Source organism: Gopherus flavomarginatus, chromosome 4 (assembly GCF_025201925.1).
Source record: "Gopherus flavomarginatus isolate rGopFla2 chromosome 4, rGopFla2.mat.asm, whole genome shotgun sequence".
Lineage (NCBI taxonomy): Eukaryota > Metazoa > Chordata > Testudines > Testudinidae > Gopherus > Gopherus flavomarginatus.
The window spans coordinates 108,342,109-108,630,466 of NC_066620.1; the positions used below are offsets into that span (position 1 = coordinate 108,342,109).

The window sequence follows — 288,358 nt, forward strand, 5'->3', positions numbered from 1 at the left end:
AAGAGTAATAATGGACTCAGTGGGTTATAACGTAATGGGATACTTTAAACCTGAACAGAAATGGTTACCTTTCAGGCAGATCTAAAATAAGACACTGTAAACATAAAAGTAAAACTAAAACAAATGGCAGCAATGTGGATAGGCTATCACCGATCAATTCATTTGGTTGAAAAGGTATTAATGCTATCATAAAATATACCTTTTATTTAACACTGCCCTGCTGCTTTGGCAGACAGCTCTGAGAAACTATTGAATGGATGCATTACTCGTAGTAATGTTGTGAGCAAATTCAATTTATGGGACTTGATATGCCAAGAAAATTAGTTTCACGTTTCCAGATGGAGGGGGTATTTTACCACAGCATAGAATACAATTGCCTATGTGGTAGTGCTCACACTGTATTAGACTGAAAGCAAGATGTACAGGGTACATATAATCCAAATGAGATGGATGCAAACTGCAGGCTGCAGTTAATCTGTGATTGTCCTAGTTTATAAGCATCAACTACCTTTCATTATAAGGCTATTTTTCTATAGAAGTAATGGTCATGATTGCAGTGAGAAGTATATAAATGTTTAAAATTTCTGCCAAGGGCTAACTGTCCCTCAAAACATAACACTAAATAACTGTATCAAACTTTTACCCTTAGGTCTGACATACAGTTAGATTTGGTTCTCTAGATCTTATTAATGGGATAAAAGAAGGGTGCTGATGGAAACAGTGGTGGAAGAGTGAACTAACTCAATATAGAGCTAAATTAGACCACAAATGCAATAACATTTTAGAGCTGGTTTGGGATCAGATTTTTCATTTTGTGGGAATTCTATTTTAATTTTTTTCATTCAAAAATGGAATGAGATTTTTTTTAAACATTTCCCAAGAAAGGAAATACCGGAATAATTCCAGTTGCTCAAAATATTTTGTTCTGATGAAATGGTTTGTTCCAGTTTTCATTTTAAAAAACTGTATATAATATAATTGAAACACGGTGGTATCAAAAGAGAATGTTCTGTTCCTCAGAAATTGTAACATTCCATTCCATTTCAGCCTTATCAGTGCTTTAAAAGAAAATTTAAAAAGAATTTTTATCAAAATCAATATTTTCACAAAACATTTAGCTTTCAACAAATCACTTTCTGATGGTGATAGGGGGAACATTGTGTTGGAAATTTCTGACCAGCTTTAATTTTAAATCGCCTCTTCATCCAGGTGAATAAAAAAATTACAAACAACAAAAATGGCACAGGGGTGCTGTAGGTCAAGATATGTTGGCAGAGATGCAAGGGGGAATTTGCACATCTCTCTTCTGGCTCAAGCTAGTGTTATCTGTCCTTTATAGTAAATACTCAGAATGAAATCCAAATCCATCCCATAGACTCCTACTTAGCTCATGTGTGTACACACTATATGCTAACTGGATTAATATGTAGTAAAAAGCACTGGCACATTCATATCTGGCTTTCCCCTAAAGTACTGTAGTGTACTCTGATGACTGTTGCTGAATTTTTTTCTGTTTCCCTGGAGTTAATCCCCATTTATACCAAAGTAGGCAAAATCAGAAGCAGGCACTAAATACATTGTTCAGGCCTTAAGGAAGTTGGCTGTATGTACCTGGGAACAGTAAAAGATCTATTGCTGCAACTACTTTTCTAGCTTATAGCTTCAGCACAATAAGTTTGGAAGCGGAGTGGTTTCAGGATGCAGCAGATTTCTAAGCATTTAGAATTTATTCTTTGGAATGTATCACTAACAGAAGTCAGTAATGTTTTCAAGGAAATCTAAATGGGAATCTTTGCAGTTCTTCAATATGCAACAAGAAGTGCCTGCTTTGTACCATAATCACATAGCATCAAAACTTGAAATAAGCTGACATGGACAGGTTCCTAAAGTATTCTAAACAAGTTTTTAAAATATCCATATCTGATGGGAGGGGGAGGGAGAAGTATAATAAGATAAATGGGGAGGTGAGACTATAGAGAGCTTAATCCTCAGCTGATGTATATCAGCTGTGCTGATTTACACCAGCTCAGGATCTGGCCCAGGATGTGTCACATGAAAACTAAGTATTTTAGGCTAGGTTTTTCAAAGGAGCCTACAGGAGCTGGGTGCCCAACTCCAACTGAAATTCAATGGGAGTTGAGAACCAAATTCTCTTAGAAAATCCTAAACTTAATGCTTAAGGGCCCATTTCTGACCTTTATCTAAATTTTACACTGATGTGACTCCTGTGGAATTACTGCATATTTACATCAGTGTAAGAAAGATCTGAATCAGGCCCTCTGTCTGGCATTGTACCAAACTTCTTGTTAAGAGATAATGAGCTAGGTACAGAGTTAATTCTCACCATTTTATCCCAACATTTGATTTTTTTCTTAAAGCCCCAGCTCCTGAAGTCCTGTTATTACTATCTATAGTTTTAAAGTAAGTTTCCAGTCCTCATGGTCATGGAGGAAAATCTTGAAAACATGACAAAGTCCATCCTTTGGGTTTGCAATCCTGAGATGCTCCACTTCATGAAGGCTGCTTTGTAGTGCTTAAAATGTAATTGGCCAGTAGAAGATTGTGCCTGTCTATGGGACTATGTGGTGGCCTAGCCTTCCAGCTTTTCACTTTTGTGCTGGGGACTGGGTTAGTGCCTGTTAGCCCCATGACTGGGAGGACAAAGATGGCTTCAACTATGTTAAATACATTCTCCCTCTCCCCTCATCCCTCAAAATCCAGATTTGTGGTGAGCCTGCGTCTGCTGGTCTGCAGAATCTGAGCCAATACTTAGAGGGTGGGATTTTCAAAGCCACCTGGATAAACTGGGCACCCAAAGCCCTTAGATGAGTTTGAAAATGTCAGCCACTGGGAGTGTCTTTTTCAAAAAATGTCATATGGAAATATTAGAAGATTGATACTTGGATCTTACTATGTGCACTAAAATGTTTTTTGTCAGGTACTGTTCATTAAAGTGGCACCATCAAGTTAAGTCTCACTTCTGTGTGAAAATTCTGTATTTAATATTGATAAATGGTAATACCTACAAGGAAATAAACTGAAAAAGATAAATCGATTTCTCTATCTTGTGCACTAAACAGCACTTTGGGTGTAGCATTAGTTAGTTTTTTCCTTCTGTCTGCATCTCTAACACAGACATTTTAGGATAGGTAAATATCACTGTAAAATCAGATACATTGGTAGGAACTGTAAGGAGCTGAGTTTTTTGGAAATTGACTAGATTTCAAATTGATGGATTTCTAATGTGGTGGTCTGCATAATTTACCCTGAAAGTAATTTTTACTCTGGAATTTCCAAATAGCACAACTGACTCCTATGCAAAACTTCTACCTCCTCTGATTGAATAACTAGGAGAGATGGGGTGAAATCCAGGTCCTGTTGAAATCAGCGACAAACCTCCCATTTATTTCAGTGGGGCCAGCATTTCTTTTTTTTCTAAAGAAAATTTAGGGCTGGAAAAATGTCAGCCTGACCAATGAATTCTAACCACAGACCAGGTATAGCACAAGAAGCAGAAGGCCAAGCTGTCTAATGCTTCCCCACTAGTAGGTCTCGAAAGTCTGCTTTTAGAGGTGAGATACTAATGCCCACTCACCTGTTGGGCTCACTGCTGAGCTGGCCGGGAAGTGTGCCAGTTGTGATGGTGAGCAGGAACTGAACAGAACGTTTTTCTAATAGGCCCCCCAAAACTCCATGACCTTCAACAAGGTTGGGGTGGGTTTGACCCAGTGACTTAGAGTATGACCCATCTAATACCAATCTACTGAGCAAGCTATTCTCCTCGTGTGATAAAAATGAGCATAATGTAGGAATGGAAATATTTAGTGAAGGGACAAAATCTGTGAGATCTGAGCAACACACCATAAATAAGAGTAGCTGGCATTCTAAATAACGTGTCTTTATATTCCATAAGGACACAAACAGAAGCAAAACTGCTCATGCAACTGTAGGAGTATCTTATTTTCAGCCAAGTTTTCAAAGCATCGATTGTGTGTGTACAGAGGAGCTTGTAGCCACATTCCTTTCTTCAACACCTGTCAGGGATGGTCTAGATAATACTTCTAGCCCTGCCATGAGTGCACGGGACTGAACTAGATGACCTCTTGAGGTCCAATGATTCTATGCACAGAAGGCCTGAATCCTTCCAAAAAGCCTTATCTGTGGAGCTGCTTTAAGTTTGTTTTTAATGAAAAGTAGTTTGTTGACAAACAATTTCATTTTAATCAACACTTCATTTTTTTTGCACACAATCAATGTTTGCAAGGAAAATGTTTTTTGTTTTAAAACAAATATCCAGACTTTTTTTGAGGTTTAGGATTTGAAAAAAAATTGGGATGAGAAGTTTCAAAATTTCATTACATTTCCCGCAAAAAATGACTGGTATTTTAAATCAGCTCTTATCTGTCTCTGCATCCCATGTCCCATCCCTCTGTGATTTAAGCAGTAGGTAACTTTGCCTTTACATATGGGCAAAGGCAGGTTGAAAGCTAGGCCAGATGAAAACACATCCAATATCTGGCACATATAGATTTCTTGGGCATGTACATGCTCAGATTCTGAAAGTCTTCTTGGTGCTTCAGTGTCATGAGGTGACAGGCAGTGACTCCAGATTTTGGACTGCTTCTCTTCTCTGCTGTACTCTTCCTGATGTGGGAATTACAAGGGTATTTAGGGGGGAAAGGGATGAATAAGGGCGTTATTCAGGATACAGGATTGAAGGATTGGGTGGAATAGGCCTTCTTGCCTTTCCATTGATTGTATAATAACATGTTGTACCATTGTTTGCAAAATACGGATTATGGCTAGAGGTTTCTGGGGAGAGATTTCAATTAGTGCAGCAGCCAGGCCCTCGTTCAGCGTTATCACTTTTCAGTGATTCTGACATATCTGAACAACCCAGGGGTAGGAAGGATACTGCACCATCCCATGCTGTACCATGATAGGTCACACACAGGGCCTCACACAACTATACACACAGGGCTTGATGTCCATGACCCATCTGTCACTATGCCATATGCTAATCATACCCTTACTGAGCAGAAATAACTTCTCTGTTTTACAGATAAGTAAATTGAGTGACTTACCGAGGCAGAAACAGCAGAAGGTTTCTAAAGTGTGTGGAGGGGGGTCACCGGTGCCTGAACCGTAGCCCCACACCATCTCTTCTTCTCCCCCATCCCCCAACCATACCCTTACTTGCTCCTCTCCACCTCCTCCCCCTGCTCTGGCACCCCTGTACTGAGGAATTGAATGACTTGCTGAAGGTCACAGGAAAAGTGTTCCTGAGGTAGGAGCAGAGCCCCACGCTCTTTGCTCCCAGCCATGTACTTAAAATCTACTTTCTCTCCTCCTACACCTGAACAAAGTGAAGTGTTAAAAGCTTAACCTGCAGGGTTTTTTCCTGCAGGTTCCTGTGACTGTTAAATTAGCTTGAAGGAAAGATGAAAACTGGATTAGTGAAGTATCCAAAATGGAGCTCTCATAATGATGTAGTCATAAACAATGTCACTTTTCAACCACTAGGCAAACTGCACAATCCTTTCCTTTGAAAATAAGTCTATTGTGCAGATCTGTTTCAGTCCTATGGTGGAGGAAGTGCTTCTTGCCCTAGGATGAGGGTTCACTGGGTTAGGAGCCTATTACCTTAGTAGTGTGATAGAGCTCAGCTCTACCTATCCTTGTACCTATTTCTCACACAATAGCCTAGAGACCTTACTTACTAGATTGCTAAATGTATTGCTTCCATATTCAAGCTTTATGAATACAATGAACAATTTAGAATGCCAGGCTAGCTTTTTTTAGCTTTAGCTTTAGCTTTAAATCAGATTTGTAAATTGCTTGACAGATTCTTGGGATTGATAGATCTATCAGAATAAGCAGAGGAAGCAGTTTTTGTTTTAAGTGCATTTGTGAATGATATTTGTTCTACTAGTCATCACAATACAGGATGTTTTGCTTGATTCACTGTCATATACAACTACTGTATTTGTAACTCTGGGCCTCAACTAGGAATCAAACAAAGTTTGTGCAAAAAACACACATTAGTGATGCACTTCAAAATCTGTTTCCACCTGAAGATAAAAATGTGAGCCAGTGTTTGCATTTTTGTCTCCATAATATGACAAATTACATAATATTTTCCTGTCTTTTTTTCATATATTTTAGTGGCATGTTAAAAGAAAACAGACTTACAGAATGCAAGAACACTTACCCACTGACGCTGTTTCATTATTTTTCCTTGTTTTCCTTACATATAAAAATTATGCAGCTGTAAGAGGTGCACATGCCAGAAATATGCTTATTTAGTAGGTACAAAGTGTGCTGTGGGTGTAGAGTCAGATTCATTAAAAAGATGAGGGATAGATAATATTTCATTGTAAGCTATGCTGTGAGATAAGGCAGCACTTCCATACATGTAAACAAAGTCATTAAAAGAGCCACTGAAGAAAAATGCCTCTGGGCCAAATCTTTGAGAGGAAAAAACCAGCCACTGAGATTGGGTGCGGACAAGCCTCTTCCTCCCAGACTTTGAGCTTTTGCTAATGCTATGTTGTGGGTTTATAGGACAGTAAACTATGCAAGTGAGAAGTCATTTTTGTGCAGCTGGATGAACCCTGGGTGTAGTGGAAATTATAATACACCACAGGCTTTCCAGTCACCCCTACACTTCCATTAGACCCAGAAAGGGCTGCCAGCATGGTGGGCCCAATGGCTTTACTGCCTCATACCTGTATAGCAAAGCAGCAGTCACGAGAAGCTTTGGCAACATCATTCACTCAACCTGGGGACATATCCTGGGTTTGTTTTTGCAGATCCCTTGTTCTCTGTTCTACATCTGCTTTATCTCAGCCATTTCCATTGCTCCTGCATCCCTCCCTCACAGAAACTTCTTGGTACCATGTGAGTATAGGCTGCAGGATTAGACTCAAAGGGTGGGAAACTCTTTCCCCATGAACCCGATATCCATGTTAGAATGGGAATTAGGCATTGTGACATAAGCCAGGCATGGACTGAATTTTCCATCAGCGGAAATGAGCCAGGGTACAATCTGAATGAGTTGTGAATGGTGGAAGAGTGTTTATGGAGCCTGATCTAAAGCCCATTGAGGTCAATAAAAGTCTTTCCAATAGCTTTTGATGAGCACTGATTCAGGTCTATAAAGACTGTGCCATAATAAGTATGAGGCAACAGGGTTAAAGAGAAATGGTCCCATTTAAGCTGCCATTATGTTTATAAGAAGTGTGTGCTGAACTGGAGCTGCCTAGCTTGAGCCTGGATGTTCACGTTAGGTGTGCAAGGATGGAGGACCCCATTTCTCAACTACAAGCTGAAATTATGCTAGCTTGCACCTTAGCTAGGCTAGTCCCAGCTTTATTTTTTTGCACTTTGGAACTGAGTCATCAAAGATTCAAATACAGTAATGAGTCAAAACACTCCATAATGCAATAGTATTGTTTGTTCCTTAGCTATTGCATCTGCTGCTTTTTCACATCCCACCTTATTAGGAAATTGTTCCCAGACATTAGCCACAGGGAGAACAGGCTTCTTGTAAACAGCCATGTGTCAATCAGGAGCATGCAGTTGCACTACACACCAAAATGTCAGGTTTACAAGAATAAGCAGCTGCAAATCCTAACCGTTTGAGAGCCTAACCCTATAATTTTTGTGTCTAGCCTTTTTAAGATTTATGCACCGAGGGAAACTGTTAAGTAGCAAGCCAGGATAAGTGAAGTCCATTCCAAAATCTGTCAGACTGTTTTTCCTGATTATAAATATAAAGAGAATAAAAATCAATCCTAAATTGGTGCCTAAATATAGACTTAAATGCGTAACTTTAGGCAACTGGAAAATTTTGACTTTTTGTCTAGTACAATCAGTGGCTATTGTTTTGTTTTTGTGTATATGGGGTGGGAGTGTGGGGAAGCATGGCCTCTTTTCATAACGATGGCCTGAAATTTGTGCACTCTCTTGCAGGGGTAAAACCTCTCTAGGTTCTTAGGCCAGGTCCATCATTGTGGCATGTAAGGGAAGAAAGAACCCAGAGAACTACAGCCCAGTCAGCCTCACTTCAGTCCCTGGCAAAATTATGGAGCAGGTCCTCAAGGAATCCATTTTGAAGCACATGGAGGAGAGGAATGTGGTCAAGAACAGTCAATGTGGATTCACCAAGGGCAAGTTGCCTGACCAATCTGATGGCCACCTATGATGAGATAACTGGATAAGGGGGAAAGCAGTGGATATGATATATCTTGACTTTAGGAAAACTTTTGATACGTCTCCCACAGTATTCTTGCCAGCAAGTTAAAGAAGTATGGATTGGATGAACGGACTATAAGGTGGATAGAAAGCTGGCTAGATTGTCGGGCTCAAGAGGTAGTGATCAACTGCTCGCTGTCTAGTTGGCAGTCATTATCAAGCAGAGTTCCCCAGGGGCCAATCCTGGGGCCAGTTTTGTTCAACATCTTTATTAATGATCTGGATGGTGGGAGGGACTATACCCTCAGCAAGTTTGCAGATGACACGAAGCTGGGAGGAGAGGTAGATATGCTGGAGGGTAGGGATAGGGTCCAGAGTGACCTAGACAAATTGGAGCATTGGGCCAAAAGAAATCTAATGAGGTTCAACAAGGACAAGTGCAGAGTCTTGCACTTAGGAAGGAAGAATCCCATGCTCCACTACAGGCTGGGGACCGACTGGCTAAGCAGCAGTTCTGCAGAAAAGGACCTGGAGATTAGAGTGGATGAGAAGCTGGATATGAGTCAGCAGTGTGCCCTTGTTGCCAAGAAGGCCAACGGCATATTGAGCTGTATTAGTAGGAGCATTGCCAGCAGATTAAAAGAAGTGATTATTTCCCCTCTATTTGGCACTGGTGAGGCTACACCAGGAGTATTGCATCCAGTTTTGGCCCCCCCACTACAGAAGGGATGTGGCCAAATTGAAGAGACTCCTGCCAAAGACAACGAAAATTATTAGGGGGCTGAGGCACATGACTTACAAGGAGAGGCTGAGAGAACTGGAGTTATTTAGTCTGCAGAAGAGAAGAGTGAGTGGGGATTTGATAGCAGCCTTTTACTACCTGAAGTGGGGGGGGTTCCAAAGTGGATGGAGCTAGGCTGTTCTCAGTGGTGGCAGATGACAGAACAAGAAACAATGGTCTCAAGTTGCAGTGGGGGAGGTCTAGGTTGGATATTAGGAAACACTGTTTCACTAGGAGAGTGGTGAAGCACTGGAATGGGTTACCTAGGGAGGCGGTGGAATCTCCATCCTTAGAGGTTAAGGCCTGGCTTGACAAAGCCCTGGCTGGGATGATTTAGTTGATGTTTAGTCCTGCTTTGAGCAGGGGATTGGACTAGATGACCTCCTGAGGTCTCTTCCAACTCTAATATTCTATGAGATGTTTTTGCCTGAAAAGAATGCTCTGCAGATGTTTTGCATGTCCAAAGTTGCATGCCCACAAATGTAGGCCACTATTTAAAAACACATTACTCTTATAATCACTAGCAGATCTGAGTCTAGACTGCTTACTTTAGCATCATCTCTTTAAAGTGACAGGTTTAGAAAAATATTCTTCTTCTCTCCACCTCTAAGCCCTATTGTAGATTGTCATTATCTCCCTCCTCAGCCCTATTTCACTGAAATACCTAAACCTGTTTCACTGCTTCTTCAGTGCCTGATGCATTTCTTTAAACTGGCAGATTAAAGGGCTGACACTTTTGGCTGGCAGATTCAGAGCAGTTGGTCCTGCTCTGAATCTGCCAGCCAAAAGTGTCAGCCCTTTAATCTGGCACACTCCAGGTTGAGGTCACCAGTAGCAGCCTCGCTATCAAACACTCCTGAAGCAGTTATATGAATTTAGTAGGCAGACAGAAGGACGAGCCAGACACAAGACTGCCTGCACAGAGTGGCTAAGTGATGCTCCCTCAATATTCATATGAACCCACAAAAATGCTGGCCTGTAGCAGGATCTCTAGTGAATAGCTTGGTCCAGTTTTACTAACACAGGAAGCCCTTGAACAGACACTTAAGTTGGGAGTGGCAGGGGAGGGAAGTAAATGTGTTCTCTTTGCCCTTGCCTGGGACATCAATCATAAGATGGAGTGATTGCACAGGCACTGAAATTGGAATTCACATAAGTTTAGGGTTAAATTGCAAAATAAACTAGGTAAGAGATTCATAGTTTAAGAGGCATTAAAACACCAATAACAAACCAACTGCTCTGTTAAACAACAAAAACCTCCAACTCTGCAGGCTTACAATGAAACTCACATTGACTGGGAGTTTGCCAGAGAACAGATCAATTAAAAAAATAAATGAATTGTCTTCTTTATCGTCAATTTTTTTGCGTGACCTATGGGAAATATGTGCTCAAGTTTTCCCTTTATTTTCCTCTAACTGCAAGCAACAGTGGGTCATGCATTCATTGTGTCATTCCCGAGATGTAACAGGGTATGTGAATGCAGCATACCTCTCCAACATAATGTGTGGCTGTCCTGCAGTTCTCCTGCCAAAGACATTATTCTCCAGGCTGATAAGATGACTTGGTCTTCCAGCCAAGTCAAAAGTCATCTTGTTCCAGGGCAAATTAAATCCAAACCAAAAAAGAAAAAAAATGTTGCCCTCTTTGGGCCACAGTCTCTAGATTCTGTGCTGCTATTAAGTCCTTCCTGCTTGTTTGTAGGGGAGGGCTCAAACTCTCATCGTACCAGGAGGTTAAGTCATCTTTAGTTCTCCTTCCTTTTCTTGATCTCCCCCCTCCCACAGTTGTTACAGATGTCACTGGAGAGGCAATGCGAAAACCCAACCCTACTTCAGCCTCTGGGCCTTGGACTGTAGGCTTTGCAGTAGCTGTCCACCCTCAGCTCCACAGTGCCCTGCTTCATGATTCCTAGGGCTACTTCCTACTGCTCTCTCCCCTCTCTGTTTAGGCCTTCCCCCCCCCAGGCTCTTCCAGCAGTCCTCCACCAAACCACTCATGGAATCCTTCCCTAGTGCCCTCCTCACAAGGAACCTCACCAGCTCAGGACCTATCCTGTAGAGGGTTAGCCTGGCCTTTTCTACTACAAGCCTTCTCTTTACGTACAGGAAGCTCTTACATCTGCTTCCCCCACTGTCCAATAGGCCTTGCTCATTCTCAGTCCTTTGAGCCTTAGATCACAATCACATGATCTGGGAGGTGGGGACTGTGGCTGACCTCTTCTTAAAGGCCTAACTCACCCTGTGACAAAGTGCGATTTTACAAAATCAAATATATCTAATCAACGATACATTCACAGAAAGGAGGAGTATGTCTGCAGACCTCCAGGCCTGGATGAGTTCCATTGGCATTCTCTATATGATCATAGAAGATTAGGTTTGGAAGAGACATCAGGAGGTTCATCTAGTCCAACGTCCTACTCATGATGGGTCAGTGGTTATCACACTTGGCACATGGAGCTATGAGTAAGGCTAAGATTTTGTCACAGATATGTTTAGTCACATTAATTTTTCTTTTTTGTCTGTGACTTCTATTAAAAATCGGTGATAAAATGGGGATCTGTGGGGTCCCCACACCACCTGAAGCTGGGCAGCTGCATAAGGGCTAGGAGCTGCCTGCAGCAGCTAGCGGCTGTGGGGTACCCCTGTCGCCTGCAGCTTAGGGAATCCCCCCGCTGCCCATGGGAGCCGGGAGCTGCATGGTGCCCCTGCTGCCTGCAGCTCTGGGGACCTATGGCGGCCAGGAGCTCATGGGTTTCTCCACCACTGGCAGCTCTGGGGGGCCCCAATGCCTACAGGGGCCAGAGGCTTGGGGGTTAGCTATGGGTGCTGGTAGCCATATAGTGCTAGCTTCTCCTCCTTGTTTGTAGCTGTTTTAATGCAGATTAGCAGCTAAAAGTATATTTGATATGTCCATGTACTTTAATTGCCAGACGTGTAGGATGAGTTTATTAATGGGAATGAAGGTCCAATAAGTGGACTCAAATATACCCAAAAGATGAAATAAAATAAAGCTGGAAGGAAATGAGAAAGTTGAAACAAAACACTCTGTTTTCATTTGAATTGTTTAAAAAATATTCATCTAAAATTTTCATCAAAATCAACGTGTTCCCAAGAAACATTTTAATTCGGACAAAACAGCATTTTCTGTATTGCCTGATCAGCTCTAAAATGACCAGAAAAAGGCAGGAGAGTGCGGAGACCAAAACAGCAGCATCAAGCAGCTGTAAACCTCAGTTGTGAGCTGTCGCCATAGTGAATGGAAAACAGTAGGAAATCTGCATTTGGATTAGATGATCTGCTATGGTCAGGCTGTGCCTCCTACTTTGTCGGAGAAAACCTAGAGATAATACCATGTGGCATTGTCAACACATGGTGATTGTCTTGTCCCCCTGGACAATGTGTACAGTGAATTGCAGAATCACAAGACAGCAGCTCAGAAAAATCAAGTCATCTGTACAACCTGTACAGTACTGGAACAAACTGGTGAACAAACTTGAAAGGACTCTTAGCTGCAAGCAGAACAGTAGTTGCTGGTTAAGGTGACCAGACAGCAAGTGTGAAAAATTGAGACAGGGGGTGGAGGGTAGTAGGAGTCTATTTAAGAAAAAGACCCCAAAATAGGGACTGTGCCTATAAAATCGGGACATCTGCTCACCCTATTGCTGGTCAACGGGATCCATTAGGTGTTAAAAGAGATTCTGAAATTCCCATCACATCCTCTTACTCCAAAAAGGAGAAAATGCAATGACTAGTGTAAGAAAAAAAAATCAGTGTTCTACTCCCCTACAAAGCTGTATGAACACGTGCAGATAGTTCTCTAGCCCAATAGGTGCATCCACAAACCATTCACTTTATGCTATGATATAAAATTGTAGTAAATAATATACAAGCTAGTAATCCTGATTTGAACCCTCCAACTAATATTTGCACCCAGGCTTATTTATGGAAGCATCTTGCTGAGGTCTTCTTGTCTTTTGTTTTTTTAAAACAGTTTTCACACAGTAATACGTCACTGCCCTCTGCTGGAATATTTTATAATTAAATCCAGGCACAGGCGAAAAGGAAAATACACAGGAAATGTTTTTGTTTTTTCAAAATTGAGTGGTACAGTGTTTGGAAATGAAATTCTGTGAAGTACTGCACTGTAGGGACTATTAGAATCAGCCAATCGGCAGCTAAAACATAGCACGCCTCTGGATGCCCCTCCCCTCTCCCAAAATAATCTGATATTGAAGCAGTAAAGAGTTGGCCAGGATTCCAAAGTAAAGCAATCAGCAGCCAAATTTCAGAGACATTTTGGGAGAGGAAAGAAGCAGATTGTTACTGATGGGGCATCTTCAGCTGGAAAACCAGATCTATCAAAGAGTTCAAAAAACAGAATACAGGTGGGATCTGTGTGCACAGCCTGATTTAAGACTGGGCAAGACCTTTGAGACTGTAGGCACTGCTGGGGAAAAAATCTGGACTGTGTTTGTTAACTATTCCTTGCTCTCTCCCCTGAATCCTCTAAATTTGCAGTGCTCTTTGGCTCCATTTCACTCGTGTTCTGGATGCGAAGAGGCAGATTTAGCAGTTGAGCCAGGTTCATGGCTGCTTTGGGTTGCTGAAAAATCCTGTTGTTATTGGGGTTACTGTCTACACCAGACCCCTGCGGTTCCAGTAGCGCATGGCTGCACCACATCACAGCAGCAAGTACCTTAGGTGCTTCAGCTAGGCCTTGTTAGCAATAGCCCTGCTGGGTCCCAGTAACCCCTCAGACACACGATAAAGGGAAAGTGTTTAGTAGGGCTGGCAGGAAAGGGGGAAGGCTGCAAATACCTCAGCTACAACAGCGTAAGCAGTTACAGTTCAAAGTGAGCACTTGCTGTTCCTGTTTGGGTCACTGAGGCAGTTCAGTCAGGGCTCTTCAGGCCTAGTGCTTGGGGTGCCCTCATCAGTTCAGTCTCCACTCCAGCAAATACACTTTTATGGGTTTCCAAGCCAGACTCAGTGACTCTTTTTGGGCCCCTCTGCACTAGCTCCCTGAGCTGCTGCCCCACGTATGTCCCACACAGCCCTGCACCTAGCTATGATGGCTGGCAGCTTTGCCCATGTGTGGCGCTGTCCTCAGTTCCTGGGGGTTCTCTCCAGCTCCCTGGTGCCATGTGGCTCCCGCTCCCGAACAGAGCCTGGCCACTTCCTGGCTCAGGGCTTTTCCCCTTACCAGGCCAGGGGGAAAGGAAATGCAATGGGGAAGGGGCTGACAGGAGTTGTATTCCCCTCCTTTGCAGACCCATCACACTTCCCTCCTCACCGAAAAAGGATGTGTCCTCGAATCCAGCTCTAGTGCTCATGGAAGTCTTGCTGCCAGCAGGGGCTTGGCACTTGCTTTGCAGCCTCAGGTTTTCCCTTATATCTGAGTGCATTTATAGGTTCATTTCCAGTCTGCAGGACTGGAACCACCCCTCACCTCCCAGCAGTTCTGTCACATCACCGGAGTGAGTTCCCCCTTATAAACATATGCCTTACCAGGGCTTGGTCAAGCTTGATGGGCAACATGTCAGCACTCGCCTCAGCCTGCTGCTCTTTGCTGCCCTTTTCACTGACTGGGATTTTCTCAAGCACTTCTTGAGTCCTGCTGTGGCAAGTTGGTCAGACTTACTGTTGGGTCAGGATCCAGGTCAGATTTGAGCCTGTTGTACTGTAGGATAAAACTGTTCCCAGGTAGGATGGGAGATGGAGTGCCTATGACACCCCGCTGACCACCCTCAATGGCCCCTTGTAGTTCAGTGGTAACTTGGCACACAAACCCTCTTCCTTCAGCACGTTTCAAAGGCACATGAAAGTAATCTTGTGCAGAGCCGCACTGTCCCTTGAAAAGTGCCACCCCAAGCACATGCTTGGGACGCTGGTGCCTAGAGCCAGCCCTGAATGGACTTGGGATGCAAATCTTAGTGTTTGAGAAACTGCAGGTGTTAATTAAAGAGGCCGCAGTCCTGAGGTACCATGACAGTAAGCTCACAACTAAGTTGTCTGCAGACAGCTCCCAGGAGGTATTGCGGCAGTCCTCTTACAACAGAACGGTCAAAACTGGAAACCAGTGGTTTATGCCTCCGAGGCAATAACAAAAACTACGAATCAATATGCTCAAAGAGAGAATGAGGCTTCTGCCTTAATTCCTAGGTGTAAGAAGTTTTATGTCTCTATTGATGGGAGGCCTGTGTTAATTGAAACTGACCATAAACCAGTAACAGCCACTGCCAAAAGGGGCCTGGCAAACACCCAAAGACTAAAGAGATTATTTTTTCAGCAACAAATGTGTGCTTTGCAAATGGACTACATACCGGGGAGAGATTTGGTGGTTGCAGACATACTCTTGCTCATTTGACAGAAGTTCAGCGAAGCAAAGTCCAGAGAGATTTTTGTTCATGTCAATCTGATTTTAAAAAATACAAACTGTCCAGTCTCAGACAAGATATGTACTGCACTTGCCAGAGCTATTGCATAGCATGGAACCCTGCAGAAGGTAGTTAGGGCTATTAGCACAGAGCAACTGGGACAGCATATTCCCAAGCAGGGCCGGCTTCAGGCATCAGCTTATCAAGCAGGTGCTTGGGGCGGCCACTCTGGAGCGGGGCAGCACTTTCAAGTATTCGGCGGCAATTCGGTGGAGGGTCCCTCACTCCCACGTGGAGCGAAGGACTTCCCACTGAATTGCCGCAGATCTCGATCGCAGCTTTTTTTTTTTTTTTGGCTGCTTGGGGCGGCAAAACCCCTGGAGCCAGCCCTGTTCCCAAGACGCATTATCAATATACGAAGGAGCTCTCAGTACAAGGGAGAATTTGTTTAAAGGCACCAGGGTGGTGATTCCTATGGTATTACAGAAAACTATATTAAAAAGGCTACATGAAGGTTATTTAGGGATGGAAAAAGCTAAGAGAAGGGCCCAAGACTTATTGTACTTGCCTCAAAGGAACAGTGACATTGAGACAGCTCTTAAGACTAGTTGTGTATGCCTCCCCCACTACACCCCAGGAAAAAAAATATTGGCCAAGTCAAGTGAAAGAGCCCATGTTGGTGACATAGGAAAAATTGGCTCCCTGGATTAGTTTATATTGGATGGAAAAACTATCTACTTGTCCTTGGCTATTCTCACTTCTCTGACATAGCATTACATCTAAACAGGTGATTGTGCAGAGTAAATCTATTTTTGCTACATGATATACCCAACATAGTAATGTCCGACAATGAGTCACAATTTAGAGGACATGAGTTTAAGCAGATTGCAGTGAAATATGGGTTGAGACATGTAATCACTAGGCTTCATTATCTCCAATCCAATGGGTTGTGGAAAACAGTGTCAAAATAAAGAAGTACCTACCGAAAAAGATGGTGGAGTCAGACGCTGATCCATTATTAGTACTATTAAATTACAGAACAGCACCAATGAAACATGGTTTGTTAGCTGCTGACAATTTGTTCAACAGAAAACAAGATTGCCTGTGCTGCTAGAAACCTATGTCAGGGTCACTAGGGACTAGCACATGTATAAATAGCTAGATAAGGCAAAACAAAAAAAAACCCCAATATAATTTGAGGGTCCCAGGAGCTGTCATCACTGCATGCAAACTATGCTGTGCATCGCTATGAAGGGAAACAATGGTTGCAAACAGCAGAGTTTGCCCTGTGATCATAGGTGGTTGTCATCTCAGCTGGACACATGCTACATTAGAATAGGCTACTCCAAATTTCAGAAGGGAGGGGCACTGAGTGTCCTATTTTTCCCAAGAGGGTCTCAGACAAGCAAGAACCTCTCTGTGTAGAGACTACAGAGTGCAAGGTCTTGGAACAATCAGAACAAGTGGATTTGCTGCCTCCTGACGCCAGTGGTACTGATGTTCCAGGGGAGCCCCACAGGTTTGACTGACAGCATAAGGCACCTTGAAGACTAATATGAATGTTGTTAGCAAGTTTAGTTCCGAGGTTGGTTATAAGTATTTGTGATTGTGTTATATTAATGTGGCTTGGAAGGAGAGATGTGGTGTTGGGGACTGTGACTTTAGTGGAATTGCTTCCCAGGGAGTCTGAGTAAGGTACGGTCAAACTGGTTACACACAGCCATTGGGAACCTTTTACAGCATTAAGCAGTTCTCCTGCAAGCATCTTAAGCACTGAATGATCACTACAGTGGTGTTGAGGATACCAGTACAAGGGCATAGCCACTGGATTTGCAAACTATATTGACCAGGTGGCCAAAACCCTACGTGAGGGAGCATAGAAGAATACAGCTCTTCCTACAGGAGTAGTTGTAGTATGGTCATGAAGTAGCTTCACTGCTGTTCCACAAGCTGGCTGGGAGTATTGTCTTCCCATCCCTGTGACAATCACCCATGAAAAGCCCTCTGCCTTGGTGGAGGCCATTTATAGTAGGAACCATTTACAGAGGATTACAATTAAATAGCTATCGATATTTAATAAATAATAAGTAAGAGACTGAGGAGAAAAGGCCCCAGTACTTCAAGACACTTCAAAATGGCAGATCCCTACATTTAAACAGAGCACCACTGAAGTCAGTGGCCTCCTTATGGGTGCAGGGGTGGGGGAGGAAAGGTGTCTACCTACACAGAGCAAAATCAGGCCCTAAGATGGGGAGTTTGCTGTATGCATATGCACCCATCTCTTTTAGTGTCCTCTTTGATAATGCATTTTCCGCTCCTCTCTACCTACCACATTCGTTTGTTTGTTTGTTGTGTAGTTCTAGGTATAATAGAATGTTAAACTGTATAATAGTGTTCAGCCACTACGTGGCAGTGTGCGTAACATATCTAGAGCCAGTGGTGCCCAACTTTTCAGGGTGCCCCCCTCATCTATGCCCCCCCAATGGAGCTGGGAGCAGGGTCCCAGCTGGGGCCGAGGCTGGGGGTGGGAGTGGAACTGAAGCCGGCCGTGGTGTGTGTGTGGGTGTGTGTGGAGGGAACAAGGGTTAGGGTTAGGAAGCGCTGCAGCCAGACCACAGAAGCCTGACCCCTGCTAGTAGCAACCCTACACTCTACCAAGTACTAAGTGTAGATGACACAAGGAGGTCTCATTGCCTACTTCAAGTTTGTGTTCTCTCTTTTAAATGAAATCCTGTATCTACCACTCAGTCAAGCCTGAGATGATTTATTTTTTGTTAGTTGGTTGCCATGGAATGAATTGTGCTGCTTAATTCATGGGCTGTACAAAATGCTGGCAAATGTTTGCAACTGCAAAATCTGTTTTAATTTGCTACAGAGCACGAGTTCTCAACATTTTTCTTTCTGAGCCCCCAACATACCATAAAAACTCCACATCCCACCTGTGCCACAATAACTGGTTTTCTGAATATAAAAGCCAGGGCCAGCGTTAAGAGGTAGCAAGCAGGGAAGTTACCCAGGGCCCAAGGGGCATTGTGAAGCTAAGTTGCTCAGGCTTCTGTTTCAGCCCCAAGGGGCAGGACTTAGGGCCCCACGCTTCAGACCTATGCAGTGGGACTTCTGCTTTCTGCCCTGGGACCCAGCAGGTCTAACACTGGTTCTGCTTGACGGACCCCCCAAAACCTGCTTGTGGTTCCCCGGGGGGGCCTGGACCACTGCTTGAGAACTACTGCTATAGAGCGCAACAAAGACACAAAGCAGCATTGCTCATGTCATTTTGCTTTATAATAAAACAAAGCCTAATAACTAGATTTCAGGATGAAAATGATGGCATTCTACTCAGTGTTCATGGGAACTCAGAACACTTTGCTAAACAAATCCTCCTAGTTTTTAATATAATGTAAGTGCATTTTCTCTGCCGAGGCTCACATATGGGGTCGTAGATGAAATATATTTCAGTGGCTTTCTGTGCTCTTTGTAGTTTAACATTAGAGCTTTTGCATGTAAGCCATAGCAACTACTCAGCTATGTTTTTGGCTAAGAGGTATGACAATTGGCTAAAATATTTTAGCAGTGATTAGTCAAAATACTATCGATTATGAGATTCAGTTTAAACCCTGCTAAGATATTGAAGTTATACTTTCAGTGTCAATATAACTGGGTTGCCACTAAATGAATGACCCAGCATAACTCTTCAGTCATGCATTGGATTTGGCATTGAATTAATCGCAACAAGAAAAACTGAATTGTGCAAAATACATTCCCGGCTTAACTGGATTTATTCCCAGAGTTTTGGCTATGCAAACCCCAGTGCACATACTGAATAAGCAGCAGCTTATTTTCCAACATTCCACCAACTAAAGTTTTCCCATTGAACTGTAAGAAAGAAAAAAATCATTAAAATATTTTAATTCTTTGTAACACTAATAACATGAATATTTATTTGAAAAATATTTCTTTCCACTTTAGTCCATCTTTAAATCAGTTACACTAACTTCCACTAACTACCATTTCAAATTACTGTCATTTTTCTCTCGTATTGGTAAAAGATACAACTACAGTAAACTATTCCACAATTTTGGAAAAAGTATGAGAGGTTATTCTTTCCCTCTCCTCCTATGATGAATTAGAAGCTTAAAATAACAAGGACAGAGATTATGGAACTAAAATATATGTTGACATATTTAACCTCACAAATAAATATATATATACAAGGGAGGTTGTGACATCAACAACAAAGCAGAGATTTTACATTGCAAAAGTGAGAGCATCCAAGAACATTTGACATAGACAGTTAAGGACTACTACATGGTAGTAAAAAAGGAGCAAATTCTTAATTTAGCAAAAATATAGGCAACTGTACATGAATCTGTTGGTTAGGTTACAGCTAGGCTTCAGCCAGGATATTTCTTTTACTCTTTACTTCATATTTTATTGAACGACTGTGTTTCATTAATTCCTTAATGTCCAGAAGTATTTTCTTTTCCTTCTTGTCACTGCAGAACATCCTAGACAGGTAGAAATCTCACAGTAAGCTACTATCTGAACACTATTATCTACTGCAGGTAGCCAGGTGGGATGATAATATACAAGTTCTGAAAATGCTCATACATAAATTTTCCCTAAATTCTTTTCCTTGATAAAAGTATTTGACCAAATTCATACCTAGGATAATTACATTTGACGTCAATAGGAATGAATTTAGCGTATACAGGCATGTAAGGATTTTGTGCTAATGTGAAAAAGGTTTGGTTGGGTTATTTGTAGGACCTTTACTTCAGAACAGTGTTTTAGGATTGAATGTGATTAAAATATATGTCTTCCCTGCAGTGATCAAGGTGTTTGTAGTTAAGGATAATATTCCATTTGTGTGGGCACAGAATAAAATGATCTTTGTAAACAAGTGGATGCAAAGAGGCCATGGAGGTACAAATCCAAATACCCTGATACGGAACATCTAATTGCTTCTTAACTGAGAACTAATCAATAGCTGTATGACATCAGACCAATGGTTTGTGGAAGTGTGATGAAAAAAACTGATTGAAATTTTTAGGTAAAAATAATTTGATGAAAAACGGCCTTTTTGGGAAAATGCCTTTTTTGGAAACATTTTTTTTTTGAAATTTTCATGGAAAATCCCATTTTCTGGCCAGCTCTATTACTGACATTTTAAACAAAATGTGCATTTACGGGTGTTTCACAATCTGGCATAGGTTTCTACATATTTTCAAGAATAGTTGTGCACTTTTGAGAATAGTGTTAGAAATGGCCATATGGTGCAATGGCTTAGAAAAGTAAAGTATTTTATGTTCTTCTTTTACTTCTGCACACACTTCTGTGCATAGCACAATAATACAGAACTCAGTTTATGTTGCTTGGTCATTGCATCTCAAACAGTACGGATCTATATTTAGTTTAATCAGCGGTTGCCAGTGAAAGCTTGAAGATGTGGATGATGCAAGTCCACAGGAAGATGCTGAATGCTATTGTGTAATGTACTGTGACCTTGAGAGCCATCATAAATTGCAATGTCATGTGACAGAGGTTCTCTGTACACAGAACAGGGCCACAATATAGAAAATGGACAAGCTAACCTGGGCTTACAAGGGATCTGTGCAGTATTGTAACTAACAAACTTATAGCACTATATTACAAACTGTGGGGTCCTTTGTAATATTTCTTATGAATGTACATGCTAATGACTCCCATTTCACTTGACCAACATGAGCAATCAGCATTGGCTCACACATACCAGTGTGGTGGTTACAATGGGAGGTGTCCCCTTTTTGTAAATCAATGAATATTGAAACATATGCCTTTGTGTAAAGTCTAGCACTCGCTTTTTTTACTCATGCTGAACCAACTGAAACCACACACACACAGATATGGGCTTAAAATTTGTCAGAGAGTTATCAGTGGCTTGCACACCCTTATCACAAGCAAATCCTGGTGCGCATGTATGTGATAAATGGTTTTCTGTGCATATGGATACAATGCTGTCCAGAGTTTATAGACTAGTTTCTATATGCAATATTTGGATCCAATTTTCTTTGTGTGGTTAGCCCTGAAGATTTACTTATTCATTTGGTCAAAATAACCCTTTGACACTGGAGTTAGGGCTTTCCTCACCTGTGGAAAACACTGCAGGCAATGGACACCTAAACAGCAAGAGTTTAACAAATACAGTCAGGAAAATCCACATTTCTCATGAAGACAAGACTGACTAAGACAGTTGCATCCAAGAGCTTGTGTGTACTGTGGGATACTTCTCCTGTTTTCTCTAACAGACCCAAGTCTTGTTACCATTCAGCTCCAACATTATTGAGAGATGGGCTTAAGGAACTTCTTCAGTCTTGCAAATATACACATAGGACCATACCTAAATTAGCTGTCCCAGTATCCTGTTGGCTGGGATAGAGCTGATGTTTGAAAACAGTCTTTATTTCATGGTGGGAAAATGTCAGTATCAGTACTATGTACGAGAAAATGACTGACTCTTTCAATGGGGAAAAAACCTTTTCTCAAGAAGAAGCTGTTAATAGGACGACAATATACCATGGGGAAAATGACTAAATCTGGTAATATAATTCTCCCCACTCAGTCTCCAAGTACTCCATTGTTTAGAATCTCCAGGTTGCATGTTGTCTTGTGGTTCAGAAGTTCAGAAACCCGATCAGAACTTTGTGCTATGGCTGAATGTGTCTGACATCATGATATTTTTATAGAAGTTGTCTGAGTGAGCACTGTAGTACCCCTTGACTTTGTCAATAACCTGATGGACTGGGATGATTGATGTCTGCTCTCCATCCACTTGGGCAAACTTTGATGAGGGTTTGTCAATGAAAGTATTGTCTAGGAAGGGGAAAAGAAACAGGAACAGGAAATTAGGGCTTTTAAAACAAGCTCATTATCTACCAGATTTGTAACCTGCAGGCAATCTGCCTCTACATTACTGTAGGTAATTTATTTTTTCAATTATATTGCTCTGCTGATTTTTTTAATATAGCCATTAAATAGCTTGCCATTATACCTTCTATTTTCTTTTCAGTTATATGCTGTAGACTAAATTCTACATATTCTAACCTACATAGCTGGAATCCTAGCCTCTCTGTTCAGTCCTTTCTTGAATCTACTCCCCTATCACCCCTTTTGCTTATGCTGCAACTATATCAAGGCACAGTAGGATCCATTAGTTTGTCTGCTGAAGATTCCAGCTACAGAACACTCAAATTAAAAAGGTTGTCTGGGTATTACAGTATTACAGGAGAGGGGGTGATGCAAGCATTGCTTTGGTAACATTTGGTAAATAGTGCCCCACTGAACCAAATAATGAAATAGCTGAAAAATGCTAGTGAAAAGCATTTAATAATATGAATCATAACAGTTAAACCATTATCAAATAACACAAAAAAACAAGCACAGAAAGCAGCAGATGATTCCAAATAAAAATAAGATGAGCAGATTTTAAAACTGGCCTGATTCTTACAATTGCATCTATTTGACTTTCTAGCACATGGAGAATACAAGGATAGCTGAGGAGCTATGCTTGTGGTTTGTGGCACTAAATAGATGTGGAAAACTCGTATGTTTTCATGTTTCATGTGCTCTAAACCAAGCATGAAGCAGGAGAGAAAAAGAGAGAAGACAGTTCATTCTTTCCCTCCACTCCTTTCACTTTCAAAAATCTACATCCCACTGTGTGTGATGATGTCAGTAACACTTCTGATGACCACATCATACCTTATTATCACCATGTACCCAAGTTGGTTTGAAGGGCATTTTACACGGGGAACCCAGGTATATCTGAGTACTCAGCTATAAGGAGAAAGTATTTTATTTCTGCTGTGTGGATCATCGTTCTCCACTTCACCTGATACTGACTAAGGTGTATTCAGAGGGTCTCGAGTACCTCCACAGCTGCCACCTTTAACCCTGTATCCTTCACTCACATAACCTCCAGTGTGGTACTTTTCTTCAGACAAAGAGGACAAGCATCCACTTGTGTAACTAACAGCATTTCAGTTCTGAGTCTGACCAGTAGGGAGAGCCCATGTAGTGAGCAATCATTACCTCACCTTTTTAGACTGTTTATATTAATGAGTTCTCCATCCTCGTCTTTGGGACCAGAATCTCTCTTTTTAACCCTAGTCTGATATGACCCAATAAAAAGTTTGGTAACAAGATGAATGGCTGCATGAAGCAATGCTCTCCACTGCTGGCACTTTAGTCAACCAGCTTGGTACAGCTTATAGTAAAACCACCTTCAGATAATTCTTCTGTAAAAGGTAATTTTAATTTTATTATATTAATATTAGAATATGTTTTATATAAAATATGATATAAAATATACTGCTTACCAATGAAAACAAAATAAAAATGCAGGTTTCAGAAAGGATTTAATGATGGTACCAAGCTATAATTCTCATAAAGATTTGCAATATGAAATGCTGCTTGAATTGCACGTAAAAGAGAAATGGATTGCACAGAGGAAAATCTAAACAGTTTTATTATGAAGAAAGGAACAGGCAGTTTAAGAATGATTATTTCTTTAAAGCGGGAGAAAATGGCTAATGAATTATAGCAAATAACTCCTTGTACTACTGCAGATGGCTGTGTTCTTCAGTTTCATTTACTTGCTAGCCAATGAGGTTTTTCTATTTATTTTGTTTGAAAGGAATTTAAAATGAATTCTTGTGTCCTAGGAAAGACTGTTTCTGTACCCAAAAATGATTACGCACAATCACACAGCATCATTAAAACTAATTCTCATTTTCCAAAACTTTTTTTGTACTCTATATACCTATCCAAAGCTCTCTGGAGTCAATGGGAGTCTTCTGGTTGAATTAAACGTGTTTTGGATTGGACCCTGGGGATGAAATCTTGGCCCACTGAAGTCAATGCGAGTTTTGCCATTGATATCTGTGGAGTTAGTATTTCAGCATATATGATCTTTCATTGCTTCATGTGACTGCTTTCTCTCAGTCCCTTATCACAGCTGTGCCACGTGATTCTGAAAACTCATGAAAATGGTTTCTTTTGTCCGTTCTACTAAACAAATACTCAACTTGAGTAGTAACACACAACAAAGTTTCTAGGCATATTTGAAAAATACGATACGTCATTCAGATCTAATTTTGATGTACCTGAAAGATATTTTAAAACCAATAGGTAGGAGATTGAATTCTATAATGGCTATAGGCCCAAATAAAGAGACAATTTCTTAGAGCCCTGGCATAACCTTTTATATATTTATTCCTTCTAGAAATGTACCGTGATATATCTAGCAATTTATCACATCGCTTTTGACAGTAGAGTGCTTTTTTGGGGTCTTTTTGCTTTCAAATGCACTTTTTTTTTTTAAATTAATGTTACTTTTTTTTTTTTAACAGGCATCACATGGTGAGCAGTAATACTGTGACATTGTACGTTTTCTAGAAGGGAAATCTTTCAGATGTTCCATGCAGTGTATAGACAACCAGAGTTCGAAGCATATTTGCCCTTTCAATTACAGCCTATCAGCAAGAAGATGAATAGTGAAGAATAAGCAGTATTTCTGATTAGCAACAGTCCTTTTTGTGTCAATTAGGACTTCATGCAAGTGATTCCCCCTCCACCCTGCTGAAATCATGCATTCAACAAAAATGAAGCACACTTTACCTGGAATGTTCCACCTCTGCTGAGGAAATGCTCTTAGAAGACATTATCTATACCATAAACATATGAATGTCTGGGTCAATTCCAGGGATCAACAACCATGTTAACAGGTACCAAGACATACATCTATTACACTGTATACTAAAAATGGTTATAGATTTGCCAAGATATGAATCTGAGTAGATTAGCTGTGCAAAAAACTATGGATAAAAAATAATTTCTGAATTTTTTTTCATGCCATGAAAACTTGTTTGAGAAGCAATGTAGATATCTAAAAAAACTGGATCCAGTCAAAATTACTTTAGAGTGCCACAGGTAGAAAAAGTGAAGTAAAATATATATTTCAAATGGTCAAGGGAAAAGGAAATCACTATAATATTAAAAAGAACACAGAATATTTTCGTGCTTCTATAATATCCACTAAATTATTGCATTACTATCTGTGACCCAATTTAGGAGAGCCCTGAAACTCCTAATTAAGTCCCTCCCTATCCAGGAAGCACTTAGTCACTTGCTTAGCTTTAAGCATATGATTGAGGCCATGGCTACACTAGAGAGTTGCAGCGCTGGTGAGGGGGTTACAGCGCTGCAACTTAGGATGTGGCCACACTTGCAAAGCACGGCCAGCGCTGCAACTCCCTGGTTGCAGCGCTGGCTTTACACCCGGTCGTTGCACGGGTGTAGCGATTCCAGCGCTGGTGATCCAGCGCTGGTCAGCAAGTGTGGACCCCACCAGCGATTTTATTGACCTCCGGGGTATAAGGAGGTATCCCAGAATTCCTGTCCATAACAAACCGGAAGAAAGGGGGAGCTTGGAGTTCAGCCAAACTGCTTATTTAAAAAACAAACACAGCTCCTGTTTGCTGAGCAAGCGGAGGCAGGCAGGTGAATTACTTTGGAATGTTCACAGCTGTTTGCTTGAAGAGAGAAACAGCATGCTCACACGGCAGAGGGGGAGGGGGAAGTCCATGTTGAGCAGATGCTTATCTGGTCTGACGGCTATTTAGGAGTACATAATTTGCATTTAGTGAATGAGAGAGGGGTGGGGGAAGGGGTCAGAACTTTTAAAATGATTGAAGGTAGGCACTGTGTGTCTTCCAGTCCTTAGAACTTGCAAGGCAGGGAGCTGAGAAAAGTGTCAGCTCCAAAAATCCATTCTGTCTGTCTCCCCGACGCTCCCTGTCACATTCCACCCCACCCCCCTCTTTTGAAAAGCACGTTGCAGCCACTTGAATGCTGGGATAGCTGCCCACAATGCACCACTCCCAACAGCGCTGCAAATGCTGCAAATGTGGCCACACTGCAGCGCTGGTAGCTGTCAGTGTGGCCACACTGCAGTGCTGGCCCTACACAGCTGTACGAACACAGCTGTAACTACCAGCGCTGCAGAACTGTAAGTGTAGCCATGGCCTAAGTGTTTTCCTGAGTGAGGATGCTTTTATGAATTGGGCCTGAGGGGTTTGATTCATGGCCAGGGGCGATGGAGGTGCAATTGAAATATGAGGTGTACACAGTATAGCTGTGCCTTTGAGGCATTTCATTCGAAAGGGCATATAGTAATAGCACTACCTAGAGTTTCAATTAAGAGCGAGCTTGTTTTAAGTTCCAGCTCCACCGATATCCAATGGAGACTGCTCAGGAAATGTGCTGAATCAGCTCATCCTGTGGGCCTTTGGCCACACCTTCTTCACGGCTAGCCCTTTGTGGAAATAGTGGTGGTGGCACATTTGTGCTGCTGTAACTCCCCTTTTAATAGGATTTTTCTACCACCAAGGTCTGGCAGCCCAGGTTCCAGTGGCAAAGTACATAAAACTCCATGACTAGTGTAGTTAACTCACAATTAAAAACATATAAGTAGTTACTTGGACATAAGAAACTAGCTTGAGTAATAAAAACATCCTATAGAAACACTCCTTTATATGGACAACATTCTCGGTTCATTTCAGAACCTCTTATCTGATGTCTCATCTCCCTGCACACAGAGGCTCTGACTAATGTTAGTGGGGGATATGCACATGTAGGAAGAGCAAAATGTTGAGTGTTGATCTGCAATAAGGTTCTGAGTGGAGAATTTTGCACAAGGTTAAAAAATATTCAGTACCTGGTCTGATCATTATTCCAAAAGGATAGCCTCCCAGTTTGTTTGAAGGCATAACAAATTCATTCTTTTTTTTTTATATTTTTGTTCTTCCTTTTTCTACTTACATTTTATTATCTGGGATCTTTTTTATTTCTCCTAATGCATTAATCCAATGCACTAATCCATTTTCTTTTAAGACTGCACTGCAGAAGCACTAAAAGTAGTGAAAACACATGATCAAGCATGCTCTAATTGCTAACATTCTACAAAGGCCCTAATTTACCAAAGCATTGAAGTATGTATTTAATTTTAAGTGTGTCTTTATCGTTAAGCACAGGCTTGCTGTGATCTAACAAAAAAGTGCTGATAGAGTCCTATACAGCAGTTTTATAACTTCTCAGTTGTCATTGGCATAAATGGAATTGTATGTCAACAGAACTACACACAGAACTGAGAATGTGCTGTGGATTGAACCACAGAGAGATGTACATGACTCTATAACATATAAAATTTGACACATTTATAGTATGATCATCAGGAAAAAAGAGAATGTGACCAGGTACTATCTGCTGAGTAGGCACTGCTGTAGTGTCATAATAGCAGCACGCTTACTAAAATAAACCAAGCACTATGAAAGCTGATGTGGGGAGGAAACCCCTTTTATATGGTAAAGACAGCTAGAAATATGGGGCGGGGGGGGGTCTGTGGAAGACGATGGTCTGTATGGCTGGTCGATGCTAAGTAGTGTGATCTAATGGGTTTGCCAGTGGCAGTCACAGATGCTAGGATTTGGTTCTGATGACTGTGGGTGTTAGAGGCACAAAGCCAGCAGGAAGCTTGTTGTGAGCAGGACCGTGAAGGGAAACATGACAGGACTTCTGGGAGCCCGAGTTCACTGAACAGGCACACTGGGGGATTTCTGATCAAGGGAATTTCTTTCTGCTGTTTGTTGCACTGTGTTTAGGGAAACAGGACTTTGTGTACATTCTTTGTAAGCAAATAAGATTACACCAATTAAATACCTGACTCATATTAACAACTTCTCCTCACTGAAACAATCCCGCAAGGCCCGGAATACTGGCTAACTGTTCAGGCCAAAGGGGCAACATAAACATTTGAAAAACTGCATTTAATCAGCAAGCTATCATCCACTTGAATGAACCATGTGATAAGGAGAAGGAAAAGCAGGAAGGTAATTCCTGGTACTAAGCCACATCACCTGTTCAGACTGTGGGCAAAATTCTCCTCTCCAAATCACACAGTGAAATTGACTCTGATGCTCTGTTCTCCATATTTGTGTAGAGCTTCAACTGATGTCAGTAGGCAATCTACACATGAAAGGAGACTGGAGTATCAGAAATGGGACCTGTCTTGTGACTCTGTGAAGTGTATTTAGTATTATAAAAAGTCTGAAAGTTCCTTCTAGTCAGTTCATTTAAGCCAAGTCTGTATTTTTGAAATTATTCATAAAGGAGATGATAATTTCAATGAGCGAATCTAACAGATTGTTTTTGAAACAGATAGATTCCCTTTTTACAGACTGGGTTAAATATATGTGAACATTGATTTCCATTACATTTTAGAAGAATATTTCTTGATAACATTTGTCTTTTGCAGAAAGCTATCCATGGAGGCATTGGTTAATGAAAGTTCAATAGAAAAATCACTTTGCTTTATAGGCTTCTCTAATCCAAAACAAATATGAGCACATGAGCTTTCAGGTCATTGTTGTTCTGTTGTTTGGGTATCATTAAAATGTTCCTAGAATAAATACATAATTATTTTGTGTGAATGGAATATAGAGATATAGTTGGTCCTTTTTATTACACACATGGCATCTGAACAGCTATGTAATAACTACTGTATGCTATTTGTACAAGGGGGAAAACAGTGTATATTTTGTTAACATGGTACTGTCAAACCTCCAAATAACTTCCATTTGTCCCTTTCCTTTGTCAGTAAATGTAGTAACAATTAAATGGCAGGCAGCCTGGCCTAGTGGACAGCAGACTGGCATGGGCCTCAGAAGACATGGGTTCTATCCCAACTCTGCTTTCTAGCCTGTTATATGACTGTGGAAATGTTGCATCACCTCTCTGTTCCTCAGTTTCTCTAACATGGGCTACTGTTACCTACCTACCTTTTAAATCTTTTGGTAAAAGTGCTAAGTAAGAGCTAAGTATTTTTATTAAATGTACTTTTTCTATCACAATAAAAGTCCAAGATTAGATATTTATCAAGATTGGTGAATATTGCCTCATGACAGCCCTTATTAAAAAAAAACGTTTTTTAAAATGCTTATTGACTTTTTTTTATGCATGAAGGTAACACAAGTCATGGCATACCTATTGTGCAAAGTAAACATTCACAATGTGAAGCACCATACCAGAAAGATCTCTTTGATGTACTAGAAATAACCCACCTGTATGGCTGTTTCTTTTGAAGTATGTATTTGAAGTGGATTTAGATTTGGATGTCAGATAGGTTGAGTTGGAGCCAATAGAACTGGAGGACAAGGATTTCCCAATATTATCTGAGCTTTTCTTTATAATATTAGTTGCTGTCTTGCTCCAGTCTGAAAATGAATTGACATTTTTTTAAATCATTCATTTCTATCAGGGCTAAACTCCTGCTTCTCTCAATTATTTAATTTCCAAGCATCAGAAGCACTTTTTACATTACTTATAACAAAGTGTTCTGCTCTAGTTCTTGTCCGGTGGCATCTTTTGTTCTTTAGAAAGCAGGACTATTTCAAGATGCTTTACTTTGTTATTAAGGATGACATTAAAGAACATTAGTTGATGTTTCCACTTTCCAGTTAGGGTTAAAACTGGTTGATGGTCAGAGGTGGTACATTTCTGAGTTGCCGGAAGATGCTTGATCCCTGATTTGCCCCAGGTCCCTCCCCCATTCCACCCCTTCCCCCAAGCTCCTACCCCGCCTCTTCCCCACTTCTCCCCCCCTTCCCTGAGCATGCCCCACGCTTGCTTCTCCCCCTCTCCCCTTAGTGCCTCCTGCATGCCCCTGAACAGCTGATTGTGGCAGGCAGAAGGCACTGGGAGGAGAGGGAGGAGCTAATGGGGGGGGCTGCTGGGCACCCATTATTTTTTTGCTGGAGCACCGATGGAGTCAGTGCCTCTGTTGATGAGATAGTAAAAAATGGCACTGCCAAACTTCTTATAAAACTTCTTATAAAAGTAACAACAACTACTATTCTTTATTTGTATTCTGGTAATGCCAAGAGACTCCAGGCAGGGATTAGGGCCCTGTAGTGCAAGTTTTGGGTGCACAAAGAATAAACAATCAGGTCCTTACCCTTTTTCTATGATTAAAAAGAACAATGCAAAGAAATGTGGTTCACAAGCATAGATAACCAAGGACCTCCATAATTTTAAATCTTAGACTGTGTGTTCTGTAGGGCAAGGACTGTGGGGCAGGTTCATCAAGAGTGGAGCGGGAAGAACCAAGGTTGACTTTTAGCCACCTTTGCACTCTTGCAATTCTGGATCTGGGTGGCTGGATTCTAATTTACACCCAGCTAGACATTCCAGCAGCAAGAGATTATTGGGGTCTGTGATTGCCCTGGCCATATCCTCTGTGCTGAGGAACCCAGGAGAAGGGGTGTGTGGGCACTATTACTCTGGCTACTCCATGCAGGAATTCCCCTACTAGAAGGAATCATAAGGGGGCTGGATCTTCTAGATCTAAGGCTGCTTTGTACTGCTTAATTTGGACCCTGGGTTTTCCTATATATGTGTACAGTACTTAACATACTGATATAATAATAATATATATTTGAACAGAATAACTTTAAATGGTCTAATTTGCATCTAATTTGCATTGTTAAACTAAGCTTTTCTTACAGTTGAAACAAACAATTCCCCCCCAAGTCATACTCCCCTCCCCCAAATTAGGATAAAAAGTTACTTCACGATTAAATGTTGTTAGAATATTGACATTCCAAACCTCACAATGTATGTTTCAAAATTAGTATGTACAGGAGTAAATTTAACAGCTAATTTTACAAAACACATTGCAACACATACCTGCATGTAAGGTTAGTTTCAAGTCCTTGTTCCTTTTGTTGTTCTGACTATTATAATTTATTCTTCTGGGAGGAAAGTAATTCACATGCAGAGGGGCCCAAGCAAAGACCTATGTACCACTTAAATCTTTAATGGGTGGTTTAGTTTATGTAAGCAACAGGATTTTATATTGACTCTTTGCACTAGGGTGAATTTTACTATTTTTGTGCTAACCATGACAACATACAGATTTTTGATCAGATTGTGTTCTAAAGTTCATTATAATCTGATCATGTTTTAAAATCTTATTTGATTTACTCTTCCAGTTGCTAATGGTGTCATGCTGACCCTCCCTAACAAACCAGCCAGCAGTGAAGAGTTGGTAAGTATAAAAAGTAATTATGCCACAGAAAGTACCACCATTGAAGTCCTTGAATGCTTCAAACTTTTATTGCTATCCTCCCGAAAGGCTGCCAACAGCAGTGTAAAAATATGGAAATAATTTGGTCCATCTGCAGCTGCCAGTTCATGATTTACAGCATGCATGTTGGAAACTGAATGCATGAAATAATCTGGATACCCGATCAGAATTAATGTATCTTTCCTAGTTTGTCTTAACTTTGATTTCATGAGTCAGGATTTCTTAATATGAAATGACTATATAAGAGGCATCACAGCTTACAGTGAGAATACCTCACCTGCTGGCATTAAAGTAATTAGGACAAAATAGTAGTACACTAAGTTGCCCATGGCCATGCTGTCACACACAGTACCAATTTACACCAGCTGATGCTCTGACCTTGGGTTTGTGAGTAAGTATCATATGGTCAAAAGTGTAAGCATCCACATTGCTGCAACTCACTTCAAATCTTTAGGTCAGACAGTGGACTTATGGTTTACATAGAAAAAAATAATATTTCTGAGAGTATATCAAACTATGGCATGTTAATGTGAGTTCAATGGAGCAATGCTGATTTACACCAGCCGTGGAGTTGGGCCAATATTATCAACACATTGGGAAGTGGCTTTTGTGCCTGCGGAAGGCCCAGAGCAATAGTTGTTTGCTATGGGGAGCAGCAGTAGCAAGTTCCCACAAAGGGACCTTACATTCCCTTCCACTTTGAGATCCTGTTTGTAGGAAGGGACATCAATTTCTGGGTGTGCTCAAGCCTCTTTTACTCTGCCACTGGTAAATCTCTTCTGGCTACTCTGGTTTCTATGGCTATAATATTGGGGGAAAAGAGCTTGGATGCACACAGGATACATGTGGCGTTGAAAGATCTCTGCCTCATCAGTTCAACATATGGCTCTTCTGAAGCACCTCCAATATTCCCTCCACATTAGTCTGATAGCTCATAGGACCACTTGGTCTGGCACAAGCCCCTCATACATAAGGAAAAGGGGCCAGGATTTGACGCTCTGAATCCTTATTTAAACAGTGAATCACTGTTGCTGTAAAACAAAAGGGACTTCCAAAGCCATGCTCACAGCATTACAAAATTTAATTTTTCCAGTGAAGCCAGCTGGTAAAGTGAGGACTGGAGACTTTTTTATGGAGCGCTCTCTGAAGAGTCCCTAGGCAATCATTATTACAGTCATAGGCTATTAATAATCCTGTTCCTTACTCTTTCCACATCTGTGGCCTAAACTGTGTTAAATGCAAGAGACCCAAGCTGTGCACCTGGCCTTTTCCAGTCTATTTCTGATCTCAGAAATGGAGCCATGAAATGTGCATGCATTTTTTTTTTTTTACCTGAGTTGTCTGCCAGTCGGAATCTGCCACAACAGAGATGCCTCCTCCATTGTTTCTGCACATTCTCTTTCATAGCACAGTGGAATACAAATATAAATAAACCTGAGAGAAATGCAAACAAATGGATAAATCAAAATTTTATTTGTATAAAATCTTAATGTTGTAAACATTCTGAAAACCACTATGAACTGGTCTTCAGCATCAACCTGCATTACTGAGGTGTACAAGGTAACAGGTGCTTGAGTCACTGGGTGCTTACCCATCCTCTAGATTGTACACAACCATGACTTTCATTGACTTGAATGAGCATTTTGCGCTCATAAACATAACAAGATCAAGACCCCCCAAAGCCAAGTGTAGAGGGAGATTTTTCCTGTTTAACTCCTAGTGTTCCGATGTACAGGGGCAATTTTTTAAATACTGGAGACTGGATGTCTCTGCACCAATACAGTGCACAAAAAAAGATCATCACTATTTGCATAAATATTTACTGCAAATGAGTGTGAAAATGGGGAAAATACATTTATAAATTACTATGGAGGTGGCTCAACTAGCCATCTCTGCCTGGTTTGTGCATACACTTGCTGTAAATGTGCCCACATATGCAGGTGCACACACTTGTAAGCAGCATTTTGTTTGCATGCAGATCTACAGCCTCCAATTTTCAGAATGCAGTCCTGTGCTGGTAAGAATCTTGTAATTTGGGTTAACAGTACAACTGTAATAGTTCCACAGAGATACTCCAGTGCTAATTTTGAAAGCAGAAATAGGAATTATAACATGATCCTGGCCCTTCACAGGTAGGCGTCAGTTGTGCAATCTTCCATCTCTCTCTGATTTGGCATGTGCTTGCTTCATTCTCATTAACTGAGGCAGAGCCAAGGCTGAACCTGAGGGCAAAATTCTAATGCCTGATCCCTAAATGACTATATCTGAAAAATGATTTATGTGAGGTCTGTTGTGGGCCTAAACACTTAATTGGGTTTCTTTGGAGATTTTTCCATTTCCTAATCATGCTTAGCTCAGTCTACTGGGTTTTAGAGGGTGGAACAACAAGACAGTGCATGGTTTGGAAAACATTGTTCTGAATCACAAAAAAAAACGTGCTAGCACAGATCTCAGTATCTGGACACTGGTGCACTTTGGCATGTACAACTGGGCATGGACGTGGGTCTCTACTCTAAAACATTGCCCAAACTGAGGTCAGTGAGGGCTGCAACTTGTTTGCTTTGCTATCTTGTGATGATGGTTGAATAATGAAAAATGTTGTTTGTGAATTATTTGATAGTTGACCAAAAAAAATTGTGAGAACTAAAATTCAGGAAGTACAAAACCAATTAAAATCCTAACTACTGAGCTTGTGAAAGCCTTACAAAGGGAGTGATGGGATTTCTAATGGTCTTTCTTTATGTAAAACAGTAACTTTTGGATGCTGCATCTGATCAATTCCAAAATGTGAAGGAAAGTTTCAAGAGACAAGGTGGGAGAGGGTATCTTTTACTGGGCCAATTTCTGCTGGTGAAAAAGAGAATTACCTCACCCACCGTATCTCCCAAAGATCCTGAGACTCACACAGCTACAGCTACACTGCCTACAAGGAAAGTTCTAGGCATCAGTTGGCAGAACCTTATTTTTCCCTTTTCAATTTTCTGCAGTAAGTTTGTGTGTGTGTGTGTGTGTGCGCGCGCGCGCACACGTGTGTGGGGGATACAGAGAGCCTCTGAATTTGATTAGTACAGCCACAGTTGCAATCAACTTTGCAGTTGTCTACAGATCTATCATAAACAGATAAATAAGAGTTAATAGAACAAAACTGCTTCATATCTCTTTTGCCTGGAAAGGGTTAACAAGAACAGTGAGCCTGGCTGTCATCTGACCCGAGAACCAATCAGAGGACAGGATACTTTCAAATCTTGAGAGAGGGAAGTTTTCTGTGTGTGCTGTTAGAATTTGGTTGTTGTTCACTCTGGGGGCTCAGAGGGATCAGACGTGCAACCAGGTTTCTCTCCAATCTCCCTGATACAGGTTCTTATAGATTCAGAATAGTGAGTACTAGATAGATAAAGCGAGTTAGGCTTATGTTTGTTTTCTTTATTTGCAAACGTGTATTTGGTTGGCAGGAGTTCAAATTGGTATTTTGCTGAAAAGATTTTAATTTGTACTTGTATACTTAGGCTGGGAGGGTGTTCCCAGTGTCTAGAGCTGAAAGACCCTGTACCTATTCCGTCTTAAATTTACAAAGATAATTTTTACTGTTTTTCTCTCTTTAATTAAATCTTTTCTTGTTTAAGAACCTGATTGTTTTTTTATTCTGGTGAGACCCCAGGGGACTGGGTCTGGATTCACCAGGGAATTGGTGGGGAGAAAGGAGGGAAGAGGGAGAGAGAGGTTAATTTCTCTCTGTGTTAGGATTACTTTCTCTCTCAGGAAGAGTCTGGGAGGGGGAAAGAGAAGGAGGGAGGAAGGTGAATTGTCCTCTCTGTTTTGTGATTCAAGGAGATTGAATCACAGTGATCTTCCAGGGTAACCCAGGGAGGAGAAGCCTGGGAGAAGCAACGGTGAGGGAAAGGGTTTACTTTCCTTGTGTTAAGATCCAGAGGGTCTGGGTCTTGGGGGTCCCCGGGCAAGGTTTTGGGGGGACCAGAGTGTACCAGGCACTGGAATTCCTGGTTGGTGGCAGGACTACGGGTACTAAGCTGGTAATTGAGTTTAGAGGAATTCAGGCTTGTACCCCTCTTTTGGACGCTAAGGTTCAGAGTGGGGAATTGTACCATGACAAGATCAGATAACTAGCTGATGGCACCCATTAACTCCTTCTAGAATAACAATACCCCATCTCATCTCTGCCGCTCCTCACAACAGAGTTTGACATGTTTACTTCCTGCATGACTTATCACACAATGAGAAAAAAAATAAACTGGGGGTGTGTTGGGGGGGAGGCTAGGGAGAAATAGGAGTGTGCACACAGCCCCTGGCATGGGGAGGGAGAATGGGGGACCATAATATGGGGGGAGGAATAGGGGGCACAACGAATCCTGATGTGTGGGGTAGGTCGGGGGGGGCCCTGCTATCAGGGGCGGAGGAAATGGGGGCAAAGACAGAGCTCCTGTCATGGATATGGGGAATTGGGGACCCTGGTATTAGGGAGGGGAGAAGGGCTGCACACAAACCCCAGCCGGAAAAGCCTGTGGAAGTTGCAAGGAGTCCCTGGAATGGAGGGGGATGGGAGGATGGTACACAGGGAGCTTGTGGGATGGAATGGAGGGATGGAAGGAATCACTAGTATGTAAATAAGATCCATGAAGTGTGCATCCCTCTAGTATATAAAGTATGTTACTGCATCAGAGCAAATACAACACTTTATACATGATTTTCCCCTTTCTATTATTTAAAGTGTGTGCTTCACTTTAAGCACATGAGTAGCCCCACTGGAATCAACAGGATTTCTCACAAACTGGAAGTTAAACTTGGATTTAAGTGCATTGCTGAGTTGGGGCCTTAATGTATCTCTTTGATGGTACCCTAAAGCCCACAAGTTAATGGACTCCCCTACTCCATCTGCAGGAAGTGCTTTTCAGTGTATTTTAATGGTTTGTGGTGTGCACTATAGATGACTCCAACGAGACTTATACCACAATCTAGTGCATCTTCTGATTAGGAAATATTTCCTGATATATATCCTACATTTTCCACTGCTCAGTTTCACCTCATTACTCCTAGGTGCATGTCTCCAGCCTCAATGATTTTTGTTAATCTTCTCTGAATTTCCTCAGTTTATCAACTCTTTCTAGTGTGGAGATGCCCAGAAATATAAGTAATATTCTGGTTCCAAACAGGCTGGTGATTTATACAGGATTATCATCTCCCTGCTTCATGTTGTAATGCCGCTGTACAGACAGTCTCAAAGTTAAAATGCTGGCATTTTCTGCCACCATACTGCATTACAAGCACATGTTTAATTTGCTATCTGCTTTCATTCCTTGGGGTTTCTTTTCCTCCCCGTTTCTTTTTTTTCTTTTGACATTACTGTGTTTAAAGTATGCCTCTCCCACTGAAAAAGATTCCTTGGAGGTTTTGAACTAGGGCTCAGTTCTGCAGGCCCATTGTACATAAAACCCTGCTGAAGGCAGCGTGACAGAGCACTTGCTGAATCAGATCCTTAACTTGCTTTTTTTCAATCTCATTTTATGTTCTTCCCTATGCTTCCGATCTCTCTAGACCCTGTGTATTACTTATTGATACATTACAGCAAATACTTCTTTATCCTTAATCAGAAGTAAATCATATCAGAATCTGGGGTGGAAAAATCTTTAAAACACTAAATATTTCCTTGGGAGGCAAAATATTTAAAACACCAGATTCAAACACCTTTTGGACATTTTGACTCACATTTTACCAATATAATTTTCTTCCCATGAAAGCTTAGTAAGTCTCTTACAGCAGGAAATTTGTTTCATCTGTAGCAGCGGATAGAATGAAATCCACACAGAACAAATGTTAAGTGCTTTTCCATGAAGGAAAGATTTTGCTGACCTTTGGAAAGATTTATTTTTATCTCTATATTTATTTGTTGGTGGGATAATATGGTCTCTGTTAATGACGTTCTTATTGATTTTTTTTTTTTTGTGGGGCAGGGGATTCTTATGTTGGGTGGTGAATGCACAAATTTGCTTGAATTTAAATTATTTTAAATATCAGTGGAATATTTCTATAATTTATGATGTACAATAACTTGATTACAAGTTTCCATACCTGAAGGATAAGTTATGCTGGAAAAATACCCCCCCAGATCTTCAATAAAGGAAAGAGGCCTGAACAGAATGCTGTAATCACTGGCGTTTCTTTCAACTATGAGCAATCGCAAAAGCAAGGCTGGTCGACTTGGAGAACTTTGCAAGCATCAATTAATTAAGACTTACAACATCCATGTGAGGTAGACCTTCTTGTTTTACAGATGGGGAGTGAGGCACAGATAGAATTAAGTGTCTCATGTTTACGTAGTGAATTAGTACCAAAGACAGATCCCAAGAAACCTGGTTCCAAGTCCCCTGGTCAAATCACTAGAAGCACTCCCTTCCATAATATCAGCAGCTGAATCCTTGCTTGGTTTACTGAAATGGAATTAATCTTACCTTGCAATGAATTGAATATTGCGAAGAGGTACATGAAAGGGAGATGTAAGGGGCCCCATGCAAAAAAGGCAAAACCCCATGTCATGCCCAACAGGAAGGTCAGGCTGACCATGCTACGAAGATTCCTCAGGACCTCTTCCCGCACGGTCCGATTGCTTCGTTTCCCATTCCTCCCGCAGATCTGCACCATCACCACCACGAACATGGCTATGTTCATAAGAAACATAATTCCAAAGTAACCAGCACAAGTCACATAAAAGACAACTTTATCCTTGATCCAGCAGCTGTTTTTAAGAACAAAACAAAAAACAGTCATTCTTAGATACTAATAACTGTGCTCCTCTTTAGTTATTTAAATCATTACATGTAAAACTAATCTACATCCGTCTCCACTGCTGTACAGATAAGATTTCTCCTGTGGAACGACCAAAACTTTTGACCATTTTATTTCTTTACGCAGGGTGAAGCTCTGGGGCATCTATGAGTAACTAAGGAACACATTGGTATCTTGCCTGGGGGATGTACCTACTGTATATAAAATTCACGTTTACTATATAGATGTAGCCTTTGGGAACTACAGTCCCACCATGCAATGCTCTACTATAATCTGAAGTGGCTTCAGGCTCAAGATAAAACATTGTGTATTGGTGTAACAAACTGGCAGCATACACATGCTCACAGCTCTCAGATGGTACTGAAACTTGGACCACCAGCATAAAAACTCAGCTCTCTACTGCTTGAGCTTAAGAAAGTAGCATTCTGGGTGATCTTTGGGGCTAGCCACTAGACAATCATGATCACAGGCACTAGGCCAGGGATCAGTTGCGCCTATGTCGCTCATTCCTTTAGCTGCAAATGGTTGCCTGAGAGAACTGGAATGTTTAACATGAAGTTTTAATGAGAAGATATAATGGCATTTTTTTCAATGTGTTGTTTTATCATGCAAGACATTGATAATATGATAAGATACAGTCAGTGAGAAAATAAGCTTCTCTGAGATTGTCTGGGATGTCTACATAAAAACGTGAAACACAGAAGTGCCAAGTGGCTTACATTGTGAAAAGGCCTTTCATTTGCAAAGGAAACATGATTGTTAAGCAATGTCTTCCTCCCTTCCCCCCCCAAACAATCTTTCGTTTTCATCAAAAAGTGAAAAACTTAAGACAAAACCAAACACAGTATTATTATTATTTTGTTAAGCTATGAGTTATTCACTTTCAGCAGCATAGAGATATTTTGTACATAGCTTTTGGTAAAGTAGGATTTCTTCTGATTTTCTCAGAGCTTTTAGAAGGCTTCAGAAGCAAACAATTTAGAACAGAGGTGAACAAACTTTTTGGCCTGAGAGCCATATCTGGGTATAGAAATTGTATGGTGGGTCATGAATGCTCTCAAAATTGGGGGTTGGGGTGTGGGAGGGGGTAAGGGTTCTGGCTGAGAGTGCGGGCTCTGGGATGGAGCTAGAAATGAGGAATTCAGGGTGAGGGAGGGGGCCCCAGGCTGGGGTAGGGGGTTGGGGTGCAGCTCCAGCTGGAGGTGTGGGCTCTGGGGTGGGGCTCGGGATGAGGGGTTGGGTGTGCAGGAGGGTGCTCTGGGCTGGGACTGAGGGGTTCGGAGGGTGGGACAGGGATCAGGGCTGGGGCACAGGAGGGGTCAGGCTCTGGTTGGCGCTTACCTCAAGCAGTTCCTGGAAGCAGCAGCATGTCCCTTCTCCAGCTCCTATGCAAAGGGGCGGCCAGGCAGCTCCTATTGGCTGCAGTTCCCAGCCAATGGGAGCTGTGGATGCGGTGCTTGGGGCAGAGGCAGCGTTTGGAGCTCCTTGGCTGCCCCTGTGTAGGAGCTGGAGGGGGACATGCCGCTGCTTCCAGAAGCCGCACAGAGCCACAGTATGCACGGAGCGGGACAAGCCCTTGACCCCACTCCTTGGCTGAAGCACTGCATCGGGGTAAGCCCAGGACCCTGCTCCCTGGTGGGAGCTTGAGGGCCACATTAAAATGTCTGAAGGGCCAGATGTGGCCCCCTGGGCTGTAGTTTGCCTACCCCTGATTTAGAAGATAATGATCACACCCTCTTCTTGTTCTTTATCTACAAACTTTATGAGACAATTAATGAGTGCCAGTTTGGCCACTCCCAAATCCTTTGCAAAATGCAAACACAGAACTGTAACAGATTTTTTTTTAAAATTACTTACAAATCATCTCCTCCTTGCTCTTTAGCATCTCTGCCATATACAACTTTGCCATAGATATGACTTGCATTTGTATTTGTGCTTGCTAATACAATTGCTACCACTAGCGTAGGTAAACCTGTAATACAAGAGACAGCTATTGTATTTTTGTTTTCAAAACCCAAAGCATCTGAAACGTCCAGACAACACTGCATTACTGATGATCAAAAGAGCCGAAAATGTTTGCTTTAGCATAGAGTATCTTATCTTAACTCTAGAGCTGTCCATGACGTACCACAGCATGGAAGAACCACATGAAATAAATGATTTATCACAAATTATATAAATGTCAAATCTCCATCTAAGGATCTCAAAGTAATTTAAGCATTAAGAAATTAAGGGATAAATATTATTATTACACATGGGGAAAGTAAAGTAAAAATGTTCAACCCTGATTGCTTAAAGTTAGGCTCCCAAATCCATACACAGGCATGTCAATTAAAGTCTGATTTTTAGAGGTGCTGAGCACTAACTAGTTCTACTGAAATCAGCAGGAGCTACAAGTGCACACAATCCCTTTAAAAACTGGCCCTCTTTTATTTAGATGTGTAACATTAGACTCCTAGTTTGAAAGTGTTGCTGGAAGCACAGAAAGGTTGAGACTCTAATGATCAGGTTGCAGTGATTTTTCAGAAGGGCCGAGCACCCAAATCAAGCCACTTACTTAGGTACCGAAATATGAATTTAGGTGCCTAATTGTAGGTACTCATGTTTGACAATGTTGGCTTAAATGACTTGCCTAAGGTCATACAAGAAGTTCACAGAGAGCTGGAGACCCCACGGTTCCTGGCTCCCAGGCCAACTATCCTTGTATAGGAAAACAGCTTGTGTATCTTTAATTCCTTCAGCTACAATGCAAAGCTCTGCAGTTTGTATTTTTACAAAACTCAATATCCTCTTATATCCTCTATCTACACCCCTACATAAACAGAAGTTCCACATACTTTTTTTCTATGTAATATAAAGCGAATGTAGTGCTTGAGAAAGGTGCTGGACTGACAGCTATATTGAAGCCCTCTGTCCACAGAGATACAGCACAAGCAGCATCAGTGTAAGACTCTCATACTATGCTGTTTATGTGTTTCATCCCTGTGCTGGAGAAATTACTCCTAAGGGTCAGTTTCACGGACTATTCAATCCTTGTCCTCTCTGCTGAGACTGCCAGCAAGGGTGCCAGTCATGAGGGTTATTTTTACTATATGGAACTTGCCAACTAGGAACTGGACTGTGATCACCACTCTGTTCATGAGGCTAATGGTTTTGTGTTGCTCTGTATTATTTTGAACACAACAGCTGCATTCAAGCAGCATGTCTGGCAGAAGCCAAAGGGCCCTGCTATAGAAAAAAATGAAAAGCCTTCTTTCATGAATCTTAGTTATTTTTCAGTCATACATTTTACTTGTGGTTGAAGCATTGGAGGGAGGCTCAGTAAATCTTGTTTTGATTCCTTTCAACATTTCATTCAACAATTTAGTGAAGTTTACTAAAACAAACAGAAGAGTACAAAACATAAAAAAAAACCTGGAAAAATGTCATTTCACTTTGGCTTAAACATTTTGCTCAACCTGAAATTTTTTCCTCCTGCATTTTTCAGTTTTGCCACTGAACCAAAAAAATCAATTATTAACTCAGCTCTAATGTTTATCGAGTGCCTAGCACAATGGAGTTATAACCTCACTTGGAGCCTCTTGGCACTGCTGGAATGCATAACAATATATAATTTAAAAATATACACTATCTAAGAAATACATCTTCTCACACATACCCCAGCCAATAATGCAAAATTTCAGTATGTATCGCCGTATGTAGGTGTTGAACACTTTTACTAGAGCAATGTACATGTGGACTGCTTCCAGTCCCATCCACGTAAAGGTGGCCAGAAGGAAAAAGTGCAAAAGGGATGCAACAGCTATGCAGAGGCCTTCTATGTTGAATGATGCAATCCAACCATCAAGCAGGAAGACCAGGTTGAGAAAGAGCAGGGCTGTACTCAAGTTCATTAAGATTTTGGAGGGGTAATCTCTTCGTAACTTCCTAGAGAGACAAAAACAGAGGCGTATGTTAAGTAGCCAAGATGTACTGAGGTATTTATAGCAGCTGTGGTTACCAATTTACAATTTACAGAGTTATCCCTAAGCCATTCTGCCATTTCCGTAAGATGTTTTTAGAATTGTTATATAGATGGCATATCTTCATTTCACTTCCCCTCTCTACTGAAAGTCTCCAGCCTGAAAGGGCTGGATTTTTCCTGTTATATTTAGGAACTATGAGACCTAAACAGGGAGTTTAAAAAAAAAGACTGAGCAACATGTTGGTAGATTTTTAAAATATATAAAAGGACACATTATGCCCCTCAAGAAGATTATTTGAGACCAAGATTCTGCTACTTTGCCCAGCCTGAGCAACACGAAGTGGCCAGGCTAGGAAGAGAGAATCTGGGCTTGGGCCTCTTTGTAAGAAACATTCCATGTCTAACAGTGGAGCACAGTGGTGTTCGGCCACTTTTTGTGAGACACATAGACATCCCAACCCAATCAAACAAAATATCCTGGCCTCTGGTTAGCTTGTTTATTTATTACAAAAAAAATATTTGTTTTGAATTGTTTTTGACAGCACAAATACTTACTCAAAAGCAATATATGTCAGAAGAGTTGCAGCTGAAAATATGGCAGATATCCCACAACCAATGTAGGTGATAAAGGTGAGGACTTTGTTATTTTGTGGATCTATTTGTGAAGCAGTTCCCTGGAGGTCCTACATGAGAGAAGAGGAAGAGGCTTAAGTTGCAGCAAACTCCTTTTTTATGAGCATGACACTGTTTGGTGGTGCAAAGTGAAGCAAAAATTCAAGAACACTTAGGCAATATCTATATAATCCCAATGCTAGAGGTTGAGTTTACTGGGTATTTAGTATATAGTTGTCACACATCCGACTTCCTTCCCAAATCCCTTGACAACATTGTGCCATAAGAGGAGGTTACTTACCTGTAACTGGAGGTTCTTCAAAATGTGTGGTCCCTATCTGTATTCCATTGAGGGTTATGCATCTGCACCATGTGCCTGGAGTTGGAGAATTTAAAAAGTAGTGCCCGTTGGTCCACACATATGCCATGGCTTACCTAGTGCTCCTGTCCCAGGCAATAAAGAGTGGGTGGACCAACTACATTTCTAGTTCCTTCACCACCACGAATCCAGCAGATCCATAGGAGAGGGGAAGGAGGGTGGGACATGGAATACAGCTAAGGACCACACATCTCAAAGATCCTCAAATTACATGTAAGTAACCACCTCTTCTTCTTTGAGTAATGATCCCTATTGTATTCCACTGAGGTTGATGAACAAGCAGCACCTATGGGAGAAGAGGGTGCGAGGATGAGGATGGAACAGTAGTATGAAGGACTGCCATACCAAAGGAGGAATCCACTGCTGATTATTGCATAGCAGTCATAATGCATAGCAAGGATCTGTAGAGAACTCCACATGGCTGCTCTACATATGTCAATGAGCGGCACATTCTGAAGGGAGACCGAGGTCAAAGCCTGAGCCCTTGTGGAGTGAGCTTGTACCCCTGTAGGGGGAGGTAGACCAGACTGCTGGTAGAAGAGTTTGATACATTCTCAAATTCATTTGGAGATTCTCTGGGTGGAGATGGCCTGTCCCTTGATTCTCTCTGCTATTGCAATAAATAGTCTATAGGACTTCCCGATTGGTTTAATTCTCTGCAGTACAGAGCTCGTCGAACATGGAGGGAATGGAGTCAACATTCCTCTGCAGATGCATATCATTTCAGAAAGAAAACAAGTAAGTGAATGGTTTCATGTATGTGAAATTGAGCAACTACCTTTGGTAAGAACTTGGGGTGTAGTTGTAGGGAGACTTCATCTCTGTGGAAAACCTTGAAAGGTGGGTCCGAGATCATAGCATTGACATAGCCATCTCTTCTCATGGAAGTGGTAGCAATAAGGAAGGCAACTTTCATGGAAAGGAGGGACATAGAGCATGACGCTAAAGGTTTGAAGGGAGTCTTCGTTAGCATAGAGAGAATAAAATTCAGGTCCCATTAGGAGCTATCGGTTAGTGAGAAGGTTCTGATAGCAGTTAGTGGGTGTGTGAAGATAGAGAAACCTTCTATTGGAGGGTAGAATGTGCTAATCACCACCAGGTGTACTTTCAAAGAATTGAAGGCAAAACCCAATGACTTTAGTGACAGAATGTGGTCCAATATGAGGGGGATCCTTCCGCACTGATTCTGGTAAATCACCTTTTTGTTGATCCCATGATGAAAAACGTCACCACTTGTCCTGATAACAACATCTGGTACAGTCCTTCCTGCTGCTAGAAAGGATATCCTGTACAGCTGAAGAGCATGTTCATTCTAAGGCAGATGCCCATTCAAATACCATGCTCTGAAGTGTAGTGCATGTGGATTGGGATGTCTGATCTTCCCTTTGTGGGGAGGGATAGCTCAGTGGTTTGAGCATTGGCCTGCTAAACCCAGGGTTGTGAGCTCAATCCTTGAGGGGCCCATTTAAGGATCTGGGGCAAAATCAGTACTTGGTTCTGCTAGTGAAGGTAGGGAACTAGACTCAATGGCTTTTCAAGGTCCCTTCAAGTTCTATGAGATATGTATATCTCCATATATTATATTATAATGGGTCAGCAGATCTTGACAGATGGAGATGAAAACTGGTGAGCAGGATGACATGTGGAGAATATCAGAACCAGAATTTGTCTAGGCCAGCAGGGAGCGATCAGAATTACCATTGCTCTGTCTCATTGAATTTTGTGCAGTACTTGAGGTAGGAGCAGTAGTGGAGGAAGGGGATAGTTGGTCTGACCAAAGGAGCAGAACGGTGACTGAGGGCTCCCCTGGAGCAATATGTTGTGCATTTGCTGTTCACCTGTGAAGTGAATGGGTCTCCCATGGAGTGAAAATGTTGTGTGTACTACTGAATCAGAATGTCTGCTGAGTGAATCAGTGAATACATTCTGTGTCCCATAAAGACAGGCTAAGGACAAGAGGATCTGGTGATTGATGCAGCAATTACAGAGATTGAGCACTTGTGCATACAGCACAGATGTTCTCTCTCTCTGTTTGTTGATGTAAAAGCCACTGGTGATGTTGTCTGACACAATGAGACCATCATGGGAGCAGATGAAGGGAAGGAAGAATTGGCATGCTCTTCTCACAGCTCAGAGCTCCAGGATGTTTATGTGCATCCTGGATTCTCTGAGAGTCCATTTTCCTTGAGCCATGTGGTCACTGAAATGAGCCCCCCAGCTCACCAGGGATGTCAGTGATAATCATCTTCTCTGGTGAAGCAGGAAAAAAGGGAACCTTCACACATACCGGATGTGGGTCTGTCCACCATTGGAGGTATAATAGCACTTTGGCGGGGACTGTCAGCATGGAAGCCATGGAGTGGCAGTTTAGCAAGTAAATGGACTCGAGCCGTGTCTGGAGGCAGTGAAGATGGAGTTGTGCAAAGGAGGTCGTGTAAGTACATGAAGCCATGTAGCTGAGGAGGGACAGGCAAGTCCTCACTGGAACACACTGATTGTTCACATTGTGAGTTCTGTCCATAACCAGTGGACAGTTTCCAGGCAAGAAAGCTCATGCTGAGACCAAACTTATGATAGCCCCTGTGAAGTCGAGGGACTGCAAAGGGTTTAGGATTGATTTCTCTACATTGACACTGACGCTGAGGGACAAAAGAAGGTTGAGTAACATGGGTTGACACATAGGTTTATTGCCTGGACCTTGTGGCTAGAAGCCAATCGTTGAGATATGGAAACACGACTACACCATAATGTCTGCAATAGGTCGCTATGATGGAAAAAAACTTTGGTGAAGACTCTGGGAGTGGTGGTTATGCCAAATGGAAACACTCTGTACTGGAAATGGTGGACCCACTGTGAATCTCAGGAAATGTTTGTGGGCCAGATGACTATGGATGTGGAAGTAAGCATCCTTCATAAAGAGCCAGTGTGAACATACAAAACTTGAGCTTGTGGATGAAGTGATTGATGTGCCAGAGAGTGAGGATTGGTCTCCACCCACCTTTCTTCAGAGCAGAATCCTGTTCCCTGATATTTTGGGAGAATGTGTTCTATTGGTCCCTGTTGTAACAAGGAGTTTGTCTCTTGGGGAAGAATGGTGTCATGAGTGGTCTCTGATGGGGTAGAGAAGTCTTGGAGGAGGTAGCAAGATAAACTTGATTGTACAGTGATGGTGGATGATGTCCAGCACCCATTCTGTCCATTGTTATTGCACTTCAACTGTGGGAAAAGAGTGCTAAATGACACCTAAAGGGAATAGGAGGGTCGTGAGGTGATAGGCATAGAGGTTGGTGGCTTTCAGGCTCGCATCACAAATACCTCTTGGCTGGAGGTTGCAGCTGTAACGTCAAAGCCTGCAAGGGGGGCCCTGGGAGGCAAGACCTCTGTGCCTTCTGACATTTTCTTGAAGGCTCGTAAAGTCTCTGAGAGTAGAATTGAGGAGATCTATAGTGTTTGAATGGGTGGTTGGCGGTGGAATTTTTGCTTCAGAGCAGGAGGGTAGATGCCCAGCGATCAAAGGGTGGCCCTGGAATCCTTGAGCATATGTGCCTATTCATCCATCTTCTAGTTAAAAAAAATGGGATTCATTGAAAGGAAGGTCTTCAGTAGTGTTCTGTATCTCTCTAGGGAAACCAGAAGAATGGAACCAAGACTCCTCACGCATTATTATGTCTGTAGCCAGGGGGCTGGAAGAAGTATCTGCTGCATCTACTGCCAACTGGAGGGCCATTCTGGCCACCAGCTTCCCTTCCACAATAAGCGCCTCAAAACAAGCCTGACCACGTTGTGGCAGGCTATCAATAAATTCCTCTAATTTACTGTAATTCTCTCCGCAACAGGTCCTGAAATTGTCTGAAATCATCCGGTGAGGAAGGGGATGCTGTAGTCACCACCTGGTCTGGAGATGAAGAGGGAAATCTTGCTGGTTTCAGTGCCATTGCTGGAACTTGACTAAAGGGTTCCTTCTCTACCATCAGATTTGAACGCCTGCCTGAAAGATCCCTTAAAAGGGAGGCAGACAAAGGTTCCCTCACAGATTGGACAGGTTCCAAAGAGGGGTACTTGTGACCAGTATCCCCAATATGCCCAATAGGCTGGGTCTGAGGGAAGTTGTGGGAGGCTCCATGGCATGAGGTACCAATGGTTCCAAGGGTGTTGAGGTGGTAGATGCTGCCACAGATGTAACAGTATCTAAGAAGGTGCATAGGAATGGTATGACACAGGCGGTTCTTCTCCTGGTTCTGATGCATTGGAAGAGGAGAAGGTGGACTCTGGTTCCAATGGCAGTACCATCAGAACTGGTGGAAAAGCGTAGCATATCAATGCAGAGGATGAAGGATTCCGTACCGAAGGCATATCCCAGGGTGGAGATATGATCTCTTTAGAAGTGGAGGGACCCGATGGAGGGGGTGACTCTGGGTCCAGCAATGCAAACACATCCTGAGGTTTGGCCACAATTCTGGATCTCCCTGGAGTAAGAGGCACTCTCTTTTCTGGGTATCAGTGCCAGTGATGTGGTCTTTCTTGGAATCTTGTGGGGTGCTGGTGCTCGTGGTACTGATGGATTGGTGCTCGGAACTGCTGGATGTCATTGCTTGTGGGTCTTTTTCTCATGTCTATGGGACTTAACTTGTGCTCTGTCCCCATGCCTCAAACCTGTGGAAAGAGCATCCATCATCTTTGATTTGGAGAAAGACTTAGTCTCATGCTCATGGATGTGCTTCCATACCTCCTGACTAAGCCCCGCCATGGGGTCCATGGGGGTGGTACCTCCGGCACCAGATTTAGACATGGTAGTTGGAGGCGCACTCCTCGCTGAGTCAGGCCGATGCACTGGGGGAGTTCCCTGGCCTGGGTCTGAGTACAGTCTCATGGCGAGCTCCATGATGTGCTGCTGGAGGCAAAGAGCCCGGCCTTCTCAAGTGTGGCTGGGGAAGAACTGGCAAATACTGTACCTGGATGCAATGTGAGCTTCCCCCAGGCAGGAAAGGCAATGATGTTGGCTGTCACTGATCAAGAAGGAGTGCAGGCAGGAGGTGCAGCGTTTGAAGCCTAGACATAAGCTGGACATAGTCCGGTACCTGCACATGGGGTAGGGGGTTGAAAATCTCCCAAAGTCTATCCAAACAAAGTACTAAAAGTATTGACTAATAAAAACTACAATAAAACTGGTAAAACTACTATAGTCTGGTAAACTACATACAACAATCCTTATTTGAAAGATTGTCAGGGATGAAGACACTGCAAGTTCCGACCAGGACTATGCGATGGTAAGAAGGAACTGGAGATGCGGTCAGTCCACTCCATCCTTTATCTCCTCGAACAGAAGCATAAGGTGAGCCAGGCACATGCATGGACCAACAGACTTTACTTTTTAAATTTTCTGACTCCGGGTGCATGGTGCACAAGCATAATCCTCAGTGGAATGCCATAGAGACCATTACTTGAAGTACTGTTACAGCTGGAATCAGCAAATACACATAGGTATGGTCCTACCAAATTCACAGTCCATTTTGATCAATTTCATAGCCAGAAGGTTTTTAAATTAGTCAATTTCACTTTTTAAGCTATTTACATCTGAAATTTCGTGGTGGTGTTGCCGTGGGGTCCCAACCCATAAGGTACTCTGAAACAGGTCTGATCTCCCCCTTCCCCCTGAGCTGCCATGCAAAGGAAGGACAAGTCCTGCTCCTCCCCAGGGACTTGCAGCTAGGAGTCACCTGACTGGGGCACTTCGAGGAGCAGAGGGAGATTGGACCCACCTCCACAAGTCTCCAGCTGCAGGAACCTCCAATGCTGGGCTCCCCTTGAGAGTGAGAGTGGCAAGGTCAAGTCCTGTCCCTCCTCAGCCCAGACAGGACTTGCAGCTAAGAGCCTCCTGGCTGTGGCATTCCAGTAGCCAGCAGGGGATCAGATTTTATGGGGAAGGACTTATTTCACAGTCTGTGACATGATTTTCATGGCTGTGAAATTGGTAGGGCCCTACTGTCATAAACAGATAGTTCTCTGGGCTCTGAGAGTGACCACACGTACCTACAGGCTCTCTAATCTTCTATTCCAATTTTGTAAGTACAAAGGTAGAAAGGCGGTATAGTCTTTTTATTTGTTTTTCTTTATTTGCAAATGTGTATCTGGCTGGTAGAGGTCTAACGTGTATTTGGCTAAAAGTATTTTAAATTGTATTTCTGCTGGAGGAGGCTGTTTCTCCAATTTCTAGAAGCTGACAGACCCTGTAATATTCCATCTTGAATTTACAGTGATTTTCTTTATTCTTTTTTTCTTTTATTAAAAGTTTTGCTTTTAAGACCTGTCTGATTTTTCCCCTTGTTGAGGCTCAAGGGAATTGAGTCTGTACTTAACAGGGAAGGAGAAGGGAGGGGGAGAGAAAGGGGAGGGGAACCCACCTGATTTCTCTGTGTTGTGATTCAAGGAGTTCGAATCACGGTGATCTCCTAGTGTACCCAGGGCGGGAAAGATCTGGGAGGAAGAAAGGAGAAGGGGGAATCCCTTTGTTTAGATTCACGGAGCTTGAATCTGTATATCTCTCCAGGAGCCCAGGGAGGGAATACCTGGAGGGGAGGAGGAGGAGGGGGAAGGGAAATGGTTTATTCCCCTTTGTTGTGAGACTCAAGGAATTTGGGTCTTGGGGGTCCCCAGGGAAGGTTTTGGGGGAGACCAGAGTTTATCAGGCACTCTACTCTAAGTCCTGATTGGTGGCAGCACTACAGGATCTAAGCTGGTAATTAAGCATAGGGGAATTCATGCTAGTACCCATATTTTGGACGCTAAGGTTCAGAATAATTGGGAATTATACTATGACATGGTGGCAGTGTGTGGGAAAGATGGAAAGCAAAAGCCAGTAAGATTATTATTTTTCTTTTTTTCTCTGCTAGCTGCTTATAAGCAGAGAGAGGGTTTTTAAAACTACAGCCAGAATTTTTTTTTCCTTGCTCCCTTCTGGTTGTGCAGAGATTGCCTCAGGGCACACACATTAAAGTTTAACAAGGGTCTTTTATTAAACAAAGCAGGCTTAAGTGGTCGGCAACAGACAGCAGCAGAACACATTTGCATATCAAAGGGTTTTCTTTTGTTTTAATTTAAACCCGAAAGATTAGGTAGAAGAAGTTAAAAAAGGCACTGTTGCTAGGCAACCCCAAGCAGGCAGCAGAGTAGCAGCCGTTCAAACCAGCAGAGGACGCCCCAACACAAGACATCAGAAACCATGAGTACCAAGGACACCCTGAAACAGGAACGGGCAAGGCAACAAGCCATAGAAAAAGAAAACGAACATAGGAGATGGATAGAACTAATTAATGCAGAAATAGCCAAGGAAGAGGCGGCCCACAAAAGAGAACAAGCAGTCAAAGAAGAAGCCCACAAAAGAGAACAAAAAGCAAAAGAGGCAGACCACCGAGGACAGATGGAACTCCAGAGGGAAGCCCACCAGCAAGCCCTGGCATTAGAACAGGCTAAGCAACAGAACACTGCCAATCCTAACAACACTTCACCAGTTGTTGTTCCACATTCCAAAAAATTTCCCACCTACAAGGCAGGTGATGACACTGAAGCCTTCTTAGAAAATTTTGAGAGGACCTGCCATGGATACAACATCTCTGAAAACCAGTACATGATAGAGCTGAGGCCACTGCTCAGTGGACCCTTAGCAGAGGTGGCAGCTGAAATGCCTAAGGAGAACATGAACGATTATAAACTTTTTCAAACCAAGGCCAGATATAGAATGGGGATAACACCTGAACATGCCCGTCGGCAGTTCAGAACTCTAAAACGGAACCCAGATGTGTCATTCCCCCGACACGCTTACCATATTACAAAGAATTATGAAGCCTGGATATCAGGAACAAAGGTTAACAATATGGACGAGCTGCACCTCCTGATACAAATGGAGCAGTTCTTAGATGGTGTTCCTGAGGAAATAGAGAGGTACATCCTAGATGGGAAACCCAAAACGATAACTGAGGCGGGGGAGATTGGAGCCAAATGGATGGAAGTGGCAGAAAAGAAAAAAGCTACTGTCAAGGGGAGTGAATACCCCAGGGGGCAAACTGACAATAAACCCTACAACTGAGGGCAGCCCAAGACCCCACCTACAACCCAAGGAAAGCCACAGATGCTCTATTCTCCCACCTCACCAGTCTCCAGTAACCGACCTCGACCCAGTGACCAGTCAGCTGGGCGATGCTTTAAGTGTAATGAACTGGGACATATAAAGGCCAACTGCCCCAAGAACCCCAACCGAGTGCAGTTCATTACACCACCATCACACCAACGATCCCCAGGCCCAGATGCCTCTCAAATACCCTTGGAGCGAAGGGAAATTTTGAGAGTGGGCAGAAAGAAGGTTATAACGTGGAGAGACACGGGGGCACAAGTGTCAGCTATCCACCAATCCTTAGTGGACCCCAAATTCATCAACCCAGAAGCCCAAGTGACAATTTACCCCTTCATGTCACAAGCTGTAGACTTGCCTACAGCTGAACTGCCTGTCCAGTACAAAGGCTGGTCGGGAATGTGGACTTTTGCAGTTTATGACAATTATCCCATCCCCATGCTGCTGGGGGAAGACTTGGCCAATCAGGTGAAACGGGCCAAGAGAGTGGGAATGGTTACCCGCAGCCAAACGAGGCAAGCTTCCAGACCCATTCCTGTTCCTGAGCCGTCCACAGAGGCCCCATCTGTGTTACCAGAGACCCAGACAGAGGTAGTGGACCCGGATCCCATGCCAACAACTGAAACAGCCACAGTGCCTCCAGTCCCAGACCAGGAACTGGAAAAGCAGCCAGCACCAGAACCGTTGCCAGCACTGACGCCAGCGCTTGCAAACCCATCTTCAACCCCAACGCCGGAGGGCGCCAGTGAGCCTGAACTGGCAGAAGCAGCAGACAACCACACCCAAGAGGCTCAGCCAGAGCCTAAAATACCACCTGGTGCACCAGCGGAGAGCGGTTTACCAGCAACGAAAACAACCCCATCACCTACATCGCTTGCAGAGGGACCAAGCCCAAGTCCACAGTCTAAAGAAGAACTGGTGTCTCCAGCTTCAAGGGAACAGTTCCAGACTGAGCAGGAAGCAGATGACAGCCTTCAGAAAGCTTGGGCGGCGGCACGGAGCACCCCATCGCCTCTCAGCTCTTCTAATCGATCCCGGTTTGTTGTAGAACAAGGACTTTTATACAAGGAGACTCTTTCTGGTGGACACCAGGAAGACTGGCATCCGCAAAAACAGTTGGCGGTTCCAACTAAGTACCGAGAAAAGCTCTTAAGCTTAGTCCATGATCATCCCAATGGCCATGCTGGGGTGAACAGAACCAAAGACCGGTTGGGGAAGTCCTTCCACTGGGAGGGGATGGACAAGGACGTTGCCAAGTATGTCCGGTCTTGTGAGTGTGCCAAAGAGTGAGGAAGCCCCAAGACCAGTTAAAGGCCCCTCTCCAGCCACTCCCCATAACTGAGGTCCCATTTCAGCGAGTAGCTGTGGATATTCTGGGTCCTTTTCCAAAAAAGACACCCAGAGAAAAGCAGTGCATACTGACTTTCGTGAACTTTGCTACCCGATGGCCGGAAGCAGTAGCTCTAGGCAACACCAGGGCTAAAGCTGTGTGCCAGGCCCTAACAGACATTTTTGCCAGGGTAGGTTGGCCCTCAGACATCTTTGCAGATTCAGGATCTAATTTCCTGGCAGGAACCATGAAAGAACTGTGGGAAACTCATGGGGTGAATCACTTGGTTGCCACCCCTTACCATCATCAAACCAATGGAACTTTGAGGGCCATGATATGTAAATTCGTCAATGAACACTCCAATGACTGGGACCTAGTGTTGCAGCAGTTGCTTTTTGCCTACAGGGCTGTACCACATCCCAGTTTAGGGTTTTCACTGTTTGAACTTGTGTATGGCCACGAGGTTAAGGGACCATTACAGTTGGTGAAGCAGCAATGGGAGGGGTTTACACCTTCTCCAGGAACTAACATTCTAGACTTTGTAAGCAACCTACAAAACACCCTCCGACACTCTTTAGCCCTTGCTAAAGAAAACCTAAAGGATGCTCAGGAAGAGCAAAAGGCCTGGTATGACAGACATACCAGAGAACGTTCCTTCAAGGTAGGAGACCAGGTTATGGTCTTGAAGGAGCAACAGGCCCATAAGATGGAAGCATCATGGGAAGGGCCATTCACGGTCCAAGAGCGCCTGGGAGACGTTAACTACCTCATAGCCTTTCCCAATTCCTCCCTAAAGCCCAGAGTGTACCATGTTAATTCTCTCAAGCCCTTTTATTCCAGAGACTTACAGGTTTGTCAGTTTACAGCCCAGGGAGGAGATGACGCTGAGTGGCCTGAAGGTGTCTACTATGAAGGAAAAAGTGACGGTGGCGTGGAAGAGGTGAACCTCTCCACCACTCTGGAACGTCTGCAGCGGCAACAAATCAAAGAGCCATGCACTAGCTTTGCCCCATTGTTCTCAGCCACTCCAGGATGGACTGAATGGGCATACCACTCCATTGACACAGGTAATGCTCACCCCATTAGAACCCCACCTTACCGAGTGTCTCCTCATGCCCAAGCTGCTATAGAACGGGAGATCTAAAACATGCTACAGATGGGTATAATCCGCTCATCTACCAGTGCATGGGCATCTCCAGTGGTTCTGGTACCCAAACCAGATGGGGAAATATGCTTTTGCATGGACTACCGTAAGCTAAATGCGGTAACTTGTCCAGACAACTATCCAATGCCATGCACCGATGAGCTATTGGAAAAGTTGGGACGTGCCCAATTAATAGCTACAATAGACTTAACCAAGGGGTACTGGCAAGTACCGCTAGATGAAGCTGCCAAGGAAAGGTCAGCATTCATCACCCAAGCGGGGGTGTATGAATTTAATGTACTTCCTTTCGGGCTGCGAAATGCACCCGCCACCTTCCAAAGGCTGGTAGATGGTCTACTAGCAGGATTGGGAGAATATGCAGTTGCCTACCTCAATGATGTGGCCATTTTTTCTGACTCCTGGCCTGAACACCTAGAACACCTGGAAAAAGTCTTTGAGCGCATCAGGCAGGCAGGACTAACTGTTAAGGCCAAAAAGTGTCATATAGGCCAAAACAAAGTGACTTACCTGGGACACCAGGTGGGTCGAGGAACCATAAACCCCCTACAGGCCAAGGTGGATGCTATCCAAAAGTGGCCTGTCCCAAAGTCCAAGAAACAGGTCCAATCCTTCTTAGGCTTGGCCGGATATTACAGGCGATTTATACCACACTACAGCCAAATCGCTGCCCCACTGACCGACCTGACCAAAAAGACCCAGCCAAATGCAGTTAAGTGGACTGATGAGTGTCAAAAGGACTTTACCCAACTTAAGGTGGTGCTCATGTCTAACCCTGTGCTAAGGGCCCCAGACTTTGACAAACCATTCCTAGTAACCACAGATGCATCTGAGCGTGGTATAGGAGCAGTTTTCATGCAGAAAGGACCGGATCACAACTTCCATCCTGTCATGTTTCTCAGCAAGAAACTGAGAGGGAAAGTCACTGGTCAGTCAGTGAAAAGGAATGCTACGCCATTGTGTACGCCCTGGACAAGCTACGCCCATACGTTTGGGGATGGTGGTTCCAGCTACAAACCGACCATGCTGCGCTAAAGTGGCTTCATACTGCCAAGGGGAACAACAAAAAACTGCTTCGATGGAGTTTAGCTCTCCAAGATTTTGATTTTGAAATTCAACACATTTCAGGAGCTTCTAACAAAGTAGTTGATGCACTCTCTCGTGAAAGTTTCCCAGAATCCACTGGTTGAAAGTATCTTGTCTCCTGATTGGTCCCCTGGTCAGGTGTTTGGTTCCCTGTTTGTTAACCCTTTACAGGTAAAAGAGACATTAACCCTTAACTATCTGTTTATGACACCTACATATAGGTATCTGCTGTTCATTATACTTCATCATCCAGAATTCAAATGGCCTTTTGTAGTGTAAGCAGAGTCAGGATAAGCTCTACCCTGACATCTGGTGGAAAGAATTTCAGAGAGTGTATTTGCATAGGCACGCCTACCCTATCCCAGACTGCCGAGCTGTGGGACTGCTTGGTGACAAATGACTCACCCTCAGTTGGGTGGTACTTGCTAGACAAGGGACATGGGTTCCCAAACCCAGTGAATTGAGAGAGGCTGGGGACCGATATCTGTGCCTGGTGGTGCAGTCTCCTTGTGGAGCCAGAAGCATCAGTTCCACCCCCTCCTCTCTCCACTGTGGAATGTCAGAGTTGATTTTTTTTTTATTCCCTTAAGAATCTAAATATAGGTTACTGAGCTGAACTCACTTTGGGCTAATAGTGCACTAGCACTGGGGCTCCCCCACTAAGAGCTGAGATCACTAAGAGTTGAAATTACTGAGCTGAGAGCACTGAGTACTGTGCTAACTAGTGGGGGAGCCTGAAGCTATACTGTGGAACAGAGCAGCTGGCGGAGTGGAGCAGTTGTGGGGATGGCTGGAGCGGATCACGGGACAGCTGGTGGCAGCAGAGTGGCTGGCAGAGCGGAGTAGCTGTGGGACGGGTGGAGCGGCCCACAGAGTGAGCGGAGCCGAGCAATTTGCAGAGAGAACTGGAGCAGCTCATGGAGCAGAGCAGCTGGTGGAGCGGAGCAGTTTCTGAGGACGGCTGGAGGAGCAGCGTGGAGCAGCTGGTAAAGCAGAGCAGTTCGTGGAGAAGGCGGAAGCAGAACCCACGGAGAGGCAGGGCAGTTGGCCCCGGACCACGTAAGGTGCCCCTTTCTACCCAGGCTGGGGGGAGGGACCTCTACAGATAAACTCTCGAACTCTGGGGTGGCATTGACCAGACAACTTTTGGGTTGTTGGACTTTGGGGTGATTGGACTTAAAACCCTAAGGGGAAAAAGGACAGTGCCAAAACGTACTTGGAGGTGGGTTTCTGTTTATGGTTTCTGTTATAACCCTGTTTGTGGTGTTTCTCCAATGGGATGCCGCATTGATTCCTTCCTTTATTAAAAAGATTTTGCTACACTCAGACTCCGTGCTTGCGAGAGGGGAAGTATTGCCTCCTAGAGGCGCCCAGGGGGGTGTGGTATGTGAGTGTCTCAGGTCACCGGGTGGGAGCTCGAGCTGGTTATGCATTGTGTTACTGAAACGGAACCCCTGGATACTGAACCCGGCCCTTGTTGCTGCCAACTCAGAGGGGCAAAAGGGTTACAGTAGAAAAATCAATCATTTGCAATTTTCTCATCCTGTCAACCCCTTTATGTTCAGAGGCCCACATGCACCTCTCTTTTACACTGAATGTGTTTAAATTGAATCTGCTGCAGGAAATATAACTGTAAATGTGTTTATATTCAAATTGGCACCATGCTGGAGAATAGGTGAATCACAGAAATTCTCATAACAATAGCTATGTTTAATACAATCTCCTAGGAGATTACATGTGTGTAGGAATCCATGGAACAAATATTTTACTTTCAAACCAACGTTTCAACAGAAAAATTGAAAATTAAATGTGAAAATTCTGGGGACTTTTCACCCTTCTTTTCTGGGTCAACAGAAAAATTCTTCCATTAACCTAGAGCTGTCTCCACAGGGGCTTAGGTTAGCATAACTGCATCGCTAACCAACGTAGTTAAACTGACTTAATTTTCAAGTGTAGATCAGGCCTGAGTATAAGAAACACTACAGCATCTCTGCGATGCAACTGTTAGCAAATGCTCACATTTAATGGAGACTATTCTTTGATAGGCCCTTTACAAAAATTGCTAGCAAATGGGTTTTTAAACTCTAAAAATATGCCATTCTTCACAAGGGAAATGCAAGACTTGCATGCAGTTGTCAATTCGTGTGTGTCTGTGTCAGACACTTGTAAGACTGTTTATTTAAATCCAGAGAACACCCTCTGAAAGTAACTAAATATCTGTGTGGAAATTCAAGCAGGGTTATTAAAACAGAAAAAGCATGTAAAAAGTATGTAAAAATCTTCCACTGGAACACAGCCAAAATTCAAAAGACTTCCTTCTCACTTCTTAATGCAACAAAAACATTCAGACTAGGAGAAGGGACTCATTGAACATATCTGAAAGAATGCTCATTTTTCCCTATAAGCATGAGAAGTTAGAATATAATTAGTCTGCAAAAGGACAAAAAGCCTTATGACATTTTTCCTATTTAAATTCAAGCAAGATGTGAACAAAGCAACTATATTATGAGGCTCAGCGAAGCCAAATTTTAAAATATGTGGCTCCCTAGTTCTGTAAATCATCTGCAAGGAAATGATTTTCCTGTTTCCCCTCATTTTATCTCCTGGTATTTCAAATATTTATCATTTTTCTTTTTAAAATATCCTAGTTAAACTGGTTAAATCAAAACACATGTACCTGCACGAGTAGCAAACATCCTCCCTGGAAGAATATTTCTGGAGCCAAGGAATGTTAATGTTAGAGAGAAAGCCGCAGTACAGTGCAATATTGAATAAGGTTGCTAAGGATGTGGGAACCCAGAGAAGATGGGGGATTTTGAAAAGCCATCAGACTTTCTGAAAAGACTGCATACATTTCATAGCTTTCCCTCCTTTTTCTATTTTTTTCTTTTAGAAACATTTAGATTCACCCCACTGGTGCAAGGCTATATACATTTCTGGGGGCAACACCACCCTCACAGGAAGATAAATTGTGTTTGCTATGAAGCCCTTCCCTGAGGATTCTGCAAAAGAGGCTGCAATAGAGGGTATTGTTCAAGGTGCCAAGGAGACATGAGTGCTGAAACAGTGCATCCTCCAGGCATTCTGGCTATATCTTCTTCACACCAGTGCCATCCAGTTGGGAGGCTGTGCTGGAAGAGCAGAATTGGCAATTGCTTTGCACCACCACAAGTTCCCTAAGAATGGATTTTCTTCCAGTAGAGGTGTTGCACCCTGGAATATACTGATTTGAGATTAGTACAGCACAGGGCTGAATCAAGCCCACTTACTGAACACAGCAAATAAGGATTTTTTTCCTAAATATATAGATTAGTTTATACCTTTTAACATTAAAATATAAATATAAATCTCTTCAAATCTGCAGCCTGTTGAGTCGCAGGATGGGATTTTGTTATTGTGCTCTTTGGCCTTGACTTTTCCTCTTCAGTGGCATTTCTACCTGATTGCAGGACATATATTTTCCCCTTTCTTTCTCTCTTCCTAATACTAGGGTCCACTCTCTTTTCTCTCTTTGTATCTATCCTTCTACATCAGAGTTTTATTTCTCTCTCTCGCCCTCTCTCTAATCCTAGAGCATTTTCTCTTACTTTATCTGCCCTCACAGCCCTACATCCTTCTCTTATTCAGCTTCCAGCTCTCCACCCTAACCATCTCTGTCTCTATATAAAACTAGCTTCCATCACAATCTGTAAATTCCCCTCTCTTCTGCAATCTTCTCAGCTTCTCTGCAGACAGAGCCATTAATTCTCAGTGTCAGGTTCTCCTTCCCTTGAGCCATCCCGGAAACCTCCCGCCACAGAAGTAGGGACTATTTTCTGGCTGGTTTTTGCACATTGCTTTTCTCCCCCACTCAATTTCCTTTGTATAGATCTGTCTTCTGGAGTCTCATCAAAGGCATTCTGGTCTCGCATGACCCTAAACACCACAAATAATTTTTGTTGGCTTGGGCCCTTAAGAAGAATTACAGAAGCGACGGTTACTTAGGACGTCAACTGACTAACTTGACCCTCGGATCACCTTTTACTGGAGATGAATAAATTGATACATAAAGTCAAATGATGCTTGTCATTTTAAGTATTTCTTGGAGTGCCTCTCTGCTAATGTCAGAGGTTCAGCAGCAATGAGATGGCAGTTGGGGGCAATGACCATAAGGCTTCCCTTTCCTAGTGTTTAATGCATTACGGCTCTGGGGTCTCTAATGTCTTCAGGATCTTATCAATAACATATTTGCTTCAAAATCATTTTTTTTCTGCTTCAGCATTTGCAGGATCTCTTTTTGGAATCTGGTTTACTTCCACTGGATAATGCCCTTCTTTTGGACCCAAGTCTGACCACCAGCACTCTAGCCCAGAGTTATATTGCAGCCCACAGTATATTATTGTGTTGTGTTGTGATAGCACCGTAGGGACTCAGCCGGGAACAAGACTCATTGTGCTACATTCTTTTCAGGATTAGCTGTAGGGGAATTTTTATTTTAGGGAAGGTTTCTGTGTAACACTGCAGCTCTGCATCCCTGCCTCTGCAGCTCTCCTGCCCCCCAACAAAATCATTACATTGTGGTTTCAAATAATCAGCAAACAATGAAGGTGCACTTACCATTAGCACCCCAAAGTGTGTGAGGTGATTGCATAAGCAAACTGTCTCATTCTCGTTTGATTCTGCTTGTGCAATGCAGCCTGTGGGATTCCAGCCGCCATTACCATCTACAGAAAACAAGCAATACAGACACTTACAACTGCAAACGAAACCTCTGCACAATTTCTTTGGCAGCCTTCTAGAGCCCCTACATGAAATCTAATATACTTTCAAGTAAAAAAACCTCACTGAATACATCAAATCTAGTAATATTATATTTATCAATGCAGAATGAAGTATCTGATTTCTTAGAGTTTTTACCAGTGAAGTACTCTTAGAGAGGGGTAGATTAAGCAGATTGCTTAGATTCTCTTCTATCCACTGTAATCTATCACCTGGGATAGACTCCTCCTCCTCCTCTTCCTCCTCCTCGGCTCCGGTTCCTTCGTATTCTATATCCAGCTTAGGTCCTTGTTCAGTTTCTCTCTCCTCTATTTGTAACTTGCCCTGTTCTCCTGAGCTCTTCAGTCTGCATTTCACTCCTCACCCCCAATGCATGTCAAACAGGAAACCTTCCCCTTGTAAGACCTTTCTCTGACACACCTTTTTGCTTGTTTCCCACCCCTGGTTTCCTATCATTCTATTTCTGTCTCAAGGTAGGGAGAGCTGAGAGCTGTGCTCAGCAGTGGAGAGGTGAAAATGGATATAAGAAGCTGGCTTCAGCAGGAGGACCTTCCAGGTAAAGGGCTTACCTTTTACAAGGGATAACAAGCCAGATGATGGGACATGAAAGCATTAAATAACACATTTTCATTGGCCAGCAGCAATCAGCTGAGCTTCCAGCAGTCAGAGTAAAAGCATAGTAAAAGCAAAGCAGGTAGTGGTGAAGCTAGCCGTTCACAGGATCTGGTCTCAGTCCTCCACATATTTTTCCTGGAGATGGTTCAAGCACCATTTTACTTACTGTACATTTCCAAATATCGAAAGCCTGAGCAGATCCTATAAGGTAGGTCAATTTTGTAATATAATGACCCAATAGTATGACATATCCTATTTCTGAAGCTGATCTATGGAACACTTAGTTAATGATATCCAGGCTCAAGATGTTTTGGAGCACTCTAAAATTTGTATTCTTACAGACTCCTGTTCCATGAACCTATCCAAGCTGGCTCTTTAGAGGAGGAGGAGCTGGAGAAAGAGGCAGCAGCAGGGTAGAAAAGCTACTAAAGTGTCCCAACAGTCAAAGGAAGCATTAATTTTTGTCATTGCATGAGCAGATTCTTTTTCACTCTTCAGTAAGCTAGCATGTCTGCTAATGGCCTGTGTGCTCAATTCTGAACATACTCCAATTTTGTGGATGCCCTGAGCTGCTGACATAAAGGCCATTGTCACTGGTGAAGTGGATGTTAAGCCTCTTTTCATATTGTTATTGTAATCTGCTCCCTTTCATGCCATGTAACCATGAGAAGCTTGTGGCTCATGATTAGTGATACAAGCTCACAGGTAGCTAGCTCCCATAGTTTTAAAATGAAGATATACACAATCTTTTCCAGATCAATCTTGAGAAAGGATCATTAAAAGGCTGCCCATGCCAATGCTCCTGACTAATTATTATTTGATTTGTGCAAGTGGGAAAAAAAGTCAAAAGCTGATTGTCTTTAGATACAGACACTTTTGGAAGCCTTGGTATCCAATGTTGAAGCCCATGGAGATACAGTCCAGGCACAAAGCTTATTCAAATTGGGTGCAAATTTCTATTTGTGGATTTCCACTACTGGCTGTCATGAGCTAAAAGTGTTAGCCAGCAAAGCAATAGCATCCCGTGGCTTCACCAGTTTCTATTTACTATTTTGTACTGATAAGGAAGAAAGGGAAAAAAACCTACATAACTGCATCTTTGTATTCAGCTAAAATGAATTCTGTATGCCATAAACACTGTCTACCCCGGTGTCAAGTGTGATTGATTTAAAAACCAAGACATCTTTATTCCTCTCATACAATAATTGGAAATATTTTTAAACTTACTGTTTTTGTTCATATCCCAGAAGACGCAGGTAGGATTAAGATCCTCCTAAACACATATATACAAATGAACATTTTCGTCTATTAAGATATAAATTTGATTAAAATGTACAGACATATCAGGAGTTCCATTACTTAGGTTTTCACACAAAAACTGAAGAGAAACATTATTGATATTTGAACTGTGGTAGTGTCCACAAATTCCAGTCAGGGATCAGGGCCCCACTATATTAAAAAGACAGTCCTGCCCTAAATCCGGCCCTGATCCTGTAAAGATTTATACACATGCATAACTTTACACACTGTAAGTAATCTCATTGAAGTCAAGCATATGTATGAAGTCTTTGCAAGGACAGGGCCTAAATAGAAGTTCTTCTGATTGTTCGCTTCCTTTAGGGTCTCTCAAGGGACTCGCCAAGTAACTGGCATCCAATGACGGGTAAAAATCGAAGGGAATAACTTACTGAATCCACTTCGAGGCCATCTAGTCTGACCTGGAAGTAGATTTCATAATAAGCAGCTAGTCTAAGCTAACTGAAATATGAAATATTATTTCCTCTTCCCCTTCCCCAAGGTCAGTGGTCCTGATTATCCTCACCTAAAGAGTTTGACATCAGTGTGACTCCATTGCCTCCAGTGGAGTTTCTCTTGGTTTACAGCAGCATAAATGAGAGCCGAATGAGACCCATATGGGAATTTTTTAAAAAAACTAATAAATAAAACATGACAAAAGACTGATTTTTCTGGGCTCTACTTTCCCATCAGTAATATTGGTCACTTTGTAATGGTCCTTTGTTTCTTTGCACAAAACGAAGAAATAACAAAATTCCTTGAGGTACAATTAATAAAATGGTCCATGTCTGCTCAAAGAATTCACATCAACCTGAAGTTCCCTTGAACAATAAATATTGACACAAATTATGAGTCCATCTGATTAAGTATCAAGTATTAGCAGCCTGGAAACTACAGCAGGGATAGGTTGAATTATCTACATTTTAAATGATTATTAAACACTGGATTTTTTGTGTATTTGTTAACAAATGTGATTTTTTCCCTCTCTACTGGAATCTTTCCCCAAACCCAACAAAACCAATGATAATCTTTCTACCACTGATTCTACCACTGCCAGATACAATCTGAAATTTTTTACCTCTAGTTATACCAGTTTTTTCTTACCTGGAACAGGGTATGTTTAATTGTAATTTTGACAGCATCCTGAAGGTCCCGGATGGTAACATTTCCAATACTGCATGCCACTACAAAACTGGTTAAATTGGCATTCATTTCTGCATCCTTTGAAAGATTAAAAAATGCAATAAATATTATCAGAGCACCAAATACACTAGCCAGAGAAGATGATTTTATTTTTGCAGTGTGCCAGAATAAACAAACTGTCAGCACTTTTATACTTCAGACCATCCATTATAAGAACATCCTGTTTGTAAGATCAAATTACAGCTTTTCCTTTGCTATTTCCGTTATTATCATAAACATACACAAGCACATAATTAAGGGCAGATTGTAAGGCAATTTCCATAAAATTTCTCTCTTAAATCACTTTGTTTGATGGCCAACCACCATTATACCTCAAACAATGCTAACTGATAACAAGTTGTGATATAATTAGATCATTTCCTTAACCAAGAATGAACTGCAGCTTTTTTATCATATTGACAAAACAGCCTCTGGGAGAGTGAGGTGGTTCCTTTTTTTTTGGCATTACATATAATATTAACATGATCTATTCACCACCTTCAGTATTATACACTACCTGGCAGCAAGTGGTCATGAAGCGACATAAGATGTGGAAAAAAATTCTAAGTGACACAATATAGTAAGAGACAATATTTCCAACACAGTCCTATTTGGTGGTAATTTTGATAGGAGCATGACTTTATTACTAACCCAGTGCTATTCCTAACCTGCTCTGAAAAGGCACAGAGAGATGAGTCACATTTTCACAAATCTATTTATGTTCACACAACAAAAGGTGATAAGTCTACCTCTTAGCTTTAAGTGTCTGATCCAAAGCCTAATGAAGCGTGTGGAATGACTCCCACTGATTTCAGTGGGCTTTGGATCGACCACTTAGTAAAAAAATTGGAGGCTAGACTTCACAAGGCCATTTGAAGTCTTCTTCCCACACTTCGTTAAAAGGGGATAAGAGACATCTGTAAAAATAAAATACAAGTAATATTTCTTCTTATGATATTAGTTTGGACTGAATTAAGCTTGGGGAAAAGCTTTTAGGCAGGAGAATATAAGAGGTATAAAAATGAAAGGATTATGTAGCTGGAACTATTACAGGGGTCTGAGAGGAAATGTTGAGTATTTATATAGTATTCAATACAATTCATAAAGACTGTACCATTTTAAAATACTATCTTCATAGGCTCAAAATAGAGTCTTTTAAAATCAAGTTTTCAAATAAACCTTAACTAGCTAGATAATTATAGTGGAGTGTAAGGTAATAGCACCAAATACAAATTAGCATTCTCTCAAATAGAGAAATGGCACAGCCAACACCAGTGGAGATTTTTGTTTAAAATTTTGAACTGTGCATTCATTACATATTTTTACACTAAGAGAAGAAAGTGCTTCATGCACCAAACAGTAAATTTCTGTTGATTGAGATGTTCTGCAGATTATTTTATATTGTAGTTTATTTGTATAGGAAGTGACCATTATTTAATTGTCTTCATAATCAGAATCCAGTATAAACTAGCTGAAATAATCAAGCAGCATTAAGTGCTCTTTGGAAGCCTCTTCATGAAAAAGTATTTGACTATCTTTCGATAGCACAAGGACTGATGTTGTTTGTTTAAAAGTGCTTTGAGATCTAGAGATGCAAAGCACTATACAAGAATGAAGTGGTCTTATTATTAATATAGCATCAGTATAATATTAGTACTCCAAGGAAAAATGGGAATGTTAGTCTGGATTAGGCTGACATTTTGAAATGAGAATTTTCCCTTCTTCCATCTAGCCACCTCCAGAAAGAATCCCTCCTCTTCCTCTTCTAGTACTCCTCCTTACAGAATGGCAAATAACTTTTCACATGTGATTTAGCTAGGGCATTTAGTCTCTTGTGTTTAGGACATGTCTGAGCACATTGTGATTTCCTCAAACATTTTTACGGCTCAAAAAAATTTAACATAAGTTTTTGACATTTTAAAAAAAAATTCTGGATGGCTTGTCAAGAGTTCTCAGTGAGCATTCAGTACAGACACTCCCCGAGTTACGTAAACCCAACGTACACAAATCTGAGTTTACGGAAAAAGTTCCGTAAGCTAGAAGTAGGAGGGGGTTTTTTTGTGTGTGCGTGTAATGGTCAGAGATATGTTTCTGACTTACACAAAATTCGAGTTATGCAAGGCGTTCCGGAACAGAACGTTTGCGTAAGTCAGGGAGCATATGTATTCACTGTTTGTGCTGCAAAGTCTCCCGCATCGGTGAAGAGGTCAGAGCTCCTTAAAGGATTGAAACCTTGGCTACTTGTGATTGGTCACAAGTTACTGTTTCTGTTTCATGATCTGATGAATGCATAAATGCTCACATGTGCAAATGGAAAATATGGTTTTTGCATATGCTCACTTTCTCAAACGTCTGACCCAGCACACCTAGGCTGCCTAAACGAATTGTTTAAAAAAGTAAACTATTCCTGAAAAAATTCCTTGCAGTATTCCTGCGGCTCTACGTTTTTATTGTCTTCCTATCAAATATATCTTTCTTACTGACAAACACATTTTAGTACAACTCAGGAATACATGAGAGGAAGTCAGACAGATCAATTATATATTAATCTGGCATCAGGAGTGTCATTTGTCTTTCGAGAGGGTATCATTAATTGTAAGTCACAATCATTATGGTTGAACTTTGCCCCTTAATATAAAATATGAAGAAACCATGATTAGTCATGACTAATCATGATGGAGCTTCTGAAGACCAAGCTTAGTGCTATTTATTAAGATAGAATGTTTTATCATTGTATGGATTAAGACAAAACCTACTGTTGTATGCTTCTGGCTTCTTGACTCACATCTGCAGATACCGCAGGGTGTATTTCAGAACGCAACTATGGGTCACATGTATTTTGCTAGCCTAGATTATCTCAAGTATCTCAATACAGTGCCAATAAAAATGATAATATACACACAACACAATACCACAGAGTTCTGCGGATGCACAAGAGCCAAAGGTCATTTGAAATACTAATGGGAAAATGAACTCAAGCCAAAAACACTGTTCATTATGAAAGCTATGTTTGCTTCTGAATGAAGAAAATATATTTTGAATGTAGAGTTACTTTTTTTCCAATTGTGAAGATCTTCCTAACTCATTGGTGGATGAAGACCTGGAAAGTGATTATAACATGATCAGACTTAAAGAAAAACAAAATAACTAGATCCCCTCAGTTCTCCGATCTCAATATCACTAACCTTATTGAGTAACCATTTCCTCTCAGAAAACCTGTATATGAGGTGTAAACACACTATATCTGGATTGAGAAGGCGTATCTGTGATGGTCAACAGTAAAATTAACATGCTCTCGTATCGGTGGAATTAACCCCTGTGCAAAGTACCCGCACAAAGGTATCAGTGGGATTTAACTGGTACATTAGCCTTGTGCTGATCTTCTGCACAGGGGTAAATTTCACCCTGGTTGATCACTTAAAAAAAAAAGGAAGAGAAATAATTTTAGGCTCAATGCCAAGCTGGTGTAAAACAGTGTGGCTCAACTGAACACAGTGGAGCTATGCCAATCTATGCCTATGACCACTTGAATATCAATTCCTTCTAGACTATTATGAGCAGAAGGAAACTTTCCTTAGAATTGCAGTAAGATCTTTGATGTAATGAATAACCTAAATACTGTGGTAATCTAGTAATTATTAATATGCAATATTTATTCCCAATGCCTATCTCTACTACGACCATATCATTTCCATAACTCATGAAATATTGCAAAGTGTTTTTACTTTGGCAGGCTCACTTGTTTTAGTCCACGTGAAATTGGTTCAAGCATATTTGTACTTGCCTGGAAAAGTCCATTTTTGTTGAAGAATGTAAACTGAGCCCTAGATACAGCTTCAAACTCATCTTGGCTTAAATTCTTCAGTAAACTTGAGGGCAGAACAACAGAAGCCAGGGCATTTCCTTGAGTCTTGTCAAAATCTAACTGTTTTATAAAAAGAGGAAAGAGCAGGTCAGACAAAAATGAAATCAACCAAAGTCCACTGAATCTGTGCACACTCCCTGCAATAGTGTCAAATGTGATTTGAACATAAGACTACAATAACCATTAGCATAAATATAGCGTAGCGCTAGATGAGGATTGATACAGTCCAAAATAATGTTCTGGTATGGTATGTTTTTACATCTTTCTTGTGGGAGTCCAGGCTTGAGACATATTATTATTCGTATTACTGTAGCATCTAGGAGCACAATCATGGACCAGGGCGCTGATGTGTGAGGTGCTGTACAAACAGAGAACAAAAAGATAGTTCCCGTGCCCAAATAGCTTCAAGAAATAGACAAAGCTAATCTCCAGCTGCTGTATTGATCCCTTGGGGCCCAGAGCAGTGAGGGTAATTTACAGCACCCTTCATGTTGCTCTCACTTATGCCCAGGAGAACAATCAAGCAGTAAGGGAGCACACTGACCAACTTTGCCTTTGCGAGGAATGTTTTGTACTCCTTGGCCATTGTTGCAGAGCTGGGCCATTGTTTCAGGGACACAACACTGCTTCAGTTTACACGTAATTCATGTTTTGATGTGTCTTCACTAGAAAATGTCCCTCTTTCTAGTGTGGCTGTGCTGGTGCTAGAGGCAATGTGAGCACCAGTATGGGCAGGGCTCAGGCATTTTTACTATTGAATCATGAAAATTAATGCTGGCTGCTATCCACATTAGCACTTAGAGTGCTGCAAGCACCAGTACACCTATCCCTTTGCTGGGAAAAAGGGTGCAGGATTTCCAGTGTAAGCAAAGCCTTAGAATATTTTCTTCACAACCACACGGACTAGAAATATTTTTCTTTATAAAATGAAAGCTTTGACCTGGAGCACAATTCTGTATTAAGGGGTTGATTCTGTGGCAAACTCTACCAAATCACAGAATAGATGGGCCCTGGCTATATTTAACTTGTCTTAAGAGACATTTTTAGCCATTTTATGTTAACAACACTGATATAAAAGAGCATTAATGGACATTTTTCCCGCAGTTTTTTGTTAAGATTGTGTTGTGGTGACTTTTTGATATACATGTAAATTGCTAGAAGGTGGATTTTTAGTTCACCATATTTAAATATGTCATTTCCCCATGAGAGCAACAAATGTTTCCATTTAGCAGCTTCTACATAACTCATATTCAAAATTGGTGAGTAAACGACATGTTTCCTTGTGGAATTTTGTTTATACTGACTAATGCATAGTAACAATAGTGCTAGATTAATGTCGTTGTTTGTCATTTAGAAAAGATTTAATTCTCTCCCTTTTGAATTCTGTAATAGCTTATCAGCATGTCCAGTTTCCGTGTGAAACAATCTGGGGAAGAAAAATACAAAGATTTTTTAAATTACATTTAGGGTCACCAACTAGATATGGCAAAAATAAGAAATTCCTTGGAGTCAGAAAAAGGATAGACTACACAGGAATGTATCAAACAGCTAGAAGCCCACTCTATCAATCAATCCATCAGTCCATACAATCAGGTCCTTATTTCGACAGTCAGCACTGTCATATATCTGAGAGCCTCCTCTTTTCTTGTAACTACAGTGGAAGAGGCAAGAGACTTACAACTTTCTGAACAAGACACTGAAATTAGCAGACAAGTGGACATGGGAAATATTGTAAGAGTGCCTACGAATATAAACATATATTACACTAGTTTAGAAATTCATGCAACAGAGCCATTAGCCGGGACTGAAAAGGTCAAAAGCACTATGGTTGGTATTTAAGGCCTAATGGCTAGAAGACTTGACCTTGTTGAAAGAACTTTTGTAAACAAAAGAAATTATACTGTCATTGGTTAAACCGCTATATTATTTCCTCAGGAACGTTCTTTCAAGAGTTGTCTTGGCACAGGAGATTTTGGAACCTACAATACTTCATTGTGTCTGGTAACTTTATCTCTAGAAGCCCATCTCTAAACAGGAAAATAGAACTGGCCAACAGAAAAAGACGTTGTCATAAACAGATAGCTAAGGGTTAATGTTCTTTTACCTGTAAAGGGTTAACAAAGGGAACCAAACACCTGACCAGAGGACCAATCAGGAAACAAGACTTTTTAAAATCTGGGTGGAGGGAAGTTTTGGGTGTGAGTTCTTTGTTCTTGTCTTGGTTCGGTAACCCTCTCGGCTCTGAGAGTGATCTTTCTATCTCCAGGCTTTCTAATCTTCTGTTTCCAAGTTGTAAGTACAAGGATAGTAAGACAATAGGTTTATATTTTTTTTTGTATTTACATGTGTGTAGTTGCTGGAATGTGTTAAATTGTATTCTTTTTGGATAAGGCTGTTTATTCATTTTTTCCTTTAAGCAATTGACCCTGTATATTGTCACCTTGATACAGAGACCAATTTTATGTCCTTTTTCTTTCTTTTTATATAAAGCTTTCTTTTTAAGACCTGTTTGAGTGTTTTTCACTGGTTAAGGCTAAGAAACGAAGGGAGGAGGAAAATCTCTTTGTGTTAGATTTACTAAGCCTGACTTTGCATACCCTCTGGGTGAGGGGAGAGAGAGATTTGATCTCTCAGTACTTGTGTTTCAAGGACTTGAAGCAGGGAGTATCCTAGGGTCCCCAGGGTGGGGAAATCTGGGAGGAGATAAAGGGGGGAAGGGAAGTGGGTTATTTCCCTTTGTGGTGAGACTCAGGGCATCTGAGTCTTGGGGTTCCCCAGGGAAGGTTTTGGGGAGACCAGAGTGAGCCAGACACTGGAATTTTTCTGGCTGGTGGCAGCGATATCAGATCCAAGCTGTTAATTAAGTTTGGAGGTTTCATGCTAACTTCTCATGTTCTGAACTCTAAGGTTCAGATCTGAGTAGGAGAGTTATGACATGAGTGACAGCGGTGGGATAATATAAGAATCCAGAAGCCAGCAGGAATATTATTTTCTTTTTCTCTGCTAGGGCTTTTATGCAGAGAGAAAGAGTTTGGGTTTAAAAAGAGTCAGAGAGAATTTTTTTTTCTGTTCTCTCAGTTGCACTTTGGCTTGCATATTAAGCAAGGAACTATTAAGGTTGACAAGGGGTCTTTTGTTAAACTATAGCACTCCGATTGAGAGTTAAGTACCCAGCACAACACACATGCAAATAAAGTGGTTTTTCTGGTTTACTTTACATTTAAAAGATTAGCCAGAGGAAGAAAAAAAAAGCACTGTTGCTAGGCAGACCCCAGGAGACAACAGAGAGCCAGCAGTTCAAACAATAAACACCAGAGGGCACCCCAACACAAGAAAACAGGAACCATGACTTCCAAGGCAAAAATGGGGGCACAAATCAAAGAAGCAGACCACAGGCGACAAATGGGAAAAAGAGAAAAAGAGGTGGAGCTGAAAGAAAGGGAAGAAAACATCAAACTGGCAGCCTACAAAAGAGAGCAAGCAGCCAAAGATGTAGCCCACCAACGAGAGAGGGAGAAACACCAACAAGAAATGGAAAAACAACAAAATGAGAGTGAAGAGAGGGAAAAAGAGAGAAAGCATGAAATGGACTTGGTGCGGGCCAGGCAGGATGCTCCCGCCAGTCCTAACAACCCTCTGCCAATGATTGTTCCAAATCACAGGAAATTTCCCACCTACAAGGCAGGTGATGACACTGAGGACTTCTTAGAAAATTTTGAAAGGGCCTGTCTTGGGTACAGCATCCCTGAAGACCAGTACATGGTAGAACTGAGGTCACAGCTCAGTGGACCCTTAGCAGAGGTGGAGCTGAAATGCCAAAGGACAGAATGAACCATTATAAACTGTTTCAAACCAAGGCCAGATTCAGAATGTGGATAACCCCAGATCATGCCCATCGGTGTTTCAGAACTCAAAAGTGGAAACCAGATGTGTCATTTCCCAGACACGCCTAGTACGTTGGGAAAAATTATGAGGCCTGGATATCAGGAAACAATGTTAAATCCTTGGACGAACTGCACCTCCTCATACAAATGGAGCAGTTCTTGGATGGTGTTCCTGAGGACATAACACGGTACATACAAGATGGAAAACCCAAAAATCTCACCGAGGCGGGGGAGATTGGAGCCAAATGGATGGAAGTGGCAGAAAGCAAGAAAGCTACTGTCAAGGGGAGTGAATACCCCAGGGGGCACACCGACAATAAATCCTACAACCGATGGCAGCCAAAGACCCCACCTACAACCCAAGGAAAGCCACAGACGCCCTATTCTTCCACCTCACCAGCCTCCAGTAACTCACCTCGACCCAGTGACCAGTGAGCTGGAAGATGCTTTAAGTGTAATGAACTGGGACATATAAAGGCCAACTGCCCAAAGAACCCCAACCGAGTGCAGTTCATTACACCACCCTCACACCAAAGATCCCCAGGCCCAGATGCCTCTCAAATACCCTTGGAGTGAAGGGAAATTTTGAGAGTGGGCGGAAAGAAGGTTACTGCGTGGAGAGACACGGGGGCACAAGTGTCAGCTATCCACCAATCCTTTGTCGACCCCAAATTCATCAACCCAAAGGCCCAAGTGACAATTTACCCCTTCATGTCACAAGCTGTAGACTTGCCTATAGCTGAACTGCCTGTCCAGTACAAAGGCTGGTCAGGAATGTTCATAAATACTCTTGTGAATGACATATTGGTATTTGCAACCCTTATTATCTGCTTACTGTAAACATTTGAAAGAGTGAATATTTATTGACAACAACGCTCATGGACATTAAAATACTAGAGCAAAGAAATATGTGAATGTATTACAGCTTCTGCAGCCATTTTGGAAAGCACTTATTATTCCCACAACTGATTTGAATAACTATCAGTGGTTCGTAGATAATATAGGATCATTACAGGGGACTCCCACTGTTTATAAGCTTACGCAGGACCAATTTAACAAAATGAATTCCCAAATGCTAACAGTCAAAAATTTGGCAAGAACTGTAAAGATACTTGACTGAAGTACAATTTCTTCAAGGTTCTGTGGATAGATTTGCTTGATATCCATCTTAAGAGAGGAAAAAAATAAAACATGTAGCTTGAGGTTTTTAAGATTCCCTAAAGATCATCACAATATTTGGTAGATGTTCTTGATCTTGTGAAAAGGAATCTCCACCCAGAGAGAAGAGAAAAATTCTTGCCTAAGAAACATGGAAATACAAACTGTGACCACAGATGTTGAGGAAATTGTTGATGGAGAAGGGGCTAAGAATTGTCAATAAGCTGTTGGAAGTGTAAAAGCCTGAAAACCAACTCAGTGTTCCAATAGGAACATTATTAATGAACTTGTCTTTTCTTATGGCACAATCTGGATTTCATTATTATTTAAACAATCCTGTAATAAATTATTCCAGGGCAAGAAAATATTCCTGGATGTCCTCATGCCACAGATGGTATTTGTTATTATACATGCCGGACATCCCAGATCTAAATGTAGAATTTTTCCTTTCACCTCCATAAATGCAAGGTGAAAACTGAATGATAACTGTTCCTTTTCTTTTATAAGACTCAGCAATCAAGCTTTATTAATCACAGAACTTCCTCATCCATTTACGCTAAATTTGATTTGGAGAAAAATGGGCAAAATTCTGTGAGTGAAAATGAGTGGAACTCCATTAAAATAAATGTCACGGGGCCTACTTACACCTGCAGAGAATTTGATCCTTTGAATTTTAGCTCCAGAAGATAATATAAACAATATTTAAAAATACTATATTTTATGATACTGTTATTCATGTACATCTTGCCATAAATTTGCATGGTACTTACAGAAATGACAAGTTATTTATTAGGAATAGCAAGTTTACACCAACAGAGAATTTAGTTTCTCATGTATATTACAGCAAAATTATTCTGTTACACTATATTGTAATGATTTGCATTTAACTGTTAAGCACAACTTTATGTTTAAATTATGAAATTAGCTCCTCAGGTCTGATCATTTGTTTATAATAGAAAGATTTTTATTGTGGTTTTTTTTCCCTCTCACCTACCTTCACCTACACTGCAGACTTACACAGAGACTATGTGTTTGGCATGTGGTCCAGTGGGAGAGACATGACAGTTCATGGTTAGGGCACTAAAGAACTCAAGATAAATTCCCTGCTCTGCCACAGACTTCCTGTGCGATCTTAGTCAAGTCACTTAGGGCCAGATTTTTACATGTATTTATGTGCCTAAAGAAGCAGACAGGTGCCTGGTGGGATTTAATGGGAGTGAGGTACATAGGGGCTTTTGAAAATCCTACTAGTTGCTTATCTTCATTTTTAGGCACCTAAATACCATCAAAAATCTGGCCTCTAGTCTCTCTGCGCCTCAGTTCCCTATCTGTAACAAATGGGAATAGCTCACAGGGATGTTGTGATGAAAAAGACATTTAACAACTTGAGGCCAAAATCAAAGAGTTGGTGAACATTTATCTCCTGCTGGAGTTAATGGAAGATGCATGTGCACAGCAGAACTCAGGGTTTGGCTCAGAGTAAGCAGAATTATTAAAAAACTGTTGGAGGTTTCCATATTGATCTATGAAAGCTTGTACCAGAACACCGATGAAGTCCTTCATGTAGATACCATCTTGGATTTACTCTGCAGGAGGATTGAATGCAGACTTCTTCTTAGGAAACTTCGAATACTTAATTCTGTTTAAAATTACATCACAGAGTATATGTAGATCTGAGAGGTAAAAATATATAATCCATCTCTATGTCTGAGATGAGAACACCCATGTTTCATTATTTTTCATGGATGATACTAAGATACACTAAAGTTCAATCAACTTCTTTTGGTCATCTCTAAGAAGAATTTTAGATACAATAGTGACACATTATTGGAAGTCTGAAATTCACCATTTTTCACTCACTTGGAAGTGTGTAATAAAGCAGGTGGGGCATTTTGTTGATATAGTGAAATTGCCCTGGGTTTAATGCTTGCTAAATATTTGGTAGGAACTTCTGGTCCTCAGCAATATGATGTATGAAATCAACAATATTATTTTTATAGGCAGAGATACCAATATCATCAGCTGTTTTTATATCAGTAAAGCAACACTTGACTGAAGAAACATCATCAGTTATTTGTAAAAGGTAGTTACAAGTGACAATCATATGGAGCTGTTAAATGTGTGTTGGCTAACAGATTGCCAAAGTCTAATTCAGGAGACGGGTTGTACAGAAGATTAATAGAGGATATTTTCCCTCCTCATTTTTCCAAGTAGATGAAAAAATGGAGCTAGTTAGGAATATGTCAGCAAAACATTTAAATTTGTAACAGTCACAATTTGGTCTGGATTTCCTATAACTCATGGAAGTACATCGCTACCTCGATATAATGCCACCCGATATAACATGAACTTGGATATAACGCGGTAAAGCAGTGCTCCCAGGGGAAGGAGGGGCTACGCACTCCATCGGATCAAAGCAAGTTCAATATAACACGGTTTCACCTATAATACGGTAAGATTTTTTGGCTCCCAAGGACAGTGTTATATCGAGGTAGAGCTATACTAAATTAAGCTATTTGAAAGAATGCAGGAGAAAAGGTAAACAATACTCCCAACTGGGTTCAGTGCTCCTGTATCATACCTAATAAATAATAAGTAATAATTCTTAACATTTTGAGTTCCAGTGTAAATGTCTGTTCTGTACCTGAAAATCTGAAGCATTGTTCTGGGGACCAACACTGAAGGAGGATCCACTAAATGAAGTTGAATTAATAGAAGAAACTCCAAGTGCCAGGTTCCGAGTTGAGATGCTCATGGATGGTCCAGTGAACTGAATCTTTAAGGCTAAAGTATCAATAGTTTTTAAAGCTCTAAAAACAAAGAAAATTATAAACAAAAATGTTGTTTTTATATATCTATATCTATATCTATATCTAACTATATACATATAAACAAAACAGAAGAGATGAGAAGAAAGAAAAATAATGATGAAACCAGTAATACAGCATCAGGAAAGAAAATTACTCGTGAGGTTTGAGTCCATTTCTGACACTAATTTTTGTAAACCCAGCAGGAGATTTGATAAATTGATCTCTCTGGGCCAGAGCATCAAATTATGTAAATCAACATAGGTATTGAAACCAGTGTATTTATGCTGATTTTCACTAAGGAAGGATCTGTCTGTCTGTCATTTCTGGCTACAGAACAATATTCCAATAATATTTAAATTCATATTACAGTTTCACTTATTATATCAAAATAGTTAACTTTTTGTCAAGCCCCTTAATTCTGAGACTTGATATATGTCCCTTGGAAAAATGTCTTTCAAGGGACTTAATCAAAAGTTTAAGGTAGGTTGGCTGTAGCTTGTGTATCTCTATTTAGAAAGCTTCAAGTTTTTATGATCCCATGCCCCTACAGGTAGTAAAACACTTTCTCAACCTTCTCCCTCAAATTCAGAAACACTTACTCAGAAGATGATGCTGCCAATACACTGTCTGAACTCGTTAAAATATTGGAAAAAATTGTCACCACAGTAGAACCCAAAGATGCATCAATTTCTTCATCGTTCACAATTTTTTTAAGTTTCTGGACAACATCATTGACTTTGTCAGAGGTCAGTTGCTGCCCTTCACCAGTGAGATTCAGAAGTTGATTGGCTATATCAGCTGCATTTTCTGTGAGAACATTGGTAACAGAGAGCAAAAGGAGAAAGGGATACATGTGAAGAACACTTCCTGCTTGTTGATTTACAATGTATTCAGTGCTAATTGAACAAACATAATAACCAATCAACATAAAGTGTATAGGATGAGCTGAACTTATGTAATGTACTTCTCTGTTTCCTCTTTCTTTTACTAATTTTATCTGGGTTTATCCTCATTTAAAGTAGGAAAAGATTAGAGTGGATGAATGAAAGAAGAGAAAAGAGGGGAAAAAGAATGAAGATAAGAGTATTTCCTTCCCTTCTCTCCTTTCCTGCCCTTATCTTATACTCTTTTTCTCTTTGGGAAAACCACATTCTCCTTCATCCCTGAGACCAAACTGTGGGTCTCCTGATGCCCCAGTTCCAGGAGAAATTTAACTCCTTTTTCGGTTCAGAAAGTAAAATCCTGACCCTATTGAAGTCAATTGGAATTTTTCTATTGAGTTCATTTCACCCAGAGCCTACGCATGAATGGCATGACAAGTAAATCTCATACAAGGGCTTTTTCTGGTAAGACAAGATTGGGTGTTTAATATGGTGGCAATGTGGGCCACATACAAATAGTGGTATAAATTAGACTTTGGGCATCCGTTGGCCAGAAAACTAGTATAAAAGGTCAAGCCATGTAATCTGAAAAAAATTGGCATTCTGCAAGTGTGCTGAAAAAATTATTTGACAGGCTAAGGAGGTAGAGTGATGAATGTAGGAGAAAAAAAACTATAAACAAATCACTTTATCTACACTCACACATTTGTTATTTTTCCTGAGATACAACCACCATTGCCCCGCTGGCTAACATTACATTCATTTTACATCCGAGAGCCTGATTCTGCACTGCCTTATCCCTTGTATGGTCACTTACACCTGTGCAAAATAAGTTCAAACTGGGTTTAAAATGCTACTAAACAAGAATTCTGCACTCCTGTGTTCCAATGACTGTACCCACTGGTGTACACAAAGAACATGACTCCAATTTACACTAAGACCCTTTACATTACTCTGGCATGTAAAAGGGACATAAAATGAGTATAAATGTAATTTATTCCCACTTTAAAAACAGTGTGATATAAAGCTGTCTTTGTGTAAATGAGAATAAGGCTCCAGGAGTCCAATCCAAAGCCCACTGGAATCCTTTCCATTGACTTCAATGGCTTTGAATCAGGCCCCAGGTACAAAACGTTGGAAAAATCAGACTGGAACAGACTGTCAATTTGATGCAAATTAACACCTGCCCCCAGTCTTGGCATAAAAATTTAACTCATGGCACTGAATTTGATCCAGAGACTGTCATGGATAGGCTGGATTCAATTTATTGTTTTTTCATAGATTTTCAATATTTACTTCGATTTTTTTAAAAATATTGAAACAACTTAGTATGAGAGAGGGAGACATGCTGGCATCAGGTGAGGAAACCAACCACCAAACACCACAAGAATGCTTCACAGTATTTTCCCCAGGCATTGAAATTAGGGGTGTGTATTAAAATTTACAGGAGAATGAGACCGTGAGGGCAAAGATGGGCTGTATGTCACCATAATAAAAACTGAAAAATGTTTCACAACCCTTTTATTACTTTAACACCTGTTTTAAAATCATCACACATATTAAAGTTGGCTACTCAGGCCTTCTGTGAAGCATTATATCTACATCCTTTCTGGTTTCTTGTAATTTTCACAACTTTGTTAATGAAGTTCTTGAATGAAGTGTGCTCATCTTTCGCGGCTTCTTGTGTGTATGGTACTTCCCGTCCTTCAGCTGATATGCTCATTTGTTCATTCACATGATGAAGCAGAAGGAGACTTTATTCAAAGCACAAAATTCTATTCATTGATGAAAAAGAATGCTCAACTGGAGCTGTTGTGACTAGGGATAGCAAGAGATGAATTCCTACTTCTTTCATCCCAGGAAACAAAGCACAAAGATCAGGTTAACCCACCAGTGATGATAAAAAAGAAGTTGAAGTGAAATCCTCATTCATTCGTCATATGACATTCCACTCTGTATTCAAATTCTCTATCACATCACAGCCTAATTGCTTATTGAATTTCATCCTGTTTCCTTCAGACCATGTCTCCAGTTTGTCCAGATCATTTTGAATTTTAATTCTATCCTCCAAAGCACCTGCAACCCCTCCCAAGTTGGAATCATTTACAAACTTTATACGTGTACTCTCGATGCCATTATCTAAATCACTGACGAAGATATTGAACAGAAGCAGACCCAGAACCAATCCCTACAGGACCTAACTCGATATGCCCTTTCAGCTTGACAGTGAACCTCTGATAACTACTCTCAGGGAACAGTTTTCCAACCATTTATGCGCTCACTTTATAGTAGCTCCAAGTTGTATTTCCCTAGTTGGTTTATGAGAAGGTTATTTGAGACAGTATCAAAAGCCTTACTAAAGGCAAGATATACCACATCTACCACTTCCCCCATCCACCAGGCTTTTTACCTGTCAAAGAAAGCTTTTAGATTGGTTTGACATGCTGTTACTTATCACCTTATTATCTTCTAGGTGTTTGCAAATTGCTTGCTTAATTAATTGTTCCATTATCTTTTTGGATACTAAAGTTAAGACTGCTCTGCAGTGTGTTTAGGAGAGATTATGGTTACACTTTTCTCTGAGAAAAGCTTGTACTCCACCATGTCTTCCAGAAAAGTTTGCAGCTCCATCAAATGCACAAGCAGCCATCTGTTTAGTGTTCAATTTACAAGCATTTAACTCATTTAACCCATGGGTTGTCACACATGCAGCGGATGTGTCTTCTATAACCTGAACATCTAGAAATGTATCTATGGGCCTACCACTGACATCGAGATAATATATGCAATGACTTAATGCTTGATGCCAATTTGCATTGGTGCATTCATCAGTCATGTATGCAAATGTTTTGAATGTGGTGAGATAGTTCTTCACTTTTTCAACTGCTGAATCTTTCACTGTTGCATTGCATGCTTTTAATCAGTCAGTTGAGTTTCTTGCAGAAAGATAGTGAGCATTTGACAATCTTGTTCAGAAACAGTGTCCAATTTCAGGGTTGACAAGTGACAATGAACTTAACATTGGCCTCCAGTTTGTATTGTGTGGTATTTCTTGCTTACGTAGGAAGTATTATGCCAACAGCTGTGTTTATTTACATAAACGGTGTTGTGTCTGCAGCATTCTTAACATCCTCATTCAGTACTTCTAAAACTGGTTTTTACAATGATTGGCTTATAAGGCTTTCTGCATGTCGATGCAGTCCAGAGGCTTGTTTTGCAGCCTTTTCATGTAGTTTGTCAGCATCTGCTTTGTTGATTGGTCTGGCAAACCAAGCTCCTCCAGTTTTACCAATTGTAGCAGTGGGAAGCTTTCCTTCTTTGTAATCTTTTTTGCAAGAGGTGCACCAATACATGGGAAAAGTTTGACTAAGAAACATCGGAAACTGCCTTTAGGTTGTGGAGACACTATTTCTTCAGTGTTTTGGGCTGTTGTAGATACACCACTTGAACCTTCAGATGACACGTTGGTATATTCTTTAGTTCTTGGTATGTTCTTCATCTTGGTTGAGGGTGATGGGAGAGTTTGGGGGGAGGAGTACATTGTCCCTGAGGGGGAGAGGGGATGTAGAGAAATTGCTCCTAGAAAAAGGATGAATATCAATACACTTACCTGTGCAATTTCTAAGATCAGGTTGGCCCCAGTATGATGTATAGTTGTGCGGGTTTAAAAAACTGTGGAGGAAAAAAATAGACAGAATATTCATTTATGCAAAACGTGTCATATTATTCAGAATAATGTAGCATAATAAAGCTGGATGTTTCAAAATTCATTTGTAAATTACACAGCATCATGTTACATTAAAATTACAGTCCTGGAAGCAACAAAACTACAATGAAAATTAACAAGTGTGAAAGGGTCAGGCCAGATGGCTACAGGAGAGTGATAGAAGGCAGATATATTAGCCCCAGGTTAAGTAGGTCCCCTTTCCCTTGGTAAGGTAACATGGAAGGTTCCAGAACAATCAGGAACTTTCTGGAAACAATTAAGGCAGACAGGCTGATTAGAACACCTGCAGCCAATCAAGAAGATGCTAGAATCAATTAAGGCAGGCTAATCAGGGCATCTGGGTTTAAAAAGGAGCTCACTTCAGTTTGTGGTGCACGTGAGAGGAGCTGGGAGCAAGAGGTGCAAGGAGCTGAGAGTGAGAGGGTGTGCTGCTGGAGGACTGAGGAGTACAAGTGTTATCAGACACCAGGAGGAAGGTTCTGTGGTAAAGATAAAGAAGGTGTTTGGAGGAAGCCATGGGGAAGTAGCCCAGGGAGTTGTAGCTGTCATGCAGCTGTTACAGGAGGCACTACAGACAGCTGCAATCCACAGGGCCCTGGGCTGGAACCCGGAGTAGAGGGTGGGCCCGGGTACCCCGCCAACCTCCCAATTCCTGATCAGATACAGGAGGAGTTGACTCGGACTGTGGGTTCCACCAGAGGGGAAGATCTCTGAGGCGAGCAAATCCGCCAATAAGCACAGGACCCCAAGGTAGAGGAGGAACTTTGTCATAAAAGATATGACTGATATTGGGAATTTGTGGTTGATTGTTGTATAACACCAGTGACATCAACAATAGTGCAAAAAATATATGCTTCATGGGCCAGATCCTCCGTTGGTGTGAATTGCCATAGTTACATTGTCTCCAATGAAGCGGTGAGGATTTACACTAGTTGAGGATCTAGAGTTATATTTCAGGAGTGATCAAAGCACCTATGTGGTCTATAGCATTCCTAATATGTCCTGACCAAATGTTTTGAAGAGTAGTTGAAATTTTCACATAAAGTGCCAAATCCTGCCATTATATTTTAACTTTAACTTAGTTAGGCTTTGAATCAGCCTTATGTGAAAAGAGCAGTGGCTGTAAGAAGAGTGTGAACAGTTGCAAGAAAGCTGGACACAAACATTCTGCCATCCTTGATCCTGTGCAAGGATAGGCAGGCAGGCAGGTTTCTAAGATGTGATAAAGGGTATGTGACAAATCTGAGAAGTATCCCCAGGTTAAAGTATCACTGATAAGTAATCATTTAAAAATTCTGTTATTAAAACCTCACAGCAATAGATTATTTCCATGGATTATATTTCCAAACTATGGAAAAAACACTCTATGGCCCTGTAATAAAAGACGGTATCATAACTCATACGCACAAGTGGGACAAATTAAGGCAACCTTAATTCTGGCATATCCTAACTACTGAGTGCTTGACATAGCATATTTAATGCTTTTTTAATGTAGTTTTGGGAAATATAAATTGTAACCTGACATTGTCCCTCTAACATTTTTTCTATGACTGAGTATGTGAGTTCCACACATCATCAAAAGCACGGCAGTAGGTTTCACTGATGTGCTAACCAACACCTGGTTACCTCTGCACTCCCAAATCTGCGATTAATACTGTACAACGTTTGCAGGCCACATCAGTCTTCTGTTGCTCTGGGGTTTGCTCCCAGTGTCACAGAGACATTACTATATTTAACATTTTCCTCCATGCCTGGGACAGGTTAAACTACATAGGCTGTCTATCTGAGCCTTTTTTGAGGGGTGGGATCAAAACATCACTGAATTTCTGCTCCACTGTCATTTTTCACTTAATCATGCCCACCATTTTCACACCAGATGGCAAGATGCTTACACATTTTGGCTGTGCATTTCATCCTTTGTAAACCACACACACACAAATCTTTGGTATCTTTTTGTTTCTACAGTGTAGCAACAGAGCATGTAGTTGCCTGCTTCTTTTTGTTCCCAGTACTGGCAAGAGTTACTGGAGACTGCTAGGCAAGAAAAGCCTACTACGAAGCAGAATAAAAATTTTGGATTAGAAATATTTTATGCTGACAATCGAAGTTATTGTGTAGGCCCCAAATGAGTGTGCAATAGAGATAAGCAGTCCTGGGGCAGTAAAGGCCAGGAGCTTCAATGTGTAGTCACTCAGTGGCACACACATCAAAACAGTGTGACCCCTGCCCCAACTACTTTGCAACAAATGTTGTTCAATCAGAACCTAATGGTATTTGTACAAGATTAACAGGCTGAGGAAGTAAGTTAGTTAAACACAAACTCTGGTTGTTTTCCTGTCTGGCACAAAACCTTGAGGCTGATGTTCATGTTGCCATGTTGTTTCCAGAAAGTAAAAGAGCTGGATCAGCCTTCTCAGCCCATGTTCCAGCTACAATGTAGGCAGATAAGGCTTTTTACAGCTTTAAAAGTATTCATTATTAGCCTGTTTTATTGCTTATGGCTATCATATTAACTATAGTTATTACCATCATTGGTATCACCATCACGCCTAGATTAAAGCCTCATTGTGATAGGTACTGTACAAACATTCAGGAAAGGACAGTCTGTGCTCTGAAAAATTTATAGTCTGAATAGAGGAGACAGACCAATACGTGGAGGAAAGGCAGGATTATTACCCCAGTTTTACAGGTGGGGAATTGAGGCATGGAGAGATTAAGTGCCTTGTTGAAGCTCACACAGCAAGTCTCCTGAGTCCCCAGTCTAAACCTTAAAACCTCCAGCCTAAAGCCTTAGCAGCATCTTTACTCCCTGCTACTACTAACTATTGCCAAACTGCCCATTTCAATGCTGTGGCTGTGTTGGTCTCAGGAAATGAGAAAGACAAGGTAGGTGAGGTAATATCTTTTATTAGACCAACTTCTGCTGCTGGAAAGAACTAGCTTTTGAGATTCACAGAGTTCTTCCTCAGGCCTGGGGAAGATAACCAGAATGTCCAAATTAAATACAAGGTGGAACAGATTGCTAAGTGGTTCACACACACTGTAGAAGACCACTTAAAATGAAACAGGCGATTAATATCTATACTGTAGGACAATGGAGGGTTAGCAGGCAGTCGGGTGTGTTACGAATTGTTGTAATGTGCCATAAAACCAGTGTCTCTGTTAAATCTACGCATTTTAGTGCACTTTTCAAAGTATTTAATGTGAGTCCAACTTTGCTTTAACTAGATGAGAGGTCTCAGAACCTACCAAATAAACCTCTTCAACTAGAATTCAGCTAAGAATACTGTCTGTGATGGACAAATCAGTATAGAATCCAGTTTACTATTGGTTTTGAAGTACTAGCTGTAGTAAAACATTATTTTTGACAGTTAAATAAAAGAATGATTTGAAGATAAACAGGGAACAGATCTGTTAGGTAAGAAGATACAATTATAATTATTTTTTCACCCGATAGTATTTGCAGGTCTCATTACACCTTGAAGAAGTGATGTCTATTTGAATCTTTTCCTGGTTATAAATCAAGGAGATATCTCTACTCCAACAACACGTGCCTCTCTGTGCTGTTTGGGCCTGCATGTGTCACAATATGACAGTAACCTCACTTTAAAATAACATGGATCCATTCATGGACTAAATCGGACACAATTTAAATGGCATACACACTAAAATGTGAATACTGAATATTGGTTTTGCCATTAGACAGCTCACAGCTTCTGACCATGGGTGGAAGTTTGTAGAAATTTTGGTGGTGCCCAGAACCCGCCCCCTGCAACTCTGCCACCCCAGACTCTGCCCCCATCTGCCTAAGGCTCTGGGAGGGAGTTTTGGTGGGGAGGTCTGGGTTGCAGGTCCTGGGCTGGGGATTAGGGTGCAGGAGGGGTGCAGGCTCTGAGATGGAGTTTGGATGCTGGGTGCAGGCTCTGCGCTGGGGCAGGGGGTGGGTGTGCAGGAGGGGGTGAGGGGTGCTGGCTTTGGGACAGAGTTTGGGTACAGGCTCTGGGCTGGGGGTGGGGGCGTAGAAGGGGGTGAGGGGTGCAGGCTCTGGGAGGGAGTTTGGGGGTGGGAAGAGGTGTGTGGGAAGGGGGAGGGGGTACACGCTCTGGGAGGGAGTTTGGGGATAGGAGGGAGTGCAGGGGTGAGGGCTGTGGGACTGAGGATGAGGGGTTTGGGGTGTGGGATGGGGCTCAGGGCTAGGGCAGAGGTTTGGGTGAGGGCTTTGGGGTTGAGGATGAGGGATTCATGATGCAGGAGGGGGCTCAGGTCTGGGGCAGAGGATTAGAGTGCAGGGGGATGAGGGTTGAGGCTAAGGATGAGGAGTTCATGATGCCGGAGAGGCTCAGGGCTGGGGCAGAGGATTAGGGTGCAGGGGGATGGGGGGTTCATGATGCAGGGGGGCTAAGGGCTGGGGTAGAGAATTAGAGTGCGGGAGGATGAGGGCTCTGGCTGGGAATGAGGGGTTTGGGGCATTGGAGAGGCTCAGGGCTAGGGCGGAAGGGCAGGGTAAGGGCAGCCTGCCCTGCCATTAAGGGATGGGGGGTGCTAGGACCCTGGGGCAGCAGACAGCAGTTCTACTGGGAGCTGCTCCGCTTAGGAATGTGCTACACCAGCAGCACAAACAGGCACAGCAGAGGACGTGCGGCTTTGTTTCAGGCAGAGATGTGATGGTGGGGAGAGATGCATAGGGGAGTGGGGGCCGGGGCCCGATCCAGGCAGGGCCAGGGGAAAGACTCAGCTCCAAATATTGCTGGAGCAGGGCCCCCAGCCCTGAATATTCCTGGTGCCCGAGCACCACAAAAGTATATAACCTGCCACCTATGCTTCTGACAGGTCTTCATGATTACTTACCATGTTCTTGATGCAATCTGGACTGAGCTCCCATGGCACAATGTAAAGTTGGTTACAGTGGGTCTGGTATCTGGCCAGAAATAGTTCAGAGGGTTTTCTTCAGCTGTACATTTTTCTACAAAACAACAATGTACATAAATGAGAACAGATCTTAACTTTTATCAAGTAAATTATAGCTTAATTTATCAGTCTCTCCTGCATCAAATTTTTTTACCATTCTGCTAAAGATCTTTTCTCCAGTGGGTGCCTGCAACATGTTTTTAATGGTTGGGTGCTGTACATTGTACACCTTTGTCCTGGACCTACTAGGCCAGATCATCAGCTGCTGTAAATTGGCATAACTCCGCTGAAGCCTAAAGAGCTATGCTGAGTTAGCAGCCGAGAACTTGGATATCAGAATGGCAATTTGAAACCCACAGACCAATTGCTGAGAGTCCATTGATGGCCCTATTTGTCTGGTCATAATTTTTATCTGAATTAGAAGATACCAGATTTCAGTCTGCAGAAGAGGAGAATGACGGGGGATCTGATAGCTGCTTTCAACCTCCTGAAAGGGGTTCCAAAGAGATGGATGGAGCTAGACTGTTCTCAGTGGTAGCAGATAACAGAACAAGTAGTAATGGTCTCAAGTTGCAATGTGGGAAGTTTAGGTTGGATATTATGAAAAACTTTTTCACTAGGAGGGTGGTGAAGCACTGGAATGGGTTACCTAGGGAGGTGATGGAATCTCCTTCCTTAAAGGTTTTTACGGTCAGGCTTGACAAAGCCCTGGCTGAGATGATTTAGTTGGGGATTGGTTCTGCTTTGAGCAGGGGGTTGGACTAGATGACCTCCTGAGGTCCCTTCCAACTCTGATATTCTATGATTCAGTACAATAGGGAAGTCCATTGTTAGAGCCTTTAGTGTTCACTAAATAGGGGGAGCAGGGGAAGGGACTTGTTTTGGGGCAAGCAAACAAAACCTGAAGAATGGCAAAGTTGAAACTTCTTTACCTACCTACTGGATCAACATCCACTGTATGGATCCTCAGTCCATCCCCTATGGTTTCATTATTGCTTATGAGTTTCTGTCGGATGGCTTCCTCTTCTAAACTGATGTTGTTGGTAGAGTTGTAAACCAGAAGAGCCCAAACCACAAATCTGCAAGGAAAATTATCCCCGTGTTTGAATCAGAATGAGATATAACAAAGGAATCAGGGTTTTGAAATTAAAATATCCAACCAGCTTACATAAGATTTATGATGAAGGTACCTGCCCATATTTTAATCTCTATATGTCATGAGAGAGACCGAGCAAACCATGTCTATCCCAATATGGAGGGAATAACTCAGAAAATATTGTTCCTTACCTATAAATTAGCCTTCTCTTATACACACAGCCCTCCAAACCTGGCACTGTTGGGAAATCCCACCAGCAGCTACTATTATTGGGGCAATTCTCTAAAAGATCGAAGGTAAAAATATTAAAAGTGCCTAAGGGTCAGATTTTGAAAGGTATTTAGGTAGCTAAAGACGCAGATAGGTGGCTAGATGGACTTTCTAAAGCATCTAGATACTTTTGAAAACTCTACTTGGGAACTATCTGTATCTTTAAGTGCCTAAATACTTTTAAAAATCTGGCCCTTAGTGACTTAGGAACCAAAGTCCCATTGAAAGTCAACGAGATTTGGCTACTAAGTCATTTAGTTACTTTGGAAAATATTACCCCCTAATTAGGAAAGATTGGCTGCTTAGTCGAATAGAAACAAGTAGTCATAGAATAGTAATAACTATTTGGGACAGAAACCCATTGATCCTTTCTTGAGCCTTGGTCCCTCTTCTGTGTGGGAATTAGAACAATATCCCCCCCTTGTCCAGACTCATGGACTTTCTGGATGCAGGATATCATTGCTGGCCATTCAGATGGAATGGTGAAATGAAAAGAGGGGTCCCAGTCAGACTTGTTCTAAGACAAGAGAGAAGACCAGGTCATAGGGATAAACAGCCAATGCTCAAAAACCTCACCAAGATATATGAGTACCTCAAGGTATAGGAAAAATGCTTAGAGAAGAAACAAGAAGAGGTCCAAGGGTTGCGCCAGGCTAGTAGTAGGAAGGCATAACACTGAACCAGGAGCCAGGCTCAATGATGGGCTCCTTGGATGCAGAAAGGAGAGATGCCAGTGCACAAATAGGCACATATTTACTGTTTATATAAATAGAAATATTTATTCTCTGCTCTTGCACTAGTAAATATACAGTTTTTCTTTTATATTGCTGAGCAAATGTTTAAACCTGGCCACTAGTCACACATTTGCCTTGGATGTGGGTGGCCCCAGTAGAGTTACTGCTGCAGAAGAATTACAGGTACCTCTAGAAAGATCATCCCTGCTGTGCTATCATACTTACCAAGTTCATCCTAACATTCCATTGGCTTCAACAGAATATTAATTCACAGCTATAACCTCATTAGGCTGTGCATTAGCAGACTATTGATACATGCTTAGAGTGCATTGTGAAGCATAAGGGTGACAGTGGTAAAGGGGTTATTATGGCATTTATTTCAGAGGAAGAGTGAGTCCTGTCTAGGAGCATGTCAGTTTCAGCCCCTCTTCCCCCTACCAGCTAATCAGAATATGACTTTGGACATTCAGCAATCAAAGCCATGCTCTAATGGCAACAGAACAGCAGGAGTAATGATAGATCAGCTATAAATGGCTTAGTTATTCTGACTATTTACAAGGAGCAAACATTGATTATGCAGCACTAATAAAGAACATCTGCTAAACTATTCTGTTTATCTGGCTTTTGATAACTCTTACAGCATATGCTGTACATATTGCGTAACATGGAACTCCTTTATATTTTGACATACATTACAAATATTAAGCTGTACAAAATGACTCATGTTAACAACCTGTAATAGATAATAATCACTTCAACTTGATTATTAACACAGTTCTGAGCTGATCATTTCCCTCTATTTTTGTAGCAGCCAGATCCCAGACAACAAACATTTTGATGTTGAAATATGAAATGTAGTTTGAATTTGTGAAATAGTAGGCTAATTTTCATGTAAATGTCAATGAGGAAACACTGCTTCAGTGATGTAATGATGGGTGATCCCAACCTTAAAACACACATTCATCCTTCACAATGTATCTTGAAGGTAGTAATACTATAGCAAATGGATGTTTATATGAAATTCCATTCAAAAATCATAATGACAAATTCTTTCACACTGAAATCACTGTGTACCGAAGAATAGATTGTGATTATCTGGCATAAGTGTGGAAGATGGGGGAAAGATGAAGCTAGCACTAGCAGTGAAAAGCACATGGAAGACCTGCTGCCTTCTTCACAAGTCAGCTGAGCGGAGCTGACACAGAAGGAGGAGGATAGCACATGATGCACCCTGATCCAGGGTATAACAGAGGTGCAAGTATGCTTCCATCACTGCTACCAGAGTGATGAGTTTCCCTCAGGCACAATGACTCTTGGAGCTACCACCAAGTAGGCCATGTCCTAAAAGCCACAATAGCCCCAAAGGAATGCACTACATACGGTAAAGTAGATCACACTGAAATATAAATAATCAATTATTATTACAGCAGAGTTTTCTTTTGTCTCTTATTCCTTGTATAATGTTAATTGGCTGAACTAATCATGTATTTAATATGTCCTTTTTCAGAATGCAACTGTAGTCTCTCAGCTACCAAGTCATTATTAATTAGCTTTGCTATCATTGTAAACTTATTGTTCAGGGGCTAGGAATCCATTTTTTAAAAATACATAGAGTAAAATTATCAACAGCACCTAAACGTCTTAGGATCCTAACACCCATTGAAATTCATTGGGACTTAGGCTCATAAGTTACAAGGCACTTTTGGAAATTTGACTTAAGTCTGCTATTTTAGCTTCTCTCTACACATCTTACTTTGTTATGCAGTTTTTGAAGATGTTTGTAAATTAGTAGCAAGTTTAAACATACACTGGGATACATGCAATACAATCTGCAGCACAGATGGGTGCATGACTTGGAAGGAATAAATTTGAACTACTTGTTGCTGAATTCTAAATTAATTGCAACTATTCAAGAAAAAAGAGCCAGCAATGATTGTAAACTACTCAATGAAAACATCTGGTCAATGAGCAGTGGTGGTCCACACAGCAGGCAAAATGTTCAAATGTATAAGGAACGGAATTAATACTGAAAATCTGATAATCTCATCACATAAATCAATGGGAGGGCCCTCTCCTGGAATAATTTTAATTGTGGTCACCCTACCTATAAAAAGATATAGCAGAATACAGGGAGTTTGTAGATGACCAACAAAAATTATTTGAGATATGGAGAGACTTCTAAATAAGGTAATATTGATAAGACTGGGAATGTTTAGGTTAGAGAGCAGACAAATAAGAGGATACATGATAGACAAATACACAGTAATCTGTGATATAGAGAAGGTAAATCAGGAACTTCTAGTTACCCTCTCATAATACAAGAAGAAGTGGATATTTTAGAAGGGACATAAATCCTCATGTTTCAGGATATAAATTAACCACAAACAGACATGGATTAGGAGGAAACTTCCTCTATGGATAAATTATTCCATAATTTTCCCCCTCAGGGTTTCTTACACCTTCCTCCGAAGAATCTGGCACTAGCTTTTTTCAGTGACGGGTACTGGACTAGATGGCCAATGCTCTGATCCAATATGACAATGCCTATGTGTCTTTGTTTGGGTTACATGCCTCCTCATAGAATTGGGGTGGCAAGACAAATAGTTGATCATACCGAATTCGCTTCAGAATGTAGCATTTGCTTTGCATTGGTATTCAGTCTTATATAGGTGCTTACTATTAACATAATACTGTATGTCATGATCCAGTGTAAAACCTACAATCTACTACAAATTAAAAGGGGAGTGCTGCAGTAAAGGGAAAAAAAGTGTTAAAATCCATGTTGTGTCAACAGTGACCAAAGGCTGATGCCATCTTATATGAAATGGATTAGTTACATTATCATTAAATTGGCAACATCACAAAATAACCAAGTACAACTAGCGCTCTGATAACTTCAGGCCCCACCCAACTCCCACTGAACTCAATGGAAAGGTTAAATGGAAGACAATGGGAGCTGGATGAAGGCTCCTTATTGGCAGTTGCATCAGAAAGGCCAAGGATTAAATGAGCACGCAGATTGAATAACTCATTTGCTCATAGAGGCCTTCCCTACAGGTCATGGCTAAAATATACTAGTGGGGCTTTGTGGAGAACCTTGTATCTTTTCCATGGGTACAAGAGGACTTCAGTCTCCAGGACTCAGAATTTGGTATCTTTTACAAGCAAAATATTCACACAGAAATAAAACACTTTTAAAAAGCAAATGTGTGTGCACAGAGTTGGATTTTCAACAGTGCTCAGCATTCTGCTCCCATTGAATTCAGTGATATTACTTCCACTGGCTTCAAAGGAAGCAGAATTGGGCCAATGCTGAGTGATTTTGCAGTAGAGTTTAGCAGGGTTTTTTTAAAATAAGAGCAGACATTACAATTGTGTTACTTTATATGAACTCTGGTATTTATACTTCATAATGTATTTGAAAGCAATTATGAACAATGGGAGTGTCGGGCACTATGCCAGCTTCCTCCATAAACTCTTATGTGCCTACTTTATATTTTGTCACACACTTAAATGACTAAAGATAATTTACTAAAAACAATAAAAACAAGAACAGGGGGCCCTGAACTGCTAACTCTTGGCTAAAGCCATAACACTTTCTAAACAGTAGTCTATCTAGTCTCAAGAATTCATTAAACATTCCATTAAACATCACAACACCCAGAATTCATCAGAAGCCTGATTCTCTTCTTACTGAAATTAATAGCAGACTCCTACTGACTTTAATGGGCAGAATCAGACCTGGTAGAACTTCTTTTCTTTCTTGCTCAGCTCTTTCTTTCCATGTCTAAGGGAAGAGATTTCTATGAAGATTTAGCAACTGATCTTTTAAACATGTTAACAGTGACTGAAGTTTTTATTTGTACGAATTGTTAAACAGAGTTAGAACTGCTATTGCCCGTAGTAGAAGTGATTAAGTACAGAGTATGGGCCAAAATTATGACAGTCAAGTAGTGGAGGTTGGAGCAAGCACAGTCTTATTTTGCTGGTAAGTGGAGAAAAGCTCATACATGAAATCAAGGCTCAAGGTTTGCAAAATTGCTTGGAAAAAAGCATAAGGAAAAGTGGGGGTGCTGAATAGCTCTGTGGAAGCCATTTCTCTTACCCAAATGACCCAACCTTGATCATATGGCTACACCTAGGATCTGTAGGATCTTTCTGGGAAAAGCAGCAGGAGCAGCAGAAGAAATGTGTGGTGTCAAAAAGAGCAAGGAATCAATGAAAGAAACAAAAAACGTGCAAATTTTATCTGCAGAAAGAACACAAATTTACTTTATCGTTAAAGATTTGTGCAAAATGGCAGGGAGAAAAGACCACCATGCTCACAAACCATTGTGCTTATACCCCAACTGGAGTGTTCTTTCAACTCTATTTTGAACCAGTGCCTTCTGAGATAGAGACACTGCTACTAAGAAGAGAAAATTAAACACACACAAAACTACAGCACTGTTGTGATAAAATTCTGTCTCTTACTTTAGTTAATAATCTACCAATGCATGATATTGTCACATTGCTGCCATCCACAGATCTTTATACGTGTTCAAAGTGCTGATAATAATATTCACTTTTGGACTTGACATTGCATGAGACTCTCATCATCACATTGAATTATCACATCATAAGCACAGTGTACTTTGGATTGTTTCAGCTCAAAGAGCTCAGCAATGCAAGAGTAACAAGCCCTTTCCATGTTTATATTTTGTTTTTCTCTTCTCCAGAATGTAATTGTTTATAACTTTTATTGAAAATATCTATTTTTAACATGCCCCAAAATGACAGCTTCTCCACTCCCATTTTCCCTCTGTGTAATTCTGTATCTATGGGTTCTGCATCCATCACTTCAGGAGGTCTGATAAAGAACTGTACTATGCTGATGCTGTTTTAAAAGCTATAACTGCAATATAGCAAATGAGGGTGGAAACAGATAAGAGTAAAACAGCAGAAAATGACTAGAGAGGAAGCAGTGTGGAAGTAGCTCAAACTATTGAATGAAATAGTTATATGCACGATGAGGGCAGAGAGAGAGAGTGAGGTGAGAGCATTAAAAATTATTGTATGTATGCAAAAAAAGAGGATAGATACTAAGACAGTTAAATTAAAGAACCAAGACCATGATTCTGAGGAAAAGTCAGAGAAAAGTAGGTGAGAGATGATGCTGAGTGAGTTAAAAAGATGAAGACAAATAGGATTACATCTACAGAAGATAAGGTCTAAGGCCATACTGCTTATGGGCTAGGACTGAAGTTTTAAATTTGGAGCCAACCTGGGTTTAGAGAAAACCTGAGGGAAAGTTGAATGAAAATATTTGAAAGCAAAGGGAAATTTATTAGATAGATGACATACTGGGCTTCCTGAAACTAAGAGATCAGCATTATTTATGACTGTCCATAGAATGGAAAACAAGAAAATGTAATCTTTGATAATGTATTTACAAAATCCTTATGAATACACATTGAGAGCAAGACTCATCCATAAAATAAGAAAGTTTAAGATCTTCTACCAGGTCATCCTAAAAGGAAGAAATAAACATTACCACCATTTTGGATAAAGATTTACAAGTGTCACCAGCTAACTTTTCATAAGTATAAATGATACCCTAAATGCTATTTGGTTTCTTTAGAATCTTGTTCAAGAAAAACCTGAAACTGAAAAATTTTAACAAACATTTTAAAGTCAACAGTCTGGAGGAAGTAGCAAGGGAGGTGGTTTTTTGGGTCTTCATCTGAGATTCAATTGATTTCCTCTTTGTCAATACTACAAATACCTGTGTACTAATATATGTGAGCTGCAAGGATTTGAAAGACTGGTCTTTAGAGACAGGAACAGTGGAGACTACTGGGAAGATAATTCCCCTGCTTTTGCAATGACAAGACAGTGTATTGTGAGAAATGCATACACACTTGTTGCTGGCACTGGAAGAATACAGGCTTTCCCAGTGGATTCCACTCTATATGGCATTATGAGATGAAAATACATGTCACTAATATAAAAACACTAGAAAGATACAGCATGTGATTTTAATTTCTACTCAAAACACCCATTGAGCTAAATTCCACCCAGGTAATCTCAATTATTTCAGTCAGTTTCTTCAGATGTAATCAAGGGCCTTATAGGTCTTTTATTTTTTGTGTGGTATGGGCTATACCACAACCAAGAGTATATGAAACAGACTCTTGTTATATGTAACATGATTAGTATTTGAAATAAATACTTCATAATAAAGAGATAATGCTTTCTATTCTATTTAGGCCTGACCCAAAGTCTATTGAAGCCACTGCATTTATTTGGTCTTCAGATCAGACCTTTAACTCTGAAAAATTGTACAATATTGAGTTAGACATAATCCCCATCACCTCTGAAATGCAATGTGATGAGTGAAGTATCAAGAAAAGGGAGTGTTCATATACAGTGCCCGTAAATTCACATTGTTAGATGTTAGGAGGGTTCATAACAGCTAGATTAATTGCATAGCAACTAGGCTAACTCCTTACAACATGACAGTGAACACAATGGGATGAGAAGGATGTTGAAGGAGAAATATAAACTCCAAGAACTAAAAGAAAAAAGAAAAGGACAAAAATCTTACAATCAGAACTGCACATGCCTATTTCTAAAAAAGAGATTTAGAGGATGGTTTTACTCCCCAGCCAATACTTTTAGATATCACAAGATACTCTAGCGTAAAGCTGAGGGTTATTTTTAAATTAATAGTTTAACTGATCACTTTATTTTGGATTTCCTGGATTTTGCCTCCAGTTCCTGAAGGCTGCCTGTCTGGGGACAGTCGTCTGATAAAGTCATGTACAGAGCTGAACAGGTATCTCAGGGCTCAATCCCTATATGGTGTCGAGCTGTCTGGGCCTGATCCAGCAAAGCACTCTAAGGGCATGCTTAATTTTAAGTATGTGAATAGTCCTGTTGAAGTAAAGCTCACATGCTTAAAATTAAGTAACGCTGAAATGGTTTGCTGGATTGGGCCCAGAATTCTTAGCACCTTGTCAGACAGAGCACTTACACAGACTTCCAGCACTGTAAGTAGAAAGACATATTTCTTCCTCTTCCCCTTCTTTTCTTAGGGACCATGATATAGAGAGCAGGGAGAAAAAAGTCCTAGGGCTCATAGTAGGAGGATGAGAGGCTGAAACCTTCTTGAGTCTCCTGTTACTGTACTAGAGGAGCAGGGCTGCTGACAAGCTGGGCAGCCACTTCTCTTGCAAGAGATGCAAAGACATGGAAGGAAAACCTTTTCATCCTCTCTGCATCCCTTGATTCCTTCCCTCAGTGGTGACAACATCCATCTCTCACAGGCTGTTGTCAGGTCACTAAGAGTAAGGAAGAGTGTACAAGAACTGAGAGCATCAGAAACTAGCTCCTGATAATGATCCCTGAATGGGCTACCATGGGATAAAAGGCTCTATCCTATCACAACAATTCTCATGTACATCTTAATGACAAAGCAGTTACCTACATTGCCAGGAGATGCATTCCATACTCAGTCTCACTTTACCCCATGGCAGCCAGTGTGTTTTGGCCACCTGCCCTTGATTCAGTCAGAAGACCAGCATCCTTCTCATTTGCCTCCTATAGCATGGACTTTTCAAAGAGCCTCATGGAAGTTAGCCCCATTCAACTGTCACAGGCTTTCAATGGTAGTTGGACATCTAACTTTCTTAGGCTCTCTTTGCAAATCCCAACCCCACTGCCTAATCAGCAGCCCACTGAAATCAGGAAGTGAGGGCATGTGGTAAGTAATGTGATTTGCATCAACATGGTATTCAGTTCCAGCATGATTTTCTACCACCTGGGTCTCGATCCATTGCCCATTCAAATCAACTGAAAGACTCCTATTGACTTCAACAGGCTTTGGATCAGGCCCTTAGAGACGAGGCAGAGGAGAAAAAATATCTCTTTCCAGAGATAGCGGTTAGATATGAGTGATGGGCGCTACTGAAAACCGTAAGATAGATAGTGCTGGGACAGAAGAATGGATATTGCTTCCATGCATGTTAGATGGGTCTGCAACATTTTGTGACAGGAAAAATTAATTTTTGAACAATGATCAGCCAAGTTTTAAGGAGCTCATTGAACAACCTGATTTAAATCAAAGGTAATTTAAATTACAGTACACATCATACCAACGTGAGGCTTGTGTGCAGATCCAGGACAGTAGGTGGCCATAAATGACAACTTCCAAATGGAAGGGTGTAACCCATAGCATGCAATTATGTCACACCCAATTTTGATAGTACATGTTGCCTCTATCACTAAAAAGTCCCAGAATGTTACCTTTGATCAGCGCTTCTTTTCTCCCTTGGCAGTTCGTTCACAGTGCTTGGCTGAATACTTAAAAAGCAAGAAGCACAAATATCAATTAGTGTGTTGTAACTCCACTAAGGACTTAAATCAGGTATTTTCCCAGTCATCACCAACATTTACCTGATATTGACCACATACACGGTATAATTCCAGTTCTGGAAGGTCTGATTTAGCTGAAAAATACAGAGAGAATAAATACAAGGATAGTGTGGTAAAGAAAGGTCCCTGCATTATCTAGCAGATTTTATAAGCTCACCTTCTCCCACCAAAAACAAGACCTTTATTTGGCAAAATGAAGAGACTAACATTTCCCCATTGTGAGATTATGGCCTTAATAGGTGTGTATATTTACCGGTGCGGAGTGGAGGGTTTCAGTGGGGAAGGGACCCTTAATAAAGGCAATAGACAACTGTAAGAGGTGCTGAGACCACCCCCCCCAATGCCACTGTTTCTTTAAAGTTTGTGGTTGGAAAGATTTCTGGGCACTGAATGATATGGAAAATATGCTGTACATTTTCATCAAAAGTCTACATTCTGCTGCTGAACCTCTTTGTTTCAATCTTTTACTTTAAATAGGCATGAGGTGCCCAATCCTGCCCCACTGAGGACCATGGGAGCATTACCATTGACTTCAGTGGGTGCAGAGTCTAGCCCTAAGTACATAAAGAGGTGATATACTAGTTTCTATTCCCTCTTTCCTCCCCTCAAAAAGTTCATACCACGTGGCGGGGTAGAGACCTATGAAGCGGAGTGGTTACAGAGGATGTTCATGGTTTGGCTTAAGCTGGGGGATGGAATGGATTGAGCTGCCTGGCACCACCGCTCTCTGAATGACATTGGAGGGTTTTGTAAATTTGGGGAGGATTATCAAATTGTAACTTGTGGGGGTGAAAGTTCAGTGGATAGAGAGGGTTTGTTCATTTGTTTATTTCTGCAGACTGTGGTCTTGAGAGGAAATTGAGAGTTGAGAGAGTACCTGTACCAGGGAGAAATACTTTGTGGCCTGCCCTGAGGTGCTCAACTGCATCCTTTCAATGACTACTTTACAGTGGCCAGGAGAGTGGAACAAGGTATTTTTTTGGCCATGTTCAAGAATTAAAACCCAGATGTCCATACTGAGTGACTTCAACACCATAGCAGTGAACAATTTCATCAGATTGCCATGGATCTTTGCAGTAGGGTGATTGGCACACTGAGACTAGACTCTTTGTAACCTCATTGTGGGAGTAACATACAAGATGGACACACTGTATTTAATCCATTTTAGGGTATGAGATCTCTTATCATTCAAACAGAATGCAAACAGCCCAATCAATCAACTACTCCATTGATCTCCCTCTAAGGGTCCTACACTGTATGAAATACCTAGCTGGAGCCAACTGTGCTCTCTCTATGGACCAGCTTTTCACTGACTGCTTTAAGAGCACTGTGGGGATATTCTCTAAGATATTTAGATGCAGCAGGTCAATAAGAATATAGTGCATAATTGTCACTTTTCAGCACCAACATCCACCAAACATCATCATTAAATCTATCTCTGTCATTTCATAGAGTATAATTTATTTTAATAATGAATGTACAGATTCAGGGTTTCTTGCTACAGAAATATATATACTGCTGATTTGTGTCAATAAATCTATCATCAGGAAACTATTTTTCTTCTGGAAAAAATAAAAGTAAAAAAATAGAAAGGGTGCCCCTCCACATGTACATAGCAAAATGCCCACCTCAAACCACTAACAAAAAAGTAATGAGCCTCTGTTACATCTATCAACCATCATCTGATCTAATTTACAATGTGACACTTTATGGAAAGTTATTGACATCAAAATGCTCTAAAGCATATTTCAACTATTGTATATTCCCAAGGTGTTTTGCCCAAAAATTTGTTTTAGGTATAAAATTATGTGTAGGTAGCATGCAAATATCACTTCAGGTTGCTGTATTATCAAAACTTTCCACAGATATATAGTAATTTACCATTAAAAATTATTTAAATTTATATGAAAAATAAAAAGGCCTATCTAGGCATCCTACTACCAAATAAATGAACAAATAAAATAAACAAACAAATAATAACAAAAACAAACAGCTATCAGAACATAAAAATACAGTCTCCCACATATCTAATCTGTCTGAAACAGCTCCCTAATATGAGGTAGAGTAGGTTAATGTACTAAATCAAATTCTAAAACACCACATAGACAAGAACAAGATCTTATTGTGCTGCCTAATCTTGTGCTTTTGTATATGTGTTGATCTCATTTTTAAGACAACCTCATACGTGCAATGTACTTTAGCTTGAAAGCAGTTAATTACACATAAATAAATGTTACAGTCAAATGTCAACATTAGGAAAAAGTTATTTTGGTTCCCCTGGACTATGCCTCCTCCAGAAATATTATATTTGAAGTTGTTTGTATTCTAACAGTAGCCTGCTGATAGAGTTCTTTCTGGTGGTGTCTTTCTTATTTTCTGATCTTTTCCTCATCACTTTGATGACTGTGTTTGCAGTCCATCCACTTATGCACATCAAGCTACATTTGGTGGCTTGACATTTCTGGATCCCTTGTATTAACATAAAACTAGCCTGGCACAGGGAGAGCATGCTACAATAAACAAGGCAGTTTCCGGTATAATGACAATCACAGCAAGCATACATGGCTTTGAGAATCTCTGCTCCAGACATATGCAAACTCTGGTCCATGGACCACTAGTAGTGTTGACCCCTCATTTTATTGCTGCAGAGTAACATTTCAAAAATGTTTAAGTGACTTAAGAGCCTAAGCACTACTTTCAATTGTGACTTAGGCACTTAGGATCCTAAGTCCAGTTGACTTTGAATGAGACTTAGATGTATAAGAGGTACATTTTTAACAGGCATTGATTTCCGTCCCTAAATGCCTACATCACTTTTGAAAATGGGACTTAAATTCCCAAGCTCCTTAGGTAACATTTGAAAATTTTACCTCTGGTGCCTAAGGGCCTAAAGAAGGAACATATTCCCACTGTTTTAACTACTGTACAAACAAATAACACAAAGACAGACCCTGCTCCGGAGAGCTTACAGACTAGACCAACTGATTTCTTTGATGTTCCCCCTTTTCCACAACTCTTAACAATTTGATGTAATTTAAGGTACAGATTCACACATATACAACTCAAATAAATAGAAAGAAACTTAACTTACCCATTCGGCCACTACACTCTGTACTTTTGACTGTAAGATGGACTTGGAATTGAAGACAGTAATGGAAATCCTGTAGAATAGCCCCCCTGTCCATTTAAAACAGCATTACAAATATCAGAAACATTGAACATCATTCATAATATATTGCCAAACTTTAGATAATATATGCCAAACTTTCTCTGTTTAAAACTTTAAGACCGTATTTTTGTAGCAAAAGATAACTTGGTGAATAGGGCCTGAACTCACATTTTGGTATACCCAAAACTCTCTTTGCTATTACAGGAGTTTGAGTACACCCAGGAATGCAGGATTGGGCCTACTGTTCAACAAAATGGAATTTATATGTAAATATGACTCTGTATATGACTGAAATGTAATTGTCGGATTCTGAAAATGCCATAAATATAAAATAATCCTAAATACTGAGTTTTCAACAGTACATAATCTGGTGTAATCTAGAAAAACTTCGCAGATTTTACTGGAGTCTTTCAGGATTTATAATGGTTTGAGAGTAAAATGTGAACCCATCAGTTTAAAAGCAACAAAATAACTGAGGACAGAATTTGAAGATAATAGGGTAAGACAGGTGTTTCTTGGACACAATACTGCATGAAGAATCTTTGTTCTCAAATCCCAGGTTAAGTCTGCACAGCTGGCAGTTAGAAAGACAAACCATATTTTAACTGTAACATGAACAAACTTAATCTGGAAACCTTTGAGATACAATAAATCTGGAACCTCATCCTGCCATTTTTTAAAGAGTCACATTTTAGATGACAGTGAAACTTTAGAACATGAAGAAGACTATTTTAAAGTACTTAACGTTAGACAAATTCTCCCTAAGCTCATGAGGATGGTAAACAGCTCTTTTTTTCTGTTACAAAATTTCACACATACATAAATAATAAATAAAGTAAGTTTTGTTCCAGGCCATTTTGTAACTCAAAAATTTGACTTTTCACAACATAAGAATTGTGCTTTAAAACACTGCTAAATTTTGCCAGCTTTCATGGGAAATGGCTCTCTCTGTGTGAAATTCATCTGGATGTGGAGGTGGCACAAGGACCTCCAAACCAATTAAGCTCCACACGTGGACTGTGGAGGACTCCACCAGCTGAGTAGCAATACAGGTTACCTACTCTTTATGAACTATGGAAAAGGTATCAGCACTGCCTCTGAATGTCGTATTAGCCATGAGCATGGTCCACAGATCTCCATTTATATTGATCCTATGACTTAAGTGGGTGCAGAGGGACTGTGGCAGCTCTTAGAGTTCATTGGCTAGAGTAGCATCAGAGGAGAGGTCTTGCCGTGGTCCTAGCTTGGAGTAGAAGAGCTCAGACACTCTGGCTTTTCTGAACCCTTTGAGATTTCAGGTTCAAAAATCAAAGTCAAAACTTTAAAAATGCTGAAGATTTTGTTAAAATAGAAGATCATGTTACAGGCTGTTGAAAAAACAGAATCAGTTGAATAGATTCTGAATGAGACTTGAGATTTTCCAATTTCATTGTAAATATTTTGCATCGCCCTACTCATGAGCTTGCTTTTCTCTTTGTTAGGGTCACTCCTATTGCCACTAAGGTCAGTGTGAAAACTTCTTTCGAATTCAACAGTGCAGAATCAAGCCCTTAAAGGAAACTTGATTGCCAAGTAATGTTTTAACTGAACTCTCACAGCAAAAGGTCATAAACCTAAAGGACACTAATGTATGTTTTCCTAGTTAAAAATAAATAAATAAAGATAAAAATTCATTATTTGATTTACTCTGAAGATGGCATTTCCATTGTTATCTTTACTGTGATCTTTTCATGGAGAAAGTGGAATGTTTAATTCTGGACTCAGAAAGAGAAAATATACTGTACTGTAAAATACATGGTATATACTATATATAGTTAATGTATTTTATATGTCTATACATATAAAATACACAGTGTATGTACTGCATATAGATAATTAAATACATGGTATGTATTATTTATAGATAATGTATTTTATGTGTGTATATATACACACACTAATATATATATACACACACACACAGTGTCATAGTATATGTATAGTCTCTTATATAGTCATATCGTGTCATATATATGAGTGAAATCATCTTAATGTCCAAAATAAAATACTTTTCTAACACAGCATCTATTAACTAGTGTTAAATAGTTTCACAGTCACCATCACATGATGACCCAAAGCGTGTTTCAGTCAGACTAGCAAAGAACTACTCTACATTTCTAATCACTCTCAGGAGACTACAGGACAGCTGGTGAATCCAAAAGTGCTTCCCCACTTAAAATTGCTTCCCCCCTTAAAAATGTTACTTGGAGAAAATTATTTTTACAGGAAAATAATTGATGAAAAGTGGACTGAAGCAGTTTAACATTAAAAATAAATAAATAAAAATAATAAAATTGCAAAAATATAGAAGATGAGGAAAATTACCGGGATTGGATTCCCCCTCTCCGTCCATGTTACTCACATTTTTCAAAACTTTCATTGTTAAATTTGAGCTGGACCCTGGATTTGACTTTTTAAAATAATCAAAGCCACAAAAATGTAAATACTGTGATTGAAAAAAATCTAAAAATATTTAAAAATAAAAATAATGAACATCAGAAAAATAAATAAATAGTCGGCAATCAACTTATTGTCCTAGCAGTCTCCTTAGAGCTCTATTGGTTAGGGAATGGGAAGATAGCTATTAGAAACCACATGTTAATGGCACGTGCTAAGATTATTTTGGAACATGTTACAAATTCCCTCCTACTGTAATTAAATTGCTATTCTATAATCTACATGAAGCTACATGTAAGAATTAAACCCGGCTATTTCTACATCCAGTTCTACAAAGTGCATATCTAGCAGATGAGGTGATATTTTCTCTACATCTAGCTTAATGCCTTGACATACTGTAGTTGACCTCAGGTCCACACAGGCAGCTCAGTTCAGTGAAGGAGTTACATAAATAAGACAAAATTAATTTGGGGTAGCTGGTAAGTGGATTCAGTGGTCTGTAAGGGGTGAAGATTTGGCTTGTTCCAGCAGATGCATTGGCCAAGGGATTTTCATACGCTGAAATAGAAGACTGGTGGTACATTACTTGAGAAGCCGATCTTTGGGACTGCAGGACAGAATGATGAATAGTTGCTCCGGTTATTGTTACAGCATGGTTTAAAATACTCTCAGTGGCGTGAATAGAAGTCCCACTGTATGGAGATGACAGAGATATTGCACTGGCCACTACTGAAATTGTTGTTGGTTCCAAAATAAAAGAGATACTTGTTATTTTTCCATAATCGATGTATGCCTCAAAAGAAAGAGGCATTGTCTGTAGCTGCGAATCAGTGGTATGAATATTACTGGAATTCAAAGAGAACATTCCTTTGTTAATAAACCCTTCAGTCTGTCTGCTAGAATAGTGGTATACCTCCCATTCCGATTCTCCTCCTGAAAGAAATGATTCAGTATTTGACATCAGTAAAGTAGTACTCCCTATATTTACATCATAGAGCGCTCCCATTTGACGAGAAGGAGTCAGATTGATTTCTGGATTTTCAACAGATTTTTGTTCTAGAACAGTTATGTGGCTTTTAATTGCTAGCTTTGTTAGTAAATTTAACTCAGCTACATTCCATAGCTGACCCAAGCTTGGTGAAATTTGGGCAAGATCATTTTGAAGACTTTGTGATAGTGAGGGTGTAGAAAATAACGATGTTGAGCAGTTGTTAGGATGTGCACTGGCCTTGATTTTTTGTGCTAAATTAAGCATGTCTGTTTTTTCCAAAGACAGTGTCATTGTGAGGAAGTTAGAACGCAGTGAGCTGTGTGTTCCTACAAAATCAGTGTCTACATCTGACTGAACTTTACTTTTTCCATTATCAAAAACACTTGTTGGATTACTCTCTTGGACCATATACATGTTTTGTGATTGTGATGGTCCATTATCTTTTGCATAGGTTACTGAACTGTCTGATGATCTGTCAGCTAAACAGGCAATATAGTTATTCTCTGTACACGAAGGCTGGGCTGCTGAGTAAGTGAAGAAAATTGGAGCAAATGTCTGCCTATGATGTTGGAAGGTCATGCCGATTTGATCAGCACTTGAAATTTGATCCCAAGTCTGTATGCGTAAACTAGCAACATTTTCAAATTCGTCTGTGAAAGTTGCATGTGAAATATCAAAGGTACTCATCTGTAACTGCATGGAAGGCTGATATGAAGACATTTCCAGGGAAGGGAAATAAGAATTTGAAGACACATTTATGTTAGGAGAAATGGTCATTTTTGACTGTGATATTTTCCTTTTTGTAGTTTCTGAAATTCCTAGTGAAGAGATCAGAACAATTGAACTAAAGCTTTCCATATCCAAAGATGACATATAGCCAGAAAAGTTAATTTCTTCTGTTCCATAACCTGATGTATTGATGATGGTAGTGTGCATAAGGATATTATCAGCCGCAGTAGGGGAACTAAAAAATGGCTGTTTCTTTGCTGGGGAAGCAAGTGGTTTATTAAATGAGAACCACCAGCTTTCTGAAGGTTCCCCGGAAAACTCTAGAGACTCTTGTTTGAAATTATAGTACAAAGTCAAAAAACTTGCTGATAAAGAAGGAGCAATATTAACATATTGTGTTGGCAGACCCAAATAGCCTGGGTTCCAGGTGTTACTGATTCTGTTCATGTTTTCTGGCTCAGGTGTGGAAAAAACAGAATCTTCATATAGGTTGTCATTATGAACTGTATCTAAACTACTTTCTAATTTTTCATTTCCAGAGATCTCATTTGGTTTCCTCTGCATATTTGCAGAAGGTTTTAAATAATGAGGTATATAGTTGCTGGTAGAAATAAGTGTGTTGAAGAGTTCAAATTCATCTTCTGGAGAAGATGCTTCTTCTTCTTCCTCTTTTGGCAATTTGGTCAAAGGCCTAAATATAAATAAGTCACTTTTCAAATATGCATGACTCAAGAATTCTTGATAAACTGGTGAAACAGTAACAATGTGTTGAAATTCTGAACTTCTCTTTCTTGTTGCTAGCAAGGGTGCTGACAATCTTGGCAACTCTGTGCTGTCTTCCAGTGTCAGAAGAGTTTCTGTTGGTTGGATATCAAGCATACTGTCTTTATATACTTCTTTTATATCTTGGAAGAAACTAGATGTGTTTGAAAGTTGAGTCTGTTTGGAGGTTACCTTTTTAAGGTTTACTGATTGATGCTCCTTAAAGTATTTAAATTTTGTAGAGTGCAATTCATCATTTGCTTCTGCAATATAAATGCTATTCCTAATAGAATCATCTTCCATAATTTTCTTAGTGGATACAAGGTACACATTTTCAGGTGAAAATTCTAGTAAGTCCAGCCTACTTTTTTGAAAAGATGACTCATATTGTGTAGAAGTAGCAGACAAGCTAGACAGAGAATGATGGTTTTCTTCTGGAATGTCAGAAATAACATGATGATATGATGCAGCATTGTTCCACCAGCTGAGAGATTCCAAGACATTGTATATACTTTCATGTGTGGAAAAGGATGTGCCACTATTAGAAGAAAAAATCTGCAGGGGTTCTTTTGTGTGTTCATAAAGGGTGCTTTTGCTCATCAGAGTAAGGAATGATGATTCAGAATTAGTATAATCCAGTCCATCAGTCAAAGTCCATGTTAGTTCTGCACTAAAACTTTCACTCTGCAGAAGAGGAAGTCCTACATTCTTGGAATGATCTGTAACCGTGGGGGTTGTTGGAATTTGAGCTATATCATAAATCTCATTCAGTAAGCCACTAGAGTGATTCAAAACACTATTATGGGTTGACTGATTCATTGTAGTATTGTGCTCTGTAAAAGGATTCAAGGTACCAACTTCAGTCTCTCCAGAAGCAGCTGATGCGGCCTCAGAAGTAGGTAGGAAGAACAAGTTGTGTGCATTTTTTCTCTCTGGGTTTTGGTCCTTAGGTGATGAACTTTTACTGGGTTGGAGAGGCCTTTGTCTCACTGGCCAAATAATTGGGGTTGAGATAATTCCTATATTTTTTACCCCTTTTATCATAGAATCTTGCTGCCCTTGTAGTAATGAGTGGGAGGATTCAGGTGAATTTCTCTTCATTCTGAAGATAACTGTAGCAGGAACTCTTAATTCCCGCAGGTCTGTATGTAGCAAGCCATATAGTTAATGGATGAAAGAAAAATTATTTATACAAACTAAATGACGTCAGAAACTCTCAGTTAGCTCAGTGGAAGCTGTATTTGCTTACTTTAAGTATGAATTTGCCCTCCTGTCTTTTAGTCTTTCTGCTTTATGAAGAGAATTTTATAGACACTCACAAGATTTAGACATCCAATTTCCACTGATTTTAATGGAAATTGGGCATCCAGTTTCCCTATGTGGCTTTGAAAATCTCAGCCTTCCTGTACTTGGTTAACTGTTCAGTGTGAACATCTAGGGATTGGCTCCATAAATAGAAACAAAACACCCCTTGACATAAGTGACTCAACACTTTCCAGGGTCTGGCTCTTTTCCTCTAGAGTACAGTCAAATATCAAAGAAGAAAAATATAGGTACAAACTACTAAATTCTAGGATCAACTTTACAGTAATGTTTGCAGAACATAATAAGCTATAGTATAAAAATACCAGAGGTTTTAAATCCTCCAATAGAAATGAACACATTTGTTTAAAATGCACAATCATTGATTTAATTCTGTGGAGCCCACTGAAAATGAAATCCCTGCAGACAAGGACTTTTGTGAGATCTCCTGTGATATTTTGTAGAAAACCAGTGAAAGCTGTGTTAAAATAGTTTCTTTCAATTCATTACTATTATTATTTTTACTTAATTTGTATTTTGGTAGCTCCCCTGACATGCTACACTATCTCCTGAGGAAAGTGATCTCTTAGAACTTGACAAAATATCAGATGAAATCTCTACTTTCCTGTGAATAGCAGTGGGCTTATAATTGATCCATCTGGTACCATTAAAGTTTTCCTAATCTTCCTGAATGAAAACTACATTATATTCAATGCTGCCAATATTTTCCTAAATAAAACATGATCCCACTCCCCTTGAAGTCAATGGAAACATTCCTATTGAGTCAGTGGAAGTTGTTTGGCTCCATCAGACAGATTCTACTTGACTGCTCAAATTTACTAATGGGGAATAGATAATTCCAAAATTCCACTGGCCCAGCTGAAAACATGGCTTCTATGTGGCACCTAAACAGTTGCTATGTTAAAATGTCTCAATGATATGTCTATTTTTATCCTCTTTTTTAAATATCTATCTTGGCCCTCTGTGCTTTGAAGATTAGTGAATGAATAATATAAATAACAAGTGATACATAATGTAGAAATGGCTCGCTTTTATATAAGAAATATGCAAATATGTTAAACAAATATTGGGCTTGATTCTGTTCCCAAACCAGTTTTACATGATTGACATGGAGAAACTCCTGATTTACACCAGTGTAATTAAGAGCAGAATCAAATCCAATATGTTAAACTTGACATTTATTATATTTAAATAAATCTTATAACACAATACATTTGATCTAGACACAGTACAAGGAAAAATGTAACACAGGATTTCTTACCATCGTTTGGCTTATCGGTTCTATTAGTATCGGGCATGTTAGTGGTGACAGTGGGTGGTGGAGGAGTAGTAGCATTTACAGTAGTAGCTGGTAACAAAGATGAGAGAAAGGTGAATTTGCATGAAACATGAATGTTAATGCGGTCAGGCACAATGGGAATAATGCATGAAAACATATATAGAGAGTGAAGGAAACCATTTACTATACATGTTAATATGCACACACCAAACTTCTGTATAAAGTGATGAATATGAATGAACTGATGTAGGTCCCAGTCCTGCAATCCTTACTCCTGCAGACTTCAGTGGGAGTAACGGTTACAAGATCAGTCCTGTACTGTCTCCACAAATTCTGAATCATTTTATAAGATCGTCAATGAAAGTTGTACAAAGGTCAGAAAATAAATAACATGGCTTCAAAGACACACAAACTATGAATATTAGCTTGTGAAAACAATAGATGTCTCTACCCAGGGAAGGAAGATGAAGAACTGTGAAACTAAAACACCAGTGTAAGGATCTAATTAGCTCCACTAAGATCTGTATAATGAACAGAATTAAAATCATACCTGGAATATTCTCAAGACATTGATTTTCAAAGCTTCATGTATTGTACAATTTCTACTGATATCAGGAGGAGTCATCTCACACAGCACTTTCAAAATTTATCCCTTAGGGACTAGTTCAAATGCATTTTCAGTTGGTACAGAGAAGATATACCAGAAAATTCCTTTCAGAACAGAATAGGTTTGTGTGTTTACACAGAACATCAGCAAAACAATCATATCACTGCATTTTAAATAACAGTTTGGAAAAGAAATGAATTTTATTCAGTAATTCTCAGGGAACTCAAACCCAAAATGGATAGTTTTTTGCTGGAAAGCTCTCTTTATAATATGGACACCTACACATCATAAACTCTCAACCTGCCATGTTCTTTTCTGATACAATTTTGGCCAACAACCAAGCTCTAAAGCTTATGAAAGTGTATTTTCAGCAGGGTTTGGTTTTTTTCCTAGTTGCATTCTATGTTGTTTTTGTTACAAGCTTCTTGTATGATTTTTTGGTGAGAGAGAATAAATTTGTTTCACCTTTGTTACTTGTATTCTATTCATATTTTATTAAGCAAAACAGAGAAACAACTTAAAGAATCTGAACACACAGGATTATAATTCAGTGGATCGTATGTGTTCAACCATTTATATAATTACGACAAAGAGGGCCTCATTAGCCAAATCAACAGAAGTGGTAAAAAAAGAAAAAGGCATCCATCCCTATTACCAAATGCTGCTATAAAACTCTAAGATCTTTAACCCATAAAAAATAGCATCTGTTCTTTTTCTTCAACAATTGCTTTTATGACACTGTGGAAGTAAGTTCATTAAAAAATGCTTGACATCTGAATAGTGGCAACCTATCCAAAGGATAGTAATCAGTAATAATTATAAACAGATGATCAGGCTTATGTGGGAGGGAACAGGAGATGTCGATAATGTTCAGTGTACCACATTAGTTTATAATACTCCCTATCAAACTTAGATCACTTGGAATGCATAACAAACATTAAGTACACGTTAAAAGCTTTCTCTTTGTGACTCCATTTCTGGGTTAAATTCCAGATACTTCATGGGAAATGGACAGTAATTACAGTGAAAGAAGTAGGAGAATCTGAAAGAGAAGTGGAAGTTTAACCAACTTTGACAGAAAAAGCTAAAAGTTTCTTTGCACTCTAGAGTCCTAGTAAGCATAGGCAGCTTGATTTTCAGAGGTGCTGAGACCTCAAAACTCTAGATGAAGAATAGTGAGAGCTGAGGGTGCTCAATATTGCTGAAAATCAGGCCTAGTTTGTTGTGTCACTTTGTGAGAAGGAACAATGTTCTACTTGCAAATTGATGAACATCTTGCCAGAATGATCAGGGACTGAGAAAATGTACAACCAATTTTCTTCATCATCTTGGTAGCTTGGATACAGTCCCACTTCATGCAGTCCTAAGGGTGAGCTGTGATCTGAAACAAATTTGGTCTGATCCATTTCCCCTTATCTGTTGGAAAGACAATGTCCTTGGTATAGGGACAGCCACCACCATAACTTTCTTCAGCATCCATTACTAGCCTGTTCATGTATCAGAGGGGTAGCCGTGTTAGTCTGGATCTGTAAAAGCAGTAAAGAATCCTGTGGCACCTTATAGACTAACAGACGTTTTGGAACATGAGCTTTCGTGGGTGAATACGTGACATGCATCTGAAGAAGTGGGTATTCACCCACGAAAGCTCATGCTCCAAAACGTCTGTTAGTCTATAAGGTGCCACAGGATTCTTTGCTGCTAGCCTGTTCATGAAATTGGTAGCGTAGGAGGACACAATGTGTGTCATCCTCTTGGTAAAGTGTTTAAATAATGGCTTCCCGAAAAAAGGAGATTTGTAGGAAGGAAAAATTGGACAAAGAGGAATCACAAAATTGACTACACAGAAATGCACATTCTTATAAATCAGGTCTCTTCCTCCTGCAATTTCAGAACCAGATCTGCTGAGAAATAAGTTTTTAAGGCTTTTTACTCCTTTTAGCACTACAGAGCAGCTAAGAGCATAACACAGCTAAGAGAGGCATATGGATCTTATTTCTTTAAACCAACAGAATTGTTTACTAAATTCCAAACATGTGTAATTGATGGCATAATTTGGTGATTTCAAAACTAGTGATGATGCAAAAAAAAAAAAAAAAAAAAAAAAAAAAAAAAAAAAGAGGCAAAAACCCACACTGACCCTAGGAGTCCAAAGAAAGTTAGCAGGTTTGGCAGTCAGAAACACAGACACACATACTCTCTCTCTCTTTTCAGTTATAAACTGAGCAGATTTGAGATGACACCACTGAAACAATAAATACAGAAATGTGCCATTTTAACAGAGTCCTGTCTCAGAGTAGGACAGCACATTAAGAAACACCATCATTGGATGTGATAATATTGCAGTATTGACTGTTTGTCTGGTGCAAATCATAGATCTCTGGACATTCTTCTAAAAAGACTATCTTGATTATCATAATCCTGTCTCAATAAAACTGGTTTTAATAACCATGACTGTGTGAGAGCTATTACTGAGTTCACAATGGCTACCACATTTACCAAAGCAGTCACTCCAGGACCAGTATTTAACTCATTATTGCAAAGTACTTTGGGTGCCTTCAAGTCCAAAAGATGCTTTTTAAAACTAACTTCTGGACCAAACTGGCATTTCACCTCAACTGTGGACTTTGCAACCTGGACATCAGTTTAGCTCTAGTTTGAAACACTGCAAGTATATGTTTCAGCAGCCTGAGTCAAATTCATCACAAGAAAATCCAGCGCAAGGGGCTAAAACTCCAGTATAGCCTGCTATAGCTTTTACCCTGGCTCCCCACCAGGAGTTAATTTCACCCTCCGTTGTTAAGCTAAATATGTTTTATTTATACTCTTTACCACAGAAAGAGTTCCAAGAATCTTAAGTCCTTCCTCTTTATTTACTTTTCTTTCCCTCCTGCCTCTGCCTTCCATCCTTATTTTTAAAAGGGTTAAATCACTTGAAATTATTTTAGAGCAAGTGCTGCTGCTGCAACTAGCATAGAGCTGTATGAAAGTTTTATAGAGAAGTTTAACCCAACTAGCAGGCACTGGGTTCATGAATGCATTGTGAAAATAGGCCTGCCACCATTCACGCCAGGGGGTTGTGCTGAATTCCAACCACCAGGAAGAGCTGCAGGAATTGATTGGTGTTCACCCAGCTCTAGTGATAATCTTGTGATGTCCCCCAAAACTACGTCCATGGACATCCCCAGCCCCACCCCTCCCTTGCGCGCTTCCCTTTGCTTCCCTGTCATTTTCTGAGGGGAAGCAAAGAAATTCTGCAGAGGGATATGAATTTTGCACATGTGCAGTGGTGCAGAATTCCTCCAGGAGTAACTCAGCTGATCTGGCCCTTCAAGAGGTCTAATATCATGACTCCTGTTGTGACTGACGGACATGTTGATACCTATAGTGATCATTCAGTAGTATGCCTATGGGGGGAAGGCCAGAAAATCATCAGCTATTACAATAAGTAGTTTTATTATATGAATAATAACAATTACACTTTGTATTTGTATAATACCTTTCACCTGAGGATTTCAAACCATACTGACTAACAATTAATTAAGTCTCATATCAGCCTGTTAAAAACATCTAAATAATGATCAGCTCCTGTAATTACATCAGTTTATGCCTGATTTACAGATTTTTCTACCAACGTTAACAATATAGCCTTTAACTGCAGGAGGAAAAGAGATGAGGAAAGAAATGAAACAATTTTATCTTTGCATTAGCATATGATTGTTAAGTTTTGATGCAATGAAGATTTTATGGACTTGATTGTATTACCAAGAGTGTGATCACACTCTTTTTACATACTGTATGTATAGTATACCCACACATCTGTTGAAGCTAAGAAATTCCTTTCTTTGCTCAGTTTTCTAGAGATCAGCTTTAAGAAGTTAAAGTAAAATGAAATTAAAAGAAAAGAAAACAGGGAGATTTGGTAAAGCTGAAAAATGCAAAAAGTGTCTTTGGCTTCTTACCTTGGCAAAGGCTTCCAAGATATTCACAACTAGTTGGTTCAGTTGTAGGTGGGAGAATTAGGTATGAGCCTTTAGAATCAGGAAAGACAAATCATTAAAAATGTTTGGTATATGATACATAACACTGTAATATCTCAAAATATATTAGGTCATGCACTCACAGGTCTTTTTCTGGTTTATCTCAGTGGGAAACCTGATATGCCATTTTGCTCAGAAGACTCATGTATGATCATTTCCCTATGTTGCTGACAACTCCAGGAAAGTCCTGCTGGCTTGCAAGTTTGGGTCATATCTAACAAGTACCTCCCATCTTCATGTTTTCCAAGATTTCCATAAGATTTAGCTACACTGCTCCCCTGGAAAGTGAGTAGTATGTGGCAAAATTCCACCCAACCGTTTAAAAATGTAGTCGTTAGTGTGGCTGTAGTGCCTATGTAGAATTAATGGATAACAACATGACAGCTTCAAGTGAGTTCTGAACTCAGTTGTGACAATGTGGTCTACCAACTTACTAGTCAGAGAAATTCCTCTAAGGAGATACCAAGCAGATAAGCTGTGATTCAACCAGTTCCTGTGTGCAGGGCATGGGCATGATTAATGTTCTGGTATGCATGTATAATAAACAGATAAATACATCAGAATGTGTGTTTACTGAATTAATCATATCAACATAAACATATTTTGGTGGCATGGAAACCCAAATATTTATATAACAGTGACCAACTGAGCAAGTAATTGGGTAGCTGCATTCATTATATTTTGAATATTCCTGTGCTTCAGCTGCACATATAACTTTTGCACATTATGTTGAAAATAATGGGACCAAATAGCATGTCACAGTCGATAATGCACAGGTGCAGAAATAATACTAAATAAATACTAAATACTTAGATAAACAATATTTAAAAACCCAGCTTGTATGTGTAAAATGTGAATGGGCCAGATGTCTAGGTGAAGTATAGAAGTTTTGTGCTATATGGCTGGCTCGGTCTGGCCCCAAAACCAGCATATCTTCCTGGGAGAATCACGTTAGTGCAAGAGCAGCAAAGAGTCCTGTGGCACCTTATAGACTAACAGACGTACTAGAGCATGAGCTTTCGTGGGTGAATACCCACTTTGTGCATGGAAATCCAACTACATATATGCATCCGACGAAGTGGGTATTCACCCACGAAAGCTCATGCTCTAGTACGTCTGTTAGTCTATAAGGTGCCACAGGACTCTTTGCTGCTTTTACAGATCCAGACTAACACGGCTACCCCTCTGATACTTAGTGCAAGAGGGTTCCTTTAGGCATACACAGCTGCAGAGAGGTTCTGCTACCACTACCTTTGCCTGCAGCTATGTTAGATGCGGAAAGAGGGTGTGTCCAGAGGAAGAAGGCATGACTGGGACACTTCTATGCCGCATCAATCCAGTTTTTGGCCTCTTTGGATTGTTAACAGCCAGTGTAAATTAGCACAGCCATAACAGAAGATCTGGTCCAATAAGTCTGGGGCTGCATTCTAAGGTTGCCAACTCTCTACTCGCACAAAACTGGACACCTTTGTCCTGCCCCTCCTCCGAGGCTCTTCCCCCTCTCTGAGGCCCAGTCCCCTCTCACTCCATCCCTTTCCATCTGTCGCTCATTCTTCCCACCCTTAGTCTCTTGCTTATTTTCACTGGGCTGGCTCAGGGGATTGGGGTGCAGGAGGGGGTGAGGGCTCCAACTGGGAGTGCAGGCTCTGGGGTGGGGCCGGAAATGAGAAGTTCAAGGTGTGGGAGGGGGCTCCGGGCTGAGGCAGTGGGTTGGGATGCGGGAGGGGGTGAGGGCTCTGGGGTGGGGCCAGGGATGACGGGTTTGGGGTGCAGGAGAGGGATCCAGATTGGGAGGTGGAGCCAAAGCGTTAAGAGTATGGGAGGTGGCTCTGGGCTGAGGCAGGGGGTTGAGGTGTGGGAGAGGATATGGGCTTTGGGCTGGGTGTGCAGGTTCTGGGGTGGGGCCAGAAATGAGGGCTTCATAGTGTGGGAGGGGGCTCCGGGCTGGGGCAGGGGATTGGTGTGAGGGCTCCAGCTGGGGGTTCAGAATCTGGGTGGGGCTGAGGAGTTTGGGGTGTAGGAGGATGCTCCAGGATGGGACTGAGGGGTCTGGAGGGCGGGAGGGAGATCAGGGCTGAGGCAGGAGGTTGGCTGCTTTGGGGAGTGAGGGCTATGGCTGGGGGTGTGGGCTCTGGGATGGGGCTGGGGATGAGGGGTTTGGGGTATAGGAGGATGCTCCAGGATGGGATTGAGGGGCTCAGAGTGTGGGAGGGGAATCAGGGCTGGTCAGGGGGTTGGGGCATGAGAGGGGTCATAGGTGCAGGCTCTGGGAGGCGCTTACCTCAAGCAGCTCCCAGAAGCAACGGCATGTCCCCCCTCTGGCTCCTACATGGAGGCGTGGCCGGGCAGCTCTGCCTGCTGCCTGTATGCAGGCACGGCTCCCACAGCTCCCATTGGCCACCATTCCTGGCCAATGGGAACTGCGGAGATGGTGCTTGGGGCAGGGGTGGCTTGCAGAGTCCCTTGGCTGCCCGTACACCTAGGACCCGGAGGGGGGACATGCTGCTGCTTCCGGAAGCTGTGCAGAGCCACGGCAGGCACGAAGTCTGCCTTAGCCCCACTGACCAGACTTTTAACAGCCCGGTCAGCAGTGTTGAGCAGAGCCTCCAGGGTCCCTTTTCGACTGGGCGTTCTGGTCGAAAACCAGACACATGTCAACCCTACAGAATTCATTGAAGTCATTGGGAGTTTTGTGGTTCACTTTAATAGGAGCAGTATTGGGCTCATTAAAAAAAAACAGAAAAAGTTAAAAACAGTAAAAGGAAGAATGAGAAGGTAAAACTTTTAAAATTGTCTAAGTGATTTGAGAGCCTAAGTACCATGAGAATTAGGATCCTACAACATTGCTGCAAATAGGATTTAGACACCTAAACCACCTAGATATTTTTGAAAATATTATTCCTATTCTGTTCCTGCTAGGCATGTGGTGTGGTTATTGTGGTGCTGAGAATGAGCTAGGATGGAGCCAGGTGCTCATCACTCGGCAGCAGTGAACCCAGAGGTCATGCACCAGAGTGGGATACTGCTGGCTGGAGACCTGAGAGAATACAGGGTCAGGCTTAAAAGTATGCTGAAGTGTTTTTCCATGAAATAACTTGAAACTTCTGGGACGGTGGGATGAGTTACATATTTTTTGTATAAAAAACTAAACTCCACCGAGCATCCTCTGCAAGCCACATGACATCTTGTGTGAAGCATTTTTACAAATATATTTGCTAATGTAAATAGGTTAATATAAAAACACGCTGAAAGCTGATCCCCTATTGGGTCTGTATCAGAGGAGGGTGGCTAAGTAGCTACCTGAAGGTCACTGTAACTTCCCCTTGGCAATAGACCTCACTTTAGTATTTTTTTTAAAGATAAATATGCCTGGGCACTATGCTAAATACACCCTTTTTTGTGTTAATCAAGCCTGGTTTTGGCCAGACCATATCATCTCTCAGTGCTCAGTAAAAGAAGATATGAGGATCTGAATGTCAACATACTTTGAGCTGCTGCTATATTTTCATCAATATCACCTAAGCATGTCAACCCTCTACACATCTTGCTTAATTCACTTTTTGGACTTAAAAGGGATGGCCAGTTATGACTGAACCAATTATTTTTTTGTATTAATGTGGGTATAGGATAAGGACATATACTATTGGTATCAAATGCAGCTGATGATTTTATAGTGAAATGAAATGCAGGCCCATCTAAATGACCAGTAGCATTAGTGTGCTGTATTAAAAACCCAGAAAAACCCAGCACCACTATACAGTGGTAAGAACATGCACGTGAATCAAATTCTGAATGGAATATTTAACCAGTAAAAGGTACTCTCAAAAGAAGGTTATCTGCAGCAATTTGCTGCTGCTCATATGTTCACTAATTCCATTAGCAAATGCTGTCTGAAAAGTCTGTTAACTACAAATGAAAATAGAGCCCTTTGCAGAGCTCAATAATACAAGTGACATTCACATGCAAATATGCTGCATTCACTAGTAAGTGTTCAGACTGCTTTGTTACTTAGCTTCTTTCAGCTCCTTACCAAAGCAAGAATATGACAGGATGAATATCTCTTTTCTGAACAAACCCTTGCTTTGCAATTAAATGAATCCTTATCAGTAACATAAAGTAATCTCTCTAATGTTGCTAGTTCTTTGCCTGTCATTGATAGCCTGACTCATCAACTCTTATTTCAAAGGTTGGTTTGACAAAGAATTCTTTATTACTCAACAAGATGAGGAGAACAGAAAATTCTTACAGGTGCATCCTCTGGGATTTCTAGCTGAGTTCTTGAGGTGGCATTTCTCACAGTACTTTCTCTGAGGAAATGGTGTAGTTGGGTAAGCCAGTAGTATTGTAATAAGTTAGAACCCCTGGGAAAAGACTTCCTTGGAGTGCTTGGCCTTTTTGCACTCTTACCAAACAGAGTGTAGTGTATGTGGATAAAGACTCTACGCCTGTGCTCTTTCCATTGCACATACACTACGACTGATTTCCCAAGTAATTTCTTAGCTAACAAAACTTGTTGGGGGCAGAGCTTGTATCTTCACGATGTGTTTGTATAGTGCCTAGCACAGAGACAATGGGGTCCTGGTCCTGATTATGGCCCTTGGCCACTATTTTAATATTTTAAATATCAAAACTAATACATATGTAAAACAGAGTATTAATGTATACAACCTAGGGCCGCATCCATGCTAGTCTGATGAGTATTCATATTTATTTTTTACAATAATTTTACAGATGGGAGAAAAGGAACCTGCCATTGATATATTTCAGTGACTACACTTTGTTTTAAAACCTGGAATAATTGCATTATTTCTGTCAGGGCAGCATTAATATTTATTATGGCTGTCAAGCAATTAAAAAAATTAATCTCTATTAATCATGCTGTTAAACAATAATAGAATAACATTTATTTACATATTTTTGGATGTTTTCTACATTTTCAAATATACTGATTTCAATTACAACACAGAATACACAGTGTACAGTGTTCACTTTATTTTTGGTTACAAATATTTGCACTGTAAAAACAAGAGAAATACAGTAACTCCTCACTTAATGTCCTCCCACTTAACATTGTTTCAAAGTTACGTCGCTGCTCCATTAGGGAACATATCCGTTTAAAGTTGTGCAATGCTCCCCTATAATGTTGTTTGGCTGACTTTATAAGGGAGCATTGCACAAGTTCCTCTTCTCTGCCTCTTCCCCCTCCCTTGCTCCCTCCCTCCCAGCGCTTCCCCCACTGCCAAACAGCTGTTTGGCGGCGCTTAGGTCTTTCTGGGAGGGAAGGAGGAAGGGAGGGATTGAGCGAGCAATCAGGGAAGCTGTCCTCCCCCCTGGCAGGCAGGGCCACCCAGAACGCAGGGGCTTTAGGGGCTGCAGGGACCTGGGCTAAGGGGGCCCCGGGGCCCTGGCCTGCAGCTCTAATGCCGCTTTTGGAATGTGGCCCTGTGAGCATGGGCCGGAAGACTCAGAAGGAGCAGGGACAGCAGTGCAGCCAGTGGCCAGAGAGAAGTGGTGCTTTCCCCTTCAAAGCACCACTATTCTCCGTCCAGCTTTGAGGGGGAAAAGCCCCTAAAGCCCCTGTGTTCCGGGTGGCCCTGCCTGCCGGAAGGGGAGAGCTCCCAGAATCATGGCTCCCAGAATAGCGGCCATGGGGGCAGTGCCGCGCTGCACAGAGCCACCTGCACACTCCCTGCACCAAACAGGAGCTGCCCCAGGTAAGTGCTCTGTACTTCCTGCCTGCCTGAGCCCTGAGCCTCCTCCTGCAGCCCCACCCTGAGCGTCCTCCCACACCCTAACTCCCAGACCCCGCACCCGACCCTGAGCATCCTCCTGCACCCTAACTCCTTCCCAGACCCTGCACCCCACCCTGAGTGCTCTCCCACACCCTAATTCCCTCCCAGACCCCGCGCCTGCCCCTGAGCACCCTCCCACACCCTAACTCCCTCCCAGACCCTGTGCCCCCAGCCCTGAACCCCAGGGGTAAGCCAGGGGCACCTCCACACCACAGTACAGTACTGTACTGTACAGTATAAAGTATAATGCCTTTTGTCTGCCCCCAAAAAATTTCCTTGGAACCTAACCCCCCACATTTACATTAAATCTTATGGGAAAATTGGATTCGTTTAACATCGTTTCACTTAAAGGTGCATTTTTCAGGAACATATCTACAACGTTAAGTGAGGAGTTTCTGTAGTATTTTTCAGTTTACCTAATACAAGTACTGTAGTGCAATCTCTTTATCATGAAAGTTGAACTTACAAATGTAAAATTATGTACAAAAAATAACTGCATTCAAAAATATAACGATGTAAAACTTTAGCACCTAGAGGTCCACTCAGTCCTACTTCTTGTTCAGCCAAACGCTAAGACAAACAAGTTTGGTTACAATTTGCAGGAGATAATGCTGCCCATTTCAATATCACCTGAAAGTGAGAACAGGCATTCACATTGCACTGTTGTAGCTGGTGTCACAAGATATTTACATGCCAAATGCACTAAAGATTAATATGTCCCTTCATGCTTCAACTACCATTCCAGACGACATGCGTCCATGCTAATGATGGGTTCCGCTCAATAACGACCCAAAGCAGAGCGGCCTGACGCATGTTCATTTTCATTAACTGAGCCAGATGCCACCACAGAAGGTTGATTTTCCTTTTTAGTGGTTCGGGTTCTGCAGGTTTCTCATCTGAGTGTTGCTCTTTTAAGAATTCTGAAAACATGCTCCATACCTCGTCCCTCTCAGATTTTGGACAGCACTTTAGACTCTTAAACCTTGGGTCGAGTGCTGTAGCTATTTTTAGAAATCTCACATTGGTACCTGCTTTGTATTTTGTCAAATCTGCTGTGAAACTGTTCTTAAAATGATCATGTACTGGGTCATCATCTGAGACAGCTATAACATGAAATATATGGCAGAATGCAGGTAAAAAGGAACTGGAGACATACAATTCTCCCCCCAAGGAGTTCAGTCACAAATTTAATTATCACATTTTAACGAGCATCATTAGCATGGAAGCATGTCCTTTGGAATGGTGGCCAAAGCATGAAGGGGCATACAAATGTTTAGCATATCTGGCATGTAAATACCTTGCAACGCCAGCTACAGAAGTGCCATGTGAACACCTGTTCTCACTTTCAGGTGACATAAACAAAAAGGAAGCAGCATTATCTTCTGTAAATTGTAGGACTTGTAGGCTCTAAAGTTTTACATTGTTTTGTTTTTGAGTGCAGTTATGTAACCAAAAAAAAAATCTACATTTTTAAGTTACACTTTCATGATAAAGAGATTATACTACAGTACTTGTATGAGATGAATTGAAAAATACTATTTCTTTTGTTTATCATTTTTACAGTGAAAATATTTGTAATAAAAATAATAATATAAAGTGAGCAGTGTACATTTTGTATTCTGTGTTGTAATAGAAATCAATATATTTGAAAATGTAGAAAAACTTCCAAAAATATTAAATAGAATACCAATTGAAATGTATTAAACAACGCGATTAATCATGATTAATTTTTTTAAACAGGATTAATTGTTTTGAGTTAATTGCGTGAGTTAACCATGATTAACTGACAGCCCTAATATTTATTTTGCTAGTGACATAAGCTTACATAGTTCTTTACAATAAACAAAGACAAGCTCCATGCCCCAAGCAAAGTTAGAAAACACAAAATGTACAGCTCCTTTGGTTCATGCTGAGATTATCCAGAGATCTAGATGGGTGCTTTTGGTAAGGAGTTTACATAATACAAAACCATTAAGATGGTAAGGAACCAGGAAAGCTGAATGTGAGAAGTCACTAGGAGAAGAATACTGTTCTTGTAGGAGTATAATTGAAAGCCAATCAGTGTCATGTGTGTGTTGCAGGGGATGGTCTTCCTCTCTGCAGAACTGGAGTTCAGAAGCAGATTACAGTCACGTACAATGTATACATCTATCCACACTAGGGTTGCCAGACGTTTGTTTTTTGACCAGAAAGTCTGGTTATAAAGCGGTCCTGGAAGTGTCCAGTCAGAAGTACTGACCAGACACCAAAAGTCTGGTTATTGTGGGTCGGGGAAGAGGGCAGGTGCCAGGTCATTAACACACACCAGCGCCTGCTCAGCCGGGACAGCTCCTATCTGCATCTCGTGAGCAGGCAGGCAGCAAACTCTGCATCAGGTTGCAGCTCCAGTCCCAGCCTGGGAGCAGAGGGAGCCCAACTAGGGGAGAATGATGGGTGCGGGGGGGTTTGAGAAGATCAAGTGACTAGGAAGGGGGGGGAGCAGCAAGCAACTGGGTAGAGGAGAAACTGTGCAGTGGGGGATTACGGGGGTGAGAAGAGGCAGGACCATGAGGTAATATTTGTCTTATGATGTGCAAAGAGAAGGGGAAGAACCAGCAATTTTAATCTGAAATGTTTCCTCTACTCTTAATCTCTTTTGCCTTTATTTATTCTCCTTTCATTCTCTTCAGGTTTTTGGGGGGGGGGGGTTGGGTTTGTTTTATTTTGTGCACAGATGCTTTTTATGGCACTCTTCACAGACAGCACAATGGATGCACAGCAAATGCACAAAGCACACACTGCTCCTTCCTACTGACTAGAGGGTCAGAGACCAGAAGTGCAGGCTAATGTGCCAAGTTGTCAGTTCAATTAATTTTTTTCTCCAAAGATCACCGTGGATGGAATGAAGTCTACTGGATCTTTTCCCACTCATGATTCTCTCTCATTTCCTATGAGAAGAATGCTAATAACAAACAAGCAGTTTAAAAAGAAGTTTGAAATGGAAATTATTTCAAGCAGCGATTCAGTATTTTGGGGGGATTGATTTTGGGAAGATTCCAGAGGAAAACTATTGTATCCCCTCTGAAAGTTTCCAGGTATGCTCAGAGTAAAAAACCAATGGAATATAATATTTCCAGGTACATTCTTATACCTTTACTCTATGATGACATTTTCAGAGTTGCATGAAGGAATAAAGGAGGTGACACAGTGAGTGGATAGCTCTACTTCCTGCCTTGGTAGAAACTTGGAACACTTTCTTTCCTGGAGATCTAGACAATTCTTGGATCATTAAAATCACAACAACTATGAAAAGAATAGTACCTCTGGAACATCTTGATAATCTTTTATTGCTGCAATATCCTTAGAAAGACACAGCAATGAGTAGACTTAAGACCTGTTAATTGGGCCTGAATAATCTTAGCTACAAAGCAGGAGAATCAGGGTGGCCCAACCAGCTTTCTAATATTCCCCATCCGCGCCTGCACTGAACAGAACTCTGGCACAGGAAAGAATATAACCTGTCTAGCTTTAAGCACATGAGTAGTCCTAGTGGTGTTTCAAGGACTTAAAGTTAAGCACATTCTTAAGTGCTTGCAGGATAAGAGTCTTAGATTGTAACCTCTTCAGGTCAGGGACTCTGGTCTTTATATGTTTCTGTAAAGTGCTCTGCATGCCTATAGCATTATACAGACAGTATTATTTCTACCTATTACCCCTTTTAAACAAACACCTTCTATCTTGTTCCACATCTCTACAATCAAGTGTATTAACTAACTTGTCTTAAAATCACATTTAAACTAATGAATTTGTGAAAAGGAAAGGTTGGAGAACTTTTATTTACTTCTCTTATTACTTTTGGTTATTTATTGCTTCTATCCTGAATAATATATATAAGCCCCTCATTCGTAAATTTAGTTTAACCTCATTAGTTGTCTTTTGAAGTCAGGCTGGATATGAGCTTTGATTAAACTAAAGGAACAGACACACCCGGGACAAAATTAATTTTTCGTGGAATAGAGCTGGCAAGGCTAGGACAAATGAGGTTGCCTCTTGGGAAGTGCTGCTGTCTGTAACTCTAAACATGCAGTTTCTTGCTGTCATATGATACTTCAAGAACAATGCCATGGGGGAAGAAATTAACAAAAGTGATTCTGCCAAACATACTCACCACAACTTAGATTGTTTTCTGCTTTCAATGCTGAAGTTGGGATACTCCAGAAGTCATTTTCCCAGTCTACAATGTTTCCTTTCACATCACAGCTGAGGTTGGACAGCTTTTGGGAACTCATGGTGAAGTTCCAAAGACGAAAGTTGTATATGTCCCCATTTAAAGAGCTTAATTCATTGCTGTCAGAGCCCAACACCAATTTTCCATTGCCAGGGATAACCTGGCCAAGGGTACCTGAGCAGAGAACCATGTGATAGATGCTCTTGCCATTTACACCTATAGTGCCAGAGAAGCCATCCCATACTATGCACAATTGTTCAAAAGTTTCTGTGAAAAAATCTCCATTTGAATTTGTCATGAGGACACTGTCCAGTATGCACTCTGTGCCTGAGATTGATAGGAAGTGGCCTTTTGAGGTCTTTCCAAAACTGAGGAGTTCTGTTGACATAGGATCACGGTAGGAGAAAGCTTTCCAGTCACTGGCATCATTGCTGGCTTTGGTTGCTTCAAAGCAGAGTGTGAACTGGCTAAGCACTGGCACTGGAACTGTTTTTGCCACAGACACAGGGTCAACATCTGGAGTTTGGGGGATGACGACTTTCTGATTCCTCAGAGAAACAGCAACTAGTACACACACATGCAAAAATCCATATATAAATAAATTTCAAAGGGACATACAAATTGGTTTAAAGACAAAGATCCAAGTAATATTCAATAAGTCAAACATTTAGAAGAATGCTTTTATCATTGAACTGGCCCAGTATTGCACGTTATGGTGCATTTAGCTTAGCAATACATTCAACCAAAAATGAGCAAAGATCATTTTAGTGCTGCATTACAGATAACTAATAACTCCTGAAGTTGAATTAAGCATATTAAACTATTAACCTCTAAGGCTGCATTCAAAACTCATGGCATGCAAGAAGTCATTTTTACAATTACTTTGCATTCATCTGGAAACTTGTAAAAACGCATTAGGCAACACACTACAGCAGTAATTTGAAAACATTTAATTTGTTTTCATGATTTCTTTGATTTGTTTTTCATGAATGCATTACATAACTGAAGCCCATGCCACATCTTTGTAACACTGTAGCAGAGAGTTCCTCAACTACATTCCTTGGCAAATCAAAGGCTTTTTATTGCCAAACTCAACTCATGGGTTTTTGTTGGGTATAAGGATTTTGTTCAATTTTTCTCAAGAGCAGTCTGTTTGAATTCTGCAAGCTAGTGTTCACAAATATTTATGCCCTAGTTCAGGACTCGGCAATCTTTGGCCCCCGGCGGGTTGGGCTGGTTTGTTTACCTGCCAAACCCACAGGTTCAGCCGATCACAGCTCCCAGTGGCTGCAGTTCACCACGCCAGGCCAATAGGGGCTGCAGAAAGCGGCGGACAGCACATCCCTCAGCCTGGGCTGCTTCTTGCAGCCTCCATTGGCCTGGAGTGACTCATCCCCCCCATTGTGCAGCCTGTCACAGGTAGGCTGGACCTCTGATCCCTTCAAAGGACCCGCTAGCCAGTTACCATAGTCACTTCAAGGATTTTGTCCTCTCCTCAAGGACAATAGCAAGTAGTCATATTTTAGAGATAGAAACTTGGTTAAGCTTTCCCTTACAGAACAAGGGCATTGTCATAGCTTAGTTGTAATGTAATTGTATTTACATTATAAGTAAGGAGACATACCACATTACAAAGAATAGTATAAGAACTCAGAGCTGGGAAAGAGGGTGAAGGTTATTTATACAAATACTATTCATTGTGTGTTTGGGAAGGTCAAGAATATTGAGGGGCATTGGCTGTGTTGAAAAGGTATAAGAAGAGAATAAGCAATGCTAACATATTCAGTAAATTTGTTATGTCACTGAACAATTCTGATCTGCCTTGTAATATGACTCCACAGTGCTGGGCGGGAGTGGTGGTTGAACATCAGAACCCTCAGGGCGGCTCTATGTTTTTTGCTGCCCCAAGCATGGCAGTCAGGCGGATTCGGCAGCAGTTCTGCGGGTGATCTGCTGGTCCCGCGGCTTTGGGAGAAGCCGCAGGACTGGCGGACCTCCCACAGAAACACCGCCCAAAGGCTGCCTGACTGCTGCCCTCATGGTGACCGGCATGCTACCCCCCGCAGCTTGCCACCCCCGGCACGCGCTTGCTGCGCTGGTGCCTGGAGCTGCCCCTGAGAACCCCACATCTTCCAAGAAAGGGAAAAACTTATATCAATATGTGTTCTGGATAGAGTGAGCAGAACATTGGAGTCAATGTTACCAGCAGATTTCTGTCCCAGTTACCAAATATGTAAGCAATTCATCATTTTGGTAAATTCCAGCTATCAGTACTTAAGGCGCTGATCACTGTATGAAGGAGAAAACAAATATTGTTGTTCCTTTTGGCTCGAGCAGTTAATCATTATTGAAGCCATTAGGAGAAGAAATTCTCTGTTAGAGAAGCAATTGATGATAGAATCAAGTATTTTTTCAGTGCAAGAATACACACAAAGTCCTGTTTTCCTGAATACAGCAGGAACAAACAGCAAACAGCAATTCCTTGCTCAGAAATCCAAGCTTACCTTTCCAATGAGTACTGTGCCCACTACTTATTTCACTTTCTGATGGCTTTTCCTGCCTTTCTGCCTCTAACACATTGACTGCAATGAATCATTCCCCTAGCCTCTACGTTTTATAGTCTATCCCAGGGAAACCCTTCACCCCACATAGCTTAGGGTGGATCTACAATACAAATGTACATGTACACTCTAAGTGATGGCAGAGAGCTCTCCCGTTGACTTAATAACTCCACCTCTGTGAGAGGCAGTAGCTATGTGGATGGGAGAAGCTCTCTCACCTACATAGCACTGTCTACACGGGGGTTAAGGTCGGTATAACTACGTCACTCAGGGGTGTGGATTTTTCACACACACCCTGAGTGACGTAGTTATACCACGGTAAGTATGTCCTGTAGACCTGGCCTTAAGTTCTGATTGGCCTTGCTATATGGTTTATGTCCTAGGGTGGTGACTCCCTATTTTTTCTAGCTTTTATAACGTAAACGGGCTTTTAATTGCTTCTTCTATTTAGACTGAAGAAAGGGTGCCTAGTTCACCCATCAACTTCACTGAGGTGGCAGTTATTAACATCCTCCAGTATAACAAATATATAACTATGCTGCACCAAAACCATGCTTTATACCTGGATATATGCCCTGTCTATGTACTAAACTGAATGAGCTACAGGGTCCCAAAGTTTTACAAAGTGTGAACTAACTTTTTTAGAGAGATTGCCTGGTGGACCCACCTCCTTCCTCATTGGTGACTGAATAGCATCCCTGTAACAACTACAGTGATTGCTTACATGGACAAGTAATACTAGGAAAGCATTTAATGAATCATATCCTCAACTGGTATAAATTGATGTAATTCTATTAAAATCAGTTGAGCTACATTGGTTCACACCAGCTGAGCATCTGGCCCAGTTACTGTCTTCATACAATGTTGCAACTGGAAACAAGGAGAACCAGCACCTATATGCTCATCCAACTCTCTGTGGATGATGAGGGAATGCTCTGTGGACCTCAGTTTGAAGCCAGTATTATATAATATACCAAACCTCACCAAACTCCCCTGCTTTCTGAAGGGTCAGGCACCTGGCCTCCCTGTGACAGGCTCACTAAGGAGAATAAGCCAACCTAAATCCATCTGTGGCTGGTTAATTGAATAAGTAGCTGGTTGGTAGCTGAATAGATAAAGAACATCTGGGCTTTATAAAAGGTTAAGTATGTTCAAACAGGAGCTTAGTACAGAGACACAAATTTCCGTGGGTAAGGTGGGGAGAGAAAGCGTTCCTTAGGGAACTAGGTGGGAACCTACTTCCCATGGTGTCTCCCTGAAGAGGCTTCTGGGGTCAGGAACTGTCCTGAGAACACAAAGAGGAAAAGCACTAGAGGAGGGAGATTACATAGCTCTTCAGGCAAGAAGGTCTGGGAGATACCCTGAGTCAGCAGGAGAGAAGCCTGAGGACTTACAGCAGAAGGATAAGGTTTGTGTACACACCATGTTTGGTGTCAATTAAATAAACTAGACCTCTCAAGGGGCACTGTTCATGGTATACAAGGCTCATTGAACTTACAAAATGCCCAGTAGGGGAAACTGAGGCAGACAAGTAACTGTAGCTCCCCCACAGGTCACCAAGGAGTGCTCCTTGGGTGAATGCCTGCCATTATGCAACCCAAATCCATCCTTAAACTAATTTACTCCCTTATATTTCCTTTCCTACCCACATGTATATTGGCCTGTGTGCTTATTGTATACTAAAGTACATACCTTTTAAAACCTGACTTCTAGGAAACAAATTGTCTAGTGTTTAAAGATACGTTCATGTTCTGCATTTGTATTAATTTGTAAAAATCTAACTAATGCCAAAACTGGGTAGTCAATTCTGTTACTTATCTAAGATTACCACAGGGGTGCCAATGAAAATATCCATAACATTACAAAGGGTGTAACAGGATTTTCACATTACTCTGAGGGAAATCATGACGTTGTCTACTTATCATGTTGATGATAATAAGAATGATTTGAATATGAAAGTCCTGTGTAAGTAAGAGGAGCAGAATGTAAGAGTTGAGATCTGCCATATACATTTGAAAGGAGATTTTTTCCCCATAATGTCATCCATTCTATTGCATATATAATTTTATAACTAAGTTATTTTGGAATGGCTCTCTTTCATATGAATATTAAAGAAATCAGTGCAACATTTTCTACCAAACTGCATTTTTATAGCCTGTCAGGGCTATATTTTGCCGTGAGTTACTTGTGTAACACTACTGAAGTCAGTAGAATTTAGCCTGTGAGATCTCCAGATTCTCACTTCAAAGATTCACCTTACCACATACAGTGAGTCTGCTTGGTATAAGACATGCTAGATAAAAGAGGAAAGAAATTCTTTATGCTTACATACCTCGGGTATAGCTGGCACTGAAGCCTCTCTTTTGGATACTAAAGTCACTTGCAAAAGTTATGATCATTTCATTTCCAGTGGAGTTAAATGATAATCCTTTCGCAGTGACGCCGCAAAACTTAATCTGATTCTTCTCTCCAGTGTCTAGAGTTAATGAATCATAAATGCAGTTCGGAGCTTCTTCAATGTCAAACTCAATAAATGTTATCTGAATGATGAATCCAGGAGGAGCTCGGAGGGTCCACTTGCATGCTTGGCTGTTAGGGTAATCACTGGGAAAGCAGGGAGAGGTGAAGATTCCCGTGGGGTTGGACAGCGATATCCTGCAATCAGAGCATCCAAGAACTGTGGGACCGAAAAAGAAAAGGGGGTGGGGAAGGATGAGAGGTATTGTAACATAAACTAAAACATCAAGAAATTGATATAACAACTAAAATTTAAGTGAAAGGAGGAGAAAGGAAAAAGTGTTCCTTTAAAGGACAATAACATTGTGGTTAAACGATCACTAAAAAGGAGCACATATATAAGAAATACTCTGGGAAAGAAATACATAATACAGTTCTTAATACACAGTGGTATGCTGTGCAGTATCTTTTTCTATTTGCGTGATATACTAATGCAGACAATGTAAAAGCAACTCTTTCTTACTCTCAAACACACACATAGCCTTTAACTGAAAGTCTAAAAAGTCTACAGTAGCTACTTTTAAATTGTATCAGCAACTTTCCAACAAATACATCCACAGTTCTGTCCTGCTCTCCCCTTCTTGCAGAAGGATAATAATTTGTTGCTGGCTTATGTCAACAGCAAGTTATTGCACCGTTTCCATGCTGACTGGCTGGCATAAGTGGACTGGGAGAGGGGGATTGCAAGGGTAGAACTGGGTTTTTATTCTCTCTTATGCCCTGCATGCAGACCAAAGGATGATCTAGCCCTTAATTATTCCTGTGAACACCTTGATATTCTCAGATGAAGAGGTATATATGAAAATGTTTCCCTCTTGCCATTCAAACCCCTCACAATATTATCCAAATCACTGAGAGATGGCTCATGTATATAAGACTGTTCAGTTACCTCTTGCCAAAAGAATACTGAGCAATTTAGGCAAAAACTTAAAAAGGGCCAGATCCTGCCACCTGGACTCAAGCTGAGTTCCTTGCTCAGCAAAAAGTTCTCCTGATTTCACTGGGCCCTACTCTTGGAGTAAGGTACTACTCAGAGTGGGAGAATTTGAACCTTCGTTATTACATAAACTGAGTTAAGCAACAAAAAATGAAGAATTAAAACTTAGCCGGGGTCAAAACTTGCTGCATCTTATGCAACATCTAATGTAAATAAAGTATTAAAAGTTGTTCCAAAACAAAAAGAAGGTACTATTCCTTTCAGTTCCACTTGCTAGCCTCTGCTGGATTCAAAGACTGATCTCTTCAATGCCATAACAAGTAAAAGTTACATAACTTTGTCAATAACAACTTCCTGGAATTTTAGTAACTCACTAAAAGAAAAGCAGAAAGGTAATTAATTAATGCCCCCCCCTTCTGTGAAGAGAAGAATCCTCTTTTGATACTGCATCATCAGCAGACATTACTACTAAACTGCAACTAAAATGCTCGATTAAAACTCCATTAAAGTTAGTGGAAAGACTCCCAAAGTGTAGGTAAAATACAGGATTATAAAGAAAGAAAAATTATAGCACTAGAAAAAAATATATGCTACTACTAAAATACAATACACAGATACTACAGTAAGCGCAAAGGTAGTATATAAAGACTTTTAAATAATTAAAATGATAGTATTATTTATATCACAGTCATTCCTGGGAGCCTAAGCTCCTAAGATCCCATTGTGCTAGGCACTGCACAAACACAGAAGAATAAGATGGTTCCTGCCTCAAAAGAGGTATTCAGAATATTCTTAGGCAAACAATATCTGGATACTTTACAGGAACCAAGTCAATTGATTAACATTTAGACCTGTCAATTAACAAATGGAAGAAGTGTTTGCGCAATGCACCATGACTGTTGTAAATGAAATAAAGGTGGCTTTTTAGTGTATTGAATTTCTCAGTGTTTCCAATTCAAGTCCTCTTCAGGAGCATAAATTGATGATGGGATTATGGCAGGTTTCCCAGCTTTTGTTTGCAGTACGTTCATGGGGTGAGCAGTACGTTCACATTATAGGTGAGCTGTCCCGTAGGCACCAAGGATTAGGTGAGCAAAGCTTGATTTGGCGCCATCCTAGTATTGTACTAATTGTTCTGTACACAATTTCGGTCAGGGGGAAGGGTTTATAGCTGGACATGTATCCAGTTCTTCTGTCTCAGAACAGGGGCTAGGGGATCACAGGAAAAAAATGGTTAGAAAAAAAAATTTCATTACAAAAAAACAAGGGAGTTAATTTTGGTTACTTAAGTGCAATAAAACCCTGGGGTTAGCTTCTATTCCCTTTCATTCACAGAAAAAAGACCAAAAACTAAAAGCCAGATTAGTTAGAGCAAATGGGCCAGTGAACCCAACTCCATTCTCCAGAACTGGCCATCAGAAAGCTGTGCTCTCTGAACAGTCAAGGAAGCACTGCGTGCAATGCTGTTTGAAGCTCCCACTGGTATGGATAGTATGCAGTACACTTTTTGAAGTCCCATGCCATCTGAGACAAACCCCTCACAATATTACCAGGATCACTGAGAGATAGCTCAAGTCTGTTCAGACATCCAATAAAGGTTATTTCAGTGAGATGTGAATTTTTACCAATAGCAAGTTAAATTTCAGAGCAGGATTGACTGGCATCTGGTAACTGCAGGTAAGGTATTTTTGTTTTACCAGGGTAGCATGGGTGGCATTTTGACTTTGCCCTCATTCTCACCACATTTCCTCAGACCACATCTCATTTCTGGAGTTTACATGGGACCATTTCTGTGTTGTTCATTGGTATGGCAGCGTGCCAGCTAGGAGGTTTGCTCTGTGAGGATCATGTGGAGGTAGGGTTTCTACATTTTTTGTGTGTGCTCTTCCTAGATTGAAGAGCCATAATCAAATATTTGTTCACCATGAAGATACTTACAGACAAACAAGTCACCTCTTGACATTCTCTTTGTTAAACTATATAGATTGAAATCCTTGAGTCTTAGGATGACCAGACGTCCCGATTTTATAGGGACAGTCCCAATATTTGGGGTTTTGTCTTACATAGGCGCCTATTACCTCCCACCCCGTCTCAATTTTTCACACTTGCTGTCTGGTCACCCTAATGAGTCTATCGCTATAAGACATATTTACTAATCCTTTAATCAGTTTCATGGCTCTTCACTGAACCCTCTGCAATTTATCAACATCCTTCTTGAATTGTGGGCCCCAGAAATGAACATGGTATTCCAGCAGCCGTCGCACCAGTGCCAAATGCAGAGGTAAATTAACTTTTTTACCCCTACCCAAGGTTCCTCTATTTATGCATTCCCAGGATCACGTTAGCCGGTTTGGTCATAGCATCACACTAGGAGCTCATTCAACTGAATATCCAAGCCCGCATCTTTTTCAGAGTCACTGCTTTCAAGAATAAAATCCCCCATCATGTAAGTATGGCCTACATCCTTTGTTCCTAGATGTATACATTTACTTTTAGCGGTATTAAAGTGCATATTGGTTGCCTGCACCCAGCTTGCCACGCGATGCAGTTGCTATGCGTCAGTGACTGTTCTCTGCATTATTTACCACTCCCTCAATTTGTGCGTCATCTGCAAATTTATTCAGTGACAATTTTATGGTTTCTTCCAGGTCATTGATAAAAATGTTGAATAACACAGGCCCAAGAACAAATCCATGCATGATCCCACTAGAAACACACCTGCTTGATGATCATTCCCTGTTTACAATTGCATTGTGAGACCTATCAGTTAGGCATCTTTTAATCCATGTAATGTGTTCGTTTTCATTTTATATTGTTCTAGTTTTTTAATCAGAATGTTGTGTGATACCAAGTCAAACGCCATACAGAAATCTAAATATATTACATCAGAAATATGATCTATCAACCAAACTCATAATCTCATTAAAAATAAAGTTTGACAGGATCTATTTTCCATAAACCCATGTTGGTTGCCACTGATAATATTACCTTCGTTTAATTATTTATTGAGTCCTATATTAGCCGCTCCATTATCTTACTCGAGATCAACGTCAGACTGACAGACCTATAATTACCTGAGTCATCCTATTTACTCTTTTTAAATATTGGCACATTAGCTTTTTTCCAGACTTCTGGGACTTCCCCAGTGTTTCAAAACTTATTGAAAATCAACATTAATGGTCCAGGGAGCTACAGTTTTTGATTTACATTCATATTATCAACTTCTACTTTCTTCCATTTGTTATATATTATTATTTGTTATAACTGCCTTCACTTCCCTTTAAACCAGGTCAGGGTTGTTGTTTTTTTTAAACCAATACAACTTTCTTCCTTGATTGTGGCTTTTTGGGCATCTAGGAAAGCATTCTTCAATAATTCCCGATTAACATTCACTTTAAGGCCAAAATTGTCTCAAAATGTCAAAAGTTTCCATTAATTTTTGATTCACAACTTGAGAAATTTGGGGGCTAATTTTCCAGAGTGCTTAGCACTAGCATAGCACTTTACATGTTCATACCATAGCTCTGAATGATTTCAGTTGTAGTTGCGAGCCCTGAGCACTTCTGCCAATTTTGCCACAGGTATCTCACAATGGACAGCCAGAAAATGAGGAACACATAATTAGTGGCCAGCTGAAAATGGACTCTCACTTCACCGTCTTCCCTTTTTGCTTCCAGCCAGCCTCCCCCTTCCCACCCTGCTCCAGGACCTCCCTTAGAAATGGCTTGACCATTTTAGCTGATTTTGCTAAAAATAACAATTTAAAAATCAGCCTGATGCAACTAACTAGCACAGAAAATTTCAGCTGACTAGTTAAAGTTTAGCAAAGTTACAAGCAACTGAAAACAGGGTCTTATAATAGAAAATGCTGGGCAACTAACCACAGGTGGTTCTTCCAGCCCTATCAATAAGTCATACTTTATTAGGCTAGCTTTTTTATGCAGTTATCTATACTAGTGCAAAGTGGTTGCAAATGACTACAAAGTACTAACATTATATAATAAAATCCAAACTCCTGAGGAGGGTTCACAACCCCCTTTTGTCTTAGGTTGGGAATTCTGATTAACTCATCCTGATAGGTATATTAATTGAAGGATAGGTTCACACCCAATCTCAATGAGGTTTCAACTCAATCTATAATGAGGTTTTACCCACCTCACAACATCACCATCCCCCAAACTCAGCTTTGCGCATTGTCCTGATGAGGCCTAAAATGATGACACCCAAAACCCCACCCAAATAGAAAGAAAACAAACAGTTTAACAAATGAAAATTTGACATTAATTCTTGTAAGCTGTACTGTTGTAGCCATGTTGGTCCCAGGATATTAGAGAGGCAAGGTGGGTGAAGTAATATCTTTTATTGACCAACTTCTGTTGGTAAGAGAGATAAACTTTTGAGCTTACACTGAGCTCTGAAGAACTTGAAGACGAGCTTGGTATAAGCTTGAAGGTTTGTCTCTCTCTGACCAACAGAAGTTGGTTCAGTAAAAGATAGTACCTCACCCACCTTCTCTCACTGACTTTAATGACAGCAGAGTTAGGCCAACACTAAGTGCTTTTGACAATCCCAGCCATAGTACTTAAAAAACACTAAGTAGTAAAATAATACTATTAACAGTACGAGGCTCTTTAAAAAACTTAAATCCTAGTGAGGAACGTTAAATCCTAGTGAGGAAAATAGAAAGGAACATAAACTCTGGCAAATGAAGTGTAAAAATATAATCAGGAAGGCCAAAAAAAAAAAAAGAATTTGAAGAACAGCTAGCCAAAGACTCAAAAAGTAATAGCAAAAAAAAAAAAGTTAAGTACATCAGAAGCAGGAAGTCTGCTAAACAACCAGTGGTGCCACTGGGCGATCGAGATGCTAAAGAAGCACTCAAGGACAATAAGGTTGTTGTGGAGAAACTAAATGAATTCTTTGCATTGGTCTTTACAGCTGAGGACATGAGGGAGATTCCAAACCTGAGCCATTCTTTTTAGGTGACAAATCTGAGGAACTGTCCCAGATTGAGGTGTCATTAGACGAGGTTTTGGAACAAGTTGATAAACTAAATAGTTATAAGTTACCAAGGACCAGATGGTATTCACCCAAAGAGTTCTGAAGGAACTCAGATGTGAAATTGAGGAACTACTAACTGCAGTCCGTAACCTATCATTTAAATCAGCTTCTGCATCAAATGACTGGGAGATAGCTAATGTGACACCAATTTTTAAAAAGGGCTCCAGAGGTGATCCAGGCCAATTACAGGCCAATAAGCCTGATTTCAGTATCAAACTATAGTAAAGAACAAAATTGTCAGACATATAGATAAACATAACTTTTTATGGAAGAGTCAACATGGTTTTTGTAAAGGGAAATCATGCCTCCTCAATCTACTAGAATTCTTTGAGGGGGTCAACAAGCATGTGGACAGGGGGGATCCAGTGGATATAGGGTACTTAGATTTTCAGAAAACCTTTGAAAAGGCCCCTAACCAAAGGCTCTTAAGCAAGATAAGCTGTCATGGGATAACAGAGAAGGTCCTCTTATGGATTGGTAACTGGTTAAAAGACAGGAAACAAAGGATAGCAATGAATGGTCAATTTTCAGAATGGAGAGAGGTAAATAGTGGTCTCCCCAAGGGGTCTGTTACTGGGCCCAGTCCTATTCAACATATTCATAAATAATCTGGAAAAGGGGGTAAAACAGTGAGGTGGCAAAATTTAAAGATGATACAAAATTACTAAAGATAGTTAAGTTCCAGGCAGACTGCAAAGAGCTACAAAAGGATCTCACAAAACTGGGTGACTGGCAGCAGCAGTCAAAAAAGCAAACAGAATGTTGGGAATCATTAAGAAAGGGATAGATAATAAGACAGAAAATATCATATTGCCTCTCTACAAATCTATGCATCTGTGGGTACTCCAACATCTTGAATACTTTTCAGCTTGGAAAAGAGACGACTGGGGGTGGGGGCGGGGTAGGATATGATAGAGGATTATAAAATCATGACCAGCGTGGTTTTACACTATCTTGTTGAATTTAATGAAAAGGAAAATAATTTCCCCTTTTTACCAACTAATTGCTCATCACATTCATATTTTAGCAGATTTACAGAGAAGTTTCAAGGTGATAGGTCAGATGTATTTATGACTCCAAACAGGCATGTGAATGAGGGCAGTGATGGACACACCTGCAGACAAGCAGCAGAAAGCACCAAACCACCATGATGTGTGTGGTCTGGAAGGTCTACAGGAAAAACAACCCCCTACTTTTTCAGTATGGAGCGCAAACACTGAACACAGGACAGTTATAGTATTCCAGAGGTTTGAACAGTGGCAAACCTCACCCATACTGCACTTTCTTCTCTTTCAGAAATCATTTCAAAGGTGAAGGGCGGGGAGAGAAAGAGTGGCTGTAATGGGCTTTCACACTGAATCCTTTTTTGGAGTGGACTGAGTGCAGTGTTTGCTCAGTGTCAGCTATAAGACTGGCTCTATGCGGTTCATTCATAAACATTTCACATTGGACATCTTGAGGCCTCAGTGCACTTTATTTGAAAACATATTTTCAACCCATGCATCCCACTATTTCTGAGAGATTTGTGGAGCTGCAGCTGAGTAGGTGCAGCAGGGTTTCTTTTTTCTTTTTTTTTTCTTTTTTTTTTTTTTTTTTACAAATTTGTAGAACCTTTTTGACCTCCTCTGAAAAAATCCCTAGCATGTCACACTGCACTGGCACTGCCCACATATAATTGATTCACTGAATTTTAGCCAGATTTTCTTTTCCAGTTGAAGGGACACTGACAACAGTGTGTATAAACTCCCAAGATTTCCTACTCTAACGTTTTCTGTGTGCAGTGCTGTTGTAGCCGTGTCGGTCCCAGGATACTAGAGAGACTAGATGGGTGAGGAAATATCTTTTGTTGGACCAACTTCTGATGGTGACAGAGACAAGCTTTTGAGCTTACACAGAGTTCTTCATCAGATCTGGGAAATTTACTCAGAGTATTCCACAGAAAACTTGGATGTTTTCTGTGTAATCCTGTACACTACATGGTTTAATTAAGAAAGAATTTGAGCATGTGCTTAACTGCTAGTCTGTGCTTAAATCCTATTGACTTCAATGGGACTTAAGCATAGGGTTAAAGTTAAGCAAGTGCTAAAGTGCTGTCCAGATCAGGGATGCTTTCTTGAATCAAAACCTATATTTGAAGGCCTACTGTCATGTGTGCCCCCTTATGCTTTGCTTCCATGAGGACTGACAAACACAGAGTGGGAACCAATGGGAATTAACGCCAATGCCGTGCCACATACCCCTAAGCATATATAACCTCCAATGTATGAAATAGGCAGAAAAGCCTGTGCACAGGACAGGACAGCAGTGGGAGGGATGCCAAGTAAGCTCATCTTTTCCATTTCTCTATCAGGTAAGTCACTAATAAGTAGGTAATTATATATATAATTATATATACACACATTATATCTTATGCATACATATCTACAGCTACACACACATACACACACACACCATATATGTGGAGTTGGTAACCATCTTATCAATTAGATTCCATGTGATAAAATAATGTTCAAAGGTTCACGTTATGTCTGCCTTACTGTTTTCATAGAAATCAATTCCCCTCCTTCCTGCCTTTTCCTCCCCAAAGTGCATATTCCAACATTCTCAGTCCACTAAGCAACTTCAAAAGGCCACTGTGGTTGTTGGGTTGTTTTTTTTTCAAATCAAACTGCCTCTGAAATATTCTCCTCCACCCCCAAATCTACCCGAAGCCCAGGAGAGGCAAGGTCTAGTTCTGATCTAGTGATGGTTTGACAAAGTGGGGATTTTCTCTAGCATTTTTATGAATCCTATGTGTGCCTCCATATTCCCTCCTCTGCATTTTGTATTATTAAAAGATCTAAGTCTGCTTCTAGAACAGTGGAGGAGGCATGAGGAATGCATGTCACCTAGCTGTCTGAGAGACTGAATAGGTTAATTAAAGAATTAGCTGAAACTGACCCAAATCAACAGAGGGTCCAGAACTACAGAGATGCTCCAGGGACAGAAAAATCCACACTTAACAGCAGGAAATGCTGGCATGTGGGACATGAACTGAAGTGGAGGACAAAGGGGTGGAAAGGTGTCAGGTGACTGGAGGAGGGCTGCCCTTTGGAGGGATACAGGAGCTCTCACCTGGGGAGACAAAAGTGAGAGGGAGGGAGCCAGGAATGGAGACCATCACAGCCAGACTGATGGCACTGGCTTCTTGAGGACCAGGAGTGGCACCAGAGTTTTTGGCGCCCGAGGTGGGGGTCCTTCCACGCTCCGGGTCATTGGCAGCAATTCTGCGGCGGGGGAGGGTCCTTCCGCGCTCCCGGTCTTTGGGGCACTTCTGCCTAGGTCGCCTAAATGGAAGCGCTGGCCCTGTTCAGGACAGACTGTAGAGTAACTTCTGCCTGTCAGTGTTAATCTAAGGATTTTCAGATTCTGCGTTCCAGAGGGCCTACAAATGGCTATCTTGTTTTGAAAAGGCTGCCTGTGTCACTGTAAATACCCTCTGAGAGCATTGTGCCCTGAAAAGTTACAGTACAAGTCTCCTGCAGAAGCCCAGATTAGGTGGAATTGCTGCAGAAAGCCATATAGAGAAACAGGGATCACTAGTGCTGAAGGTCTTGGAGGCCAGAGGCCTGCCCCAGTGGAACTGTGAGAAGCCTGGGGGCTTGGCCCACTAAACGGGCCATGCCCAAGAGACTGGTTACAGATTGGAACATTATAGGTCATTTTTATAGTTCCTCTTAGAGCTCTGACAGCTGGCCTCATGAATACTAAAGCTCCTTGCTTTGCAGGCTGATGAATATAAAAAATAGTCTAAATACAATTTTTAAAAGTTCTCTAAAAGGTTATTAAAATTGTTTTTCCGTAACATATGTGGAAAACACAGAATCCATGGTGGAGTGCTGTGGCATGAAAGTTTTGTCAGAACACATATGAGAACATGCATAATCTCATAAGTAATATGCACATCCCAAACCAAACCAAATTTATACTACCCTAACCCATCATTTATCATATATACAAACAAATACATGCCACAATATATTTTTCATAATACGCCATATGTAGCAAGAATCTCCTATCTCTTTATACTATTCTTGGTTTGAACTTTAGGAAATGTGGGAGTTTTTCAAAAAAAATGCTATTTTAAGCATTAAAACCTAAACCTCAGTTCAGACTCACATTCTGGGTCAACCCCATAACATCACCTGTATAGCAGTATTCCTTGTACACAGCAAGAATTTAAAGCCTCCATATTCTTGACTAGAAATAGCACATAACCCTGATGGAGACTTTTATAATGAAAGACAAGATTGTGCTCTCACACAAATTATTCAACAATTGGGTTTTGGCCACTGAAGCCAGGAGACAAAGAAAGTACTATGCACTGGCCAGTCAGTCCGCTTGCCTCACTTCTTCATTTGCTGATACAGTATGTCTTGCTGTAAGCTCTTTATATGGCTGAACCGGTTGGTGCACATAACAGTGAAGCAGTAGAGAACACCTCCTCACAGTCTAGCATTTATTGTCTTATATATTAAAGTGAAATTGTAGTCAGCAAAGTGACTTCTTATTCAATTTATCTGCTCCTGGTAGCTTTGACCTTTAATACTTACTTTACTGTGTGAAAAAATTTCTACTACTATAAAAGATAGCTGAGGAACTTCTCTTTGTCTTGTAACACAAGTACAATGGGACATTTAATGAAATTCAAAACTGATAAAAGGAAATACTTTTTCACACAATGCATAATTAGACTGCGTAACTCCTTGCCACAGAAAAATGTTGAAGCCATGAACTTTGCAAGACGGAAAAGGGAGAAAGGGACATTATTGTGGCTATCAAGAATATCGAGAGATACCTCTGGATATATCATAATTAATGGGAATAAACATTTTGGAAGGGATATTAAACCTCATGCATTCAGGATTTAAACCAATCTATACCTATTACAGAGGAGGGGGCATCCTCCTGCAGGGTTCTGACACCTTCCTATGAAGAATCTGGTTCTGGTTACAGCATACTGGACTAGCTGGAATTTAGGATTTTTTCCTATGTTCCTACGTAATAATGTTAGTAGTGCAATCATTACAAACATGGCAAAGGGAAGTAGTTTCTAATCTATTCTGCTTTACATAATCAACAAAAATGAAAGCTAAAAGCTAATGGCAGAATCACCACTAAAAGTGCCAATATATTATAAGAAGCAGAAAGAACAAGACTTAATTTTTCAAATACAAAGCTGAGTTTAGAGTACCTTGAATATGAGAATAGTCAATTATTGACTGAGCAAATTTAATATGGAAATATTGACAGCAAAGAAGGGAGCCTATCCTTCTCTCATTAAAATCAATGGCAGACTCCCACTGCTGACAATGGAAGTGAAATTGGACTCAATGGGTCAATTCCTCAATTAGGGTACATCAGTATAGTTCCACTTGATGGACACTTGCTGAGAATAAATCATTATGTAATAAAAAGATTTATATATGATTATCATTATATGTGTGCACATTAGATTCTGTCTCCTAACAGTGGGTGGCTTGATGAAGCAGTAACACTATTAATTTCTGATTGATCTGGGGAATCGAGAGAACAAACTACAATAGAAGAAAATCTGTTCAAAGCCAGGGTGGGGGCCCTGCACCACCTGTTTCCCCTTGGTTCTTTGGTTTTGTGCCAATGTAAAGGGAAGCGGAAACAAACACATCAGCTAGGTAAATCCGCAATGACCTGTTTGCACAGAGTTCACATGTTAGACAAAGTTAAGGATTTCCCCCAGAGGGAAAGGGCAATGTGAAAATCCTGTGTTACACCCATTGTAAATTCAGAATATTTTCATTGGCATCTCCACAATAATCTTATATAAATAACAGAACTGACTAACCAACCTTGGCTTTAGTTAGATTTTTACAAAGTAACAAAAATTCAGGACATGGAGGGATTTTGCAACATTAAAAACAGTTTGTACCTAGAAATGCTGTACACAGGCGAATATACATGTCGGTAGTGAGGGAAATATAAGTGAGTAAATGAGTTTAGGGACAGAGATATGTGGGAATAAGGGATTTTTTGAGGGATTTTAATATGTTATATAGCAGCAGTTTCAAAGTGAGATCCACAGAGCCTTACCTGGTGGTCTAAAGGGTTGGCTAGTCGCACAGGAGCTGGCTCTCTTTCTTTTCAGCTGCTGTACTGCACTAAGTCAGCTAAATGGGCTGGGCAGCTGGTGTAAACCAGTGTAATTCCACTGATTTCAATGCAACTATGCCAAGTTACACCAGCTGAGGATCTGTCCATTTGAATCAACCTCATTCTTTGCTCTTATGGTCCATCAGAACATAACAGGTTGGGATTTTACCAAACTGTATGCCAAAGATATTCTTTACGCTTTGTGTGTTTGTAAGCAGAATGTTTGGGCCTTTGTGTTGTCCTAGAAAAATGTAAGAGTTGTTGGTGACGCACCTGAATCCTCTCCAACAGATGTTGGGACTGCTTGAATTCAGTTTATTGGAGATTAACAGAGTGTAGAAATAGGTAGTAATTACTTTTCATTGGAATTCTCTAATGATGACATGGTAGTGTAGGCATTTAGGTGCATATCTGCCCAGCAACCGTTCCCTTTGATAGCTTTTCCCTTTGATACCCTGGAATTCTTTTTCTCATTTTTCCATTATATGCGGCAATCTATCTGTTTCAGCAGCATTATTTAGGGTTGCACAGAGTTCAGCAATTAGTCCTTTTGTAATTTTGTTGGGTCATTTCAGTACACAATCAAAGCTAGCCATTGGTTGCGATACCTCTGTCCAATCTCATCTTCGAGGGGCAGTGTCATAATTTCAGATTTACTTTTCAGAGAAATCATTTGACCACACGTGTGATTTTCCTTCACCCACCATCTACTAATGCAACTCAAAATGCTTTTTCACCTCCCAAGGTTCAGTCCCTGCATGGGTTAGTAAATCAACCCTAACTACAGCTGGTTTAAAAATAAGGGGTGGCAGCAGGAGAGTTGTGAAAATTTTCAAAAGTTTTAAAGTCATTTTCATTTAATGGGTTTTGAAAAGGAAGGATTTTTCATTTATCATCATTTTCATTTTTAACAAAAAATTAGTATTTGAAATTTTTAATTGTTGTCTCCATTTATCTTTCTCTCTCTCCTTGCACCCTCCTCCTCCCTTTATTATTTAATTTTTCTATTTTACCACTGAAGAAAGGGGGGATAATAGGGAAAAAACTGGGGGATGGAGAGAGAAGAGGAGATAAAAAAGGAAATAATTATAAACCAGTAAACTAAAAAAATGGGGGACATCCTGAAAAAAAACAGCTAATTTCGTTTTCCAATTTTGATAAAAATACCCAGACTTTTTTCACTCAAGTTTTCCAATTTAGAAAATAGGTCATTTTTTCATGACAATAATCAAATAATCCAAAATATTTCAACCAGCTCTGGCCCTGACCAAACATTTAAATGTAGTGTTCTAGATATTTTTAATATGCCCTCCAGCTTTGTTCTACGTAATGTGAATTTCTAAAGGCTACACAACACCTGTTAAAATCTGCTTAAGAAACATTTGTACAAGGAACCTCACTGGGGAATTAGAAGGGTCTATTTGCAAATTATTAATAAAATCAATAGACAAGAACCTAGTCACAGAATAAAGCATGACTGGTGCACAATATTTCAGCTTCTCTTTATGCAGGGTATTATTATGAGCATCTGATGACTGAAAATCTGTCAGGTTCACATAAAGCCTTGAATGAAGGGGGAAAAAGGGAGGAAGGAGGCAGAATGGTCGTGGCATGAAAGCATTGAACTGGGATTTCAGGTGATCTGTTTTCAATACCTGCACAGACTCCCTGTGTGATCCTGAGTAAGTCATTTAATAATATTTCCTTTGTCTGTCTTGTCTAATTAGACTGTAATATCTTCAGGACAGGGGCATTCTCTCACTATGTGTATGTACAACCTAGTACAATGGGGCCCAGATCGCCAAGGAGCCTCTGGGTGCTACTGTAATAGAAATAACAAATAGAAAATCCATTGTGGTCATGTGATACGTAATTATAATATTACACAGCACTTAATACCTGTAGGTCTCAAAGTGCTTTACAAAGCAGGCTAGTATCATTACACCTGTTTTACAGATGAGGAAACTGAGGCACAGAGAATTGACATGACTTGCCTAAGGTCACCCAGCAAACCAGTGGCAGAGCCAACAATAGAACTCAAGTCTCCTGAGTCACAATCCAATCCTTGATCCACTTTGCTACAAAGCGGACACAGTCATCATTAATTGTAAAGCGCACAGACAAATCTGCATACTCTGGGCCAGATCTTTGGCCCAGCCTCTGTTCCCTTCACACTGCTCCTGTGATGCAAAGAGGGCTTAAATCTATCTCAAATATGCTGCTAAGGATTTCCCCAGTGCTGGAGAAGCCTCAGCTCATGTAAAGCTGGAGTAACTAGCTTTACAGCATCTACTTTCCCTCCTTTGGAAAAGGAGATGTGAGGAGGTAGGCTGCAATGCACAGCACTCTGGCTGATCCTCAACCTTAGGACTGCTCCAGCTGGAGTAATTTAGAATAGTTATTAGGCTGCTCTGAATTATGCTGGAATTTTCCCCCAGCACCCTCAGAACCAGGAGACTGGAAAAGTGGTTTAAAAAGCCATCTTCTCTACACATAGCCACTCACTCCTCCCCCAGCTACTTCAAAGTGAGGATATAGCCCTCTCTACTGAACATTCTTGAAAATGTCATTCAATGTAATTATAAATAACTTCAATGATGGAGCATTAACTACTGCTTTTTGGCACAGATGATTCCAATTAGACCTAAAGTGAAGGAGATAAAATGAGCTAAACTGACAATTCCTTTGCTTTGTCATTGCTGACCAATCAATATTAGCAATCTTTGGATTCCATTTCCTTCTTCATTTCTTCTCATTCCAGCAAAAATGCAAAGATCGTGCATACAAGATTAAATATGAAAGTGTATCCTTAGTTAAGCATGCTACTTGCATTAAACCTGGAATAACTGATTTTTTTTTTTTTGCTTAATCCATGTGTGATCCTTTTACATTTTCTGGTTTGGGTTGTGTGATTTACTCTTCTTATTTTACTCCCAACCTGAAGAAGTTCTGCTCAGAGAATAGGTGCCCACTGAAGTCAATAGCAATTATAAATGCAGATGAATTACAGGATCAGTGTATTAAATGTTTCTGTTTCCAAGTACCCCTTGACTATCCCTCCAACTAAACACAATATTGCATTTTTTCTTCCGTGTTTCTTTCTTATTTCTCTCAGCACTCACTCAGATTCTCTTTCCATTCACCTTCTCCCTCTAGTGACTTTTGATTTTTATCCTTTTCCAATATTTCTTATTTCCTCTTATTGACTCTTTCTCAACATATTGCATTTATTTCTGTGTCTGATATGTCTGTTCAGTCCAGACTAGTGTCACCTCTGCCGTCTAACCTGTGGTGGTGCCCTTTACAATGCTTTACTGCTGTAGCCTCCAACTTGGTCTGCTCACAAACAGCCTCCAGCATGCAAGCCACTCCCAGCTATATCACTGTGTGTGCTGCAGCCAGCCAGCCACGCACCTCCAGTCTCAGATATGTATCTCCTGTACTGCCCAGCCCTCCTCTGGACAATACAAGTTTATATAAAGTCCATTACCTCTTTAATAGAAATAATATGCACATAATTTGCCATTGCAAATGGAGTTTCCAAAACACTTCAATTTAAACATATAGAATTAGATAAAATAATAAAACAAGTTTATTAACTACAAAGAGATAGATTTTAAGGGAGTACAAGTAATGAGGCATAAAAGTAAAAAATAATTACAAGAAAATAAAGTTAAAACACTACTGGTATTTAAATTAAAAAACTATATCAGTATTAAGCAAGGATTCTTGCCGTATGCTTTCAGCAGTCTTACTGACCAAACCCTGCAGGTCAGGACCCATTCTCCCAAAATCCAATGAAGGCTTCCTTTGGTGATTCAGGCGTAGAGAATTGGTGGGCAAGGAGAGAGAGAGAGATACGGGTTTATTGGGGTGTTTGTCCTTCCTTTTTATAGTTTCAGTCTCCCTTTTGAAAAACATTTCCAGCTGGGTACCAGGACACAAAAAGCCTATATGAAAGGATGTTACATGCTGTTTTTTGGTCACCTGTTTGAAGTTCCTTTGTCTCCCCTTCATGCTTGATGATCAGTTTATGCTTAAATGCAAAGTAAGCAGAGCACACATTCCACTGGAGACAGACCAGTTTGCCAACCTCAATTTGCAACATGTGTTAATAACACGATACAGTGGAATTGTATAACTTCACATACAATGTTGCCACACACATTTTATCAGAACAATATTGATCAGAAAATGATCAATAAATAAAGACATACTTCCTACAAAGATTATTACAAAGTATGTAGGACATGGGTGCATTCTGTCACAACTTTTTTTTATTAATTAATTTACTGTGTCTGAATATTGACAGTCCTTTCTGAGGAACTGATCTAAAGCTCACTGAAGTAAATGAGAGTCTTTCCATTGACTTCAATGAGCCTTGAAATAGAGCCTTGGTTCCTTTTCTACAGTGATAAAAGATAAGCATGAAAGAAATTTATTAAAACTACCTTATCCATCCCTCTGCCAGTGCATAGATTCATAGATTCTAGGGTCAGAAGGGACCAATGTGATCATCTAGTCCGACCCCCTGCACAAAGCAGGCCACAGAACCCTACCCATCCACTTCTATAACAAACCCCTAACCTATGCCTGAGTTATTGAAGTCTTCAAATTGTGGTTTGAAGACCTCAAGCTGCAGAGAATCCACCAGCAAGTGACCCATGCCCCACACTGCAGGGGAAGGCGAAAAACCTCCAGGGCCTCTGCCAATCTGCCCCGGAGGAAAATTCCTTTCCGACTACAAATATGGCGATCAGCTAAACCCTGAGCATGTGGGCAAGACTCACCAGCCAGCACTCAGAAAAGAATTCTCTGCAGTAACTCAGATCCCATCCCATCCAACATCCCATCACCAACCACTGGGCATACTTATCTGGCAATAATCAAAGATCAGTTGCCAAAATTAGGCTCTCCCATCATACCATCCCTTCCATAAATTTATCAAGCTTAATCTGAAAGCCAGATATGTCTTTTGCCCCCTCTACTCCCCTTGGAAGGCTGTTCCAGAACTTCACTCCTCTAATAGTTAGAAACCTTCGTCTAATTTCAAGTCTAAACTTCCTAGTGTCCAGTTTATACCCATTCGTTCTTGTATCTACATTGGTACTAAGCTTAAATAATTCCTCTCCCTCCCTAATATTAATCCCAGTGCAGGAATTTCCCCGCTAGAATCCAATGCTTTTTTCCAGTCCAGTTTTAAATGACTCAAGATATGGGGCTTCCAACACTTCCTTTGGGAAGAAGAGTCCATAGGCTAAATGATCTCACAGTTAGGAATTGTTTTCCGATATTCACCTTAAATCGTTATTTGAATTCACTCCAACTTGTCAATGTCTTTCTGGAATTGAGTTTATATAACTGACTTTCATAACTTATTTTCTTTTGAAATATTTTCCCATGATCTTGCCAACCCATAATTCTTGGGAACAAAGTTCTTGATCAATCCATTCACTGATCTTTTAATGTTATCTAGAAATTACAATGGAGGAACTTTTGGGGGTGGGGAAAAAAAAGACACTTCCTCAATCTTTCAGTCCTCTGAACTGTTACATAAATTTATGTTTTATACAATGACACTTTTTTTTAAGGTTCAGATATAACAGGATATTTTTTTCACCTTTGAACACAGAAGGTATGACCCATACTGGGTCAGACCAATGGTCCATCCAGCTCAGTATCCTGTCTTCTGACAGTGGCCAGTGCCAGAAACGTCAGAGAGAATGAACAGAACAGGGAAGATATCGAATCATCCATCCCGTTTACTAGCCCTAGCTGCTGACAGTCAGAGGTTTAGGGGTACCCAGAGCATGGGGTTGTATCCCTAGCCATCTTAGTTAATGGCCATTGATGGACCTATCCTCCATAAACGTATCTAATTTTTTTAAACGCAGTTATATTTATGGTCTTCACAACATCCCCTGCCAATGGGTTCCACATTGTGCAGTGTGACAAAGTACTTCCTTATGTTTGTTTTAAACCTGCTTCCAGTTAATTTCATTGGGTGATCCGTGGTTTTAATGTCGTGGGAAGGGATAAATAACACTTATTAACTTTCTTCAAACCATTCATAATTTTATAGACCTCTCTTGTAGCCCCTGTTAGTCGCCTCTGTTCTAAATTGAACAATCCCAGTCTTTATAATCTCGTCTCATATGGAAGCTCTTCCACATCCCTAATCATTTTTGTTGACTTTTTCTGAACCTTTTCCAATTCCAATATATCTTTTTTGAGATGGGGTGACACAAACTACAGGCAGTATTCAAAGTCTGGGTATACCATGAATTTATATAGTGGCTTTATATTTTCTGTCCCATTATCTATCCCTTTTCTAATAGTTCCTAACAGTACGTTAGCTTTTTTGACTGCCACTGCACATTGAGTGGATGTTTTCAGAGAAGTATCCACAATGAGTCCAAGATCTCTTTCTAATGGCTAATTAAGACCCCATCATTTTGTATGAATAGTTGGGATAATGCTTTCCAATGTGCATTACTTTTTATTTATCAACACTGAATTTCATCTGCCCTTTTGTTGCCCAGTCATGCAGTTTTGTGCGATCTCTTTGTAACTCTTAGCAGTCAGCTTTGGTCTGAACTATCTTTAGAAATTTTGAATCATCTGCAAACTGCCACCTCACTGTTTACCCCTTTTCCCAGATCATTTATGAATATGTTGAACAGTACTGGTGACAGTACAAATAGTTGGGGGACCCCAATATAAGCCTTTCTCCAGTGTGAAAACTGACTATTTATTTCTACCCTTTGTTTCCTGTCTTTTAACCAGTTACTGATCCATGAGAGGATCTTCCCCTTATCCCAGGACTGCTTTAACTGCTTAAGAGCCTTTGTTGAGTGACCTTGTCAAAGGCTTTCTGAGAGTTCAGGTACACTATAATCACTCGATCACCCTTGTTTGTTGACACCCTGAAAATATCCTAATAGATTGGTGAGGCATAATTTCCTTTTACAAAAACTGTGTTGACTCTTTCCCAACATATTGCATTTATTTCTGTGTCTGATATGTCTGTTCTTCACTATAGTTTCAACAACTTTGCCTGATACTGCAGTGAGGCCTACCAGCCTGTAATGGCCAGGATCACCTCTGGATTTTTTTTTAAAAATCAGCAGTATACTAGCTATCCTCCAGTCACCTGGTACATATGACTGAAGGATATTTCATATCTGAGTTCCTTCAAAACTCTTGGAAAAATACCTTCTGATCCTGGTGACTGTTACATTTTTCTGCAAAAGCCTTCATGATTTCCTATTTCCAAAACTCTCAAAATACAAATTATGTAATTGCTGACTTATAAAAATTAGTGCACTTAAGTGCGACAAAACATGCCCCTTCTAAATGGACTTACCTTCATTTCTGATCTGATCCTGAACTCACCCCTGATATTTGGAAACCACATTTTAAAACTCTAGTCTCCCATTGGAAAGTTCAGAGATTTACAGTTGCCTTGTTTTGTAATCTCTGAAACCAAACCAAGCAAATTAGTCAAAGGAAATCTCTTTCATGATGTGTTATTTAAAAGTAATGCAGACAGGAAGAAGGTATTTTAACTCGAGAGAGAGAGTTTAAGGAGGTTTTAAAAGATTTAGGAACTATAATGACAGGTGCACTGTGTTCCTGGAAATGAGACAGGAAGTGAGTAAAAGGCAAATTTTTATGGCACTATCTTTCTCTGAAACTAAATGTACAAATTGTTCTTTAAAAATGACTGTACCCTGACAATTACAATCAAGTACTGTGCCTTAGCTTGACTCTAAACACACTGTACTAGGTCACGCTGTATTAATGCTTCAGTTAATGAAAGCTGGGCTCTAGCTGGATTCCATATTTCTTTTGCCTGAGGTTATAGAGCTGCCAATTAACATTACATTTAAAAAATATTTTCACAGAAAATTAAATTTTGTACTGGGTTGTTTTTCATTTGACAGAGCTTTGAACTTGAACTAAGCCCACATGTGTCTTCATCTCAAAAATTTAATTTCATCATTTTGTAACTTTGAAGCTAATGGATCCAGCAAAAGCCAACCACAGAGAAAACACAATCATAATAGTGCTCTCTCTGAAAGTGCTTCCAACACCATTAATTACTACACTTAAAATGTTCCATAAGAAAGTTATTTTCAAAACAACAATTATGAAAAATAAACTTTGATGTTTAGAGTTGGAATCCATTTGCCAGCTCAAACAAAGTAGCTCTCTATCTTTGCACCTGAAATATAAACTCATGATGATATTAGATTATCTACCTACTATCTCCAGTCAGTTCATCAGCACAGAAATCCTAGATAGAAATCGGCTCTGAGAATCATACACTTAACCTGACTGAAGAGTCATTACTGTGGAAATGTTCAGAAACTAAGGAACAAGATCCTCAACTACATGGTGCTACATCCTCCTGCGAGATGCTGAGTACCCTCAATTTCCACCAGCATCCTGTCATTTATATCTATCGTGTGATATAATTAACAAAAAAAAAAGCTAAAATAAAACCACACTAGTCCAAATTTAACATTTAGGGCCGGGACGGGCAAACTACGGCCCAGGATCCGCATTCAGCCCTTCAGATGTTTTAACCCACCTTCGAGCTCCTGCCGGGGAGCGGGGTTTGGGCTAGCTCTGCTCCTGCACTCCAGCCTTGGATCGGGATTGGAGGTTTGCCCCGCTTTGCATGTGCTGTGGCTCTGTGTGGCTTCTGGAAGCAGTGGCATGCCCCCTCTGGCCCCTATGGGGGCTCCGCACGCTGCCCCCACCCCAAGCGCCACCACTGCAGCTTCCACTGGCTGGGAACTATGGCCAATAGGAGCTATAGGGGTGGTGTCTGTGGATGGGTCAGCGTGCAGAGCCACCTGGTCACACCTCTGCATAGGAGCTGGGGGGGGACATGTTGCTGCTTCCGCAAGCTGCTTGAGGTAAACACTGTCTAGAGCCTGAACCTCTGATCCCCTCCCATGCCCCAACCTCCTGCTCAAGCCCTAATCCCCCTTCCACCCTCCAAACCCCTCGGTGCCAGCCCAGAGCACCCTCCTGCACCCCCAACCCCTCATCCCCATCTGCATCCCAGAACCCGCACCCCCAGCTGGAGCCCTCAATTTCATGAGCATTCATGGCCGGCCATACAATTTCCATATCCGATGTGGCCCATGGGCCAAACAGTTTGCCCACCCCTGATTTAGGGCCTCATCCTTTGTAGTGCTGAGTTCCCTTGGTTTTCATTACCTTCAGATTACTTACCTTTTGACTATAATATGTTTTAATCACAAACTGCCTTGATCCTGTAAATTTTCAGGATGGTTATATTGCAAACTCTGACCTTGGATTAAACAACAACAACAGAAACACAAAGAATTAAATACCTACGTTTGGAGAGCATGAGAGGGCTTCCCAGACACAGAGAGATACATATTCTCTTTGTATGTATACATATATTTGCACCAACAATCAGCCACACAAGTAGAGCTAGTAGTAAAAGAGTGACACACTTGTAGTTTTAGTTGCAAAATTTTGCGAGGAGAAGGTGAGAAAAGTGTCCTAGCATTTGGCAAAAGAATGATTAACAAACAATAGAAATGCAACCTGGAGCATAGCTGTTAAGCTAAAACCAAAAAGACAGGGGAGAAAAATCCTATAATGTAGATAGACTCCTATGCCACCTGCTGTGTCACGGCTCTGGAAATATGTACTAACTTGTCTTTAAATGTGATTATACTTGTAACATTTTCTCACTGTAATTTAATTATTTTTATGGTTTTAATGTCTCCCTCTTATTGCTGATACTTGCAATGTAACCTGAACTAAATGAACCCATTAATGACACTTTGTCTTGGCTTTTGAAGGTCTAATCTGTGCAATCATTTCCCTGTATTGAAAATTTACTTTAGAGGCCAACAAAGTGTATCAGTTAAGTGAATGAAAGCAAAGTGAGGAGACTGGTCTGAACAGTTTATCAGCCCCCAACTTACATCCCTATCATACAGTGAAACAAAAACTTAGTGTGAACTTTTCCAGTTGTTGTTCAGCCTAGATATGGTTCAGATATTTTATCAGGAGTCCAGATAAACTTTAGAAACAGGAATTCAGAGCCATAAATTTCTAGTATTGGAGAAGTAGGTATATTAAGAAAAAAAGGCATAGACTATTATTGGTCTTATATTTTAGTTTGGGATTACATATTTACCGGAGATCTTCTCTTTACCTTCTTATTTATTTGTCCAGGTAATTTACAAGAAATATCCAGTGCAGCTTTTGAAATATACTAGCATAAATACTAGTGCTACATGATCTCTGCTGATTTTCATTAGCTCAGAAGCAAAAGAGTCATTCTCATTTGTCTCAGATAGAAATATGTTTATAGTTTTAACCCCCAATTCTTGTATACCTATTGAGATACTTACAGTACTGTATCTATTTCTCAAGAGTCAAAAAACAATGTAAAATCCAAAACACACTGACCTTCGCAAAAGATGTAGGTTGTGTGTGTTCAGTGAAATATTTTCCTTTGTTACATTGTTTACTCATTCTCTGTTTTTGAGACTAAAGGCTGCACTAAACTTGATCATGAGAAAACAACCTACTTACTAAATAAAGAAGTCTCATAGACTCATAGGTCAGAAGGGACCAATCTGATCATCTAGTCTGACCTCCTGCACAAGGCAGGCCACAGAACCCCACCCATCCAATTTTGTACAACCCCTATCCCAGGACTGAGTTATTGAAATCCTCAAAAATGGTTTGAAGACCTCAAGCTGCAGAGACACCACCAGCAAGCGACCCGTGCCCCACGCTGCAGGGGAAGACGAAAAACCTCCAGGGCACCTGCCAATCCGCCCTGGAGGAAAATTCCTTCCCGACCCCAAATATGGCGATCAGCTAAACCCTGAGCATGTGGGCAAGAGTCACCAGCCAGCACCCAAGAAGGAGTTCTCCGCAGCAACTCAGTACCCATCGCATGCAACATCACCCCGCAGACCATTGAGCAGACCTGTCTGGTGGTAATTCAAGATCAATTGCCCAAATTAACGATCCTATCATAACATCCCCTCCATATACTTATCAAGCTTTGTCTTAAAGCCAGGAAAGTCTTTTGCCCCTACTACTTCCCTCGGAAGGCTATTCCAGAACTTCACTCCCCTAATGGTCAGAAACCTTCGTCTAATTTCAAGTCTAAACTTCCTAATATCCAGTTTATACCCATTCGTCCTCGTGGCTACATTAGTACTAAACTTAAATAATTCCTCTCCCTCCCTAACGTTAACCCCCTTGATATATTTATATAGGGCGAGCATATCCCCCCTCAGCCTTCTTTTGGCCAGGCTAAACAAGCCAAGCTCTTTGAGTCTCCTTTCATAAGGCAGTTTTTCCATTCCTCGGATCATCCTCGTAGCCCGTCTCTGAACCTGTTCCAGTTTGAATTCATCCTTCTTGAACATGGGACACCAGAACTGCACACAGTATTCCAGATGGGGTCTCACCAACGCCGTATACAACGGTACTAACACCTCCTTATCCTTGCAGGAAATACCCCGCCTGATGCATCCCAAAATCGCATTTGCTTTTTTAACAGCCGTATCACATTGGCGACTCATAGTCATCCTGCTATCAACCAGTACCCCAAGGTCCTTCTCTTCCTCCGTCGCTTCCAACTGATGCGCCCCCAACGTATATCCAAAATTCTTATTATTAATTCCTAAATGCATGACCTTGCACTTTTCACTATTGTATTTCATCCTATTTCTATTACTCCAGTTTACAAGGTGGTTCAGATCTTCTTGAATAGTATCCCTGTCCTTCTCCGTGTTAGCAATACCCCCCAGCTTCGTGTCATCCGCGAACTTTATTAGCACATTCCCGCTCTTTGTGCCAAGGTCAGTAATAAAAAGGTTAAATAAGATCGGTCCCAAAACCGATCCTTGAGGGACTCCACTGGTGACCTCCTTCCAGTCCGACAGTTCACCTTTCAATACGACCCTCTGGAGTCTCCCCTTTAACCAGTTCCTTACCCACCTTACAACTTTCATATTCACTCCCAGCTTTTCCAATTTAACTAACAGCTCCCCGTGCGGAACCGTGTCGAACGCCTTACTGAAATCTAGGTAAATTATATCTACCGCATTTCCTTTATCTAAGTAATCCGTCACCTTCTCAAAGAAGGAGATCAGATTGGTTTGGCACGATCTACCTTTAGTAAATCCGTGTTGCAATTCGTCCCAATTACCATTGACCTCTATGTCCTTAACTACTTTCTCCCTTAAAATTTTTTCCAAGACCTTACATACTACAGACGTCAAGCTAACAGGCCTATAATTACCCGGATCACTCTTTTTCCCTTTCTTAAAAATAGGAACTACATTAGCAATCCTCCAGTCATACGGCACAACACCCGAGATTATCGATTGCTTAAAAATTCTCGCTAACGGGCTCGCAATTTCACGCGCCAGTTCCTTTAATATCCTCGGGTGGAGATTGTCCGGGCCCTCCGACTTCGACCCATCGAGCTGTTCAAGTACGGCCTCTACCTCAGTTGCAGTAATATCCACTTCCATATCCACATTCCCGTTTATCATCCCTCCATCATCGCAAGGTTCCTCACTAGTCTTATTAAAAACCGAGGCAAAGTACTTGTTTAGATGTTGGGCCATGCCTAGGTTATCCTTAACCTCCATTCCATCCTCAGTGTATAGCGGCCCCACTTCTTCTTTCTTTGTTTTCTTCTTATTTATGTGGCTGTAGAACCTTTTACTATTGGTTTTGATTCCCTTTGCAAGTTCCAGTTCAATGCGGCTTTTAGCCTTCCTCACTTTATCCCTACATGTTCTGACCTCAGCAAGGTAGCTTTCTTTACTGATCCTGCCTTCCTTCCACTCCCTGTAAGCTTTCTGCTTTTGTCTAATCCCCTCTCTGAGTTGCTTGCTCATCCAGTTTGGCCTGCAACTCCTGCCCATGGTTCTTTTCCCTTTCTCGGGATGCAGGCTTCCGACAGTCTCCGCAGCTGTGACTTAAAGTAATTCCAGGCCTCCTCCACATTTAAATCCACTAATTCCTCCGTCCAATCCACTTCCCTAACTAATTTCCTTAACTCTTTAAAATTAGCCCTCGAGAAGTCGAAAACCCTAATCGCAGATCTACATTTGTTTATCCTTCCATCTAGTTTGAACTGAATCAGCTCATGATCACTCGAACCAAGGTTGTCCCCTACCACCATTTCTTCTACGAGGTCCTCACTGCTCACCAACACCAAGTCTAAAATGGCATCCCCTCTCGTAGGTGCTTCAACTACTTGATGAAGAAATCCATCCGCTATCACATCCAGAAAAATCTGACCCCTATTATTCGTGCAAGTACTCGTCCTCCAGTCTATATCCGGGAAGTTGAAGTCCCCCATAATCACACATTTCCCCTTTGTGTTTACTTCATTAAAGACATTAAAGAGGTCTCTATCCATATCCCAATCCGATCCCGGCGGTCTGTAGCACACCCCAAGCACTATCTCAGGGGAAGCTCTAGTTGCTTTTTTACCCAGCGTGATTTTTGCCCAGACGGACTCCGTCTTATCCATTCCATCGCATCTTATTTCGCTACATTTAATTTCATCATTGATGTACAAGGCTACTCCCCCACCTTTGCCTTTCTTCCTGTCTTTTCTGAACAGCACATAGCCTTCAATACCCGTGCTCCAGTCATGAGTACTATTCCACCAGGTTTCGGTAATCCCTATAATATCCGGCTTCACTTCCTGCACGAGTAACTCCAGTTCCTCCATCTTGTTACCTAGGCTCCTCGCATTAGTGTACAAACCTTTTAATTTTCGGCGTTTGGCGTCAGTGACATTCTTTCCCCCGTCGTGCACAAACTGTCTGCCACCAGCATCACCCGTTACTCTGGTTTCTACTCCACTATTCCTCCTTGTCCTGTATGTGTTTTTCAGAATACCACCGCTGTCTATTAAAGATACATTTGCCTTTCCACGGCTTATTCTCCCAGATATAGCTGCCAAGGGCATGCAGAAATTCCTTCTCTGTGACTTCAACAGTTTTCTAAAAGATTCTTTACGTTTCTTCAACAAAATGTGATCTTTTTCCAGCCCTTGTAGTTGTGGGGCCTGATCCTAAGATTATTGAAGTCAATGGGGGATCTTTCCATTGACCTCAATGGACTTTTGATCAGGCCTTTAGGGTTCAGACATGAATAGATGTATGTGATATAAAGGAATAACACTGAATAGCTGATCTAATTTTTGGTCATGTACGAATTTTGAAACTAACACAGCATAGTCACTGCAATCTTAACACAGGAGATTTTACATAAATAAAAAGGGTTAGTCACCATGAACAACCAAAGAAAGAAAACGTAACAATTTTTAGGCACTGAAAATGTATGAATTTAATCGGGATGAGATTTTAAAATAATCAAGGTAGACGGTGGTGAATCTCTGAATTGGGGGAGCTCTCTATTCCATATTATTTTATTACCATAACAATCAAACAAGTTATTTATTTAACCAATTATAAGTGTTGTGGCATTGTTGTTGCATCCTGCCTATTCCCTGAGTCTCTCTAAATGAGCCAATGTGATTCTGGGATGCATAAATAGGGAAATCTTGAGTAGGAACCAGAAGGTTATTTTACCTCAGTATTTGACACTGCTGCAACCTCTCATGGAACATTGTATCCAGTTCTGGTGCATACAGCTCATGAAGGATATTGATAAATTGGAGAGGGTTCAAATAAGGGCCATGAGAATGATTAAAGGATTAGAAAACATGCCTTATAGTGATAGTCTCAGGGAACTCAATCTATTTAGTTTAAGAAAGGGAAGGTTAAAGGATAATTTGATCCTAGTCGGTAAGTACCTATGTGAGGAACAAATATTTTTAAATGGTCTCTCCAGTCTAGCAGAGAAAGGTATATCATGATCCAGTGGCTGGAAGCTGAAGCTAGACAAATTCAGACCAGAAATAAACATGTACATTTTTTACACTGAGGGTAATTAACCATTCGAACAATGAGCAAGAGTCATGGTAGATTCTCCATCACTGACAATTTTTTAATCAAATTGGATGCTTTTCTAAAAGATCTGCTATAGGCATCATTTTGAGGAAGTTCTACAGCCTGGACTATACAGCAGGTCGGACGAAATGATCCCATGGCTTTAGAATCAATGAATCTTCTATTGCAGCCTTGTAACAGCACTGGAAAGAAAATATGCTATTTAAATAAGGTCAGTGCTGCCTGTTCTGTGGCTGACTGGCAGGTCTTCTAATATAGCTGGATTTGAATTGGAGGGCAGATGTATCTTACTCTCATTGTCACTCGTTTGACTTATGAGTGATCCACTCTTTTTACACCAGGTCCTTGGTTAAGTGTTTAATGAGTCGGCTCAATAGCCTGAATCTTTTTCTTCTACATTATCTCATCCAGGTCTCTCAATGTTAGTTTACGTTGTACAAAGGTACTAAGAGCTTCTTCATGCAGGAAACCATTCTTTCCCACTATAACCACACCAAAGTGCTCTGCCCCTACTGCCAAGATCTGCAGAATGGCTGTCACTCGAGGTTATCTTATCTAATAGGCTTTTAACCTGCCAGGAAGTTAAATAAATGCTAGAAAGATTATCTCAGATTCTCCAGTTCCACTGATGTCAAACTTATTTCAGTGTAGTGTACCTGGCACTAGATGTGAAATGCCACCGTACAGGATCAAGCATGTTTTTCAGTGGAAGTTACTGGGAAGTCTGGACAAATCAACATGAATACTTTCAGCATAGCTCCCACGCCACACAGAAACTGGCTAATTTCATTTTAGAGCCCCAAAATATTAGGGCCAAGACTTTCAAAGAACACGTTTTTGGGTGCCCAACTTGGGATACCTTTAAAAGATCTGATTCCCATCAGTACACAGGCTCTGAAAATATGGCCCCTTTAAGGGGTTCATTCCAAAACTCAGGCAGCTAAAATCACAAGTCACTTTTTTAGAATCCTGACCAAGATACATTAATAATGCCTTGGACAACATGTTCTGTTAGAATAAATAACTGCACATTTTAAAAAATGTTCATTTGTTACAAACAATCTTGAATCCACAAATATAGGGAGGATGAGAACATAACTGAAAAGCAACATTTCAGTAATGTTAGATTGGCAAGATAAAATGGTAAAATATGAAAATCCGCAGTTAATGCTAGCATCCCATCTTTATCTTATCCCATTGTGCTTGTTCTGAAATACATGTAGTATTTAGACAGAAAGGGAGAATTTAAAGACAATGGGCCGAATCCAAGCTCATGGTAAACTGCAATAAGCCTTGTGTGTGTGCCAGCTCTACACCTGTCCATTGATCCTCAAGATATGTGATGTCACTGTAGCAGGGAAAGGACGGAAAGCAGAGGGACCTTTGCTTGCTAATGGGGACCTTTGGCTCATAACGTCCTTGCTCACCTGTGCAGTTCCCCAAGAATCCTGATGCTCTCTTTCTGCTTGCTTCGGCTGTGGCGGTTTCTTAAGTCATGTTGTGCAGCATCCCCTGTGCATCTTCTATGGCAGAAATGATTGCCGGGCTTGTGGTAGCCTGGGTAGCTCTCTCCTGCCCCTAGTTACTGAGGAGGTTTCTTCATACAGAAGATCCCACCCTCTCCTAGCTGACTACTCAGGAACTGAGTACGGAACAGCCAACAGGTTTTGACAGTGCTTGATACTGACAGCACTTAAGCCCTTTTATGTATGATATGATAATTAAGACCTATTTCATTCAGGCAGCAATAACTAGAAAAAGAAAGGTTCAGTTCTCATAATTACTTAAATTATAATTGTGGCATGATTTTCTTTAGTATAGAAGACTTCTGATTAGGTTTCAGGCTTGGATAGGGCACGAAAATGACACTTACAGCACTGATGGACGATCTGCTTGGGACAGAGATCAAACATGCAGGCTGATGTTACTGAACCTGTCTTTGACATTCAACACCACTGAACATGAGCTGTTGCTCTCTAACTTCAGTACTTGGCTGGAATGAATTGCCAGCAGCAACTTTAAGCTGTCTCTACTCATTGAAATGACGTGGATTGTGTGTGTGAACTGATAGACCTATTGGATTAATCAAGTGCATCAAATAGCAACATCAGCTAGAAATAACTTTCATTTAAGAGTAGGCAGGTGATTTTATCCTGTTTTAAATGCACTAGCCATGCTGTCATCTGCAGGCTAGACTATTACAAGGTATTCTATCTGCACTGGGCTGGCTAGGAAGACCATCCAGAAGTTGTAATTTAGTGCAGCTGACTGCAACCCACCTTCTAAAGGGTTAAATCGACAACACCACATGACACCACTATTTACACTGGCTCTGAATACCAGTCCTGGGCCACTTCATGGTTTTCATATTTAAAGCCAAAAATGGAGCTGTCTCAAAGACTTGTGCCTCTCTCTCTCCGTGTATCCCACCTTGTCCCCCTACTTTCAGTGTAGATACATTGGCTGACAGAGACCAGGTTTGAACTCATGAGCAGTACCCTACCAAATTTACCACCCATTTTGACCAATTTCATGGCCAGAGGGTTTTAAAATTGGTCAATTTCACATTTTCAGATGTTTACATCTGAAATTTCATGGTGTGATAATCTAGAGGGTCTTGACCCAAAAGGGAGTCATGGGGTGGAGGGGTGTCACAAAGCAATAGTAGGGGGTTCATAGAATCATAGATTATTAGGGTTGGAAGGGACCTCAGGAGATCATCTGGTCAAACCCTCTGCTCAAAGCAGGACCAATCCCCAAATTGCCCCCTCAAGGATTGAGCTCACAACCCTGAGTTTAGCAGGCCAATGCTCAAACCACTGAGCTATGCCTCCCTGCCCAAGTTGTGGGATTGCCACCGTCACTTCTGTGCTGACTTCAGAAGGAGGTTCCTGGAGGTGGGTCAAATTCCCCCCCATGCTGCTGGGGCACTGAAGGCAGTGCAGCTGTGGGGTTTCCTGCAGCCGGGGGAGGACCTGGAGATGGGTCTCATCTTCCCTCCCCCGCCCCCCAAGAGTGACTGTGAAGGGGAAGAGGAAGTCCTGTCCCTCCTCTGTCCAGGACTAGCAGTTGGGAGCCCTTGGCTGGGGCACTCCCAGCAGCACAGGGGAGATCAGACCCACCTCCTCGAACTTCCTCTGGCTGTAGCCCAGATCTGAAGGCAGTGCAGCTGAAGAGCTTCCTGCAGCCAGAGGAGGTACCCAGAGGTAGGTCTGATCTACCTCGAAAGTGGCTGAGCAGGGGAAGAGGAAAGTCCTGTTCCTTGGCAGACTAGCAGCTGGAGCCTGGTGAACAGTAGGAACCCCCGGCTGGTGAGTCCCCAGTCCTGCCCCTCTCCCTTCCCTCCAATAGCTAGATTTCACAAGGGAGGTCTGATTTCATGGCCATGAATTTGGTAGGGCCCTACTTATAGGAGATGGAGGCAGGGCATTTTTGAGAGGACTCCACACCTACAGGTCTTATTGCTATGACGTTTACGCCCAAGCCTTACTATATTTAGTGTGGTGCAAGATACATTGATTTCTCCAGCACTTCTCATTCCATGAATCTCTCTGACAAATCACAATGCCAAGATTTGACAACAGTAAGATAACATATGTAGTGAACTGTGGGGAGTTCTTCCTTTCAGAAGGGTAATGCATTTCTAAATTTTGTAGGTCACCTAGATATTATGGAACACGCGCATATTAGAAATGTGTAACAACAATTAGAAGCATATGATTTTCTACTTTTAACTTTTGGCACTTATATTTGGTAAAAGAACATAATTCCAGAAGATGATATTAATAGCCTTATACTAAAAATATACAGGATTAGATTCTGAACTGGTGTAAATCGACATAGCTCCATTGACTTCAAGGAAGCCGTACCAATTTTCACTCATAGTTCCATACATCAGTTGAGCTCTGCCAATTTACAGCAGCAGAGTAACATGCTCATTAGCTTCACAAATACCTATTTTGTCCGAGAGGTGGAGTGGGTAAAATATTACATGCTAGTTATAATGCTGATAACCAAAATGACCACATATAAGTGAGAAATACATGCAGGTGTTATAGTGCATGTTTAGACAGGATTTTAGAGGGATCATTCATACTCAAGTTGGTTTATACTTGTGTGTGTAGATAGGTAGATAGATAGAAATGTAAGACTGGAAGGGACCTTAAGAGGTTATCAAGTCCATCCTCCTATGTTGAGACAGGACCAAGGAAACCTAGACCATCCCTGTTTGTCCTACCTGGTCTTAAAAGTCTCCAATGATAGGATTCTACAACATCCCTGAGAAGCTTATTCCAGAGCTTAATTGCCCTTTCTCATAAACAGAGTGTTAAGGGTTAATGTCTCTTCTACCTGTAAAGGGTTACAAGCAGGAAACTGGACACCTGACCAAAAGACCAATCAGAAGACAAGATACTTTTAAATTCGAGTGGAGGGAAGTTTGGGTGTGAGTTCTTTGTTCTTCTCTCGGAGGGTCTGAGAGAGACCAGACATAACTACAGGCTCTCTAAGTCTCTTTTCAAGTAGTGAGTAAAAAACAGACAGTTTAGGCTTTTTAATTGTTTTACACTATTTGCATTTGTGGATCTGGCTGGTTAACTTTTATATGTGTAGTTGCTGGGAATATTTTGATTTGTATTGGTATTGGGGGGGAAAGTCTCTTTCTGGTATCTGTAAGCTATAGGACCCTGTATATTGACATCTTGAAGTTACAGAGATAATTCTTTACTTTTTCCTTTCTTTTATTAAAAGATTTCTTTTTAGAGAACCTGATTGATTGTTTTTTCTCTGTTTCCCTTGTTTTATCCCAGGGGATTGGGATAACTCACCAGGACGGATAGAGAGACGGGAGGGGGAGAGATAAAATCTCTCTCTGTTTTCCTTGAATCTGTTTGCCTCTTTGTGGAAGGGAAGGGAGATGCTTCTCTGCATGGTGATTTAAGAGGTTAGATCAGTATCTCAGGATAGCCCAGGGAGGGAAGTTCTGAGAGGGGGAAGGTGGGGGAATGGTTTATTTCTCCTTGTTTTAAGAACCCAAGGGGTCTGGGTTCTTGGGGTCCCCAGGGAAGGTTGGGGAGGTCAGAATGCCCCAAAACACTATATTTTTGGGTGGTGGCAGCCTATCAGATCTAAGCTGGTAATTAAGCTTAGGGAAATTCATGCTAGTATCTCATTTTCTGAACTCTAAGGTTCAGATCTAAGACAGAATGCTATGACACCCTTATACTTAGAAAGTTTTTCCTGATAATATAACCTAAATCTTCTTTGCAGCAAATTAAGTCCATTACATCTTGTCCTACCTTCAGTAGATGTGGAGAACAATTAATCAACATCTCTGTAACAGCACTGAGTATATTTGAAGGCTATTATCAGTCTTCTTGTCAAAAGGCTAAACATGGCCAATTCTTTTAAACTTTTCCTCATAGGTCAGGTTTTCCAAACCTGTTATCATTTATGTTACTCTCCTCTGGACAATCTCCAGTTTTTTCACATCTTTCTTAAAGTGTGGCACCCAGAACTGGACACAGTATTCCATCTAAGGCCTCACCAGTGCTGAGTAGATTAGGACAATTATCTCCTGTGTCTGACATACAACACCCCTGATAATGCACCTCAGAATAATATTAGCTGTTTTTGCACTGCACAATATTGTTGACTCATACTCAATTTGGGATTCACTACAATCCTTGGATTCTTTTCTGAAATAATACTGCTTAGCTAGTTATTCTCCATTTTGTAGCTGCACATTTGATTTTTTTTCCTAAGTGAAGTATTTTGCACTTGTCCTTATTACATTTCATCTTGTTGATTTCAGACCAATTCTCCAATTTACTAAGGTCATTTTGAATCCTAATCCTACCCTCCAAAATGCTTGCAACCCTTCCCATCTTAGTGTAGTCTGCAAATTTTGTAAGCATATTGTAAGCATACTCCATTATCATCCAAGTCATTAATGAAAATATTGAATAGTACTGGACACAGTACTAACCTCTGCAGGACCCCACTACATATACCTTCTCACTTTGACAGCAAAGCATTGATAACTACTCTGAGTATGGTCTTTCAAACAGTTGTGCATCCACCTTACAGTAATTTCATCCAGACTACATTTCCCTAGTTTGCTTGAGACAGACTGCCATGTGGGATGTATCAAAAGTCTTACTAAAATCAAGATATACTACATCTATCTGCTAGGCCAGCTACCCTGTCAATCAGTGCTGCACTGTTCCCTTCAAATGCAACCATTGCTATTTAATTTACAAATTACGAAATTTCCTATTCTGAGAAAACAATCATTTTTCAGGAAATAATAGTATCAGAAGGTTCTTGGCATACCATACACTAAAATAATGTCAATAGCATAACACTGTTATCTTCCTCTAAGTACATACTGCAGCATGGTTCATTTTAGAGGGAAATGTAAAGATCTCCTACAATGGCTGGACTTTTCAGCTTTCCATAGAGGAGAAACAACCTGCTCCATGCATATGTACTTTGCACGACTAACTGCATCCCTGCGAGTTTATGCAGAAGTGCTCCATAGTTTCAGGGAGAGAATGCTCATTCCCTGACCATCTCAGAACTTCTCTGAGCAGAGTTCAATTACGTGGGTTTTGTGAAGAGTGAGGTATTTGGCCCTATGTTTGTAAGGACAGTAAGTATGGAAATGGGATAAGTTGCTAACTGTCTTCCCATTTTGCCTGAATAAGGTAACCAGATGTCCTGATTTTATTGGGATAGCCCCAAATATTGGGACTTTCTCATATATAGGCACCTATTACCCCCCATTCACGTCCCTATTTTTCACATTTGCTATCTGGTCACCCTATGCCTGAATAAGGGAAAGCTCTGAACATCTGATCTACTGACATGTCCTATCTTAGGTTCTTGTGCTCATCTTACAAGCTCCTGTCTGAAGGAGCTTCCTATGTAATTCAGAGATGAAGAAGATTTGACTTCCCCCATTTCCACAAGGGGCCTTCACCAAAGATGGAGGAGATGAGATCTAGCCACACAACTTAAATGTCTTTTTATCTATCAGTTGTGACAGGTGATAAGAGTCTTACACTCATGGTAATTACAGAGATGGCTGTAAATGGGGGAACTGTCACTTCCTTGAGCTGCTCATGTGTTCATTAATTTTTAGGACAATTTTGAATGTACCCCTCAAACGTCTTCATTGGCTGTCAGGATCGCCTATTTTTTTGAAGCCTGCTACTGGAATGGGTTAATATAAGGTCTGGGACTCTGGAGTAACAGCCTCTCACAGATCATTCATCTAGAACAGAGGTTCTCAAACTGGGGAGCAAGTCTCCCGGGGGGCGCAAGGAGGGGAGGGAGTAGTGGAAAGTATTCAGGGGGGGAGCGGGGGGTAACCACACCGTGCACATTATGCCCACAGCAATGAATAACTAGCAAAGCTGATTCCTCCAGACATGTCAGGTCTTCAGATTTGCTAGTTGCTAGATTTGGCTAGATTTGCTAGACGGTGCTGTGCATTTTGACAGATTTCTGTTAAGTTTTTATAGTATTATACAAAGTCGTTGCCACCTGTACATTAATCCATCTGCTATGATTTGGTGTGAACATTTAATCGTAAGCATCAAACACAATCACAGTTTTGCTTTTGCTTGTATTACAACGGATTGTTGGCTCTGTTTGAATCAATACCTTACTGTTTTTAATGTTTTGTGCAGTGTTCCCCAACCTTTTTCATCTGGCGGGCGCCAGACAACGAACCACAGAGGAGCACGGCGGCAGATGAGCATCTGCTGAAATGCCGCCGACAAGCAGCAGCATCCTGAGGCTCTAATTTTATTTTCTCATTTCCCTGAGTGCCCCAGCTACCATGAGAACAGGTGCTAGATCTCAGTCTATACTTGTGGATCAGAAAAGTTAGTTGATGGACAATCTCAAAGACTGCAGCAGCCCTTGATTCTTGCAGAATTGGAGAATCAGTTCCTGTGTTTTTTGTTCTGTCACCAACAAATTGCCTGGAAAGAATTCTCAGACTTACTGATTTCCTTTATAAAGTCCTTTTAGATGTACTGATGAAAAGCACTATATAAGAACTATTATTAGTAATAAATAAAATAATAATAATAATAATTAATAAAGGAATCCATTTTCAAATCTGATGTGTTAGGGATTATGAGCCTGCTCTTTTTGAAGATGCTGGCACCAAAGGTGTTAGGGAAGTAGAGGAGTTTAGCATTGCACATCAACTTTGAAACTGGACTCTTTCATCTGTTAGAAGATCTTCACATCAAAGATACTCTATGCTTGACAGAAGGTATTTATTTATTTTTATTTTTGGACTTATAATACAAGAAGAAGGTGCCCTTCCACAAGCTCTGGGCAACATGCCACAACTTAGATACACAAAAAGATTGTACAGACTTCAAAGAACCTCAATCCCTAACAAAATACAGCCTTAATCCAATCAAATAGTAAACCAATACCTCACTCCACGTCAGACTCTACTCCTTTATATTGCCGCTTTCTTCAAATGCCCTCCCACAGGATTAGTCTTGCAGAAGTGATGCTATGCAATTTATTTTCTGGGCTGTATGTTTTAAGTATTTATTATATTATGCCTCAATTCAGCAAGGTACTTAAGCATGGGTCTACATTCAAGCACCACTGAAGCCAGTGGGACTACTCATATGCTTAAATTTAGACACCACATGTTTAGGTACCTTGCAGAATTGGGGCCTTAAGTATTTTGTCTTTACACGTATTGTTTCCCCCCCTCTTCCTATGGATATTAATATCATTTTATTCCAAGTGTAAAGCATGCTTTTTCTACCTAGTCTTCATGAATCTACATAAATTAAAAACAAATATATAGAATTTTTATAAATCCATATGCAACAAGTCCCCTGAAGAGAGGAACAGTGAAAAAAACACATGTGACAGATGATGGCCATGTCACCTAATGTGTCAACTAGAAGGTTCTCAGATATCACAGGATCAGTGTGGCATAAGAACCTAAATAGAATAGTTTTATAATTATAAATAACATACAGGTCAATATAATAAATACATACATCTCCCGGCCTTTTTTTCTTACTGTGAAACAACTGCTGCTGCTGCTATTCATATCATATAGCACCAGTTTGCTATTGTTGTAAGATTTGGGTCATTAAGAGGCTACACTAAATGCACAAGTATTGCATTAAAAAGGAAAAATCTTCAACTCCCAGAGCACATGCTTCACAGTGAAGTAGCCAGCAAAGTGTCAGCCTAGTTACCCCAGACTTCCTTAAACTGTCTCAAAAATGCCATAGAAAACATCCTGGTTAATGCAGTAGAGAATACAACAAAAAGCCAATGTCACCAGGGAAATTTTTTAACTAATATTTGTTAACAGTGCTTTGTGATCTCTACATAGGTCAAGCTATGTTTTTAAACAAACATTTCTAGTGTATATATAAACATTAAAATTACACACAAAACTAGGTTAAAATAACATTATTATGGTTGTAAAGAGAAGTACTCAAAAGGTAGGAAGTGCCCCCCTTGTGAGTACACATTATGATACAGTCTTTAATTACATGATCACATACCTTTTTTCCATAGCCAACCCTGCGTCATTCAGTGCATGGGGTGGATGGTGCTCACTTAACGAAAAGCTATTCAATATTTTCTGTTCTCCTTGTTGTTCAATGCAGGCCCCATGTCTTATTTCCTGAACACTATTCAAACTCTGCTCTAAATACAGAATTAATGATTTCCTCATTAGCTTTTCTATGCCTTTCACCACTAGAGTATACGGGTGCTTCATAAATACCAATTTTTCTTCACAGCACCCCTGTAAAATGAGTGGATGAATTAACCTCATTTTACAGATATGGAACAGACACAGAGAAATTAAGGTTAAGAGTATCCACAAATTTTAGGTGCCTGATTTGAGATGCCTAGGACCTGATTTTTCAGTTTACCATTACATAGCCCTTTATATGTTCAAAGCCCAGTTCCCATTGACCATAGTTGCAGCTGTGAGTGCTCAGCATAGCTGTAATTCAGACCCCAGGATCTCAAGTCATGCACCCAGAAAGTGAGGAACACACAAATAGTGACCACCTGTAAAAACTTTGGTTTAAGATACCTGTTCAGCATCATGTAGGAACTCTGTGGCAGAGGGAGGAAGAGAATCTGATTCTTCAGGGCAGCAGTTAACTGTAATAACCATGAGAACCTCCAGTCTCTTCTTGCAATTCCCTGCTACATACATAGGCTTGGAACGACTAGATTTTTATCAGTAAATGTTGGTAAATGCCTATTTCACCATACACACTCAAAAATGAAAAAAATATTTCCATCTATAATAACTGAAATTTATGGACAGGCAAAGTAAGAAAAGTGCTGTTTGAGAATTTATTAGAGTTTAATTTCAGGCTATTTACTTTGTATATTTTGACGTGATATTGACAATTTGAGTCTTAATGTCTATAAAGCTTTAACTTCTTGAATCGCAATGCTTACTGTCATTAAAAAATGGATACCCCCCCATAACTTCCTGCAACTGTGAAAATTTAAATAGATTTTTTTAAAGCTAAAAACCCATAATTGTGAGCAACAGTGTACATTTACATAGCTAAAATTATTTTAAAATGCTTAAAAATAGAGATTACTTGTTGGAATTATAGAACAAAAAAATCAAATTCTGCCAAACCTACTCATGTACTTACTGCACACTTTCCAGCTTCTGCAACAAATGAGGCAAGGATTCTATAGACAACAGCCCCCTTTACTGGACAATCCAAATTCATCACCAATGCAGACTCACTCAGTGCACCGAGGAGGAGTATGATAGAAGTATATAAATCATGACTGGTGTGGAGAAAGTAAATAAGGAAGTGTTATTTACTCCTTTTCATAAGACACGAACTAGGGGGTCACCAAATGAAATTAATAGGCAGCAGGTTTAAAACAAACAAAAGGAACTATTTTTTCACACAACACATAGTCAACCTGTAGAACTCCTTGCCAGAGGATGTTATGAAGGCCAAGACTATAATAGGGTTCAAAAAAGAACTAGATAAGCTCATGAATGATAGGTCCATCGATGGCTATTAGCCAGGATGGGCAGGGATGGTGTCCCTAGCCTCTGTCTGCCAGAAGCTGGGAATGGGCAACGGGATAGATCATTTGATGTTACTGATGATCAGTTCCTTCCCTCTGGGGCACCTGGCATAGGCCACTGTCAGAAGACAGGATACTGGGCTAGATAGACCTTTGGTTTGACCCAGTATGGTCATTCTTATGTTCTTACGAATAAGGCATGTATATGCAGAAGGTGTATGTATCGGGGAGGAAGAGAGAGAGAGAGAGGGAGAATGATAGGCAACCTTAATTATGGCATTCCCTAACTTTTGAGTGCTTGATTTTGCAATCTTAATAATTTTCTATTAATACTGTTTTTGTGTGTGTGGAACTTCCTAGGTTTTAAAAGTGCAAACTGAGAAAACAGAAATTCCATCATGTGGTGGCATATTGACATTCACATTGTTCATGAAAATTTCTCTTCATTGAATTCTAAGTTACCATCATAAGCTTGTGTTTCATTAGACTTTGTTTTTCCCCACTGAGGTTGCTTATGGAAATGTTTACACTAGCCAGATAATTATTAATCATATTTATTATGGAAGTACCTAGGGGGCCAACCAAGTATGGGACCCCATTGTGCTAGGCACTGCACAAATATAGAGTAACAGAGCATCCTTGCCTTGAAGAGCATGGTTTGATAGCCACTAATAGTTCATTCTAGGTTTTGAACTCAGTTGTTTGAGACTGGCCACATTATGTGATGAAAGTAATGCAGACTATTATTATCAATAAGAACAAAAAACAATATTATAGTAGCTCCAAAAGGCCAAGCAAGTTGGGGCCTCATAGTATTAGATGCTTCATAAACAAATAGGTTGAAATCCCATTGACTTTTGGGTATGTATCTATTTATTTATAAGGTACAAACTCTCATCTACAGATATATCATTAATTAAAATTAATTAAGAATATTACATCAATATAATGAATTGGACTGCAAACAGGAACTGTATTTAAAATAAAGAAATAAAAATATCAAACGATATAGGGCAAACTGTCAAAAAAAGAATGAACAGTTCCATTTGTCATTTACTTTAACTTCCGCCAACTGCTTCAAGCTAATTTATGTTCCCTTTATCTCCTAGAGGGCAGGTTAAAATATTATCTAAAATGAAAATATGGCTTTTAACTTCACTGACCTGATTCTGATTTCAACCCATTTTTGCTTTTAAACTGTGGCAAGCTTATTTCGTATCATGATTCCTATCTTTAAACTAAAAGTGAAATTTTTAAATGGGACACTAAGCACAAGTCTAATGAGAAATAATATAAATTGCCAAAAGATTAGATTTTTATTTTCTTTAGAACTATGCCTTGCTCCCTGCTGATGCAAGATGTTTGTGCAGTACTTTACGTATCTCAAGTGAACAAAAGCAGTAGCTGATTATTTAGGATAAGGAGCGCGGCACACCACACATCTGAGATTAGAAATTGGCCCTGACTGTACAGTCCTACAATCAGGAGCCAACACAGCATAGTGGAATTATTGTAAAACCACAACAAATCTTTCATCCTAATGTGATCAAAACTAATTTGTTCACAGGAGTGAAGAAAGCTTTTCTCTGTGAGTTAGGATTAAAAACAACCAGATGATACATGGATGAATAGGTAGAAACATGGATGGGTGCTCAGATTCAACTGACTGCTTTATTGGCTCTACCAACTACTGAACAGTGACCAGTAAGGTTCTTTAAAGCTTATTTAAAAGAGGATTATTGGAATCAGAACACAGATAATTAATACAGTGCCAGACCTAATTAGATGAAAATATGTATTACGCAAATATGAAAACAGTTCTCTATTCTTAGTATTGGTCTGATTTTCAGAAGGGCTGAGCACCCATAGCTCCCATTGAAGTCATGGGAAGCTCAAGTGCTCAGTACTGCTGAAAATCAGGGCAATATTGTGCAAGTATTTATAGGAAAGCCTGCATTAAGTCTGAGTAAAGGTGACTAAAAGTCATTTAATATCAATGCCTCCAATGGGATTTGTGCATTAGGGTCTTTAGCAGGGGATCAAGTCATTCCTGAAGCATCAGTTTATTGTCATCATATGACATGATGATTATAGAGGCAAAAAGCAGAATACAAAATACCCTTCCATTATAGGCTTTTGTGGGTGAGATCATAATAGGGTCTATACAAAACCACATGCTAAAACATGTAATCACTGCCAAGGATACACAGCAATTCTTCTTTCTTCCTCTAAGCCTTTTCCATCCTGAACACTGAATGGCATTACTGTAGTAGCCGACAAAGGGGGGAAGATAGGTTTGGCTTCTTCTTGACATAACTCTGCTAGGCTAAGATGTAAACTAGACATAGTTTTTAATTGGATCATAGGGAATGGGATTTTCAAAAGCATCCATTGGTCTAACTCCTCCTACTGAAGTCAGTGGTAAAGCTTCCTATAACGAGGCCTTTGCTCACTCTCGCACAAATCAGCCCTAGACCTCCTTCAACTGCAATCACCAGTGCTTTTTTAATTAACAGTGTCAGCTCCCACCACCTTCTATTTACAGACAGTTGTAAACCAGCAACCTGGGGGATGGCTAGATTCTCCAGCCAGCATGGATGCACAGCCTGTGTCTCTTCCCTTTCCTTGCTCTTGTCCCACCCCCCTCCACTTCCTTCCTGCTTGCCTGCCTGCCTGCCTGCCAGCCTTATATAGTCCCCTAGCTAAAAAGGCCTGCAGGTGCTTCTTTTCCACCAATTAGGCTTGGCATACTCAGCCAGCCCCAATTAATACTTCTTAATTGGAGCTGACCTACCAGGAGTCTGGCTCAGGGACTCCTGGCCAGCAACCTGTTACACTTCCATTTGCTTCCATGGGAGCAGAGTTAAGTCGAATGGTAACCACTTTTGAAACTCCCATTTGATCTGTAAGGGGCATATTCTTTCAGTGAAAGCCTGAGGGCAGGTCTACACTTAGAATGGTGCAGCTTCGCTACTGTAGAGCTTCAGTGAAGATGCTACTATGTTGGCAGGAGACCGTCTCTGATCAGCACAGTAAATCCACCTCTGCGAGAAGCAGTAGTTATGTTGAGGGAAGAAGCTCTCCCGCCAACATAGCGCTGTCCACACTAGGGGTTAGGTTAGCTCAAGGGTATGGATTTTTCACATCCCTGGGTGATGTAGTTATATCAATGTAAGTTTATAGCAGGGGTAGGCAACTTATGGCATGTGTGCCAAAGGCAGCATGCAAGCTGATTTTCAGTGGCACTCACACTGCCTGGGTCCTGGCCACCAGTCTGGGGGACTCTGAATTTTAATTTAATTTTAAATGAAGCTTCTTCAACATTTAAAAAACCTTATTTACTTTATATATAACAATAGTTTAGTTATATATTATAGACTTATAGAAAGAGACCTTCTAAAAACGTTAAAATGTATTACTGGCACGCAGAACCTTAAATCAGAGTGAATAAATGAAGACTCGGCACACCACTTCTGAAATGTTGCCAACCCCTGGTTTATAGTGTAGACCTGGCCTGAGTCTGTGAGCTGCCAAGCACCTTCAACACCCTCTGAACTTAGTGGTGTAAGACATCTAGCAAGATCAGGGCCTCAGTTTTCTAAAAATTAAAAATATAACATTCCTAATATTAATTTTTCACCATTCAGAAAAAATACCCAGTCCAAGGTTGATAATCTTAATACCATACCATAATTATCTATTGTTTCCAGTGTTGTTGTAGCTGTGCTGGTCTCAGGATATTAGAGAGACAAGGTGGGTGAAGTAATTGTTATATTTTTGTTATCTTGTTATCTTTTATTGGATCAACATCTGCTGGTGAAAGAGACAAGCTTTTGAGCTTGCACAGGGATCTTCAGATCTGGGAGAAGTACTCAATGTCACAGTGAAATACAAGGTGGAACAGATTGTTTAGTATCAGTTAACATATTCTAAGATATGCAGCACAATTATAGTCTTGTCGGTCCCAGGATATTAGAGACGAGGTGAGTAAGGTAATATCTAGGGTTACCATATATATGGGTTTTCCCAAACATTGCCTCTTTTTTGAGCCTCCGTCCTCTGTCCAGGCAGATTTTTCAAACAGGCAATGTCCAGGATTTTTTCAGAGCAGATACTGCAGCTCAGAAAGAGCCCTGATTGGTCCCTCCTTTGCATAGGCAGATGATTGGTTCATTCCCCGGCAGCCACAGGTGCCAGATCCTAACCACCCAGGCCCCACTCCCAGCTGTGAGGAGGGGGTCCCACACAGAGGCGCTAACTGATGGATATTGTTGTGTCCTGGGCTTGCACAGCTGCCCTGCTAACATGACAGGGAGTGACACTGCCCCCCACTTCCAGTGAGTACCCCTACCTCTAACACCCCTAACTATACCCCACCTTCAGCTCCCCCTTCCTGCTTCCTCCCTCCCCCTGCCACCCCCGGCAGTGTCCTCTTTTTGGGAACCTGAAATATGGTAACCCTAGACTAACACCTTTTACTGAACCAACTTTTGTTGGTCCACTCTCTGGCCACCCAGATCTGATGGCAGCACCTGCTGCCAGCAGCAGTGTAAGAATAAGAGTGGCAATGGGGCGCCAAGTCTGCTGTGAATAATGATATTGACAAAGTTTCTTCACCCACCCAATATTAAACAGTAACTATTTAAAAAAGCAACTTTTCTGCTGATAATAATTCAAAAAAATGTGACTCAATTTAAAAGCAGTGAGAAAAGAGAAATTAAATTTTAAACAACAGGGTTCTACATTTAGCATTTAAAATGGTGTTAAATATAAAAATGTGTTTTTAATTTATAAGGGGGGGGTCTCACTCCAAGGCTTGCTGTCTGGAAGGGGTTGCCAATACAAAATGTTCGAGACCCACTGTGCTAAACAATCTGTTCCACATTGTATTTAGCTATGACACTCTAAGTACCTTTCCCTGGCCCGAAGAAGAGCTCTGTGTAGGTTGAAAGCTTGTCTCTCTCACTAACAGAAGTTGGTCCAATAAAACATATTACCTCACGCATCTTGTCTCTCATAAGTAACCATGTCCATTATGCAGTGAATGGGCCAAATCCTGCAAACATGTATTCACATGAGTACTTTTCCTCTCCTGAGTCAATAAACTGATTACATGAGTAAAACTATTAACTTGCACATTCATTCGATCTGACACTAAATTATAATTTAGTCACCATCATGTAAGGATGTTCATACCATTCAAAATATGCATGTTTCTTCTGTAACTGGGACATTTGTCATCTACTGACTAGGAGAAAAACTGTAAGAACTCTCATAATATGTATTGATGAACATCAGTCATACAGTTTCTTATTTCCTACTTCACAAAATTCTGTTCAAGCCCGTTGCTTTAAGCAGGTCTGTCTGAATTGGATTGTTCCTGATGTCAAGCAACCAAGAGAACATTTGCTATTATTCTGTTTTATGGCGCATTTCCCCATTTGTTCTAGAAAAATGTTATAGATCAACTCCCCCTTTGTCTTCTCAGGAAGTCACAAGAACTAATTAACATTAAAACTAACTGAAATTTTTTTGGGGGGGATTCCAAAAGTTCTCAAGATATGTCCTGTTTTTCATTAAAAAATGTGGAAATTTGGAAAAAAAATTAACACACTAACAATGAATAGTCCCTCATTAGTATTCAGAGTAGTGACTACACAGGGAAAATTGGTAAGATCACAAGGGAACATAAATGTTTGAAAATAATCTCTATGAAAGAGATTTTACAAATATGGAAAGACATCTCAGCAATGTTTCCATCACTTGATACTCTCCATTGTTAAATCTGAGAGAATTTAGGCATCCAAACGTAACAGAATAGGAAGTCTTTTCTTAGCATCCAGAGAGCAGCTAATAATTACTGTAATTAAATTGCCAAACGGTCACTCAACATTTGAGATTTTATAGACATTCTGTAACAGCTTCAAACACTTCAGAAATGGACAGAGTCAATGAAGGATGAAGCACCAAAGGAGGAGTGGTTCCTTCATGCAGTTTATGCTAAGTGCATCAGCTGAAAAAAAAGAAAACAGCTAAGCAAAGAAGGCATGAACTGTTTATAGGTAACAGTCACTAGCTTTTTGGCAAAGGGTCTTGGAAGTACTTACTTGACATTATATTACTGTGAAAAATACGGCTTTATGGTCCAGTGTGTGTGTGTGTATATACACAAACACACACACACACACACGCATATATCTATCACACAGGTAATATATCTATATCTATCTAGCTACCTATATATCCGTATATATATGTAGCGCCCCCCCTCCAGTTACCTTTTTAATGCCAATTTGCTTACAGGCTTCAGTTTTTCTGGATCCCGCCACTCACTTAGCAGGTCGTATTTTTATTTTTTTCTATGAATTCATTTGGCAGTGCCTCCACCCCCCTCGCTCCTTCCTGACAGGGTCACCAGGGCAGCTTGGGAGGAAAACTCCAATCACAGGATAATTCCCATTTACTTGCCAGATAGTTGGAGACTTCCAAGAAATAACACAAACACATACAATATAGTTAACACAATAATTATATTAAACAGGAGACAAATATAACATAACAGGGTAAAACACTATTTTTAGGGTTACTAGCGCCCACTCCTATAATATTTGTGATTCTTCCCAGTCACGTGACTTGATGTAGCAAATGTAAGATTAGTGTCCCATTGGTATGCATACTTTGTTGGGGCCCTTGATGACCTATGATCACAAAATTCTTCACTGCAGTGGTTTAGCAGTGTGGCTGACTGGATTCAGTACAGCTCAAAGGACTCACAAGTGGGAGAAGGTGGTAAATCCCTTCACAGATTTAATATGCAGCAGGTTATAAAATCCCCAAATCCCCAGCAGGTTATAAAATCCCCATTACTCCATGGCTTAAGGACACAGGTCAGGGAGTAGGGGGTCCCCAAAACAAAATTCCCTGACTGATTAGCTAAAAGATGGTGCACTCACAAACTCCATGAACAATCCTCAGGTTCAGAGATGACTCTGGACTCCTCAGTCACTGCAGAGGGGCTGATCTCTAATAGCACGGATCCTGTTCAAGCAGGAATCAGGCTGCTTTGGTCCCAGGATTTCCCCTCACCACGAAGGGGTGCAGGGCTCAAGGTGCAGATTACAGAACCATACTAAAATCCAAACTGTAGTCTCCTAGCCCAGCATCCAGACACACAGACAGCAGGCAGCAGCCCTGAACTGGTCTCACCCAGGGAGCTGGAGGGCGAACCCAGCCTGGCTGGGGAAGTTTCCCAGCAAAACTCTACAAACTGGGAATCATCAGTGGAGAAGGAAAAGCCCAGTTGAGGGATCATGCTTTTAGGTCTATAGAGACCACTTCTCAGGGGGAATCCTGCATGCAGGCCTGGGACTCACCAGCTCCCAACACAGTCACTTCTGCCCTTGGCCTGGCTGGCTCCAGACTGTCTCAAAAATTGCTTCTCCCCTTTCCTGAACTCCCTGAGAAGTGCATCTCACTCCCTATAGGTTGCTGGGTGTACTCTGAGTCTGCCTTAGCTCTCCCTCTCTACCAGGGACAGTGTGCCTCTCCCTGAGCGGCCAGCAGACAGAGCCCCAGGAATATAGGTAATCTCCCTGGGGATTACATATAGATATGCTTTCTTGAGCCCCATTGTCACTTTCTAATAGCGATCTTAATTAAAATGCTATCTGTGAGAAAAGTACAGAGCTAAACAAAAGAAGCATTTTCTACTGCTATTGATGCTGCTTCTGTTATTCAGAAAGCAATCATCAACTCTTAACTGAAATACCTGGAGCAGGGAGAGAACATAATTGACTGTAATTTGCTTTTATGGGTTATTCAGTAATTGACAGAACAGAATACAAACTTTCCAATTTGTAGATAGTTTTATGGCCTGGTCTGGTCTATGCTATAGCTGTTTTATACCAGTATAAGTGGCTAGTCCCTCCTCCCCGCCCCCCAATGTGGACAAATCCCTGGGTGACATACACCTGTTACTCCACTCCCTATTCTGGCCATTCGTGAAGCAGGCATGGGCAGGGGAAGGTGGAGATGGCAGGGATGTCTTTATGCACTAGTGATCCCTGGCTACTGGAATAGCCCCTTGAAGGCAGCTGGGTGTAAGCTGGAACTACACTGTTGAGGTTGCTCTAAGTTGTGATGCCAGAAACCATGTGGTCGCTAGGCAGCTGAAGGATCAGGTTATTTAAAACCACTTTTGTCTTATTTGCTCTCCCACTTCCTGAGGTGTGCTGAGAATATTTGAATACAACCCAGGATTGGGGCCCTCCATCTCCACAAAGAATTAAAGAATTACAAAAAAAATTAATTACTAATACAATGGACAAACATCTCATCTATCCAACAGGTGCATATGACTGATAATAAGGTTAACTAAGCTGCCCTCTAAGAAACAAATATTGTATGTCAGGCTTTAACAGCTTAAAGAAAAAAAGTCTAGATTTTATAGTACAGGAAACCATACCATTACATAACTAGATCTGTTTGTACCATCCGATTTTGCTTGCTTATTTATAGAAAAAAAAATCCCATTGCAGCAGCTCCAGTTCCTCAATTAGTCATATCATACACAAAATTAAGAAGCAAAAGAGGTCTCAGTTTTCTTTCTAACCAATTCTGCTTTCAGTTAACGCTATAATTTTTTCTGCTTGTATTTTTTCAAGTGTATATTATAGGGTTGATTTCTTAAGTAATAACAATATTTTACAAAGTCAAAAACACAGAAACAGTCAAATCAATCATTTGAGATAATTGCTCAATGCCTAGGGAAAACATGAATGCACACTTTATTCCACTTTATTTAGACTTCATTCCATAAAATCATATCCATAGTCTTTGGGACATTCTAATGATTGCAGCATTAAGCTGATGTGATTACAGTATGGTTCCTGGGTATCAGCTTCTTTCACATATCTAGTATGAAATATGCTAATATGCTGGAGAATTGGAAAAAGTAGACACAGAAGAAAAGTTATTAAAAGATTTTAAATTCAGATGCAGTTACTAATAGTTTCCTGTAAATCCCAGGCAGGCAATGAGAAACACACTGCAGCTACGTCTACACTATCACTTAGGCTGGTATACCTTATGTCGCTTTGGGGTGTGAATAAGTTACCTCCCCTGAATGACATAAATTACACCAATCTTAGTGCCAGTGTGGACAGTGCTGTGTCAGTGGGAGAGTTTCTCCCACTGACATAGTTGCCATTGCTCATTGGGGGTGGATTAATTAAGCTGACAAGAAAGCTCTCTAGAGTAGCCATAACCTCACTTCTCCAGCCCACCCCCTCCACCTAAAAACCACACACTCAGGACTGTATCTCTTACCACAAATGCCTCTGTGATAACTTCAGCCATGAAGTCTTTTTCTCCACCTCATAAATGAGTTCTGATAAAAGATGACCTCAGCTTGATAGAATGGGTTTGTCACTGCACCATTAATTAGGAGAACAGTGAGCAGCCAGAGCATGTATCTGAACAAAACAAACTCTGTTTAAGATGGGGAATTTCAGTATCCTGACACCCATCTTGAACTGTATTCATAATGGAAAAAAGCTAGAACTTGAAAAAAACTATGATCATATTGCACTCTTTAAATAATCAGGCCAGTTGTATTAAGCTCTTTCCACATTTCTGTTTTTCTTGCTGGATAAGGGCCCAATCGTGCACATATTTACCACTGGGTGTAGCACTCATTTCCATGAGTTGGCCCTCTGAAGACAATGGGATTACACCTGAATGCCCAGAATAAGTACTTTCAGAATTGAAACCTAAATTTTGAAAAAAATCATGCAAAATGATACACAAACATATGAAGTAAATTTTTAACTGTACAGAATATGCTCATTAGTAAACAAAATAAATGTATAGCACCCATGAAATAGTAAAAATTTAAAATTTTAACTATAAAATATAATTCCAATAGCTTCAGAATATTAAACAAACAACTGAGTTACAACTGTGAGGGGTTCTATTGCCTCAAATGCCTTTCTTTTTAAAAGAAAAAAATTATGCCCTACAGTTTCAAGTGCCATGCAGTCAACAATCCAACTCAAAACTGGGAAGCTACTGGAGCTATATAGAACTTACAAAACAGGAAGCTTACAGATAGAAAGTGATGACAGGAAGACCATAGAGGGGGAAACCTTGAGAATAATTAGCAACAAGTAAAAGAAAATTGTTTTCTAATAACAATGCAATTATGAATGAACTGCTCAAACTGCGAAGGTCCAAATATTAAAGACAGTGGGACAAAATCCAAAATGAAAGACAGGGAAAAATACTACACGAAAGGGCAAATTCTGTCTGATTAACTCCTTTGCTACAAATGATCTTGTCTATTACTAAAGTTGTCACAGATTCATAGCTGGTATTATTATTAGTATTATTTTGTGTGTGTGTGTGAGAGAGAGAGAGAGAGAGAGAGAGAGAGAGTAGTTTGATTAGGTGGAGGCTCAATTTCTGTCGTTAAGTTTTATCAGACACTGACTACAAATTGTGGTGCATAGTTTGTGCCAAGCAGGTGCAAGTAGTCTCTTCAGAATGTGCCTTATGATATAAAAGAGCAAAGACGCAGTGGAGACTTCCACTCTGTAATGGCATGATGCAGGGTGTGGCTCAGCCAGGGACACCAGTCTTGACTGAGGTCTGTGAAGAGTCTCGCTTGCTTAGCAGTACTTGAGTTGTAACACACTTCTAGTAGTACTACCATAAGTACTGGAACACCGTTCTGTCTCCACACAAAAAAAAGTGCTGGAAAAGCATTTTGTAGAGTTCCAGTATGACTTGAACCCTATTGCTTAAATATTATTGTGGACACGATTTGATTTTGACCTACTATCATTATACATTTTACTGGGTTGTCATTGCTAGATACCATTTTTTGTTCCCTTAGGAGACTTGGATTCTCCTGGCAAGAACCTACCAGGTCCGAATGTTTAAGGTGGAGGGTAGCCACTAGCCACTTCCCCCTGCTCCCTCCCCATTGATGCTTCTTTTGTAGCTGATCTTGAGGCAATGGGGTGATTCACAAGTAGTAGTGATGGGAGGTTGGGGCTATTGTTCAACATGTCATGTTAAAGGCATATCGTTTTCCCTTGTAATTTATTTTTGTGCTGCATTTCTAGTTAACTGTGTGGAAAAATTTTACATCCCGTGCTTAGCCAACTTTATTTTTTCTTTCAGATGTGAGGAATGGAGGAAATACTGATGGTGCAGCAGCCAGAGGACTAGCAAGTGTGACTTTTTATTTATGCAGGTGTATTTATACAAAATCTTAAAATCTGAATGAGTAATATGATGCATTTTCTATTTTTTCAGCAGTGACTAAAATTCTTTCACTCTGCTTGTTTCAATTTTTTGTAAAATAAAAGCCTTTTATTTTTAGCAAACTCCATGTAGTTTGTATAAAGGCAAATCTGTGCTATCTCAGCTATCTCAATGTAGTAGCTGTAATTAAATGCTGACATTATAAATCCAGCATTTACTCACAGTTACCAGACAGTGATCTATGAGGCCCTGAATCAGTGAACATGCACATGTGTATCTTTAATCACCTCAGCAATCCCATTATGTAACCAGATTCAACATCCTGTGGAACTACTCATGCGAATAATGTAAGGCATGTGAGTAAGTGCCTGCAAGATTGGGGCCTGGCATTTATTGACAAATATTGACTCTTTAGTGGTACCAAAGTTAATAAAACGGTGGCAGGCACATGAAATCAGCTATTTTAATTACCCATCCATTACTCATTTTATTTTAAGATATTTCTATGAATTTGGCAAACTTGCTAGATTTATGTACGTATCAGTTCTTACTTGAGGGATGTCCTATTCTCAGCTAAAATATCTGCTTTATGATCCAATATTTCTGATGTCAATAATTCATGGTAGAGGAAAGTAGAATTCTAAAAAATTGATGAATAAAAGATACTGAAATGAAAGCCACTCATCCTGCTAAGGGAACAGATGAGGAGTATAGCAACTTGGTGAACCTTTTTACAACATAACATTTATGAGAGGCAAGGTGACCTATTGGACTGGACTGTGAGTCAGGAGACTTGAGCTCTATTCTTGGCTCTGCTACTGGGAGCAAACACAATATCATACGTAATTTACAGTTTCCACAAACTGTATTAGATGGGATAAGCAGATGATCTTTATTCAAGGTAAACTCTTCAACAGGTGCTTTAAAAATATTACTACCCTTCCTGACTGATGCTTTCATCCCTTGGTTTATTTATATAAAGTCCATTTTTGTAATTAGCAGAAAGCATAGACCAGGTGTTGCCAATTCCTCTTCAGCTCAGAATTTTCAGTGGTGTTTGGCTGCATTCTACTTTCTGGCTACAGTTCCACGTTGGGCAGGAGGGGGAACCCAGCAAGCTTTTAAGGTAATATTTTCATGTTTAATAGAATAAGTTCAAAACACTTCAAGGGAGATAACAATCAGTTCAATCAAAATGTATTGTTAAAAAATAAAATAAACAAAGATAACAAGAGGCTGCTTCCTGAACTAATCATCCCAGCTGACACTTATTTTCACATTAATTAGCTGGTCAAGGCAGGGGTGTATAAAAAAGGCAACTCAGATTTCTACAAAAGATGTAAATCCATAAATGGTCTCAATGCATACCCCATTAGAGCATAAATCTGGAAATTAAACAAATACAGCACAAAGTGCTTATTTTGATATTGCTTTGGACTACATTAAAATGTGAAGGGAAATTAACATGGAAAGGGTATAAATAAAAGTGTTACAGGACTACTAGGGAGAATCTTGGGATTATGATACCTAACCTCTCAACTTCCATGTACATATGCACATCTATTATATTGGGTAGATGCTGTGTGTAAGTGGAAGTGACATTTCTGACTCAAACACACGAGTACTTAGAAAGTCAGGAAACCTAAAGAAGTTTCAGTGAAAAGGTATCTTTCGGGAGAGAGTTGAGAAATTAGATATCCTTCCTTTAGCCAGCGGGAAAGCAGATACCTTTTCACTGAAACTTCTTTAGGTTTCCTAACTTTCTAAATACTCATTGTGTGTATGAGTCAGAAATGTCACTTCCACTTACACACAGCGTCTACACACTTATCCCCACCCCAGTGACGCCAGGAGAGAATTTTTGCAAAGTGTTAGTAATTAAGTTATCAAATCATTCTCTGCCTCTCAGCTGTATATGCAGAATTACACTGACTGTTTTGGATAGTATCTTGGCACTCCAATCCTTACTGCACACATGGTAGGAGGGAGAAAGATAAGAAACTCTGCTTTTAGTTATTTCAGCACTCACTTGGAGATAAGATCTTTGGCCCTTGTTTAGGGTAGGCTGGTTCAGAACAGTTGCAAATACACTCTTCCCGAGTTGTGTAGGCAAGAAAGGCATGTTAAAGATAAAGCTGAAACAATTTTAACAGTAGGTGCACAGTACTAACTTTCCCTGTTAATCCACACTAACCTTATCTTAGCATGCTTTCTGCCTTGTTCCCTTCCTCCAAACTTGCTCTCACCAGGCTTCTGTTCATGGGGGGAGGGAAGGAGACATTCATCTCCAGACCTGCTTCACACCCTTATATAAGTGGGCACCCTAATCCCACCTTTAGCTGCAATCACCACCTTCCACAAACACCCCAGACTTGGCTCCTGTATTCCTTACATGGGGATAGGGTCACATCCTAAACTAGTACCTGGCTCTTTTACATGTGGATAACCCTTCCAATCCCCTGACCTGGCTCCCAGTTTGTGTATATCCAGACCCCTCAGTGATTTCTATTCAAGTTATGGGGAAGCAAAGACCTTCCGGACACCCTCTCTTCTCTGGCCCTTTCCTTTGAAGAATACAAACAAACAAAAGGGAAATCATGCCTCACCAATCTACTAGAATTCTTTAAGGGGGTCAACAAACATGTGGACCAAAGGGATCCGGTGGATATAGTGTACTTAGATTTTCAGAAAGCCTTTGACAATGTCCCTCACCAAAGGCTCTTATGCAAAGTAAGCTGCCACGGAATAAGAGAGAGAGTGTTCTCAAGGATTGGTAACTGGTTAAAAGATAGGAAACAAAGGATAGGTATAAATAGTCAGTTTTCAGAATGGAGAGAAGTAAATAGTGGTGTCCCCCAGGGGTCTGTTCTAGGACCAGACCTATTCAACGTAATCAAAAATGATCTGGAAAATGAGGTAAACAGTGAGGTAGCAAAATTTGCAGATGTTACAAAATTACTAAAGATAGTTAAGACCCAGGCAGACTGCAAAGAGCAACAAAAGGATCTGTCAAAACTGGGTGACTGGGCAAAAAAATGGCAGATGAAATTCAATGTTGATAAATGCAAAGTAATGCACATTGGAAAGCATAATCCCAACTATACATATAAAATGATGGGGTCTATATTAGTTGTTACCACTCAAGAAAGAGATCCTGGAGTCATTGTGGATAGTTCTCTGAGAACATCCACTCAATGTGCAGTGGCAGCCAAAAAAGCAGATAGAATGATGGGAATAATTAAGAAAGGGACAGATAATAGGACATAAAATATCATGTTGCCTCTCTATAAATCCATGGTACACCCATATGTTGAATACTGTGTGCAGATGTGGTTACCCCATCTCAAAAAAGATATATTGGAATTGGAAAAGATTCAGAAAAGGGCAACAAATATTATTAGGGCTATGGAATGGCTTCCGTATGAGGAGAGATTAATAAAACTGGGACTTTTTAGTTTGGAAAAGAGATGGCTAAGGGGAGATATGATTGAGGTCTATAAAATCATGACTGGTGTAGAGAAAGTAGATAAGGAAGTGTTGTTTACTATTTCTGATAACACAAGAACTAGGGGTCAACAAATGAAATTAATAGGCAGCAGGTTTCAAATAAATAAAATGAAGTCAACCTGTGGAACTCCTTGCCAGAGGATGTTGTGAAGGCCAAGACCATAATAGGGTTAAAAAAAAACTAGATAAATTCATGGAGGATAGGTCCATCAATGGCTATTAGCCAGGATGGGCAGGAATGGTGTCTCTAGCCTCTGTTTGCCATAAGCTGGGACTGGGTGACAGGGGATGGATCACTTGATGATTACCTGTTCTGTTAATTTCTTCTGAGGGCACCTGGCATTGGCCACCATTGGAAGACAGGATACTGGGCTAGACGATCTGACCCAGTAGGGCCATTCTTATGTTCAAATAATAAATATTTTTAAATAGCCACTGGAAAGACTAACATGGTTCCCTACACTCCAATGAACTCCACTACCTGTGATATCACATGACACACAGTTACTCTTCTCCTTACATCTAGTTCTATGGACCTAACTGAAAACCCACTGAAGTCAACTGAAAGACTGAAGTCAAAAGATGGCTACTGACATCTTCAGATCAGGCTCTGCCACAGGTTGGGTGATATCAGCTGCAACACAGTGGTTCCATAATAGCACTAGAAGGGGATATAATATGGAACTATTGCAAACTATAGTTTCCTTCTATGTATGTTTATCTTTAAAATATCTTTTCCACATCCTGAATACATTAAAATTGATTAAGCTATAGTTAAGATTGTAGATTTATAGCATTTACTTAAGGGGATAAAAATTAAGAGAATGTTGCAAGTCCCTCAAAAGGCACAGACATTAGAAAAACTGGAAATTCAATGAAGAGATTATACTCTAAAAAAAGAAATTGGAAAGCAAATATGGAGTTTTAAACGTACATTTAAGGTCACCTAAACAACCTTGGTTCTGATCCTGTATTACGATCCACAGAGCAACCAAAATCAGGAAACAATCCTATTCTAAAGACCAGACATCTTCCTATGCATCCACAACTACAACAACTGAGACGTGATCTAACTGAACTTTTGTTGAAAGGTTAATTATATATTTTGTGGAGATTAAACCCTAATGTTTTTACTTCACTAGATCAAACTACTTCTGCCTTATTTAAGATGATATGAGGTTACTGTAAAAAGACAGACTTTTACATCTCTTCACTAAAAATGTCCTTATTTAAGCCAACCATTCAGTACAATTTCCCAAATGCATGTAAGGTTTCCATGGCAAAAAAAATTGTCATACTGTGAGACATAATGTATCTGGATCTCCCAATTTCCTAAATGCTGAATCAAAATTCAGATCGATTTTATGCCAATGTTCAGGGGACCAACTTACGTATTGTTGACATATTGTACAAAAACAAAGCCAGAGAATCCAGAGTCTCTCTGCTACATAAATGGGATGGATTTAAGCCATCCTTATTAAAAACTCTATTATCATCATCATCATCACCACAACACCCAGCTCTTTCATAGTATTTTTCATCAGTAGATCTCAAAGAATTTTATAAGGGAGCTAATGATCATTAGTCTCATTTTCGCAGATGTGGAAAGTAAGGCACAGAGTGGGGATGTGACTTCCCCACAGCCAACTAGCAGTCTAGCGGCAGAGCCAGGAATAGAAACCAGGTCTTCTGAGTCCCCAGCCAGTGCCCTGTAACTAGGCCACACTCCTCATAACATCACTCTCTTATGTCCAAGATGCAACAAGTGCATAGGGTAGAACAGAACAGAGTTCAGGCTTTGGGGATGACATACCATGTGTATTTCTACATTTTAAAAGAAGTGGAAAGTGCACTTCCTAAACTTTGAATGAAGTGTTTTTTGTTTTGGTTTGTTTTTTATACTGATTTTTAAGAGCACAGTATGGGTACGTCTACACTATGGGATTATTCCGATTTTACATAAACTGGTTTTGTAAACAGATTGTATAAAGTCGAGTCCACGCAGCCACACTAGGCACATTAATTCGGCAGTGTGCGTCCATTGTCCGAGGCGAGCGTCGATTTCTGGAGCGTTGCACTGTGGGTAGCTATCCCATAGTTCCCGCAGTCTCCCCCACCCCTTGGAATTCTGGGTTGAGATCCCAGTGCCTGATGGGGCAAAAATCATTGTCGCAGGTGGTTCTGGGTACAGCCTCACCCCTCCTTCCCTGAAAGCAGCAGACAACCGTTTCGCGCCTTTTTTCCTGGGTGAACTGTGCAGACGCCATACCATGGCAAGCATGGACCCTGCCCAGATCAATACTGCAATCGTGGACGTTGTAAACACCTCGCACATTCTCGTGCAGTCTATGCTGAACTGGGACCTGCAAAGCCAGGTGAGGAGGAGGCGGCGGCTACGGCAGCGTGGCGACGAGAGTGATGAGGACATGGACACAGAATTCTCTCAAACTGCGGGCCCCTGTGCTTTGGAGATCCTACTGGTAATGGGGCAGGTTCTAGCTATTGAACGCTGATTTTGGGCCCGGGAAACAAGCACAGAGTGGTGGGACAGCATAGTTTTGCGGGTGTGGGACGATTTGCAGTGGCTGCGAAACTTTCACATGCGTAAGGGCACTTTCACGGAACTTTGTGACTTGCTTTCCCCTGCCCTAAAACGCCATAATACCAAGATGAGAGCAGCCCGCACAGTTGAGAAGCGAGTGGCAATAGCCCTCTGGAAGCTTGCAACGCCAGACAGCTACCGGTCAGTTGGGAATCAATTTGGAGTGGGAAAATCTACTGTGGGGGCTGCTGTGATGCAAGTAGCCAAAGCAATCATTAAGCTGCTGCTAAGAAAGGTTGTGACTCTGGGAAACGTGCAGGTCATAGTGGATGGCTTTGCAGCAATGGGATTCCCTAACTGTGGCGGGGCGATAGATGGAACCCATATCCCTATCTTGGCACTGGAGCACCAGGGCACCCACTACATAAACCGCAAGGGGCACTTTTCAATGGTGCTGCAAGCACTGGTGGATCAAAAGGGACGTTTCACCAACATCCACGTGGGATGGCCAAGAAGGGTTCATGACGCTTGCATCTTCAGGAACACTACTCTGTTTAAATGGCTGTAGCAAGGGAATTACTTCCCAGACCAGAAAATAACAGTTGGGGATGTTGAAATGCCTGTAGTTATCCTGGGGGACCCAGCCTATCCCTTGATGCCATGGCTCATGAAGCCATACACAGGCAGCCTGGACAGTAGTCAGGAGTTGTGCTGAGCAAGTGCAGAATGGTGGCAGAATGTGCATTTGGCCATTTAAAGGTGCGCTGGCGCACATTACTGACTCGCTCAGACTCAGCCAAACCGATGTCCCCTTTGTTATTGCTGCTCTACGGTCTGTGTGAGAGTAAGAGGGAGACCTTTATGACGGGGTAGGAGGCTGAGGCAAATCACCTGGCGGCTGATTACGTGCAGCCAGACACCAGGGCGATTAGAAGAGCACACCAGGAAGTGGTGCGCATCAGAGAAGCTTTGAAACGAGTTTTATCACGGGCCAGGGTACGGTGTAACTGTTGTGTTTGTTTCCCCTTGATGACCCCCTCCCTTGATTGACTCGTTCCCTGTAAGCAACCCACCCTCCCCCTTCAGTTACAGTTCGTTTAAAAATCATGTATTCTTTATTAAAAAGTCATTATAAAAAGAGGAAGAGAAATGACAAGGTATCCCGGGTGTGGTTTGGGAGGAGGATAGGAAAAGGCTACTAAAAACATTTTAATGTAATGACAACCTTTTGGTTGTGCTATCCACGGGGATGGAGTGGGCGGGTGCACGAAGCCTTCCCCCACGCATTCTTACACATTTGGGTGAGGAAGATATGGAACATGGTGAGTGGTGAGGGTGGTTACACAGGGGCTGCAGCGGCACTCTGTGACCCCGTTGCTCTTCCTGAAGCTCTACCAGATGTCGGAGGATATCAGTTTGATCACACAGAAGCTCCAGCGTTGCATCCTGCCACCGCATATCTTTCTGCCTACACCTCTGATCTTCCTGGCGCCACCTCTCATCTCAAGCGTCCCTCCTGTCCTCATGTTCACTGGCATCTTTCCTGTAATTTGATACCACGTCCTTCCACTCATTCAGATGAGCTCTTTCATTTTGGGTCACTTCCATGATTTCCGAGAACATTTCGTCTCATGTCTTCTTTTTCCTCCGCCTTATCTGAGATAGCCGTTGGGATGGAGTAGGGAGACTTGAAAAATGTGCAGCTGCATGAGGGAGGGAAAAAAGGAAGAGAAGTATTTAAAAAGATACATTTTACAGAACAATGGTTATACTCTTTCACAGTGAACAACACTATTCACCTTACATAGCATATGTGATTTCACTACAAGGTCACATTTGGCATCTTAATATTGAGTGCCTGTGGCTCTGGTGTTACAGATCTCACAGACGCAGGCCCAGGCATCAGAATTCAGCTTGCATGCGGCCATGGTAAGCCATTGTCTTTCGGCTTCTGCAGCCTTCATATACACAGTGCCCTCCTTTCCCAAAAACCAAGCAAATCCCGTTCAGTGATGCTTCTTTCCTGTTAACATGCAGCAGCAGAAGCCACTCCCCTTTCCAATTTTGTGGGGTGATCGCTTTACCCCTCCCCCCACCACATGGCTGGATCATGGAAGATCACTGCTAATCACTCCCCTCCCCCGCCACCGCGTGGCTGGTAGCAGGGAAGATCCCTGATAGCCAAAACGTGAAAAAACTCAGCGATATTTCCCTCCCCCCGCTTGGCTATGTGCAAGGAAGGATTTCTTTTAAGCAACAGGCAAACAGCCCAGTAGGAATGGCCATCTCTGTCCCCTCACTTAAATTCCTGAATTTCAACCAGGTTACCATGAACAGTATCACTCTCCTGAGGATAACACAGCGAGATAAAGAACGGATGTTTCTTGAATGCCAGCAATTACCGGGACCATACACAGCTATGCTTTGTCATGCAATGATACCCGATTACTTGCTATATGCATGGCGTGGTAAGTGTCCTACCATAGTGGACGGAACAAGGCTGTCTTGCCCAGAAACCTTCTGCAAAGGCTTTTGGAGTACCTCCAGGAGTGCTTCATGGAGATGTCCCTGGAGGAATTCTGCTCCATCCCCAGACATGTTAACAAACTTTTCCAGTAACTTTATTGGCCGCGAATGCATCCCAAGCCCTCATGGCAAATCAATCATTAAAAAACGCTTGCTTTTAAACTATGTTTTATATTTACAAAGGTACACTCACCAGAGGTCGCTTCCATGGCTTCACCGTCTGGGCTAGTGGCTTGGGAGGGCTGGGAGGTTAATTCCGTCTGGGTCACAAAAAGCTCCTGGCTGTTGGGGCTAACGGAGTGCTTTGTGCTCTCTGCAAGGTCATTCTCCTCTTCATCCTCCCCCTCCGCAGAATCCTCAGCCATGGTTGAGATTACAACCCCCACCTCGGAATCCACGGACGGGGTGGGGTAGTGGTGGCACAGCCCTCTAAAACTGCATGCAGCTCAGCGAAGAAGTGGCATGTTTTCGGCCCTGACCCGGACCTTCCGTTTGCTTCTTTGGTTTTCTGGTAGGCTTGTCTGAGCTCCTTAACTTTCACTCTGCACTGCACTGAGTCCCTGGTGTGGCCTTTTTCCATCATAGCCTTGGACATTTTTTCAAATATTTTTTCATTTTGTCTTTTGGAACGGATTTCTGTTAGCACGGAATCCTCTCCCCATATAGCGATCAGATCCAGTACCTCCCGTGCGGTCCATGCTGGAGCTCTTTTTCTATTCTCAGGAGACTGCATTGCTACTGTGCTGATGAGCTCTGTGTGGTCACCTGTGCTGATCAGAGCTCCACGCTGGTCAAACAGGAAATGAAATTCAAAAGTTCGCGGGGCTTTTCCTGTCTACCTGGCCAGTGCATCCGAGTTCAGATTGCTGTCCAGAGCGGTCACAGTGGTGCACTGTGAGATACTGCCCGGAGGCCAATACCGTCGATTTGCAGCCACACTAACCCTAATCTGATATAGTAATACTGATTTTAGTGCTACTCCTCTCGTCGGGGAGGAGTACAGAAACAGATTTAAAGAGCCCTTTATATCAACATAAAGGGCCTCTTTGTGTGGACGGGTGCGGCGTTAAATTGGTTTAATGCTGCTAAAATTGGTGTAAACGCATAGTGTAGACCAGGCCTATGTTAACCAATGGTCCAGTTGCTCAAATTACAGAAGAAATTTTGAGCTATTTGTACATCTCAAGCTGGCGGCCTTACCCTGGGAAAGATACACTATTTCTCACCCTGCTGGTCAATACAGATCCTCAGCGGATGTAAATTGCCATAGCTCCATTAAAAGTCAATGATCTATGACAATTTACAGCAGCTGAGGATTTGTCCCATGAACTTCCAGGACCTGATCCAAAGCACACTGTATATCAAGATTGCAAGTTTTTGCAAAATACATGCTTTAATTCAAACAGGAATTAATTCAGGAAAGTCCTCATGGCCTATATTAGACTGAAGGTCAGACTACATGATCAAAGGTCCCTTCTGGCCTTAAAATCTATGAATCCTTGGGAGTGTTTCCACTGACTTCAATGTGCTTTTGAACAGGTCTATATTAGGGTAATTCACTGAGCTATTGCACCTGTCTTTCAGTATGTTTGCATTTAACTAGCCAATTCATAAAAAAGGAGCTGTTCACCTTAAATAGCTGCTGACACATCACAGAAAACTCTGAACAAACTTCTATTTAGAGACAATTCTGCTACTATTATAGGTTTTCTGATGTGTTTATTCCTCCCTTGAGTTTTCTTCCTGAAAACAGGCCTGATCCTGCATCCTTACGCAAGCAAAGCTCTAATTGTAAAATTATTACTTTTGCATTTGTGCCCCGACAAAAGCATTACTGACTTTTTTTGCCTTGACTACCTGCCCTATAGTTAATCCACGAGAAAGGCATCTGATTATGATCATCCTTCCACATATTTAACCTCCTCTAGTCAAAGTGCAAAAAATCCAATAGCTTTCTGAGATCACGGATCACTAGTGAAGCTGCCTGAATGTCAGATTTTATGGTATTTATTCTATTGCATTAACTTCAATAGTATTTAAATTAACAACAACATTCTGGATACTATGTGTGTCCAAAGCCAAACTGACATACATCTTTAGCAAAAAGAAAAAAAACTTGGCAAAGAATCTGTAATGCATTAAAAGGGCTGCTTGTCATCTGCTTAGTACACCTCAAATAGCAAAACTTCTATTAAAAAGTACAAAGAAATAGGGGGAAGGTTAGTATATGGCATCTCCAGTTTATAGCCTAACAAAGAAGAAACACACACCTGTGAGTTGCAAGGACAGCATTAACAAAGAAAAGCCAAGGGTCTGCAGACAGGTCCACTGAAATCACATCACAGGAGACATAAATGTCTCATTTTCATTTCAATAGAGTGTAAACAACAAATGTTGCTTGTGACTTGCTTCATTGCTGAACAGCAAACATATCTGTCTATTGAAATTGTTTATTCCTAGCTATCCTATCTGAAGTGTCTGATGATTGATGTTCCATTAATTGAAAAATAATGTACAATAGAAAACTCCTGCCTATACACATTCACATTTGAATAGCAATAAAGAGATTAACACATAAAAAACATAAGTTTTCTTTTTAGCCAAAAGACACAGGAGAAACAAAACAAAACAGAAACATAAAAATTGACAAGTATCAAATCAGTGAATTCAAAACAAAATGCCTGATTAACAAGTATGCAGTGTTGGTCCCAGGATGAGAGAGACAAGGTGGGTGAGGTAATATCTTTTATTGGGCCAATTTCTGGTGGTGACCTGAAGAAGAGCTCTGTGTAAGCTCGAAAGCTTGTCTCTCTCACCAACAGAAGTCCCATAAACAATATTATCTCGTCCACCTTGTCTCTGATTATCAAGTGCATTTTGGCTTCTTTGTACCACTTCACTGGCATTAAGCAACCTTAAAGTTGGTGTAGCCAGCTACTGGCATATATGCCCCTGCAAATGAGGGATCCTGCAATGGCACGGAACCGTTGTACTGTAGTGGTTCTGGATCCTTCCAGTGACCAGCTTAGGGAGACTGGCTGAGGCATCCTTGTGCCCCAGCATTCCACAATTGCCAGACACAGGGCCCACTAAACAGTTGATGAAAATTAGATCAGTCCCCCAGTTGGTTTATTTTACACTAAGGACCAGACTGGCAGCTGGAGAGCTCAAGATCAAGGGGATTCAAATAGGAGCTTTGCACACCCCAGCTGTGCTGAGCACTACTCAGCTACAGCAGACAGTCTGGCCCCAAATTAGACTTGTGTCTATACTGTTTTATCTACGTTTAAAAAGTACATCACTTAAACTGTTGTGCAGTTGGAACTATGAATGTGCAGCTTGGACAGTTTAACAAATACATAACCTCTAATGAAATTTCAAAGCTCTTTACTTGTTTGTTTAAAACAAACAACAAGTGAACATCGCTATTTATTTCACCCTGTTTTTCAGATTTAGTATGGTCCTTCCATTGGGAAGTTAATAACTGGAAAATTTCCTATTTGATATGGAATTAGCATGCCACAATCTGCTCCAAGGTTTTCTTATGCTCAAGAACTGTGCAGTAAACTGTTGAAACTCCTAAAATACTTTCTGTATTTGGTAAATCAAATCTATAGGTCTTCAGTTTACAGACAATAATTTCAAGATATTACAAAATTCTGCACTCACCAGTTTCTACAGACTGACAAAGGCTGAGTTTTTAATTACATGTTCTGTCCAGTATATGATTGTTCTATGTTCATATGGATTTTTGAAGCAATTTTTATATCATTCAAATTGCATGTTCACAAACTATTTTAAGATTAATCATCATCATCCTTCATTTACAGTTTTTAAGGTCAACTTATTTGTAATGTGAAGAGTCACTACATTACGCACACACATGCCCACATACCCAAATTTGGAAAAAATATTTAAGTATCACACCTTATTCTGTCAATAGAGGAAATGAATGAGAAAATCAGAAGAGATGCAAGAACTTACAAAGAAAAATCAGAAGAAAGGGTCAAGCAAATAACTCAAAGTCAAGGTTCACAATTAGCTGAAGAAAAAGAAATGGCAGTGATAAAAGTGAAATACTATTTCAAAAACAGCTAAACTGAACCTTGGCAATATCATAAAACATAAATCAAACTATCAAATTACAATGTAAACAAAATATTAAATTGTGAATGTAACAAATACATAATACAGCCATACATAAGACTAGTTCTTATTCATCAAAATTGGGCCCATGATCTTTTTATTGGAAAGAGATGATAGTTTGCTCACTTACCCAAATCCTGTGCACATATCATGTAGATAGTCAATAAATATAGAAAGTGCTGCAGCTTCCGTTTCCAGTGATAGCACCACATATCATTCACAGGTGACATCCTGTGAAGCAAGAAAGCAACAGTTTAGGAAACCTTTAAACAAGCCAAAACTTGATTTTTTCAGTAATAATTAAGATATTGCTGTTATTACAGCAGCAGTTGAAAAATATGGAGTTCCTTAGAATCTTGCTTTAAAAGAGTGTTGTCTCTGGTCTTTATATGGCAGGTAAAAGACAAGGTGTTCATATGTCTGATAACAGACAGGCAAACCAGAAGATGGACTGTGGTTGGATCTGTGGGCCATGCATGGTGGGTGAGCGGTTGTTTATGACAGTTTGTAGCCCATATTCAAAACATGTAGGGTGGATGATGTAAAAGGGATATGGTCTGTATGTTGAGACTGGGCAGGAATACAGATAGAATTAAGGTTCTTTTTGGAATTTGCAATGCACTGACATGTATTATAGACAATATGAAGAGTGTATTTGAATTAAGGTTCTTTTTGGAATTTGCAATGCACTGACATGTATTATAGACAATATGAAGAGTGTATTTGAATATTTACCTTTCTTCCCGTAAGTGTTCTTTCCTACACTTTTCAGTCTTAAGGTTTTTATAGCTGTAACATTCCTTGGTTTACATATTGTACAGTAAATAGAAACCTTAACTAGGTAGTATTTTCTGACTGTCAGTGTCCAGAGGCCCAATCCTGTTCTCACTGAAATAAATTAGGTTTTTGATATTTAATACAATAAATACAAAAACAGTTTGGCCAATTCTATTTGCATTCCTTTGCCTTTAAAGCATATATGACAATTTTTAGGCCAAATCAAAATGTTTCTAGCTAAAAATTATGGTGTGTGAAAGATGGACAAGCAAGAAATAAGGCTTATAATGGAACTTAGTCCCAACCTTTACTATGGAGATATAACCATGGATCCAAAATTAATTGTAACCTATTGTATTGCTTTCTCTTTTTATGCAACAACTCAGCAACAAGCAACAGCAAAGAAGAAATAGTGAAACACAGCTCACATATTATATTGACCAACACCATTCTCATCCTATTTTGTACTGACGGCCTATAACTGGCCTTTTTTCAGTAAGAAATTGTTGGGTTATATTGAGGGGACAGAATAAGGAAGGAAACAGGATGGACTGGCAAGAACACCAAACTAGCAGTAACGAAAAAACCATCACACACAAATATTAAATAAATTGACCCAAAAGACATTTGGATGAACTTTAATGCTATTTGTCAGGCTGTGAATGTGAGGGAGATTAGTGAGAGAAAAAACATCAGGCACATATCATAAAAAAAAGACTTTTAAACATATGGAAATCTTTTCTCTTTCCCCACTCCATATATATTGCTTTAAAACGGATAGTGGAAGCCAGGGATAAATTTAAAATCTTGTCCACTAATGGCTCTTCTAGCTTTTAAAAGAAAAAAATTTAAACACCAACAAGCCAAGATGAGTAAGCATCCTAAAATAATCAACTGATGAAACAACTAATGTTGCAAGTTTAAAAGTAACAGTTCTTCAAATCAGTCCCCTGAAACATATGCTACAGACCTAGGTAAATAATATTTCATGAGATCAACTGTTGTGAATGGATTGTAGGAAAACCTAACTGCTGTTCTCTAATATAAGTATCTGACTACAAAAAGATCCAATTCTTTATTGAAAGTTTTGTTAAATTATTAACTTGAAGCTGATTTATTTTTCTGAGATATGGTAAAATTAAAATTTAAAAAAGTTTTAAAGACAAGCACAGAACATTCAGGGCTCTGAAATACAAGAATCTCTTTGATGAAGCCAGATACAGCAGAATAAGCATATTACTAGACAATAGAAATACTGTCCTCCAACTCAGTGGTCCATAAATTCTTGTTAGCATCTCAGACAACAGAATGCCAAGACTTGGGAGCATGTACAGTATGCAAAAAATAATTTTCATACATATACAGATACCCTAAATATTCCTCTAGAAAGTTGCTGTTGATGAGAATCTACCCTGTTGAGACAACAAAACAAATTATATACAATATGCAATTAAAATCTCAACATTTGCCAATTGGGGTAGTGACTGTAACAGGAAATCTTCTATTTCAAATGCAGGAAGATACTGCTGTTTCTACAAGAACAAAGTGTTGAATATTTAATGGCAGCCACTGACAGAGTAAAGTTTTAGCATGATGCACAGGACTTTCACTAATACCAGTAGAATTCACAGAGCCAGCAGACTGAATTTCTGAGCAGAGGTAGCATTACCAGTCTGTCAAACAATCAGAACAATTCTGCTGGACTTTAAAGAAACCTGGTTTTGTCTCCGTCTTCAAAGTGCTGTATACACATTAACACTTTGTGAGCTACGTACCTACATATTATAGATGGAAAAGTTGAGAAACAGACATTGTAACTTGCTCAAGACCATCCAGCAAAAGGAGTACAACTCAAGAGTTTCTAGTGCCTAGTTCTGTGCTAAATCCACTGGACTACAGTGTCTCTGGTGACTACCTACTTCTAAAAAGTCTTGTGTTGCTCTGATTCTCTGAAAACTGACCAAACTAAACTGATCCTATAAGACTTAAATAATAACAACAACAACAACAACTTTGTGGGGGTGGCGGTTGAACTGTTGTAGTGCTTAGAAGCCAGAACCCTATTGTGCTGGTCATGGACGGTACATGAAACCCCCCACCCCGGTTCGGGAAGCTAGCTCCTGCCCCTCCCCTTCCCTCCACCCCACCCGAGGTGTAGCGATATGGGCTATTGCTCAAGGCATCAAGGGTCATCAAATGCCATAGCATTATGCAACTCAGTGTTGAACAACCAAAGGTACAGTGTCCTTTTGAATGGGCAGATCATCAAAGCACACACCCTCAATGATGGTCTACCTCAGGGATCTATGCTGGCTCCCTTACTGTTCAAAATCTGCATTAATGACTTACTTGACACAATTTTGCACAAGTTCAATTACACTAACAATATTGTGCTTGTGGTACCAGACAAATAATCACCACCATCAGTAATACCCTCTCATTTGTCCTTATGATAATGGCCACCAGCTGCCACTTGGCCACGAGCCTAGCTCTGAAGGCAGAGATGCTGCCAGAAGCAGTGCAGAAGTAAGAATGGTATGGTATGGTATTGCCAGGGCCGGCTTTAGGACATGTGGGGCCTGATTTGAAAGAGTTGCCACTGAAATGCCACAGAAGACAGCGGCAGCGATTGAGCTGCCGCCGAAGATAGCGGCGGCATTTGGCGGCAGCTCAATTGGTTGCCGCTGTTTCCGGTGGCACTTCAGCGAAGGCTCCTTCCTCGGCAGCAGTTGTCTTCTGGGGCCTTACCTTGCAGGGCCCCTCTTCTGGAAACTGCAGGGTCCAATTCACGGAAATCGGCCTAAAGCCGGCCCTGGGTATTGCCACCCTTACTTCTGCACTGCTGCTGCTGGCGGGGCACTGCCTTCAGAGCTGGGTGCCCAGCCAACAGCCACTGCTATTCAGCTTCCCAGCTCTGAAGGCTGTGCAGAAGTAAGGGTGGCAATACTGCAACCCCTCTAAAATAACCATGTGACTCCCCTGCAACTCCCTTTTGGGCCAGGACCCCCAATTTGAGAAATGCTTGTTTTCCCCACAAAATCTGCATAGTATTGGGTAAAAACACACAAGAGACCAGATTTCACAGTCCACGACGCATTTTTCATGGCTGTGAATTTGGTAGGGCCCTATTCGTAACTAATGGAGAGACAAGAATATTAAGATAGTAATGAAATAAAATCCTCCAAAGGATTAAGTAAATACTGTAAACTGTAACAAGAATGACTAGTCTGTTACAGAGGAGTAGAACTGCAGATTATTTCTGCCTCTAACAACCAGATCACTACAACAGTGAACATGGCTCAAGGTGATGTCTTTTTCTCTCTCTTTAAAATTTAGGCAAAATTCGCAGCAGTGAGTCTGATTCTATCTTCACCTAGTACCTGCATGTGACCTCAGAGAAATCCATGTAGCTAAAGCAGCTCAATATACTGTAGTTGGTAACTATCATTAATCCCATTATAGTTGGATGTAATCTCACTATAGTTGTTAAAAATATGTATAAAAGGATAACTCTGTTATCCCTCTGCAGATGTAAATGCTCTGCAGAATAATAAATGCAGTCTACAATGGCTAACAAAAGCATTTACCAATTTTTTCAGTGAAAAGACAATTTTAGATACTGCTGTGACATAACCAGTTGAGCACTCCAGCTACCAACTTCATGCAACCCATAGCTACTGTACTTCTATTTCCTATGGTGCAGGAGACAATGGGTGTATTCACAATTCATTCTGGAAGAGCAAAATCGTAATGTAATTTATCTAAACCATAAATGGGGTGGTAATCTGACATGGTTCAAGACCAATTTAGTGCTTGCCTTGCTAAATCTAACTACCAAAAATCCCACATTGTATATACAATATCCAGCTAAAGCAACATCGGCATATTTCTGGAAGTACACAACTTCAGAGTAAAATACATACTACTCCTAAATAATCCAATCACCTTTGGCTCATGCACCAATACCCCATCTACGGAACATGCTGGACATATCTGCATACACCATGGACCTTGTTCAAAACCTGGGCAGAGTTCTCCAGAGTGAGATGTGAATTCTGCCCTAGGCACATTGACTGGATTTTCTTTGATCTTTGACATGGGTGAAACTATTAAGAAAAAAATGCTGCTGACAGTTTGAAATTTAAAAAAGAGATACCATCAATTTCAAAACATGTCATTTAAGTTATGAAACAAAAGTATTTTATGATGGAATCACTATGGAGTTATAATACAACCAGTGAGAGACAACTACTTAGTGTTTTAGTTCCTGCAAACTAACAAGAGTACATTTCAATTCTACCTAATTTTTAATTGTAAATTGCTAACTTCAGACAATGCTATTTAAAACTTCCGTTTTTAAAGTGCTGCTTACTCTGCCCATATACAACCGTTCTCTGAGCCAGTCAAACATCTGACTTGAAAATACCTTCATCTTCCTTCAGTAAGGCATATACATTTCAGTTTAAAACACGTCATTTGTAAGTGTCCGATATTTTCTTGGTCCTTGGATTTCCCTCCAAATTGAATTTTCTAGAGTTGCAAGTTACCAACATGCCTCACATTACTAACGCGGTAGCACTGTATTAGTGCAACGTTTGTTCTTTAGGCATAAATTCTTCTTACTTTACCTTATGCTGTAAAAGAAATCTCCCCTTTGTGCCTGGATCATTGCTTTCATTCAGTCCCATCTCATAGGCTCTGTATCACCAGGTGTGAATGTGCTGGAGAAGCACTGATTCCAACAGCTCCTTTGTATATGTCAGCAAAGGAAAAGAGCCTACCTGGGAATCTGCCCAAGATTCAGTACAATTACAGAGGGAAAGGCTAACCCCTGGACCAGATAGATTATCAAAGATAGAGTCTACGAACCCTTGTGAAGGTGCCCTTTCTCTCCCTCTGAAAGGCTGCAGGAATCTAACACTCTCTCCAGCAGGAGATTGTGGGGAACAGCGAGGAGTGGGACTTAAATTTTTACTCCGCCTGACCCCTCCTTCTCCCTTCTGTTCCTTCCTATTTTTGGCACAGTACCTCGCTGGCTAGAAAGAGTACCTCTCGCCGATCTGGTTCTTAGATCTGAACTCCACTTTGAAAGAGTTGAACTTTTGGCTCCAGATAACGTACGTGTGTACACACACACACACACACACACACACACACACACACACACACACACACACACACACACACACACACACACACACACACGGATAGTTTTTGCAATATTCCCCTGGAAGCATCGAAAGTAAAGAGTAACTTCTGCTTTCAAACTGACTGTAAATTATATATAAAAATCGGTCTTCTCTGGATCTTACAGAACATTCCCTTGACAAATCCAGATATTGGCCAAGCAGTATCCGTTGGCAAGTGTGCACAGACAGACCACACGGTTTGTCCATTCTTCTAGCCCTACCTTTCCGCACAGAATAAACCAGAGATTCATCACTGGCTAAGGGGGAAAGAAATGCGGGCTGTCTGGCCTGAATCTCTTTGACCAAGGGCAAACCGGTTTGCTGCCCCAGCAGTTGGAGAGAGTCCGTCCTTACCAAACTGTTCCGAAGGTTAAAAATACTCCTCCCCCCAGCGTGGAAAGCGCAGGGAGACGAAACTTACATGTTAACATTACTGGGCTGCTGTGCTCCGACGGGTGCCAACCACCGACCCCTTGTGCTGCGGTCGCCGCCTCTGGCTGCCTCTCGCTCGCACTTCCCGGGAAGTTCAGCAGCCGCTGCCCACCCGAGACACGCAGAGCCCCGCGCGGGCTGGGAAAGCGGGGAGCGGCCCTTGCTCAGCCCGGGTCCCTCCCGCTCACCGCGGCGGCCGGGCTTTGCCTCTCGCAGCCGGCGGGAGAAAGCGGGGGCTGAACTGGCCAAGCAGCTGCCGCTGCTCTGGGCGGGTGCTGAGCGGGGGGGAGGCTGAGGGTGGGTCCCTGCGCTGCCCACCCCTCCCCTTCGCTGGGGTCCGACTGGCCGGCCCCGGGCAGCTGCGGTGCCTCCCGGCTTCCAGCGGGCCGGGATTACTCAGGTGGCTGCGCCGCTGCTGGCTGCGACTCGGGACAGTGCGGCCGGCGGGCCGTCCCCTGCCCGCGGCGCTCCCCTCGGAGGCCGGGCTGGAGGCGCAGCGCCACCCGGCAGCAGTGACCTGGGCCCCAAAACAGCAGCGGGAGAGAGGGTCCGGACCGCTAGGGGCACCGCCTGCCGCTGCCCAGAGCACACACTGTGGGGGACACCCCGCCCCGGAGACACCCCCACCGCCACACGCTGCCCTAGGGGTGCCCCGCTCCCCCCACACGCTGTCCCGGGGGCATACAATACAGAGGGGACACTACTCAGAGAGACACACTGCTTCAGAGACCCCCACCCACTGCTTCAGGGGCACACACCCCAGAGACACCCACTCACTACCCACTGCTCCAGGAGGGCACACTACAGTGGGGACACAACACCTCAGAGAGACCGCACACCCGCCCCCTCCCCCCAAAAGACACACTGCTCAAGTGGCATACAACAACGCTGAGGCCACGTCTACACTACAGCATAAAATCGAAATTATTAAAACTGGTTTTATAAAACTGGTTATAAAATCGATTTTACGCATCCACATTGGGCACATTAATTCGGTGGTGTGCGTCCATGGTCCTGGGCTACCATCGATTTCCGGAGCGGTGCACTCTGGGTAGCTCAGTAAAAGAATGAGACCAATAACTTCGATTTCTGTCCACACTAACCCTAAATCGATATAGTAATATCGATTTTAGGGTTACTCCTCTCGTTGGGGAGGAGTACAGAAATCGATTTTAAGAGCCCTTAAAATCGATTTAAAGTGCCTTGTAGTGTGGACGGGTACAGCGTTAAATCGATTTAACGCTGTAGTGTGGACCAGGCCTCAGACACACACCACTCCCAGAGATACATTCCACATTGGTCCAGGGTCACCCACTGCACTGTGCTTCCCTCCCTGCTGCCAGTGACACACCACACCCCACCTCTGGAGCACATACACACATCCCAGGGACACATGACCCAGGAATATACACACCGACTCACGGATGCACATACTACCTTGACGACATACACATTCCATGCACTGACTCTGAACTGTCTCACACTTAAAAAAACACTACCAAAGCATCTAGGAAAGTGCCATCAGCTAAGCAACAAAGGGGTTAATTGAACATGCCATTGCTCCTGGTGCCAATTGCCTGGATTCCACTATAATTTTGGAATTTTTAAATAATTTTCATAAGTGATGGATAAATCAGTTTGGTTCACCTATTTTTAAAACCAAACTTTTTTGTGGCACTGCTATATTCAGATAATGCTATTTCTACATAGGATCTCTCCCTTCCAGTGTCTATCCAGATGTAAAAGATTTGAAATACTGGAAGAAAGACTGACCTCATGGTATTTCCAGTAATGGAAGCACTGGAAACCTCATGAGGAAAGCTTTTCCTAGTCCTACATTTTCAGTCCAGCTTTGCAGAGGTTAGGAAAGTGTGGATAAGCTTTGAATGAGTATCAAAATGTTTGGATGCTTATCTGAATCACAACATAAAGCTGAACCTTTTAAAGTTCACTAATATGTATTTTTATACACACATGGTAACAAAGTCAAAGACAAAGGATCAGAGAGACAAAAGAAATAATTCCAGCTTAGTCACATTCAATTAGTTTTTAGCCATGTCAGAAAAATGATCTACTTTTCTGCTGTAAAATGAAAATTAAATTCCAAAACACAACTGTAAACATTGAAAATATCAAAGAGCATAAAAACCTGTGAGGTATAGTGTTTTTAGTTTGAAGGAAAGGGAGGTTTTGCATCATGTATACCCAAGTAAATTAATCTCAATTTTAGTGGACAGTGAAAAAATCTCTCTTTGTATATACTATAGTATTTCTGTTTAAATGCCTATTGGATCTCTTATAAAAATCCCTCATGGTATTCTGCAGCAATTGGCAAGAACACTAATGCCTGCAAGAGTGATATTTTAGTGTTTTGGGCCATTACAGTAGAAGACATGACATTGTCATAGGCAAACTAGGGAAATATGGTCTAGATGAAGTGGTCTAGATAGATGAAATAATTATAAGGTGTGTATATGAAGCATTATTGTAGCTGTTTTGGTCCCAAGATATAAGCGCAAAAGCTTGTCTCTCACCAACAGAAGCTGATGCAATAAAAGATATTCCTTCACCCACTTTGTCTCTCTTATAAGGTGGGTGCACATCTAGTTAGCAGTGGCTCACTGTCAAACTGGGGGGACATATAAAGTGAGGTCCTGCAGGGCTTAGGCCCGGGTCAGTATTACTCAATATTTTCATTAACAGCCTGGATGATAGAGTAGAGAGTACTCGTAAAAAATCTGCAGCTGACACCAAACTGAGAGGGATTGCAAACACTTTGGAACCAGGATTAGAATTTAAATGATCTTTATAAACTGGAGAATTGGTCTGAAATCAATTAGATGAAATTCAAGAAAGACAAGTGCAAAGTAGTGTGAAGAGGGTCTTCAAATAGTGGATTCCTGGTATTGTCCTTGTGAGCAGCAACAGTTAGAGAAGTTTACAATCATTAACTGGGTTCCTGCAACCCAAAAGCTAATTAGGACTGATTTTAACCATTAACAAGCAACCTAGTCCATCAAACCCACAGATATTATATAAAACACACACAAAAATTAATGAAGATAATTTCCACATTTTTCACATGTACACACAAAGGGATTGCACAGGCAACCTTAATTCTGGCATTTCCTAAACTTTGAATGCTAAAATTTACAGCCTTAACAGTTTTTTTAGCATAGGTTTTTTTTAAAATGTAGTTTTTAAAATAAAAAAGTCAGAATCATGCGGAATCAGTCTGAACCCCAGCTTGGGTCATCATTAGGGTTTGGATCTTAAGATTCACTACACAGACCTCTACCATTTGAATTAATGGAGTAACTAGTAGCAGTAGTAGTCTATTCTCCTCTTTGTGGATGAGGACTAGAAGAGGGATGCCAATGTGTTTTACAGCTATTTGCTGATAGCAGAGGACTGGTTAGACTCATAACTCCTAAGTTCTGGAGGGGAGTGTTCTCTAGTGGTCACAGACACTTTAGCCCATTCCCCCGCAAGGCTTCCCCTGTTCTGCTGTCCTCCTATCTACTCCCACCCCTCCTTGCCTTCCTTCGTCCATTAATCTCCATGCCTTGCGTCCTGCCTTCTATACCTATCCTTCCCACACCTCCTTTTCCTATCCAATCCTCTGGCTCCTGCCCCCACCACTCTCCTATCTACTCCCACCCCAACTTCAGTTCCTATTTCCCTCACACTCTGCTCCTAGCCAGTCCTCCCCCTCCCATACTCTGGCTCATGCCCCCTATGCACTCCTCTTCCCCTCCCTCTGCTCCTAACTCCACACAGACTCATATACCCCTCCCCATTCTGCTTCTTCCTCACCCTCTGGTTCCTGCCAGCCCCTTTCCCCAGCCCCCACTCCTCACCCCTCTGCACTCAAGTCAGCTCAAGTGTTACCAACCCTAAGTGTTAAAAACCCATGTCAGGCATCTAGCCCCCAAAATTAATGAAACTGGCTTAAAAATCATGGAATTTTTTAAAAACTACACATTATCTTTTTTTTGGACTTCTGGTTTCAGAGCAATAACATGATTCCTGGAGCTGGGGCTGTAAGAAAAACATTATAGGTCATGAGACTCACAATAAAATCAAAAGAGTTGGCAAGATTACAACTTCTTCCTCCTCCATGTTGCCTGGGCCCAGCAAGGGGTGCATTAAGAACAGTGTGGGCACAGGCTCTCGGCTCTGAGTTCCAGTCCCCGACACTACAACAGCACAGAGGAGCAATTGCAGGGAAAGTCCTGCTGAGCCCCTAGAATCCTGGGCAGAAGCTTGCCCAATACAGATGGAATCTTCAGAGAATTTATCTGTGAAGTGCCACCAGGCCTTACTGAGCATGTGCAAACAGTTCTTTCAGAGGCAAATTTAGGAAGATTTTCAGAGGGGCAGCAAAAGGCACATCCCTGACACCAGATTTCCTTGCCAAATTTTAAGGCCCTGCTCCAACAAAGTATCTGTGGCTTTTTTTTTAAACATGGGCAAAACAGCATATTTTCCTAACTATTGTTCTCAGAAATGGCCAAATCGTTTTCACTGAAACTTTAAAATAAAAATTCAGCCTGAGACAGATATGCAGCATGGAAAATTTCATCCCAGATGGTTAAAGCACAGCAAAGTTATCAGCAACTGAAAACAGGGCCATATTATGGGGAAGTGTCTGGCAACCTTAACTATTGACAGTGCTTTCTGCATTGCATACAATATATGCCAGTCTCCCTTAAAAGTATGAAAGGCCTAAAATTAGAGGCATTTCCAAAAATAGGATTTTTAAAAAATTATATCCACATACTGAACCCTCAACATGGAACATGTTTCTACAGCTTAAAAAGATTCAGCTATTTTCCATGTTAGAGAAACCGATGTGTAGAAAATTCATATTCAGCAGGGACAAATCAAGAACAGCCTGAGAAAATAGACAAATTGTACTGGATTTTATTAAAGATACTTCAATGTGGTAAAAATAATTTAAATTTAATATTTAGCAGCTGCCCTGCATCCTGCATTTTTACACAATGGCAATAAAATAATAATGATAATATAATACCAATAATAGTTAAGTCAATAAACTTCTAGAGGTATAATAACTTTTTGCTAAAGTATATTTTCTTAAGAGGCCTGGAACAATAGATTAATAATGAGCAACATATGGACAAGCCAACACAAGATAAGGAGAAAATAAGAGGCACAATAACTATTTAAATATGTTTTACTATTGTGTCTTTTATGGGTGTATGTTCCTAGTTTGACAAAAGAATCTCAATTGAATTAAACTTGGAGTGGTAAGGACACTGTTAATGAATTGTTCTACTAACAACTGCTTAATATACTAAAAATAAAAACGCTTTCAGAATTTTTGCAGATTTTTGACAATTTTTTTTCATATGATTACAAACTCCTGGGAAGGACTGTGCTTCCTATGTGTTTGTGGAGTGCCTAGAGATCTGATACTGACTGGAGCCGTCAGGTAATACCAGAATATAAACATGCAGACAGGGAGTATGACCCATCTTGGTTCTCCCTCTTCATTTATATCAACATGGCAACATCATCATATTCTTGCAGTGCTCTACAAGCTATGTTTTTTCTCCTCCATTCACTGTATAAGAAAAGGAATAGTATAGGGATGAAGATCATGACTACTGAGATAAATATGTGAAGAGCTGGTGAAATCAATATATTAAAACCGTGAATGTGAATAAAGCTGTTAGGGTGTCATTTCATGATATCATGGTTAATTTTTTAACAAGTACACATGCTTCCTGGTTTTATTTATTTTTAAAAACTGCACACACTATAATAACTTTGATCCACCTCACCTTCAGAAGATACCAGATTCCTACTCCTGCCTAGTCCTCCTGCATTTCTGTAGTACTTCCCATCCAACTGAATCAAACTTTGTTTAAACTACCTAAATCCAGCTCCCTCTCAAACATAACCTGCTTCACATACACACTCATATAGTTCCCTATACATCACACAACCACAATATACCTTCTATGCACATACATACACACACAAAAAACCAAATAAATGATGCCAACTACACAACAGACTACACTACCAATCTTGCATCCACTAACTATAATACAATGCATCAACCACACACACATTGATTACATACACGCATGCACATGCCAGAATTTTGTCCTTTATACTTGCAGACATGCCCTGCTGCCCCCTATCCACACATATATCCCAAAACACACTCATCATGAGGGTAGTGCTGATGACTTTCCTTATCCTCATCTCAGTCTGGTCTACACTACAGAATTATTTTAGTATAATTACATTGCTCAGGGGTGTGGATAATCTACACCCCTGAGCAACAAAGTTATACAGACCTAAATGCTGGTGTAGACAGCACTATGTCAGTGGGAGAGCTTCTTCTGCCAACATAGCTACCACCTCTTGGAGGCGGATTAACTAAGCCAAGAGGAGAGCTCTCGCCTGTTGGTTTAGAGAGTCTTCATTAAAGCTTTACAGCGGTACAGCACAATGTTTTAAGTGTAGACCTGCCCTCTGGTGGAGCTGAGGGGAAGGAAATACCAACACTACATTTGGCTCGGCTTCCCTTCATTCTCTCCTTCCTCTGCCCCATGGGGCTGCCTAGACCTACAGCACAGAAGTAGCCATCAGGAGCATACTTATGGGCTAATCTCCATGTGCACATTCATGCTCCCTGATTCTTCGTGGGGGTTGCCATGCCAGCCTGGGAATATTTAACAGGATTAAGAACACAATAAAAATATAGACAAACTCCTGATGGGAAAAGAATTCTAAAAGATAATCAAAACACTTTTCAATTAAATAAAAAAAAAACCAAAGGCAAATTTTGTTACTGTCTATTAGAACATGAAGAGTAGTTGTGTGGATAATGGGAGAAATTAATAGTAGGTTTTCATGACATTGGTGCAGAACTGGAGTAGGAAGTCAAAATTCAGAGAATTATGCACTAAAGCTTTTCACAGATGGGTGTTTAACTCAGAATTAGAATGGGAGACACTGTTCTACAAACCAAAGATGTTTAATTCATTATTAAAGGATGTGTTTTCCCCAGGAATTGAAATTAGAGGTGTTGTTTGAATTTAGAGGGGGGTGGGATTTGAAAATGACTAAATTGGAAATACTGCACGTAACCATGGGGCAGGGAGCATGGGGGCGTAGGAAAATCCCTTCATGGATGTTTTAGTTTAAATTAATTCAGTCTATTTATACATAAATATTGCTATGACACTCATTACTAAAGTAAGCAAGCACCCTATCAAGTTGGAACATGAATGTGCATGATTCCACGAATTTCCCATCTATTGTCAGATAACGAAGAGCACGTTTGTACAGATGTGCTTACATCTCATTGTAGTAGCCAAACACAGCCCAAGTTAAATTTATTTTCTATTCAAAGTGGTATCATATCACAAAAGTTTTAGTCTTATACAGAGCATGCTTAACACAGAGCTCTGCAGCACAGGAATCGAAACCCACCAATCTCTTTTGGTGTCTAGTCTAGACTCATGTTGGAGTTTACACTACCATCACTGCCTCTCTACTGTCCCTTATTTTAAGGGTGATACTACGAAGGAAAAACAATTGGACTTGTATTTCTTTATGATGAATAAATAAGGCCTGAAAAGGTTTTGGCCAAAGGATATGGGGAGCAGAGATAGGAGATGTCTGCTTTTTTATTTTGGAAATGTAAGTCCTGTCTACCTTGGAAAACTTTATAGTGACTGAAGACCTAGCAAAATTATGACATCACGAGAGGCAAGTAGCTGAAAGTTAAACAAATAAACGAAGAAAAGATTTTCACTCAAACTGTGTCAAACCTTAGTGTTTTGTTTGTATTATCTTAAAATTTTTCTAAAATTTGTCTATCTCCTGTGCCTAATGAACACTTAATAGTTAATTGTCTTTGTTAGGGCTAGGCCACACTGAAAATGCAGCAGTGACACTGTGGTACTTTAGTGAAGATGCTAGCTCCCATTGGTGTAGCCTTTCTGAGAGACGGTAACTAGGTCGACGGGAGAATTCTCCTCTCGACCTAGCACTGACTGCATCAAGGGTTAGGTCAGCTTAACTACGTTGCTCTGGGGTGTGGATATTTCACACCCCATAGCGACATAATTATACCAAACTCATTTCCTAGCGTAGACCAGACCTTAGAGATTCAATATTTAAAATGGTTTTGTTGGATTGAAAAATGAAAATTTATTTCAGTGAAAATTTTTGGTTATTTTCATTTCAAAGTGTTCAGAAAGGACTGTGTTTTTTGAGTTTTCACAAAAAAATTGAGTATAATATATATTTTGTGAAAAACATTGAACTCTAGTTTTTTGTTAAATGAAAAAAAATCTACCTATTTTTATGTTTTTTATTTAAAAAATTGAAACAAAAGGAATAGTTTTTTACAAAAAACTAATGACAATTTCAAACACATTTTCATCTTTTTTTAAATAGGCTCTATTCTGATAATAAAACTTTGCTTGGAAACTTTGGATCAGCTCTACTCTCACTGAAGCTGGCTCCTTTGGTCTCCTGCTGGGACCAGGAGATTCAAGTTCTTAGCTATTTATACTTTACCCTCATCCAAGTTCTACATCTTCCTGATTTGGAGATCTAAGTGGTCTCGCTATGGTTATGTATACCGTAGGTGGGATCTCTATGTTTAGAATCCTCCAGAATCCTGTGACATCGCCACTCACCTCTCTCGAGTGCCTCCTATCATGTATGCCTGTGCCTGCTCTCTCTTTCTCTAGCTCTGGTTGCTCTACTTTCAGTGACCCCTGCTGGCAGTTTCTCTTTTCAGGTGGGTTTTCAGTGGCTCAGCCCTTCACACAGTTCATGTATAAAACACAAATAAACCCCTCTTGGGCTAGCTTTCAAATAGTCCCTGGTTTGGAATGGAACAGTGCCCCCCAGGCTTCCTCCCTGGAGACTCTTCATTTTATAGCAAGCCTTGACTGACCCCAGCTCTCCAGCTCAGTTGCTCTTTCAGTTCAGTTCACCCCCCTTCCAAAGTATTAAAGTTCAATACATACTGACCCTCTAGTCCCAGATTTGGACCTTAGCGTCCAAAATATGGGGGTTAGCATGAAAAACCTCCAAGCTTAGTTACCAGCTTGGACCTGGTACCTGCTGCCACCACCCAAAAAATTAGAGTGTTTTGGGGCACTCTGGTCCCCCTGAAAAACCTTCCCTGGGGACCCCAAGACCCAAATCCCTTGAGTCTCAAAAACAGAGGGAAATAATCCTTTTTTCCCTTCCCCCCTCCAGGTGCTCCTGGAGAGATACACAGACACAAGCCCTGTGAATCCAAACAGAGTTACTCCCCCTCTCTGTTCCCAATCCTGGAAACAAAAAGTACTTTCCTATTACCCCAGAGGGAATGCAAAATCAGGCTAGCAAATCCAACACACAGATCTCCCCTGATTTTCTTCCTCCCACCAATTCCCTGGTGAGTACAGACTCAATTTCCCCTGAAGTAAAGAAAAACTCCAACAGGTCTAAAAAGAAAGCTTTATATAAAAAAAAAGAAAGAAAAATACATACAAATGGTCTCTCTGTATTAAGATGATACAATACAGGGTCAATTGCTTAAAAGAATATTGAATAAACAGCCTTATTCAAAAAGAATACAAATTAAAGCACTCCAGCACTTATATTCATGCAAATACCACAGAAAAGAAACCATATAACTTACTATCTGATCTCTTTGTCCTTACACTTAGAAACAGAAGACTAGAAAGTAGAAACTGCTTCTCCAAAGCTCAGAGAAAGCAGGCAGACAGACAAAAGACTCAGACAGAAACTTCCCTCCACCCAGAGTTGAAAAAAATCCGGTTTCCTGATTGGTCCTCTGGTCAGGTGCTTCAGGTGAAAGAGACATTAACCCTTAGCTATCTGTTTATGACACATACTGACCCTCTTCGGGGTCTTCAGCCCCTTCCTGGGGCCTATGTAAGCTCTCTCCTCAGGGCATACAGCCTGTTCCCTAGGGGTGGCTGGGGCGGGGGGAGGGGCAGACCCACCCACTACTCCAGGTCCCAACTCAGGTATGCTACAAATAGCAACCAACTGCTGCATCCCTTTTAACTCTGCTGCTACTGTTCTCCAGGCCACTTCCCCGAAGCCCCAGCACCTTTCCTCAGGTCTGAAGTCTTACCTGAGACCCGTCAACCAGCCAGGAGCTCCTTCCTTCCTTGCTCCCCCAGTCTCTGCCAGTAACAGAATCTGCTCAGGCCCAGCAGCTTCTTTTATATGAGCCTGCTGGGCTCTGATTGGTTGTTTCTCTGCAGCCCCTCTATTCTAATTGGCTGCTTCCCACACAGCTTGGAGGACTCACCTCTTCTCCTCTTTTCTGGGGCAGGGTATGGTAGGATTGTGAAGCCTCTAGCAGGGGACTCCAGGGCCCTGGTACACCCCATCCCACTAACTATAAGGCCCTAGACTCTAACCATGCAGACAACCTAGAAAGAACTCTAACCTGGAGCATAACCCCCCAAAACCTACCAATGGCTGTAGACTCAGAGCTATTGCTAGAGTGACACTGTGCAGAGCTTCCTAGCCGCTAAGCAATGGGGAATTAGCTGTCAGAGCCAGGACCCAGCTGGAGGCCAGCAGCCCAGCCACGCATCTCCTAGCTGATGATAGAAGGCAGCCAGCTCCCCCTTTAGTCCAAGGCAAGTTGTGGCTGGGCAGAGCCAGAGTTATTAGAACACTAGCCCAAAGAGATGCAAGAGTCAGCAAGAATTATAGCAATTCCCATGTTCCTGAAGCTCATTTCATGCTGCAGCCTTACGTTCTGGCTGATCAGGACATTTGCTGTTATTTATGTGGATACAGTAATGCATAATAATCAAATATGTGAAGTAATTTGCATAACTTCATAAGATTTATGGATCTTTAGCCTCAGCCGCTTTGACTGAACTGGAGCGCTCACAATGCACATGCTACCCCATAAGAGGCCCTTCAACTAGGGAAAACCAAATTTGACATTCCTATTATTTCACAGGTAAAAACAAAACACAAAAAAAAACTGCTTAGGTCTTTAGCATAAAGAAGCAATAATGGGTAAAAATTCCATCTTAAAAAAAATCCTTTTAAACCAATTTTACATCTTCCCTGAGTAAACAGAGATCAGATGGACCAGGATTAAAAATCTGAGGTATTCTGATGTTGTGTTTTGATGTCAACTATAATAACAGAGGCCATTGTCCAAAATTCAGATACAGATTGTAAAGACTGAGGCATCAATGGTAAGTTCTAATGGTCAAAGTTGGAAGCCAGGAACCAGAGTCAGGGCTGTAGCTGGAGTCAGAGTCAGGGGATGAGCCAGGGGTTGAAGCTAGAGTTGGAGTTAGGGGTAGGGTGGAGAAGCAGGGACCTTGAGAGAGAGGGGAAAGCGGGAACCAGGAACAGAGGAGAATCTGGGATGAGGACATGAACCAGGAACAGATAGGAAGACAGGGCTCACGAGTAAGGGTCCAAAGTGTGTGCCTACCTGCTAGGGATCCACCTAGTTGCTCAGACAACATCGTGTGTCTCTTTCTGACTTCAGCAGTGCGTCCAAGCTAATCAAGAGCTTCGTGGTCTGAACCTTTGGTGAGCTAGAGCTCTGCTAGCCCCATTGTCCAGGGCCGGCTTTATGAACTGCAGGGCCCAATTCAAATACCTGGCGGCGGTCCGGGGCTTCGGTGGCACTTTGGCAGCGGGGGGTCCGCTCTGGGTCTTCCACGGCAAAGAAGGACCCCCCCACTGTCAAAATGCTGCCAAAGACCCAGAGTGGATCCCCCCTCCACTGCCAAAATGCCGCAGAAGACCTGGAGCGGACCTGTGAGTAAAAATTTTTTTAAAAATTAATAAGGCCCTCTTAGGGGCAGGCCTGGGGCCCTCTTAGGCATGGGGCCCAATTCCAGGGAATCGGGGATTTGGCCTAAAGCATTGTCCACTAGATCTGGTGGCAGCCACAGTCTGTCCACTGCCTGTGGGCCTGGATTAGAGACCTGGGTTCAGGTTTCTAACATTCAAGTGTTTGGATATGCTTTTTTCATTTGCCTCTCTCTATCAGAAACCTGCTGTAACTTCATTTTATTATTTGAAATTTGTTTCATTAGAAATTAATTATGAAAGTGAAGAGAGTTGAAATAAATACATGCCTAATAAATTCCTCAGCTGAAATTAATTTGTTGTCCTTTTGACAACCCACAACAATTAATTTAAAATTTGCAGCAGTTGCTTTAAAGTTTTACCATTTTCATTATGATGTTGAAATATTTTCTGTGGTTGTTCTTTGTCTAATTTTATTCTGAGCACATTTTATTTTTTGCACTGGCAAAAGGAAATTTCTGTTGTGGAAATGTTCATGCTTCTTATTAGTTTAACAATATTAATACAGTCAATACTTTATTAAGCTAGCGGTATTTGGAAAACTAGATGATTAGTAGGTCAAATGAGGCCCCAAAGTAATGATATGATTTATAGGCTTTTCTGTGTATTATGTGAATGGGAATTTGAGTCCAGTTCCCTTTGGATTGATTTCACCATCATAAATACTGCCATAAATCCCAATTGGCGTGTCTCTTGAAATTCTCAACAGACAGGCTTAAAATGGAACAAAGATTGGGACTGACTTAGATGAGGCACATGAGCAGGAATGTTGGGGAACATGACAATGTCCATGCAGTGCTTCTTCTGTGGAAAAGAGGAGGACTTCAGTCTATAATACTAAAATTTCTGCCAAAATTTAAAAATAGAAGGTCCTGGTATCTCTTAAGCTACTTAGAGTTTGTCTTCACTGAAATAAAAAGACCCACAGCATGGCTGCAGCTGGCCTGGCTCAGCTGACTCAGGTTCGAGGAACTATAAAACTACAGTGTAGACATTCAGGCTGAAGCCTGAACTTTGAGACCCCATAAGGGGGGAGAATCTCAGAGCCCAGGCTCCATCCTGAGCCCGAACACCTACACTGCAATTTTATAGCCTCACAGCCTGAGCCCTGCAATTGTGAGTCAGCTGATCCAGGCATTGAGACTTGGTGCCGCAGGTTTTTTATTTCAGTGTAGACTTACCCTTCACTTAAAAGTCCTGCCACCTGGTTGGTTATTTTGTACACCATTCAGCTAATGCAGGTGTCAATTTAGGCCACTATTTTCCACAGGGGACAAAATAACCTCCTTCCTCAATCCATCACTATGACCTTACACCTTCTTGGACCAATATGCAGAGTCCTGCACTTAGGAAGGAAGAATCCCATGCACTGCTACAGGCTGGAGACTGCCTGGCTAAGCAGAAGTTCTGCAGAAAAGGACCTGGGGATTACAGTGAATGAGAAGCTGAATATGAGTCAGCCGTGTGCCCTTGTTGCCAAGAAGACTAATGGCATATTGGGCTGTATTAGTAGGAGCATTGCCAGCAGATCGAGGGAAGTGATTATTTCCCCTCTATTCAGCACTGGTGAGGCCACTCCTGGAGTACTGAGTCCAGTTTTGGTCCTCCCTCCCCCCACCCCCCGACTACAGAAAGGATGTAGACAAATTGGAGAGAGTCCAACAGAGGGCAGTGAAAATGATTAGGGGGCTGGGGCTCATGACTTACGAGGAGAGGCTGATGGAACTGGAGTTATTTAGTCTGCAGAAGAGAAGAGTGAGGGGGGATTTGATAGCAGCCTTCAACTACCTGAAGGAGGGTTCCAAAGAGGATGGAGCTAGGCAGTTCTCAAGGGTGGCAGATGACAGAACAAGAAGCGATGGTCTCAAGTTGCAGTGGGGGAGGTCTGTTCGGAAACACTATTTCACTAGGAAGGTGGTGAAGCACTGGAATGGGTTGCCTAGCGAGGTGGTGGAATCTCCATCATTAGAAGTTTTTCAGGCCCAGCTTGATAAAGCCCTAGCTGGGATGATTTAGTTGATGTTGGTCCTGCTTTGAGCAGGGGATTGGACTAGATGACCTCCTGAGGTCTTTTCCAACCCAAATATTCTATTCTATGACTCTATGAAGGAGGCTGTACTGGGTCAATGCGGCACAAAATTGCTACCCTTGATCCTCTCTTTGTTCCCCATACATACAGTCACCACTCTACTCCTCTTCCCTGCCCAATAACTTCCTGTCATCTGGGTTCAGCACTGCCCTGGAATGGAAGTTGCGGCTCCTCTTACTAAATCAGAGGCAAACTGAGCAGGAGTGGAAAGTCCAATGCCCCAGGCAAGAGGGTGGGATAAGGTATGAGGCAACTGAGGAAAGAATGAGACTTTATACGTTCTGAGAAAGACATAGGGAGAACATTTCACAGGACTGATGGGTCAGGAGAAAACTGCTGGAAGTGAAGAGTAGGGGGTGTGAAGAGGCACTGAAAGGAGGGAGAGTGCAGGATATAGAAAGGTGAGGTGAAGGGGATACACAAGAAGCAGTGGACATAGCAGGAGGAGCAGACAATAAGCAAAGACTGAGAGGGAAAGAGAACTTGAAAGAATGTAACAATGAAAGAAAAGTCAGAACAAGTGGTAGTAATGAGAAAAAGAGAGAGGGAATGTGCTATAGAAAGGAAAGAAGGGAACATGGCAGAAGAAGGTAGAGAAGGAGAACAAGAAGATGAGATGTAGATTTGGAATAAAATTTTGAAAAAAAGGAGAAAAGAAGGAATTAATAAAACAAATAGAAAAGAGAGACCGAAGGGAAACAGACATTGAACAACTTGGTGGAAAAGATAGACTAAGAATGCATATAGTTGAGACAAAGATTTATTTTGAATTGATTTTAGTTAAATGAAAGATACTTTTCATGTAATGTTTCTATATACTGTATATACTGTATATATGTAGAGAGAGTACATACAAATACAATTCCCAAACAAAAAATGGTAGGATTGAGAAAGCATACCAGTAAGCTAAGGGAAACAACCCTACAGGAACATTAAACCCCAGCAACCCCCCTAGCCATTAAAAAGCCAAGACATTCGGAGTTAAGGACGATCTATGTTTTTCATTCTCGCCTTTTCATGAACCTAAATGCATCCATCCATTAAGCTATAGGGAGAAAATGGAGCTGAAAACAGACTCTCCCACACACATACACATTTTTCTTCATTTGCTTTAATTTATTTAGAGTGGCTTGATCTGTGTACAACTAGAATGGCACCAGTGCTGCTTGGTTTAACAGAGGGATTTAATTTTGACATTCTGCAGAGCAGTCTTAACATCTGGCCTAAATCCCAAGTAGTGTGAACACCCACAATTCTACTGAACTCAATGGGAATTGGGGTTGTTCTGCTCCTCTCTGAATTTGGTCCTTTCATTTTATATCCGAATCAGTTCCTGTATTATTTGAAAAATCTCTCCACATGAAAGCCATCTCTGCAATATAATGAATAAATTATCTTGTATTATGAGCATGGGATTTAGAGAAGACAAGACAGACAAAAAGGATCATTATGATGTCTCCAATGATGCTCAGTGATGAAAAACTCCTTTGAAGTTGTACATTTGTTGTTCCTAATTTCTTCAGTCTCAATAGACAGGAAAAAAAATCTTCTCTCTGTTGTCTCCCAGACAGCTGTTAACACTTACATTTATTGAAATGCATGCTAAAAGAGAATAATAGTAACTTCATTATATCATAAACTCAGCTGTACTGTGGGAGCCTACGACAGCTCACTCATTTAGGGTCCACCTTACTCACATTGAGTAGTACCTTAAACCGTGAATAGTTCCATTGAAATCAGTGGGTGAAATTTTTGTTTGAAATTGATTTCACTACTCATGGGCCTGATTCAAAGCCCATTGGCATCAAGAGAAACTCTCCCACTGACTTCAACAGGCTTTGGATCAGGCCCAGATTATGGAGCTCCTCCATGGGAGTAAGGGTGCCATAATCTAGCCCCTAGCCAATGAAACAGAGAAACAAGAGTTAGTGAGAGTCTGGAAATGCTTCACTATGGTCTAGTAAGGAGCAGATCTTTTCTAGTTTATGGATACAATCCAATTACTTCAACATTATATTACCCCCACTGCCCTCCAACAAAGAAAGACCGGTAGAATCTTAAATTAGGTATGAATAAGGCTAAATCTTAAATAAGGATCACTGGAAACAGTGCTGTCATATATTTCCGGATCAAATTACGGCCTGTGGGCTGGATTCAGCCCATCAGGGTTTTCAATCCTGCCCGTGGGATTGCCATCCCTTTGGCGCAGCGGTGCTAAGGCAGGTTCCCTGCCTGCCCTGGCCCCGCACTGCTCCAGGAAGTGGCCGTCACCATGTCCCTGTGGCCCCTGAGGTGTGGGATAGGGCAAGCGGCTCCGCCGCGTGCTGCCCTCACCTTCAGGCGCCACCCCCTGCAGCTCCCATTGGCCGGGAATGGGAAACCATGGCTAATGAGGGCTTCAGGGGGGTGGTACCTGCAGTCGAGGGCAGAGTGCAGCACAGTTGCTTGCCCCACCCCACCCCCAGGAACCACTGCTGGACATGCTGTCCACATCCAGGATCAGCGCAGGACCAGGGCAGGCAGGAAGCCTGCCTTAGCCCCACTGTGTGCTGCTGCCACCCCAGAGCAGCTTGAGGTAAGCGGCGCTGGGCCGAAGCCTGCACCCTGAATCCCTCCTGTAGCCCGCACCCCAACTCCCTGCCCTGAGCCCCCTCCCGCACTCCGCACCCCCTCCTGCACCCCGACCCTGCTGCACCCCACACTCCTCCTGTACCCCAACCTCCTGCCCTGAGCCCCTTGTACACCCTGCACCTCTCCTAAACCCCAAGCCCTTGACTTGAGCCCCTTCCTGCACACACACCCCCCCCCCCGCACCCTGCACTCCCTCCCACACCCCAGCCCCCTGCCCCAGCCCTACATTCATGGTCAATTTCCCCACACAGATGTTGCCCTCAGGGCAAAAAGTTTGCCCATCCCTGATCTAGAACCATCATGAACATGTTTAGGATTCAGAAGTGAATTCTATTCAAAAGGAGGCTCCACCAACATTTTGGGCAAGAGGTAAATTGTGTCATTCATTTCCCATTGGTCATGAGCATTTACCAATTGCTTGCTTATACGGAGCATGAAAACTAACATTCAAATATCCTTAAGTGAAGAATAGATCACCAAAATTCTCCAATTGTATCAAATATTGAGATCTCTATGACCAGTCATCCCCTTTTATGAATAGATCTTTCCATTGCTGACAAAATGTGATATGCTTCTTATAACAAGAAAACGCACATTTATCTGTCTTTATATCTTATTAGAGGTACTGGTTAATAATTGGTTTCACATAGCTGCAATTCTAAGGAAAATTCAAATTTGTATTTTTTAATGTCTTGCTTGAGCATCCATTACTTAACTTTAGTTAAATATTTTATGTAAGAAGACAAATGCCTTCTGAATCAAAATAGAATGAAAGAAGGATTTTTACAAAGGGGAGAACGTAAAACATATCACATTTATATTCCAGAACAGAAATGAACATACTGCTTTTAATTTGATGACACTTGGTGGCCATTGTCACATGGGGTAGCACAAATATTATTTTTGTCCTTGTTTTCTTTTGATGAATCTGGCTGAATACAAAATGACTGGTGACAAAAGCAAAATTAAAGTGGAGATAGAGTCAAGACTGACAGATATCAAAACAAGCATATAGTACTTTCACTATTGTCCCATGCTGAAGTTCTTAATTTCAAAGGTTTTTTAATACTTACATATATTTTGCCACTCAACTCACGAAAATGGAGTCATATGGGGGCAAACTCATCAGGAAAGCAGAATGCCTCTTTATAGAGAGGATAATGCTGTTTGTCATTTTCTGAACTGCAAAACACAGCTCATCTGACTTGGTGTCAGTGGTGCAAATATCTGCAACTTAACCATTATGGTCTAAATATTTCCATAAATGTAGCCCCTGAGGCTTTCCTGATGTGCAGAAATGAGGAGTAACAGTTCATTTAGTTTCACAAACATATTGCGTGTTTGCAAAACTTAAGCTCCCCATTAACTTTTCCTTTGTAACATTCAAAGGCAGCCTGGAAAGAGAACTATAAGAAAACTTTTCAGGGAAACAATGCAGTAAAATACTTAGCCTTATTTTGCTCATGGAATGACTAGGGAGGACTGACCGAGGCTTATGAAACTTATAATACAAGACAGAGCATGCTGGGTACCTTGTCTCCTAAACCAATGTGACCTTAGTTAATTGGACAAGCATTGTTGCTGTGGGCAAACAGGAAGCAATATTTCTCATGTTTTATGTTTGTGTCCTACTCTTGTTAGGCAATGGGAACAGATTTGGTAGCAATTGACACTGTTGTGGAATGCTGGGGCCTCTGTATTGTGTTTCTGTGAACCTGTATTATTTTTTAATTTTGAACTAGCCCTAGATGTCTTAGATTTTATTTTCCCCAGACGGAAAGAACTGGCAAAACTCCATGACTTTTCTACTTGCTTTGCAAAAGGAACAACAGGTCCGGAGGGATGGTCAGGACAAAAGACTCCTCACCATGGAAACGACAGTATGTGTAAAACATCTTTGTGGAAAATGTCATGTGGGATGATCTAGGACATATATAAAATCCTGACCAATAGTGAAAATGTAACCTTTTGTCTAAGCTGAAATGAAAAGAGATGGAGAATGTGTAGACATGTAACTCTTGTACAAAAAAAGAAAAAGTTGTGTATTTGGGAGGCAACATAGTGATACACTCAGCTTACGAATGTGTGTAGAAGACAAGCAACTCAAGTGAAGAACTCTCTTAATAAAGTCACCAAGAATCTTATATACTTCTTATGTCTTTTTAGATACAAATGTCATATTTTAGTCCAATATTCTAGCTCTCATTACACTTGTTTAGATTCTTTAATAACTGATTTATCAAAACAAATCTCATACAGTGCAATGAGGCAAATCACAAAGCCAGTGGCCCTCATCTTTCCAGACTACTGTACCCCTTTCAGGAGTCTGATTTGTCTTGAGTACCCCCAAGTTTTACCTCACCTAAAAACTAAGTGAGTTTTAGCCCACAAAAGCTTATGCACAATTTTTTTAGTCTCTAAGGTGCCACAACTACTCCGCATTCTTTTTGCTTGCAAAATCACACATAAAAATACAAGTATCATAGCACACTATTACTGAAAACTTGCTTACTTTCTCATTTTACCATATAATTATAAATTAAATCAATTGCAGTATAAATATTGTACTTACATTTCAGTGTATAGTATATAGAACAGTAAAAACAAGTGATTTTCTGTATGAAATTTTAGTTTGTACTGACTTTGCTAGTGCTTTTCCTGTAGCCTGTTGTAAAACTAGCAAATATTTAGATGAGTTGATGTACCCCCATAGAAGACCTCTGAGTACACCCAGGAGTACACGTACTCCTGGTTGAGAATCACTGCACAAAGGCCTGGTCTACACTATGCGTTTAAACCAATTTTGGCAGCGTTAAACCGATTTAACGCGGCACCCGTCCACACTACGAGGTCCTTTATATCGATATAAAGGGCTCCTTAAATCGGTTTCTGTACTCCTCCCCAACGAGAGGAATAGCGCTAAAATCAGTATTACCATATCGGATTAGGGTTAGTGTGGCCGCAAATCGACGGTTTTGGCCTTCGGGCGGTATCCCACAGTGCTGTCCAGAGCGGTCACAGTGGTGCAATCTGAACTCGGATGCAGTGGCCAGGTAGACAGGAAAAGCCCAGTGAACTTTTGAATTACATTTCCTGTTTGGCCAGCGTGGAGCTCTGATCAGCACAGGTGGCGATGCAGTCCCAAATCAAAAAAAAGCTCCAGCATGGACCGTACAGGAGATACTGGATCTGATCGCTGTATGGGGAGACAAATCTGTTCTATCAGAGCTCCATTACAGAAGACGAAATGCCAAAGCATTTGAAAAAAAATCTCCAGGCTACACAGTGCTGCGTGATAAGAATAACGGAAAGCCAAAGAATCAAATGGATGCTCATGGAGGGAGGGTGGGGGTACTGAGGACTCCAGCTATCCCACAGTCCACAGCAGTCTCCGAAAACTATTTGCATTTTTGGCTGAGCTTCCAGTGCCTGTAGGTTCAAACACATTGTCCAGCGTGGTTCAGGGTATAGCTCGTCAATTTACTCCCTCCCCCCCACCACGTGAAAGAAAAGGGAAAGAAATTGTTTCTTGACTTTTTTCAATGTCACCCTATGTCTACTGAATGCTGTTGGTAGACACGATGCTGCAGCAGTGAAGAGCAGTATCCGCTCCTCTCCCCTCCCTGGTGGCAGATGGTACAATATGACTGCTATCTGTCATCACCATCAGCCTGTGAGTGCTCCTGGCTGTCCTCAGATGAGGCTGGCTGGGAGTGCCTGGGTAAAAATAGGAATGATTCCTGGTCATTCCCAGTAGATGATACAGAACAGCTGGTAACCATCCTCATCATAGCAACTGGGGTCTGAGCTCCATCAGCCCCCTTCCTTTCCTGTGTAAAGAAAAGATTCTGTACTGCCTGGACTATCATAGCAGCGGGATGCTGGTCTCCTCTCCTCCGCACCGCTTAATGTCCTGCCTGGACTGTCATAGCATCGGGAGGCTGCCTCCCCCTCATTTTATTCTCACTAACAAGTCACTGTTTCTTATTCCTGCATTCTTTATAACTTCATGACACAAATGGGGGGGACACTGCCACGGTAGCCCAGGAAGGTTGAGGGAGGAGGGAAGCAACGGGTGGGGTTGTTGCAGGGGCAACCCCCGTGAATGGCATGTAGCTCATCATTTCTGTGGGATCTGACACGGAGCAGCTGTGCTCTCTGATACACTGGTTCTCTAGTACACTTGCCCCATATTCTAGCCAGGACTGACTCTATTTTTAGAAACCATAAAGGAGGGATTGACTCGGGGAGTCATTCCCAGTTTTGCCTTTGCGCCCCAGCCGACCTCAGCCAGGGGCACCCATGATAGCAGCAAACAGTACAGAACAACAGATAACCGTCATCTTATTGCCAATTTACAATGGCAGCAGACGGTACAGAACGACTGATAACCGTCTCTGCTATCATGCAAAAGCAAATGAATGCTGCTGTGTAGCGCTGCAGTAACGCCTCTGTTAGCGGCATCCAGTACACATACGGTGACAGTAAAAAAAAAGCTGAACAGGCTCCATGGTTGCCATGCTATGGCGTCTGCCAGGGCAATCCAGGGAAAAAGGGCGCGAAATGATTGTCTGCCGTTGTTTTCCCGGAGGAAGGAATGAGTGACGACATTTACCCAGAACCATCTGTGACAATGATTTTTGCCCCATCAGGCACTGGGATTTCAACCCAGAATTCCAAGGGGAGACTGCGGGAACTATGGGATAGCTACAGAATAGCTACCCATAGTGCAATGCTCTGGAAATCGACACTAGCCTCGGACCATGGATGCACACCGCCGAATTAATGTGCTTAGTGTGGCCACGTGCACTCGACTTTATACAATCTGTTTTACAAAACCGGTTTATGTAAAATCGGAATAATCTCATAGTGTAGACATACCCTAAGACACCAATTCAGTTGCAATATCCAGATAAGGGTAATAATATCAACCCCCAAATAAATTTGGCCAATCTTCTTGTACTTTCCTAGATTCTCTCAACAATGTTTGGGTTTGTATTCCATCTGCTTATACGATGGCTAATAAAGATATTTCATGTTTGCTCTCAAAAAGCCAGCATCATGTTGCCTAAATTTTATTTTCATAGCAACATTCCCCTTGGTGCAGACTCAGTTGACTCCTCATGGAGCTGCTGCCTCAGGTCCTTCATGTGCCAGGCAGCAACTCCATGGGGACCTCTGGTACAGGCTGAGAATCTAGGCTTCCTTCCAGTTCCCTGCTCTGCCCTGCATTCTTCACCCAACCTTGACCCATGCAGGTCTTCTCCAACTCCTGCCCATCCACAGCTCACCATATTGAGTCTCAGTTTCTCCTTCCACCCTCCTTTTCCAGTGCCCATTGGCACCATTTGCCTGCTGCACTGTGGCGAGATCCAGATAGTGTCACCTTTGGATGCTGGTAGCATGGGGATCTCAGTCTGTATGCACCAAGTCATTGGCCTTCCCCTCTGCACCCACAGCCTCTTTCTCTTCCTACTTCCTCTTTCCTGCTAGAACCTCAGTCTCTTCCCCTGTCCCTTTCTTCTTCATACCCCATGTTTTATCATCAGCCTCCCTGAATTCCAGGCTCTCCGGGATGAAGCTGTTGAGCCAGAGAGGCAGGCTGGCAGTGGCAGAGAACAGAAGTAGCTGGTGAAATTTGAGAGCTGTTCTTTGAGGAGATCCAATATGTTTTATGGAACTCGTGGGACTAAGTCTGAGCTGTTATGAAAATGTCTGTGTGGCGGCTAGGAGTCTTCAAAACTTGAGACTCTGAGGATTTTCTTTATAGTCTCTTTATTTTAAGTCTTTCATCTCAGAATCAGTGAATATTTGATTAAGAACATATATGGACAATTCAATTGATCCATGAAGACTTAATGTATTTAATTAGTGTGCTGGGGCAGTAAGAACCCAGCTGCTCTGGTCATTGAATCATGGTCAGTTGGTTGGTGGGATGAGTGTAATGATTTTTGGATAGATCCTCATTAGACATTCAACATGGGCCTATTCAAACATAGTTTTACTCTCCATCAGTTTGCCTCCCCACTTTCCCCAAGAAATTCATCACATTTCCTTCCCCTTTCTCCACTCTCACCACACTCTTAAACTCATCAAAGCCTTCATCCCTGCTTCCCCTCCACTCCACAAAACCATCAGTCAGTTCATTTCCCTGCACAATACCTCACTGTCATGGCCCTTCAAAGCCATGGTGGCTACTTGAGGTCCCCTCAGATATTCATGGCTACCACAATCAACTGCATCCCCCGTCACTCTGATGGTGCCTTCAACTTTTCCCATGGCTTCTTTACTTCAAGCAATACTGTTTGGGAGAATACCCCACATTATAGTGACGTGCCAGCCTCACTATAGTTAAGGTTGTCTCACAATATCTGTTTAAAGGTTCACCTTTCTAAGTCCTCTAAAATTGACATATTTAGATTTCTTTTTGAAACCTGGTATTCCTCTAGAGGGTGCAGGGTAGGATTAGTCACCCACATTTGGACTAATTTGAGTCAGGGTTCTGGAAGTATAAGCGCTAAAAATAATAACCATTTAAAAAAAATTTCTAGGTGAGTATGTTTTGTCCAGAGCTAGAGATCAAACTACTGATGTGATGAGGGTCAAATGCTCTCAATCTGTCAGATTTTACCCAAGCTAGTGGATGGCACCCACTAAATCATTGGGAGATCCAAATTGAGACCAGTGTTTAAGAAAATATATATTTTTACTGTGCATATGCACCAATGGAGAAAATGGTTAAAGGATTTCCACTCCTGCCTGTTGAATATGGTTTAAAGCTCCACTCTTCTAAATGCTCTAAAATTGAATGGATCTTTGGGTTGTTTTGAAGTGTGGTGTGCCTCATAGGGATGGGTCAGGGGCACGGCTGGGGATGTGTGCCAATGCAGGCTGCTGGGACTCAGAGGGTGCATGTGAGTGTGTGTGTATGGGTGGGGTGGTGGACTCATATGCTACTTTCAGGGCAGGATACATACAACTGTTGTATTGATTACTAACACCTGCCAACAACATATCTTTCCCTATTCAAAAAAATTGGAAATTCAAAGGCAAAAAAAATGTTAATGCAGACTTAAGGTGGCATGGTGGTACATCATCCCCTTGCAGAATGTTGAATTGAGCAAGACTCAAACTCAGGAAAACCAGGCAGTGCAGAGTATAGCCCATGCACTCTAACTCTGCCCTCTATCAGCAGTGCCCTAATTTGCCTCACTAACATACATACCTTTACTCTGCCAACCCCACAATTGCTTCACCTCATTTTACAACACATTCATTCACCCCCACAGGCTTCCAGCTAACACTCTTAAAGGACAGAAACAAAGAAATGAAACATGCCTTCCCTCTGTTCCCATGGAGCTGGCAGTAACCAGTAGGCATTATCTGCATATGATTCAGGTGCAGTCAGTGTGTTAGGTGTACCTACACTAGGTGATCAAGGAAGTAGTTGGGCCTGCTTGGCAAAGGTGTGTTTGGGATATGAGACCATCTGTGGATTACTTTGAGGTACGTGACAGAGCTGTGATTATGACATGAGATCTATGTTTGCATCTTTCAACATGTGTGAGCAAAGAGAAGAGCTGCATGTGTACCTTCAAGAGCCAGCATGCATCACTGCAATGCAGAATGGTGTGCGTTATACCACTAGGCGGGAACAGGGGTTTTATTACAAGGGTTATCGTCGGTAGCAAACTGAGATGTGCAAGCAGTTTAAGCATATATAATTTGCATGAACTCCAGGTAACGTGAGTGTGGTTGGTGTCAGGCATAGCTGTGCTGAACGGTGGAGGCAATAGTTAGCACTACTTGATAGAGGTGTGTTTGTGAGATCTGGCAGGTTACATTGAGGTATGTGACAGAACTATGACAGTGATGTGAGGACTCCTATGTTTTGCACCCTCTGATGTGTGTCAGGAATGGGAAAAGGTGCATGTGTACCTTCAGGATGCAGTATGCATAGGCTTGGCAGAATTCAATTGTTATGTTTGTATAATGTCAACAGATAATACCAATGTTTGTTTTTAAGCATCTTCTTATATTTTTATCAATTCAAATTTTCACAGTTGTGCAAAATTTTGGGGGAGGAGGGTCACCATCACACATCAAAATATACAAAATACATATCCTTAAATAAACGCTGATAGTTCTCAAGCAGCATTTTTCTTTGTTTGCCTATCTGTAAATTTAGATTATTATTGATAGAAAGATTTGTTCATTGGTTTGTGCATGTACGGTGAAATAATGCATGGCACAAATCTAAGCCTGATGCCTAAATGTGAATAATTTATATGCATATTTGTATAGGTTATGTCGGTAGCAGAGCATAGGGCTTTTATTGCAAAGGCTATTGTCAGCAGTGAGGTGGTGTTGAGAAGATTTTAATGCTTTAATGATAGTTAAGTAGAAGTGTGTAAGAGAGTGATGAAAGGCTGGAAATGGTACACATGTGGTATTCTTTTGGGCAGTTGGCAAAGTGTGTGAGTATACACCAGGATCTGGAACCTCCTGAATCTTACAGTGCCAAAGGCCAGTGTCAGTCCTGCTATATGAGTATTGAGGCATTGCTCAAAGAGGACAGAGGTAAGGTGGCAACTTATTATTTTAATTTTCTTCCTCACTCTTTTCCCTTCTATAGTGTTAGATGGAATTCTGTGGGTGACAGTGAATAGGTTGTAAACGGAGGTGAAGAGCATGTACATTTCAACAGAGTAAAGGTATGTGTGTTAATGGGGTGTATTGGCGTATTGCTGAAAGAGGGCAGAATTAGGTTGCACGGGCAAGGTTAACTGTGCATTTCCTTGTTTTCAGAAGTTTGAGTATTGCTCAACTCAACATTCTGCCACGGAACAATGTACCACCAAGCAACCTTAACTCGGCTTCAACGTCATTTTTTGCCTTTGAATATTTTACAGATGAGTGTAGTTCTTCCCTGTGCTTAGTACATAATAGCCAGACTCTAAAGACCATCTCAATAGGCTCACACAGCCAAACTCAGACATTAACTATGGCCATCAAAGGACAAATACAAGGGAGAGACAAACTCAGTGGTAATTTCATGAGCCGCATAGATGTTACACACTTTGAGTTTCACCAAGTGACTGAGCTTTGTAAAATCTTTTCTGTCATATATTAAACATTGTTCATTTTCATGAGAATTCAGTTAAAGCACAATTTTGAGCAATATTTTTCATATTAGTCAGTGTCTTTTATACTGTAACAAAATATAATGATGAGATTTAAGATTCAAAATGGTATTGAATACCACCAACCTACATTTTAAAAGTAAAGAGAACAATTAAATTCACTAGCAACAACTGCATTAATAACTGTTGCTATTTTGTATTACAGTCTCGAGGGCATTCTAGTGTAGCTTCTTAGTGTGCGAACATTTACTTTCAGCTTAATCTAATCAGGGGCATATGCAAATGAAGTGCACATGGGTTTTGTGTTTGTATATTCTATCATACTATATGAATAAGTGCTAACGTGCCAAGACAGTGAGTGCAAAGTTGCTCACTTCTGAGGCTGAGATAAGCTGTCATGGTATAATTCCCCACTGTGAACCTTAGCGTCCAAAAGATGGGGTACCAGCATGAATTCCTCTAAGCTCAATTACCAGCTTAGTACCCGTAGCGCTGCCACCAACCAGGAATTCCAGTGCCTGGTACACTCTGGTCCCCCAAAACCTTGCCTGGGGACCCCCAAGACCCAGTCCCTCCGGATCTTAACACAAGGAAAGTAAACCCTTTCCCCCACCGTTGCCTCTCCCAGGCTTCCCCTCCCTGGGTTACCCTGGAAGATCACTGTGTGATTCAAACTCCTTGAATCACAAAACAGAGAGGACAATTCACCTTCCTCCCTCCTTCTCTTTCCCCCTCCCAGACTCTTCCTGAGAGAGACAGTAATCCTGACACAGAGAGAAATTAACCTCTCTCTCCCCCTTCCCTCCTTTCTCCCCACCAATTCCCTGGTGAATCCAGACCCAGTCCCCTGGGGTCTCACCAGAATAAAAACACAATCAGGTTCTTAAACAAGAAACTTTTAATTAAAGAGAAAAAAAAACAGTAAAAATTATCTTTGTAAATTTAAAATGGAATAGGTACAGGGTCTTTCAGCTGTAGACACTGGGAATACCCTCCCAGTCTAAGTATTCAAGTACAAATTAAAATCCTTTCAGCAAAAATACAAATTTGAACTCCTTCCAGCCCAAATGCACATTTGAATTTCTTCCAACCAAATACACATTTGCAAATAAAGAAAACAACCATAAGCCTAACTTGCTTTATCTATCTAGTATTCACTATTCTGAATCTATAAGAACTGGTATCAGGGAGATTGGAGAGAATCCTGGTTGCACATCTGATCCCTATGAGCCCCCAGAGTGAACAACAACCAAAACTAACAGCACAGCACAAAAACTTCCCTCCCTCAAGATTTGAAAGTATCCTGTCCTCTGATTGGTCCTCTGGTCAGGTGACAGCCAGGCTTACTGAACTTGTTAACCCTTTACAGTCAAAGAGATATAAAGTACTTCTGTGCTATTAACTTTTCTTATCTGTTTATGACATAAGCCTATTGAAAATTTGACTCCAGAGTTCAAAGGCCACACAATTCTCTTTATTCCAAACCTAAGTTCTCAATAGTGACTAGTGGTTTTGAGTGCTTAGCACTTTCCCAGGCCCCTTTAAGGTGTCTCAAGTAGGACAAAACACAAGGCTTCCAAATTACTAGTCACTTTCTGAAAATTTAAGCTTAATATTTTATCCCGCAACACAGCACAGCAACACAGTAGCTGCCCGCAACACAGCACAGCAACTGTAAAAAATTTTTTCCTCAGGCCATATAACTGCTTTCCCTGTTTTCCTTTCCCCTCTGTATTGATTTGAACAAAGTTTTTTTTCCCTTTCTCTGCTGTTCCTCACAGAGCCTCTGTGTGTTTTCAATGATTTTCTACCCCTCTGGCTCCTCTCTTCAACAAAATGGTTCACAGCCACACAGCAGCCAGCTGGTATAGGCAGGTCATCCTGGGGGACAACACTTCTTACATTATCTCCAATCCATGAAAGAAGGAAGTGTCTTTTGCCCCCAGGAGATAGTTTACATTTTGGTACAGGAAGCAACTATAAGTTCTGTTTGTTAAGTCTAGAAGCTCAAGTCCACCGCGTTTGAACTCTCAGATTAATTCAGGCTTTGTAATTAGGTGAAATGCATTCATCCAGTTCTAATAAGAACAGATGGGTTTGAGCTGCAATGTTCAGATCCAAATTTGGAGCCAAACATCAGTTTTGGGATGTTTGGGCTTTTAGTTCATGTCCATCTGTAACAAAAAGCCATCCCTTGTTTTTTTGTTGAATTCCTGTACATCTGCTCAATATGTTATAAACACTAGCAAAGTCCTTGACCCCAGCTCTTCTGATCTGTTTTAGTTAAATGTCTAAACCATTTTCTTAACACAATTCTGGCATCGCACTTTGAGCTTAGTTAATAGTTAGCAGAATATGAATCCTTTCCTTAAAGGTAGTTGGCACAGCCTAAGGTAATTGTGTGCAGTGCATGGTGAGATAAAAATGAATATAACTTGGGGGAAGGATAGCTCAGTGGTTTGAGCATTAGACTGCTAAGCCCAGGGTTGTAAGCTCAATCCTTGAGGGTGCCAGCTAGGGAACTGGGGTAAAAATCTGTCTGGGGATTGGTCCTGCTTTGAGAAAGGAGTTGGACTAGATGACTTCCTGAGGTCCCTTCCAACCGTAATATTCTGTGACTCCTCAAAAGGCCACTAGCTGAATGATAATGCTCAAAAGAAAACCTATTCTGCTACTATTATGAGCCATATAAAATAGTTGATTGTTTGTAATTAGGTTCCCATTCTTGCCCTTAGAGAATTACTCAGGCAGTGGGAGTAAGAATTTGGTGAACTACTGAGAACACAAGTTAGTTCAGATACACAGAATGAAAAACCAAAACAGATTTTATAATCCTGTAAATCCTAGAGAAGGCTAAATTTCTTTCAGCTTGTGATGACTGTTAGGCAGTTTTTCACTAATAAACCAAATACATCTTTCAAATCTCCCAAAAATGCCCAACTGTCCTCTCAGAATATTCAGATTGAATTTTTGTTGAGTAGCTGTAGTTGTTCTGCTACCTTGGAAGTGGGGGATAGTGGCTACACTGGGACAATTACAGAAAAGTCTTCTTTTTCAGAAAATGTGTCATTTGAAAAAAAATTGTTTGCCCTTGAGCTGGTGTGATGTTGAGGAGCTTAACATTTCATTTTAAAACTGGCCTTATTTCTGCATCTTTGTAACAGAAAAATAATGTAGATGATTAATGCAGTGGGCATAAGTCAAAATATTGTGTATATCTGTGGCAAGGAGGTTTCAATGACGAGGGAGATGCGTATAAAAAAGGAGCAAGTGTCAGCTCCAAGTGTTAAAAAAAATCATGAGTCAGGCCCCTCCAAAATCATGGGATTGGTTTGAAAATCACAAGTTTTTTTTTTAAATAATAATTTTGGGGTTCTTTTGATTGCTTCCTGGTGTTGGAATGAGTAGGACTCACAAGTTCAAGCTTTTCTCCACAATTACAAGGCTCAGCAACATACTTTAAAAAAAAAAAAAGTTGAGATTCTCAGCCAATAACCTGATTCCAGCTACTGGGGCTCTAAGAAAACACAACATATCATGAGACCTGCAGTAAAACCACAACTCAGAGCAACTCTGCTCTGTGGCTGTGTAGAGAGGTACAGTAAAGAGAACAGGTCAGCCTGAACAAGATGCACCGTAACTTAAGGAGAGAGCCATCAAAAGTTGTACTCATTCCTGCTTTGCTCTTTGTTATACACTATTGCTCTTTTTCCAAGCAGCACTCAGTGCAGGAGTAGAGTCAATTTGTTAAATATTTGCTCTCCAATGTTTTTCCAAATGACAGGTTATTACTCATTACTGATCATTAACGACGAGTTTGTAGCCAGGAGACAGGGAGGTTCTGGCAGTGCATGGCCTTTCCCAGCCCATTAAAGGAAGATTTTTGGCCATTAGACAGTAGACGTTTTGGAAGCCAATTTCTAATACAGATTACTGTTATTTCATAACTTAAGCAACAAGTACTTAAAACAGACAATTTAACTTTTATAGGTTCTTACATCCACTGCAAGCTTCTGCTAGTTCTATGACCATCTTCCTTGGCTTTTATGCTTCAGTGTGTTTGTCATCTGCATTCCTCTCTCAGAGGCATGAGAATTCCATGGGGTCTTCCATTCTGAAATATTTTGTACATGTGACTTTCTTTCACACCTTTTAGGGACTGATTTAGGTCATGAGAACTGACATGATTGAAAATGACTTATGTGAAGAATGAGGAAGAGAGGCAGAGCACAGAGATCTCTCTCAATAATGCATCTGAGGCTTACCACTAGATCCTCCCTTTTGCTGGTCCACCTTTTAATACTTGAAATTTCCTTTGGATAGGCTTGTTTTATTATAGGTATTTGTACTGCACACCAGTTTACTACTATACTATTCTTAGAACTCAGTTGTTCATTGTAGCCTCTTGCCAGCTTGCGAGAGATTTGCCATTTCCCCCACTATCAAGTATGCCTGGTTTTACTTCATTTTTAATGGACTCATACTGCCTGATCTCCACTGGAAAATCTTTTATGGGGGAACTTGTAGCTCCTTAATTATTTTTTGATTTCATGAAAAGGCAGGATTGTTATGTACCTTTCAGTTGATTTTTATGTCTACTTTATTCTCTTTAAGGGTTTCCTTCTCAGAGGTGGTGCTAGCCCATTGGGGGCCCTAAGCAGGAATATTTTTGCTCCCCTCCCACCACAACACATAATAAAAAGTGAATAGGGAGACTCCTTGAGATGCTTGAGGCCCTATCCCATTGTTTTGTCTGCTTATGCCTATCGCCAGCTCTGTTCGATTTGTTTAGCGATGACCACCCCTCTGAACTTCTTCATTGATTTCACTGCTTAAGAATCAGCAAACTAAGGTGAAATAAATATAAGTATTTTTTATTTAGCTTTGGCTGAATAACACAGAGAAGGACTTGAAGGATGATTCAAGGGCTGAAAAGGCAATGAGACTTGGATTCTTAAGTCATTTTTGAAATGGGACTTAGGCCTTGTCTACACACAAATGTTGTGGTGCTTTACTTTACCAGTGTAGTTAAAGTGGTATGACCCACTTTAGTATGCATGTAGTTATACCAGTATAGCTTACGAAAACAGGGATAAACTGAACTGGTATAACGACATGGATACCGGCATCACTGCATCGACTCTAGGTGCTGTACTGGCATAACTGTAGTGATAAAAGTATCACACTCTAACTGACATAGTTATAGTGTATAGACCAGGCCCAAAGCTTCTAAGTCACTTAGGTGCTTTTGCAAATTTTACACAATTCAACTACAAGATAATAGGCTTGATGCTGGAATAACTGGGCAATATTCTATGGCCTGTGTTATGCAAGGGATCAGACTAAGTGATCATAATAGTCCTTCCTCACTTTACAGTCTATGCATCTCTATATGTAATGAATATTTCACTATTGTCCATCATTAATAGCAGTGTAACGTTATCATAATTAGCACTGGAAATAAAATCAATTAAAATACAGGTACTGGACCACAATAGGTCAGTCTTTAGTTCTTTTAAGAGTGAAGTCTGCTAAACTTTATAAGATGACTTGTTATGAATATTTTAAAATTGCAAAACTCTCACCTGACTGTAATTATTTCTTTTATAGAGTAGCACTAGAGATTCAACTATTTGTGGCTAGCAGCTTTTCAGAGGTTCCTTGAAGCGGCTGGTATTATGATGCTGTCCCAAGGGGAAGAATTTGCTCATCAGTCTGGTGCTCCATATTCTCCTTTCAAGATTGAGAATTTTTATTTTTTTATTGTCATTTCCAAGAGTTACTCGGAGGGACATTTTTAAAAAAAATCATTTCCATTTTAATACTACTCCTTAGGTCTTTTATAGCACTTTTCAATCCATAAATCTTAAAAGGGCTTCACCAAGGAGATCAGTATCATTTGCCCCATTTTACAGATGGGAAAACTGGGCACAGAAAGGGATTTGCCCAAGAAACTCAGATTTCTGGAGTTCCAATCCAGTGCCCTGTCCACTAGGCCACACTGAGCTGGGATTAAATGAGAAAAAATAAAAACAACTCCCCCACCGCCCCATGTAATAACGACAAAAACATGTCCTTTCCCCAGTCTATTGAGCTGAGCTGGGAGGCTCAGTCTCAGGGCGTTTAGATGTACCCTAAAGGAATTAAGCACCCAAATCACGTTAAATTAAAATGGGACTTGCGTGCTTAACTTCTTTAAGCTCTTTTGGAAATCCAGCCTCAGACAATAGTAGACTATTATGTGCACAAGTTGGTTCTTCAATGTCAATAAAATACCTCATCTGTTATAGTTTGACTTTCAAAGAAGCCCTGCCAGCCTTATGATTCCATTTTTTCGATCATGCATGACTATGTTCCAAATGGGTTTATGTAGTGCTTGCAGAGCACTGCAATATTGTTATTTTCAGTTTGGCTCCTTCAGACTTCAAGGATCCCAAATCCCTTGTTTCCTTTTGTTTCCACTGTAATTGTACAGTGGAAACAAAAGGAAACAAGGGATAAATGTTCTGCTTCCGCACACAAACGCCAAGAAGAATTGTTAGGCCAAATTCACTCCTAGTATGATAAGATGTCATTCCTCTGATCTTTATAGAGCAGTCCCACTTACACCAGCTTTGAATTGGCCCATTAAGCATAAAGAGATTTATCGCGTCAAAGTAGCTCTGCTAGCACTCTGGATGAGCTTCTTGTGGAAGAGATTGCTCATGCCATGTTAGGCAGCCATCCAGTTAAATCCATCATTGTTTGCTCTCTCAGAACAGCTTTCTTGCAAGCGGCCAATTTTCTGCCAAATAGATTAAAAGTGAGAGCAAACCACTTCTGCAGGTCTTGCATATGTGTATCTCTGCTGAATAGAAAATGATAATTCACTATAGCCCTTTGAACATTGAATATATTTATATCATCACACTTGTCCAGGAAATGGGGAAACATGTTATTCAACCTTTATATTTAAAGAGTCAGAGTGTCTGGCATGGTGTGGTCACTTTCCACTGCACTGCTGGCAGAAACTGGCCTGTAAGCAGGAGAGGATCATGCCAATGTAAACGGTTTTGCCACTCTCCCTTTCTGCTGCCAATGTGACAGAGAAAACAGGTATCACCAAAGTAAGTGCGCCATGGCTGGGATCATCTGCAACCTGCTGAGCCTCAGCTGCATTTCCAGCCTCTTGAATCTGTTTGCAGCCAGCAAAAGCCGTCAAGCTACACCAGCCTGGAGTAGAACTGACCCTAAACAGAAGATATGGGAAGCACAGAAGTGAGCTTTATATACATGGTGCACCATGGCTGTAGCTGAGTATCTGGTTGGAACTCCGAGGATCTCCTCCCATTTTGGTTAATGAAGACTAGAAAGGCTGCCCTTTTGGATCTCATCAGTTAGCCTGAGGGATTATGTCTTTTGCAAAATTGACTCTGTTCTCACCCAAGATTATGTATGCCAAAGCAAGTAGGCTTAGGGCAAAGACCAGGACTAGCCTATTTGTAGGTGACTGATCAACAGGTAGGTATCAGTTTTTAAATTCACATGATAGATGTCTTACTAACCACTTTGCAGAAGCAGTAATGCTGAAGAAGTAAGTGGCGAAGAGGGCGGGTGTGTGCACATGCGTGTGTGCGTAAGTGCTTCCAGGATCAGGGCCTGAATTGTTATGTAGATTCTATTAAACATCTGCAAGGCTGTGGGTCTGTGAAACTATGACAACAGAAGCACTATTGGAGAAATTGCAATGGGGAAGGACATTGCAACATATAATTTAATTTTGCTCGAAAATACAGAATTATTGACAGACAATTGCCAGTGTCACCAAAAACATCATGGGGGTGAGAAATATTAAGTTCCTCCCACAGAAGTCTGCCACAATGCTGAATTAGTGACATAAAACTTTGTAACTATATTACTTTTTTAGAGTCTAAATCTCCCCCTCGTAAGATGAAAGTTAGGCTGCACAGGACATACAGTGAAAATGGAGCTTTGGATTTATTATTTTGACAGTTTTAGGGCTGTATGGATGTTTGTAAATCAAATTATGGAACCCTGGATAATCAAATTATCCCAGCCCTGGATAGGTGGGTAATTTAAACTGAAATTGGACCACGTTGAATTGGATCTTATGAATACTTTCAAATGTTAAGTATCGATGGAATACAGTAAAGAATGCTCTGTGTGTATATATGTTTTAGAATGTATTGGAGACTATAGTATAGGATATGATTTGTTATTTTATTTGTACTTTATCTGGTGTGCAAATTTTTCATTTGACAAATATGGAATAGGAGTGTTGTAACACAGGAAAAATCACAGAGACCAGCTTAACATAACAGATTGTGTCTAAAAAATGTAAAGTAAGTCTGATTGCTATAATATGAAGGAGTACACATTCAATAACGGTGACATTAATAGCAATATTTGAGAGGAATTAAAACACAAATCACAGAAGCTGTGAGTAGCCCTCCGTCTCTTACTACATAATGGGAAAAATGTTCCATTGGTTGTAAAAGAGTAAATCAAACAACAAATATTGCAAAATGCTTCAGTAGCTGAAAATGTGGACACTAATGAAATGCAGTTTCGAATACTCAAAATCATTAAGAGCTGTGGAAAACTCCACATTACCTTCTGCTGTATTCCTCTTTACAGAACAATTCGTTCTTTGCCATTACAAATTATCCCTTTGCTGAACACACAGACTTCAGGAAGCAAGACTGACCCAAAATGAAAAAGAAAAGATTAATTCTTATTTCTCCTGACTATTGTAACATCTAACCTATTTTATATCATCCAGATAATTGCACCACTTACTTTCCCAAGTGGAAACCAGAACCATGAAATGGATAATTTAACTGCTCTAGAGCTATCTGATTATGTACTGTGGTTTAAGATAAAAGCTATACTCCCTCTCATCACCTCCATGCATTTTTCTTGCCTTAGACCTCGGTGCTTTATGTACAGAATGTGTATAGAGGGCAAGTGCTGAATGAACTACTGTGATTCTGACAAATGATAAGATATCGTCGGAATTTACAACCTGTAGAGCTTTTTAATTCATGTAAATAACGTCACTATCAACACTGCACCCATTATCCAGTTTGTTTATACAACACTACTTTGTTTTTCATTATGATAAATTCCATAGAGGATGATAGGTCTAAACCTCAGGATTACTGACAACACCTGGCAGGGTTTATTTGATCCTTCTGAGGTAGATAAATGGAGTACTACATATGAGTCTTTTGTGTGAGCCCTTAAAAAGCTACTGAGGCCTTGTATTCTCTCGATAAGACTGAGATCCTATGGCAGGGTTTGAAAAGTGGGCTTTGCCCAGATATCCTTGGACAAATTTTCCACTCACATCAGTGTTAGGCAGTGTGCTTTTGCCTAGCTGGTTCCCCCTCCACAGCACCAATGTTGTTTGTATAAAGTGCTCCGGGAGCAAAAGTGCTATATATGCAAAATATTGTCATTTAAATGCCTTTACAGGTGTGACAGATTTTTCCTCAAGCAAAAATAGCAGCAAAACATTTGAGGAGAGGAGCAGACGACAGAAGGTAGCTTAGATCATTATACATTACATTAACAATGTATTATGGCACTGCCCAAAAGCCCCAGCCAACACAGCTGAAGACAGTTCCCTGTCCCAGAGAGCTTGCTTATTTTTGCTGAAGAAACTTGCATAGAGATTACTGCTTGTAATATTAAGCAGACAATTTGTATATTTCAAACTTGATGTTTGAACACTTTGTACCCTATTAATAATGTAACAAGATCATGCTCATTCACTAAAAAGAGAGGCTCAATCTTGATATTAAAACCCCGCCATCATAATTAGTACCACTTATTACCTTTGTCAACAATCTCTGCAGAGAGGCCAAGAGTTCAATGATTATGAAGAGTGAACCTCACCACTGTGTGAATTTATTCTGTTCCAGATTGGGAGCCCACTGGTCTGCTCACATGGTGATTCCTGAACTGCTGCTGCCAGTCCTGTATCTTTGCTTATGGCACAGGAATTTAATCTCCTCTTCTAGTTCCACCAATGCTAAATTCCCTTGGAAAAAATAGTAGAAATCTATTAGAATTTAGCAATGTATCCATGGCACTGCGAGTGAATGAGAATCATTTGACTGATGAACCTTTTACAAATTTTTATCTCCTATCTAGTGGATTTCTGTTTTTTAAAAATAAGAGCTGAGGGTTTTATTGAGCTTGTATGAACAAGAAAATAGAGAACAACATCACATAATATGTATGCATGCATGGTGAAAATAATAATATATAGAATAGTCACTAGTTAAATAAAATAACTTTATTAATAAACTGTAAAAAGCACAAACATTTTTAAAAGTGTCATTGTTATGAAACTAACAGCTAGATTGTGACTTTGGATACAGCCTTCTGCTAGGAATGGTGCATGAACTGCATCGCCTCAGAAGAAGCCTTGAGAGGCAAGAGAGAGATTTGAGTAATCTGTTGTTAGTCTATACCAGCAGCAAACTACAACTCTCCTCACTCCAGCTCCACTACACTGGCCAAACAAGAAGGGTGGAGCCAAGACTCTGTCTATTCCCTATCTGCATTGGGGAGGAGTAAGTGTCATGCAATGCCTGCTTACACCTGCATCCCTGGGATCAAGGTCTGGGCAGCCTGGCAAGGGGCATAAGGGGAGTTCTTACTGCCTTGCTTGGGCATATAGTCAGAGTCAGAATGAAAACATTTCAAAGTACTTAATGGAAACTAAACATTACACCCCTGAATTCCAAAAAGAGAGGTTTTCTGAAGAGCCATCTGTGTGGTCTACATCTTATTTGCTCCCAATGCAATACATTCAATCAAACAATCAGTATTGCTCTCAGATTGCATTTAGTAAAGCAACTTTCAAGACCAAAGTAATATATCTAAATTCTTACTTTTTATTGAACGGAAATAAAATTCCCTGTTGCAAGAGAGGAATAGCAGAATGTGGAGCAAGAAGTGCACAGAGCAAAAAACCTACCTGTCAAATAAGTACACATTATATATGGAAAACTGGCCAGTGCTACAATCTCTGGCACAATACTTGCAGACAGAGCTATGTGAAACTGAGCTGCTTCATTTTACAGAGGTTTTTACAGATGAATTCATCTAGGAACTAAGAATGTAGCATGTCCGGGAAACTCTGTCTAGGGAAGCAGTGACTCCGAAAAATATTTGGGGATCATGGTGGATAATCACTTGAACCTGAACACTCAGTGCGAAACTGCAGCCAAACGAGCTAATGTCATCCTTGGATGTATAAAGAGGGGGATCTCGAGTAGAAGTAGAGAGGTTACTTTGCCTCTGTATTTGGCACTGATGTGAGTGTTTCTGGAATACTGTGTCCAGTTCCGGTGTCCACAATTCAAAAGGATGTTGAAAAATTGGAGAGGGTTCAGAGAAGAGCCACAAGAATGATCAAAAGATTAGAAAACATGTCTTGTAGTGATAGACCCAAAAAGCTCAATCTATTTAGCTCAATCTAACAAAGAGAAGTTTAAGGGGTGACTTGAATGCAGTTTATAAGCACCTACATGGGGAATAAGTATTTGATAATGGTCTCTAGCAGAGAAAGGTAAAACAAGATCCAGTGGTTGCATGTTGAGGCTGGACATTTCATAGTAGAAATAAAGCATAAATTTTCAACAGTGAGAATAATTGACCATTGGAACAATATACCAAAAGTCATGGTGGATTCTCCATTACTGGCAATTGTTAAATCAAAGACTTGATTTTTTTTTAAATGAAATCTGCTCCCGGAATTATTCTAATTATTCTGGGGAAGTTCTATGGCTTGTGTTATACAGGAGGTCAGAATAGATGAGCACAATGGTCCCTTATGGCCTTGGAATTTATGAATCTCTTTTCTTGCCTCAGTTCACTTGAGTTTGCGTCCCCTAAGTGTTCTTATTCAGACAAACCCAAAATATGACAAGCAAACTTAGCCAAAACATATTCTCAGTTTGTGACCACAAATGAGCCCAGACTCTTTCTCAAAGCTCAGTTTAGGTTCATTGGGTTGCCTGTCTTGGCAAGTCTAGTCCAAATTTCAGATACAAAGATTCTGTTAAAGAAAATAAGAATAGAAATATCAATAAATTAACCTTGGCATTATAATGGAAGGAATGCCGAGGTATGGAAGATATGGAAAAACATGGTATAGGAAGATATGGAAAAAATTAAAACCAAATACCATTGGCAGGAAGAAATTCATCCCTGGTGTAAGTCCTGCCAAAGGAGTTACGCCAGGCAAACAATTTGTCCGTAATGTTGCTCAAGAACAATAAATCAATACTTATCCTCTATGGAGAAGGCGTTTCTTCCATCTTCTTCAGACACTCTGTTGGCTGGTTTGAGGAGCAGTGCTTATGGGGTTCAGTGAGAACTGAATCCAGCCACCCTTAGCCAGGATAAGGGTGGCTGCATTGCAGGTCATTTGACTATAGATGTGGGAGTAATAGGAAAAAAGGGAAGAGGAGAGGGGAAAGTTGTATTCCAGAATAAAACTTCAACAGAGAAGGTCTAAATCATACAAGGTACAGCATGGGATAGACAGGAAGCCATAGTCTCCCAGATGAGGTTGCGTCAGCCTGAAACTGTGAAAGCTCAGCTCCTAAGCAAATCCTGATAGCAATAACTAAAGGGATTAATATAAAATATGAGTAAGAGACACAAAAGCCTCTCCCCTATATTACATGCACACTATATGTGTGCGCATGTATATAACATCACACACAGACATGCACCATACCGATGATGGAGCTATCCAGGTAATAAATTACATTTATCATCTACTTTTGACCTTCTCACCTCTCCTCTGCCCAATAATCAGTCTCCCCCAAAACTATTTCTGATTTCCTAACCTCTCAGAGTCTTAAAGCACGTTCCATTTAGAAAAGAAAATCAATCTGGCATCAAATTCATTTCCTTCCTTCCTCCCAACTACCCTAGGCTACATTATTCCAAAGCCCAGATAGATAATATTCAATTCTGCAACAAGTGATGTATTTATGGTCTTAGCTTGTAGTCCAAAACAGCTAGAAACCAGTATACCATTGGAGAGAGGAGATTCCAAACTTTCCACTTAGCTCCACAGCACTAGCTTCTAGTCCTGCCATGTCCAGGATACTGATGAACGGACGCAGCTTACACGTTTCAGAGGCATTGTTCTGATTACCCACATTCTCAGTGTAACAGCAGTGCATCAGATCAGGTGTGGAAGGCTATCTTTTCAACCACCTGGGCTAGAAATGTCTCATTTTATTATTTTTTTTAATAGGAAAGCTTAAATTTAGCAGAAAATAGCAGGGCCAGAGGAGATTTTTCTGGTACAGTATTATCACCATCTACCAGCACCATCAGAGTATTGATTATTGGAATCAAGCCAAGAGAAATGCAAAAAGGAATGTATCTCCAGTATGGAAACATGTCTGCACTTTCCCAGCCTAATACCTAAATAGTTTTATATGCAATCCCAGGCCTTGTGTACTCCAGGGACTTGCCCTGGTACCAAAGCAGACTGACAAATCTGTGATATGCACTGGCACAGTTTTATGTCTTCACAGACAAAAGTTTGCACCAGTGCAGTCTTCAAGTAGCTGGGCCCAGTGACTAAAAGCTTCAGTGTAGATTAACCTGAATCTTAAGACTATTTTTCCCTTCAACACTTGAATTCAAACATTTTGAGTTCACTTCCAGAGACATCACCTTCTCTTCCCTTTCAAGAGGGTCTGGAAGTTCTCTCTAAATCCTTCCTCCTTCCAAGACTTTCTTGGTGGTTTCCCCCATTATTTCCCCTCTGAATGCCCCACGTCCACCCTCAAAACCTACAGTCCCTCTCCAAGAAGTTGACCCTGCTGCCTCAGTAGCAATCCCAGGATTTAAAGAGTCGCAAGCATATACCTGGAGGCAGAATTTTGCCATAACAGCATACATGCACTTAAATATGCAGTATCTCTTTGGATGACTAAAGCGAGATCTTGACCAGCTCCTTACATGATTTATCCAATCAGATGTCAATAACAAGCTATTTGGTTTTGTTTAATGTTCACCAGTTCTAACATACATGCCATTATTACTGCCCATATCAGAGGAAGGGTTTAGCTTTCTTTCAAACAGCTTATGTAAGTTGTTCATCAATTATGACTCAGTGATAGGTATGAATATGCAGGGTGCATGCAGGCATCAATAACTGAATGCCATCCTAGAGGGGTAAACACACACACACAAAAAGAATGCTGTGCTTAGCCTTACTTGCTCTGAGCCCCACATGGTCATCACTGGAGTCTAATTTTGTTCCTAATAGTTCAAATCCCTATTCTTGCATTTTCATTTAATTGTTAGTGAAAGATTTTCTGGTCCTAACCTCTTCTTACCTGAAGGAAAAAGGCTGACAAACGAAACTGCTGAAGGTCTGATATAATCACACACAGAGATAAGCTGGAAGTCAACGTTCGTGTATTAGACTCTGTACCAGAAGAATTCTGACCAAGTTTGTTACCTCTCCTGTTGGGTGACAAACACGCTGTGGTCAGAATTTAAGGTGTGTGTGTGTGGGGGGGGAGGGGAGTGAATAATCACTTAAAAGCGGGATTTATGCAAATCTGTAGAACCCTTACAGTGATAACTGTGCGTTTTAGGTTAAATGAGTTCTTGAAATGTGTGCATTGTTTATGCATGCCATTACACAAAGTACTACCAGCCACTTAGTGTAATGTGGTGTACTTAAACAAAGTTCAATACCAGACAAAAAGTCATGCATATTCTGTACTAATTCTTTTGAAGCCACTAAGTAAAGGTTTGCCACATGTTTAAACGCCTATGGAGCCAACTACAAAGTCACACATAATCTATTCTCCACCCCTCACCTCCAAGTTAAATCAGATTCTAAAACTTTGAATTTTCCTTTGTCTCCACTGTAAAATGAGATTTAAAAAGCAGCAGTTGAGATGGTTGAGTCTTCCACCCTTGTAGAAGTTGTTCTGCACATAAATATAGCTGTGGAGTTCTCTTTTATTCTGGCTATGCGTCCAAAAACAAATTAATCCCGGGTGTTAATCCATTGTGTTCAGTAGGACTACATCACACGTGGGTTTTGCTCAGGCAGCTTTTCCCTCCATATATTTTATTGTTTTGAAATTTCAAACATACAGAACATCTGTTTTCTATTATTTCTAGCAAGAGACAAACATATCCATTACACTGAAAAATACCAATTCTGTTGACACATATAAAAATTACAGTGCATCTTCTTCTTATTAAAAAGTCCACATGGCAGAAAAATAAATGAAACATCCAATAACATAACTAACAGAGAGCATACAAAAAGGAAGCAAGGTGGGAGGGAGGGAAGTCCAATATTTGACAGAGGAGAAATTAAAAAGACAGGTGAGGGAAAACATACATTTTGATTATATTGAGAGTAAATGGAGATCTACTAACAGTACATTTCCTAGACCCAGATCAGGATATAGGTTATGAAAGATGAAACTGGCTGCACTTTCATACATGGCTCAACTTTACAATCTGGGTTTAGTTTCTTTTTTTCCATCCATCTTCCTTCAGAAATTTCTGTGCAGAGCAAACATTCCTAAATGAAGTCTTGTTATTGTACATTCCCCAGAGTTTGGCTGGAAAAGAGGATAGCTGTGGAGACCCACTTCATCAATAAAGGCTTTTTAGTGCCAGTACATTCAGTATATGTTCTTTTGCTGAGCTGCAGGACTCCTACCAGCAAAAATTGATAGCATTGTCCTCTATTTTCATTTATTTTTTCTTTCTGCTCTTTTAATTAAGTCTCAGCATAGGAATCTGTAAGAGAGAAATGACAGCACCTTTGGCAGCAGAATTAACATATTGTATAAAATCATCTTATCCTATGTTGCATGGTCCTTGATAGCAAAATTTGGCACAGTCAGATTACCCATGAAAAGGTATCTTGATGCATTCATGCAACTTTAAAAACTTTTAAGGCAGCGAAGTCTTGGTTTTCTTGGAAAATCTAGTGGAGTTTAGATAAACTGGGAAAAAAGATTCTCTTGATTATTTATTACAAAGTGTCAGAAGCACATAGCACTTTCTAGTAGGAAATAGTCACAAATGAAAGAAAAGCGAAGGTCTCGGCCTCAGTGTTATGATAGTCTAAAGATAGGTATTAAATGAGACTCTGCACAGTGGAAGGACTGGCAACACAATGGATCTGGAACCAAAAAGCTCTTAGTCACTAGTCCAGATATATTTCATTACACAAAAGCAATCTGCCTCAGGTGGGATTTGACTCATGCAGCTAGCCCACACCTCCAAGCTGCAGTGTAGACATACCCTCAGTGCAGACATACCCTCAGTGCGGGGCATCATTTTAACCATCCTTCTCCAGGGGACCCTGTTGATTTTGCAAAATCAAAACTCAGCTAATCAACTTGACATTTTTCTGAGAGAGACTCCGGGAATTATTCTGGGGACATTCCATGGCCTGTGTTTTGCAGGAGGTCAGACAAGATGATCACAATGGTCACTTCTGCCCTTGGAATCTAAGAACTTTGCAGATAGAACGCACAGGAAACCAGCACGTTTCCATGGCACTGTAAGTTATTTTTTATTTTATTTACTTTACTAACAGTTTAATGATTTACAACTACTGACTAATTTCTTAAAATGTTTTTGAGGAGAGCCTTATTTTTAATTTTGAGAAGACATTCTTTCAGCCATACTTTACATCAGCTAATTGTCAAAATGGTGCTTTCCAATTTACTTGCTCTTTTTTGTTATACTGAAGGTATATTTAATGTCATTTACACTCCTTTACATCTGCGTGCTGAGATCAAAGTATATTTATGAACTGGAAGGTGAGCCCAAATTGAACATCAGAATACTCTCTAAGCTTCCCACATGTGCGTGTTGAAGGACAGCTGGGGGGGCTGTGGCCTGACCACTTTTAAGCTGTGATCCCATACTAAATCAGTGCAGCTGGCAATTGGGAGCATTGCTCAAGCTGTGTGGTTGCAGTACCATTGAAGTTTGACCCAGTTACTCTCTGTGGAGGAGGAACTGGGCCAGAATTCAGCGAGTGGTGTTGCAGCCTGGTGCATGGGGTCTGTGCCACACAAATTGGTTGTGACCTGATGTACAGGAAGTCTGTTCCTGTGTGGCAGAGCACAGGGAAGTCTGCTGAAAACTCCACTCCCTGACGGCACTGACTCACGCATTCTGTGGTAAGAGACACACTCTGGCTGAGGGAGATAGCGATTGCTGTGGGAAGAAGATGGGGGTGGGGGGAAGAGGACAAGCAAGGACAAGAATGGTGTCCCCTGCTAGGAGGGAGGGATGACTGGAATTCACCTCCCTGTGAAGAGATTAGGATGACCAGACAGCAAATATAAAAAATGGGGATGAGGGTGGGGGTAATATGAGCCTATATAAGAAAAAGACCCCAAAATCGGGACAGTCCCTATAAAATCAGGACATCTGGTCACCCTAGAAGAGATTGATGCCACTGCTGCTGTTCCTTACACTGGGAATGGTCATTTCTTGCCTGCCACTTCTCTTTCCCTCCACCTCTTCAAATCCCTTCCTTAAAACCCACATCTTCTGTAGATGTTGATACAAGTGTTGCATAAATAAAACCTTCACAGTACCTCTCCCACTTCATTTGTCACATCCTATTTTTTCTTGCTGCAGTAGCTTGTAAATTCTTCATGGTGTGGACCTCGTCTGTATTCTGTAATGAGCATGTCTATATTACTGGGGAAAGGAGGAAGAAGGGGGTTAGGAAAGAAAATCTGGCAGCCTTTTCTGCTTCCAGCCTTTACATTTTTACAAACTTTTCCATCAGTTGTTGAGCCTGCTATCTCACTTCTGATCTTCTGAGATAAAGACTCTCTTGTGCACCTTCATGGAGAGCATGAGGTAAAAAAACCACAGGCTTTGGCATTTGATTTGAAAATAAATTAAACCCTCAGCAGTTGTTACATCTTGTGTGGTGCGTATGCCGTGGGAAGGAACAATCCAAACAGTAAACAGTGAGGGAAGTGACAATGTATTTGGAATACATGCTGCCCAAATCAGTAAGATTAGTGATGATTAAACATGTAGTAACAATGCCCAGTAGTGTTCTTACATTAAAAATTGTTCTTAGATTGTTAACCAAGCGTAAGCATTTACTCCGATAGACTCATGCTAAAAGCTTTTGAAAAGACATTTTATATTGTCAAAGAGCACAGACTTTTATAGCGCTGGATTCAAGTGTACTCAATTTAATCCTTATACAGTGCTTTATATTTTCAAAGCACTGTGCCAGCATTAAACTACCAGTAAATAATTCTCAACAGTTTTGTGATGTGATAAGCATACATATGCCCATTTTACAGATGAGATAATTGAGGCAAGGACAAGTTAAGTGACTTGCCCAAAATCACTCAAGTTAGTGTCAGGTTTAGGATTGGAATCCTAAGTCTTGATGGCCACGCCTGTCTCTCATCCTCGAGAGCCAAATGCTTCACTCTCTTTAATGAAACCTGCATTTAATCAGCAGTGATCTATGAATTACAAGCTTTCCTAGTGGAGCTTATAACTCCCTAGCTTTAAATGTATTTCTCAGGGAAGGATGTAATAAAGTTGTATTTGGTGTGAGCAGAAAGAATCATTTGAGAATTGAATTAGTTCCATGAGGCTCCATATACCTTACAGAGCTGGCAACCTCCAAGAGTCAAGTTTTAGACCTCACTCAAAAGTTATACTTTCTACCAGCTGAGGCAGATGGCATCAGAAGCTCTCATTGCACTGTGTTTTCTGGCAGAATTTAAAGTTTCAAAACTCAAAGATTCCCAATATCTGTCAACTATGCTCAATTTCAAGGGACATCACTCATTTTATTCCCAAAGTTACCCATGGTCCACATAAGTTTGCTGGCTTCTTGCACTTATTGTTGAAAGTTATTTACAACAGGAACACAGAATGTCGGAATACAGGTGACAGAAAATGTTTAACTCAAGGAAGCAATCACATAGAACTTTAAATTTCCTGTACACTTAATATTTTGTGTTCCTCATTTTCATCTGCCAGGCACTGCACCTCACATTTGGGCCTTGGCAAGTGAGCAGAAAGGGTAGAACTTTTATAGATTTATGCATCAATTTGCTAAAACCTGTAAATTCTGCAGCTGCATAATGCATTATTCATTGGTCCCTAATTTTAATCATGTATCTGACTGGCCAGGGATGTCCAAGGAGACAGTAATATAACATGGTATATAAAATCATCTAGCAAACCTCCCAGCAGGCTCAACTGGTGACTCAAAACAGACATGGATGGAATCTGCTCACAAACTCAGCCTAACCAACCTTGGTGTTGGAAAAAGGAGATGATGAAATCTGATTTACATATTTATTCATTAGGGAGCAGACCTGCCCCATGGCCCAGAAAGTCCAATGACTCTCCCTTGCTCCCATACCCAATCATCTCCATTACTGTTAACAATTCCACAATCCTCCATTACACAGTCTTACACGTTCACTCATCTTCTACATCTCTTTTCTCCACAGCAAGGCTGTTAAATTCTGTTTTTTCCTCACTCTATATGCCAGGGGTCGGTAACCTACGGCACGCGTGCCAAAGATGGCACACAAGCCGATTTTTGATGGCACGCGGGGCAGGCTGAGCCGCTCAGCCTGCCACTGCTCTGGTGTTTCCACTGCCAGCTCCTGTCAGCCGGGGTTCCATCACCGGTCCCACTCAGCACCCGCTGAGACCCCAGCTGGCAGGAACCGGTGGTGGAAACCCCAGAGCGACAGCGGGCTGAGCTGCTCAGCCTGCCACCGCTCTGGGGTTCCGTCTGCTGGCCCCTTGCCAGCTGGGATCCCATTCAGCGCTTGCTGCTGACCTGGGTGAAGGAACCCCAGGCTGGCAGTGGGCTGAGACCCCGGCTGGCAGGAGCTGGCGGCTGAAACCCCAGAGCGGGGCTAGCAGAGACTCTCAACCCACCCCTGAAACCCCAGAGCTGGGTGCGCTGACCCGCTCAGCCCGCTGCTACTCTGGGGTTCCGTCTGCTGGCCCCTTACCCACAGCCCACTCACCTTGTTTCCAGTTGGAGTTCCAGCGCAGGCCCCCGCCAGACAGGGTCCAGGCTTCTGGCCCTGCTCAGCCCTACCAGCCACCAGCTCCACTCACCTCAGCTGCCGATCTGGGGTTCCAGCTGCTGACCTCCTGCCAGCCAGTTATCAAATGATCACTCAGAAGCCTGTGTGCAGCTTAAAGTATCCAAATATGGGCCACCAGACATTGGAAGACTCAGCAAGGAAAAGCAAGGGCAAGGATCACATTAAACTAATAAGATCTGCATTTTAATTTAATTTTAAACAAAGGTTCTGAAACATTTTGAAAACTTTGTTTACTTTACATGTAACAGTAGTTTGTTTATATATCATAGACTTATAGAGAGATCTTCTAAAAAATGTTAAAATGTATTACTGGCACGTGAAGCCTTAAATTAGAGTGTAGACATGAAGACTCGGCACACCACTGCTGAAAGGTTGCCGACCCCTGGTGCACAGTATGGGAAATTGAAGTTGCTAGTATGAGAAAGCTAGAGCTAAGCTGGGGACAGTATGATGCAAAAACTGAAGTTAGCAAGAACATGACCCCAAGTTACATTATGGTTATAACTGACTTGAGCAAGGTTTTAATCCCTAGAATTCTTTGAAAATTCTGGAATGTTTTATTAAAATGCTATCTACATTGATAGTATAGGAAGCACATTGGTGCTGCTGTTAATTTAAATAATGAGGAATGTAAAAAGCCAAAAAGAGGTGGTAGAAATAGAATTATGGTTAGGGACAGTTTAATGTTAATTACTATTACAATGGATTACAAAAGAAGTAGTTTTGTTAATTTGGAGAGAGCTCCAATTAATGTCAAAAGGGAACAGAATTATAAGGCTGTACTTCACTCTTTTGTCAGTGGACTGATCACCCACTGATACACTTTCATCTTTGAGTGTACGTATTATTGTAGTATTGCGCAAGTAATAATTGTATGCCTGTTTGCTTAACTTTTTTCTTTAATAAAGTTTGGTTTTCTCATTCGAAGTGCTGTCTTGTGGTCCTTTACTATATAAAATTTCTGTAACCGACCTAGAGGTTCCAACCTGGAAACTAAATTGGGTGTTACTGCAACCTTATCTTTAACAACTTAATATTAATGGGAACATTTCAATATAAAGGTTACATGTGACCTACACTGGTCATCCCTGAAACATTCCATCAGTTGGAATGATTGCAGCAATTCTAATGGACTCTCCCCAGAATTGGTAGAGTCTTTCAAAACAGTGGCACTTCTTAAGGGTTCCCACTGTATCATGCAGAGGATTTCTTGCCTTGCAGGTGAATTTCACAGAACTCTTGAGTTCCTGAACTACAACTACTGCAAGACACTTTCCCTACCTACAGCACAGGCGGACGGAAGTTTAAAACTTAGAACTCTAAAAGTATTAAGAAAATCAGTGTTATAGATATACCTATGCATAAAATTAATATTAAAACCTTTTAATAAATGTATTTATCTGAAAGTTATTAATAGCAAAAATGAACACAGGGCAAGCAAGGCACTATTTGTTTTCTACACTCCTTAGACTGTGGGTTGTTTGCACAAGCTAAGCAGGATAACGCTTGATTGCTATGTGGATGGAGTCCTCAGATTTATACTTGCAGGCAACTGTGTATGACTCAGCAAGTGACACTCCTGGTTGAGTCAGTATTAACCTAATTCCCAGCACAGTGTTAGAGTGAGCTGTGGGTGGAAGTATCACCTTTCAGAGAGAATGTAAAATGAGTTCATGAACACTTATTAAAAGCTCCCATGCTACTTAAGATCAAGACTGCTCGTTTCATTGCTTGTGCCAAACTCCCATTAGGTTAATTACATTCTACTTACTTAAATCCTCCCTACATCAGCGGAATATAGCAACTTCACTGCTCCTGAACTGTTGCATAACATTAATGTAAACTTTTGAAATGGATGCCATATTAAGCTAATCCCAGAAATGGCCTTATTTCAGTGGAATATTCATGAATTGCAAAGTTAATCTGTTTGGATGAGAAGCACTAAATCAAAAATATTCATAGAGCAAAATGTTTATTACAAACATTCATTTTTTCTTTTGGCTGAACCTAGTTGGGACAAATTCTGCCTTCAGTTACATGGATGCAACACAATCTCTAATGAAGTCAATGGGAACGGAACACAGAATTTGGTTATGTGTAGATGAAAAAAAGGTAGTGTGCCAGCAGCACACTGAAATATCTGTAGTAGCTGTGTTGTCAATAAGTCCTTGAAAGGGGAAGACTTTTTTTGTACTATAAAATGCCTTGATCTGCTTAAAAATATAAATAGACTGCTTTGGAGTTCAGCGTTAGATTACTTTTGAATTTACAGGCAACAGAATGCTAGAGGATTTCCTAAGGGGGGTGGGTGTGGAGGAAAATCCATACAAGCAGTTTGATTAAGAAAAAATGGTACTGAGACCCTCGCAAACAGCTTTGGAAACCTGTTAGTTCAACTCATTTTAAATTTCCATCCCATTCGTAGACACCACACTGAAATTTTCATCTGGTTGGAAAAGCTAGATGCTGCAACTGCTGCCCCTATGGAACTGCCCGGGGCTGCTCTACTAATGATGCTCCTTGGAGACTTAACGTATTACTTGTAGCCAGGAGCCAGTCCTTCTCATTCTTGAGCGACCTATAAATTCAGTGTATAGTTCTACTCAATTATTTCCTTCTAATCCATTGCACTGGCTCACTAAATTCTTCCAAGAGAAACTTATTTTTAATTTTAAAAGCCCCGATTAACACTGTACTCGTTTCAGAAACATCATTAGAACAAAGCACAACATTTACTTAATTTGTAAGTCAGACCGCTAGTAAAACTTAGCTTCTTCCCCGGGGTACTCTGGGCTTTATTCTTTAATATTTATAAATAGCTGTGTGATCCTAAGATGAAAAGTGCTATACCAAATTCTATACTTTTACAGTCATTTCTCAGATTGCAACAGGTTTCTCTAGGTTGATAATTCAACATATTTTTCTTAAAATCCAGCGTTTCTAGCGACAATAAAACCCCTTAATTTTATATATATATATGGAAGAATTTACCAGTAATTTAGTATGATGGTGAGAAGGGCTTGTTCAGCAAACTGAAGCATCTCTGACCTGCCTGAAGTACTATAATGAACAATGAGCTCATTGCTGAGAGCTACAGAAAGTTATTGTCAGTAATGTTTCAGAATTGTTTGTTCTAAACTTGCAACAACGTCCCTTACACAGACAAACATTGTCTAAACTGGGATTCTATCCCATAGTGGGAAAATGTAAGAATGAACTTGTTTTATGTATTAATTTGTACTAGGTTAAAATGTTTAAGAATACATTACAAATGATCACACTACCTTTTCAAACATGCAGTTGAACAGAGCTTGCAGTCTTAACTGAATTTGCTTTGCGCACCAGATTTTACATACCATTAGGCTGCTTTTATATACTTTAAATATCAGATATATTTCCATCCCTGGAAAATAGCGTAGACATGAACAGGTGTGCACATCTGATTTGGTATTTTGTAAAGAATAACGTCTATCAGGTTTCACCGGTATTCAAAGATGTATTATACAAATAGACAAACTCTATAGTGTACTCATTTAAGGCTGTCATACTAATTAAAGAATCTTGTATTCATTTATTTTTATACAGCATGGATGCAGTTTTAACAATCAATAGCTCCATAACTCCCCAGGACAGAGCTTATAAAGTGTTCAGAGTTCAAATTCCAAAATATTTTAATCAATTCTAGAATCCCCCGTGTCTCCACAAGAAAGTAAGCAGAGGAGGATACTCGGTTGCACTAACATTAGAGATGAACCTGACCTGCAAAGTTTGGAACTAAACAGAGACTATGACGGTGTCAAAGTCCAGGTATTTGGCTGAGGGGTCATTTGGCTGGTGAAAGAAATGGGGCAGCTGTGAAGCTTAAATCCACACTGTTAGGATCTGGGCTTTGGGCTCATCTCTGGTTAACACTACTACCACCTTCTTTTAACCACCCTTAATATATTAAATTTAAATTGCCCATGCAAAATGAGTGAGAATCAGTTACCAAAACCAATATGTAGCAGTTCACACACACACACACACACACACACACGAGTGTGTGTTTGGGGGGGGGGGGAGGATGGAGGAAGGGGAGGAGCTTCTAAATGTCTTTGCCCAAAGCTTCAAGAAATGGACATTCCAGTCCAATAAATTATCAATGAAATCTCAGTATTCTTCTTTTCAAGCCTCCAACCTGTAACTTGGTCTCAGATAATACCAAAACAATAGGACTTTTCTGGATGTACATTAAGATCATTTCATGATCCATCCGGCCCCACACTCCTGCTATCTACATTTCAGTAGAAAATCCCTAATTTTTATTTCCAGTCCCAAAGCCATTTTTCTTTTTAAATTTTATTAACAGTGATAAATTCAGATTCAATACCAGTAGAGCACATTACTTTGTTTTTCCAACACGGTAAAGACAGATCCTCTGTTTTTCCTTAAACATTCTAAATGTTGTAACATTAATTCTAACTCTTAAGCACTGTTCAGAGTGCATTCTCCAGTATCTTGATCACATCACTGCATCCATATGTTTCCAGTTCCACTGTGTGGAAAATGAAAACTGGTTGAGCTTCCTGATTAGTGCTACATCAGGGATCTGATACTGAGACACAGATTTCATTGTCATGGTCAATGGAATTGAGAGCTTTCATTTAACTGTGTCCCCCTAATAGGCAGAAGGTAAAGTAATGGATTGTTAGTTCTTTAGGCAAAAGACATGAATCTGTTGGACAAAGGCGTCATTCTCTGCCTGTAGTCAGTAACTTGAGGGCCTTCTGTAGATTCTGCACAGCAGTGCTCACATCTTCATACTGCAAAGCACTGCCAGCATATTTGCAATATTTCTGGGCTCTGGCAAAGTCCTCTGGTGTCAAACGGACTTCCCCTGCAAAAACAAGATAATTAAAAAGTAAAAATATAAGAAAAATTCAGGCCTTAATCTCAGATCAAGCATAATGTTTTACTTAAAATGTTTGAAATCTTCTTTTATATTAACAAAGAGCATGAGAGGAAGTGCTGGTCCTACTCCGTTATTTTTAAGTTCATTTTTATGTATAATTCTCAGTTTCTTTCGTGTCATTCTAATATTATATGGGGACCTTCAAAATCTGGACATTTACGTGATCCAGTGCCTTTTATGAGTAAACCAATACCTTTGAGAAAGATCTGCCCTTTATCAGAGGTAGCTCAGAAGAGCTTTCACACTACAGTAAGTTAACTGTAATCATGTTACAACCTGCATGAAACAAGGACAGTGGCTTATGTGTTTATTGTGTAACTGCTTTACTCTCAGCATGGAATAATACACTCACAGCTGAAGCCATTCTCTCCCTGTCTGTATAATCTTCCAGATACAGAAACATCCCCTATTGAGATATTTGCACAAATACTACATTTCTACTTTTACCTACTGAGAAACAGACTAAAGCATTTGTCCCAATATTATCAACATATCTGCAATATTTTCAGTCTTACGTAATCAGAGAAAGCAAGATTGTATTTTTTGTAATTCTGACAAACACAAGCCAAAAGCTTTCTCATAACAAACCCAAACACTGATCTGTACAAACTTCTCAAACACACACACACTCCTACTTTTCAAAAAAAATGTTGGAAACGTAAACCCTGATTCAGCAGACCAGCATGTGAATAGTTCCACTGATGTGCTTAAAGTTAAGCATGTGCTTGAAAGCACTGCATCAAGGGCTTAACCAATTCAATGAAAGTTAAGGCTAAAGCCCATATAATTTAGGGCCAGATTCTGAAACCTGTACTCATAATGATTAGTATATTTTACTCTGTAAATAAGCCCACTTCTATCAATGCTACTCAAGGTGGAAAATGGTGGTTGTTAGGGAACTACTTTGGCATTTTCACCAGACAATTTTTGTTTAAAAACCACGTGTTATATTGGATGTTAATATGAATTATTATAAAAGCATGGGCAATTTATAATAAGCACCTATTATAACAGGTCATAATATTTTACTATTTAAAATGAATATTTATTTAGCATTCATTTCTTATACGATGGGGGTTTTAATAACAGAAAACTTGTTTAAACTCAGACGTTGTAAACTTAATTCTTTGAATGTTTAAACATGAATACAAACATATTTTTATGAGTTTTATCGTGTACAGTTCTGCTCAGCTGGATCTCCTTTTCTGAAACTCACAAACTGTGTAGTTGCTGATATTATGTGTTTACTTCATAATCTCAGTTTTTTACTTATCAAGAAATGTTTCCAAATACCCATTATATTTCCTCATCCATTTTCCCACTTTTAGGCAGCTGATTTTGGGCAAATAAAAAAATGGAAAGATAGTAAATATTAAAAACTAAATATCTGTGTTAATAATACCTAGTTCTTACTAGAAAATTAATTATTATTACTACTCCATTTCACCAGGAAAATACATTTTATGGTGGTTGTATTCTGTTTAAAGAAGTTAAATCTACAGTACAGATTTTTGGTTTGTCAATTGATAGAAATAATTTAGTGGACAAAATCTATATACAATTTTTAAAGCTTGTTTTAAAATTTTTAACTTCAATTTAACCTTATTTGGATCTGATTCATATGTCCTGGATGAATAATTACCAATGATTTTTCAGATGATTAAGTTAAATAATGATTTAAGTACCTATATTACTATAGATGGACAACATATTAGCCAATCAAAGCAAATTATAAATGAGATTCTTTTGGGTTCAATTTTGTTATATGGCAAGAAGTCAGCATACACAAAACAGCCAAATCCAGATGATAATTACCACTGTCGTACAGTGCGGAAGCATTTAGTATCATTGAGATTCACCAGTAAAAGCAAGTCAGTGAAACAACCAGTCCTCCAAAACAAACAGCATATGACCAGGAATTATCCAAAATGAAAAACACACTCCATACCTGCACCTACTTTCATTTTCAAAATATCAAGCCTGAGACAGAATAGCTGTTGAATATTCTGGCACCTGTCAAACCTGTAAGACTACTGTATGATGGCAGTGTACTTTAGTGAATCAGATGAGCCAGTTTACGCCTTTTTAAAAAATATACTTGTACATACATAGTATGTATACATTTGTCCATATTTCATAGCCCAAGTGACATTTAACTGAGTCAAACCAGTTGGGCTGAATTCCATCACAACACTGGGCTATACGTATGAAAAGTAAAAGAACAACAAGTTCTCCTTAGACATTTTTTCCTTCATATTATGATGCCAAAAGAAATTAGAACGTTATTTTTTAGAAAATAGACAAGGCATCATTCCAGTATTCAACTAATTTACTGGAAGAAAGCCTAAATTAACCAACCTAATCTTATTTTTACAGCACCAGTTCTATTAATGTTTTGTTGGCATAAAGTCTTATTTTTTATGACGCTCCTTCAGATACCACCATATCAACACTTTAGGAAAAGGTTCTAGCATTTTAATTTATAAACCAAAGTTTACTCAGTAAGGGCCTCAACCTATATGGTGCCGAGCAGTTTCAGCTCCTATTAAAGTCAGCAGCTCACAATGGAGAAAGAGTATAGAAAAATGTCAACTGTAATTTTCCTGAAATACTTTATTAAAGTATCTACTTGGAAATGATGTGGAGAAAAACTAAAATATTTGTAGTTATTTCAAAGCTGTCATTTAGATGACCTGTCCATTTAGTAACTAATTAATTTCAGCCTATATAATTTAAAGGCAAGAAAAATATTGACACATGGGAAAAGCTATGCAGTACCAATCCTGAAACAAACTAGACTCTGTATTAATCCAAAAATAATATTAGTATAGTAGTTGTATTCATTACTGAAATTTGATAGTCATTTGCAATCCAAAGCTAACTTCCACCAGCTATGATTCTTTCAGCTCAGCAATTAGAAACATGATGCAAAAATTGAAGAACATTTTGAGGAGGGTTAAGAAAATCATGTAGTGAGAAAGGAAAGCAGTTTTTGAAAGAAAAACAATTGATATTGTACACAATATACGATTTATTATTTAATTTAAATTGCTACTCAAAACTTGGACAAGTTTAAATAAATTGGTTTAAAACCACACTTTTAATGAAACCAGTGCAGTGTGTGTGTGTAGGCAAGCCCTTAGATATCGTCTACAGAAAATCAAAGCAGTGACGGTAATTAAAATTATTAGTATGTGTTAGCAGTGCTTTAACCATTCTTTAAATATAAGAACAATGCACTAATTGGAACCAAAATTATTTAAGGGAGTGAAAGTTTCTTTTCCTATTAAAAAGAAACAGTCAAGATATTCAAAATGTAACTAAACTGAATTTATTTTTAATATATCATTTAAATTAATAGATTCATAGATTCCAAGGCCAGAAAAGACCACTGTGAACATCTAATCTGCTCTCCTGTATAACACAGACCATAGAGCTTCCCCAAAATAATTCCTCCTAGAACATATCTGTTTTAAAACCAAGAAAAAATGGTTACCTCCCTTTTGTAACTGTTGTTCCTTGAGATGTGTTGCTCACACCCATTCCATTCTAGGTGTGCGCGCACTCATGTGTGCTGCTGTCAGAGATTTTTGCCTTAGCGATACCTGTAGAGCCAGCTGTGGTGCCCTCTAGAGTGCTGTGCTCATGCCGCAATATATCAGGCACCACCGACCCATGGCCTCTCAGTTTCTTCTTGCCAATAACTCCAACAGAGGAGCAGGAGGGCGAGTAGTGGAATGGACATGAGCAACACATCTCAAAGAACAGCAGCTATGTAAAGGAGGTAACCGTTTTTTCTTCTTCAGGTGCTTGCTCAGGTCAATTCCATTCTAGGTGACTCAAGCAGTATCAATGAAGGTGGGCTTGGAGTTCACAGTCGTGCAGCTTGTAGCACATTCTGCCAATGCCAGCGTCGTCTCGCGCCTGCTGAGTCAGTGCATAGTGCGACGCGAATGTATGAACGGACGACCATTTTCTTGAATTGACATCTGTGCCAGGAAGGCCGCTGAAGATGCTTGCACTCTAGTGGAATCAGCTGTCACGATTGCCGGCAGAGACACCTTTGCCAGCTTGTAGCAGTAGCGGATGCAGGCCATGATCCAAGACAAGATTCTCTGGCTGATACCAGGCAACACTTCAGCCTGTCTGCGACAGCAATGAATAATTGTGTTGACTTACGGAATGGCGATCAATAAGAAGGCCAGAGCCTGTCTGACATCTAGAGTATGCAAGCTGTGTGCCTCATCTGATGCATGAGGGTTTGGACAGAGGACTGGTAAGTAAATGTCTTGGCCAGTGTGGAACTGAAAAATGACCATGGGCAGAAAAGCCGGATGTAGACGCAGCTGGACTTTGTCCTTGCAGAAGACCGTATAAGGCGGCTATGACGTGAGCGCCCTGATCTCGGACACTCGCCGGGCCGAAATTATAGCGACCAAGAAGGACACCTTCCAGTAGAGTAGCAGAAGGGAGCAGGAAGCTAAGGGTTCAAAAGCGGGGACCCATGAGCTTTGAAAGCACAAGATTCAGGTCCTGCGGCAGGACCAGGTCCCGGACATGTGGGTACAGGTGCTCTAGACCTTTCAGAAACCGCACTGTCATGGGATGGGTGAAGAGCGACCTGCCCTGAATCAGATGGTAGAACACTGAAAGGGCCGCCAGGTGTACCTTGACCGAAGACAACGACAAGCCCTGAAACTTAAGATGCAAATAGTCCAGGATGTTCTGCAGTGGGGACTCCTCAGGACGAATGTGCTTGTCCGAGGCTCAACATGTGAAGTGCTTCCACTCTGCTACATAGCCCTGGTGGAAGGCTTCCTGCTGAGCAGCAGGACCTGTTGGACTGCAGCAGAGCACTCCCCTACACTCCCGTTCACTTAGCCATGCAGCAGCCATGCTGTCAGGTGCAGCAACACCATGTTCGGGTGCAGCAGATTGCCACGGTTCTGGGACAACAGATCCAGTCAGAGAGGAACTGCAGTGGGTCGGTCACCAAAAGATTCAACAGCATGCCAAACCAGTGTTGGTGAGGCCACACCAGGACTATCAGGATGACAGACACTTTGTCTTGCTTTATCTTTAGCAGGACACTATGGATAAGCAGCACCAGTAGAAAGGTGTACATCAGCGTTCCTAACCATGGAATCAGGAAGGCGTCTGACAGGAATCCCTTATCTCTGCCATTCAGAGAACAGAATATGTGGCACTTTCTGTTCCATCTGGATGCAAACAGGTCCACCTGGAGAGTCCCCCACCTTCAGAAGATCAGCCTGACCACCTCCGGATGGAGGGACCATTCATGGTGAGACGAGAAGGTCTTGCTGAGGTGATCTGCGAGGACATTCTTGGTTCCAGGTAGGTGGGCGGCCACCAGATGGATGGATGCCACATGCAAAAGTTCCAGAGACTGAGTGCCTCCTGACACAGGGCCAAAGACTTGGCACCACCTTGTCTGTTGATGTAATACATTGTGGCCGTATTGTCTGTGAGGATCTCCACCACCTTGCTTCTCAGGTGGGGCAAGAATGCCTGGCAGGCCAGGTGCACTGCCTTGAGCTCCCTGACATTGATATGAAGGGCTATATCATGCTGCATCCAGTAGCCCTGGGTGTTGAACTAGCCCAAGTGGGTCCCCCAGCCCAGGTCCAATGCGTCCGAGACCAGGGTGAGTGACGGTGCTGGAGACACAAAGGAAACTTGTTGCAACACTGGCTTGGGATCTAGCCGCCAGTCCATGGATGAGAGGATGTGGTCTGGTACCATGACCACTCAGTCCAGGGGATACCTACGCAAAGCATTGCCAGCCATGTCTGCAGAGGAGGCAAATAAGGCTGGGTGCGACTAACCACATACGTGCATGATGCCATGTGGCACATCAGTCGCAGTCATGTGTGGGCCATGATGATTGGATGCCTCCTTATATGGGCTATGAGATCCGACATGGCCTGAAAGCGTTCTTCTGGAAGGAAGGCTCTGGCTTGTGCGGAGTCAAGAACCGCTCTGATAAACTCTAGGGGCTTGACAGGTGTTAATGTGGACTTTGCTATGTTTATTAACAGGCCCACGTCACTGCAGGTGGAACGCACCAGATGGAGGCTTCTTTGCACCTGCTCCGGAGACCTGCCCTTGATAAGCCAGTTGTCGAGATACAGAAAGATCTGGACCCCCCAATGTCTGAGGTAAGCTGCTACTGGCACCACACATTTCATGAACACCCCGGGGGTGGAGGACAGGCCCAAGAGTATCCCTGTGATCTGGAAGTGGCCCCTGTCCATTATAAAATGCAGGAAATGTTTGTGTCCTAGGAATATGGAGACATGGAAGTAAGTGTCCTTTAAATTGAGAGAGGTGTACCAGTCCCCCAGATCCAGAGAGGGAATAATGGAGACCAGGGAGACCACGTGGAACTTCAATTTCTTGAGAGACTTGTTGAGGCCAAACAGACCCAGGATGGGTCTGAGGCCCCCCTGGGCCTTTGAGATTAGTAAATATTGGAATCCTCTTCCTTCCATTTCCAAGGAACCACCTCCACAGCCCCCAACTGCGGGAACTTGTTGACCTCCTGAACCAGGAGCTGCTTGTGAAAGGGGTCTCTGCAGAAGAACAGGGAAGCAGGGGGGAGGCAAGGAGGGGTATCCAAAAACTGCAAGGTACAGCCTTGAGCTACTATGTCCAGGAGCCTGCAGTCTGATGTTACCTGCGACTAGGCCGAGTGGTAGGCACAAAGGCAGCTGAGGAAAGGATGGGCAGGATCTGGCTGGATGACTGGGGCATCGCTGTCGAGTGCACCCACAAAACAATTGCTTTTGGCCACCCTGATGTTGGCGGGTCCGGGCTGGGCAGGCAAGCGGGAGGAAGAAGGGCAGTGACGGCTAAACTGAGTGTCCCTTCTTGCAGATCCCTGCTGGGCTTGTCAAAGCCTTGATGGCGGCAGAGGCCAGAATGGCTTTCTGGCACACTGCAGGGTATGTATGCCCAACAACTGAAGGGTAGTCTTAGTGTCCTTCAACCCATGTAGCCTGGCATCTGTCTGATCGGAGAACAGTCCAACTCTGTCAAAGGGGAGGTCCTGAATCGAGGCCTGCATCTCCTGGAAGAGGCCCACTGTTTGGAGCCAGAAGCTGCATTGCATGGCTACAGCCTATGTGACCACCCACGCCATTTTCAGGGAGCATCTGGCTGCTGCGGTACTGACCTCTACCAGGGTGCCAAACTCTTGAGCCTCACCCTGAGGAATGGAATCCTGGAACTTTATAAGACTGTGCCAAAGACTGAACTTGCAGGACCTGATGGTTCGCCACCTGGAATTGCAGGCGGTCTGTTGAATAAATTTTTCTGCCAAATAAACTGAGTTTTTTGACTTCTTTAATTTTGAGAGTAGAGGCAGTGGGAACCTGCTTTTCCTTTTCACTGGCTGCAGATACAGCCAGTGAGCCTGAAGGTGGGTGAGTATAAAGGTACTTGGAGCCTTTGGCTGGCACAAAGTATTTTTTCTCAGCCTGTTTCAAGGTGGGCAGGATGGGGTCTGGACAGTGACTTGGCAATCTTGAGGACCCCATCATGTACGGGTAGGGTGACCCGGGTGGGCGTAGAAGCCGAGAGGACATTGAAAAGGGTGTCCTCCTGCTTCGCCATCTCCTGCACCTTGAGCCCCAAGTTCTCAATCACCTGCTGGAGAAGGGTTTGATGCTCCCTAAAGTTATCGGGGGGGGGGGAAGCCCTGGAAGGTCCTGCGACTGCCTCATCTAGGGAAGATCAGGAAGACTTGGTTTCCAGTGGAGGTGCTGAGGGCTCAGCCGCCATTGGAGAGGGAAGTTTAGAGGTGGATACGGGATCCTCTACCCCAACCTCAGAATGGGCTTCCAGTACTGAGGCTGGTGGCAGTGGGGCTGCCGTCTGTTGTGCTGACACAGCCTATGAGGAGTGATGCGAAGGGGGCATCCTCATCGCTGAATGCCCCATGCTCCCCAATATGACCACTGTGTTGGCCACTGGCCTTGCTGCCACTGCGGTGCCATGGGCGATGGAGCAGGCTCTGGTGCCCAATCCTGTTGCTGAGACTGAGGCAGTGGGCTTAACTGGGCCTCTGTGCCAGAGGAACCACCTTCTGGTGACCTGGGAGGAGCCATCAACGCCTGAGTCTGTTTATTGGTCATGGCTACCAGTGATCACTGGCCAGGTGTAACTGACCAATGACTGTACTGGGGAGAATGATGCCGGTGCCGGGGGAGACTGGCAATGAGATGGGGAGCGTTCCCATGGCCCTGGGAGGGGGGTAAGAGGGGAGCAGACGTCTCAGTGTGCTGCTCCTGCCTGCAAGCACTGTCCTCGCAGCTCCCATTGGCTGGGAACGAGGAACTGTGGCCAATGGGAGTTGCAGAGGCGGTGCCTACAGAGAGGGGCAGTGCGCAGAGCCACATGCCCCCCCAGGGGCCACAGGGGTGTGCTGGCCCCTCTCAGGAGCGGCGTGGGGCTGGAGCCGCCCAAAGTAAGTGCTGCCCTCTTCAGTGGGCAGATTCTGAATAGTTCTTCCATCGCCCAACCTGCAGCCTCCCAGAGCCAGCCCCCCATACTCCCTCCTGCACTGCAAGCCCCAGTCCTAAGCCCCCTTCCAGAGCCAGTCCCCAATATCCCCTTCTGCACCCCAAGCCCCTGCCCCAGCCCTGAGCCCCAGCTCAGAGCCTGCACCCTGTACTCCCTCCTGGAGCCAGCACTCCATACACTCTTGGGGCAGGAGGGGACTCCAGGCTTGGGCAAACTCCCTCTCAGAGTTTGCAACCCTCACCCCCTCCTCCACCCCAAGCCCCGGCCCTGAGCCCCAGACCCCCTCCTGCACCCCGTACCCCCTCCCAGAGCCAGCCCCCAATACAGCCTCCTGCATCCCAAGCAATATTATCAATAATGGTAATATTACCATATCAACCAACAAAGAACTCGGAGTGTTCAACCAGCTGTATCGGGTTGATGTGGCTTTCCCATTGAAGATTTTTTGCCAAAGTGGGCCCCATTTCAAAAATAGTGAACAGCACTGCTCTACGCAGTGGAGATTGGCGTTTATTGTCTGGTGACCAATGGTGTTCCTCTGCCCCCGGAGGGGACTTAACTGTGGGCTTGCCCTCCTGAGGAGCCTTAGCCTGTTCCTGTGGCACCGAAGACGTCGTAAGAGCAGATGGGAGACCTGTGCACTCTCTGCGCCTGGGCTTGGGATGACGATGGTGCAGGCAGCATTGCGGGTCCCATTCTGCTCCCAGGAGTCGGTGGTGGATCTTTAAGGGGGCTAAGAGCCCCACTCGCATGGCTCTGGAGAAGGCTGGCGGGCAGGACCGGGTCCTTCGCTGGACGACCCCTGGGCCTTCTTGCTCGGTTCTGGGGAGCGCTTTTTAACCTTCTTCTTCGGTATCAGCATTGGCTAATGGTGCCAGGAAGAGCCAGGTGCTGGGGGTACGCTGCACACGGAGGCCAAGGTGCTCAGCGTGGCCTGTGGAAGGCTCGGAAGCCGGGCAGAGAGGACTCCATCAGGAGAGCCCTGAGGTGAATATCCCTCTCCTTTTGGGTGTGGGGCTGAAAGTTCTTGCAGATCTGGCAACGCTCCTTGATGTGTGACTCCCCCAAGCACTTAAGGCAGCTGTTATGGGGGTCACCCACAGGCATAGCCCTGCTGCAGTCCAGGCAAGGCTTAAACCCAGGAGCATGAGGCATGTCTGGCTTGGGGCAAAGTCCCTGCTGGGACCCTATTAACTAACTAACACTTAACAACTACTTAACACTATCAACAATGTACATGAGGCCCGAAGGCATGGAGTTCAAGGGAAGAAAACCGTTAGCTCTTGTCAAGCAAGATAGATGCTCCGACTGACCATTATGGGTGGTAAGAAGGAACTGAGAAGGTGTGGGTTGATGGTGGCTGATATACTGCAGCATGAGTACAGCACTCTTTAGAGTGCCACAGCCAGCCCTACGGGTACTGCTAAAGCTTAAATCTCTGACAGCTGTGCACATGGGCGCACACGCATCTAGAATGCAATCGACGTGAGCAAACACTCAAAGAAGAAAAAAATTCCAATCTTGATTTAAAAATTGCCACTAATGGAGAACCCACCATAACTCTTGGTAAATTGTTCCATTTTGTTCATTACTCTCAGTGTTAAAAATGTATGTCATATTTCCTGTCTGAATTTGTCTAGCTTCAACTTCCAGCCACTGGATCATGTTATACCTTTCTCCGTTAGATCAGAGAGAGCGCCCATTTGTTCCCCTGTAGGTTCATATAGACTGCAATCAAGTCACTCCTTAACCATCTCCTTGTTAAGCTAAATTGACAGAGCTTGTTGTCTAATTCTTTAATCAAACTTGTGGCTTTTCTCTGAATCCTCTCCAATTCATCCACATCCTTCTAGAATGGTGGGCACCAGAATTAGACACAGTATTCCCGCAGCAGTCACAACAGTGCCGAAGTAACCTCTCTACTCTTTCTTGAGACTCCCGTTTATGCACCCAAGGATTCCATTATCCCTTTTGCCACAGTGTCAGACTGGGAGCTCATGTTCAGCTGATTTCCACCACAACTCCCCAATCTTTATTTTTTCTCCTCAGTCACTGCTTCTCAGGATAATGTTCCCCATTATGTAAGTATAGCCTACATGCTTTCTTCCTAGATGTATTTATTTACATTCAGCCATCTTAAATGTGTAATTATTATTTCTATTTTGTGGGCGGAAAACCAAAACAATTATTAATTCTAAATATAATCACTTGTACAACAAGGTGGTACAGGTGGCTTCACTACACTATGCCATTGGCAAAAAAAAAACTTATGGGAGCATACAATGTTTACATAAAACATCATGTAACCTGTGAATAAATTTAATGAAATTTAATGCTAACAAAAACAATGACTAAACTGCATTGAACGAATGCATGCAGGTGGTGTACAAATTTGCTACACAGTTCTGGTTTATTTGTACAACTGTCAACCAGCTGGGCGACGCTTGACTGTAGGAGTCAGAACTTTCACAGACACTAAGCTACGTCTACACTACCACTTATGTCAGTATAACTTATGTCACTCAGCAGTGTGAAAAAGCCACCCCCATGAGCGACGTAAGTTATACCGACCTAAGCGTTGGTGTGGACAGAGCTATGTTGGCGGGAGAGAGTTTCCCACCAACATAGCTACCACTGGCTGTGGGGGCTGGAGTAATTAACCTGAAAGGAGAGCTCTTTCCCATCGGCTTAGAGTGGCTAAATTCGAGAGCTTACAGCAGCTGTAAGATCTCTAGTGTAGCCATAGCTAAGAGATTGACGCTCACTCCTGCGTTTTGGGAAAATTACACGGGAGAGCTAGACAGACACTCTAGCTGGGCGGAGCAGAAGCAGCCAAAGCAGGGACCTCTGGACATTCAGAGAACTTTCTGCAGTTTTGAACTGCAACTCTGATCTGTGCTGATTGGTAGTTTGTGCCAACCCTCTCCCCGTGCCTTATACTCCCTCAGTTTCACTCCATACCTAACCCCTCCATCACTTCCCTTCCCTTTAGCTTATCCCCACTTAAGTAAATAGACCCAAACCGTCTCTTCCCCCTCCCCAGACAGTGGCACAAACATGATATTTTCATTTGCTGCCATCACAGTTTTCATTGGGAGGTCGCTCTGTCAGAGCATGAATTACAACGGCAGGCTGAGGGAAGCAGGGAGGCAAAGTGAAGGCTAAGGCTAAGTCTTGTTCCTTGAGGGCTGGTTGCAGTTCACTGTGGGCTGTGTGCACCATCTTATCTGCTAAGGCAATTATGTGGAGTGAGCTGGGACAGGAGCCCCAGTCTACATGGCCATAGAGTTGGAATATCTGACAACTGAGATTCTTGAGATGACATGCAACACTGGAGGAAACCAGCATCATCCCCTGTTACCTGCAGCTCATCATCTGTAACAACCAAGGAGCTCAACAAGCTGCAGGGGAAAGTCACAATCGCTCAAGGGATGTCCTGCCCTACATCCAGGCTGTGCTGCTGCCCAATAAAACAGAGCCGCAAGGCCAGGAGCAAATAAAAATGACCAAAAAAAATGATGAACTTTTCTGTTCGTGAGCTTGTGTACCCTTTGCATTACCCTGTATCTGTCTCATCTGTTTAGACTGCAAGTTCTTCAGGGGAAGAAACATCTACTACTCTGTTTGTTCAATGCCTAACACAATGGGGTCCCATTCTTGATTGGCCTTTAAGCACTATTGTAATAAACCTGATTAATAAATATGACAATTACCACATGCCTCACTTTGGACAAACTAAAGGCAATACTTATTTCTTTATTTCCTTCAGTAAGACACCCACTACTCTTCTCCCACTATAACCAACCTATATTTTCTTTTAAAATACAAAGGAGGTGCTCAGAGAGCCTTGGCATGAGCATGCTGAGCACCCTGTGGAGCAGCATGCAAACCAAAGCCTGCTCATACTGCAAGGGACAGGTTCTTATCTGTGGAGAGGCAGTGCATGTGCCACAGACAAGTGCTTGGCTCTGCAACTGTTCAGAGAGGAAAATTCAGAGGTTACCTCTCTGTCTGCGTGAAGTGGGGATATCATGGGTTGGCTAGGCCAGCTTTTAGAAGTGCCCCTTTACCAGCAGAGATGTCTGTGTTCAGAGCCACAGGGCACCTGCCCGTCTCTACAGGTAGCCCTCTGGTTCCTGTCTGTGCAGACGGCATCAATGCCTGCAACCAGTCGGTACAGGGGAATTTAGTGGTGGTGACTGGGATGGGTGGACATGACTTCCCCACACACTTCCTATATCCTTAATTGCGTATCTGTAGGGGGTGTGGCATCACACCCTGACTCTGGCAACTGGCATGATCTCTGTGCAGAGCTGAGTGCACGCAGATCATCTCCACTACTTCTGTATCAGGAGCAACTGGGGATCTGCAAGTGGGGATCCACATCACAAGGTTACCTCATTCTGCTCAGCATTGTTGCAGATCCCATCCACACGCAGTGCTACTCTTTATCCCAGTGGAGGATCAAGACCATGCTGAGATGATTTGGAAAGGGGACATGAGAATACCTAAATGAGGATGGATCAATTTAATCAGGACATGCAATGCCGATTACTAGCCCAGTGCTGAATGTTTCTGTAATAGAGGTTGCCGGCCATTCTGAACTGCATCACATGTAGGGGGACTCCACAGAGATTCAAATTCCTTTTTATTTTTATCTTAATTCAGCATTTAAGCTCAGGCTCCCAGAGACAAGAGGACAGCGGGCAGTTAACGTGTAAGATAAATAATGCCCTGTGATTTAGGCGAAAGGGCTTATGAAACCTTTTCAGCAGCTCAAAATTTACTTACACACACACACGCACACACTTTAATCACACTGCCATGTTTTTGTACTCAACAACAGGAGCAACTTTAACCAGAAACGCTACATTATATGTTATTCAGAATTACTAAGAGGCATGCCTTTTATTCTCTAAGAAAATGTGGAAGACTAATTAATTAATGAACTCCTACTCATCTGCAATCTTTTGAAGACATTTCCTATCACTGAAATTTGCTTTTTACACATCAAGATGGCATTGTTACGTAGCATCCTCATGCGACAACATGCTCAAGTGAGGCTGAAATACGAAATTCCAGTTAATGCCTTTTAATTCATTATACTTAGGCTTGGCAGAATTTGATATTTTAATGTAATTTTGATGGATGAAATCAATGTTTATTCTCAAGCTTTTTTTATTTTTATCAATTTAAGTTTTCACCGACGTGAGAAATTAATGGGGGATCAAATAATTTTTAATGACAGTAGACCCTGATTTCCAAAAAATTAAAGCTTTAATATTGTTAAAACAAAAATTGTCAATATCACATCAAAATATACAAAGTAAGCACCCTTAAATCAAACTCTAATAAGTTCTCAAGCAGCATTTTTTTTTTACTTTGCTTATCTATAAATTTAGATTATTATTGATGGTAATTTTTTTGTCAGTTTGTAGATTGGTATTTCCTGACATTTACCAACAAAAATCGAATCCTTCGAAGCCTAATTATACTCAAAGAGCAGACTGCTAAGTAGCCTTTTAATATCTCAAAGAAAATATGTATTTTAATTAATAATGTACCACACAATCTTTAATGAGGTCTCTTAGTTTCCTGCATCTGAAGAAGTGGGTATTCACCCACGAAAGCTCATGCTCCAAAACGTCTGTTAGTCTATAAGGTGCCACAGGATTCTTTGCTGCTTTTAGTTTCCTGAGTTACAGTTTCAGAATAATAGCAGTCACACAGAAACACTAACTAACTTTTACACAGCAACATAGTCTATCTTGGTACCACCTCACTTCTGCAGATGGAAAACTCTGGCAGAAAGGTTAATGGACTCGTTTAATGGAGAGTCAGTGCTAGGAGGATTCTGGCTTCTAGTCGGACCACACCTTTCTCAGAGTATGATTTCTCGCTAAGGTTAGATCATACGTATATACAGAGAGAACAATGAATTTATGAATAGAGAAACAGTATGGCAATGGGTGCAAATATAACACCACAGACAGATGGCAATATAGAAGTAAACATATTTTGGATTCAAAGCAAACTTTGGCTAAGTGACTGATAATTACAGACAGGCATTATATTAAGTTAACTCATTTCACACAGGGATTATTTACAACTGACATGTGCTGTCTCTGGCGTGGAATACAACAGGTATTCTACAGCAGAGGCACTGCAGAAATGTCTTTTTTGTGTGATTATTTTAGGAAGGAATTGAACAACAACTTAAATTGACCCTGTGAGGGCTATTTTAGGTAGGTGAAATGTTCAGTGATTACCCAACATGGAATTTAGCCTCACCACGAGAATCATCATTTTTACTGAACTGGATGGTTCTAATCTCATTTGAAAAATAGCAGCACAGAGTCCCTATCATAATAATAGGCTCATTAGTTCAATACCAATTCAGAGGATGAGTGTTACCTACCCAATCACCCAATTCTACTTTTTGCAGCACCTGGGCTTTTCAGAAACATGGTTCTAAGTACAGACCATGCTTTGGTTAGCTAGGGGATTTAATGAGGTAATAGCCAAAAGTTGCACATCGGGGTATTATTAACAGTTTAAAAACTGTTTGCATTTCATTAGCACTCTGAAAGATGATGTCATCAAACACAGAAAGGCAGTCCCTACCCCAAAGGGCAATACTCTTTATTTGTGAATTGTCAACATTACTTACATTTTATTCTGTTTCTCCTCAAACTATTTTTTTTGTGAAAAGTAAATCATAAGCAAAAACAAAATGCCATTTCCTTACCTGCAGATTGAGCATTGTAAAGAGAAGGATCTACTGCTGGGATATTCTGTGGAGTGGGTTGAATGGTATTACTTGTTACTCCTGCAAATCAGCAAAATAATAGTGGAATTACACTATATTACTCTTAATTATAGACTTAAAAAACAAGTTGTTAACAGGAGGTTTTATTGCGTTACTTACAGTGTTAATAATCTCAACATGGCTTTTATCGGAAATAATTGAGACTGAAGGAAACTTTAGGAGAACTTCAGAAACATTTATAAAGTACTTCTGAAAAATAATTTGTTGGCTACAAATGTTTAAATATTTCTATATAACATCTTTCATTAAGACGTATTTGAGAACAGCTATTGCACTACAGTATTTCATAGAACTAACATCAACAGGTACGGAAAAGTTGGTGTGAAAAAAAGGTCTCATGAGAACAGGTGGTCACCAGATTTAGAGTTTTAGGGAAACTGAGTGAAGAAAGAGAAGTCTTAAAAAAGAGCCAATCACAGGCAACAACCAGAAGAACAATGCATGCTGCAGTGGAAATATGTAGAGAAAGACAAAAGGCTTGGCTACACTCGAAACTTCAAAGCACTGCCGCGGCAGCGCTTTGAAGTGTGAGTGTGGTCGCAGCACCAGCGCCGGGAGAGAGCTCTCCCAGCGCTGCATGTACTCCACCTCCTCATGGGGATTAGCTTGCAGCGCTGGGAGTCGTGCTCCCAGCACTGGGGCACTGTTTACACTGGCGTTTGCAGCGCTGTAACTTGCAGCGCTCAGGGGGATGTTTTTTTCACACCCTTGAGCGAGAAAGTTGCAGTGCTGTAAAGCGCCAGTGTAGCCAATGCCAAAGTAGTAAAGAAGTTATACTGGAAAGTTAAGAGAGAACCTTGGGTGCTACGCCTGGAGCCAAGACTGTTGGTGCTGCTAGGCTCTGTGGCAGGGAGCCTTCCAACTCCGGGAGCCCTTACAGGCACCTCTCACCACAAAAGATTGCCTGCCAGCCAGTAGAACCCCAGATGGAGCGGGGAGCTAGCAACCCTGAGATTCCTGGTTCCAGCTGGGGCTCCCAGGGCTGGCAGGCTCCTTCCTGTGGAGCAATTCAGTGAAATTAACACTCTTGTCAGTTTCATAGCTGCTATTCAGTGAACAGGACAGCAAGCTTAGCATTGTTGGAAGAGCAGAAGGGCTAAGACACTCCATTAGATATGGTCCCAAATGTAGGAAAATGATGCATCTGGGTGGAGGGATTTAAGATGAGGTCAAGTAAACAAACCACGCATCAACGGAGGTATTCAAATGGAGTTACAAAGCTCCAAAAAATGCATTCAAATAACTCATCCTCCTGTGCACTTTTACCAATTTGAACAGATTTAATTGCCCACATGAGAACTTTCACAATTAGCTTTGTCAGCGAATGGATATGCTATGTCCACACAATGAGGGTTTTATATCTTTTAGGGTAAACAATTTTGCTTATTCTGTTTTAACTGAGTGTACCCATTACCCATATAAATAATTTTTTTTACATTTTGTGGCAATGTGTTGCCAAAGGCTAATTATGCACAACGTCAACAGTATTTCCTTTTATCAGTTATAAACATACTGCCTTTTAATTCCATTGACGGTCTTCTTGAACTTGTATAATGAGAAATGGCAAGAGGGAGTGTCCACTTCACCTTCTGTATCATATTCACTAGTTGGTATATACCTCTATCCTGTCCCCTCATTCCTCTGCTCTCTACACTAATTTTTTTTTAATCTTTTAATTTTTTCCTCATATGGGAGCCTTTTTATGCCCCTTCTATTTCTTCTACATCTCTTTGAGATGGGTCATGAGAACTAAGCACCATATTCCAACTGAGGATGTACAGTGATTTAAATAATTACATATTAATATTTCAGTCAAATACTTTTTAGACCTTACTATTACACTCAGCATTTTGGTTAGATTTTTTGACTGCCACTTGCCCACAGAGTACATACTTTCATCAACTTGTCCACAAATATTTGTTAATAATGGAAAAGAAAATTCTCGTCACTATCCCTTGTAGTCAAAGACCAAAACTATTTTGTCAAACTTTTAATAAAAAACCCCCCAAACCAAACCAAAATAAAAATCACTGTCAGGCTGAGACCAGTCATAGAACGTTTCAGCCCAACAAGTAAAAGTTCCAGAAAGTCACAAGCGTCCAAAAACATAGGGATTAACATGGTAATTTATGAAGTATTAACTATAAAAGTTGCCTCTGTTCTAACACATGTACAATATTGCATCCTTATTATACTTTACATGCAACTGGAAAGGAGGCTACAATGGAATAGCAAAGCACCTCACAGTAACAGTAAATCTGTGTTCTTGGATATAAATGCAACATACCTGTGCTATGAGGTACTTCAGCTGGAGTGTTGGCTGGAGCATGTGCACCAGGTGGGATATGTATGCCAGAATAATTACTAGTTGGCATGTTTGGGTCATATGTAGAAGATGATGGCTGAGATACTTGGGTAGGTAGAGCAGATGAGCTACCTTCTTCATTTTCAGCATCTGTTAAGATACAGAAAAGGGCTATATTAATTCTAATTTTGTGCAACCATATAAACTGCCATTTATTTCTGCAACAATAATCCACCTTAATTTCTCTATATGAATAACATCTTGTACAGTTATAAAATGAATGGTTTAACAACCATTATCAAATAATGATCTATAGAAGTATTCAGGGGGAGGGATAGCTCAGTGGTTTGAGCATTGGGCTGCTAAAGCCAGCGTGGAGAGTTCAATCCTTGAGGGGGCCATTTAGGGAACTGGGGTAAAAATCTGTCTGGGGATTGGTCCTGCTTTGAGCAGGGGGTTCAATTAGACAACCTCCTGAGGTCCCTTCCAACCCTAATGTTCTATGATTCTAAGTGCATCATGGGATAAGTTCTGGGAGCTCACATACTTAAAATGTATAGTGCTGTAGATAGATGTCTGAAATGAATGCACATCATAACTGGGCTGAATGTGTACAACCTCATGGTTTTATTTTTCTGAATCCTTACATTTTAGCATATAAATTATATAGAATTAAAAACAGTTTGACAGAGTACAAATAGTGTGTACTAATGAATATATCTGAATAAACACACTATATTGTATAAGGCAATCTCTCTTACGTGGCATGTATATTCATGAGGAAAATGTTAACAAGATTGAAATGAGAAATGAAAAGAAAGCAAAGAAAAATACAAAAGAAAATTTGGGAAGGAAGTAATGTTAAAGAGGGCTTATGAGACATTTGGTCAGCTGATCCATGGCCATGGGGACGGATAGCTCAGTGGTTTGAGCATTGGCCTGCTTAAACCCAGGGTTGTGAGTTCAATCCTTGAGGGGGCCACTTAGGGATCTGGGGCAAAAATCAGTACTTGGCCCTGCTAGTGAAGGCAGGGGGCTGGACTCAATGACCTTTCAAGGTCCCTTCCAGCTTAGGAGATTGGTATATCTCCAATTAATTATAACTTCCTACATGAAAATATGAATGGCTGGCTTATCTTAGTGTAAAGCTAATAGATGCCTCTTTAAAAAAAATCAGCAGAGTCCTGTGGCACCTTATAGACTAACAGACGCATTGGAGCATGAGTTTTCGTGGGTGAATACCCACTTCGTCACATGCATCCAACAAAGTGGATATTCACCCATGAAAACTCATGGTCCAATACGTCTGTTAGTCTATACGGTGCCACAGGACTCTCTGCTGCTTTTACAGATCCAGACTAACACGGCTAACCCTCTGATACTTTAAAAAAATCCTGGCTTATAACTGGCATATAACTTTAAAGATCCAGTCTAGTCTGCTAAGTATGGCCATATCTGCACCAAGCATAATTTATCCTAACTGTCCAATTTTATTAAGAATTTGTTTCTGTTCCTAGATTTCTAGTGGAGCTCAAGACAACAAAGCTCTGTTTCATTTATTGGAGGTGTGCCTCTGCATGATTAGAAAGGTCAACTGAAACAACCACAGTTCTGGGAATAGTGTGTTAACTGCTGGTGCTTCAAAGACAGTGGAAAGAACATAAGAGCATAAAGTTGTATCTAGATCTTGCAAAAACTGGTTATTGTAAAATTCTTTATGAAGCACATTCTGGTCTCCAACTGCAGGAGATCCGATCAAGTATGTAAATAGTGTATAATAATGAAAATTGGACAGTCAATTGATGGAACTGAGATATTGCCCCACTTGAGGCTTTTGAAATAAACAGGGAAAAGTATAATTTGAGTTACATGTAGGACAGCTAACTTTAGTAAAAATAGTAAACAAATACCACTTTCTATTACCTTTCACAATATTCTTTACTACTACAGAAAACTAAGCTAGAATAGCTGAAACTGACAATGTGTGTATGAGCATAATTAATAGATTTAGACTAAGATATCATTACTTTAAAAGTATAAAACTCTAAAAACACATTCCATGGAAAAACTTTTTTTTTTTAACGTTATCTGCCTTCTCAACTCCCTATCAAAATGTGTACGTATATTTTTCTGAGGCGAGCATCATATGTATGGGATTTAAGTGTGTGCATCAAGAAGAAAATCTACTCCATGAAGTTCTTTTCTAGTCTGATATTAAATATAATTATAATAAAAATGATTTTTCTGGTAGTTTTGTAACTAAGTTAGTCCTAGTAGTCTTTCACTGCCACCTTCAAACAGTGTTGAAAACATAAGAAGGAATAAAACACAGTATGCCTGATGGCTGCCTTTGTCAATAAATCTAACTCTGTCACCATACTTTGTGGCTTGCATAAGTTTATTCATAAATACATTATTTTACACATTAATGCCATTACTGTTGCATTCACTATATTGCCAGTGTTTAAACATATAAAAATGCATTTTAATGAGAAAGCTATAAACAAAGTGTCTAGTATTGTTTCCAAAATGTAACAGAAAAAGCATAGAACATCACAAAATTCTTCTATCTTCTGAAAATTATTTTTTCTCATCTGCATCTTGTAATTTATTGCCACAGATGTCTGACCTCTACAACAAATTTATGGTAGATTGTTTGCAGGCAAACACTATCCTAAAGTTGCACAGTTTTTCCTTTACTTCTGTATTTCTTGCTAGTTCACTCCACTGCAATGCAGTCTGGCTAACATTTGCAGGAGTAAAATTAAGGTGCGTTAAAACAGATAGAAAAAAATTAGGCATTTAGACATCAACACTACGCATACCACAGATAAAAAACTTTGATTACAGGTTTATCCTTGGGAAGAGTAAAACATCCTAACCTGGATGGAGCCATCTAGATAACTTCTCTCCTCAAATGATGGCCCATCCCTTGTTATCTTAAATCCCTTGAAGGCAGGGCCCGCTCTAGTTTTTTGCCACTCCAAGCAAAAAGTTTGTTGCCTGCCCTCCACCCCAGCCCTGGGCTCTCACCCTGCCCCCCCGCGCCCCTTGCCTCCCAAGCACTGGGCTCTCCCCGATCAGTGCTGACTTTGCCCGCTCCACCCTCGCCTCCAGCCGGTCCGGCGCTAGCAGGGTTGGGGTAAGCAGCGAAGCTCCCAGGCCAAACCTCAGCCCAGGGTCCCTCCAGCCAGGGCACCCGCCTCCAGGACTGGCCGGGACCGCAGAGCCAGGGGACCGCCCCAGCAGGGGCTGAGGAGCTGGGGCAGGGTAGCCCCAGAGGGAGCAGTGCCCCGGAGAGTGGGACGCGGGCTCCACACAGCAACGCCCCACCCACTTTAGCTCCGCTGCTGCTGCTGCTTCTGGTCACTCTGCTGCGGTCCCTGGGCGGCTGCGGCGCAGGGGGGTGGCTGCCCTGCGGCACCTGCAGGCAGTTCTGTGTGCCCTGCAGGGCAGCCCCCAGTCCGAGTGTCCCCCATTTGGAGCCTGCCCGGGCCAGCCATGAGGTTCGTGCACTGCTCCCCCGCGACGCAAACCTCAGCAGCCCCAGGGTGCCCCCTGGGCATGACACCCTGCTACTGCCAGGGCCGGCTTTAGGCTTTTGCCGCCGGAAGCAAAAAAAAAAAAAAAAAAAAAAAAAAAAAAAAAAAAAAGGAAAAGAAAAAAAGAACAAAGATGGCCGGAATGTCGCCCCTGAAAATGTGCCGTCCCAAGCACGTGCTTGGTTTGCCGGTGCCTAAAGCCAGCCCAGCGTGAAGGTATGTATCTGTAAGGCTGTCTTATCCTGTCACTATATTACCTTTCCTGCTTGGCCTCTCAACAACCCCTTTAAAGCCTCCTTTGATTTAACTCTATGCATTCAGGCAGGCAGCAATATGCAACTGAACAAGGAAACTGAGTTGCATATAATATTCATAAGAAATAACAGACATTCCCAGTTTGTCACATTCCCATAACCACAACTCTAAGTGCTCAGCACTTCTACAATTCAGGCCTTAGGGACTCAGGTTGAACATCGAGAAAAAGAGGACATAGCATCACACAGGAACTCTCTGGCAGAGGCAGAGATAGAATCCAATTCTGCTAAGCATCATTCAACATCCTTAATGATGACAATCGGTTCTCTTCCTTTAAACTTCTACTCCTCATCTCAATCCCATTCTTGCTACCTAGCCAGTCCCAGTCTCTCCTCCGCTCCCAGCTCCCCTACTCAACCTGCACCACATCTGATCTGTCTCTTTCCCACTCCCAGCCTCCAGTCACCTCCCTGCAGTTCATGTCACCAGTCTCATCCCCCCAGCTCCAAGTCTCCTTTCCCAGCTATTCCTAGTCCCTCCCTTCCCCCGCCCCGCTCTTATCTACTCCAGCCTTCTGCATTCAAATAAGTTTCCTCCTCTATGTTGCCTTGGACCAGCAGGGGGCCACAGAGCTCAGGCAAGACAGGCTTGCTAATCTCAGTTCCAGTTCCAGTCCCTGGCCAGAGCTGCAATCAGAGGGAAAATCCTGCTTTGCCCCAGGCTGCAGCACGCTCAGTGTGCACAGAATATTCTGGGAATTTAGCTGCAAAGGTCTAGCAATTCTCCAAACATATATGAACTGAGACTTTTTTTTTTAAAACAGGGCTTGTAACTTGGCCAAATTTGAGCAGTTTTTCACAAGGAAGGCAAGAGGCACATGCCTGACACAAAGGCCATCCCCTGCTGCCAATTTCCAAGTCCCAATCCAAAATATGGGGGCACTACAGCTTTTCAAAGAATTTTTTAACACAGGCAAAACAATGTATTTTTCCATAACTTCATTCTCAGAAATAGCTGAACCGTTTTGGCTGAAATTATCCTGAACAATTCAGCATGAGAAGGACATGTAGCATGGAAAATTTCAAGCCAAACAGTTAAAGTTTTGCAAAGACCTAGTTTACACTACAGATTTAGGTTGATGTAGGGGAGCTTATATCGACCTAACTATGTCAGTGTACACACGACAGCCTTGCTCCGGCCGATATAAGTGCCCTACTACACCAACATAACACCACCACTTCCACGAGAGGCAAAGGGCTTACATTAGTGTAGTTAGGGAAATGCAGCATCTGTGAGGACACTGCTGGCTACTTACACTGGCTGTTGGCTGTCACTCTTGTCAAGTTCATGACTCCATGCCGGAGCCAGGAAATTGACAGGAATGGCACCAGGGCTGCCCAGAGGATTCAGGGGGCCTGGGGCAAAGCAATTTCGGGGGCCGCTTCCATAAAAAAAATTGCAATACTATAGAATACTATATTCTCGTGGGGGCCCCTGTGGGGCCCAGTGCAAATTGCTCCACTTGCTCCCACCCCACGGGTGGCCCTGGGAAAAATAAACCTTCTGCATCTCGGCACAAACCCAGTTTTGAGAAAACTTCTTTACAAGGTATCACTGGTTCTCAGCATCAGCTAGTGCTAAACGGCACTAAAGCTCATTAAAAGGGTAGGACAAACATTTTCCGTCAAAACTTTCTGGATCGAAAACTAGGGTTTTTAAAAAGAAAAAAATCACGGACAATGTCTGCTTTCCTTCAAAATTTGTTGTGTTTTTTTTAATTGAAAAGCTGAAATTAGTCTGTCAAAACCTGAATATGGTTTGGGGTTTCAGAAGTGTGTGGACAAATAGTTGCTGCTTGCTGTGTTTGATTGTTTAAAGAAACAATAAAAAAATTCTGCTTAAAAAAAATCCAAAACTTTTGAACCACCTCAGCTTGTGCCCAAATGCCTGAGCCCATCCAGTCATAGATTTTTCCAGGTTTCTGATACTCTGCTGGCTTCCTTGACTCATATCTGTCTCGATAACTTTGGGTTCATTTAGCTCAGAACATAAGAACAGCCATACTGGGTCAAACCAGAGGTCCACCCAGTCCAGTATCCTGTCTACTGACAATGACCAATGCCAAGCGCCCCAGAGGGAGTAAACCTAACAGGTAATGATCAAGTGATCTCTCTCCTGCCATCTATCTCCACCCTCTGACAAACAGAGGCTAGGGACACCATTCCTTACCCATCCTGGCTAATAGCCATTAATGGACTTAACCTCCATGCATTTATCTGTTTCCTAGAGACTGGCTCCATGGGGTCCCTCACAAACTGGAGACGGTTACTGTGGGTTTGTCTTTAGTATAGACTATGTACATACTCCAGGAACTGAGCATTTGAGCTTGTTCCAGAATCTGAGATGAGCCTGTGTTGTGAAAACTGACATGCTCAAAATAGCACATGCATGTCAATGGATACAGGGCGCTAAAATTAAATTAACCCAGGGGTTCTCAAACTGGGGGTTGGGACCCCTCAGGGGATCACGAGGTTATTACTGAGGGTCGCGAGCGGTCAGCCTCCACCTCAAATCCCGCTTTGCCTCCAGCATTTATAAGTGATAAATATATTAAAAAGTGTTTTTAATTTATAAGGGGGGGGGTGTCACACTCAGAAGTTTGCTGTGTGAAAGGGGTCACCAGGACAAAAGTTTGAGAACCACTGAATTAACCCCTCTGAAGCCTCAGGGAATGCAGGGTGGGGGGGGGGGTGTCTCCCTTGGTAGGGCTGGGAAGGATATTGCTCTTCTCATGTGATCCCTCCCCCAGTGGTTAATTTTAAATGAAGCTACCCTCCCCTGACATGAATCTCCCTATGGTACTCAAATTAAATACAGACTATAATTTGGCATTTGAGAAGTGAAAGAGATGGTAGTCCTAATGGAAAAGCTAACAGTTTGGCTCTTCTGCTAGCCTCAAAGTGCTGAAGAGCTTTAGGGTAGGGAAGGCTGTGCCTTCCAAACAGCCTGGCCCTGCCCCCTATCCGACCCCCACCCACTTCCTGCCCCCCGACTGCCTGCACCCCTCAGAATTCCCAACTCATTCTGCTCCTTGTCCCCTCACCGTCCCCCCGAGACTCAATCACTACCCCGGGACCCTGCCCCTGCTCCCTGTCCCCTGACTGCCTCAACCCCCAGCCACTCCCCTTCAGAGTCCTGACAGACCCCCAGGATGCCCACAATCCAATTCCCCTGTTCCCTTTCCCCTGACTGCCCCCCCCAACCTCTGCCCCCTCCCTGTCCCCTGGATTCCGTGCCCCTTATCCAACCGCCCTGGACCCTTACCCCTGGGATCCCCCTCACCCGGAGCCTCAGCGCATCCAGGAACAACCCTGGACAGCTGCAGCGTGGCTCCAGCAGGGCCTGAGCTCCTCCTCGCTCAGAGCCGTGTGGTAAGGGGGCAGGACTGCGAGCTCCGGTGGGGCTTGAGCTCCCTCCGCTCAGCCTGGAGCTCGCATCCCTGCCCCTTACCACGTGGCTCTGAGCAGGGAGGAGCTTAGGCCCTGCTGGAGCCACACTGCAGCTGTCCAGGGATGCTCCTGGATGTGCTGAGGCTCCGGGAGAGGGTCAGAGGCGGGGTCAGGTTGGGGCCGGGGAGAGAGCCTCAGCCACTCTCGTCAGGGTCCTTGCGGAGCCCAGGGCAAATTGCCCACTTGCCCCCCCTCTCTGAGTCACCATGATCATATGCTTATTCACCCAAGAGTTCTGAAGAAACTCAAATATGAAATTGCAAAACTACTAACTGTGGTATGTAACCTATCACTTAAATCAGCCTCTGTACCAGATGACTGGATGATACCTAATGTTATACTGATTTTTAAAAAAAGGCTCCAGAGGCAAACATGGCATTTACAGGCCAGTAAGCCTAACTGCAATACCGGGAAAATTGGCTGAAACTTTAGTAAAGAACAGAATTGTCAGATATAAAGATAAACATGATATGTTTGAGAAGAGTCAACATGGCTTTTGTCAAGGGACACCATGCCTCAGCAATCCATTAGAATATTTTGTGGATTTGAACAAGCATGTAGACAAAGGGGATCCAGTGGATACAGTGTACTTGGACTTTCAGAAAATCTTTGACCAGGTCTCTCACCAAAGGCTCTTTAGCAAAGTAAGCACTCATGGGATAAGCGAGAAGGTATTCTCACAGATCAGTAACTGTTTAAAAGATCAGAAAGAAAGTCAGAATAAATGGTCAATTTTCACAGTGGAGAGAGGTAAATAGGAGGATCCCCCAAGGATATGTACTAAAACCAGAGCTTGTTCAACACATTCTTAAATTATTTGGAAAAGGGGATGAACTGTGGTAAAATTTGTAGATGATACAAAATTATTCAAGAGAGTTAAATCCAAAGCTGACTGCAAAGAATTACAAAGGGATCTCATAAAACTGGGTGACTGACTGAACAACAAAATGGCAAATGTAATTCAATGCTGGTAAGTGCAAAATAATGCACATTGGAACACACAATCCCAACTATCCAAACAAAACGATGGGGTTAAATTAGAGGTTACCATGCAAGAAAGATCTTAGTCACTGTGAATAGTTCTCTGAAAACATCTGTTCAATGTGCAGCGGTTGTCAGAAAAAGCTAACAGAATGTTAGGAACCATTAAAAAAGGGATATATAAGAAGACAGATAATATAATGCCATTATATAAATCTACATGGTATGCCCTCACTTTGAATAACTGCGTGCAGTTCTTGGTTGCCCCATGTAAAAAAAAAAAATACATTAGAATTGGAAAAAGTACAGAGAAGGGCAACAAAAATGATTAGGGGTATGAAGACCTTCCATACGAGGACAGATTAACAAGACTGGGAATGTTCAGCTTAGAAAAGAGACAACTAAGCATGGATATGATAGAGGTCTATAAAATCATGATTGGTGTGGAGAAAGTGAATAAGGAAATGTTATTTATCCCTTCACATAACACAAGAATTAGGGGTCACCCAGTGAAATTAACTGGCAGCAGGTTTAAAACAAACATAAAGTAGTATTTTTTCACACCATGCAGAGTCAACCTGTGGAACTCGTTGCCATTATATGTTGTGGAGGCCAAAATTATAACTGGGTTCAAAAGAAAAAAAAATGAGTAGATAAAATTATGGAGGATAGGTTCATCAATAACCATCAGCCAAGATGGTCAGGGATGCAATCCCATACTCTGGGTATCCCTAAACCCCTGACTGCCAGATGGTGCAACTGAATGACGGTCTGAATCACTCAAGAATTGCCCTGTTCTGTTAATTTCTTCGGCAACATCTGGCCCCAAGGCTAGATGGACCATTGGTCTGACTCAGTATGGCCTTTTAATGTAATCTTTAGTTGTAATATTATTGCACAGGATTGAAAAGTAGTTGATACAAGAGATAAACAATTAGTTATTTTTAAGATGTTGGATCATTTTTCATTCAAGAAACTGTTTTACGTATGAGATCTGAACACACCATAACGTCATTAAGAAATACAAATCTTTTGTAGTAAATCAATACTAGTAAAATTAAATGATTTGTTTCTCAAAAGACACCACTAACAATCTAAGTTTAAAACATTTGTAGTATGGCAAAGAATGTTTAAAAACCATGTAATAAAACAATTACAGTCTCTTCACACTTCAATTTTATAGTTTTCTTTTTAACAACTGGCAATTCAAAAGGTAAATATTAGGACTTCTGGAGTTTTACAAAAATCTTGTTTAAAGCTATCGAGTATTTCTATTTCTAATTCTGTTATCAATATATATAGCCAAAACAATATATTTACAGTCCTAGAGCCAATGTGAATGAAATACTATCGTTCTATATTTGCCATCTTTAACAGTCACATTTTTATTGCCACACAGTGTTTAAACTACTTTTATACATAGTGATAGCAACAATTCCATGGATATTTCATATTGGCAAATACAAACAAATAACTTTTTGCTTTGAAGGTAGTAATCCTATATTTAAAGCAGATCATAAAAGTAACAGAAATCTGGAACATTACCGTAATCATTCTGAAACACTTTTAAATTAAACAACTTTTAAATTAAAATATCACATGGAATACCGCTTAGAATATCATACTGAATATTGACATAGAAACCATATTTCTGAGGTGTCAGGAACTCCAGACTAGAACTCTAAAGACTGTGTCCTCTTTCCAACTGATCATGTAGTAATTTCAGTTTCCAAATCATTTATTTTCTTACCCTAGCGTACCATTTCACTCCAATTTACTGCAAACTATGATTCTAAAAACATTTAAAACCCATATTTTCCTCAAGTCAGGTAAGAAGGGTGATTCAGTACCTCCCCTTCTGGAGAGTTAAAGCTTATTGCTTCTACAAATTGCTCCTTATTCTTAGGAGGACTGTAAAGATTCCTTGGAACACTCTAATATCAATGCCAATAGTTGATGTATTTTAGTATCTTTATACTTTGTCCATTTAGGATTTTTTTATTTATAAATATGCAGCTTATAACTATGTTTTTCTTGACTTGTATAAAAGTCTAGTAGCTGACCCAAGGGTACTCCTGAGTGACCTTCATGTGTACTCTATGACTTGTATTCTAACCACATTAATAAATCAAGTGTGTCATTTTAAGTTTCCATGGTCTTGCAGCATACTGATAAAAGCCTCCACTAAATCCAAGAGCAGAATTACATAGAGGACAGCTATGTTACTGTATAAACATCTTCAAGACTTAGAGTATGGTTTTCAAGAACCACAGGGAGCACAATGCTTATGGAAAATATGGTAATTTGTCAAGCTGGAGATGGCTAGTTTCATTCTATTTAAACATGTACTTTTTCATTCGCAAGAGGAGGAAGAAAGTGAGCAAGCCGAAAGGAATGGGGAAAGTTCAGCAGTATGTTTAAACAATGCTGCTTTTCTTTCTGGGATGAACAAAGCAAGAATGATGACAAGTTCTTTTTCCAGAATATTCTACAGAAAAATCTGTTTGCATATGATCTTTCAGCTCTACAATGCTCAAAATGTTATGGCATACATGCCACATCTGGTACAATGTTAATAATCCCCTGAAAAAAAGTGTTTTGTCATTTTATTGCCCATAAATAAAAATACAATATGGCATTAATGCCTAAGAGGGTAATGCCTTACCGAACAAAATAAAACTTGTCAAACAAAAAAATATAGCCTATTGATTATGAAAAATACATACTACAGGCTCACTTTGAACAGCAATGCTTTCATTTGTATATCATCACCAAAAATACTGTCCCCATTAGTTTACTTTTACTTATAACCCTGGCAATGGGAGTTGCAGTTTTCATTTTCTCCTACAGCCTCTGGTTATGATATGGACTGAAAAGTAGTGGTTTTAGCACAGTAGTAAGAGTGCAGAACTACTGAATTCTAATCTCCCCTCTGACAAGTTCTGTGGCCTTGGGCAAGTCACTTATCTTTGCTTGTTTCCCAGTCTGTAAAATGAAGAGGCATAATATACTTCTCATTCTAAGGATAAATTAATATTTGTATAAGGTTTTGAAGATTAGAAGTGATATGTAAGTTTTAATATTAGTAGTAGTACTACACTTTGCTTATCATTCATACAATTTTACATGAATCAAACAAGTTCTGTGGGCAATCACTAGTTATGGATTTGAACAATAAAAATAAATTCTTTAATTTACAGACTTCTATATTTGCACATTTATAATATATTGATAATAAAAAATGAACTCATTTCACAATAGTTCTTTTAACAACATTTTTCAGCTAACTAAGAAGTGCACGTCAAACTGGAGTAAGTTGCACTGATTCAAAGTCATAGTTTACTCAGGAGCATCACATCTGCGCTAGGAGTTTGCATTGGCACAACTACATGAGCATAGCTGCACCAGTGGCTAAAAACCTCAGTTTTAGACAAGGCTTAATTCTACAGAACTACATAAGAATACAGTTTCTAAACTTGTGCATTGTAGCAACTGGATGCCGTGCTCCAGCTTAGAGGCAATTGCATTTCAGTGGTGGTGTAGTGATTCCAGTGTTTGTAAAGCGCTTTGGGTTCCTTTGGTAGGAAAAAAATATACGACGACGAAACATTTATAATAATACGGACAAACTAATAATCTGGTAAACACACCGAAATATGATTAAATATCAATTCACATAAATGTTTATGAATTTCACTTACATGTGTTCTCACGAATATATTTCTATGCTATAAAATTTATAATTTGCAGCTAGTCCTTTAGATGGCCCTATTCATGTCTATTTTTAAAAGTATAAAGGCTAATAAGTAGACTGCATAGTAAAGTAAAACTAAGTCACAATCGTTTTAGAGAGCAGTTTAAAAATAACTAATACAAACAGAGAAATCTTGTACGTCTATCAGAAAAAAGGAGGACAGTAAAATATAGGTATTAGCAGTAATACTGTTTTTTTTTTTAAATAGGTTTCAGAGTTACAGCCATGTTAGTCTGTATCTGCAAAAGAACAGGAGTACTTGTGGCACCTTAGGGTATGTCTACACTACGGGATTATTCCGATTTTACATAAACCGTTTTTTAAAAACAGTTTGTATAAAGTCGAGTGCACGCGGCCACACTAAGCACATTAATTTGTTGGTGTGCGTCCATGTACCGAGGCTAGCGTCGATTTTCAGAGCGTTGCACTGTGGGTGCATAGCTATCCCATAGTTCCCACAGCCTCCCCCGTCCATTGGAATTCTCGGTTGAGATCACAATGCATGATGGAGCAAAAACAGTGTCACGGGTGATTCTGGGTAAATGTCGTCATTCAATCCTTCCTCCGTGACAGCAATGGCAGACAATCATTTCGCGCCCTTTTTCTCTGGATTGCCCTGGCAGACGCCATAGCATGGTAACCATGGAGCCCGTTTAGCCTTTTTTCACCGTCACCGTATGTGTACTGGATGCTGCTGACAGACGTGGTACTGCAGTGCTACACAGCAGCAGTCATTTGCTTTGCAAGGTAGCTGAGATGGTTACCAGCCCTATTGCACTGTCTTTTGCTTTGGAAATTGGCGATGTCAGTTACCAGTCATATTGTACTGTCTGCTGCTGTCATGGGTGTTCCTGGCTGGCCTCGCTGAGGTCGGCTGGGGGCGCATGGACAAAAAATGGGAATGACTTCCCAGGTCATTATCTTCTTTATGTTTTGTCTAAAAATAAAGTCAGTCCGGCCTAGAATATGGGGCAACTCTACTAGAGAACCAGAAAGCACAGCCGCTCCGGGTCAGAACCCCAGATATCCCACAGAAATGATGAGCTGCATGCCATTCTAAGGGGTGCCCCTGCAACAACCCCACCCGTTGCTTCCCTCCTCCCACACTCCTCCTGGGATACCATGGCAGTTATCCCCCCATTTGTGTGATGAAGTAATAAAGAATGCAGGAATAAGAAACACTGACTTTTTAGTGAGATAAAATGAGGGGGAGGCAGCCTCCAACTGCTATGATATTCCAGGAAGGACATCTCCATTACTCACTAAAGGGTGTCGGGGGAGAGGAGCACAGCCTCCCGCTGCTATGATTGTCCAGAATCTCCATTAGACAAGAAAGGGGGGGTGGGAGAGGAGCTCAGCCTCCAGCTGCTATGATGAGGGCAGTTACCAGCCCTATTGCACCATCTGCCAGGACTGAATCTCCAGGATACAAAGCTTAAAGAAGGGAATGACCAGGAGTCATTCCCATTTTTGCCCAAGCGCCGCCAGCTGACCTCACCGAGGCCAGCCAGGAGCACTCACAGGATGATGACGAGGATGGCTATCAGTCATATTGTACCATATCATCTGCCATCGGGGAGGGGAGGGGAGAGGATGCTGCTGTTTAGCGCTGAAGCACCTCGTCTACCAGCAGCATCCAGTAGACATACGGTGACATTGAAAAGAGGCGAGAAACAATTTTTTTCCCTTTTCTTTGGGGGGAGGGGAAGGGGGTAAATTGATGACATATTCCCTGAACCACTGGCGACAATGTTTTCGACCCTTCAGGCATTGGGAGCTCAGCCAAGAATGCAAATGCTTTTCAGAGACTGCAGGAACTGTGGGATAGCTCAAGTCCTCAGTCCCCCCTCCCTCCCTCCATAAGCGTCCACTTGATTCTTTGGCTTTCCATTACGCTTGTCACGCAGCACTGTGTTAAGTCCCTGCTGTGGCCTCTGTCTATCATAGCCAGGAGATTTTTTCAAATGCTTTGGCATTTCGTCTTCTGGAATGGAGCTCTGATAGAACAGATTTGTCTCCCCATACAGCAACCAGATCCAGTATCTCCCGCAAGGTCCATGCTGGAGCTCTTTTTGGATTTGGGACTTCATGGCCACCCATGCTGATCAGCGCTCCACGCTGGGCAAACAGGAAATGAGATTCAAAAGTTCGCGGGGCTTTTCCTGTCTACCTGGCCAGTGTATCCAAGTTCAGATTGCTTTCCAGAGCGGTCACAATGGTGCACTGTGGGATACCACTCAGAAGCCAATACCGTCGAATTGCGGCCACACTAACCCTAATCCAACATGGCAATACCGATTTTAGCGATACTCCCCTCGGACAGGAGGAGTACAGAAATCGGTTTTAAGAGCCCTTTATATTGATATAAAGGGCTTCATTGTGTGGACGGGTGCAGGGTTCATTCGGTTTAACGCTGCTAAATTCGGTTTAAACGCGTAGTGTAGACCAGGCCTTAGAGACTAACAAATTTATTAGAGCATAAGCTTTCGTGGCCTACAGCCCACTTCATCAGATGCATAGAATGGAACATATAGTAAGAAATATATATACATACAGAGAACATGAAAAGGTGGAAGTAGCCATACCAACTGTAAGAGGTTGAAGTGTTCTCCTACTGGTTTTTTGAATGTTGTGATTCCTGAATGTGATATGATTCCAGGCAAAAACCAATAGGAGAACACTTCAACCTCTCTGGTCACTCAGTAACAAACTTAAAAGGTGGCAATTTTGCAACAGAAAAACTTCAAAAACAGAAAGACTAACGAGAAACTGCTGAGCTTGAATTAATATGCAAACTAGATACCATTAACTTGGGTTTGAATAGAGACTGGGAGTGGCTGGGTCATTATACATATTGAATCTATTTTCCTATGTTAAGTATCCTCACACCTTCTTGTCAACTGTCTAAAATGGGCCATCTTGATTATCACTACAAGTTTTTTTCTCCTGCTGATAATACCTCATTTTATTTAATTAGTCTCTTAATTAGCCCACGAAAGCTTATGCTCAAATAAATTTGTTAGTCTCTAAGGTGCCACAAGTACTCCTGTTCTTTTTTTAAATAGAAAGCCTGCAAACACCATAAACAGTACCAAGTAAGGTGTAAACTACAACAGATTATTTAAAAAAAATGGATACCCAGAGGTATCAGTCTAAAAAATGCAACAGGATATCGGCTGATTGCTACATATATCACTCATCCCATTTTCCTTGTACAACTCTGGCACACATATTTTTGGAAGAGATATAAACTCTCAGATTTCAGGGCATAAGTCAATCTGTTATTCAAGAGAACTTGGAAGACATGTTCCCTGAGAGCAGATTATTTTATGATCACTACTACAGCATTTCTTGTGCCTTTCTCTGAAGCATGTAGTACTGTTCACAATAGGAAACTTAACTAAACAAACTACTGATCTCATCTGGTATGGCAGTTCTTATGTTCCTATTTTCTGTTTTTCTTCATGGCATCAGCTAGTTGCCACTACCTCAAGCAGCATATTGTATTTGAAGGACCAACAGTCTGACCTCTTCTCAAACAGGAAGTCGTGCCCATCCTTCCTTTTCTTCGATTAGATGGGAAGGGGATCGCCAAAGCATGAGATTATGGTTCAGAAAGGTTGAGAACCAGATCCACAATAGTATATGTCTATTTCCTAATGCTTAACACATTTTAAATTAAATTGAAGCACATAAGTCTAGAGATAATATTTTTAGAATCACTTTTCAGAAAAGAACTATATCGTCTATGCAGAGCCAGGTATAGAGCCCAAAACCTTAGTATACATCCTGTACCAACAGATTCAGAACTTTACATTGCTACTTGACTACCTTCCAGATGCAGATCTGCCTTAGAGTCAAAGAGGGTATGTGGTATAGAGGATTAATTTACCAGGCCTTTTGCTTCCGAAAACTATTAAATTCCATCTTGAGACATTTATGAAATGAGTTTCATTATCCTTATTTATTTTATAGTTGTCACTTATCCAAAATCACAACATTCCATATACAAGCAAGATTATTTTTAGTGCTACCAGTCAAGAGAAAAGTCCAATGAAAATCATAAAGATGTCTGGCACAGAAAAGAAAAACAGAAAATTACTGTGAAATATTCACCAAAGCAGGATAGTGATGATATTAAGCTCCCTTTGGAGAAATATATATATAACAATATTCACTTTAATTCACTAGCCCATCCAACCTGTTAATATTACTTTATCTGAAATAGCAATGTACATACCATCATCTTCCTCTTCCATTCCAATCGGTCCAGGTTGAGGAGTCTCTCCATTCTTTAGACAATTATGAATATATGCTGCCTTCCATCTGGCATATTTTCTGTGTTGAACATTCTGGGGGAAGTTAAAAAAATATGTCAAAATGTACTCTAAATTAATTTGTGTGATTTCACAGATTAAGAAAATACACTGGTCTTTAACCTTCTATTTTAAGCAGGATTTAGATTTTCTACTCCTCCCTCAGAATGAAAAAAAAAGTTACAATAACCTTCTCTGCAATTACCTGATACTACTATAAACAACTATTCTAGTAAGTAAACCAGGGAACATATATAGACAAGCTCTTACATGGGACCTCAGGAAGAGGTGAAAATGTGGGAGGTCTTCAATTAATGCAACACTTCAAGATAAGGTGTAAAACAGACACCCTAGTCATCTAGTATAATGGACAGCTCTCTGAGTACTAAAAATTGATAAGTGTTTTGTAACAGTCCACATAGTGAAGTAAATTTTACACTTGATCATTTCAGAAGACCATTTGATTAAGATTTCATATCTCTACTAAATTCAAATAATTCATCTCTAACCAATAATATTGGAATTTTTATAAGATATAAAATTTAAAATTCCAAACAGAGCTTTAAAATCATGTTTGTATAAAAGCGGTTATAGTTTCATCTAGACGTTCTCGTGACATTAGAAAGACACTGTAAAGTTTACCTTAGCGTCTTATAATGGAGCTAAAATGAATAGATGGAACAGCAGCTTTGTTATATATAGTTGATTATCTTTTATAATCTCTGTACATAAGAACAATGACAAAATCAACTTTTAGTGAATTGTGTGTTACAAGGTCAATGGCAAAATACCTTCAATCAACAGAGAAATAAGAGTACCAGGTGTTTAACAAATATTTATATCTTCAAAAAGAGTTTAAAATAACTCTTTTGAAGAGAGTCTGTAGCTAGTTTTGGCAAACTGGCATTTTTCTGAAGCTGGATGACTGCTGAGCAGTGAAAGTGACAAGTGAAAGTTCATACTCAGCTGCTGGCAGGCTTTCCAATTCCATCTTCATAAAAAGAGTTTGGAATTGAGAAAATAAGGTAAGGAAAATTTAGAATGTCAATATTTTTAAATCCTTACCTTATTTTTGGTCACCTTCTGTTTCTGGGAAACAGGAACCGCCAGAAAAACCTCTCATCAGGGCCTTTACAGATTCCTGTTTTTCCCCAAAATGAACGTTGGAGTGATTAAGGTAATTTAAGGGTTTTACTGACTTCAACCATTGCAAAAATGGTATCAGAATGACCTGCAGAAAGACAACAGTGAACACTCTCACTTGTCACTTTTACAGATCAGTAATCGAATCGTACATATGGCCAAAATAAACTAGAGGAGCCAAAAGACCTTCAAATTTAAGTGACAAATTCAAACCTGGTACAAAAGGGTGCAATTTCACAGAATTAAGTGGAGGTTAGAACTGGAGTAAGAGGTCTATTTATATTTCAGGCAAATTTAGAACGGAGTATAATATGATAAAATGAAAAATATCTAGGCTATTTTATTTCCCCTTGGATGGATGCAATAGATTTTTTTTTTAATTACAAAAAAAGATTTCCAATTTACCAGGGAAGTCTTGGTGGGTTAGGAAAGATGATCAGTTTTAGACATTCACTTAAGATGGGTGGAATTTTGTTACGAATGGCCCAAGCACAGGTTCGGTCAGATCTCAGATTACCTATTTCAGTGGATTGGACTGGATCTCTCTCTCTCTGTGTCTGTGTGTTTTTGTGTGCGTGCACGCGCACGTACAGTAGGAGTGACGAGATTATCGAAGTAACTCTGCCAATCCAATAGATCAAAATTAGGTTTGGCAACATCCTTTTCATTTTGCTCTATGATTCGTCCCAGCTTTGGAGTATGCTTTCCACTCAAGACCATGTCATATTGGCAAGGTGTTGCCGGTCAGTATATTTGGAGACAATCATAGGGCTATAAATGCCGGGGGAAGACAGGTAATCTGGCACAGAGCAGACTGTACACATCTTTTAATCTATGCCTTATGGTCCTTCCTGAAGTTTTCATTCATGATTCTGGGGATCTGATAAATAGAGATCCAAAGCTATATTTTTATATTCAAAGCACTATCAGTTGTGAATCAGTTAGACGTCAGTGACATAAAATTAGATAATGCTTTTCATATTTTAGCTGGTCTTTGTCCAGTTGCATGCTTGGATAGGTCAGGTGAAGGCAGTGGCCCTAGTTTTTGCAGCTAGTCCGACCTGCAGGAAATGCCCTATTCTGAAGATGAACTTATTTAAGAATGTATGCAGTGTTGTTGTATCCATGTCAGTCCCAGGATATTAGAGAGACAAAGTGGGTGAGGTAATATCTTTTACTGGACCGACTTCTGTTGGTGAGAGACACAAGCTTTTGAGTTTACACAGAGCTCTTCTTCAAGTCTGGGAAAGGTAGGCTTGGTCTCCTTACTTCAGTATAACTGTGTCACTTAGCAGTGTGAAAAATCCACAATCTTGAGCAATGTAGTTATATCGACCTCAACCCCTTGTGCAGACAGTGCCATGTCAGTGGGAGAGCTTCTCCCACTGACATAGCTACCACCTCTCATGAAGGTGGAGTTATTTTCAGCTTAGATCATCTTCACCAGATGCTAGAGGGGCAGCTGCCCCGATGTAAATTTGTAATGTACACTTGTCCGTACTAAGAGTGTCACAGCTAAATACAAGATTGAAAAGATAGTTTAGCATAAGTAGTTAGCACATATTTTAAGGGATAGTCATAGGACAAAAAGTGGGGGTCAGTGGATTGCAGATTGTTGTAATAAGCCATAAGTTCAGTGTCTTTATTAAGACCATAATTATTAATGTCTAGCAAAGTTATGAACTTAAGCTCCCATGCTCCTCTTCTGAAAGTGTTGTGCAGGCTTCCTTTGCATATGAAAGGTCAAATATAGGAGTGACTGCTTTTTATGAAAAACGTTCATCCACAGGTGATATGGTGTGTTTTTCATTTATCATTTTCTTGTGTGAGTTCATTTGAGAGCATCATGATTGTCTTGTTTCACCCACATAGTTGTTATTGGGACATTTAGTGCACTGGATGAGATACACCGCACGTTTTGACAGGCATGTGTGGGACTCATGGATTTTGAAAGGTGTGTTGTGGGGAGCGTCGATCACTGTAGCACTGGAGATATGTCTGCAGGTTTTGCATCCGTTGTTCTGGTAGGGTCTGGTGCTCCTTTGAGTTCATTTATCTGCTCTGTGCGGAGTTTGCTTTCAAAGCTGGGGAATTGTTTGAAGCCCAGAAGTGGGGGTTCAGGAAATGTTTCTTTCAGGATGGAGTCCCCATCGAGTATGGGTTTAGTAGTTAGATGATACTCCATATGGTTTCAGTGTTGAGGGGTTGGTGACAACTAGGAGTGTGTGGTCTGAAGGGGTTCTATTTCTGTATTGAAGCAAGTTCTCTCGGGGTATTTGGGTGGGCCGTTCCATGATGCAATCTACTTCTCTGGTGAAGTGTTCTTCTTTGGTGAAGGTGGTTTTGAGTGTGTTAAGGTGCATATCGCTGGATTTTCTTCTCAAAGCATATTCTGTGGCACATGAGTGCCTGACTGTAAGATAATAGATTTTTTGATATGTTTGGGAATGGTTACGGGATCTATGAAGGTAGGTGCAGTGATCCCGGGGTTTCTTGTATATAGTTGTCTGTAGGGTTCCATTGTTGAAGCGAATCGTGGTGTCCAGGACGTTGATGCTAGTGACCTCATCATTACAATTCAGTTAAAAAGAAGAAAACAACTGTGTCCCAACTGCATATTTATGGCATCTTAGGCCTTATCTACACACACAAGTTGTACCCATTTAAGTAAATCTATTTCTTAGAAGCCTCAAAAGGAAGATCTTGACAGAGTAGCAGAGAAGATGTTCTCCTCTACTATTGAGAGTTTTTTCACATTATATTCAAGAGGCTGCATTTGAGATGCATTTGGATCCAACCAGCTCTGGAATCTCAAGTGGCATACCAAGTGAATTTTTTGAATGCCCCTGGTTAGATAGTGACTATGTCACATCTAGATTTTGCCACAGTTATCAAAGCCATGACTTTGATTCTTCTAGAATGGATTACTGCAATGAACTTTATCATGGGACTCCCCTTGAAGACCACTTAGAAGCTTCAGCTAATGAGGCACGAGTCTGTCCAGCTGCTAAGCAATATTAGCTGCAGACAGCCTGTTAACATCAGCTATACTGGTTTCCTATTGAATTTGAACCAGAAAGTAAGGTGCTGACTTTGGTCTACAGAGCTTTGCTGGGTTTTTCTGATTACTTAAGAGATTGCCACTCTCCTCATGTACCAACATAACAGCTGAAGTCAACTCACGCGTATCAGCTAACAGTTCCCAGATTTAGTCATCAGGGACCTAGTGACATGGTATTTTCAGTTAGGAAAAGGCCCTTGACTCACTTCTTCCACTTCTCTGACAGTAACAGAATGTGATGACTTTTAAGACAATCCAAGACTCATCTTTTAACAGGCTTTTGCCTGGAGGTTGCTGTTAGTGGGCTGATGGGTAGGTTACCTTATTTGACTTTTTGGATAAAAACCATTTATTAAATTTTGTGCACTTGCCCAGGAGCTTTAGCAGTGGACATGTTTTATCAACATTCTCCCAGTAAATAAATAGGAAGCCATGTAACTCAAAAGTATAGGTCTGGAGAATGTTATCTTTAGAGAAGAATGCGGAGCAAATTTAATAGCCTCTGCTTTCCCTTGCCTTGATTCCAATACCACAGTTATTTTTTGTCAAAAGTATTTTACAACTGTTACTTAAGCAGGATTACAAGCAAATGTGATATGCCTAAGGATATAGAACATAATTTTCACATGTTAAATTACCATTTCAATTATGTTTTATCCATAACATGTTATTAATGGACTAGAGTAAAAATATATAAAAAAACAGAAATAAGAAACATATGAACTATAATACGAAAGGCATGTTAATGCAGTAACTAGGAACTCAAACACTACTTGCAATTTCTTTTAAAAGTTTACTTTCTTAGGTCTGCTTTAAAATAGTTCACCCAGAACCTGTATTTTTCACCCATTCTGCTCCTAACTAGGAGCTATGCAAACATCAGTCAATAGCAGCAAAGCATACATTCAAGGGCACAAGTCTTTTTAAATGACTTCTAAAGGCCTAGAAGTGTCTAGTTATGCAAAAGTGAAAGATAGTAAAGATATTTATTAAATAGCTAAACTGTATTGCAACTTGTTTCTACTTTCTCAACCTTTAATAGTATATCTTCAGGAACGCTCTGTAAAGAAGAAAGCGCAAACATTTATTGAAAATGAGCTCAGTATTACTTTATATCTGTAGATAAAATCTGCCATTAATACTTTTAAAGCAGGATTATAAACTGATATGAGGTTATATCCAATGTTTAATACTGAAAGTTCTTCCCACAGATGAGGTTATTCTTAAATGTTTAATTAAACAAAATATTTTAAAAGGCTAATGTAACCAAATGGAACTCTGAAGATTCATTGTTTGAGCTAGTGTTGCAACCTAACAGCTGCTGTTAGAAGATTCAGGGTTAATTCTTCCATTTAAACAACTTGAAACTATAGGAAACATCCTTCTGGGGCAAAAAAAAAAAAAAAACAAAACAAAAAGAAACCAACCCCAACCCTGCAAATGGAACATTGTGCATGTTTGACACAGGCCACTGTCCAGTTTGCAAAAGATGTTCTGAAGCAACAAGAAACTTTCTAAAAAAAAGACACAATTTCTCTCAAAGTGCTTAGATTTAATCAAATTTACTGATGATGCTTTTTATTGAAAAATCTATGTTTTTGACATTGTTTCCACCGTCCTCACAAAATGAGCAAAAGAAAATGCCTCCTTTGTAGAAAGGACACTTACAGGAATTTTTGCATAGACCATTGTAAGCACTGACAAGAGAAATGCATTTATCATTTCTACCGAGAACATTTGGTTCAGGTGAGTGTTCTGAAAAATCAGACTCTCAAGACCACTTTTAAGGGGAGTTTCTTTCCTGATGTTGATTTACAAGACAATTTTAAGTTAATCTAAAAAGGAATTGTCAATGTTTGTGGCACAGAGTTAGACACTGTGTGACTGTTGCTCTGGATAGTGATTTCAGTCAAGTGGGGAATCCCAATGACTGTAGGACTGGATGTACCAACCCTGCACTGGGCTCACGGAGGCGCCCCAACTCGACCTGCAGGGCCCCCATCACAGGATACAACAAGTCATCTAGATATTTGCCTAGTTTTACAACAGCTACATAAAAAGCACTAGTAAAGGCAGTACAAACTAAAATTTCATACAGACTATGAAAAGTGTATACTACTCTACATACTATACACTGAAATGTAAGTACAATATTTATATTCCAATTGATTTTATAATTATGTGGTAAAAATGAGAAAGTAAGCAATTTTTCAATAATAGTGTGCTATGACACTTTTGTGGGTTTTATAAGCAAGTCGTTTTTAAGTGAGGTAAAACTTGGGGTACGCAAAACAAATCAGACTTCTGAAAGAACATAAGAATGGCTCCACTGGGTAAGACCAAAGGTCCATTTAGCCTTCCATCTGTCTTCTGGCAGTGGCCAATGTCAGGTGCCCCAGAGAGAATGGACGGAACAGGTAATCATCAAGTGATCCACCCCTGTCGCTCATTCCTAACTTCTGGCAAACATCCTCAGCCGTGAAGAGTGATGCAAATCATTCATTTAGTTTCTCTGGCATTATCGTCCTTGAGTGCTCCTTCAGCACTCAATCGTCCAGTGGACCCATTGGTTGTTTAGCAGGCTTCCTGCTGCTGATGTAGTTAAAAAAAAAAACTGCTATTACTTTTTGAGTCTTTGGCTAACTGTTCCTCAAATTCTTTTTTGGCCTTCCTAATTGTATTTGTACATGTCATTTGCTGGTGTTTATGCTCCTTTCTATTTTCCTCACTAGAATTTAACTTCTATTTTTTAAAGGATGCCTTTTTGCCTCTTACTGCTTCTTTTACTTTGGGTATCGTAATTTGGAAAGGTTGAGAACCACTGCTCTAGTGATATTGTATAATGCTTGTTTTTAAAAAGCAGAATACTGTGTGGTACTGAGTCAAACACCATACAAAAGTCTAAGTATATTACATCTATGGAAGTCACTATCAATCAAAATTATAATTTCATTAGAAAATAACAAGTGTGTTTGAAATGACCTATTTCTCATAAAATTACGTTAACTGGCATAAAAAAATATTCCTGTGTTTTAATTCTTTGTCAATCAAATCTGTCTCAGCTATTCTGTTATTTTGCCCAGGATTGATTTCAGGTTAACCAGTCTATAGCTATCCAGGTCATCCTGTTTGCACTTTTTGAATATTGGAAACATTATCACTCTCCCTACCTTCTGGAATTTCCCTAATTGTCCAAAATTTATTAAACATTAACATCAGTGGGCCACAGATCTCTCAGCCAATCCTTTTAGGACTGTTGCACGCAAGTTATCCAAGACTGTTAACTTAAAAATACTTATCCCTAGTAGATATCTAATATCCTCAGTTACAAACGGACAGGAAAGCATTTCATTATCCTTATATGATATGAGTTCACCACCCCATTTCTTTCCAAACACAGAACAGTATTTACTGAACATTTCTACTTTTTCTATATCATTATTAACAATTTTATCTATCTCCATCTAATAAAGGGCCTATGTCATTGCTAGGATTTCTTTTGTTCTTTAAATATGGAACTTCTTATTGTCCTTAAAGCTTTCAGACCCTTTTCGCTCCTGACTTTAGCTTCCTTCATCAGTTTTCTGCACTACATAACTTCTCGTTTATATTGATTACTATCTATTTCCCCCATTTTCCATTTGTTATATACTGCCTTTTGATTTCTAACTGCAGCCTTTACTTTGCCACTGAACCAGTATGGGCTTCTTTTGGAGTTCTCCACATGAACTGTATCTTTGGATCCGAGAGTAGCAACTGTATAAACCAAACAGACTGTTAGATAGAAAGAATGCAAAATTCTCATAATCCAGCTGAGCTCTAAAATTTTGTTTAGGGAAAAAAAGCCTACTTGTCTACTATTTGCTTTATGTGAGCATGAAAGGGCAAAATTATGTCTTATACTAGAAGGACCTAGATACTGGCTTCACCATCATTGTTTCTTCTATGCCATCCAACTATGAGAAGTGCAGTTGTTCCTCTTTTCAATATTCAGAATGCTCTTCTCTCTACAGCTGCAGCTCTGGGATGTCCTGCTGCCATTTAAGGTGCTCCATTTTCCAGTTAATCCTCTTCTCATACTGATTTCTGCTCCTCCATCTAGAACACAGTATCTCAGTTTCCCATGGGGGTGTGAAAGGATGCAGTGACTGTTTAGGTTTAAACTGAACAGAGCTTTGAGTGTCCAGCAGGAACCTAACTAGAGGCATTGAAGAAACAGATGGTGGTGTTCCTCATTGCTTAGATGCGTATTCCTCTTTGTTGGAACATACATGTCTGTTGTGGGGAGGAGTTATCAGTTTCAAAAGACAGAATATATATTTGGTACTTTCCCCGATCATCTCTTCTACCTCATGGTTGGCTAGGATTACCTGGGGGAACAGGGTAGCACCGATCCTGCAAGCTATGGCTGATTTCTGGCTACTGTGTATCCTGATGGATCTGCTGCTGAAAGAATGTGGAGTTGCTTGTTGGTCACTCTGATGCTTGCCTGTTAGCTTTTTTCCCCTTTACTGGTCTGTTTCTGTGGGGGTGGAAACGTTGAGCCACAGGAGAACCACTGGAGCAGTTACTCCATTTCCTTGCCTGACCTGTTGTCTTGGTAATGGGAGTCTATAGAAGAACCACCATTATCAGTAAGCTCCCCCTGCAGCCTCTCTGCTGGAGGTGGCAAAGATGAGATGCTCAAAACGGAGAGTTAGGGACATAGGCATGTGCATGGGGTGTGCCGGGTGTGCCCAGACACAGTTTAATGCCCGCGGTCCAGATCCAGACCCTCAGGGCACCGGATCTGGCCTGCGGGATTTGCCCCCTGTGGGGCCGCAGGCCCACGCCACTCTCAGAAGTGGTCAGCAAGGGACCACATCCCTGGGGTCCTGGGGGAGGGGGGGAAGGGCTCTGAACCACGGCCAATGGAAGCTTCGGGGGAGGTACCTGGAGGCATGGCAAGGGCAGCGCGCAGAGCACTGTGGGCCCCACCTCCCCCAGGGGCTGCGCAGGGACGTGGTGAGCGGCGCAGTGTGGGGCCAGGGCAAGCAGGCAGGCACCCCTCCTGCACCCCACTCAACTTCCTACCCTGAGCTCCCGCCGCACCCCACACACCTCCCGCACCCCAACTCCCTGCCAAGCCCCTGCCTGCACCTCACACGCCAACCCCCTGCCCTGAGCACCCTCCTACACCCCACCCTCAACTCCCTGCTCTGAGCCCCCTGCTGTACCCGCACCCCTCCTGCACCCTAGCCCCCTGCCTGCACCCCGCACTCCAACTCCCTGCCCGCACCTGGCACCCCTCCTGCACCCCAACCCCGTGCCCTGAGCCCCCTGCTGCACCCCACACCCCCATGCACTCCAACCCCCTGTCCTAAGCCCCCTGCCTGCACCTCACACCCAACCCCCTTCCTGGAGCCCTGCACCCTTCACCCCCTTCCCTGAGCCCCCTCATACATCCCTCACCCCTCCTCTGCCCCAATCCCTTGCCCTGAGCCCCTTCCTGCACACTACATCCCCTGCCACACTCCAACCTTTATAATGTTGGTCTTTTTTTAAAAAAAAATTTCCCTGGGTGCACGCCCATGATTAGGGATATTCTGGCATGAGACTTCCCTGACAGGAGGG

The 288,358-nt window shown here is 41.2% G+C and overlaps 2 protein-coding genes across 5 annotated transcripts in view; both read right to left on the reverse strand.

The window, feature by feature from the left end:
• Positions 1-19,096: 19,096 nt before the first annotated feature.
• ADGRG6 (adhesion G protein-coupled receptor G6) lies at positions 19,097-193,110 on the reverse strand. Of its 4 annotated transcripts, none has more exons than XM_050949482.1 (25): positions 192,902-192,966; positions 187,386-187,486; positions 124,811-125,155; positions 119,858-120,481; positions 109,841-109,909; positions 105,257-105,343; positions 97,677-97,762; positions 94,607-94,659; positions 94,457-94,513; positions 85,007-85,149; positions 84,011-84,125; positions 79,046-79,107; positions 75,154-75,361; positions 74,389-74,554; positions 66,622-66,762; positions 62,760-62,876; positions 61,587-61,632; positions 59,583-59,689; positions 42,848-42,975; positions 41,987-42,255; positions 40,186-40,300; positions 37,995-38,278; positions 32,863-32,964; positions 29,507-29,659; positions 19,097-22,202 (listed from the first exon to the last, which is right to left on the reverse strand). In XM_050949482.1, exons 2-25 carry the CDS (start codon positions 187,483-187,485, stop codon positions 22,024-22,026), a joined length of 3,756 nt encoding a protein of 1,251 aa, XP_050805439.1. In that variant the 5' UTR covers position 187,486; positions 192,902-192,966; the 3' UTR covers positions 19,097-22,023. The 4 variants fall into 4 exon arrangements, with proteins under 4 accessions (XP_050805439.1, XP_050805437.1, XP_050805436.1 ...); XM_050949480.1 differs by lacking the exons at positions 105,257-105,343; positions 192,902-192,966 and adding exons at positions 25,008-25,054; positions 193,061-193,110 and having other exon boundaries at positions 22,105-22,202; XM_050949479.1 differs by lacking the exon at positions 105,257-105,343 and adding an exon at positions 25,008-25,054 and having other exon boundaries at positions 22,105-22,202.
• A 49,996-nt stretch (positions 193,111-243,106) lies between these two features.
• The window catches only part of VTA1 (vesicle trafficking 1), a 65,030-nt gene continuing 19,778 nt past the window's right edge, over positions 243,107-288,358 (reverse strand). Inside the window, exons 5-8 of the mRNA XM_050949866.1 lie at positions 278,466-278,577; positions 262,167-262,334; positions 259,799-259,879; positions 243,107-244,431 (exon numbers count right to left, since the gene is read on the reverse strand). Of these exons, the coding sequence (XP_050805823.1) occupies positions 244,286-244,431; positions 259,799-259,879; positions 262,167-262,334; positions 278,466-278,577 (507 nt within the window). The 3' untranslated portion in view covers positions 243,107-244,285. The remainder of the gene's footprint in view (positions 244,432-259,798; positions 259,880-262,166; positions 262,335-278,465; positions 278,578-288,358) is intronic.

Coding starts and splice junctions, on each gene's coding strand:
- ADGRG6 (XM_050949482.1), bottom strand. CDS start 187,485: ATGTCACCTGTGAATGATATGTGGTGCTATCACTGGAAACGGAAGCTG. Junction 94,514..94,606: donor GTGTATGTGGTCAATATCAG/GTAAATGTTGGT, acceptor TTGCTTTTTAAG/TATTCAGCCAAGCACTGTGA. Junction 59,690..61,586: donor CTGGGATATGAACAAAAACA/GTAAGTTTAAAA, acceptor TGTTTTCTGTAG/ATGGTAATGGCGGCTGGAAT.